The sequence below is a fragment of the Apteryx mantelli genome, chromosome 6 (assembly GCF_036417845.1).
Source record: "Apteryx mantelli isolate bAptMan1 chromosome 6, bAptMan1.hap1, whole genome shotgun sequence".
NCBI lineage: Eukaryota > Metazoa > Chordata > Aves > Apterygiformes > Apterygidae > Apteryx > Apteryx mantelli.
In genome coordinates, this window is record NC_089983.1 from 14,218,690 (window position 1) to 14,500,870 (window position 282,181).

Here is a 282,181-nt window from a genome sequence, read left to right on the forward strand (position 1 = left end):
AGTAAGTGTGTATCAAAACTATAACAGTTACCTGCAAAGGTATGCAGGTATTTTTTCTCCAAGTGAAATGTCTGCAACCAAATTTAGCATATTAAGCACTGAACACAGTTATTATGCTTGCAGTATAATATTTAAATAGATGTAATTATGAGAAGACCTGAGCATGCAGCTGATCCATGGAAGCTATATATATACACAAGTCAGTGAGAACTGCTCATATGCAACAGACCAATATTCAGACTCAGAGACTGTCCACTGTGACACTTACTTTAAAATTACTGAATCTACTCTGTAAAAGAAGCTACAAGGTCAATTCATTTTGTAAGCTGAAGTTACACTGGTATTCAAGCAACTGCAGTTGTTTGCATATACATATCATTTTACTCAAATCCAAGTAATGAACTTCAGTAACACAGGAGAAGCCTTACTGAAGTTCCAGAATAGTGTCAGTTTGAAATGCCTACTTCCCCCATTTTCATTTATTATAGTTGCCAAAAAGCCATAAACTGCTGCGTATCACAACCAGGTGTCAAAAAATCCTCTGCTTTACACACCAGCCCACGTTGCTAGTCAAAAAGGGAGAATTTATCTATTGCTGTAAACTGCTGTATAATAGACACCATACCCTACAAACCATCACCCTCAGCAGACCCACAAAACACCGCTATGGCAAAAGGGAAGAAACAATGCTCAGATATTTCAGTATTATGCGGCTAGGGGCTATAAAACAGGGATGAGTCATGACAGCACTAATTTGTGCCAAGAGCGGTTAATGATTCAGGCTGACTAATGCTGTAAGTAGCCAAGAAATCCTGTAAGAGGCAAGTAGGATATTTTCTGGAAAAAAGGGGATAAGAGGATAACTTTTTTTTCCAGACCTACACAAAAATCCTATGGACAAACGCAACACTACTGGGACAAGTGCTTTAAAATGCAATTTTCCAGGCAATAAACACACGCATGAGAATTCTGTGAAGGAAGGAGTTTTAAGAATGTGACTTACCCAAAGCACAAACTTCAAATATCAAAAAAAATGTGCACTATATTCTAACACTGCTTTTTGGATACTCTTGTTTTAAAAATTTCAAACACATAAATTAGTCTTATTTTATTTAGGGCTGAGGCTGTTCAGCAAGGTCACATGATTTGAGACTGCTGAAATATTTCAGCAATCCTTTGGTCCCAGCAGCTGGAAAACAGCCAAGAAAAAGAAATCTCCCTACCAAAAACAAAAAAAAAGGTGTGGGGGGGATTGTGCTCAGGAAAGTTTCTTTTGAACACTTTGCTATGCACCAGAAAAAGCAAGTTTTTGTTATAAAATACACATTTTTATACAAAAGATATCTTGTAAAACCATTTGATCGCCCCTCCCTTTGCAGATCACAATGGTAAATGGGGTCAGCTGGTTGGTCTTGAGATTTTTTTTTAAATGGAAAAAGAAGTCAAAGGACATACTGTATCACAAGAACTGGTCCTTTAAATGGCAAAGGATTAAGACAGTCTTCATTTTCACCAGTGTTTAAAAAAAGCAGGCGAGAAAACAGAACTGGAGTCTTCAGACAGTGCAACAGAACATCCGCTGCTGCATCATCCTGAACTTCTCAACGTATTACCAAACTGTCATTTGTACAAGCAGTCTGATTATGACAGTGCCATAAACTGTTAAAATGCAAACAGTGTGATCAGGAAGGTCCAGTCAACTGGTTCCAAATTTCTCCCAGAAGTTTCCCAGAAAAATGTCAAGACAATCTAAATCTATCCTTCAGCTTCCTCAGTATGTCCTGATTGCTGGAGTAAAGAGGTCTGTGGCATTATTGTACTTGTTCCACGAGAGATCCTGTCTTGATCTGTGTTTGCAGATAGGGAAGCCACAGAAATGGGCTGTAACAAACTGGGTGTTATGCCAGAGGAGACAGTCAGGCTGTGAGTAGTGCCCTTGAGTGTAAGATCCTGTGTGGGAAGAAGAGGCTTGAGGATACTGACAAGACAGAAAGCAGAGCCACTTTTAGGAATGAAATTCACTTTGTTCTTGTCAGGGCAGTAGAAGGCTGGAATTTCATGCAATGGCTTTGGCCTAGAAAGAAAATACACAGAACAGTTTTAAACCAACATTGAACAATCAAATTCTGCCAGTGACAGCTATGCATTGCTGAACACGTCACCACAGGCATGGTGCTTCGGTTTAAACTTGAAATATTTCAGCGACTCAGTGCTGCCTTTGTGACACTCCTGCCTCATGACAAACTCAAGATGGCTTAAACTGCTTGTTTACATTTATTGCAAGGTAAACAGCATGTTCCTAGGGCAGGCTTAGTCTCCAAACCAAGGAAAATGTTACCTTGGTGTTGCAGATCACAAATCCAGTCCATGATTTGGCATGTCCAATATAGGAGAGCATTCTGGATCACATTCTCCAGAAACTTTACAACTCAAATTCCACCCCCTACACACAAACTTCATACAGCAAATCTTGTGAAAGCAAGCTGGCATAACAATGTTCCTAATACTGCAGATCTCAGTTGTTCATGATCATATGGAACCCCATTTTCTTCTGCCTCCTTTGCACGTTCACCTGCTTGTGGCTTTAATCTCTGTAATGAAGATGAGATGAAGATGATAAGCCTGCTTAAAAAGTCTATGCTGAGAGTAAAATGCAGTATGCCCAAAGAGGCATTCATGGCCAAGTACTTAGAACCTGGAAACGAAGTGTAGATCAAATGCTTAGATTCTGACTTGTAGATTAGCCATTTTAGCATATAATTCCACCAGCTCAAAGCTACAATAAGACATGTTTTATAAAAGACATAGAACTGGAAGGGAAATCCTGGTTAGCAGGGGAATGGCTTTTGTGACCGTTCATAACCTTGTAATGTAAGTCTACTAAACTAGTTCAAACTCTACTTTAAGACTAAACTCTATAGAAATCTGTTCCAAAGCCACTCTTCCCTGCTTGAAAATAACCATTAGAAACTTATACTCATTTGTTCTTGTGCCAGCATTGTCGCTTTAGCTTATATCTCCCCAAACATTTTCTCTTCCATATGTTTATAAGACAGTCATATCCATCTTGGTATTCATTCTGCCAGGCCAAGCAAGCAATCTTTTAGTCTACTCTTGTAGAAGATATTCCACTCTGAAAAGTAATTCTGCACAAGAAATACAGTGCATTTCCATGTTAGTTTTCTCTCCAAGTGCCCAAAAAATTCAGTCCCATTTATAAACTATTTTTCCAAATGAAAATCCTGTAAACTTCAAATAGATATTATGTTAAATGAAGTTTGAGGGTTTTTTTCCATTTTGAGGGTTTTTTCCACTTCCATTTTGACCCCAAATCTGAATTTCACTAACCAGCAGTAGTTCATTTTAGTCCAAATTGACCTATCCCCTGAAAAGTATGGATTAGATAGAAGTGGAATACATCCCACAGACTAAGATTAAGACTAATAATTCTGTACATGTGAAACCAATACAGAACACAATTCTTGTTCCCTTTAGACTGTGCTGATTCCTTATGTGTAAGCAGCAGCAGCAGCTTATACTTGGCTAGTAAGAGATAAGATTCTCACATAGGGAGAATAGGCAAGAACAAGGCCACATCTTTCATAAGGAGCCTCATTTTCAGATGCTTACCCAGAACAGTATTACTTCATAATCAAGTCTGTAATATCTGAGGGGTCACAAATCTAATTAGAAGACAAATTACATAAAAGCTATAGAGATGAATGTGCAAAGAAACCACCTCTTCTACAGTTCCACTCATTGCCATCTTCACTGTTTCCAGTCCTGGCATCTCTCCTTTGTAGTTTTGTCATCTTCCCCTTCTAGAAGGGAAATACATGCTAAGACAGAAACTAACTTGGAGGATAGAGAAGTTTACTATGGGGGGAAGAGGAGAAATTGAAAACAGTAGAAAAACACCTTGTGCTCAGGTTTATTAGAATACGACCAAGGAAAGGTGTAAAATACTGATTGGGAAGGGTATCAAATGTTACTTCTTCAAACACATCAACAGACTTGTCTATGCACATGCATGCAGAAGCACAGGAAAAATTAAGTTTTGGCATAGGAGTATGTGAGAAAATCATGCCTCTTTTGTCTCTGCTAGTGAGCTGTGCTCACACAACTGTGCAAAAATCAGAGCTTTTAAAAAAGACAAAAATAGGTAAAGCAACAGTGCAGCCTCCCAAGATGCTGCAGATGGCATAATGCAGATGAAGCCACAAAGGCCAGCACTCCTCGGAGAGGTTTCCAGAAGAGCTCAGAATGGTTATAAAGTCCTTAGACTGCATGATTCCCACTAGCTTGGAGGCCCAAACCTACTTTTCAGCACTTCAGTCCATCTTCCTTCATCCAGTGCTGTACAGCTCAAAAAAGCTAGGGTGAATTTCAGATTCTATCACCAAACAATGACTACCTCTACGGCCAGGTACGATACAGTTCTATATTAATTATGCCCCAAATACATTTATTATGAGAGAATATATTAAGGTTTTTCATTAAATAAATGGATTTACAGAAGATCTTTAAAAGGGAAGCCGATCATCTGAGATAGAGATGAATTTTCTATTCCATCTTTTTAGAGCTTCACAGTCTTATGAAAACAATTAAAACTTAGAGCATTTAAGTCATCCTTTTTGATTAACTACATGTATTTAGAGACAGCTGAAAGTTCTATAAACTTTTTTTAAACTATGTATAGAACAGATCTTTCAAGGTATATGATTTTTTGCATACTTACTTCAGACCATTTTTGTGATAGAAGACATTCTTAGTTTTAAAGCACTCACTAACAGATTTTTTTATGGTCAAGGACTTGAAGTATGGCTTTAACTGAAAAACAACTGTCAACAAAGTCAAGGGCAGCCTGCTAAGTAAAGGGTGTTATCTGTCTTAAGGTAACCAGTGGTTTTGGAGATAGTTGCATATATTCCAACACCTTTCACTCATCTCTTTCCATACCTCTTTGCACTAGAGAATTGGATTTTTTTGAGCAGCTGCGGCTCTCACGTATCTTCACAAAGGGCATAAAAAGAGTGCACAGATGACTCACCTCTCAGGCCTCAAAAAAACAAAATCTAAGCAAAACTGCAAAATAAGACAAGGAGGCAGATCAGCTAAACTTGCTATATTAAATATCTTTAAATAGTGGCATTCATGTATTCCGCATACATACCACAGAACGAGTACCAGATGTGAGAAAGATTCTTGCATGAAATTCCAGTGGGCAGACAGGAACCTCATGCAGTTCAACAAAGGGAAGTGAAAAGTCATGCACATACGGTGAAATAACCCCATGCACCAGCACATGTTGGGGGCTGACTGTCTGGAGAGCAGCTTGGCAGAGAAAGACCGGGGGTCCTGGTGGACAGTAAGTTGACTATGGGCCAGCAATGCTCAAAGAAGGCCAGCAGCATCCCAGGCTGCATTAGACAGAGCTGGGCTCCCTGGTACGAGAGACATGGACATATTGGAGTGAGTCTAGCGAAGGGCCACAAAAAGGAGGAAGGGGGCTGGAGCATCTCTCATATAAGAAGAGGCTGAGAGAGCTGGGACTGCTTAGCCTGGAGAGGAGAAGGTTCGGGGGGGATCTTATCGATGTGCTTAAATATCTGATGGGAGGGCGTAAAGAGGAGGTGGTCAGACTCTTCTCAGTGGTGCCCCGTGACAGGACAAGAGGCAACGGGCACAAACTGAAACACGGGAAATTCCACTTCAGCATAAGAAAACCCTTCTTCACCGTGAGGGTGGTTGAACACTGGAACAGGTTGCCCACTGAGGTAGTGGAGTCTCCATCCTTGGAGATGATCAAAACCCAACGCGACCTGGTCCTGGGCAACCTGCTCTAGCTGGCCCTGCTTGAGCAAGGCGGTTGGACCAGATGATCTCCAGAGGTCCCTGCCAACCCCAACTATTCTGTGTCTAAGAATTGTCATAGCTAGGCAAGACCTTCTGTGGAAGCCTGTTTCACAGCTGTATGACTAAATATAGGCAAAATAGCCCTATAGCTATCTATCAGGGACTTCCAAGAAAAAAAATGCAAATGCAAGTTGAATCACAATAGAACATATTCTTAAAGCAAGTGAAGACTGACTAATCTGTTGGCAATACAGCTTATGCACTGCAAAACAGAAACAGGTAACCTAAGTTACTGTAACCCTTTCCATATTGATATGAAGAGCCAAAGGAAATTTAAAAACTAATAAACCTCTCAAAAATCAGTTAGCCCAGAGACATAAAATACATGGAGACAGCTATGATTTTTTTTTTTTTTTATTACTAGTACTAGATAGCATTGCTGAGTTAATGTAGCTATAGGACAGAACTGAATTATATTCTTTGTATCACGAAATGAAAATTTTAAATATAGGTTAAGATTTTTGCACTTTTTGTCTAAGTGACATAAGGTAATAAATGCTCCACTGAAAACAAAAACCAGCATATTCCAAAAAGACAGAAGATGGCTTTTTCAAAAGGACCAAAGCATGAAATATGCAGGGTCAAATTCACTCCTGTCACCAATGGTTTCACAATTGCATAGATATAGCTGAGAAGAATTTGGTCTTCAGAATCTGGATTACCAGATGTGCCTCACAAACCAGAAAGAACACAAGTTTGACATTCAGATCCTAAGCAATTAAAAATATCTTTAAAGTTGCAAATAAGGCAAACACTTTTTGAAAACTGATAAACCTGGAAACCACTACGGTAGAGCTGATTTTCAGGGTGGAACTAATACTTTAGAATGCACTCATCAATTTACCATATGCTTCCCCTCTTTCTCACTGGGGCTGTCAGCATCTGCCCTAAAGAGACAAACCATCTCCATATCAATATTTATCTCCAGGCAAAGTTTCTCTTAATCTTTGCACTGCTCCTCTATGTAAAATGGCACTACCCAAATTTGGCATCTGTTTGATTAGTGACATCTCCCACTATGTAACTGCTGATGTTAGCTTTCTGCCTGTTTTGCTAGCTTAAACTAATAAGCACTTGCGGTGACACAGCTGAAGAGGGGTACATGAACTGAAACAAAGTTCAGATTCTCATCTCTACTGAGGACATAAAGATGGCCTTCAAAAGCCCAGTGATGTTCTTGGTACACTGCTTCTTGCATTGTTCTTCATACTTTACATTACGCATCAGAGCATATGCCTGTATAGTACTTTAAGTCTTATTACTGCTTCAACTATTCAGGACACTCATACACTTTTCAGAACTCTAAATTGAAATCTCATTTACTAGAATCACCTCCGCTTGACTTTAAACAAAAGTACTCACTAAATCCCCAGTATGCACTTGGATCCGCAATTTGTAACTGATTAATCAATTCCTTTACAAAACATTAGCTATTTTTAAAACATTTATTTAAAATGAGTGACATGCAAAATCTGAACTAAAAATAACAATCTAATGGCAAATCAGCAGAGAGGAACATTTTTAGAAAACGTATAGTAACTCAGCCCAGTTGTGATGCATTTCCATGCAAATGAAAATACAAAGCATAATCTGATTCTTCTTAATGAAGACTTGGGGTTAGAACAGGGACAGCATGGCCACGTAACATATTAGTGCCTCACAAGCCAAAGGAAGAAAACTTGACAGAGAAAGCATTGTTCACTTTGACCTCTTTCTGAAATGGCTTTATAAACCATATAGTTTGATCTTCAGAATGCACAGCACTCACAGTCCTGACCAGCTTCAACATGAAAGCTGGAGGTTCGCATAATTTATAAAGTATTCACTTAAGGTTTTAACATAGATACAAATTGAATATTTGTCTTAGGATTATACTTATATCTGATGACTGGTCAATAGCTTCTCAGTTCTACCATCTTAAAGGCCATACAGGTTGGAATTTTATTCAGACCCTTCTGCATAAGGTTTTTTTTTTTCTTCTAAGATTTGGAGTCTGTAGGAAAAAAATGGGTGTTCTACAAAAAAATTGGTAACAAAATGAGTACTAGGAGTTAAGCTGTCCCGTTCCTCTACAGATTTTACTCCCGATATCCACAAAGGTCAAGATGAGAGGAAAAGGGTTCTGCCAGGCCAATCAGCAGGGAAATGGCAGCAACTGTAAGTTCATCTCCCAGGCTGGTCTGTAGGGCTCCAGACCAGGTGATGTTGCGAGAAGGCTTGAATGCAACTGGTGGACCAGTGCCTGGATGGGTGAGCAAGTTCCAAGCTGGCCTTGGAGCAGAATTCCTGGTTCATGGTCATCTTTGAAAAGGAGGAAGGGACAAACTCTAGGCTGAAGGCTACAGCAATACAAGTAGCAGGTTCTCAAATTAAGCTCTAACTCAGAGCAGGATCTCAGAGGCATAGAGTCCAGGAACTGTTGCATAATGGACAACCTTGGTAGAGACCTGGGAGCTGTGGAAATACCATAATAGTTGCCAAACACCCGACCAACTTTGTAAATTTGGGGGAGAAGAAGAAGGAGGAAGAGAGAGGGCATTACTCTGTCAAGAACTTCGTAGAGGTACTACTAACCTAAAGAAGCAGAATAAATGGGCATGTTTCTAGCTTATGCTCAAGTTACACAGGCAAGGTCAGATGCCTAGCAGGAAAGGTGGGGGGTTGTGTGAAAGTGGGATCAGCTTCCTGGGATGTGGTGTTGAGATTTGGGGGAAACACCCCATGATACAGAGGTACCTTGATCCACATTTGAGTCTTCATCTCAAATGGGATTAAGAGGACTTAGATCTCCCTGAGCTTTGGATGGTAGGGTGTAAAAATAGCCATCTAGTTCTGCAAGAGCCAGCTTGAGTTCAGCAAGGTGCCACTGACCCACAGCTAACAAGCTCTGACATACCCAAGTGGACATATCTGCATTAAAGCTGCTTAGTACATCTCTGCACTTGCTTATCTGGTTTTTTTCCTCCCATTATCTGCCACGTAAGAGATAGTTGACCATGGACCTCTCAAGTTATGTTGGTTTGGCCATAAGAAACTGGTTGGAAAGAAATTGGTCCCTGAGTTTGAAAAGAGCCTGTATGCTTGTAAGTAATTTTTTCAAACTAATTTTTTAAACTAAGTAAGGAGAAGATTATACAAGTGTACCCAGCTGGAGGCTAAGCCTGTAAAACAATCTTTAAAAACCACAGTCTGTCAAGATTTTGATTTTCATGCAAAATTCCAGCAATACAATAAATATACACCAGTATACAGTCATACAAAGCAGAGACTGCGCTGTTAGTATTGTTTTAGTACTAAGACTAATAATTCTGATCTGACACAAAATCAATAAGCCAATGGGCAACTCTGAGTGTTAAATATTATTTCTTTTGTAGTAAAGATCAACTTACAAGCTTTCCTCAAAGACTTTCACCTTTTCGCAGCCTTCTGGAGGTTCACGCTTGAACATGTAGCTGTTATTGGGTTTTGGTGAGGTAGCGTATTTCGGCAGGGGAGAATTATTCCCATTCTCTGCAGGAACAGAGTTAGTTTCTCATTACTTAAATATGTCACACTATAAAAACCAAGACCTATCTAAAAAATGCCCCCAAAATTCAAACTCACGTCACTATCAGCATTATAAAATTTAAGAAACCTTTTCATTCCCCTCCCAATCTTCCCTTGTAAATAAACTTTCTTACCTCAATCCCTTCCCTCCTTTCCATTTTTCCTTATATCATTTTCAGATCCCTCTGCAAGCTCCATTCATTCCCTGACACACTCAGTTTATAACTGCACACCTGAGGTCTAGGGTCCTGTACTCCCAACATCTAGCCAAAAGAAATGGGCAGGAGCCATATTTCTTAAAAAACAAAATAGGTTTCCATTGAATTATGTAGTTGTCTTACTATAGGTCAGAATGTTTCTGATTAAAAAAACAACAACAAAACAAAAACAAAAACCCACTACATTTGGCGGGGGAGGTGAGAGAGAGAGAGAACTGCTGGAAGGTGGAAAGTTACCCATTTTGGCCTAGATCATAATAAATCCCTGACAGAGCCAACAGGACAAGCATACTTTGCTGTTCCACCTGCCACTGTATGCTCTTGTTTTCCCAACTTCCTGTTTAAGATACTTAAATAATATATTATTTAAAAACAAAATAATGCCGTTTGGGAAGCACATTCCTCCTCTCTCATATCTATCTGACTTCAACTGCAGAACACTAGATATGTGCACGTGCACACACACAATACTTGGAGGAATTTGGGAAAAAAAAGATAACCTACAAAGAACAAAAAAAATCTACTATTTCTCCATTGACATGAGAAACAAATCCACTCTTTTACTACATGTTCATTCACATAGCAGTAAGTTAAATTTTTGCAGTGCTGCAAATGGCCATGAACTTAAAGTTACACAGTACCTTTATCTCTGGAGTCAGCAAGAAGATCATCTGTAGAACATGGACTTTCCTCACTGCCCTCATTAGAGATGGTGAGAAATGAGGTTGGAGATACTGACTGGGAACGGCTGCTGTTATTACTACCTCTGTCTGCTCCACCAGGTGTTTGGGTATCAATGCTGCGAGTACTACTACTACGCTGAACCAATGGAGGTGGGGCACGGTGCCCATCTGGAATATCTTGGGGCTGTTAAAAATAAAAGGCATCAAATTGTATCAGATGGCTGCTCTTATCTGGTTAGCAATTTCTTTAAACCCAGTACTGCTGAAGGTTTTTTCTCCCTGTTTCATAAACCTGTTTGAAGTAGAAAATTTTGTTCATTACACAAGATTCCACCAGAAAATAAAATCAGTCAGGTTTTGAAACTAAGAACAAAAAACAATAGTTTAAGATTTCTGTTACTTTCTTCTATTACTAAATTTACCTCTAAAAATCCCTGAAGATAAAATGCAAATGAAAAATAGGAGAGTTATGCTTCATCCAAGGAGGGATGGGAACCCCTCTTCAGCATGGGCAAAGATGAAAAAAAGTTACTATGGAAACCTCAAAACAGATCTTTTGACTTTTCCTTTGTTGTTTTATTGAACTTTCTTATTTCATTGAGAACCTAACTACATCAGAGTAATCACAAAGATTAAGGTTCAGCTTCAAGCTTTAATCCTTTTTGCTTTTCAATAGACCTTCCAACAACTTCTATTAGGGAAACAAAATTAATTCCATAAAAATTTACTTCAAAAACTGTGCAAAATAAAGCTTATGACTTAAAACCTGAAAGCAAAAAAAAAAAAAGTAATTTTCAAAGGTGATCATGTTGGCAGATACATACAACAAGCTGCTCTTCTTTGTCTCCTGTCTCCTTAATTATTATCTCAATCTCTTGATTCAGTCCTTCTATGCTGTTTCGGAATCGCGATCCTGTTGATTTGGTAATAGGTATCACAGGAACGAGAGCACTCTTTGGAATGGGAGCCTGAAGAACCAGAGACAGTGAGAAAGCGATGTAAATTTATTTACAAAACATAGTTAATATTTCTATTAAAAGTCAACCTTTAACCAGAACACATCTATTCCTAAATATCAAGGATTTACACAAGGCTGTGACAAATGCATTAAAATAGATACCACTAAATGAGGACACAGACATTCAAGAACTTTTTCAAATCTAATTTGTAGCAGGAAAAGCTTTCAAAAATCTGTTCTCTAAACTTTCCTTGATGTGGTCTGCCTCCCACCGTACATTGCTTTACAAGTGAAAATTTAACAATAAATACTCAAATTTAAGCAAGACAAATCTTTTAGCCACAGATCCTTTAGAAATATATTCCCATTCCCTTTGAAATGAGCTGCACCACAATTTTGTTTCCCTCTCCATTGGATTTACTGTTTGTAACTTCATTATAATTCTGTTTTAATAGCAGTCTGCTGTGACCCACAGTGCTATGACAAGAGCAGAAGGAAAAATTATTCCATAAATGTAAGACTGCACTATACTAGAAATAAAGACCTGAAATAGCCACTTAAAGCGGCCTCCTCTTAGTTCAGATCAGTTCTCGAAAAGACAGTAGATTTCTAGTAGATGTCTAAATTTCTCAAAACACTGATAAAATAGAAAAAAAAAATTCTAGCATGTTATGCTGTGTCCTACTAATAAAGAATTACTGCAAGAATTTTTTATTTTTTTATGTTGACTCTTTTCCTGGGCATATCTACCTCTGTTACCAAGGAAGGGTGTTGAACACCATCATTTTGAAGTTGTATGTACAACATGCATTATTGTTCTACTAGCATAAAGGCTGAATGAACAGTTGCAAACATACATATTTATAAAGCAACAAAAACTGAATGCTGTGCAATTCAGTACTTAAAGTATGCTCAGCTATTACAGCACAAAATTTGAAAGTGCTTTGCAATGTTAAAAGAGACTGTACTAATCTTGAAAACACTATTTTTGTACAAATGCAGGGCCAAACCACTAGTTTTGTGCAAATCAGAGTTTTGGAAATCACAGTTGCTCCATCTCAATCTGTCACTAAATATCTGTGAAATCCTCCGGCAGAGTCCTGTTTCTGTCTGGTTCCACAAAAAAAGGGCTATTTGCTATTGCTGATAATTACTTCACTTTGTTTTTTTTTTATGCAACCATTGCAGGAGCTACATAGGTTTTCTCCCCCCATTCTCCACCATGCACTACATATAAAAGGCTACCTATGCCATTGTCAAGCTCTTGCACACACAACAATGATTTGTATCATGGGTTACCAGCTTCCTGGCTAGATTCACAAAGGACTTTGGGTTCTTCAGAAGAACCCTGGAATTACAAAAGCTCGACAGTATAAGACCCTTAGAAGTTTTCTGGCATAACCTCATCACAGAACAGGCTGGATACACCAGCCTCTCACCAAATCTCACCAAAAGATTGGTCTGACCACTCAAAAAGAGAGTATACTCTGAATGTAGCCAAACATACTAAGACAGTAACTATACTAAGCCAGAGTAAAAGGCCAACAAAAAAATTTAGGAAGACTTCCACAGAAAAAACAGAATCCCAAACCCATGTGTTAATACACAATTGATTCAGAATGAGGATTAACGTTTTATTATTAAATGTTTTAAAGTATGCATACAATAAATCCATTCTCTAGAGACATCAACAAACATGTTACTGAAGTTCTAAAAAACCCTTTCTGGTACACCAAAACATACTTTTTGAGATTTCCCATCCTCTCCATTAGCATCTCTCCCCTTTTCAAAATCATGCTACCCAATACATTAGAAGACTCTCTGCTCTGAACACAGAGTCTTGGTGACTAAGGTGATCTTGGTGATGCAGGGCACTATCAAAGATGATGGAATGCTTCCTGCAAACACTTACTTCAACTCAAAGAAGAGCATGACTTTTTTTTTTTTTTTAAATAAAAGTCACATTAAAATCCCTACTTAGTTCAGCATCATGGCCTAGTGTGGGGTAATTGAGAACAACTCCTCTACTGGTTGAGGGAAGGTAGCATTCTCACTTGGTCCGCACAGCACCTTGTATTTTTCTAAGCAAGACTATGCATAGATAGAAATGAAAGCATTGCTACTTTGAACGTGAATTCTTAAAAGCCGCGTCAGATTCGTGTAGCAGAAAAACTACTTTAGAACAATGAATTTAAACAATAAAATTCTATGCACAGATACATATCATCACATAGACATTCTTGCACTTAAACTACAAATCTCTGAGATGGGAATATACTTAATTATACTATTTTTGTTTCATTGAAACATTAGCAGAGCCATAAAAAAAGACTTGCCGAATGACTGCAAAAGCTTCTGTACAGGAAGTGTTTGTGACTCATTTTTTATGTCAACAAAAACTCAACATTCTCAGAATGGCCAAACTTGGAAAAGACTTTCAAAAGTCTTGCCCAAAGATGAAAAAGAAAAAAAGAAAGCACTGGAGAAGAGCACGAAAAGGTTCTGAGAAAGCAACTCTGCTAATTCTGCACAAAAGGAGGCCTTGGACCAACAATCAGGTAAACCAAGACAGTACAAGCTGGGGGTCAACCAGCTGGAAAGCAGCTTTGCAGAGAAGGACCTGGGGGTCCTGGTGGACAATAAGTTGACCATGGGCCAGCAATGCACCCTCGCAGCAAAGAAGGCCAGTGGTATCCCAGGCTGCATTAGGCAGAGTGTTGCTGGCAGAGCGAGGGAGGTGATCCTACCTCTCGGCTCAGTGCTGGTGAGGCTACATCTGGAGTGCTTTCTCCAGTGCTGGGCTCCCCGGTACGAGAGACATGGACATACTGGAGCGAGTCTAGCGAAGGGCCACAAAAAGGAGGGAGGGGCTGGAGCATCTCTCATATGAGAAGAGGCTGAGAGAGCTGGGACTGCTTAGCCTGGAGAGGAGAAGGTTCGGGGGGGATCTTATCGATGTGCTTAAATATCTGATGGGAGGGCGTAAAGAGGAGGTGGTCAGACTCTTCTCAGTGGTGCCCCGTGACAGGACAAGAGGCAACGGGCACAAACTGAAACACGGGAAATTCCACTTCAGCATAAGAAAACCCTTCTTCACCGTGAGGGTGGTTGAACACTGGAACAGGTTGCCCACTGAGGTAGTGGAGTCTCCATCCTTGGAGATGATCAAAACCCAACACGACCTGGTCCTGGGCAACCTGCTCTAGCTGGCCCTGCTTGAGCAAGGCGGTTGGACCAGATGATCTCCAGAGGTCCCTGCCAACCCCAACTATTCTGTGATTTTGAGGTCATATCTATGCATAATTCGGGTGCAATAAGCACAAGTTCAGGCACTAAGAAAGATTGATTACGCACCTAGTTACTACAAATACACATTCTTGTGACAAACTGAACTTGTTAAAAAACGTAAAGCAGAGTGGCAGTATCTTAGAGTGTCTAAAATTTCTGCTTCTGTTAGCAAAATGTGGGAATTCTCCATCTTTTAATCCTGCCTGCCTTCCACAGAAATCCCCAGAGTCATAGTACCATCAGAAGTGCTCAAAGTAGCAAAGCATGATTTGCTCAGGTAGAGATCAATAAGGTCCAATACAGCATCCTTCACTTCCAAAAGGAAATAATATTCGGTTCATGACTGAAGATGACTTGATAACCCTGAGCATTTGGGGTAGGAGGAGAAGCAGGCACTGTTACAGGGGTGGAACAAACAGCTTCAAAACAAGAACCTTCATATTAGAGATGCTGCTTTCACAGAAGTCTGCATGGAGCTGGCCTCTGACATATGGGAATAGGCTCTAAGGATGCCCTTGACTACTGGTCAGCAGGTGTGGGAATGCACAAAACCAGTAAGGTGTCAAACAGGATAATAATTACTGTGCTCACATAATACATTTTCAATGAATTTTGGTGCAGAACAGTTAGAAGAGTTCTGAAACTTACGGGTATGGCATAAAGCCATGAGGTATGAAACATGGGAGGTGACAAATCTAAATTGTTCACAAGCATTTTGGAGAAGAGAAAGGCCATAAGCTCCTTTCTAGCTTCTCCACTACATTAACACTGACACTAAAGAAAGAGCCCGCTGACCTGTCTCCCGTTTACAGGCTTACTACCACAGAATTAATTCAAAGTCCAACATTCTTGGAAGCATCCTGAGATCGCCTGAGAGGAGGTACCTTTCTGCAAACCTCTCTTGCTGTGAAAAGAGGCAGGATGGAACATTGGTGGCATTAAGAAAAAAAAAAAATCAATTGCTTTTGAAAAAAAATGTACAGACAGCAGTAAGTACTCAATTAAGTTCATCAACAACTATTTCCTGATTCTGAGTGGAGGGACAGAAATAGCTAACAAGCTTATTTCATAAAGATTTCTGTGAGCTTATTTTTTTTTAAATCATAGAAGCACAACAAAACCACTCAGTCGGAGGCTGTAAAAACTTTGGTAAAGTAAAAACTGTAAAAACTTTGGTAAAATTCAAGAAATTGTGAAAAAGCTTAAGTGTTTATTAGTAGGGCAGAAGAAAGGAAATAAATTCACTGAGAGTTACTTCTTTTAGTCTCAAGTAGAAAAGTCAGTCATTTCCACAAGGTCATATAGTTTACCTGGGCTCTGTGAAGAGGCTATCAAGGCAACTTCCTAACACAAGAGTCCAATTCCTTGAGCTCAGAAATCTTCACATGACCCACTAGAGTCGGCAACTGCATGTTTTCTTCACATACAGAAGATAAAAAAGTAAATTCTAAACATCACTAACTACAAGTCTTTCCCCACAGTCCTTCCCACAGACCCTGAAAGAACTGAGCTGCTGCCAGAAATTCCAGTTTAGCAGCTCCCTAGAAAGGAACTAGAAAGCCTAGAAAGAGCACTTGAAGCTTGCAGTGACAGCTTTTCACTCTGACTTAAGAAAGCAGCCTCTAAATGCCATTATCTAACCCTTTGCTTACTTCTTTTTGAAGCCTTCTGCAACCCCCCTTCCAGGTGGTCTAAGACAGCTGGCACAAAATTTATTAAAAACAACAGTGGCTTGTTTTATAACACAACACTGGAAAAAATGCTTCCTCAGCTGATATTTTATGATCTGTTTCACAAGTCCAAACACTAATTATCCATTGTGCACTTTTTTTTATTTACATAGTTCAAAATTTGGCAAAAGCAAGAAATCTCCATAGAAAAGGTAAAATTTCATGAGCAGAATGTCATTATGATGCTGAAGGTATTTATATACAGAATTTTTATTTGGTATTTTTCAGAGTAGTAGCATCATAGTCAATAATACGTTTTCAATAATAAGCAAAAAAGTTATCTACGTAAAAGTGACAATAGCTTAACAATCAGAAATTTACAGAGTTGTAATTACCAGGCCAGACCCATTAGGTTACACCCAATTCTCCAGTGTAGTGAAGTGCCTAAACCAAACATTCCTAAGTTTTAAATATTTTTGTTGTTGAAATACATCAATTCCCTGCAAGTATAGAATGAATCTTCAAACAAGTTTTACAAATTCAGATAAAATACCTTCATCAAGTATTTTGACCAGCATGTTCTTCCCAACTCAACTGCTCTTTTCAGGAAAATTAAGTCTCTCATCAACCTTCAGAAACTTTCTCAAAATGGTCCAAGACAGGGATTCAGTCATTTCTTTGTTTTTTTTCTTTCATCATTTCGGAATATTCTGACCCGAGTTACATTAGTCATTAAGCTTTGCAGCATGTTCTACTATGTCTGTACTCCAGCAAATCACATGAAGATGTAGGAATTTGTACTAGACTGCTGTTTCAAATCCAAACTACTTTCCTTTCTTGTTTCTAGGCTAATATTCTGCTACACAGAAGCAGAGGAGGAAATAGTTGCTGTTTGCAGATTTAAAGCTACATGCTACAATTCCAGCAAACCGTGGTTTTAATTTCTTTTGATATGAAGAGTTATTAAAAAGTTAGGGAAGACTAAGAAATTGCGCTCTGCAAGAAGTTAGTACTTAAATATCACTAACAGTATTCAGGCTGAAAAAACAGCTACTAACTCCACAGAGCAAGACTATCAAAGAGTTATAATGACAAGATTTAGAATTCTTCAGAAGCTTTTACTGTTGATTGAATTCTTTTCAGATCAAGTTAAAGTTTTGATTGAATTAAATAATACTTTCATTTAAAAGCAGTAATTAGGAAAAAAAAAATAGGTGCACTAATTAATAATACCACTATAGCAGTGGGAAGAAGACAAACTGAAACTCTTAGTACTTCCTTAATTACAATTCTTGATGTGGATGTCACAAAGCACACGAGTCAGACTCCAACAGTCGTGATGAAAATTGTCTTGATTTCTCAAAAAAAAAAACAAAAAAAAAAAACCAAGCTTTTTGGAAACTATTTCTTAAGTTGTGATGTAAAAATATAATCCTAACAAGCCCTAAATATAATACTTCTGCACAGCAGCACAGAATTCGAGCTAATAAAAAAATTTAACTCAAGTGTACTTACCTCCTTAAAATTCAAAACTCCTAATTACATGAATTATTCCAGGGATGTTAGGATTGGAGACAAAAAGATAACGCTATTGCTTTTTATACAAACTAGGAGTTAAGAACAACATTGCAGGAGAAATTCAAAATATGGTTCTACTCTCTTATTTCCATTCTTGAAGCCTATTGGATTTGATCAGACACCTGATTTCCATCCACAAAAGAACCTGGCTGCTCAGGACTGTGTGGTCCTCCTTTCTACCTTTTACTTCCTTCTTTATCAGAACGGGTCAGTCTGTATACCTGTAGGGTACATGAACACATGCCGAGGGAGCAACAGTTCCCCTTCCCAACCTAAATTATTTCGGGAAGGGAAGGGAAGGGAAGGGAACCTAAATTATTTCGGGAAGGGAAGGGAAGGGAAGGGAAGGGAAGGGAAGGGAAGGGAAGGGAAGGGAAGGGAAGGGAAGGGAAGGGAAGGGAAGGGAAGGGAAGGGAAGGGAAGGGAAGGGAAGGGAAGGGAAGGGAAGGGAAGGGAAGGGAAGGGAAGGGAAGGGAAGGGAAGGGAAGGGAAGGGAAGGGAAGGGAAGGGAAGGGAAGGGAAGGGAAGGGAAGGGAAGGGAAGGGAAGGGAAGGGAAGGGAAGGGAAGGGAAGGGAAGGGAAGGGAAGGGAAGGGAAGGGAAGGGAAGGGAAGGGAAGGGAAGGGAAGGGAAGGGAAGGGAGCAGCTTTAATTAACTGCTATCAAAATGCAATATTTATTGGAACAATGCTAATTGCATTTTAGAAGTAATTGGAAATACAGTTAGATTTGTGGAGAAGTTGCACTGTTGAAGTTCTTTCTTTATTTACAACATTGACAGTTTCACGGTTTCTTTCAACTAGGTTGACTTGCAAGGCAATTGCGAGGTATTTGCTCTTTTTGTAACAGTTAAAGAAAATATCTGTTATCTCACAAATAAATATTTGTGAGATATCAGTGGAAAAAAAATTCTGAAAAAACTGACCAAGCTTTCCTATTCATTTTCTTAAAGTTACTCAAGCAAAAGAGATCTGAAAAAGGATTTGTATGTCTGAAAGCCTCTAATTTTTTCCACCTACTATCAACCGAGCTAAAAACATCACCTCTCTGTGAACCAGGCCTCATTAACAGTTTCGAGATAAAACTACAACTGAACACTGAATGTGAGGTAATATAACCATCACATAATTTTCATAGTGACTACTACTCAAAGTCTCGAGGTATGATGATAAATCACAGAGAAAAGGTTACAAAGACTGAGGCTGAATGCAGTCATCAAGAGGACAAACACTTTTGATAGAGCAACTACGCAAAAAAAAAAAGCTGAATAGCATTTTGTCAGTTAAACTCTCTGAACCAGTTCATCATAGGATTAGACAAGTGCTACTGCCAGGACATGTGGTCAACATAAATTACAATTTCATTTGAGTCTACATCATTTTACCAATTTGCTCCATGACATACCCTCCCCGCAAATTCGTAAACCGTTGCAGCAACACTTTATGAAAAAGATAAATCAATGGTTTTAGATTAAACTTATCCACATCATCCTTTCATAGAGTCTGGAGAATACACTTTAAGAGTCTACCTTTAAAAAAAGAATCTAACTGTTTGAAATTCTTTGGAAGTCAGAGTTATGCAGCAAGATAACCTAGCCAAGTAAGAAAAATATCCTGCACCTAAGGCACTCCAGGAAGCCAAAGGAAATGGATCTATTTCATAGACTTCACCTATAGCTACAACATATTTAGAAGTACATGAGTTCCCTTAAAAAAAAAAAGAAAATCATAATCTTGAACAGAGTTAAAAACAGTATTAGCTACCCACTATGTCCAAAAAGATAGCATAGCCTTACCTGACTATGGTTAATGGCTGCATGGTTACCATGAAATGGAGACTGTCTTTCTTTATCCCGATGATGCCTACTGCTATGCTTGCTTCTCTGCAACTGTTGACGCAATTTTGCGATCTAGTAAAGGAAAAATACACATTAGGTTTTTGTTCAGATACACATACAGTTTCACCAGTTTATTCTGTTACTTATCTAAGCCTTTACTACCAGAATTTTCATAATTATCACCATCACTAAATTAAACTTAAGTTCCTGCAAAAGTAACAAAGTTAGATACCAGTTCAGTTCAAGTCCAGGAGATATTTCCTGAAATTTAATGAAGGTACTTGAAATACATAAAATTTGAAAATAATTAGGTCACCACTAGATTTCTTCTGCTGCTGAAAAATGTCATCCACTTTTAATACTTTCTTTCCCATGCACTGAAATTAAAATTTTAAGTCCTGCACTGTTATAAGAGATCAAAGCCAAAAGAACAGCTAAAGTATATTTTAACTTATTTTCTACCAAGCCAAAGCTTTACATAATACAACAAAATGGTACAACATTCATGCCTTCCTGAAAACTCAAAGCAGCAGTGCATGCCAGCAACAAACTTAACCCAAAAGTATATCATGTAATAGCATTCCTGACCTCCTTGAGTTGATCTGTGCTGCCCCACGATGCTGAACGTTTGTGTGAGCTTCTCTTCTTTTCTAAATATTCTTCAGCCCAGGCGCTTTCTGTCTACAGCAAGAAGATTACCAGATTAATTACAGAAAAGATAATTTCTACTCCCTGGAAGAAATATTTTGAGACAGATTAGAAGAGAAAACAGTGTTAAAATTTTCTGGATACAGAACTGTGAGTGAAAAGTAGTTGTTGAACAGAAGCCTTTCTGGCAAGTAAAGTATGAAAATACGTAGTGAAACTATATATTTACAAACTTTCAGACCTCCTCTAGCATGAGAATATGCAAGCTTCATTTCCACATTATCATACATAGGTAAAGCAGTATTAACAGCAGCTGTATCACAAGCTACTAGAGAGCACTGAAGAACCAGCAGGACAGTGCTGAAGTTGTGGGGAATTTAGTTCCTGCACAGATGCTGACCTTGTTACTTCTGATGCATCAGCAAAAACAGCTTGGTGTAAATTATGGGAAATCCTGTACTGATAAAGCTTCGAAATCATGTTCATGCTCAGAAGAATGAGAAAAAGGAAGGTGAGGCACTAGAGCTATTCCGAGGCAGGGAATTAATTTACTAAAGCCTCAAAAGGCTTCAGGTTCATAGTTGGCTCAGGTGCCAAGCAAAAAGCAACCCAGACAATACTACGCTAGTTTCACTAAACCAAAGTCATTAACATTTGATAGAGAAATGTGCAAACATATTATAACAAAAAAAGATCTGGGATATTCAAAGCATCATTAAGACAAGTTGTGTTCATGAAAGGTAACAAAAAACACAAGTAAGCCTGTGATAATACTGCATGCTTTACGGACAAAATTTGTATTCCTACCCAACTCTGTCTAGAACAGCCTTCAAAAGCAGTGAACTGTAAACCCTCTAGTTCAGGGATAATCTACTAAAACGCCTATCAGGAATCTCCATGCAGCCACAAGAAACACACCCAATGAAGCAAGGGGAAGGATCTCTGGAAGCAGCGAACAAGCTGAAAGAGACAGTGACTTCCTTTAAAGCCCCATTGCTACAGTGCAGTCCTTAGCATGCAACAGCATCCAATGGTAACCTGGCTACCTCAGCCTTAGGAGTCACTGATGTCTCATTTTCTCCCACAGACAGAAACTTCAATTGCCTCAGAGCCTCCAAATCCAAAATGTACAACAGTTGTTCAGAACTATGTTTAGACAACATCTAGGACTAACAGCTTGCAAGCCACAAGCTGACTGTGCTTACCCATCTATTCACAGAACATAGAAACTTGCAAGGTCTTTAATGATGTGATATTAATCCCCGTTTTTGAGGGAAAATGAAGACGTAACTCTTTGGACACACAGAATGCACCTTGCACTGACTTCAGTTACAGACGGAAGTTTCACATAAATGAAACCTCCACTATCAACAGGTTTTCATACTCATGGTTCCAAATCAGCAACTAACTAGGACAAATTTGAATAACAAGTTAGCAGGGTTGAACAGGAATTTTGTAGCAAAATCAGAATCCATTTTTCCAGGGACATTTACCTTAATCATAGAATCATCCTTTCATGACATAAAATCCCATATATATTTTCCAACTTCAGCAACTTTATTAAAATAGAGTAACTGACAAACCCCATTCCCCAACTCATGATGCTAGTCCCAGTCTTTATCTAGTCCATTCTCTAACTTCGGTCTGGAATCCCATCCCATCTTCTAGCTCCTGGAACAATCAATTTTTTCCATTAATTCTAACTTCCCAACTCAGCACAACTATTACATTTGCCTACAAGAATCTCATTGACACTTTAATCAGTCTTTGCATATAATTTATACTCAAGACTTTGTTTCAGATCTTCTTTTATAAATTAATATCTGATTCATTTTAAAGAATTAAAGTTTATTTTGATATTCATCCTCAAAGCAAATAGGTACAAGTCTTTTTAGAGCAGGAGTAGGAATAAGACATCAAATTACAGGAAACCTTTACATCAAGCCAGAAATGTAATAGCATTTTAGCAAGTCTCCTACCTCTTCCCTACATTTTATAATATATACTTTCAAGACAAATAGACTGAACAACCAACCAATATAAAGAAGGATTGCTATTTCTCTAGGTTCTTAATGTACTACTACTTGCTTATTAGTTGTTACCATTCACAATGCCTGTTCTGGAATTACAAGAAGTTTGTTTATGACTAAATTTATCACAGATACTAGAACACAACAAAAAATACTTAACAAAAAAGTCTCTAACAAAAACTTTGTAGTTGAAATTGAAATTATTCTTCAAGAGCTAAAAAATTTCAAAACAGTTGTCTCATTTTAATTTGCATTTTGACATAGCTGTATTTCAAATAATCACAGGCAAAGCCAAACAAGTCTGATTCAAAGGAAAAGACAGACCAAATTACAAATATCTGTTTAAGCAACACTTAATAACAACGCCTGCATGCAGGAATTCTGGCCAGACCTAGGATGCTCAATGATATACTTATTCATCAGACAAAGAACATTCTGCATGTACATAATTCAGTCTGGTTTTAGAGATAAGTTGTACCTTCACTAAAATAAAATAGTTGAAGAGTCTGATATACAGTTTCCATTTGAACTAGGATCTCTTACACAATTCTCAGCTATGACCTACGGGCATCACTAACGGCCTGCAAGCCAAAGTGTGTCACTAATTGCTGCTGCTTCTCAACCTGCTTCCTGAACGACTACTCTCTCCACCCTATAAGCCTGCAGAATCAAGATCCTCTGCTGATTGAACTCAAAAATCTTCTACATCGTAGTAGTTCCAGCCTGCAACAGGGATAACCATCAGAGCATGCGTCACAGTGTCCACAGAAAAACAGACTTTAGATATCAGTTTTTGCCAAATGTGGCATCCTTTTTTTGTTTTGAATATAAAAGTATTCATGGTTATTCCCTTCATACATAATTTGAAACATAACTGTTGTAATACAAGCATTTGAAGTAATTTTGAACTAACTCTTACAAACAAGCATATAATTTTGTTTATCCATCTGCAACATGATAACATTCCCTCTCTTATCATATGCCTCAACTTGTGATGTTACTCAGAAATAGTTAACAGACACTACTGAAAAAAAAGCATGGACTCAAAATATGTGAAAATGAGGGACTTTGTGAAATCTGAAATTACAGATTGAAACCACGATACCTTGTAAGTGAAACTTCATCCAAACACCATATCTTCACAAACAATAAACTGAACAACTGGAGAGCTTACACTCTTGGAAAAATAGCTATTGTCAAATCACACATTTGAAACTTGGCCCTAACTCAGATGGTTGCTCTCAAACCCACTAGCAAGATTAAAAACAACAGTCTTGTCAGTGTCACATGAGCTCAAGGCTTAGACATACAGATGTGTGGTATCCCAGAACTTTCTACCTTGTCAGACACTTTTTCAATTAGCAAGTGTAAACATATTCTATTTCCTTCAGGAGTATACTAACATTAAAGTCCATTACATATGCTCATCCTGTGGAAATACCTAATGGAATTTCTTTAGAGAGAGAGAGCGAGGGAGAGCACATGCACAAATGAGCCTTCCCACTAATCTTTGTAAATATATTTCCTTTTCTATATAAAAGCCCATCCAGCATAGCAGATTGTGTCAGAATTAGAAGAAAAAGACCAAAGAAAAATGTAAGCCAAAATGGATATTATCTAATCTAACTGGAAAATATACAGATTGTAAGAACCCAGCCATGACTCTAAATAAAACATAACTAAGCTGGAAGAGATCAACTGAATATAACAAATACTTTGGTAGCATTTTAGAAATATAATTATTTTGAAAAAAGTATTATCCTAAGAAATTAAGTTTGAAAATACAGAGCTAAGGCATCCACAAGCTTTATCTTTTGCCCTTTAATAATGGTTGTTAATAGCTGAGCATGAATGGAAATACTTTGTATATCATATGCCTTCCTCCATCCTCCCTCTCTCACTACAATTTGTTCTCCCTTTTCACACCATCTTCTAACAGTCTCTCCTATTCATTTTCCTGCACAGAAAACTTGCTTCTCAACTCTCCTTCCTTTACCAGTTTCTAACTTACCCACTTGGTCAAATTCCTCTGTGCTATACCTTACTTTTCCACTGATCTGCTCTTGCCTCCTTTGAACTAAATTTTGCAGATCTTGGGAACACCATATAGTACTAATCAACAGTACAGACATTACCTGCTTGACATCTTACACATCTGAGTGGACAACAGACTGAAGCCCGTGTGGCTGCATTTTCATTATTGTTACCACACCTAACTAAGGCAGGCTTAAACTCAAGTATGTCTCACAAGCTGCCTGTATATCTTCCAGATGCAGTTCAGATACATGCTTAGGAACTGGTGAAGGCCTGTTGTTGAAATCATGCTCTAGGATTAGGGACTTAAAACTTGAGAGGTTTGGTTCTTTCTTTCACTCCACAAGTTAGGGAAAAACCACTGCCAAACTGTATTCACAGAAGCAGGAATGAAACATTGTGATATTCGATGGAAAAATCCACCTTGAACCACTTCCATATACAGTATGATACCATGTAAGACTGCTCCCTGTAAGCAGAATTTGATAAAACAAGTGTCATGCGGTAAACTTACAGCTCTGGTAATGCCACAGTTTCATTCAACTGTTTGTTGGTTCTGTCTTCACAGAGAGCATAGGACTGCACCATTAAAAGGTTGTGAAATTTTGTCAAGTTCTTGAAGTTAATCAGTAAATCATGTACTTTTTAAATGCTTTGCAGTTCAACTAAATTTGAGCATCATTCATTCCTCAAAAGAGGCAGCACTTCAATGTATATATTAAGAGGCCTGTTACAATCAGAGGATTAATGGCCTTTCATAGGAAAGGCTACAATAACTTTTATAAAGGCACTACAAAAACTTTCTTATGAAATTTTAAAACAGAACCACATATAAGGAGTCACTAAGTTCATTTGCATAAATTAAAGACTAAATGGTACTTAACCAGCACAATCCCTTTTCCTCCACATACTACAAACAATGAGAACACAGATGTGTGATATATTAGTGCTCTTCTGAGAGAAAAAAGGAGAAAGTGGCACTCTTAACAGGTGCCACAGTTCATGGCCTTCTCTTAGAGAATGATGCAAATAACCCAAGCGTGAAATATCAAAGGCAGAACTTCTGTAATTTCAAAGTGAACAAGAACTTACAATCTAGAAAGCCAAAGTGAATGCTTCAAAGAAAAGCTTCTTGCATTAAATCCTGCTTTCGTACTTAGAAATATAGACTTTAGAAATATAGAATATTCTAAAGACAAAAATCTCTCCTACCTGTGTGGCTTTGTCTCTCATACATGGAACAGCTTGCCCATGATTATCACGAGGCCACTGTCCAGCAAGGTACGGAGCAGCAAGCGTATCCAGTGAGGAAGTGCGGCGAATAATACTGGAAGGGCTTGAGGAAGGTGGTCTGGATTTGTCAGCTGGAATAAGAACATTTGATTAGAAAGAAAGCAAATCAGAGCGCTTAATTATTTTAATTATCTATGGTAAGACATATCAAATCAGAACAGCCATGCTATTAAGTATAGGACAAGATACTTTCAATATAGGAATCAAGTTTGCTATTTCAGGTTCTATTCAGTTTTAATATGCAGTGCAATGTGTTTTTACGGTTTCTCTGAAAAACATCCTATGTCAAAAATGTGGCATTGGTACCAATAAACCACCATTTATTCCCTCAAAAGCACAACAGTCATTGGATTCTTAAATGGTTAAGGCCTGGAAGAAAATAAAGTAACTAAGTTTCCTTAAACCTGTCAAAAACTAACAAAAAAACCTGTGCTAAAGTTTATTAGAGTTCATACCTTTAATCCTCTCCCTTTGCCTACTTTAATTCAAGGGGTACTGTAAGCTGACAAGTTTTAGTAACCACCCAAAATACAACATATAGCAGATTTGTAAAGATGTACATCTAACCCATAATTCTAGAAGTCAACTTTGATTAGATAATGATTTACATATTACAAGACATCAAGGCATTTCCTCCCTTTACATGCTACCTGATAACTACATTCATATTCATGTGACACTTCACCTCCTGCAAAATGTTATGTAACATTTTTAGTGTTCATGTTGACACCACTTTTCACAGCAATCTAGATATTAACAGCAATTGGCAAACAGGAAAGAGCCAGGCTTTAGATATATACACATGCTCACACATACACACTATTTGTTGTTAGCCATTCCAGATGTGAAATGCCAATTCAGAGATCACGATATTTAAGCTTACTATCAATCCATCTAGTTCTCCCCACAGACTTATACCTGCAAAATATCACATATTGATCCAATCTGTGAAGAATACAAAGGGATGAAACAAATGGCTAGAACACAGCAAATGATACGGAGATCAGATGGAAGCTTTAGAAGAGCACTGGGAAGAACTCTCAGTCACATACACTTTCTGACTGTGCCATAGGACAAGTTCTGCACTAGAGGTAGTAATAACATGGCAATTGACATTCTACATGAATGAATTTACATGCAAAAGAAGTTGTCCATGATTACTATCAGACAGCTAGTCAAAAAAATAAAAACATTGCCTTTAGAAGTCCAGAATTCAATTTCCCAGCACTTTTAATCTAATAAAGACATGTAAAAATTAATAAAACCTATTATGTGTAGGCTTCAGTGTTGCAGATAACATTTAAGTCTCTCAGAACACTAGTCCTTCAAATTTAAGTCTAGTGATATTCTATAATTAATATGGCTTATGCAAATATTGCATTAGAAGTGTATACATTAAAACAGTGCAAAATATTTCAATTTAACTATAAGGAAACAATTATTAATGCTTTAACCAGCAACTCTCACATAAATTAGTCCAGAATCCTCATCTGGTTAATTATTTCTACGGGCACCAACAACCATCAAAATCTTACTATTGAGGTCATAACAGATCTGCTCTCAGGGATTAGCAGCAAATCTCAGTCTAAAAGTTACCAGGCAGTTGAAGAGTTCTGTATCAAAGAAATTGACTGACTACTACCATACAGCATACTGAAGGGTATCTTTGCAGAAGACATCAAAAAGATTCCATTTGTCTGTACCATGGAAGAAGATGGTATGTTAAAGCAACACGTCATTCTTAAAGAATTATACTTACTTCCAAAGTTATATCAAACACGCTATTTGTCTGAGAAATAGCCGCCATATTCTGCCTAAATATTTATTTTTCTTCCAAATTATTATTCTTCCTTTTCAAGAGGTTTCTATCTTTTTACAAAGAGGAAACAGAAAGGATGTGGAAAAAAAAAATCAGGAAGCATGTGGTCAGTCACATCATCTGCAAAGCAACTGCAACAGACATCTTCAAAATTGAAGCAGCATAAACTATTACTGCATCCTCTCCCCCACCAAAAAATGGAAGGAGTATTTTGCCAGACAGAGAGAATGAAAACTGAAGAGCTTGTTTACTATTTAAGTTCAAGTGAAGCTGCTTATTTCAAGGCACAAAGCCTAAACATACCTTCTTTTTTCTTTTAATTTAAATATTCCTTCAAAATTAACTACATTACGGAATTCTGATTTCAACTCATTTTTTATTTATATTGGGCAAGAACTGCTGATGTTTGAATACATTTTTTCCACTTTTTTTTTTAAGCAGGCACTATACTATCACAACATATCTTAATACAAATTGCCAATGTCTACTATTCAAATCCTCTTGGTGTTTCAGAACACTTCAGTGGAAACATTTACGATGTTTTCATTACATTTTCCTCTACAGTTCTTGGAGCAAGTGCTCAGCTGCTATTTTCCCTTTATGTGACCTACATAACAAGAGATCTGCCTCCACAGAGATAACAGTTACAACAGCTGTGGCTGATGAAAAACAATGGAGCTGTTTCATCAAACAGAAGCTTCTTAAATATTAGATTTGTTTTAATTGGCCTGATTATCTCTTTAAACAAATACTTGTGACAAATACCAACCCTGCTATCCCCCCCCCCCCCCCCGACACACACACTAAAATCTATCTGGAAACAAAGTTTTTCTGCAATCTAGTCTCAAATAAAGCAAAATAATAAAACAAAGTACTGAACATACAGGACACAAATCAAAAAAAGCCGTAGTGTGGGAAAATAACAAGCTAGTTACCAAGTCTCCACAAGTCACTGCAGCCCAACTGACAGAAGTGACTATAGGTAAACTGTTGCAGCACACACCTATTGCAATTGTAAAATGAGGCGCGCACCTGTGAAGATGATTTAAGCTAAGGCAGTCAAACAATGTGACTGAACAGTGCAAAATTAAACAAATATACATGCTTACCAATAACTATGTGAAAGTTAGTGAAAGAGAACACTTTGATGTGCCTTTCTTTTTTTTAAACATTCAGATTCTATAGCTATTACTATAATAACAGTTGAAAAAAAGGAAACCCTATTGTGAGCACACACATCTTTGAATTGGACACCTGACGGAAAAAAATTGTTATACATAATAAGAGGGAAGATCTCTATCTCATGAAAAGATCCTAGGAGAAAAAACATTCTGAAAATTCACCTTTGCTTTAATTTTCCTAAAAAATTCAGAACTGTTGTTAGAAGTGCTTGAACCACAAAATAAGAATTACTGCTGAAGTATAACCTGGAGATTGATCTTACATCCCTGTTGACAACCTTCTAAGCATTTGCAATTAAAGTTTTCCAAAAGGAAAATAAAAACTCCAAAGAACCAGCTTCTAATAGACACCATGAGAAAACAAAATAAAATCAGCAAGTAGCAGAAAGTGCCATAGGAAAAGTACAGAATGCCGTTAATCAAGAATCAAATTCTCTGACAAAGAAAGTTCTAATTGAAGCTTTTTATACACCTGAAATATCCAAACAGTGAGATAAATAAGCTTCTCTGGCATCTAGTAATAGAGCTGAGTGGGTTTTTTTGGTCAGCTTTTTCGGTCAGCTTTTTCCTCAGTAAGGACATTCATAGGATCTCTCTCCTTAAACCAGCTCTCTTTTCCCCAAAAATCATAAAAATGCAACATCTTTGAGATTACAACCACTTGTTCATATTTGGTTGAAAGTACTCAACAGGCTCAATGGTATTAAGAACAGACACACAGTACAATGCATATATTCACTTTGGAAGACAGTTTTCACAGAATCACAGAATAGTTGGGGTTGGCAGGGACCTCTGGAGATCATCTGGTCCAACCGCCTTGCTCAAGCAGGGCCAGCTAGAGCAGGTTGCCCAGGACCAGGTCGCGTTGGGTTTTGATCATCTCCAAGGATGGAGACTCCACTACCTCAGTGGGCAACCTGTTCCAGTGTTCAACCACCCTCACGGTGAAGAAGGGTTTTCTTATGCTGAAGTGGAATTTCCCGTGTTTCAGTTTGTGCCCGTTGCCTCTTGTCCTGTCACAGGGCACCACTGAGAAGAGTCTGACCACCTCCTCTTTACGCCCTCCCATCAGATATTTAAGCACATCGATAAGATCCCCCCCGAACCTTCTCCTCTCCAGGCTAAGCAGTCCCAGCTCTCTCAGCCTCTTCTCATATGAGAGATGCTCCAGCCCCTCCCTCCTTTTTGTGGCCCTTCGCTAGACTCGCTCCAGTATGTCCATGTCTCTCGTACCGGGGAGCCCAGCACTGGAGAAAGCACTCCAGATGTAGCCTCACCAGCACTGAGCCGAGAGGTAGGATCACCTCCCTCGCTCTGCCAGCAACACTCTGCCTAATGCAGCCTGGGATACCACTGGCCTTCTTTGCTGCGAGGGTGCATTGCTGGCCCATGGTCAACTTATTGTCCACCAGGACCCCCAGGTCCTTCTCTGCAAAGCTGCTTTCCAGCTGGTTGACCCCCAGCTTGTACTGTCTTGGGTTTTGGGTATAATCTTCACATAAATTGTCACCTATGTGAAATAAATACTCATTCTTTAGCATCTAGTAATTTAAAATCATTACCAGTAAAGGAATGACTGAATTAATGTTGTTTTACAAAACCAAACCTCAGAAAGCCCAAGATGTTCAAGTTACTTACTTCCAATAAATGAAAACATTTTAAATTCAAATAAACCTCCCAGCAGTGCTGGCCCCAAGAAACCTAAAATATGAGATCGTAAAAATGAGTTCACTTTGTTTATACCTACTATTTGCTAAACAGCTTAGGTAAGCAAAGCAGGCAGCTAATGGTGCACAAGACCCTCTGTATCTCTTTTACTCCAGTCATATATAACTACTGCAAAATCCTGTAATTAACATTGACAAGTCTTCAGCTATTACTTCATCACTCACCAATTTGTTAAAAGAAATAAATTCTACAGTGAAATTTAAGAGCATAATGGAGTTCCATTCCTTCTACTCTTCCCAAGAAGGGATTCCCATCTAAATTCTTTAAGACTTTCTGATATACTATTATATCATTTTCTATCACTTCCTTTCACATAAGTAGGCTTTAATATTACTCTTCCATATACTATTCTAAACCATTAAAAGACAGCGTAGTCCCAGATAAAGATAACCAATTTTCCTCCTTAATTTTCAGACTGATATTATACATCCAATAATGTCAACAGCAACATAGCAGAAAGTTCACTATCCAGTAGGGATATCTCTCAGAATCTCAAGACACCTCAATTGGCCAGTAAACGACTGTTATGGCATTGGTCCTTATCTTCTTCTTCACATAGCCTCATGTGTCCTAACATTTTCGGAGTTGAACACCTCTGATGTGCTTACTCTTTGGTTTGCATACGTAGGCACACTTTTTCTGGTACCCATCATCTATCTACTGGCCTCCCTTGATATCTGGGCTTGGTAATCCAACCATCTGGCTCCTAAAGCTCCAACTGTACCTTACTCATTGTCTCCAAAGGGTACTTGTGGTTTACAGTTGAACTCTTCTCAGACCTGTTTTATATAAGAACACAAATAACTGACTATCATATTTGCTCTTTACTCAGTAGATAAACCAAGATAAAAATAATAATAGAAGTAGAGCATAAACATTTTGTAGTCTACTAGTAGGTCAAAATGAGACGATTTGTTCCCAGTCTAGCACATACACTTTCCTGTTTTAAATAAGGATGTTCTGAAATGCAAATCATATCTCAGGACATTGTCATTGGAAAGCTCTAATGCCACTATACATTAGGCTCTCTCTACTGGAAATACTTTGACAAAAGGACATTTATGATTTTCTCCGTGGTGTCACACTGACCATTCTACATTCAGCTAGTAGAGCCCAAAATCACATCCAACTAAACAATTCTGAGCTTACTTTCAGAAGTAACAGGATCCCGTAAGGGGAAGTAGAACAACAGAAAGAGAAGAAGGTCAATGGGTGGTAAAGATGTCATTAACTGATTCCCAAATTTGTAATGTGGAAAAGCTATTTAACTGGGAATAAAGCAAATGTGTTTGGGGAAAAGTGAAGAGAAAATCAGATGATTGTCTAACTTCCTCTACTAGGGATAGTTTGCAGGTAGAGGAGTGTATGCAAAAAGCGAGCCAAAATTGGGATTTGCAGGACAGACCCTGCAGTGTAGAAATGAGGCAGAAGAGTCAATCACCACAAAAGTGATAGGAAAGACAGAGCACAGAAACCTGAAAATCAGTGTTGACTAACATGGAAGTAGAAGCTGAAGTCAGAGAAATGAGTGCTGGAGACTACAGAGAGGGACAGTAAAAGATGAAAAAGCGGTCAGAAGAAAGATGTAGGCTCTTGGCCATATTATTTAGGAGGAAAGCACCAAGAGAGGCATGGAAATTTGGAAAGAAAGTGTTTCATGAAATCTTCAGTTTGTAATTACCCCATCCTGAACAGAAGATTCAGCTAAATATTCCCAAATTTAGTTGCAATTCAGTTCAGAAATCCTAGGTCTAAAAAACAAGAGAAAAAAACTATTAAGTCACATTTTTAAAGTCGTTCTCATGTGTTAAGTATATTGAAGAAAACTTTACATTCAAAACTATTCAACTGCTTACCAGAAAAGAAAATCAGACAAATAAGAAGTTGAGCCTTAAATGTACAACTTACAGAACCAGTATCAAAGTCCAGAAGTAGACATGACTTTGTCTAACCTCGTTTCATCTTAAAAAAAAAAAAAAAAAAGCTGCAGCTGTAGGCATGAATGAAAGCCATCATCAACTGAAAACAAAAAGCAGCAAAACCGTAGTTATTTTGCAGTAGATTCTGAATGTTACCCTAAAGTGGTTTACCCTTGCATGGATTCACAACTCTAAGCATGTAAACAAAAATAAAGTTCCACTTCCCTGTTCTCAGCTACCATTAAGTTTTCTCACCTATACAAAGCAAAAATTAAGTCAACTCAATCTCTAACAAACACTGGACTATACAATACAAATGTTAATCAATATTAAACTGGCTTGATTTGCATTTTAATTCTGGGTCAATATAAGTACTGTTCAGAAATTTAAATGCATGGCAGCAGTTAAAAGGACACTACTCTTCTGTTTCCCCTCATCTTGTAAAAAGCTAGTGGGGTTATCTGTTAACACAGCAGTGGTAAACAACTAGTGATCAAATTACTTTTTTCATTCTATATGCTAATTCTTAGGTCCAGTAAAGAAGTCAGCTAGACAGTGTGGTTTTAACAGGTTTCTACATGATGATCTGAAGACGCTGCAACTTTTTCCCCCTTCTAAGTGGTCTGATATAAGCCTTCACAAACGGCTTTTGAACCTGGATCTCAAGGGCAGGCAATCTGTTCCTCATTCTCCAGGCTACCTAGGAGATTGCATTTTGGGGGGAGAATTTCTATAAGTTCTAGGAACAAAGATGAATTTTGTAATGTGTATAAAGTCTTTCAGATTAATGATTAACAAGAATCTCAGATGAAGAATATACACATTCCTCAACCCAAAGCCTCAGAATATGACCTTAAGCAAAACACACTACCCTTATCTGGAAAGCTGAAGATCTAAATCAAAACCTAAATGCCTTTGTGGCATTGCTCTCTTACATTTCAGAGAAATGGACATATGGTAATCTCAAAGAAGTATGTCTGAATAAAAAAAAAACAAACAAAAAAAGAAAAATTAAGGCACACAGGCATTACCCTAAGTACTGTACCAGTTGGTTATGACTAATTTGGTAGCATCATTCCTCAAGAGTTAGGCTAGATAAAAACTGTAGTGTAGCTTCAATCATAATTTTAGAAGAGGGAGCAACATTAGAAGTGGAAAAGTTAATGGAAATGGTGCTGGTCCTAGATTTCTGCCTTCACACTTCTGCGTATTACTCAGTTTTGTGTAAGTACTGGATGCAATTTAATGACAAAATACCAGCTGTAGCTTTGTTATCTTGAAAGTCACTGATTTTCCAGATTTGACGACAATAACACAAATCCTCACACATGCACTTTTGAGTAAACTTTTATCCTAAGACCAAGGATTTACATATGTAAGCCTCTAGTATCCTCAACCAGATGCCACACGTTGCTTACATTTCAGTGTCCCTCAGCATGTTTTAATTATTCAAAAATAGTAAAAAGCAGTTTGCTACAAAATGTATACCGTTTCCATACTATTTTCTATCTTTGCTGTAGCGCAAGCTTGTCATCACTCTCAAGTTCACACATCCTTCTGCAAGGTTTATGTTGCAAGTAACTACTAAGAGAGAGGCACTGAAGACTTTTTTTCCTACATACATGTGTAATGCCAGCTAGTTTTTTAATCGCAGGCTTGTGGACATTACTTGGATCAAAAACACATACTATCTGACACCAGAGGCAGAGAAAGGGAAGATGTGAAGGCTACCCTACAGTTCCCAGATACCAAATTATTCTTATTGTTGTACTGAAGTATTTGAAGTTCATTTCTTCTCTTCTCACACCCTTTATCCTTTCATCTGGCAACCTTTAGCAGTACTCGCAAAAATACTACGGGAGTGGCTGTACTCTTCACATGACACGTTTTACTTTCTCTGTCCCTTTTCTAAGAGCCAGGAAGGGAAAGAACAGTAACACAATCAACGAGCCCTTCAACACGTAAACACCCGACAAGCGCTGCAGCCAGGATCTAAAACCGGTGCAAGCCTGGGCACAATTCCTGTCCCAGCCTTTCCAAGCCTTCCTCTCACCTCCAGAAGCACCGCGTGCTCTTAGGCACGCCGCACCCCCCCACCGGCGAAGGGCACCGCCAGACCCCAGCCCTCCCACTCCACAGACACCAGGCTGTAGTTACAAACTCACGCCCGGCCACGCTGAGCCCCGGCGGCCGAGGGGGTCGCCCTCGCCGCCGGGACCGCGCCGCCCCCCTGCTCCCCTCAGGTAACCGCCGCGCGCCCCCTCATTCTCCTCGAGCAGCTGACGGCTGCGCCGCGCGGCCCCCAACGTTCCTGCCGCCCGTAACGGCCGCGCCGCGCAGCCCCCAACGTTCCTCGAGCAGCTAACGGCCGCGCCGCGCGCTCCCAACGTTCCTCCCCGCGGTAACGGCCGCGCCGCGCGGCCAGCAGGTGCGCGGCGCGCGGAGGCAGACGCAGTGACGGGAGCGCTCACCTTTACAGACCGGGGAGCTGGGGCTCTTCCTCTCCGGGGAGCTCCTGCCCTGCTCCGGCGAGTGCCGCCGATGCCGGACCCTGCCAGCGGCTGTAGCGCTACCCTCCGGCAGCGGAGGCACCGGGGAAGAACAAGGTGAGGGCCCGCAGCCCGGCGGAGGGGGCGGCGGCGGGGGGGGCGGCGGCGGCGGCAGCTGGTGAGACCGCGGGGGGCTCCCCCGCGCCCCGCCCGCGCGCGTGGGGCTGCCCCGCGAGGAGGCGGCGGCGGCGGCCGCAGAGGCGGCGGCGCTGCCTCCCCCTCCCCCCGGCGTCTGCGTGGCCACGGCGGGGCCGCCGCGCGCGCCGCTGCCGCCGCCGGTGGCCGCCGCGCGCGTGGGGCTGATGCTGCGCGAGGCGGGCGCCGCGCGTGGGAGACCCCCGCCCGGGGCGCTGGCGCCGCCGCCGCTCCTCGTGGGGCTGCCATGTTGCTGCTGCTGCTGCTGCTTGAGCTGGAAGGGCACCGTGGCCCGCATGGGCTGGAGGCGGCTGCTCGCTCCTGCTCCGCCGCTCCCCGCCGCCGAGGGCCCCCCGCCCCCCAGGGAGGTAGCCGGGGTCGGGGAGCCGTTGCGCCTCACGCGCTGGTGGGACATTGTCCGCCGGGACGCGCGGCTCGCGGAAGACCGTCGGTGACGGGGAAGGGAGGGGAAGGCGTGAGGCGCGGGCAGGTCCTCGCGGGGATCCGGGCGCCGCACGCGAGCCCTTCCCGTCCTCGCCGTCCCCAGCCCGCGGCGACCCGCGCTGCCTCCGGCGGCTCCGTGCGCCTCATCAACAATAGTGCCCCGGCCGCCCGCCCCGCCCTCCGCGCCCGCCCATTGGGCACGCCGCGGCTCCGCTCGCGCAGCTACGGCGCGCCCATTGGCTGCGGCGCGCGCTCCTGAGTGGCCGAGCCTGCGCGGGCAGCGGGGAGGGGGCAGCTCTTAAAGGCGCACGAGGCCGCTCGGAGCGGGCCCGCTCTGCGAGCCGCACGTGCGGGTGCGGGCCCCGCCGCCGCCGCCGCGCCCCGGCCCCCTGCCTGCGCGGCGGCTCCGGCCCCAGGAGCCCCCTGGCCGCGGCCGCGGGGGATCCCCAGTGCCCCCGGGGACCGTCATCGCGAAAGGCAAAGCAGACAGAGGAAGTAACGGGGGGCGTGTGTGTCTGTGAGAGCTCGCAGCTGTGCATACCGCTGCAAAGCGGGGCCGGGTGAGCTGGCCAAGGTCACGCGGGAAGTCTGTAACCCGGCAGGGAAAAGCGTTTACGGCTCACTCGTGTCCCCGGAGCCTGTCCCAAGGAAACTGTTGTACGTTAGAAGTAGGGCTGCTCAATTATTTTTAGCTCAAAATGCAATGGAAGAGAGGACAAGGGCTCAGCAGCAATTTATCCAATTGCTTTGCTGCTAGCTTAGCATTACTGATGATGGCACCAGATATGTGGGTAATATCCAGGCAGACTTGACCCCCTTTTCCTTTAATTGCTGTGTTTACGGTTCTCCATTAGATTCCTTGCTCATGCATCTTCAAAGCAAATCTTTTAAAAGTCCTTGTTAACTGCAGTCAACCTTTTAACCTGATTTATTTTATATGTTAGAGAATTGAATACATACATTTAATAGGCCATAGTTCATGAATTTGTATTATTTAGATGCAAGGTAAATGCCATTTAGCACTTTCAACACATGAAGGAATCAATAAATCCTCTCTCTCCCCTTTTGGCCAATGCCAGTTCTGTGCTACTGAAGAGGACTTTCTTTACCCAAATTCTTTTCAGTATTGGCCTGCAAATTGCATGTTGCAATTGAATACCATTGGTGTGATACAAATGATGTGACAAGTTACATATTGTTCTTGCTTGTCTTCAGCTTTTTTTTTTCTTTTTCGTCTTTTTTCCTTTGCTGTTTCTGATTGAAGCTTCCCTTACTGAAAAAGCCCTGTCTTCCCCTTTGAAGAGCTCCATCCTCACAGCTGATGGTTTTAACAATCCTGAAGGGTGAGATTATATGCACAGGCCCTTCTTAACGATGCCTGGACACAGCACTACCTAAGGCCTTGGAGATTAAAGCTCTCATCAGATTCAAGAGCTTTTTTTAATGAGAAATCAGACTGGCAAAAGGGGACAGGATTGATGTGTTTCTGATGACCAAGTAAGTTAGCTCTTGCGTTCTGGACTAACTGAATTTCTTTCAAAGAACACTGGTCCTTCACAGGACCTGTTTACAGGTACTGTAAATTGTAGTAATCCGGCCTGCAGGACAGAGATGGGTCAACCACAGTTGGCTACAAGGCTGTGCTCTGTCTTGGGAATTATCCTGGACTACACTTGAAAGTGGCTATGTCAGGGAGAGGCACCAGAAGCCTGACTGATCACCATCAGTCCTGTTTTACCCTTTCTTAAAGTATGCAGTTTACTTAAATCACTGTATAAATCACACATGTAGGGCCACTTCACAGCCTTGTTCTTGTAGCCATCACAAGCACTGCTGGCGCAATGTGGCAAAGCACCATAATCACAGATTACCCGCTTAATTAGTGAAACATCACGGAAACAGTGCTGTCCTCCCCAGGAATGGCTGAGAGGCAGAGAATAGCGTGGGCTGCGTGTTGCTGGCATTGGAGGTAAAGGAATCACATAATTCCCTCAGTGACTCTATGTATATACTGGAAGGAGAACCTGCTCTTCATAATGCTCCACATGTAAATGCCCTGGAGGCAGAAAAAGAGCACCTTGGCATGTTCCGGAGAAATAAATAGAACCTATTTGCTGCATTTTTTGGCAGCCCAGGACAATGCGTGGTCATACTAATGATCAGTGGTGTCCTATGCTACAGGCTAATCAAGTTATTGAATATGATTATCCTCACTCCCCCAAAGCTTGAAAGATTGTTGCCACTGCAAAAAGTCTGAACAGTGCAAAAGGACCTATGCAGCATTTATTCACTACTTTGTTGCAGTTTTCAATCTGGATAAAAAGGTGAAATCCTCTTTACAGTTCTTCCTGGTGTAACAAAGGAATATTGCTTACTGCCAGTGCCAGTACAGTTGCTCAGCAGGTTTTATTATTTGGACAGTTTATCCTCTCCAGAAATACTGGATTTGTTTGGAAGCAGTATGGCATAAAGATATTTTTAAGGCATAAAATAATCTGAACAATTCCTGATTCCTCTTGAAGAGGCCAAAAGATTAAAGGTATTGATTCATATTTACGTGCATGATGAACTTTAGCCAAGTCACAATTCTGAATGCACAAGATACATGTAACAATTATAGTACTTCCCACATTATTGTCACAATGCAAAAATGGCACTGCTCCACACAGTTGTTTTGAATATAAAGTAAGGCCTTTACGAATACTGCTCAACGCCACTTGTATCGCTTTACATGCATTAGACCTGAGCAAAAGTGCAACATGTAAAGACATGTACTCAGACCTAATCAAACTGTGTGTACTTCATACATTAATCTGTTTAAACTGTAACAAATGTGTAACAACAGGATCTTACTCCTACACCCTATGGAAATAATAGAAACAAGCAGCATTATGAATTACTTGAAAATAGTTTGAAAGTTTGTTTTTTAAGTTACACAAAAATCAAAGCAAAAAAAAGCAGCCCACAATAACTTGGATACAGAACCTCCTCCCCCGTGCCAGGCTTTCCCTGTGATTGCATCTGCCAAGATTTGAGTTTTGTTTCAGCTGTCACACCCTTACTACATATGGACATTGCCAAATGGTGTCCAGGCCAACTTTGGACAATACATTTTGTACAGTTTCAGGTGGAACCTTTAGGTTGTGGCTCTTTCACATCAGTGACTGTCTTGTTCTGCTCATAACACCTAATGTAAGGGTGCTAACAATGATCCAAAAAATAAGAATGAAAATCATCATCTTCCCAGAGGTTATGAGTCTTCTACTGATATCAGTTGAACCAACCTTCTAGATGATCAAACCCACTGGAGTCACTCATGATCCCACATACATGGGATCCATCTCTGGATTCAGCTTCTCTCTACCTCATTTTTTTTCATCAACCCATTGGCTTGCATGATCTGAGCAAATATGAGTATGCTCACACACCAAACTAAAGTGCCACCTCCTGGGAGGTAATGACACTCTCACCTCCCACCAGCTTGGAGACCCTCAGCACCTAACCAGAAACCTTTCAAAACGTCTGGCTAGTAGCCATTGCTGGGAGATTAAATTCAGGAATTGCAGGCATCCTGTTACAGGCAATTTCTTTTTTAAGCATAGTGTCCAATAAGAGCTGAAGATACAAACAAATCAATCCAGATGTTAGAAGCATGTCAAAAGTGTCTTCAAAGGCAGATGGATAAAAAACACTGAGCTGCATAAACAGATTTGAAACCTTCTGAAAACAGGAACATAAACAAGTCAAGGAAGTGGTCAAAACAATAACCCTGAAAGTAAAACAGAGAAACAAGGGTCAAGGGGCTTTAACTAAGTTCATAAGCCCAAATCCCACTGTACTGACTCTCAAAAGAAGTAATACCTCAGGAAGTTTTGTCAGACTAAGGACTGAAAGTTTATGAGTAGAACTACCCACAGAGTACTATGCATGAAAAATACACTGTGTTTAAAATAATAGTAATGAGCAAACCTTATGAAAAATGACAGTGCTCAAAGCAACTTCAAATATGTTCTTGTCCTATTGCATAAATAAATAAATAAATGCAGAGCAGTACCTATAAAGCAGCACTCTACCCTGAAATTGTTTACCTACGGTTGTTGTAAGTAATATTGAAGGTTGAAAGATTAAAATTCTGTGAGTCTAATAGAAATAATAGATTATGCCCCAGGTATTTGACTGCACTTCCTGTCCCTTCCCTGCAGACTGAGTTAGTTTTGTTTTTTTATGTGGGTGTTCGACACAAACAGGTGAAAGAGACATTTAAAAAAACAGGACAAATGTAATAGGATTTGCTTCATTCTAAAGCTGTAACAGCCTAGTTAATATTCCAGAATACTGGGGGGGGAGGGGGTTGGAGAGGCCAGCAGGTTGAAATAAGGTATTGAGGTTGAAACAATGCAAAGAACAGACAGGACCTTGGACGTAAATCAAGCTACATGCAATAAGGAACTTACAGCAAAATGCATCTTTGCCACAGTTTATGCAGTTACAATCTTTAAGAAAAGTTATATAAATAATATCCTGAGGCTTCAGTCCCTCACTGTCCTTAAGCTAATGCCTCTTTGACAAACCCTGTTCCTTAATGCAACGCTTAGCTGCAGGCTTGGGAGATGTTTTGACCACACATCCATGACACACAAAATTACTTGGGAGAAGTACCAGTTTAATTTCTTCAGGAACAAATACCCAGTTCACCTACATGCTACATGTTTTCCCATGCATACAGATCGATTTTTTGAACACGTTAGATGACAGCAGTGATAGTAAACAACAACCTTGTGAAACAGTGTCCAGTTGCTAAAGGAAAGGAGCCATTGGAGTCAACTGTGGCTCACCAACATGAGCCAGGCAATAGTGACTGTACCTGTTCTTGGGTTCTGCTTAGGAAAGAGCATAAGCAGCAGGAAAGACATACTTTCCACCATATTTCTGAATCTTTGGGTTCAGTACCATTGAGAGAAGTGGCCTAGTTCATTTAAGCAAGCCACAGTTTATTTAACCTCCCACAGATACCCTGCAAGAAAGACACTAAATGGTAATTTGCAATTGGAGGTGCCCATAACTTCTCCCTTTTGACAAAAAAACTTTTCTTGCTTTTAGGAAGTAAATTACTTTTCTTTAAAAGTGTGTTCCAAAAAATTAGTATTTTTTATCACATAGTCACAGAGCTTGCAAAAATAATAGAGATATTTGTCTCTATTTGTTTTGTATATGGAGATGTAATGTGTGTTTTTGTATGTCTGGTCTCAAGGCAGAAGAGTATGTCTGAACCACAGAAGAAAATTCTTGATTTATGAACATTTAAACACTGATTACTCTCACAAGCCAGCCACAATTTCTATACTGTGAGTATAATGGGACTATATACTGTGAGTAAAATATTTACTTCTGTTGTCACAGTTATCAATTACTTGATAAATGGCAATATTTCAATAAGGTAGATTTTACGGCTAGATTATATTATGATAAACATCCTGTAGATGTGGTGAATAGGCATATGACTATAGATGCTATTCACTTAAGAGAACAGAAAAGAGAGACGGTTTCTTCTGATGTAAGTCTACAATCTTGTTTTGCTTCTATTTGTTTCTATGACATTTATAAAAAGCTAAAGAGATTGTGAAATGCAGATTAGCATGGCTTCTTCAAGCATTTGAGAAGTAATGATGAAATGGCTGTGCTTCTCTCTCCACATACATATACTAGCCCTATAGTTAAACAAACTAATTAACTTCAGCATGGGGTATGATGGAGTGGGAGCATGGGATTCTCTGATCTGGGAAAAGATCCACTTAGAAAACAAGGATCAAGCTGCGTTCTGAAGTCTCCTAGCACTCAGCCGTGGGGGGAAGCAGGGGGTCTTTAACTAATTTGGCTGCCTCTCAACCTGACATCAGTTTGTCTCACTTTGTGCCCTTTTTTTTTTCCCCTGCCATCCTGTCCTCACATACGCTATGATTTTACAACACATCTCACTTGCTACCCAAGTTAGCAGCCAGGAGACCCAGAGATCCATCACTTAAAGAGAGCGTGTGTTCTTTGAAATAGTGAAAAAAACAAAGCGGGGCAAAGCCCCAAGCCTCACTGCTGTTATCAGCCCTCATCCTGCACTCAACCAGGGCATCAGGCCCACTTTGCTAGGCAGGGACATACAAACACCTCCAGCAGTCACAGCTGGCATGGCCAGGCTGCTGCTTCACTCTGGTGGACCTGCAGGTTGTGTCTTGTCCTTAGAGCAGAGAGACCAGCAAGTCCCTGGACCAGGTCTGGTTAGGGTCTTTCCAAAAAGACCCCAGCCCCCTGCCCAAAGCAGCACGTTTGTGCAGCAGTGGTGGAAGGAAGGACGTGAGGACACCTGGCCCTCACGTGCTGCCTGGCTTCCCTGGACACACTTGCAGCCTGCCTGGCAGCTCACAGAAACTCTTTTTCTATAGGAAAAAACACAGCACCACGGCCGCCCTGAGCTGTGAGCTGGGCTGTGCCTGTCTCCTCTGAGGCCACAGCCCGTGGGGTGTCTGCATGCAGAGGCAGAGTCTACAGGTCATCCCCAGGCTGGGCTTTGCTGCAAGCCCCTACACACTCAAAAGGAGAATGGAAGACCATTTACTGGCAATGCCAGCAACAGCCTGACTGCCTGAGCACCCTGGCTGCTCCCTGAAGTAAACAAACCCAAAGTACAAGAGCTGCTGCTCAGCTCTGCCAAACTCTGGCCCTGAGCCAGCAGTCTCCCAAGTGGCATGGGAAAGCATGCCACGAGGGATGCCAGCTGCCATTCTGCTGTGCCTCCCTCCCTCCTCTCTCCAGTGGAGTTCAGTTCCTCTGCCTGCCTCCTGCACTCCAACCTGGGCTAGGGGGAGGCTTCCCAAGTCTGCAGCTTGTGGTCACTGCTGTTTTGCAGCAGCAGAACTTGTGAGTACCTCCTGCGGCTGGCTGCTCTCCTAGAATAAACACCGTGCCTAAGAACAAGCCTTTTTGATACTGCTGCTTGCTGCTGTTTGGCTGCAAGTACCCGTATTCACTTAAACTCTTAATTCATTGCTTATGCAATTAGATGGGAACATCTACTTTCTTTTTTTTTTTAGCATATTTCCATCCCTCAGGATCACAGGGTAAAGCTTACTTGCTTACTATACTTGCACTCTTGTTTTCCAGAATTTGGATAATAAATAAAATTAGCCTGCTGTTAGTGATGATTTTAAGCCAGCTGCATGTCCCTGAAGCCTGATTCATCATTTTTAATCACCCTGCAAGAAATATCTTGGCATAGCAACAGTAATGCAGGTTCCCAATAAATATGTTCCACTATACGTCAGCAGAGATCCAGCAAGGCCTCCTACAGGAGACTCTCTTGCCACCCATATACATCTTGCTTGCACCAGTAAAACTGATGTGTGCAACAGCAACACCAACCTCATTGACTGCAGTCAGACCTAAAACTTACTACAGAGATTTGTATCAGATCTGGTTTTACATAGCCCAGAGAGCTGGAGGTGCTACAAGTTTTTCTTCGCAACTCTCTGCAGGGCGCAGTTATTGCCTCTCCAATAAGAGGAACCAGAGGGAGAGAGACTGGTAAAAAACTGGTCACTGCAAAAAATACACACTAGCCACCAGTGACAACACCGGCCACAGAGCACAAAGTCACCTCACTTCTTATGAGGTGCACACAGTTCCAGGCACATTAAACTATCATATGAAAAATGTATTTGTAGTTCTTCTGCTTAGGAACTCTAGTAGTCTGGGGTGTTAACTTCTGGCAAACAAAGGCTGCGCTAAGTGAGAGAGGGAAGTGAAAAGAGCCTGTACCATTCCTAGGAGCTGCTTGCAGGCCTGTTGCAAGTAGTGGCACTGAGAAGATGGGCTGTACAACTGCTGTTACCTCTTTGATTTTATCATGATGCCCTAGACTATTAGCCTTTTCCTATTAGCACTTGGCAGAGGACACAAAGAAATAGATCAAAGACAAGTGCTGAAACCTACCGTGTTGCTGATGCCTGAAACAAATATTTCTACCGTACCCCCTGTGCCCTTTCCACTTCCTCAAATCCACCTCGTGCATCCTGGGACAATGCACACTGGCTTTTACCCAAAACTCTGCCAAAACAGTACCTGCTCTGAACTAAGTGCACATGCTCTTGCCCCAAAGGTGCCTGGGCCATGGTAGAGGGTTTGGGGAAGCTGCTGTCTTTCCCATCAGGAATTGAAATGCACCTAGCTCAATTTCCAACCTTTCTCAATATTTGCATCCCTAAAATTTTCTAGTGCCTGTGCGAGCCCACCTAGGAATGCCACCTGCTCAGATGTTGTGTAGTAAATACAGACTTGCTTCCCTTGGTGATCTTCCACAGATCACACAGAGGGCTGCCCCAGAGTCTACCAGCTGTCCTCAGGGAGAGTTGTTTGTTGTCTTTGTAAAAGAGGCATGAAACACCCCCAAAGCATGACATGGGAGTAGATTTGTGGGTTTCTCCCAGACCTTTCCCATAGTACTGAGATCTGAAGAAAGGAAGATCCCCTGACATAAAAGCAGAAGGCCTGGGGGTGCTGGTTAAATTCTAAGAATCAAAATGTTTCAGCTCCTAGTTTGAAGGAGAATGGTAATCTTTCAGGCTAATGTTAAAAGCTGAGTTCATACACATACAAACAGTTTGGTATATTAGAGTTTTCCTGTCTGTGAAAATTAACCTTCTTAGCCAACAGAATATGTTTTGGGTCATGGCAGGGAGCAGATGTCTATAATCTCTTGCACGTGGAGAATTTCCATAACATCAGAATTAGCAGGAAGTAAATGGGAGGAAAAAACCTGAATGGAAACAAGTGAAAGACTGATGTGGCTGCGTTCCACAAAGTATGTTCTGCAGCTGCATCACTGCTCTGGAACAAAGGGGAACATAATTATTATTGTTTTACTTTCATTTCCCATTAGCAAAGCAAAAGTCCAATAAAAATGGTTGTTTTTTTCTGCAGGAGAGAGCTGGCTGAGATGAGTGCATGAGGTCACACAGGGAAACTGCTAAGGGTACTATTTCTTAAGTCTGAGTAGCTCACATACCCGGTAAAAAATATATCAGTAAAATTCAGCAGCAACACATTGTTACTGCAGAGCTGACTCAAGGCTTCCCAGATGCCCCGAGGATAAAACTCGGCTGCACCTGCCAGGGGTAGGGCGGGACTTGGCTGTTCTTGCTGCCAGCAAGGAGGGATATTTGTGGGGGGGAGGGTCTTCACTGCCACCCCACACACAGGCTCCCAGGCCTGCCTTGGCCATGGCAGCAGCAGCCTGGCCTTCCAGGGCATTAGGGAAGAGGGAATGAGCATACAGGGAAGGCTGGTTTTGTTACGTTGCTCGGGTCAGCATCACTCCCCTGACCTACTGCAGTGCTCCCATGGGCTCCTCTCCCCTACACCAGCTCTTTGTCTCCAGACAGCTCAGTGACATTGGTGAGAGCTTGAGGCCTCTGAAGTCCTCCCAGGAGCAGCTCCAAGAAAGTTAGATTTACTGTGAGGCTGTAGTCAGGAGAGAGTCAGTGGGGGCCAGGGACACCTGGCCTTCTTGGGATGCAGGAAGCCATGTGAAGCTCTTGTTTCCCTTGGGCACAACAAGCCCATTCCTCTGCTGCCCTGCAGATCCAGCCTGGAACATTTGGGGAGGTTGCCTTCTGCCCAAAAAGGAAATGAGGCTTGTTATGGCCCCTCCCTGTAGCCAGGGGTTTCTAGATTCACTTGTGGGGATGTGATTTCCAGTATGACCATGTGTCCAGCCCATGCACTACTTGCCTCAGCTTATTGCTTCCTCCTCATTCATGACAGCAAGAAATGAAGCTATTCTGGCTCTCTTCTTGGTTTGCATTATGGAGGTAATTCATCACCCACAGGGAAGTCAGACTTCCAACGCTTTCTTACTTGCTTGCAAAAAATCAATAGTCACTGTTGATACAAATTGCCAAGAATCAGGTGATGAGCAGAGATGTAAATACCAGAGCAACAGAGGTGAATGATGGGACCCACCAATCTGTGTGTAATGGGAAGTGCTGAAGCAAGTGAGATCCCACAGTACGGGTGATTGATGCTTTAAGGAGGAAGCTGTGTGTTGCAGCACTGTAAGGCCTGTGATGCTTGTGCTACTGTGTTATGCGGCTGGTGCTAATATGGCATCCCTTCCCAAGGCCGAGGCCAATCCAGGGGATGCTGGGAGGGGATCCAAAGAGAAGAGAGGTTCACAACTCTGGCGACATGGCATTAGGTTGAGTTTAGTTAGTTAGTCTAAGACCTTGCCTCAAAGCTGTGCTGACCATTTCTGGAGTGAGCTTGCAGTGCGTTGGTAACCCCAGCGAGCACTGCTCAGTTTGTGTTCCAAAAAGAGAGGGAGAACTGACTTCCCTCCACTTATACTGGCATTAAACAGAATGGCTGTCTCACAGCTCAGCTGGCATTTGGATGTCTAGAAAGGGCACAAAAGATGGTTTAAAGGGAAGATTTGTTTAGTATTTTCCTTCTGCTCGGGAAGGGATGACTTAGTGCTGGTGCTACTCAGTTCTCAGGACCATTTTGCAGGGCTGCATTGATTTCTTTCTGTTCTTCCCATGGACAAATATCCATGTCCCAAAGCCTGAGCTCCCTGCCCTCTGCCTTAGTGGCAATCAAACCCTGGAGCACTTAACCCCCTGTCACACTTAGCAGTGGTGCCTCAAGAGATGAGAAAGCTTTCTTTGGTCTTGACCAGAAGAGACCAAATAAACAGTGTCACCTGTGTACAGGTAGCTATTATTTGTATGGTGGTGATTCCCAATAACGGCTCAACTTGAAGCTCCCCACAAGTATGACTGGGATAAGGGAAACTAGAGGAAGAGCTCTTCACTGCAAAGTAAAAATAGATTAACAAAAAGATCCCAAACAGCTCCTTCAAATGAAGTTCTTGCATCAAGAATTGAAAAACACCCAGAACACCAGGCAGCAAAACAAAGGGAGACTGCAGTGGAGTAAAGACCAGCCTCTTTCCAGAACCTTACCTTCATGTGGCCTAGCAGACAAGAAGCTCCTGGGTCAGATCAGTCAGTGCAGGAAGTTCACAGGGTCCTTGCACAGACTTCTTAATCCATCTCTTCCGGTTCTGATGGATAGGACAGCAACTTTGGGCTGGGAAAGCTGCTGCTTGTAAGGATGCCAAGACATTGTGTCCTCATGGGGAACGGGAAAGAGTGCAATACTTTGTGTGGGAAGGACAGGGGGTTGCAATCTTAGTTCTTGTCCCAGATGCAGAGGTTGTTGCTTGCTGTGCTCCTCCCATGTGCTTGGTTGTCATGAATCCCACAGTCCATCCAAGTTCAGCCAAAACAAAAGTGAAGGGAAAAGTATTTAGTTAAGATCTGCAACCGTATGAGGCCTCTCTCTCCCTTTTTTTTCTTCATTAAACACTTAGCCCTCAGACAAGGTGTAACAAGAGGCCATATAAGGCCTACTGCTTTGAAACACCCACAAACTATATTTAGTTGCTAATGCAAGATCCTAACTGGCTCACCAGTGATAATGGGCAGAAAAGCAAGCAGAGGCACTGCATTCATGCAGCAAAGGCAAGCCCCAACTGTTTCACACTGTTATCCGATAACAGTGCAATGTGTAATCTGTCACATGCCTAAGGTGTCTGAAAGTCCTATTCAGCCTTCAGTAATGAAGTAGTTCCTCATCCTTCAGCCAACGAAACACAGCCCCAACAGGAGTTTTCCTCTGGGAGCATGTCTTATTACTCATGGCTAACAATAGCATGAAAAACCCACAAAAGACCATGCTTTTTGTCATTAATATGATCTTTAATAAATGGAATAATGCACCATTTTACAGCAAGCCATTTCTTTTAGACCTAAAGAATAGCTTTTTAAATGTTCTTATCCAATGTCTCTGTATCAATACAATCTCTTTATTTAGGTTTATATATAACAAAGCAATTCTTACAAGTATTCATAGAAAACTCTGTAGTGGCTTTAACAATGTCAGCTTTCATAGTGGCATCCACAGATGATTAAAAAACAAAAATTAGCTTTTTATTTCATACTCACACTGTTCCATGAAACACAACTTATACAGCATAGCAAGGGTATTGGGCAGCTTATATAAAAGAAATAACTGAAAGCAATTATTTATAAATTCATACATGATATTTCCTCAGTTATTTGAGAGGAAAAAACAAAAATACCCGTTAACAAAAGGGTTCTGATGAGACTCCATATTCTAGGGTTTCTCCCCCTCCTCCCCAGAAATGCTCGCTCAGAAATTAATGCTCTTTTTACAGTCTTTCATAAAGAAAATGGCAGTTTCACATCTCCTTATTTCAGCTTCCACAGAAGACCAAACCCTAGAAATCACTTTGACATGTTCATTTTCCTTTCATACTGCATTTGGGGGGAAAATAATGAACAGTGATTGTAAAATATGATTCCAGCTTATATAAATGTGAATAGAGCACACTTTCCTCTAGAGACAAAAAGCAGACAAGAAACATTACATATAAACCTTTTTAAATACATTTCAACATTGTGAAAGAGAGAGAAGAGCCACAAATCAGAAATTGTCCGGGAAGTGACAAAGGAAAGTCAGCTGTAACTTGGACTTGCCTGTTTCTTTGTTTTTGTAACTGTTTAAAAATTACTGAAATATTAACTATTTTCCTTTCTTTTGAATAAACAAGATTGAAGTGTGATACTTCATGATACAGTTCTGAAGCACAAAAAAGTGAATCAAGTGCTCTAGAAATAAACCTCACAAATTCTTACTCCATCTTAAAAACAGGTAAATGGGTTAAAAAAGTTGACTTTTGGGAGGTCTTAAACTAATAAGCTATAAAACTAATAAGCTATAAAAAGTAACTATTTCTACTTTAAAATAGTTACCATGCAAGAGGCTATGCTCCTGAAGGATGTTATGTAACGTAGCTGCAGAAGACTGCAAGAATTTTGAAGAAATCTTTCTTTACTGTGACAGTTACTGAATCTGTTGAAACATGACCTATGTATTGAAATTAACCTATTGAGTGACTGGCAATTTTACACAATTACCGATCAATATGCTTTTCAAAATATCTGACAATTACATTATAAATTAACGTAACTCCAGCTGGTTCCTGGTTATTATGCACATATATAGATTAAACCACAGTGAAATAAATAGAAATTACCATAAAAAGTACTTCCATATTAGTAATCCACTACAGCTGTGACTAAATCAGACCTGTACTAAGCCCAGATCAACATAAAAGGGCTTTTGGTGTTTGGTTATCTTGAAACCTTCCATTATCGCTCCCACTGGTGCAGTTCCTCTTCTTGACAGTAACTGCAGCTGAACTGGTCCTGACCTAGCGCGACAGCCTGGCTCAAGGCATCAGCTAACACTCCGCAAAACATCAATACCCCAGGTCAGCCCCGCGGTCTAACATCCCGCCTTGGCCTTCCCAGCACTGACACTCGTGAGAAAATATTAAACCCAGCACCAGCTGAACCCAGCCCTCCTTCGGTCAAAATCAATGGCAGGCTCCTCTTTGATTTCAAGAGCAAGCATTAACTGATTAGATGCCGATTTCCTCAGATATGCCTGGGCCAAACAGATTCAAAGGAGGGCCTGAATCCATATGTTTATCTGCAGAAGTGGAAGTTCTGCTACCAGTTTTAGCGAGTACAGAAGAAATCTCAAAATGAGAAATCTGATTTGTTACTATTTCACATCCAAACTAAACCTAATTTAGAAAAAAACAAAACAAAAACAAAAGGGACTTATTTCTACAGCTTGAGGCTTTATATGACAATATACAAGCCTAAAAAGTAATTTCTCCCCGTTGGATTTAATGGCCAAAAAACCTTATGTTTAAATGGCAACCACACACATAACCACAGCTACTATATAACAAAAGCCTTGTAAAAATTATTATACTTAAGAATTTTAGATTTTTTTCAGACTTAGCTTATATCTTTAAAGGAGCAACCTTAAATTACTCAGCTTCAGCTGAAGTTCAGATCAAGTGCGTTCCCATCTTTCTCTCGAGAGTAAATTCATTCCACCTAAACAATCAGTGACAAGTCTGTTCTGAGAGATCTTACACTACTGGACTAAGTGTCACAGACTGAGCCCAATATGTATTGTAACGTACTAAAGACAACTTAAAAATGGCCTACGAAAATCAGCACTATACTTGCTACCACTGCTACCATCTGATGCACATCTGACCCACCGAATTTAATCCTGGAATTTATGCATGACATACATATGTATCAAAATACATACAGAGTTTGCATAAAAATATGTATTTGGCTCCATTGCCATATGTATAGCTTCTTCACGGAACAAAGGACTATAGCTGAACACAAAATAATAAATACATGGAAGAAAGGGAGGTTATTTCATATATTTATCTGTTAAAAAGGATAGTGGGAGATCAGATAGCAAAATTCAAATAAGTCAAAGTACTGAGTTGTCCAGTCTACAATCCAACATTCATAGTCTAATGGATCCTATGTCAAACTTCCTTGATAAATTGTTCCAAATTTTCAAATTTAATAGACATTGAGTCAGTTATGCTTGGCAATTACTATTTTAGTGCTTAAAAACATTCTGTTTCAGCAATGGGAACTTTATCATTTTTATACAAGTAAAAATTACAGCATACCACAAGACATTTCTCCTGTAATGACTACATATGTCAATTTTAAAATTCTCTTTAATTAGGCTAGAACTTTTCATAACAACATTTCAAGGGCAAAATGGCTGTGTTCTTTTGAGTATTTCCCACAGAAGAAAATTATCATCTGAACATAAACCCAGGATTATTACACTAATGGACTTTTTTTTTTTTTTTTTAAATAACACTCTCAAAAGTACCTTAGGGATATCATTAGAGCAAAAAGCATGATCCCAAAAATCAGCCTAACACTGAAACTATGCCATGTATAATGTGTACAACATGTATTTTCTAAATACCTAGTCATTAATATCAAGTTTTGCACAATAATCTCTTCCACACATATACAGAACCCCCTTATACTCCTTCCTCAGGCAGCTAGGATTAAAAATTTATTTTGGAAAAAGCCGATAGATGGGAGGATATGTATTTTCTAATCATATTTATAATTTTTATTTATTCCTGAAACCTGCCAGCATCCATCTTGCATTGTTTTTTGTCCCTAACAGACTGAAAAAATTTAAATTGTGTTGGCTTTGAAAATTAGGTAACTTTGTAGATGCAAAGAACACTTAAATGAACTGCAGTAAGAAAGCAAAACACAGATAAACATGATTTTCAATTGAAATGTCCCTTGTTTCAGAGAATATTATAATGATGAAAATACCAATTGGTTTTCTTTTAAATTGAGAATTCATTTACCCTTAGCTATGCAACTTAAGTGCATCTGGGAGTTCCAAGAATGGCATTTTTATTACTACCTATTTAACATGTGAAGCTATAGACCACTGTGCGCAAATTCAGGGAAAGTGTTCCAGATAATCTGACTTGTAAATATCAATTTTAGAAGAAAATAAATTTCACTATGCAGGCATGTCTGCATAAATGGTTAGAATTCACATTTTAAAAACTGTAATGTTGATGAGTATCTCTATTATAGGAAATAGAAAAACAGGCAATGTATTTAGCCTAAGCAAGTCTTTTAGCTTCAATTATCATGTGATTTTTCCAAAATCAGTAAGGTTTTGGATTTTGGCTTATGTACACAAACATCACAAAGGTTTGCTGTAACATTTTACTTGAATTACACATTATAAATTACCATAGCAAATATTCAACTGTTGCCTATTTGACAGTGGCACAGTTCAGTTATTTACACTATTTATCTTGTCTGCAATATACATCAGAAATTGAGAGAAAACTACCAACTTCCATAACTAACCTTTTTTCTTAAAGCAAACAAAAAAACCCACAAAAAACACAAAGAACCCCCCCCCCATAATAGTATATTAATCAACTATCCATAAGTATCTGATCTGTAGGATTCTGTCACATGTCTTGCTTTCATTTAAGGATGATTCCCCAAGGTACTGTTGTGAGATACAATTCCATATAATTCAATTTATAGAGAATATGTTTTGTAGAGACTGGATTGTTTGCTGTGAGCAAAAAGGGGCATTACAAAATTAAGCATTAAAAACAAACTGTGCTAATCTGATCTCATCTGGCTGTGGCAGAATCAATATTTTGGTACCTACTTAAGTGTTCATTTTGATTGACCTTTGAAAATAAACAGCTTTTCTCTATTTAATCTATAAGGTATTTTGGGATAAGGTACACCTTGCTATCATGTTACAAATTCTACTTATCCATAGTAGATTATTTTTTATTTTTATTTATTTATTTATTTTTACTTATTATGATTCTTCCCAAAGGCTTTTCACCAAGTGATAGAAAAAGATAAAGGAAATTAAATTATTGTGTTTGTTTTGAGAATCTTTAAGAAAAACTGCAGAACTGCAGAAGAACCTTTCTGTCTGGTATATCATTTTATTAAAATCTTTTGATTGCATTGAGCATAAAAAGTTGGATTTCTTACAAAGGATTGGCCTGAAGGAAAGGCTAGAAGACTGGTGTAAAACTGTCTTAGCAGAAAGAAGAAGTAGTCAGAGTAAATAACTTTTCTTTCCCCAGAGTGTTTCAAGTTGGATAAAAGTGTCCTACATATGCTTTTCAGACCACATTCTGCAATGCTGATAGAAGATACATGTTAGGCAAAGCAAAAAGTCTTTGGAAAAGGAGTAAAGAATCTTCAACACGCATGATACAGTGATCATCGCAAAACAATGTACTGTACTCCTTCAAATGGAGACCCGAAGAAGTCCAAATGAGATAAAAAAAACCCACAGCCAACATTACAAACAGCATGCCAAAAAATCTTATTCAGATCTTGAAAGCCAGCGGAGCAAATGGCAGGTTTACAACACCTGGGATGCGAGATTGCAGCAGATGGCAAGCTGGAGAGTGAATTAAGAATAAAACCAGAGAAAGGCTGTCTTTTTGAAGAGGGGAGATGTAACTGTATTTACACATCAGGATAACAGAATTACACCTCAGAGAAGAAAGGTATTACCTGAAGTACAACAGAGATGAGACCATAGGGAGCTCAAAGTCTATCATGGCTTATATTTCTGCAGCTATGCTGAATCAGAGACTGGGTATATAGCATTACCTCTTGGAGATATCTAGGAGAATCTAAGAAGCATTTAAGGAACATCAAGACAGGAAATCATAGAAATCAGGTATAAACAAGGGAGCTCGGGAAACAGCAAGAATCAGATGTAGGAAGGCATATGTAATATATGCCTTCCTACATCATCAGATGTAAAAAAGCAGAGTTGGCAAAGTTTATCTCATGGGAAAAAATAATGCAATAGCAAGGAAACAAATGAGCTTGAAAGCATACAGCATTTGTTTCAGTCAGCTGAAAGAGGACGTGCTGGGGGAGGCAATCGTTGGCTAGCAATATTCTGCATAAGAGTCTGGCATGCTGACTGAATAGATTTTCTGTCTTTGAACATAACCAGTTTTCAGATGCAGTGATAAAACTTTACTCAGTACTGAAGACTGACATATGTTATATACTTTTAATGTAAATAGGTTTTAAGGAAGTTTTTTCAATCAGAAAGAATATTTCTCAAGCTAAAAGTCTTAGATGGAAGGGGTGGGGGTTGGCCAGTAAGGAAATTAATTTTCTTTCAGTAGACAGCAAAAATGATCATTGTAATAATGTTATAATAACAATAATGTTTACTTGAGAAGATAATGTTTACTTGAGAAGAGGAAAAAAAATTTATCTCAATAGATATTACATTCATGATCACTGACACCTAAAAACCAATGTGTGGAGTGTTATACACAAACAGAAAGAAAGTTCTAACCAGAGAAATGAAACAACTCTCACCCTGAAACACTCCTAACCATGAATTTTAAAAGCATGCATTCAATTTCAACAAGATGAATAAGAGGCTCTAAAAACTCTGAAGGGAAGAAGAGTTTTAATTCAGCAACAGCAGCCAATTCAGACGCACCTACTTGCCTAAGTAACCAGGCTGATTTTACCTCAGACTTTCTGCAGGAGGCAAATCCTGCAAGATTCGTGACTCATCACAAAACTGCTTTGTGCCAATCAAGATTCATGATTTTTCTCCTCTTTGTAAACAAAATATCTTAGCAACCTATCTTCACTAGAGCTTTTAAGTACGACAGTCATCAAGATACCTGATAAAAATGTATTTTTCAATGTACATTTTTAGTGATCTAAATAAGGTTTTACATAAATACGAAGGCTGAAACTGCACACAAAATAAAATGGAAAAAATGGCTGACATTGTTTCCTTACATTTGTTCAATGTTTTGTTATTCAGAACTTCACAGGCTAGCATCTACTACTATAAAAGAAACACATTTAGATTTGGAAGGATTAAAGGAAAGGTACTAAGCTCTTTTTTTTGTTTTGTTCCTTTTTAAAAGCCCTTTCAAGTTGGGAAAATTCATGCACTGTCACCTCAGAGCACAATGTGATACAGGCAGCTGCTCCAAGCTGGCCATGGTGTGCAAAGTTCACTGTCATGACGGGCTGACTGCTCAACTGTCAGGGAAAAATTAACAAATACGCACAGAAAGGGGAACATGGGGCAGTTTTAGAAACACACTTTTCAATAAAGCATACTGTGAACTATAGACTATTGCACATTTCAACATGACACAAGAAAAATAAGGGTTCAAAAGAGAATACACTTTTTAACATAGAAATATACAGACTAGCTTGTGCACAGAAATCAAAACATGGTTACAAGACACCACTGCAGTCAAACCTGTCTTATAGTCTGCTTATGATCTCAGTGACCTTAAGAAACTGGTCCAAACTGATTATCAGCAATACATTTTTTTGTTATTTTTTTTAAAAAAATATTTTGAGACCACATTTTTGATACACATATATATATTCCGTGGTCAAAACAGACAGACTTAACTTTAGCGATACTAAATAAAAGTGCAAAAACGTTCAAAAAATAAAACAAAATAAAAAAATATGGAAGCATAAGCTAAAAATTTTCTGCATAGCTGAAATCTATTTAAAGCGAGTCCTTGGTAGGGGTTGCTGACAGGAGGAGAAAGCAGTTTTTTAAAGTCTTCTGCACGTTTGTTTCAAATAATGCAAAAAAGGTCATTTGACGGCTTTTAAAGTATTTCACAGGCAGTTCACTCCTGTGTCCTTAGATACCATTGTGGTGGCAGTGCCTCCTTCTGCAAGATAAACAGCAGTGCTGGATTTGGAGTGGACTGCCCGGTCACTGCCGTTATTGTTGACCTCGCAGTGCAGCGGTTCAGTGGAGATGACCCATGTTGAAGGACGCCACCGCTTAAGTGAGTACGGAGTTTTCACACGTTTCTTGATCTTTTCTCCTGAGCCTGATTTGCCATCTTGTGAGGAGTCACCTACTGAAGAAGAGAGAGAGAGGGAGAAAAAAAAAAGAAAATAGCATTATGAGGAAGATTATGCTGGAGAGTTCAGGGTTCTTACTCATGCAATAAATGAACAACATCTTATCAAAATAAGCAACTGTGTGGCAGAGGCATGACAGGTATATGAACTACAGTAGCTGCCATTAAAACAAAGGATCAGATTCTATCCTCTGTCAAAAATTACTTCAGTGAAGTAATTTGTGTTACTTTGAACGTGCATTGGCATCAAATAGCAGAATCAGCATTTGCCTTTGAGTAGCTTTTGCAATCATAGTATCTTATATTACCTGTAATGGGAGGTACAGAAAAATGGAGCTACTACAGGATGGCAAAGGCTCATTTTTAATAGCATAATTAAATTATAGATTCTCTAACTCCCACTTCGCCTGGCAAAGCAGTTCTTTTACATACAAAGCCTCAGGCAAGGCTTAGGCCTTCACCTGGAGGCAAAATGGTCCATTCTCTGTTTTTCCTAAGTCAGGATTTGGGATTTGGGCTTGTAAACTGCCAAAACCAGCTGCTTCTCAATTTTAAACATAGAATTTCAGCAGTAGAAATCTGATTTTTAATCCAACCCTTTCACTTTACTTATTTAACCTTCAAACTCTTTTTTATTTTTTAGTTAATCTTCAATTAAGAAAAGTTACTGCAATAATATTTTTCTCCCTGCTCAATAAAATTTCAACTCAAATCGACATGTTAGCAAATGAATTAAGGTTTCCTACTTAAAAGGAAAGCTTGAACATTCCACTGCTGAATATTCAACTACATTTCTTGACAGATCTGTTCTGGTTTGTTTCTAAACCTTTTATTGCCATACATGTAATGCCTGGCACACCAGACTGTTTTACTAGTCATTATAGTGTCTTATCTAAACATGGTCAAAGGTTTGCAAGGATCTTTCAAAGACCACAGTGCATTGTGGAAATGTATCCTCTTAAAAATGCACACAAGGAAGTGTTTGCAGCAGCTCCAACAGGCCCGAAGACAAAAGACATGTCAGAGGATGTAGCTAATTTAGCTATAACTACACGATTACATGCCTACTGAAAAAAGAGAGTCCCATTACAACCCCTTAAATCTTTGGCTGTAGAACACTCTAAGGCAGTTATTCTGACGGTGTCTATTAAAATTGATTCCTTCTCTAACTACTTTGATTAATTTTTAATATGTACATGGTAAATTGATGAAAAAGTGCTATAATTATTGGAGCTCAGATAGCAAAGTGGAGAACGCCTGAATGTCTATCTACACTGGAATAATACAGTAAAATCAGTCATTTCATAAATAATGAAATGTATAAGTAGTTATTTTAATAAATTATTTTAATCAATGCATCTTAGAGCCAACTATTCTTCAGAGAATGAAGCAAAGTAAGGAAAAGAGGGTACAATATGCCCCTGAAGGAAAAAATAGGAGGATATTTCAATATACTTTGCAGCTGCCAAGGTAGGTGCCCTATAAAGAGTAATGAGTGCAGAAGTGACTACCCCTGCCTAGAGTCAGAGGAGGTAGGTTAGAGAGAGACGGATTTGTTCCAGGTATGGGGAAGGAAGATAGTGACCTAATATGTTCTGAAGCTGATGGAGAAGAAGACAGCACTTTATTGAGAAGACTGAAATTGTGCTGATGGAAATTAAACTTATATGGGATTTAGTAGGTATGTTTTGAGGAGGGAAAGGGGACACAGAAGTATTTTCTATTCAAGCAGATACACATAGTTAGTTTTTGAGTAAAAAAGGGTGAGAGAAACTGTTCAAGTCCTGCTGGCACTTACACTGCATATTACTGCTATCCAAACTATTTGTGGTTGATAGATCCAGCGAATTAGGCCTCTGTGCTCTTCTAGTCTGGGTCTGCCCAGGATTTCTTGCTACGTTCTGGATACTGAGTGTAGTTGTGTCTTGCACTGGACATGGATTACTGTTGTTGTTATTGGCATTCGTTCGGCCATTATCCAGTGGTCGCTCTCTCCTGTCCACTAGGCGGTCCAGAACACCTTCATCGTGGCCAACTTGCTGCTCCCGTCTCAACAAGGGTTCATGCTCATCAGGGCTTGAATTAATATTCAGCCGACTATCCTCTCCACTGAACTGGTTCTGAAGCATTTCCTGGGCCCTCTGTGCTACTGAGCTGGTTGTCTGGCCAGACGGCACTGCCCCATTCACGTATTGGGTTGTCCCAGCATGAGAGTTTATGCTGTGGCTTCTCCCAGCCACTCCATTCATGGTAACTGTCACCACATGAGGTTCTGCTGTATTGATAGTGTTCATCTTGGCAACTCCTGTTTCCACTTGCTTCAAGTTTGATTTGTGCTTGCCACCGAATTTTAACCGTGGCTCCTTCGTTGAATTTTTGGTGTTTAAAGGAAGGCTAGTAGGCCTCTTCGGAAGGTTCTGTTGCTTGGGTAGAGGATAGACCTGAGCAGACGGGACATCAGGAATCAAACATGCTTGACCATTGCCAGCTTGTGTGAAGTCCTGTTGTCCTGTCACCTCTACAGCAAGTTTTATGAGTGGATAAAGCAAGCTGGAACTAGTGCTGCTGAGTGGATCTGGCCCACTAAACTGCTTAAGCGAATGCTCCATCAGATTCTCATCAGAGCTTTCCTTCAGGTTCTTATCCACTTCTTTTGGATCCAGTTTGTTCGTCTCTAGGTCCTCCTCTGTTAGCTGCAGACAAACAGGGGTGGGCCCACCTGGCTGCATGATATTTGTAGTATGCAAGTTTGCTTCATCTGAGTAAGGCATCTCAGATATGGTAGTCATGCCAGTGCTAGGAGTGAGGCCAGTTGTATTGGTGGTGGTAGTATTGGTGGACAAACTGGTGACACTTGTCTCGGGACTAGGGATGCGAGCTTGTGCTTGTTGCCGCTCATAGTTAATGGAGTTTCTGTTCTTCTCCCCTGAAGTCAATGGTGTAGTGGACATTGAATGTTCAGAAGAAATGTTCTTCACTATGCTGTCAGTGTGGTGGATTGAATCTTCAATGTAGGAGGAGGAAGAGTAATCTGGATATGGCCTTATCTTTGATACACGCCTATGATGCGACAGATTCCTTTAAGAAAAAATAAGTGATATTAAGACCATATATGTAAAAATCACCTTACATTATAAAGCCTCTCAATTAAGAAAGCTGAATGTCTTTCTGTTTCTTTTCATGCATAACCTAAGGACAGATATAGTTTAAATTGAGATCCTTCTGTAACTTCCTTGAAAAATCCTGGGTAGCAGAAAATTGTTTTAGTAGGATAGAAATTTTGTCATGGATGTTATTTATAAAACTAAGCCAGAGATCAGGTATTTTCTTCTATTTGTCCAATACACTATTTGTCCAGTTCACTGCTAAGGCACTATTCTAGTTGCAGAGAAGCGAAGCTGCAGGAGGGTAACAAAAACTCTACAGACAGGATGGAGAAAGTGATGCTGGGAAAGGTCACAAGGTCACAAACTGTGAAAAACCTATTATTTTAACAATTTAAGTGTTCCATGTTTTGAACAGAAATTTTTAAAAACACACTGCCATGTATATCAATATTACTCTTCTCTCAAATCCAGATCTCTAGTGTATACTAAGTATTAATGTCAGTTCAGCTAATTGTCACTCTCTTTAGATAATTTATAGACAGAGAAGGGGAACGTGCAGCACCTCTCTCACTGGGGTCAGAATAACGATAACTGAAACGGTGGCCTTGTGGTTCTTTAACTGAAAAGCTGTAGGTTTGGGACTTGGTGATTTCCTGAACTCATATCTCCTAAACATGTACAGCTCTTACTAGAAAAGTTTTAAATAGAAATTTCACGCATCATATAGCAAGAGTCCCTAAAGAGTTCCAAATCACTTCATGTCTGTGGTAAGCCTGTTCGCACAATTGTTCAGTTAGAAAGCCCCCTCTGTGAGAAGTCCAGTTTACATAAAAGGTGAATTCTGGGGATGTATAGATCTCAGAACTCCTCATAATGTGGACTCATGTAAAATGAAGCAATTGGCATCGTATTGTACAATACCCATGGGGAGACTAGCTCACGTAACACATGGCCACTTCACAGGTGCAGCAACATTACGCTAACAGTGTGCTCTAGCTTCCTTCCTGGAGTGAGCTATGCATTGGACATTCCCTGGTGACTAAAAACAAGTATTTTCTTTCTCACCGCTCGTTTTGCATGGCAGTTGACATAGGATTGACCGTTGGGCTAACTGATTTATTTCTCTCCCAAATCATCATGAGTTCTGCCATCCTCTCCTCAGCACACTGCGCTGTTAGTCGAGCTTCAGCATCTTGATCCCAACAGTCTTCAATTGTCTCTTTAAGCGACCTCACAGCCTGCCAGGAAACAAACAAACAAAAAAATCTCGTCTTGCATTATTTCCCCTTTATATTGTGCTTCTAATTTACTGTCTTATGACAGCATTCTGTACACATGGAAATAGTCACAAACTGGTGAGAAAGAGAAATGGAAGATACACAACACAATTTAATTCAAAGCTAGTTTACTCTAATAATAGTAATATGCAGGATTAACGCCATCATATCACACACACAAGCTGGAAAGATCATTATTTAGGAAAAGTTACATTTACAGTTGCCTACACAATCTCCAGCCTGCCCTCTTGGATGTATGTGTGGTCATTCCCCCTGCCTTATGAAGGCCATGTACAAAGGACCGATGATACTCTGGAAATGTCATTGATACCGTCAATGCTCAATTCAGCGAATGGTCCCTGCCTTGCCCTGCACTGTTTGCAGTTAACACAGCCTTTCTCATTTCATCATGCTTTTCTTCTCCCCTTCACTACAGTAACATCCAAGTGCCTCTCAAACATCAGTGAATTTGTCTGCACTATGGGAGGAGACTATTGCTGCCCTCCTTTTACAGATGGAGAAATGGAAACAGACACACTTTCCTGTGATCACACTGTGGGGGGACTGGTGCAGTCAGGATTAGAGCTCAAAACCTCCAAATCATGCTGCCATACGGTCAGAGACCTGGAGAAGAGACAACTGAGATTACGAGCATTAAACACTTCTACTCCGCTGCACCCCATGTGCAGAAAAAGGGCGGGCATTTATTGGCCCCTGCTGCCACTATACAGCCTATGGATGGGATATGGCTTGCCAGGATGTCTCACGTTGTCTACAACGCAGCTTTAACCTCTTCAGCACGAACAACTGCGCACAGACCCAGCTGGGCACGAAGGCGCTTGGCAGGCCCCACGGATTGCTCTTCCTTGTGCCAGATCCGCCTCGTTCACTTCTGGCAGCGACAGCCCGGAGCAGCTCTGCACACTAGCAGAGAGCTCCGCGCCCCTCAGAGGGTCCTGACACCGCCTGCATCCAGCAAGTCCCTGCTGCTTCGTGATGCTGCTATGGCTGCCCAGCTTGGGATGAGGTTCCACACAAGTACCTCTTTTATCTCCCTTCCCACAACGGATTGAAGCGAGGCTAAGCAACTACACCCGCCTTAGCGGAGGCACACGAGTCTAAAAGCACTCTCAGAGACAGTGATAGGGTAGTGTACTGGATCTGTCCTCTCCCCCAGAATAAAAAGCCTTCATTCAGCTTTTAGTACCTGATTTAGTCAATGTTTGGTTTTTATCTCTAAGTCAGTGGATATCTTAATATCTGGTCTTGTCCCTTTAAAAGACCCTCCCACTATAGGCTTCCTCAGCAGTAAATGTAACCAGTATTTAACTGAATACTGTCTCTCAGATCCCAGATCTTTTCCTTTTGATATTTATTTGTATTTCTTAAAGGAAAAAGGCAACTACATATTCTAACAGATGAAGTTACATGGAAGTGCTTTAACCCAAACCTGCAGCATGTCTGCATAGCTTTAAGTAAAGGACAGAAGGCTTTTATCCCACACGTTGGATACAGAAGGTTAAGAACTGGGTCCAGGGTGAGGTTATCTGGAGCGCAGTTTTCTACAGTGTCTCCCCTGGAGTGGCCATTGGGATCATATCCTAGACTGACAGAGGGTGGAGTGGGTTGTTTGACTGATATCCATGACAGAACTACTTTTTTTTTTTCTCTCTCTCTAAGCAATGGTGTAGATCCATCCCTAGAGCAGAACATTCTTTTTTTAATTATTATTTTGGATTTTTGCCAAAACATTAGAGACAACACATAGAATATGTTAGGCAGCTTAAATATGGAGATCGTTACTAGCTCAGTGTCTAATAATACTGGAGTCTACCAACCTGTTAGAGCATAATTAACATTTAAACTGCTAGTCTGCAAAAAAAACAAACCTTCTTGAACTGTTTTAGTTTTAACTGTCTTCAAAAACAGCTGTCAAGCTCGGTTCTTCCAACACTGCATTTGCCAACATCGCCACAGCTAGAACAGTTGCTGCTTGATTTTCTATATAGTTTGGGTGTGGACTTTTTTAGGACTGGCTGGCCAAAACTATGCAATAAAATAATCTCTCTATGAAGCTTTCAACTCAGTTACAACATGTTCTATAACAGCGTTAATACTGGAGGCTATGCTCCTCTCTGAAAATGGTTTCATACATATTTACAAGTACCAGCATAGATGAGGCCTTAGGCTCCCCATTATCTGCACAGTAGCTACATACTTATCAACTAGCAAAGTCTCCGAAGGTTGAAGGGCATAATTTCAGAAAAGGAATAGCTAAAAGCATCTTTTTAAATAAAAGTCAAATATGTGATTTTCACACTTGCAATCAAGCTATTTTAGCTCAAATAGGTTAGCATGTATCAGATGAATCCAGTTACTGTTTGCATTTCACTTTGCTTGTAATGGAAGACAAACCACCCCCTCTAAGCTAAGGGGAATCGCATTACCTCACATTTGCTGCAGATGAAAGCAAGCAGACTACTACCAGAGTTCAGCTGACTTGCAGTAACTTGTTGGCCTGCAGCAGCAAGCAAGGCTCTAAGCCATGGCTATACCCATTCAAAACAAACATTACTTTGTTTACAGCTTTGAAAATAAAAATTGCAGATCAAATGAAGCCATACAAAATGTCTAATGTAGTTATAATAAAATTATTGCTAGAAACTGTAGGCTTTGCAAATTCTGAGGAATATACATCTTCAGAAAAAGTTCATTACAATGTTCATGAAATTTCAGTTTTGGAGGAGTATAATTACATTTTTGCTAATTAATTTAGGGTGTTTTTAGTTTATAAGACAACAAAAGACACAGAATATATTTATGTTTCTCATTTGATTTACAGAGAATATCTGGGCACGCTATGCGAAATACTACAGATACTATGTGAAAATTAATACAAGTAATCTTCAGCCTATCACACTTCAACACCCAATAATAATCATAGTATTTTTCCTTAAAAGAAAAAAAAAAAAATCTAGCTTTAGTCTCAATGGCTTTTTAAAATTGAGTTCAATACTTAAGAAGTCCAGCCAGAAACAGCTCACAGTCCTTAAATATTAACAAAAATTACAAGAAAAAGATATTCAAAATTTGCTTTTAAGAAAGGCTGGCTAAACTAGTGTTTCTTTGTAAATATTCTATCTCACCAGGCTGTTTTCTTTCCAGGCTTCTGGGAATTTTGGTCTTTGCTTCTCCCTAGACACCAAGACTTGCATATCTTCAAAAGTGGGATGGTTTCCGACTTCTGTCTGGAAAGCCATCTGGTACTCTGGCACAGATTCCCCTGTTAGCAAAAGAAAGAAAAATCACAGATTTAAAAAAGAAAAAAAAAGCAGATCAAGAGCTATCAGGTGATGGAAGGTAGTATCAAAGCTGCTGTCTATCAGGATGTTCTCCATTTTCTCCAAAGTCTGACTTCATGAAGAAAAGCTGAATTAACTGCAAATGAATTAAGTGTTGTTTAGGAGCCTCTCTGAAGGACAGCATCCTCAAACCTTGCTGGTTGAGTGGCACATTCAGAATATCTTGGAACCTGAGGATGACACCTAATTTTCTGAAACACCACAGACCAAAAATACTCATAGGCTTCATTTGGGAGGAAGCCCAAAAACATTACAAGTCCCAGCACATAAAGTGCAGCTGTTTGACAACAGAGGGAATACTGCATGTCAGACTGTTAACTCTTTAAACTATATCTCAGGAATAAAAAGGTGGTTGTGACGCTTTCTTATGTGTTAATTTTTACCAGTCTATTTCCTCTTGTGTTATGTTACAGGAATGGATTTCCCTGAATTTTCAATGTCACTAACATAAAAGCAAGTACGAATTGCTAAAGGCTACATAAAATCAGAGCACCTTCCCATCCATTTGTTCATGAGGAAGGTCTGAGAGGCACTTCAAGAGCTATATCAGTTTTAAGGACTGAATGCACTGCTTTTGCAATCAGCCCAACTCACAATGTTCATGAACTCTGGACAGTAAATATAGTGCTCAAATTGCACTACCACGAGGCTTGAAAGCTGGTTAAAAAAAGCAATTGAAAGTCTTTCAGCATAATCCATGCCTGACACTCAAATACATTATACTGATAACAATAATACTTTTGAACACTAGATGGCACTGACCTAAAGGTGAAAAACAATTGTGAAAATTATTTCCCTTCTATGAAGGGTTCACTTTAAAAAGGTTGGCTAGGGATTAACTTTGGCTGCTGATACTACTTTCTACTACCTTTTTTTCCTACTTCTTTTAGTTACCTGGGAAGAGGTCGGTGCATCTCATAAATATCTCCCAGTAGATAAGGCCTAGTGCGTACATATCTACTTGTTTCAAAGCAGATTCACAGTCCCGCAGGTTCACTGCTCCTTCAAGCACTTCTGGGGCCATATAGCGGATCGTACCAACCTGGAAAAACATAAAATCAAAATTTCAAAACGGGAAGCAAATCCTTCATCATATTCAATTTATTATGGATTTTTTTTATATCCTACTTTGTTTTATGTTTTCTACAGTTTAGCAGAAAATGTCCTCTTCTAATCAGTGTCCTCAGCTTCTAGACTCTTATCGGTCGCCTAGTCATAACAAAACCCTTCCTGTGCTCTGTCACATATTGTTTGTACCAAAACAAAATAATAATTTTGTCCCTTACACAATGTTCTCAAATGCAATATGATATAGCAGAAATGTTTCTTTTTCCTAAAATTACTCTGTTATATGCCAAAGTACATACTATAATGGGAAAGGATGTAGCTGAAGAAGGAACTTGTTCTCTTTATTCCTGGACTGCTAGCAAGGGTGTCCCCTATGTCTTCCAGGTTTAAAGGTTATTAACAGCCTTGGAAGACATATCCATTTCCACAGGGGAATATGTTAGATTAGAGCACTCATTCACCAGTCCTTGCAGGAGAAGTCACAGGACTGCCCTGTATCCCCGCATTTTAAACAATGGTTTTGTATCCTTTTGTATCTTTGTTCAGTGAGCAGAGATCTAACGAGCACCTTTGCACTAGGTGGTATTACTATAATACTTCCTTTCTAAATGAAGTTGATCAGAACCGGGAAACATTCTTTGAACGAAATGTAAAGATTTACTGTAAGAGCAAAAAGTCAACAAATATACTGAAGCATTCTGGGACTTTCACTCTTCATTTAAAGAAGTCTCACTAAAGTTGAGCATATTCAGGTGTCAATGTATTTAGGCTTATACAAAAAGAAAACAACAAAGAAGCACACTCTGAATCACAGCATCATAAAAACAAAGCTTCACCATTTCTCTTTCTGCCCAGGGTCTGTTCTACCTAATCCACTCCTGACAGATGTTTTTCCAATCTGTTCCTTAAAATCATAAAATCTTGCAAATTCTATAGCCTTCCTCGGCAATCCATTGCAGACCTTCACTGCCCTTCTATAGATTAGAAAGAGTTCTTCATATCTAACCTAAATTTTCCCTCCTGCAATGTAATCCCATTATCTCTTCTGCTATCCTCAGTGAATACGAACAGTTTATTCCTCTCTCTTTGTAGCAGCTGTTTACATATTTGAAGACTTGTCTCTGTCTTTACTTCACTAGACTAAACAACCCTAATTCTTTCAATCTTTTCTCATAGGTTAAAATTTCAAGCATCTCCTTTTATTTTGTTCTGGTTCTTTCTTAGCTGGTCCATGTCTTTTTACATGCTTTCGTTCCCCCAGGTGTATCCATTTCACGTTCAGGAAATTACAGATGACACCCAGAGAAACAGTCATAAGATGTGGAATGCAATATGTCACCATTTTGAAAAATAAATTATCAGAAAAAAAAATTAACTTCCAAAGAATGTTTGGGCTTAAGTAGTATCTGCAGTACAAGACCCAAGAGATCTGTATCCTCATCATTGCAAACAACACTGCAACCAAATTCCTGACACAGCACTCCAGTCTCGAAAGCTGCCATTCTATCACCTTTCAATAATGCTAGATATGCTTTCAAGTTTTTTGACATAAGAATCAGTCTCATCCTCTCAAGGTTTCAGCCACTTCTCCCCATATTGCAGCAATTCCCCCTAACAGGAATTGTACCACCTTAATAATCACCTTATGACAACAGAAACAAGCATATATCAACCTTACTTCCATACTAATTTTTTTTACCTTTATACAGCAGCTTATCTGTATTTGTACTTACCTCACTAATGGCTGCGTTATCTTCCTCGCCTGGGCGCACTAGTCTGTTTCCAGTTAACTTCATGGAGAGTCCAAAATCACTAATTACACACGTTCCATCATTCTTTACCAGGACATTGCGGCTGTTCAAGTCACGATGGGATATTGCAGGTTTGTAATGGTCTATTTGGACATATGAAAGTACTTGTTATTTGAGCAGTTGTACTGTTTGGCAAAATAAGAGAACCTTATTATGTCTGTGCAGCTACTATAAACAGAAAATCAGCTTATTTTTAGAAAGCTGACATTTTTGCTTCTTTATGACCTCCTCAGTATGCTATGTATAGAAAACTGACTGTATCTTTACAGTATATTAGTTTTAGTGTTCGCCGACAAGCTTCTTTCAATTCCAAGAGATATTTCAGCATGATTTTGGCAGGGGAGGCACCATGTGCTTAAGTACAGACCTGCTGCCACAGCCTGGACAGCCAGGCCAAACGTTCTCTCTCACATCCACAAACCTGTGTCAAATATGACACCAGCTGTTTACATTATGATTGAGACTGGCACATATTCAGAAGATACGTAGCCAATATTATTCCTGAGAGTTTGAACACATTAACCTTGCAGTGGATTTGACCTCCAAAGAATAATCTCAGTTGTTCCTAGTTTATATGCTTTTTTGATAGAGTTATTTTGTTTTGTTTTTAAGTAAAACAGCAAGGACTATAAAACTGGTTTTACTGTGGCCTGCTGTTCACATGAATTTACTATACTCCACGATTTCCTTCCTAGCATTTATAAAACAGCTTATGGCTCTGTCTGCCTTTATGATGGAAAATTTACACATTTTCTGGCCGCTAATGGACACCCCTGTCTGCACATTTCAAAATGATGAAGTTAAGACGATAGCTGCAGTTTCAATGGCACATAGGAGTACAGCATTAGGTATTATCAGCCATGCTCTTTTAACAGTATCTTCAGTTTTCATTCTGTGCTAGAGATGATGCTTAATATTTGAGACATATAATTTGGGATTTTAATCCAAACTTTAGGACCTTAATGTAGAATTAATGCTACTATACTAATTATTCCTTTCATTTACTGCCAAAACACTAGTGCTTCAGTGCCAGACTGTATTCTGTAGCCTGTTACATCACAGATTGTGGAATATCTGTTATATAATCACAATTCTTCAACTCCTGAAATGCAGAATGAAGCATGCAAGCAGAGATATACAAATCAATGTTGTCACGTCCAGTGCTCTAATAAGGCACTAAAAATTCAGCAATATCATTTGTAAATAGAGACAATGAGGTCCACACCCTTAGACAAAAATCAAGAGTTGTGATAAATAAAACTACAGTGAAGTAGATTAAACAATTTCTTTTCATATATACAGTACAGTTCACACACTAACTATACTGCTTTGGCAATTTGTGTCCGAACTGCAAAAACAAACAGAACACTTCATCCATTTGCTCTGTGTTCAACAGACGTCCAGCGCTTTGGGTCTTTAGCAATCCGTTGCCATGATACAGCAGCACTGCGCAGCTCTGCTTCCTTCTCCTGCCTTTTGCGCTGCTGCTCTTACTCATGTTTTCATAGAAGTGTCGCAGACGTATCCCACAACACGGGCTTGTTCAGAAGGAAAGGACATGCAAGAAGTTCTGAGTAATCTCTATTTTGATTCATCATTTCCTATTCACCGTAATGCCACAAGGAAACAAAGGAAGGAAGGAATCTGCTCTCTGATACCAAGAATATCTTGGATACCACGGCATCCCTTCCTGGCCTTACCTCCTCGAGGTAGCTCTGTGTGCAGGTACGCCAAGCCCCTAGTAATAGAATGTGCCAAACGACAAGAGCTCACCCAGTCACTTGTGTGGAGACTCAAATATTTGCATAAAGAACCCTAAAAAAACCAAACACTGGATTAAAATCTTTATCAAGTTGAATAACTCAAAAATCTTTAAGAGAGTCAGTTTCATCCACTGCTCCTGAAAGATCTAATCCTGCGGCTGCTTCTGTGTTTACCCAAATGTTATCAATCACAAGATCACTCAAGTTTCATTGGTCTTTACTATTGCCATTGGGTTTATCTAAAGAAGAACAACAGAAAATGTATTATTTATTGAAAAATAACAGGTCTTGCCTTTAGGAGGAGGATATTAGTTATAAAACAACCGAAAAACATGCATTTTATTTATGCTTTCAAAGAACTTGTTGCTGAACAACAGAAGAAGAAAGGTAACTGCAGATTTAACAGCCCAGGTTACTAAATTGCGGACTTCGAACCATTAGCACTTACAGAAAAATACGGATCACCTCTCACTGGCATCTCCCCTGCTCTAATGTATTTAGTCATCAAAGCAAACAAACAAACAAACAAACAAGATAATTCAAAATAGAAGTGAGTCCACATGCACTGAAGGAAAAAAAAATTCAAGTTCCCCCTTTCTTGGAAGAGAAGTTGTATGTGAAAACAAGTTTTTTAGTAAGTTGTGGTGAATCTCCAAGAAGAGCAGAAGGAAAGGTGTCAATTATGATGCTGAAATGTTCTAGAAACTCAAATTGCTATCTGAAACAAGAGCCAGATTCTGCAAACTATGACATCCTCTGCAGTTTTTATGTACATAGCTCCCAACGACGATATAAAACCAAAACCCTATGCATAAAGAATAGGAAGTCCAGCCTTCTCTGTATACATACTACAATACCGTGTTTATTTATAAGCACAGGCTACCTGCTTTTTGATTATTTAAATCTGTAATCTTAAAGATGCACCAATGCATAACATTTATAGTAGCCTTGCATAAAAACACTTTATTGCAAAAATAGTTATATAACACTTGATTTTCAAAAATCTGGTGTTAGCCATTTAAGTCCATTTGGAGTCAACATTCAGATATGAGATATAAACACAGTTCAGATGGATACCACAATTCAGAGCCACTGGAGCCTCTGAAATTTTTTTTAATCCAATGTTAAAACTAACACCAGGTTCCTGACACTCCTTAATATAATTACAAGAATTTTACAGCTTTTCTGGCTTCCACTGTATGGAACAAAGAACCCATAAACAGATAACCTCCTCCTTGGTGATAATACAGAGCAAACGTTACTCAGAGTTATACAGAAGCATTTTGTTTTTGCGTTGTTTAAAATGCTGTTATATGAGCTTCAGACAGATTTTTATTAAGAAAAGAAATCTGAGAATCTACCTAGTAATGCGTTATAAAGTATTTTACATTTTTCTTGCTGTTAACAGCTCTTTAAGCCTCTCCCTTCACTTCTTCTCCAAACTAGCTGAGATGTCAACGTGCACAAATGGGTACTGAGTTTGTCATCAGTACTCGTCTCCCAAGAACTCCTGCATCTTCCACTCAGAAAATGAAGGTGTTTGCACAGAGGTGTCGAAACACCTGGAATCCCCGAGTCCCTGCTCTCTCCCCATCGCGTGATCCATTCGGCTAACTCCTCCTGCCATGTCAGACGTGGGTTTTTCCCCTATACACTACTGTAGATTCCTGCCTCCTGAGGACTTGTGTTGTCTGCGCTGATTTTAAACTCCATTTGTTTTCCAGTTGATCTAGGATATCGAGATGAACTCACTCACACCTAAGAACCTGCTCAAAGGTCAAAAAGCAGTACATACAGTGCTGCTACTACTGCAGCAACAAACATAAAAACCAAAATAAGGGGTACACAAAATGAATGTCATGACTGTAGGCCTAAATCTCAGCCTTAATCCTCTCTCAAATCTACATATGCTGAGCCAAACTTGTAGAACATTACATACTCAGATAAAACAGGTTGTTTATATATAAATGTAAGGTAAATGAAGATGGACGCAGCATGTGTAATCCTAAAACTTTAAACAAGCTCCACTTTATTCTACTTATCATTTGGCTCCTGCATAGCACTAGATTTTATGGGTTCAGGTACTGATCACAGCTGTGCTGTTCATTGCAAAGACTCTTAAAAAGGAACTATAGCGGCTGCGAGCACTTTTGTTATTAGCCTACGGTTTGCTTGTTTGTTTTGACTAAATCACTGTGATATATATTTTATACTTTCTTTACAGGAAAAAAAGAAAACAAACAAACATTCAACAGCTGTAAGGACTCTGACTGCCAGAAACTTGGTTGCAGTAAAAGATTTTCTTGGTTTAGAGGGTTGAGATTTCAGTCCATCCTAACAAAGACAACAGGATTGTTGGCATGATGCAAGTGGAAAGTACTTTACAGAGAAAGATCTCAAACCAACTTCCGAGATCTTTTTGCTGCAGAGCTTGCTAACCACCACATACTTAAAACTGGCTGAAGACAGTGATTTCTATGCTCTTAATGAAGTTCAATACAAATGACATTCAGGAAAAGTTCCAGTCAAGATTTAGAGATACGTATTTTTAATTGAGATTATTCTTGTCGGAGTCACGAATTACATATTAAATCAAGGATACTTGTTCTTTCTGATAATGACTTTTGATAAAATTGATGGTTTTGTTTTGACAGTTGTAAGATTCTACTAGGTGTTTAACAGCGATTTTTAATTGTTCTTAGAAGATATGAATATTTGACTGCTGGGGAACAATTCTGTGACTGTTCTGTATTTTGTAACAACTCTGTCATCCCTTGTGACTTATCCCACTGCTTATTCACCTGGCAATACCACTGAGTACCATCAGCATAGCATGTTGATGATGAATACACACATCTTCCTTCTTATTACTTGCTACTTTCACTGGCCTGAAGGCATGTTTGGATAGTAACACAAATTGGATCAATCTGATTTTTCTTACTTTCACCCAGGAAAGACCCAGAACAGTTTTCTGTCTGAAAATGCTCTGTTTTGTGAGTTCCTGTTCTCAACAAGGGAAATATTTCCAGGGGGAACCATGTTTTGGAAGGCTACAAAAATATTTCAGCAGCACATCTTGCATTGGTTGTCCCCTATAAAAATAAGCTTGTGACTATAGTTTGAACCACACAGTTCCCTTTTAGTAGAGCTTCCACAGCAGGGTTGCTTCTCTATTTGCTGTTAGCTCAACATACACCAGAACATCTGCTCACTGAATTAAGGCTTATACTGTGCATTAATTACACCTGCTGTGCACTTTTTCCAGTGACTTCCAAACCACTAGTGGATTGATTTGGGGCTAATCTTCCTGTTTTTAATACCTTACTGAGAAAGAACCTGATAATAAAATGTTGTAAGCCTCATCTGTACATTTAATCAGATCTTTAGCAGATCCGGTTTATATAAACAAGACACATTTTTCAGCCAAGTTACATTTCAACTGAAAAGCCCTTTCACTCCAGAAAACAGCAAAACCAGTTCACCTGTTAGGACAGTTATGCTGTGCCCTCCCAGGAACAGAGCACTCACTTGACTTCCCTTAACTAGTTGAACATAAGCCTACTCTGCCAGAGCCATGGGGTTTTTTTGCTTCTGTAGACAGAGCTGAGGTGCTTTGCTACTGTACCTACGGTACGTGTGTGACTGAGCTTTTCTGTGGTCATTTCTAGTTTCTGCAATCTCTTCTTAGATATCCATCTCTTATAGCATGACGTTGCTTTTCCAACTGTGTTCTCACTATAAAAAAGTTTCAGTTAAGACACTCTTTACATATTCTTCTAGTGCTATGTTGTCTTCTTAAATTTGTATATATATTTAGGTATTTGTATAAGTGTATGCATTTAACTTTCAGTACACGCATATATGTAGAACCCCAAGCATCTTAAGGCAGAGCTATCATTACTGCTATTTATAACTATTCTGTTTCTTTTTGCTACTTGAATGAGAAATTTTTGTCCAACTGTCTCCATAACAAATCAGGCTTCAGCCAGCACCTTCACTCACTGGAGTCAATACAATATGAGCTCACTTACTTGAGACCAAAAAAAAAAGTCATAAAAATTATTTAACTGAACAGATAAAGTCCTTTTCTATAAAAAAGTCAAAAAAGAGCAAGATAAATTATGAAATATAAAATGAATGTATACATATTTACATATTCATACATCCCCCATATACTTTATATTTTATGATTTTTCATGATAAGCAATTCACATCCATGTTGTGCAGTTTTAAACATTTCTGCTTCTATGCATGTGTATGTACACACGCACAGAGTTCAGAACTGAAGTCAGCAAATTTGAGGGACAGAGGCATTCAGTTAGCTAAGGAGATCTGAAAATACATTTCTGGGAAGTAAGGCTGCCTTGAGACTTCTCCTATATCATCAGTACATGATGTAGTAGAATAAATAGGCTATGTCACAGAATACTTTAAGGAAGATAACAGGATAAAAAACCCTTGATTTACAGTACCACAAACTAGTTTGAAAATAATATTGGCTCTATTAAGTTTCACTGTCAAAAACTGTCATTTACTGCCACTGAGTCATAACTACCATAATAGAGGTATAATGTTTTAATATTAAGAAGTTTCAAATTTCTTAAATATTTTAAGCCAAAACTTCTCTTCAAACATCATCCTTGAATATGCCATAGATGATGAAAAACTGCACCATAACTAAGAGCAAAATATTACAGCCAAGAATTCATCAGACTATGTTCAGTAGCACTAACTGAGAAATCTTAAGAGTATTACAGTAGACCACATTATGATTCATTAAAATTGTAATTTATATGGATTATTTTTACATTACAGCAGGCAAAGGGGACTACTTTGCAAGAAGAACTAATGAAAAACACTGGCAAATATTAAAGTATATCCTTTCTATGCAGCTATTCTTAGGAATCTAAACCAATCTAATTGGTTTTGGGGGGGGGGGGGTTGAGGCACTTACATTGGGGTAATATTCCATCACCAATAAATATTCCATACGTCCATCTGCAGTGAACCTTTCATCTCCCACAATGAAGCGGGCAATATTGTCATGCTCCATCAGGGGAATTCTGTAAATGTTCCTCTCATTGACAAAGTTCTGGCGATTAGCAAAAGAAAATACTTTCACAGCAACAGGGCGTTCATCTAGGGAGCCTTTATACACTGCTCCATATCGTCCCCGGCCAATCAACTGCAAAAAAATTAAATAATTAGTTCTCTAATTAATAAATGAAGACAAAAATCAAAGTTTTCACCCCACAAGGATTATATGCCAACTTTTATGCTGCATTACACTGTACAAAATGGTGAATATTTTGTATTGAAAACCAGAAGTAAAATGATGTCAGAAAAGCTGTTTTGGAACTGGAAACACTAAGGCCAAATTAGATCTTACTAAAATGATCTATAGTTTGAATACCCCATTAATAAATCATAAATCATCTATTCAGCAATTTTACAGACAAGATGAGTAAAATCCATGATTTGTCTTGCACTGACAATTCTCTTATTCAGCTTTTGCCTACCAAACATTTTTAGCTTTTACATGACCAGTCTTAATTAACTCCAGAGATCACAGGTATTAAACTGTATAGTAGGTATGTTCTAGGATAGGAATAACAATATACGCATTTGCAGTGCAAAATAAAGACCAAAAGAGGTAAAACAGATTTTAACAGAAAGGAATAATTCTGTGCTACCTGGGAGTCTTCATTCTAGAGCCCACTATGTTAGACAGTTTTCACAGAAAAACCTTTCCCATCTCCATGGCAACCGAAGATGGATGAGATCTCTGCTCTGACCCGGAACGTAGGGCAGAGTCCTAGCTTCAAAAGTTGAAAACTTCTGACTTCATCAGAATTTAAGACTTTATTCAATTCAAACATTTGCAGGAGAACCTTGACGTGAAATTATAGGGATTTCATGGACAAACATCTTCTTCCCTTTTAAAATACTTACAAAAGGAGTAGAAAGGGAAGGAGAAAGGGGTCATAAAGTATTGCTTCTAAAGATGATAAAATTGTCTAAAAGGAAAGCATCATTTGACAGCCAGACTTTTTGTTTCTCAGTCTTTCCATGTCAGGCAGCGCTCACAACGGATTGCAAAGAGGCAGTGAGTCACCTCATGGTATAAAGGCAGAATATACTTTACCCAAAGAGATACGAGAAGGCAAATACAGGTTAAGGCAATTTGTTCCATAGCGCACAGCGAGGGTGAAGAGTAAGGCCCTTCACATTTAAGAAAGAGCAGAGAAGACCCTGTAATAGGTCTCTCCACCAACAGAGTCACTGCCTTTTCCAATAGTGCACATTAGTAGCGATAATTTCATCTGGGGCTTTGCATGCTTCTACCATATTTATCTCTATACTCTTGCAAACTCTATCTTAACTACTTTCTTTTGCCAGAAGGCACCAAGGTTTCTTTGTTGGTTAGCCTGCTTCCGCCATTTGCCCAGACCCCAGTGCAGAGGGAATGACTTTTCTGCAGCCCGCGTCACTAGGGATGACTTCTGATGGGCGAAAGGAAGAAAAGCGCCGCCCTCTGAATCCCTCTCACAAAGACATTAGCCCATTGCTATTGATTGATTGCTTTTTGGCTAAAAGCTTTTAAAAATCTCACGCAGGTTCTGCATGCCACTTGAAGACATAAGATTTTGCAGGTTTCTGATGACACTGGTAACACCAAGCTCACTATTGAAATATAGTGCCCTTAGCTGCAGTAAAATCTGTACTCCAGCGGTGTGCCTGAAGCACTGCAAATGACTACCGTGTGACACTGTACTTGGCAGAGCCATCGGTGTCAAACAAAAAAGGATTTTTTCACATGACACTGAAACACAGCACATTCCAGTTCCCCCCACTACCCCAGAGTGTTTAATATGTTCTTCTCAAGGTAGAACACGTTCTAGCTAATACCAACAATATTGCTAACACAAAAAGGCAAAACATAACGGAGATAATCTTTCTTTTATTTTGGCGGGGTTTTTTGGTTTGTTTTCTTAACTATAGTTTAGAAGAAAACATTACAGAAGTGTACTGATATATTTATTTCTGTAACTATAGCTGGCAAGTGATATGATCACAGGTGATACATTCAGTTGGAAGTAAGACTGAGAAATGGAGTTGAATGTTTACCTCCAGTAACTTCAGATTATCCAGATCCAGCGAGGGCTCTGATGCCGCTGCCTCCATCATGTTCATGCTGTGCAAACCTTGCTTACGGTCTCCTGTAAGGCAGGAGGGGTGGGGGGAATCAGGAAGTTTCAGGTTTTTGCAATACCACAAGTGAAAACAATAAAGTTTACCTGGAATTTGACAGAAACACATTTTCTAGGGAAGGACATGACAATTAAAAAGGAATCCTGTAAAATCTTCTCAGAGTCAGTAAAATCAGCAACGGAGGCACTGATGGCTGGAAATTGCAAGCTATCTGCTGCACAACTATTTTGATAATTGAACGTCATTGGCAGTAACCGTAAAGCACATTCACAGCTTCACTTAAACTACCTGCATTGAACAGAGGATTTGTTGAAGAAAAATGGGTCCCAAAATGCCAACCTGGAGAAATCATTATAAATCTCTCTGGATAAGGGATATTATCATTAAATGCCAGAGAGGAGAAGGGGAACATTGTATACATACATACAATAGGGGCTGGGGAAGAAGACGTAAGCACAACTTTGAGAAATAGTCAAAAGAATGATATAAAAAAATAGTATAATCAAACACTACCTGCAAGCATTCGGTATCCAAAGAACAGAGCAGCAATCAAAACAGCTAGCACAGAGACAGACGCAAGGGCAATAACTATAGTCTCATCTCGATGAAAAGAATGAGAAGAATCTGAAAGAAAACAAGACAAAGACTCTTTCTTTCATTGTAAATTCAAAGAATCAGGACCACGTAACATGTAACAATGAGGGGAAAAACAAAAATCATACTCTGGACTGTAAGATATTGCACTAAATTTTTTTACTCTTAAAATCTAGGGGTGGCAAGAGAGCTGATGAGCTCAAACACGGCTGAATGTGCACTTCATGGGCAGCATTTTCCAGTTTTTCTCTGCCACCAAAAAGAGAAAGGCACGAAAACAAATATCAAATTTTCTTTATACCTGGCAAAGTTTAACCGAGCCATACAAGACCAGATTGATCCAGTCCTACTATCAGTATTTTAATCAGGTTTCCTGTTATGAATCGGGCTTGTAACTTTTCAACTATTTTTTTGTTTTTCCCAGAATGGAAATTTCAAAAAAACTTGCTAATAATGCTGCATATTGATGAATGTTTTGTATTCAAATATCTACACAAAGATTCAATGCAAAATTTTTTGTGCAAAACTTTGCAAAATATTTTGGGGTTTTGACTTATTTCATATCAGACAGCATTCAGATCTTTTTTAGCATGATTCTGACTGATTAATTCACGAAAATCGAGAGACATCTCTGCAGATTGTAGCAGACTATCAAGAAACTTGAAACAACAACAAAATACTAAACAAAATTAAATAAGATGCTCACTTTTACTGAATTTTTTTTTTAATCAAACTTGATTTTCTTGTATCAAAATTATACCTCACAAATTTTCTTCCAGACAGGAAAAAAGTTTTTCATGAAAAAATTTGTTAGTGTCTTGAATGCTTAGCTTATTGCTTCTCCACATCAGGCCCCAGTCTGGCTTCTTTCAGGCATATAAAAATTCAGCAGCTTTAATATGAAAATCTATTACTGCAGATATTCCTCTGATGTCAGAATCCCTGGAATGTGGCATTACAAGACTTCATTTACATTGGCTTTAAAACCAAGTTTGAGAACTATGTTTAAACTTGTTTTATATATTGCTAAAAGTGCTCCTTTAAAGACTGTAATGAGGCCTAACTATGCTAAAACCACAAAGTATAAAATGCACACAGGGCTTAAACATTGGGCAAATTTTTAGGTGAGACTCAAATAAAATTTATCTTAGTCTACACTAGCTGGGTAAATCAACAAATTCACTTTGCTGGAACTGCTTTTAAAAGAAATTAAACATTCATCTACTCCAGTTGCCAGTGGGGATAGGTGTAAGTGAACCAGATAAGAAGAGAAAGCAAATTTAAAAGATGACAGCTTCCGTTTTTACATATCTGTAATGGTAAGAGGAAATAATAAAAAGCTGGTAAAACAAAATACCAGAGGGAGTGTGAAAAGTGTGTGAAAAGTCACCTATCAAAAATAATATGTGGCTCATATCAGATATGCCCCCTAAATCAGAGGGAGCTCATGATAATCATGACAATATCATATTCAAAGAGGTTGCTCAGTGGAAAGAAATACCATCATTACTGGGTTTGGTAAAATAATTTTAGCTAAAGAAGAACAACAACAAACCTATTGCCACAGAGCATTATGCTGTGGAATAATAGTTGTGACTTCCACTGCATAGAAATTAAAAAATGCAAGTTACAACGCTCATCTAAATTATAAATTCAAAACATTTTTGCACACGTATATACATACATGAAAATCACGGCATCCTAAAGCAAACTGGTGCATTGTACAAAGCTATGTGAAATACTAGGCAAGTGCAAGAAGCCGAATAACTGAGGGCAGGGGAAGCATAACTTTGATGTTTTTGAGAATGAAGTAACTTAATTATTTACATGTTATTGATGAATCTTTGAAACATTAAATGTATGTGTTTGAGATAGTGCCTAGTATGCACTGGAAAAATGCAGGGCTTGAGGGGATGGGCTTTTTTGCTATAATCTTAACTTTTTTGCTTGACCATGCATCTAGGGTACAGCCATTTACAACCTTCCCATTGCTAAATACACAGTGATCATTCCCGCAGCGTTTGCCACATATTGTCTAACGCCTCAGTCCGACTGTTCTACTTTAGTTATCGATACAGTCGAAGAGGCAATGCGGCACCTCGTCCGCACTGGCATTCCCTAGACTGTCCTGGAAGAGGCCTTCGCTGCTCCACCGCCCCAGCCCGGCCCTGGCAGCGGCACCCCGGCAGCGGAGGGCATCTCACGCCACGGCTGTCGGGCTCGCACATTCGCTATTTCTTCCACTACCAGCTTGTGAATAGTGGCATTATGCAGGCCCAAGAGCTACTAGAAAATTTCCAAATAACAAAGTATTGTGCAGATCAAGCAGTAGAAAAACATGTAGAGAAAAAGGGGTTTTAAACAAACAGCTTGTATGCATCATTGCCTTATCATTCCTTAATGGACCACTCTGGGTCTTTTTAGGTTTACTGGCTATCTGTGTATCTGCCAGGTATCCCCAAAGAACTTCCTTGTATTTCAATTGGAAAAAAAACCTTTTTTTCCCCACCTTTTTTAAGCAGCCAGAAGCTGTTTCTCAACAAACCTTAAATGTTTGCTGCTGGATGACTTATCTTGCACCATTCTTTCATCTCATAAAGATTACTAAAACAATGTTGTCAGCTGTTCCAATAATCAAGTCAGTCCTATACCATGAGTTACTATCGTCAGGTTGTTGAGCATCGTGTATAAATTTAAGAATGAACACAAATTTCTTAATAAGGGCAGTAATCACTGAATTGGCAGTGTGCAACTCAAAATAACATGGGTGGGTAAGACACTGCTTATGACTTCCTGTCATTTACCAGCAGAGACTGTTTTACTATTTGACATTTATTTGTAATCTATATAAAAAGAAAAGCAAAAAACTCCAAACGAACCAATGAAACAAGAACTCCCCCCCCCCCCAAAAAAAACCCTCCTAAAAAGAGCAATGTTAGAACAGAGGTGAAGAAAGTGAATGGGCCAAATAAGCAGGTTATGAGAAGAAATCCTTCAAGACGTAATGTAAAGCTAAGTATTACTTCTGTCTGCTTTGTATCTGTTTTGTATGACTACTTGTTTTGCTCGTTAGATTATCAGTCTTTCTTAAATAGAACAAAAGCGCTATGTCACCTATCTACACGGCTTTAAACCCCTCCCAAGTTTAACAAGAATCCTGCTAAATAATTATCATTCAAATCAACAAAAATTTCTAACTGGGATATTTCTTCAGTCTAACTCATTCTTTGGATATATTTCATCTTTAGCTTTTTAAACCAGCTGCTGACTTACATTTAAACACCTAGATGGAAAATGCTTGCAAAACCAAACCTTCAGCTAAAAATAGACAGGGACTCTTAGTAAATGGCATTTGCTGAGATGTACCTTTCCTCTTTTATCTAGTTCTAAGTATAATAATACAGATATAAATATAAACACACACACAGATATATATATATATATTATAAAGTAATATATATACACAATATATTGTATACTGCAAAACTGTATGTGTATATGCGCACACACATACACACCCCTTGCACAGTTTTCCAGGTATTATCTGAAAATGCATTTAAACTAACTCATCGAGAGGCACATCAGTGTGGGTCATTAACGTAATTACTGACCTTCAAATAAGCTACTTTTTAAATAGGAATGTAAAATATATGAGTATACAAATTTCATGTTTTCTTTCATGAACACGTAGTCCTGTCTGAAATAAATATCACTTCTTCAGCTGAGGACACTCGGTATGAAGTGTATTTGACACGACGCTTCCTACCAGTGGCTCCAGATGCGTAACTGAAGTAAGACTGAGTTAATCTGAGACTGTTAACAACCCCATTCCCGAAACCCAAACCAGTGGATTCTGCTTTAAAAGTTTATTTACAATGACAAGATTAATACACCTGCCCTACAGCTTCAATATATTTTTTCTTTGTGTCATAGTATGAACTGACTTTAAACATGCCTAATTACTAATGAGTACTCTAATTTGGGTCTTTCTTCAGGGACAAACACAGACAGAACGAAGGCAGAAGCTGCCCGCCACCGGCTTCAAATCTCAGAGCCGGAACAGAGACAGCTCAGTACTTCTCCACACCAGTGTATAGCACACACCAAAAATAGCCCAAGTCTGTACAAAGACAAGCTGAGCAGAATTAGCTGCAGACTATAGAAATCTAATGATTAAAAAGTTGATTACTGAGCCAAATTCTACCCAAGCTTGTGTACGTAAGGTATCAGCAGAGCTTCTGCAAGCTTATGTTAGTGCAACTGAAAGCAGAGGTTAGCCTTACTGCTTGTTTCACTGCTATTTATACATGAGGTTTCAATTTCTATTCAGTAGAGATTAAAACCTTCTACTTGGGCTCCTTGATCTAAAACAAAATTTGCCGCTCCCCCCCCCCCAAAAAAAACACAAAAAAACACTGAAGCGCCTGAAACACCCTAAGAGGTGACCTGTGATCCCACTCAGATAGGAAAGGGAAAGCAAATGCTCACGTGGCTCCTCAAGCAGCAGGTAAAATGACATTTCCAAGGCATCTAGCAGATATGTCTATCTTTGATATCTTTTCTGATAATAATTCTGATACTTCTACATTTTTATGAAGTCTACCAATTCCATCACAGAGAAAAATCACAAAAAATAGTATCAACAGGTTTTTTTCTCCACCCCCCGCTTTTTTTTTTTTTTTTTTTTAATCCACAACTCATTAAAATAGGGATGACCTCCTTCTGGCTGGGGAGCAGCTGGTGGCCAGCAGAGCTGTTCCCAGAAGCGCGCTGACCTCATCAGCAATAAAGAGCTTGTTTTCAGGTCCCAAAAACTCAAGTACAACCGATCCAGTGTAGGAAGAGGATTTTGTCAAAGGTACACAAAAATAATTTGAGTGTATTTTAGAGCAAACCATGGAGGCTAGTGCTTCTACTACTCAGTTAGGAGTGAGTAGTCCGGCTGAACCTAGCCCTGATGCTCCCTTCAGGCACTTTTACCACATCAGGGATTTCTCTTTCTTTTCTAAGGCACCTCTGCCACAATAGTTTCCAAAAGCTTTGGTAAATTAATTTTTTAAAATTAAGCTTCCATATTGCCACACACAGAGGCTTCCTCCTGCTGCCTTCCTAGATTTCCTCACGAATGAGACAGAACGAAAAACGCTGACAGTGCTAATGACATCACAAGGAATAATATTTTTCCTTCAAATTAACCTTTCCACTATAAACATAAGCTTGTAATATTAATTAATGCAAAAATATTTTGATGTATGTCTATGCTCGAAAAGCTTCTTCTATTTCTCTGTAATTTAACTCACAAAAATGAAAGACTCTTTTGTATGCTTCCTGTTTCTATATTTAAAAAATTAGCACTTATGCTATTACCAAAGAACATTTTGAGCAATCAAAGGAAACTGGGACAAAAACAGGTTACAATGGCCAATGGCAAGAGTCTGTAAACATTAGAGAATTCCTCCCTTGGAGCCAGGAGGAGGATGCAAGCTTCTTATATCTTCCTTTTCCATCAGCAAATATTCTGAAAGCCAGACAATTCTCCCCTTAATGCTCCCCACCCCCAATACACCTTCCCTCTCGTGGCTGCTCCAGATAAAGCGTAATTTACCCATTGCTATCAGTGGTGTTATGTCAGTCCAAGTACCAAAGTCTGTGCTGTGAAGGTAAAATATTGCAGCCTGGTTGATGTACTGTGGGGGATCCAAACAGAATTTCTGTTTTCCACTTCACAGTTTGTAAGATTGTTGCCTTTAATATTGTTATTTAAATTGGAAGGTATAGCGTGACTGAGGTGGGAAATCAGGAAGATTTCCTGGTTATAGCAGCTGAAAACTGGCCTGAAGGCTCTTCTGTACCACGACCCTGAAGTTCCCGTGCCAGGATGGCCGAAGAGCTCACTGGTGGTCCCTGAACACAAGGTCTTCAGCTTCTGGGCACCAAACCTGAGACAGGCCAGAGATCCCTGTTGTGATGAGAAATCTTAAAAAAGCCTATGCAAAAACAAAGCTCTGTTTTTGGGGTAAGGAACATGCAAGTAAATAAGTCCTGGAGCCACCTACTGATGAAAATAAAAATGAAATATGGAGTAGATGCAGCGTTCTGTGTGTTAGCCATGTTGAAAAAGCAGGAAACCCATGGGGAAAAACCTGATTGTATAATTAAAAGCTGTATCAAAACACAGACACACAAGGAGATTGCCTTAACACTGTGCAAGTAACTATGTTGTTCCTTTCTAACCTTTAAATGTTTGAGTATGAAACCTTAGACTCTGAAATGTGGTTTCAATGCATCATACACATGAAAACAACCTAAAATACTTGTGGCCATTTGTACTCTGACAACAGACATGGTGGGATAGCTCGCATGACTGGAGTGCTGTCATGGATGGCTACGTGCTTTTTAGGAAAGACAGGCCAGGAAAGCGAGGTGGTGGAGTTGCTCTTTATGTGAGAGAGCAACTGGAATGTCTCGAGCTGTGCCTAGGGGTGGATGAAGAGCGAGTCGAGAGCTTATGGGTAAGGATCAAAGGGCAGGCTAGCATGGGTGACACTGTTGTGGGTGTTTACTACAGGCCACCTGATCAGGATGAGGAAGTCGATGAGGCCTTCTACAGACAGCTGGAAGTAGCCTCACAATCCCAGGCCCTGGTTCTCATGGGGGACTTCAACCACCCCGATATCTGCTGGAAAGACAACACAGCTAGGCACAAACAGTCCTGGAGATTCCTGCAGAGCATTGGTGACAACTTCTTGACCCAGGTGGTGGAGGAGCCAACAAGGAGAGGTGTGCTGCTGGACCTCGTACTAACAAACAAAGAAGGACTGGTGGAAGATGTGAAGGTCGGGGGCTGCCTTGGCTGCAGTGACCATGAGATGGTGGAGTTCAGGATCCTGCGAGGAGGCAGCAGGGCACCAAGTAGGATCGCAACCCTGGACTTCAAGAGAGCAAACTTTGGCCTCTTCAGGGACCTACTTGGAGGAATCCCATGGGTGAGGGCCCTGGAAGGAAGGAGTGTTCAAGAGAGTTGGTTAATATTCAAACATCACTTCCTCCAGGCTCAAGAGCGGTGCATCCCTATGAGTAGGAAGTCAAGCAAAGGAGGCAGGAGACCTGCATGGATGAGCAAGGAGCTCCTGGCAAAACTCAACCAGAAGAAGGAAGTCTACAGAAAGTGGAAAGGGGGACAGGCCACTTGGGAGGAATATAGGAATGTTGTCAGAGTATGCAGGGATGCGACGAGGAAGGCTAAGGCCCGTTTGGAATTAAATCTGGCTAGAGATGTCAAGGACAACAAGAAGGGCTTCTTCAAATACATCAGCAGCAAGAGGAAGACTAGGGAAAATGTGGGCCCTTTGCTGAATGGAGTGGGTGCCCTGGTGACGAAGGATGCAGAGAAGGCAGAGTTACTGAATGCCTTCTTTGCTTCAGTCTTTACTGGTCAGGCCAGCCCTCAGGAACCCCAGACCCTGGAGGCAAGAGAGAAAGTCTGGAGAGAGGAAGACTTTCCCTTGGTGGAGGAGGAGTGGGTTAGAGATCATTTAAGCAAACTTGACACCCACAAATCCATGGGCCCTGATGGGATGCACCCACGAGTGCTGAGGGAGCTAGTGGATGTTATTGCTAAGCCACTCTCCATCATCTTTGAAAGGTCATGGAGAACAGGAGAGGTGCCCGAGGACTGGAAGAAAGCCAATGTCACCCCAGTCTTCAAAAAGGGCAAGAAGGAGGACCCAGGGAACTACAGGCCAGTCAGTCTCACCTCCATCCCTGGAAAGGTGATGGAGCAGCTCATCCTGGAAGCCATCTCCACGCATGTGGAGGAAAAGAAGGTGATCAGGAGTAGTCAGCATGGCTTCACCAAGGGGAAATCATGCCTAACCAATCTGATAGCCTTCTATGATGGAATGACTGGCTGGGTAGATGAGGGGAGAGCAGTGGATGTTGTCTACCTAGACTTCAGCAAGGCTTTTGACACTGTCTCCCATAGCATCCTCATAGACAAGCTCAGGAAGTGTGGGTTAGATGAGTGGACAGTGAGGTGGCTTGAGAACTGGCTGAATGGCAGAGCTCAGAGAGTTGTGATCAGTGGCACAGAGTCTAGTTGGAGGCCTGTAGCTAGCGGTGTCCCCCAGGGGTCAGTACTGGGTCCAGTCTTGTTCAACTTCTTCATCAATGACCTGGATGAAGGCACAGAGTGCACCCTCAGCAAGTTTGCTGACGATACAAAACTGGGAGGAGTGGCCGATACGCCAGAGGGCTGTGCTGCCATTCAAAGAGACTTGGACAGGCTGGAGAGGTGGGCAGAGAGGAACCTCATGAAATTCAACAAAGGGAAGTGCAGGGTCCTGCACCTGGGGAGGAATAACCCCATGCAGCAGTACAGGTTGGGGGTTGACCTGCTGGAAAGCAGCTCTGCTGAGAAGGACCTGGGAGTGCTGGTGGACACCAAGTTAAGTATGAGGCAGCAATGTGCCCTTGTGGCCAAGAAGGCCAATGGTATCCTGGGCTGCATCAGAAAGAGTGTTGCCAGCAGGTCGAGGGAAGTGATTCTCCCCCTCTACTCAGCCCTGGTGAGGCCACATCTGGAGTACTGCGTCCAGTTCTGGGCTCCCCAGTACAAGAGGGATGTGGCACTACTGGAGCAAGTCCAGCGAAGGGCCACAAAGATGATTAGGGGACTGGAGCATCTCTCTTATGAGGAAAGGCTGAGAGAGCTTGGCCTGTTTAGCTTGGAGAAGAGAAGGCTGAGAGGAGACCTTATCAACGTGTACAAGTATCTGAAGGGAGGGTGTCGAGAGGATGGGGCCAGACTCTTTTCAGTGGTGACGAGCGACAGGACGCGAGGCAATGGGCACAAACTGAAACACAGACACTTCCATCTTAACATGAGGAAAAACTTTTTCACTGTGAGGGTGACAGAGCACTGGAACAGGTTGCCCCGAGAGGTGGTGGAGTCTCCTTCTCTGGAGATATTCAAAACGCGCCTGGATGCAATCCTGTGCAATGTGCTCTAGGTGACCCTGCTTGAGCAGGGGGGTTGGACTAGATGATCTCCAGAGGTCCCTTCCAACCTCAGCGATTCTGTGATTCTGTGATTCTGTGAACAGTATTTAGGAAATGTGGGGGGACATATAATTAAAGGCATTTGCACATAAAACAAATTTTTACCAGTAATTTTTAAAAGTAATTTTTACCACCAGATCTCTATATTGCTATTCAAACTTTTTTGTGAAATTTTTTAATATAGTCTGCCTACTTTTCATCTAAATTACTGTTAGCTTACACTTATCTGGCATAAACAGTAGTAAATAATTCTAGAAGATAATATATGTGTATAGTTAAAGTTAGGTAAATATGGTATAACAACATGTTAGAGAAATGCTACTATTATTCTATATAAAGAAAATCATTAAAAAAAAATTACCAATGTTTCCACAGAATTTTTGGTATCAATATGTTGTAGAAACCAAATGGTCTGACTGCTGAATAGGTACAAAAATATTAATATTTATTTTTACTGCTGTATCACCAGGTTAGTAGTAGTGCTAGTCTCCAACAAAAGAGGAGAAGGCAGTCCTTCAACCTTCACAGCACACCAGTTGCATCTGATTCTTCCAAGCAGCTACGGCTGTATGGACTCTGATCAAAGCCAGTGAAATTACACAGGAACCCAAAGATCTGCCCATACAGATTGCTTTAAAAAGGAGCAGAGTCTTAACGCCATCCTACAACTATTTCTTTGATGTGATAGATTCAATATGTTCACTGCCAATCTGTTACAGAAGTTACTTTTCTATTAAGGAATCTAAACGATATTGGGGATGAGATCAGAAGCAGGAGGGAAACCTTACGTTTAAATTACAAACACAGTGCAAGATGGAGCGATGAAGTGTGTGGGCAATATGGCCTTCAGCTGCAGATGACTGCAAATATGTTCTGTAAATTATAAAAGTGACTTTTCAAGTATAATTAATTCTACTTGCTTTTAAAATCATACATCTTTCACAGTGGCCCAGCAGGACTTTTATAACACAGGGATAAGGTCTGAGTCCTTTGAAAAAAATATTGTTGCCAAACTTTTCTAAGAACTCATAGCTTTCAGTTCTAACGCTAAATTGTATTTGTTGACTAGTTAGCAGTGACATGGTCTGTATGATTTAATTCCCAGTTTCTTCATTAAAAAAAGTATTTAAATTGTATTTTTAAATCCTGTATTCTAACTTTGTGGCTCCTTAGAAAATGCCACTGAACAATATACAAGAAGTAGTAAATTTATCTGTTCAGTCTACACATGGGTTATATCACATGTGTCTTATGAATCTTCCACAAAGGATAAAAGAACTACTCATTCCTTACTGTATTCTAGCTGTACATTCCAGTCGAACCAAAACACTTAATCAGTTCCTTTTTGTGTTCTTTTCTGGATGGCAATCAACATTTCCTTTCAACTAACTGACCAATGCTTCATTCCTGATTCATTTCCTGATTCAGGGTCCTGTAACAAGAGATTTCAGTCTTCATCACGCTAAGGCAAACGGCAAGAATGCCTCCAATATAAACAATGTACCAAAATGACTCAAATTATTTTAAGAAAATCTTAAATTCATTTGGTGTAGGCAAGAAAATGTGAAAGAAAAAAGATTAAGCAGAAAACCTGTCATGAAGAAATGTATGTTAGAAGCCTTTTAGATACTATGGACTAGGTCACGCTTTTACACATACAAACAAGAATCACAATTGCACACCCTGATTTAAATTCACTTAAACCACATTTTTAGTTAAGCCAGTACTACAAGGTTGGAATACCTTAAAGTTATTCTCTAGAGACCTCTACAATGAACTCCAGCAGGAGCTATTTCCAGTTTTCTGTAAAACTACAGACAGCTGAGAATAATAAAAGGAAAAAAAAAATTAACATTTCCATAATATCATTTTTCCTAAATGTTCGCAGTTCACCTAAGCTTTCATAGGTGCATGCCCTAAAATTACAATTATCTTGATTCTGTTTTATGAGTCTGTAAATTTGAAATGAGACTGCATCCATCAGTGCTTGACAAATTATTAATAAAAGTAAAAATCATGTTGAAATTTTTGTAATAGTATGAAATAGTACAGAACATAAATATCTGCTACTCATCAAAGCGGCCACCTTCAATACTTAAACCAAAATTAAGGTCAGAAGCATTATTTCACACACAATTTTTGCAAGCATCTAAACACAGGGTGCCTGAAATTAGCCAGGAAACACCTACTAAGGGCTACGGAGCAGGACTGAGTGCTCCGCGCTTAGGAAGATGAAAAGCATTTAATGGGAATGGTATTTTTGTGGGAAACGATGAGACATTCTTTAATAAAATAACCCTGCCAACCACTAACCCTAAGGCAATTTTCTTTTGCAACTAAAAACGGATGTTTTCTCTCTAAACCTCAGAGCAAATCCTTGGTTTCTATTCCGGACTGTATGAGATGAAGCAGAAAGTCTGCATTTATTTCCAATCATTCCATTATTTGAAGAAAAAATTAAACCATCACCAATATTTTATCATTTCACATTTAGCATCATCATATTTGATTGATTTTATATTTTTATATAAAATTATACATATGTGTTTTCGTGAAGTGTCCTTAACCACACATTTTTTCATGCTTTTCTCCACAAACAGGACTAGAATTTTTATTCATTTTTCACATGGAAACAGACTCTCACACAATCTCTTAGACTTTTGGAATCTGGACTTTTAAGAAAGCACCAAACTTTCACGAGACCTGCAGTAACATCAAGAGCTGGCAGCACTCCATCACAGATCCCCTCCGCCTCTGCAGAAAATGCCTAAAAATGTAATATGGCTTGGGCTGTAAAAACATTTTCCATAACATCCTCCAGAGGAGTCCTTCTATAGCTAGAAGTCATTTGTGGCAATGCAGTTTCAGTGGGCAGATCTTTCTTCTCAAATGAGAAGGTGCTATGGGAAATAGAGCTTGGATTTGAGCTTTCTAGGCTGCTTCTAGACGACGCCTCCTCCCTCCCCCCCCCCCCCCCCCCGACCACGCAGCCTAGGAGGGGCAATCCTTCCTGCAGCCTCCGCCCCAACTTCTCTGGGGTAACATCTGCTAACAAGCACCTAATCTGGATCCTGGCTGTGTGCATTAGATTTGCCTTTTTTGTTTGTTTTGAAAACTGAAGGCCGCACTGATACATGAAATTTAAAAAATAAAGAATGTGTGATAATTTCTTTGGCAGAGAACTGGGTTATGCAATCTCTAACAGTCCTCTTTCTCTGATAACTAGAGACAAAGACATGAATTAGCAACTTGTCACTTTTGTAAAGAAATAATCCCCAAGCTGTTAAAAACCCAACTCTACTGCTCTACCTGCTTTTTCTTCTGTGAGATCAGATGTTTCCAGGATAATTTTAATACTACTGAACACTCCCTATAATCAAGATATATGCAGAATTATTAGCAATGCAAAACCAAAAACATATTTAGATTATCTTTCTGAAGTTGCCTACAAATAGATAAGCACTTGGTTACTAAAGAGATAAAAGAAGTATCTTGCTTCTACAAGCAAACTGCACTTGAGTATGCCTGAATAGTGCTTTCAAGCTTGACATTTATCTGCTGAAAGATGGTTTGGACAGACAATCAGATACAGGGAACATCATATATATCAAAATAAAATATTCATAAAAATACTTTTTAATAAAAAGGCTGGAAAAATGTTCACATTATCCCCTTACATTGATCTTGGACCAACAAGTCTTTCTCCTATTCAATCAAACAGCAACGCTGGTTTTAACGTGATGGCACTCTTCCAGCACCTGTAAAAACACTAGACCCCCAAAAATGCATGTATTGCAGCACAGAAAATGAGTACTTCACAAAGCCTGATTAAAATTATTTTAAATCCAGCAGGCTCAATAGCTAAATATTCCGTAGGCATAATGTTCCCAGGCATATTGCTGCTCTAAAAATAGCACACAGAAGCGACATCAAAACGCAAAAAACGTATATTTTCATAGGGGTGCGCAAACTCAAGAACAGCTCCCTGAAAACGACGGCGGGGATGGAGGGGGGCTGGCTGCCAGGAGCCGCAGGCACGCTGCCCGGGCATCCGCTGCGCCCGCCGCCGCGCCCCGGCCCTTCTGGGGCAGAGGGCTGCGCGCGGGGGCTGGCGCGCGCCCCCGGCGGCCGGGCCTGCGGGAGCGGGCGCTTCCTGCCGGGCCGCGGGTGTGCGCGCTTGGGGGCGGCGGGCCGGGCCAGGCCGAGGCCGGGCTGGAGGCGCGCTGCCCTCGGCGCGGGCGCCGCTCCCCCCGCCCCGGCAGCAGAGGCGAGGCGGCGTGCGGGCTCCTTCGCGCAAAGCCGTGGCCCTCGGGCAGACGTTTACAGACAGTTTTTTTCTTCATCAACCTTATCAATAGGCAATGAAAAGTGAACTGCTTTAATGGACGTAGTTGTGCAGCATATTTATTCCAAAATCATTACCCTAAACATGCAACAAAAACTGAATTGTAGTACAATTTAAGCAACTAATTGATTCAAATGAAAAAACAAGATCAATATAAAAAGATACAGTGAGAATGAGTTTATGACAAAACCTTTCATTACACCTCTGTGCCCTAATACTTCACATTTAATGTCCTAAAGCAGCTTAATATATATTAATATATTCAGGTAGCATATTGTCATCCTTCTCTTAAATTTAGCAAATATTTCAGTACTAAAACTTAGCTCTTTCTTCTGTTTTTAATTCAACAATACATTCTGTACTTCCAAAACAACTCAGTATAGCCTACCTTCTTGTATCTAAATGTTCTTGTAATTTTAAATTTGAAGATATGTGCTACAAAGCTGCGAGTTAAACCTGTCTTAGAAACATTTACAGTTGCTACAGCTCATGTTTGCCGGGTTAATGCCAGCTCAAACAGCATACATTGTATTCCAGAGGGTACAGATCTGCTCCAAGCTTTCATATCCTGATTTAGAAGAACAAAGTCTAACTTGAAAGCGCAGGTCCCATTTTCCCATTAATCCTTGCCCTTATTTGTCTGTTTTTCCCACATGAAAAGTGACAGGGAAGTATCCTATCAAACTCTTCTCTGCACAGCTGCGTAATTTCTATCCTTTACCACATTGCTTTTCTAGGGCTTTTAAAAAAGCAGCCGAGTGCCACTGAAGATGCTGCTCTCCCCTGGCCGCCCTACCAGCGCCCGCGCCGGGGGCCCAGCGCAGCAGCGGCCCCTCTCCTGGTTCCTGCGGAAAGGCTGGCTCTCTCTGTCGCGCCGAGGAGCCCACGCGCGGGGAAGGAGGGCTGCTTCCCTCTCCCCCCATCCTGGCTGAAGTGGGCATCCAGCCGGCGCCCGAGCACAAAGCAGCTCCTGCTCAGACAGGGACCTCACAGCGCGGAGACGCGTCAGCCGGGGACACCCTCAAGGCCTCTGAGTCACTCTGCCTAAATGTGCCAAATTAAAAAAAATTTTGGTGTTCAAGTAGAAGAAAATTCAGAGGAAAACAGCAAGGGAGATGGAAACCTGAGCACCGCAGCGGTGCGTGTCAGGAGGAGAGAGGCCTCCCCGGGCGGCCACGGCTGAGCCAGGCTTGGAGCGACGGGGCCGGGAGAAAGGCTGCAGCTCAGCGGGGCCCCAGCCACAGCCACTGGCCCCACTGACAGGCAGCTCCTGCTTCCTCGCCAGCAGCAGAAGCTAACCTTCTTCAAATAAATAACTACAGCTCCGTAAATACTACACTAGGCACACATGAATATACCTTTTTTTTTTTTTTTTTTAAGGAAAATAATATTTTCTAGAACTTAAAATACAAAGCTATGAGAAGCGCAGACCTTGTTTCTGGCTCTGATTTTGAATACGTCAATCTTAGGTAGGTTCCTTTGTGCTTTAGTTTCCCAGTTATAGAAGGGAAAAACGGTACCTTCCCTAACTTCAAAGGCTTCTGAGTATTTTAAAATAGCATGAAGATGAAAAAGGCAATAATGATAAATAGCAATCCTTAGTTTGCACTTATGCAAAATCCTTCTACAGATCTAAGGGCTTGATCCGAGATGAAATAAAGCCACCGTCTGATGTTGCTCTCTGGCAGCCCAAGCGCCAGCTCAAGCGCCCCTTGCCACCTCCCGCTGGGCACTGGGTGCACCGCAGTGGTGGGTGCCCTGGCTGGCGCAGCACGGCGCCCCTGCGCGTCCGCTCAGCAGCCCATGGCAAGGCACTGCCAGCCGGGGGCCGCAGCCCAGCTGGGGGCAGCGAGGAAGGAAGGAAGGAAGGAAGGAAGGAAGGAAGGAAGATCTGAGGCAACTCCCCTGCCAAAGCAAACACGCATGGAACATGCACCAAGGCTGGTATCAAAGCTCCCCGTTCGTACTGCACCGTGGGCATACGAGAAACACAGCTGACGCTGCTTGTACAACGTGTTCTGGCTGCCCTAGAGTAACAAACTTGTTTCAGAGCAGGCATACGGATTTCAGCACAAACCTGAAGAGCTAACGTGGAGACACTGCATAGTCCCATGGAGCTGAGCTGCTAACAGTGCTGCGATCTAACTTCAGCTGATCTCTACACTAATCTCACAGGCCGAATCAAACACTTCTGCATCCTGAAATATATGGCTTCTGTAACTGTTCTACTTTAAACATTTTTTTTCAATGTAATTAAAAAATTTCTTGAATCAATCCCTGAAGTTGTCACAGCCCTGAGTATTGATTTTAGCTGTTTTAGTGATGCTGTACAATTAAACCATATGACAGAGCGATAAATTCATAAGACAGGTATTTACACCAATACTTGCTTTTAAAAAAAACAGAAAAATTAGAATGGGAAAGGCAGTCTCTTAAAAATTGTACACAAAGAAGGCTTCTGTCAGTCTGGCTTACTCAAATCCTGACTGCACCACGAAATCCCGTTAAATGAATGGCAAACCCCCCCACGTCCCATTAAATGAATAGAAACCCTTTTTTGTCAAACAACAAAATATTATTAAACTTGAGACTGACTGCTTCCTGACAGGTGTTCCTGCTTTAACATAGCACAAAATAGGAGTGGCCATAGCCATGGTTTTCAGTAATTGGTCTGTGTTCTCAACTGGACACCAGCAAAGCGTTTTTAGATTTTAGTGAAGTTGCTGTGAAACGTGCCCACTTTTAAGACGTGTTTGTTTGGTCACTCAAAATTAAGACACCCCCAATCACTAGTCTTCTGAAATTTCTGGCCCATCACTCTCATGCTAGTCTTAAAAGAAAACAGAGTAACGGGATATGCAACTCTATAAGCTCCTCTAAACAGAAAATATGTAACCAGGACAAAAATGAGGATTTATGGCTGCCTATTGAAAGGGGAGATTTCAAACAAGTTCATACTTTCAGTTCGCACTAAGTCTTTTTTTTGGGGGGGGGAGGTTACCTTGCCTGTCCCTTCTAGCAATCCGCACGTAATCACACCCGTTGTGCCTTTGAGCAGGTACAGACCTAACATTTTTTTTAGAGAAGGGAGTTGTTTCCCAGGCTATCCTTTCAAAAAAGATAAGCAAGTATTCTATGACTTCTGTGACACTTCATCAACGACTCGTGCACATTTCTGCCAAACAGTAAAAATATAGCCAAATCACAGCTGTAAAAAGATAGTCAAACCTCAAAAGCCATTTGCAAGTATATACTTGCTTCTCCAGAACAAAGGCAAAAAAGAGTAGCTAACAGCTCTTACCTGGTAACTATTTTATGCAATAATAATCTAGAACGAATGGAAAAGACTGTCTTACAATCTTATTTCAATGGCTCCATCACAGCATGTAAGATCATAGTGCCAATAGCATTTTTGGGACTAAGACACTGCTACTGACAACTTATCAACAGAGCTCCAATGGTTACAAATACATTACAAGGGTGAACAAATTCCTGACAGGCTTTTGGCATCACTGTGGCATTGCATGTGCAAGGCTGTTCTTCACATCCTGCTCAAGCAGAAACTATAAATGACTAAATAAAGTGATAATTATGATACAGATGGCTGGAAAAATCTCAAAACTTACCAGTTTATGCTCACCTACCAACTCACTCGTAAGTTAGCATGCAACAGTGTGCAGGCACAAAATAAGCACTTCCTGGGAAAAACATTTAGATGCAGTATGATCTCAGCATACTAATTAAATATTTAGCTCTGTACTCCCCCATGCTCTAGGACACTTCTGTTACACAGCAAACATAACAGGGTGACCACACATCTGGACTCTTACTAAATGCAGGGCTGTGCTCGCCTCTATTCCCTGCTCTGTGTGGTCTAGCTCACATAAAACACTGCATACTCGTTCAGTGTAGGATGAAGTTTAGCAGAGTTGGGAAAAGCTATGCAGACTGAATCTGTGGCATCATATTTCACTTGATGTATTCAGAAATATTAAGTGAAATTAAGGCTTCACAACTTACGAGTTTTCCCCATTTGCAAAATTTAAACATTGTCTTCATAACAGGTATTTGACACTGGGGTTATTATCAAAACTTTGCCCACTAGAGAGCTTGATGCTTTCTGTTTTAATTAAAAAATAAAATCAATTTTAAATGCTCTGTACAAAAATAGGAAAAACACTACTAGCATATCTAAGTCACACAACTGAAATTTCAAATTAGTTTAAAAATGTTTCCTTTATGCACACTCCCCCACTGCCATTACAACACTTACCTATTCTCCATTTAGTGCTGGATATGAGACGTCTCCTTTTTACCCTTCCAAGTTTAGCAAGGTTAGCCCACACCTTGCAAGGGCCGCTGTCAGCACGAGGCAGCCTGTACGAGCACTCTGCAAGAGCCACGAGGCCCATGGGCTGCCTCCTCCCAGCACGCCTGGCACAGCGTGCAGGAGATGTACAATGCTTTTGGTTTACAGTGTGTATTTATTTCACCCACACACATTTTTCACTTGCTCCAAAGATGCTATGAATCGCTTTGCAGCTGGGAGCATCTCAGGTAGGTGTGCACAGCGCTCCGCTCACCCAAACCCGAGTGCGGTGGCCGCCACCTCTCAGCTCCATCTGCACTGCTGACAAGTGTGCCATCCACCTGCTGAGGCCGAGAAGCTTGAGTTACTCTTCAGGGCCATTAAAAATCTTTTTCCAAAAAAAAAAAAAAAAAAAAAAAAAAAAAAAAAAGTTTAAATGTTTTCTGTATGTCCACCTAATACTGGTTGACTTCTGGTGTTTTTCTGTGCTTTATTTCACAATAAGCTTTCACTAACAAGTTTTCTCTGGTTTCCCATTCCATTGCAGAGATAGCAATGTCTGGACCTGCATTCAAGGGAGCAACATTGCTCCATGTAATTCACACCAGCACTCAGGTAGCATCATCCATTTTGCCTTACTCACTGCAGTTATACCCTCAGAGAATGGAAACAGAGGAAAAAGAAAAAGCAGTTAAGAATATAACTAATTTGTATTTGCTGAAGTTTAGTTGTCTAGCTTTCAGGAATTTGAACTTTTTTAAAAAATATACTTATTTTTCTTTTTCTTATTTACTCTTTCTTTTTTTAAGGTGAAACCACCAAAGTCAAAGAGGCATATACTTAAAAGCTGCATTTGTTTTAGCAAATTTGTATTAAATTCTTGGGTTTTAAAATTGTATTTCTGGGTCCCGCATCGCTAGTGTTAGGTGAGTTAATGCTTTAATGGGAGACGCAGACCCATGATCAAGCAACAATGACCTTAGCTGCTCCATACAGCAGATATGGCTGTCTTGAGCACACATCAACCTTGTATTCCTTCAGCTATATGCATCCAGTTTGCGAACAGATTGATGGAGTGGGCTCTGAACCACCACCCAAAGATAAATGGGAATATTTTGGTTCTGCCTAGGGAAAATCACTTTCACTTCTACAGCTCCAACACTCGTGCTTCATGTCCAAGTGTTGCACACGTGAAAAGTGTTTTTATACAGGATACAAGGATACCTTACCTTTGTTCACTAGATACAGTTTCAAGTCAACGTGAATGTCTGCACAAGGAATTTTGTGCAAGTGTATGAAAATATTTATAGGCCTGCAGGCAGTTTCTAAATGAGCACCACGCCACCAGTCTGGAAGAAAGCTAGATCTGGGCCAAAGCTGAAAGCTGCCTAATGTCACCTGTAGCTACTGCATACGTTTGTAGGAAATAGGTGGCCTGGCACCCCAAAAAACATACAAAATGTTCTGTATGATCAAGCTTTAAAACAATTACACAAAAACAGCAGGGCTGAAACACTGAATCCACCTCCCTAGAACTTTTAATGGTGTTCAAAAAATTAGATCACAAACTCCCATTCAGGCTCAATGCAACTTGATATTAGATTTCTTAGAAAAAGAAATCCTTCCTCAAACCTGTTAGAAAAACTTAAATCTCTTATTCTACCCTAAAACAAGAAAAAGCTAAGGCAATAGCTAAGAAGATAGAAAATCCCTTACTTCTTTACAATTCCCTCTTTCAATTTCTTTACTTGCCCTCAGAGACTGAATTTCTATCTTCTTTCCTTCAGTCCTATCTGTATACCAAACATGTTCTTCCACAAATCAAATTTTTATGGAAGGATACTCTGCAAATTAACCAAAATGAACTAAAACTCTTCTAAACTAGATTTTAAGACTAATGAATATATTGATTTCTTTCAAATTATCAAATGTGTTACAGAATAAATACTTTAGTGTCCCAAAAGAAAATGTAAATAATCAAAATAGTCTTCTGACAAAGAAATATATAGAAATACTACATAAATCTGATTATGTTCAATATTTAGAAAGATCCATACTTATTCTGATAATGAAAGCATACAACCTAAAAAATATGTTCTGCAGATTTCTAACAGCTGGCATTAAAAGTCAGATTTCCTATCACAAATTCAGTACAATAAGGACTGCAGCAAGGGAAAGTCTGTCTGTCTCTCACACACCCACACACACCCACAAATAGACACACTTAGTCTCCCAGCTGAAATGCTTGTGTATTAGTGTCCATAGCAACAGGGCACTGTTCATTTTATTTATTAAATACAAAACAATGAAAATAATAATAATAATGAACGATATATATCAATAACAGCTATTTCCATAAATAAGGAGGCAACATTCCTAAACCTAACAGAAGAAGAGAACAAAAATGGAAGATGACTGGAAAGAGTAACACCCAGGTAAGCTTCAAGCTAAAATGAAAAGACACCAGGAAAGACTCAATACAAGTACACAGAAGTAGCTATGGATTGAGGAACCCTTTTCACTTTTCTTATGTCTACCTAGAACATTTTCAGGAATTCCCCTCACTCTAGATTAACCTATTAACAACAGTAAGCATTCTCGGGTAATATGAGCAACACAAATATAAATGGATTTCTGGCATCAACTTGAATTTCTGCTTGAAGGCCTTTCAATAGTACGAGTACATGGACAGGGTCTTCAGGAAGATTTTAGTGAGCACCACTTTCATCTTCTCCTGTTTGGAGAGTAACAGTAAAAGTTATTTGGTCTTGAAAGGAACATCTTTGAAAATACCTGCAATTGGTATAAAACAGAGCAGCATATCTAATCAGGAGCACACTGCCACGACGCTTTCCTTGCTGCACGGTCCCCTGCGTCCTGTTTCACCTGAGCTCTGCTCTCGCTGAGTCTTTTCAAGCACATGGGGTTGTGTTAGCCCAAACACCAAAAGGTACCTCAGCTCCCTGAGACTTCAAAACAGCCCTGACAGCGCAGTTCTGCAGAAATAATGGAGATACCTATAGCCAGGATTACACATCTTCTCAGGAGCTAGATGCCCAAATACGAGACTCCAGATTCAGAACTGCAGAACGAGTCATTCATTCACAATTTGAACACGAGGCACTTATCTGAATTTGCTATTCACATGAATATGAAATAGGACATAAGCCTTTCTTTGTAAAGAAAAAAAAAATTGATCTCCAGTACCCATTGACACACAGAGATTTTGTCTGATAAGGTGAAAGAAGAAAGGCAAACTACACCTTACATAACCTAACCTTTTGTTTATTCCCAATTCTAGAAGATGCTCCAACAACACAGTTGAGAGTACAGTAAAAATAAATCAAATTGCACAAGGAACAGTCTTTTAATATGTATTTCCATAGATAAGCCCAGACAGGCCTGAGCTGAGCCTTGGACTGCAGCAGAGGCAAGTGAGGGGGAGCCCAGACGCAGGACGGGCACAACGCTGCCTGCACCTCTGGCTTCAGCCTTTCAGAGGAAGCTGCCGGGCTGGCCTGCACCGGCGGTTGCGCCAGCTGCCTGCTCCTGCGCTAGAAGTTAGCAGACATGATTCAAGCTGCTTGAACCACCTTATCTAAAAGTAATTCAACTGTTCTTAGAAACAACCTAGCACATTATTATAAACTAAAAGCTTTATTTATCTACATCTCCTAAGGTTGTGCCATATTGAAATACAGCTCCTGTTTGATCTCCAGATAGTCTGCAGTGTGAACAAAGATGCACTGCATGTTATTTCATAAAAAAGAATCCAGAAGTTAACATTGAGTAATGTATTTGGTTCTCAGGAGCACAATGCTTTCCAGATAAGGAAAATTTGGACCAAAAAAGGCTCAAAAAGGAACAGTGATTAATGACCTCCTCTGAAAAGTCAACATCTTTCTGAACATCTGTCTGGATTTTCCATCTCTGCTTATCAGTGTGAGTCCACAATGCTGGTCCATACATGCAGTTCAGGAAGGCCCAGCTACAAAGTGGTTGGGCTAACAGGAGACTGCTCTAAGTATATTCCAAAGGCCAGAAAACTGAACCTTTCTTTCAAAAGTGAATTAGTTCCATAATCGGGGCGGGGGGGGGGGGGGGGGTTGTTTCAAAGAAGCATATCAGACAAAACTGTGATATAATATCAGATTTTTGTCAGCAAACAGCACAAGGACAAGAGCAAGTGAGGCTTATAGAAAATGTCTAATTAAAGAGCAAGAAAAAGACATGAAAGATTTTCAGTGAACTAAACATTATTTTGCACAGATAAGCTTAACCATACCAAAGAGCTCACAACAGATCCATTCTTTACAAGTGATGTTCAGTTTCATGCTTAATACTTCCATTCCCAAGTCTGACCTCTTGTTATTTCAGTAGTCTGTGGACAAAGACCCGTCTTACCGTTACTGTACTCAGGACAGACAAAACCAGCAATGTGGCAGAGCTGAGGATTTATTAGCAGCAGCTGATGCACCTAGCACTGCTTCACACCTGAACTTTGTACAGTCCTTTTTCCTTTTAATCTTAACTCCATTCATTTGAACAATTTAAAGGAAAACAGAGTAAAATCATGATAAAAAAAGTCAAGTATGAGGAATGCTACTAGCATTACACAGTAGGAGAAAGTGGATTATAATGAACAGTATTCCCAGCAAGGCTCTGAGCTCTAACACTTCGTGGGAGATAGCGCTGTAGCGTTTTGAAGCTAATACCCGCTGTCGGGAGCCATAGCAGCTGAGAAACCTGAGCAGAGCCATTTCTGCCACTCCTGCCACCAGGAAGCAACCCCTAGCACAGTGACGAGACAGAGATTTCAACAAATTCCATGTGAAAACAAATGTTCAACTTGAAACACACATGGCAACTGAGGAGCAGAATATTTATATAGCATAAATAGTGTTTTAATTTTACTAGGTAAGGACTACAATGTACAATATCTTGGCTAATTTAGACACTATAATTTTGTGGGTAATTATATATTTCACTACACATGCAGTATCATCAGCTTAAAAATGCAGAAGAGCAGAACGATAAACGGCTGAACTTGTCTCTGAAGCGCTCTCATTTTGCGTTCAGACTCCAAAGACATAAGCAATCACTTCAGTTCCTAGCATTACATGCCCCCAGAGTTGACTACTCCTGACCAAAGTAAAACCACAGAAAACAAACTAGGTGTTTGAAATGCCTATATAAAACATGCAATACCCACCTCTACCTGAAATTTAAACTGAAGTTCTGGTTTTATGAATTTCACAAAAAGGAGAATTTCACAGAAAGAAGAAAATTAAAAATTGAGTTTAACCTTCAAATACAGAGCCATAGTCGATGTCTTGTTATAGATCTAAGTTTTTTAGTTCTTAGCCAAAATTGTGAATAAACTAATAAGCCAGACATCTATCTCCATATTTTTCCTATTAAATCGTATCTTAACTTCTTGTAATTTTTTTCAAAGAACAACTTATTAAATTCAAGATTAATTGAAAAATGCTTTAAAAGAAGTCAAGACATCAGGATAACTGGAGGTATATTTTACCTCTAAGCATTTTTTTCTTTCCTCTTAAAAGTTTATTTTCTAGAAACAGATTGTGCTTTTAATCTCTCCTCAATGGGAACTTGCTCACATGGGCATTTTTGAAAGATACCAGTGTTTCATTATTGACTTATTTACGTTTGTTTTGCAGTTTGTAGACTTTCTCTTGTACATTTTAATTTCTGATCTCTTTAAAAATACCTTTAATTGCTGGATTACCTTTGTCTTTAGACAGTTGTAACAGTTCAGTCAGAATTGATATACACAGTTTTGTACCCATTAGCAACATTGATTTACAATCCAATATATTGAGACTGGTTAATGCCCTTCAGCACCACTGTCCTTCTACCAAAGTCAGAGTCTGTGTATGCACAGCTCCCAGAATAAGCTGTAGTACCTGAAGACTGCTATTCTGCTACAATGGACACCACACTGAAGAGCAATACAGACGCATACAAGTTGTGCGCAGGCAAGCCTTACAGTGACTTCTTCCCCTCCACTTCCCAGGAACACAGCTCGCTGCCCAGAGTTCCCACGCACCAGAAATCCCGGAAGTCTGGAATTCAGGTTTGGAATTCAGGTTTTACCTGACAACATACCAAAAGGTGGCTGAACACACAACCTCAATTCCTCTTCTTATTAGTGATTATACTCATGAGAGCCCTCGCTGTGCCTGCAAGCAGCAGCCACACCTGTCGCCAAGAGCTACTACCTACCTCCTCAAGTCTTCCAAGGAGAAACGCTTCTACAGTGGTGCAGGCTTAACTCATTCCCATATTCCAAGATTTACAGCACCCAGTTTTAGAATGTTTCTACTACAGCAGAACATACTTTTTAAGCCCATCGATTCAGAACGTTCCCAAAAAGCAAACTGCTAAGTATACCTGCCCTCCAGAGAGCTCCCAGTATTTCGCAAGTTACTGGGATTCCCCAAAGCTACCTTCAGTCTAGGTTGTTAAATAGCAGAGTAGAATTTGTTTAGAATAATGCTTATCACCGTAAGTTTTGCGGCAGCTGAGTTAAAAAAGTGCATCATCCTTGCCTGTTCTCCATCTAGCCTTAATAATAGATGAGGTAAAACAATTCCTTATCTATTACCTTTTTTTAATTACAGTCCGATTTTTCACTAAAACAGGTTGACAGAGTTTCGGTCTCATGAGCCTTGCCTACTTTTGCCTTGCATCTGTAAGGCATTCACAACAAATGAATGCGCATTGTCGCAATCGACATCTGCTAGTTATGGCATTAGTTTATTAGAGGAAAAGTCAGACAATACTCAGTATTTCCAGTAAATGGAAAATATATTTACAATATTTGTATTACCCAAGGATATCTGTAGATCATTAAGGTCTTAGCAGGAGCACATAAGACATACCAACTGCAAGAAGCTAATTTCCAGCAGATACGAAAATTACTGCCTCAAGTGCTGTACATGATGCAAAGAACCGAATCGCCCGTTTATAGATGCTAGTTGACTTAATGTGTAAATTTTTTGCTCTTATTGAGGAAGGCAAAAAATCACTGATTATATTTCAGATTATATTTCCTTTCTACATTCTAGACCTGAAACTGTTAAATAAAATATTATCTGTGTAGTACTGGAAATATGTAGGACACTTCAAAGATGACGATGATGCAGTTTAGAGAATTAAACCAAATGAATAAGCTAAAAGTTTTGTGCACATCTACTTGAAGATCTGAGATCTCTATGCACACTAAAGTATTTTTAGTCTTCTGAAACAAAGTGTGGTTACAGCTCTAGCACTTCACAAACAAATCATTGCAATTTCATGATAGAGATAAAATCCTATCTTCCATGTTTTTCAGATTTCAACAGGTTTTTAAAAGAACATTGGAAAGGTCCTTGTCCTCTGACCTCCAGGACATAACAGTCCTAATTCCTGCTGGCACAGCTTTAATTAAAGTCACCTTGTACTGCTCATATCAAGTGCACTCCAAACAGTAGTTTGACAAAGCAGTAAGGAATGTATTTATAAAATAGGGTTTTTTTCTCCTAAAAATGGTATTTGAAATGTTCCTCCTTTTTCAAATAAACACCTTCATATTACTAGGTTGTGTATGTTCTTACTTTACTTAACAATGATTCCAGCATTTTGTGGTTCTGGTGCATACAAAAATTTCCAAACATTTCCATAACATTACAATCTCGGCGAAAGTGAAACACACTGATTTCAGCTTTCTGATTAAATGTTTCTCCAAGAGAAATAATTTGCATGTACAGTTTTCTGTCTAGCTAGGCTTTGCCTTCATAGCTAGCATTTCATATTCAGACTCCAATTGCACATCAAAGCTTTAATTTTAAATTCAGTAAAGATGCTAGTTTAATCTCGGGAGACTATGCTGTCTTAGAAGTTAAAATATTAAATGCTGCTAACAACAATCTTTAAGAGATTCTGCTTTTGATATACCCATTTCTAATGAGAATCACTGAAATTACTCAGAAAGCATTACCTGTTATCAGAGTCTTGGGTGACTGGCAAAACCTTTCACTGATTCTACAGAAACTAAGTTTTCACTCCTATTTCTACATAAGCTTCTATACAGATTACTAACTGTCTTACTATATTCTGTGCTGGTTCTCTGCAAGAAGTTTCATTTCTATACTCTTCCCTACATTAGTCCTTAATACTATCACCTTTCCCTCTGCCACAACAACGCAAGAGACAGCCTTAATTTACACAAGTTTCCACAATGCCATTACTCAGTATTTGTAATCTGCACACTGCATCCCTCCCCCCCAAAAAAACCCCATGTACAGTCAATTCATTTCCTGTAACCAAAGAGTGATTACCAAAATTAATAAAACAAAGATTTCTTTTAAGCATTCATTACATTTCAGACAAAAACAAGAAGGTTCAAGTAAAATATGTCAAATACTGACAAAAAATCCAAAATATTTCACCATTATATCAGTGATCTTACTGAAATACTCTCTAAAAATACACTTCTCATTTTTCACCTTTATTAGTTGCTCTGCATATAATCTCTTTTAGCAGAGACACTTGCATAGAAATCGCCATGCCCATCCATCTGTATATCCCTCTCCAGTTCGGCACGCACCTGCATGTTCTACAGTGCCCTAACGAGAAACCTTCTGGGAGACACGGGATCACAGGTGGTCCTCTTACACAAACGCTTACCACTTCAAAGCAAACTCCTCTGTTTTTCTGTTTTGTTTTGTTTTTAAAGAGGCATTCAACTCCTTGTTTACTGTCTTAAGACTCCCTTTCCTGGCGCTCACTCAGGTATACTTCCCTGCCTTGTAATTCAGTGAAGATATGTTGCCAACATATGATGCCCTATCTCTTTGCTGAAGGAAGGATGTGCTGGAATTACTCCCTACCATTTCAAAGGTACAAGTTTTAGTCCTTGTGTGGCTCATTCCCCACACCATCTTTCAAGACAGAAGATCAGCCAAATTGCAAAGGTTTGCAAATTTTGCCTTGCTATAATATCCAAATCACCTGAAAAAAAACTATCATGCAAGTACACCTAAGGGAATATGCTTATTTACAGAGCGTTTTCTTCGATTAGGCAGATTGGAAATGAAAGAAGCACTCAAACACTGGCTGAAAACAGCTGAGCAGGTGCTGCACTTGCCACGCAGAACCAAGGGGAAATAAAAGGCATTTCAGCTACAAATTAACATTGGATGCTACTCTCCGGTAAAAAGAAGTCCAGATAACAACTGGAAGTGAGCAAGGTTACAACTTTACAAAATCAGCCTAATGTGATCTAACTCCCCTTCAGCGGAGTTAGACTGGGCCATTTGCCCACAGCAACAGGAGTCTAACTGCTGCTTCTCAAAAGCAATAGTTAAATGAAAACAATCTATTACTACTTTAATTAACCTGACCCAGCCACATATCTTAATAATTACATTTAAACAAATTGTAGCTTTCCTCAAAGTTTCCACAGAATACTAGGAGCACTTCAAGCCAGATGCATCGTGGCTTTTATAGAAGTAGCGAGAAGGCTCGCAAAGGCAGGCCCAGGTGATACTCTGCAAAGACAAACCCGTCTAGCAGGGTTTTATAAGAAAGAAACACCAATTTCCTTCACTGTCTGAGGTGGCCAGTTTCCCTATAACCAAATCTCTGTGCTCTTACTGAAAATAAGTTTCTAAATCCTCTAAAAATTTCAGCCAGTGTTTGTTGTTACAAGGAAACCAGCCCTACCTCTTTTTATTTCAACAATAGTATGTACCAGTAATGCTCAACTGTTGCTGCCAGGGATCTTTTGCATGTATCATGTAAATACATCACCCATCATGCAAAAATATTTTCTTAATACTAAGTTGTTGTAAGAGTAATTTATTTGCAGTGCTGGAATGCAGCCTTGAGGAAAAAAAATAATTAAAAATTTGCTTTGTTACTTTGTTTTTAAGGCTATTTTAACTTGAATGTTTCATTACAACAATATATCTATGACCAAAGAGCAAGAGCATTTTCCTCCTTACTTACTTGCTTTCTATTTCAAAGGCCATTATGGACAACTGTAGAATTAATCAATTTGTCCTCAAAATATTCTCAGAATTTGGGAAGCATTTTATAGAGACAAGAGTTATGCAGATGTGTTACAAGAGTCTCAAAATAAATATTTGACAAAACCAGTAGAGTAAACACAGATCTCCCAAAACTTTTACCTACGAACCCACAGTTGGCTCTTTTAAGTCGAGGGGTTGGGAGTATGCACATATACTAGCTGAAGCCAAGATGGAGGGGTTTTGGTCACGGAGTTATTTTGGTGAACACAGAGGATGGAGAAATAATGAATCTATCCATGGGTTATTTAGCAAAGCATGAAAAAGCATTTCCCCCCCCCCCCCAAGATGTACAAGCTTAGCCTGTGCATGAGAGGTTGTTTTTGAATTTCTTCATTTCAAGGGCTCCAAACTACATAGACACATCTTCAAATTTCATACAATTCTCATTTGCCAATCTCTACTTCTCTTGACATCAGGAAACAGCTACCCAAATCTTTATGTGTTTTTGGTTTTGTTTTTTGTTAACACCTCAAGACCGTGGGCTCTGGACTACAGGCCAACCTGCAGCTTTTGCAAAATTCTAACCGGAGGGACTAGCAACCAGTAAACACCTACTCAACTCTTTCTGGATTATCTTTAAGATAGAAGAGAAGAATATTATGACTCAGATGTATGACTGTTTTAATCATCAGCTGTACATTAAGCAGTAAAGAGTAAGTTAAGGGTTTCAAGAAGCACTTTGTCCTTAATCTTATTTTTTATTTTTACAAAAGTTTCTTTACAAGACAGAATGTATTTCTTACATTTATGCCCTGAACAAATATGAATTAATCTGAACAAAAATATGGTATTCCATTACATATAGATGTGGTTGTGATATAAACACATTTTGACATCCCAAAAGAGAAAAATTACACAAAAATTTAAGTAGCAGAGGAAGACTTTATAAGACTTGCTATGTTTTGAAAGCGATAACTTTTTATATCTAACATGTATACAGATCTTAATTAATTTAAGTATTCTTAAAACATTTATATTCTAGCTACATCTTTTAATGTACCACTGTTATTTGCCCTACAAAATAAAATAATAACTAAAAGATCATATAAAATAAGTTTTTATTTTTCCATTATCTTTCTTGGTGCATTTGGCTCTAGAGCATAATAGTATTTTCCTGCTGTTTATGCAGGTCTTTCATATAGCTGCAAAGAAAGTAAATCATTTTTAAAAGAATACCTAAATTTTTTTCTTAAAAGCAATGTTTTAAGTTGACTAGGTTCATCAGTAGTCTTTTCACATTCTGTTATTTATTAAACTATTGTTGAATTTACACTTGTTATTCTGGAAATTTTTTTATGTTTGGTGATTTTACTGGAAATGAGTAGAAAAACATTTACAAATACTTAGTTAACTGTTGGCTGAATTTGTTAGGCTTCACATAATTAGCCATACACTATTCACACCCTCTTTGAAATTTACAGGATCATAAAGATAAATGAAATTCTATGAGGACAACTACCATGTGTTTTGCTCTTCAAGAACTGTTCCATTTTCAACATTTTTTAGGCCTTATCAAAAATACAGGTGAAATAATGCTCTTAGAGTTCATAGGCTATACTGAAAATGTTCTGCAAAAGATTTCCCCCATGTGACCCTGATCTGTTCAATTTAATAATCTAAAAGGTACAATGATACATATTGCCATAGCCCGTGCAGCTAAACTTACTAGTGTCCTTAAAGCATTCTGACGACTTTATTAGAAAGGCTCAAAAAGTATCCAGGCAAGGTGTTCTTGTAGGTCATCTCAAAGCTTCCCAACAATTCGAGAAAATTTGAACTTTGCCAATCCAAGAAGTCTGTCTTCAATGTTAAGGTGGCAAGACCAGTTTTTACAAAACGGGTTCTGGAAAGAGTCAAGAGGGCTGGGAAAAGGACAGTGGAGAGGCCACTGCCTGGATCTGGGGTCAGTACGATGCAGGGACCTGTGTGTAGCCATCTCCTCTTTCTCTTTGAACCCTTCCACCTTTCTAAGACACCTACCAACTCTGCAGTCCTGAGGGTGTATGGGATTAACAATGTCAGAACCAACATGGTCTCTGAGGGCTGTACAATAACACACCACAGAAGCATGTGAGGCTGCATGCGAGTGCGCGAGGCAGTACGTGCTCCTCGAATGGCCAGTCCCCACCTCCTCTAACACAGCCAAAGCAGGCAGACAGCTGGGTGAGGAACCTACCTTGCTTATGCTTAAAGGCAGATCTGCATATTATGAAAATGGAAGGTGACACAATAACACAAAACAGTTTGAGTCATTAGAAATGTATGCTGCAAAACTCAATTACAGTTGGGTGAATTAAGGATCATGTTACAAGTTTAATTCTGAGATCTTTTTTCTCCTCTCACTTTGCAAGTCAGGCTAGATCTTTCAGTATTAAAAAATTCACTTAACTCTAAATAAAAAGTTTATTTGGAGATCTTATCATGCAACATCTGAATTAATTCAGATTGTTCTTTGCAATTTGTACTAATAGAGAAGCACAAGCACAAGCCATTTCAGAGAAACCTTGCCTCCCTATTTTTGGGGGGGGGACAGAGAGGGACAAGAAAGTATCTTTAGGTGTTTTTTCCCTCCTGTCTAAATCTCCTGCACAGGACTAACTCCAGTCACATCCGTGGAGACCAAACACATGATTATTGCCAGAGTCAGGCAGTGTCTGTTCTGCTTTGCATAGTGCTGAGCTCAGACACTGATTCCAAATGGAACTGTTTACTAGTTCTACAAATAAAACCATTAGCCAAAAGGCACCATGTGTCTTACCAACTCTCTTTATCCAATTATACCATATGTACTTTCCTAACAAAAGGGTTTCTTTTAACATGCCAAGCCCTCATTTTGACCAAAAACACTTACAAAAACTCTATCCCACAGTTATCAGCACCACCTTTGAAAGCAGCAGCATCACTATCATAGAGTTTAAGTGAATTAAAAAATTATCATCCTAAAAAAAAACTATTCCTTTTGCATTTTATAGTATTCTATAAATACTACCCTAGTAAAAAAAATAAAAACAAAATAACCCAAGCAAACAAAAAAACCCTTTTTCACTTCACAAAACATTTTCACTAATAAAAAATACTGGATATACAGAAACAGTTGTACTCCATTTAAACACCTATTTCCTCAATTCAATTTCTCTTTCACAATTCTTATTGAGAAAAGGCTATCTAAAAGTTTAGACTGGGCTACTAATTCATCTTTACATGTTCTTAACTCTTGGAACACATCTTACCACAGTGTGTGTGGAAGTAATGACCTTGCTTCTGTCACAGGAGGTTATGGGGTCTGATACCTTGATTTCTGTCCATATGCTATGTTGATTTTCTAATAAATAATTCAATAGATAATCTAATCTGGAAGAAAATTACATTGCTCAAACTAGTACACTTTGAATGTTAAACCAAAGTTAATCTCTGACAAAAATATGCAAAAGTAAGAAAGAAGTCAGATTTCAAAGCACTCTAAGACTCTTGGAGAGAATCTCAGCAACCTTACCACATTCTCTTACTGAGACAGGTTCTACTGCTCAAAGCTATCTGTGAACCATGATGGAATAGATACACCAGACTTTTCAAATATGCCATGATTTTAATGAACTTACTGGCATGTTTTTACAGAAGCCTGAATCCTTCTGAAAATCCCCAGAGGCTTCTGAAGTTGAGCATCCAAATACTGAAGCACCCAGCATTAGAGACCATTTTGGAAAAAAAAACCATGCACTCAACAGTTGCCTGCATAAATACTTCTCTTGTAAGAACTTAACTCATTCTTTGAAGAGCACTGTGGAATACGTAAATGTGATAAACTTCATATGAAAAAGTTCTATTCCATTTGTTATTTCTGTTGTGTATAAATGAAAAGGTCACAAGTTTCCCATTTTACAATATCACAAAATAAGCTCTTTCTCTAAATTACGTGAACCATGAAATGACAAGGACAGAAAAGTCTGACTTACTGAAAGGTGTTGTATCAGTAGGGTCAGGAGGTGGGAAGTTTTCAGTGAAGTTGACATTACACAAGTCAGTACTACAACAGCAGAAGCGATACGTTCCATTCTGAATCAAGGAAGGGGTGGTTGTTACTATACACTCTTCAAAGTGACACTCTTGTGGGTCTCCTATATGAGACCAGCATCCTGTAAAAAGAGGTGAATTAAAAAAAAAATTTTTTTTAAGGAAGCATTAAATTAATTCTTTTGCATGATCATTTAAACATACCTATAAATAGCAATATCATATATTACCCAATTAAATGTTACAGAGTGGGGTGAAAACGGTTAACATAATTTCCTTGTCTTACTTCACTATCAGTTTTTAAACTAACTGAAGAATTTCTTTCAAACTTACCATAACCAAGGAAAAGCAATACAGGCAGAGATGCAAGCCAACATCAGAGGCATCCAGCTGTCAACCTCAGTATGACAAATCCTGAATTCTTGATTCTTCTAAACAGATGTATGCAGTTCCCAATTTCTCTGGTAACAGGGACAATACTACCACCCTCTGGCCCACAGTCTGGACTTACTTGTGACTTAGTCCTCTCCTTAGAGCCAGAAAATAAGATTGCATCTATAATATGGCGCTTCTTGTGCAACTTCTAAAAACTCTGTCCTTCCTCATTGTCAGTATCACTTGAATCTTCTACAGGATCACAGCTTATTCTTGGTTTAGTGCAAGCCCCTTCTCCCTACACCAGCTCTCTCTTCTCAAATATAGACAACATTGGTTACATGTTGTCTGTGCAAAAACACTTGGAAGAGAAAGCAGCAGTGTGAGGGCAAAGGTAAACAGGCAGAACTGCTTCTTTCAGCAGCATTATGAAACAACAGCTTTGAGCGGGAGAACTACACATGGCCTTGGTAAGTACCACAGTTCTCATTCAGCCTTATACTACATTGATGTTTATCAGAGTAATCAAGAGCAGAGTCCATGAGAATGAAAATCAAAGCTCACCTCTAGTAACTATAAGACCCTTCACCCTTCCCTACCATCATACCCTCACCAGAATACTAAATTGACAGCTTGTGATATGTGACAGCTTTATGATATATTTGCAACTTTCTTTTGTAAACAAACATGTCCAATCAATAAGAAAATACATTTTTTAAAATGAATGTTTATTTTCAAGTTTAGCACCACGTCGCTAAGTATACTGAAACATACTCAAGAAAATCATTTTCCTCTGGACATCCTAAGTAATGAAAAATTTGAGTTTTATTTCCTTTAACTATTCACTGAAAACGAACTCATCAGTCTCTTTCAGAAGTCATTTATTTTGAATACACTTTCTGTTCATATTTAAAATTACTAAACAGGAAGATAAAAAAAAGTTATGTGTTTGTACAATGTGCGAACAAAATGTCTAGCTTTGCAACCAAGCATCTTCATATCAGCTGGCTGTATCATAAAAAAGTGAAAAGATTAGCAAAATTACTGCACTTAAATGAAACGTTATGTACCTTGTTTTACAAGATGTATGTCTCCTTCTCGTGTTTTTTCCCAAAGTCCATAGCAGGTACTACCTTTCATGCACAAAATTGTGCCATTCTCCTGAGAGATTCGGCTCTCACTGATTCCATGGTCCTGCTGATATGGGTCCTTAAATGCACACAGCCGTTCCTCATTCTGTGTAGCTTAAGATAAAAGAAGAAAGTATTTTTTGTCACTAATTTTATTTATAAAATATTAACTTTAATAAAAAGCATGATTAAGATTTTTCTGAAAAACAACATTCAAGACCATCCTGAACTGTAAGCAGTCATTCTTTAAACTGCACTCCAACAGCCAGAAACAGAAGCGGGGTCTACCCTGCAGTTAACTTCACAAAGAAGACAAAAAAGCTCACCAGATATTTCAGAAGGAATGTCCAAATGTTGGAAATTCACAGGTGCAGAATTTAAAAAAGCAACTGTTAGCTGGTTTCTTCAGGAAATACATCCATTATTTAAGTGTTTTGAGATCCTAACACAAGCTGATCTTTTTCAGACTGTCAAACAACCCAATGCCTACCCAATTCAGGTTTTTGTTGCTCTCTTTCTATTGACCTATGTCCTTTTTATACTTTTATATCCATCTGTTGCACCGACATTTACTTCTTTTCCCTCAGCAGCCTAGCAGTTTTGGCGCTTTCGCACAGTATTATCAATGAACACCAACAAGAACACTAACAGCTGAGTACAACCCATGTGATTCTGCCTAACAGCTCTGGGGAGTACTGACTGCAACTCGGAGCACCGCTGCATGCCCTTCTCCCTGTGCAGCACCCAGCAGGAACACTGCAAAACTTATGAAGAGAGAGCAAAGATAAATACTCATGACCACCTCATTTTTTTAAAAGAAACAAATATAACAAAAATATCATACTGACTTTAACAAGAATACTTGATCAACAAACTTCAAAAATTGAGTATCTAAGAACTCAGATGTTTTACCCATGATTATTGCCTTTTTGTTTATATCATCTCCATTAAAGAACGCAAGCATGCTGATATGCCTTTACCATCTCTACTTTAGTCAGAAAAGAATAAATATATTCAAAGGCTCGTCCATTCTTCGGACTATTACCCACTGCTGCTCTTCCATGTGGGCGCCAATGACACCAAGGGCAAACTGGAGACCATCAAGCAGGATTTCAGAGCTCTGGGGATGGTGGTCAAGGGTCTGGGAGCCCAGGTCATCTTCTCCTCAATCCTGCCAGTGAGGGGGATGGATGAGAGGAGGAGGAGACGGACTTTCCAGGTTAACGACTGGCTGCGCCGCTGGTGTTGGCAACAGGGTTTTGGTTTCTACGACCATGGGACCCTGTTTGAAGATCGACAACTGATGGCGAGAGATGGGATCCACCTCACGAGGCGGGGCACGCGGGTCTTTGCCAACAGGTTGGCCAACCTGGTAAGGAGGGCTTTAAACTAGGAAAGATGGGGGAAGGAGAGAGTTATAGTGACAGGGTAGTTGGCAAAAGACTGCTCAAGTCAGGATGCCTCCAACAGGTGAATGCAGCTAGGGAAGTGTGCATGGGATGTGGCTATGGAGGACCCTCTTTTACCCCTCCTGGGAAACCTGCATGCTCGATCACCTCCCTGAAACGCCTGTACACCAATGCACGCAGCTTGGGGAACAAACAGGAAGAACTAGAGATATGTGTGCGGTCGCAGGGCCATGATCTCATTGCCATTACAGAGACATGGTGGGATAGCTCGCATGACTGGAGTGCTGTCATGGATGGCTACGTGCTTTTTAGGAAAGACAGGCCAGGAAAGCGAGGTGGTGGAGTTGCTCTTTATGTGAGAGAGCAACTGGAATGTCTCGAGCTGTGCCTAGGGGTGGATGAAGAACGAGTCGAGAGCTTATGGGTAAGGATCAAAGGGCAGGCTAGCATGGGTGACACTGTTGTGGGTGTTTACTACAGGCCACCTGATCAGGATGAGGAAGTCGATGAGGCCTTCTACAGACAGCTGGAAGTAGCCTCACGATCCCAGGCCCTGGTTCTCATGGGGGACTTCAACCACCCCGATATCTGCTGGAAAGACAACACAGCTAGGCACAAACAGTCCTGGAGGTTCCTGCAGAGCATTGGTGACAACTTCTTGACCCAGGTGGTGGAGGAGCCAACAAGGAGAGGTGTGCTGCTGGACCTCGTACTAACAAACAAAGAAGGACTGGTGGAAGATGTGAAGGTTGGGGGCTGCCTTGGCTGCAGTGACCATGAGATGGTGGAGTTCAGGATCCTGCGAGGAGGCAGCAGGGCACCAAGTAGGATCGCAACCCTGGACTTCAAGAGAGCAAACTTTGGCCTCTTCAGGGACCTACTTGGAGGAATCCCATGGGTGAGGGCCCTGGAAGGAAGGAGTGTTCAAGAGAGCTGGTTAATATTCAAACATCACTTCCTCCAGGCTCAAGAGCGGTGCATCCCTATGAGTAGGAAGTCAAGCAAAGGAGGCAGGAGACCTGCATGGATGAGCAAGGAGCTCCTGGCAAAACTCAACCAGAAGAAGGAAGTCTACAGAAAGTGGAAAGGGGGACAGGCCACTTGGGAGGAATATAGGAATGTTGTCAGAGTATGCAGGGATGCGACGAGGAAGGCTAAGGCCCGTTTGGAATTAAATCTGGCTAGAGATGTCAAGGACAGCAAGAAGGGCTTCTTCAAATACATCAGCAGCAAGAGGAAGACTAGGGAAAATGTGGGCCCTTTGCTGAATGGGGTGGGTGCCCTGGTGACGAAGGATGCAGAGAAGGCAGAGTTATTGAATGCCGCCTTTGCTTCAGTCTTTACTGGTCAGGCCAGCCCTCAGGAACCCCAGACCCTGGAGGCAAGAGAGAAAGTCTGGAGAGAGGAAGACTTTCCCTTGGTGGAGGAGGAGTGGGTTAGAGATCATTTAAGCAAACTTGACACCCACAAATCCATGGGCCCTGATGGGATGCACCCACGAGTGCTGAGGGAGCTGGCGGACATTATTGCTAAGCCACTCTCCATCATCTTTGAATGGTCATGGAGAACAGGAGAGGTGCCTGAGGACTGGAAGAAAGCCAATGTCACCCCAGTCTTCAAAAAGGGCAAGAAGGAGGACCCAGGGAACTACAGGCCAGTCAGCCTCACCTCCATCCCTGGAAAGGTGATGGAGCAGCTCATCCTGGAAGCCATCTCCACGCATGTGGAGGAAAAGAAGGTGATCAGGAGTAGTCAGCATGGCTTCACCAAGGGGAAATCATGCCTAACCAATCTGATAGCCTTCTATGATGGAATGACTGGCTGGGTAGATGAGGGGAGAGCAGTGGATGTTGTCTACCTAGACTTCAGCAAGGCTTTTGACACTGTCTCCCATAGCATCCTCATAGACAAGCTCAGGAAGTGTGGGTTAGATGAGTGGACAGTGAGGTGGCTTGAGAACTGGCTGAATGGCAGAGCTCAGAGAGTTGTGATCAGTGGCACAGAGTCTAGTTGGAGGCCTGTAGCTAGCGGTGTCCCCCAGGGGTCAGTACTGGGTCCAGTCTTGTTCAACTTCTTCATCAATGACCTGGATGAAGGCACAGAGTGCACCCTCAGCAAGTTTGCTGACGATACAAAACTGGGAGGAGTGGCTGATACGCCAGAGGGCTGTGCTGCCATTCAAAGAGACTTGGACAGGCTGGAGAGGTGGGCAGAGAGGAACCTCATGAAGTTCAACAACGGCAAGTGCAGAGTCCTGCACCTGGGGAGGAATAACCCCTGCACCAGTCCAGGTTGGGGGTTGACCTGCTGGAAAGCAGCTCTACAGAGAAGGACCTGGGAGTGCTGGTGGACACCAAGTTAAGCATGAGCCAGCAATGTGCCCTTGTGGCCAAGAAGGCCAATGGTATCCTGGGCTGCATCAGGAAGAGTGTTGCCAGCAGGTCGAGGGAGGTGATTCTCCCCCTCTACTCAGCCCTGCTGAGGCCACATCGGGAGTACTGCGTCCAGTTCTGGGCTCCCCAGTACAAGAGGGATGTGGCACTACTGGAGCAAGTCCAGCCAAGGGCTACCAAGATGATTAGGGGATTGGAGCATCTCTCTTATGAGGAAAGGCTGAGAGAGCTTGGCCTGTTTAGCTTGGAGAAGAGAAGGCTGAGAGGAGACCTTATCAACGTGTACAAGTATCTGAAGGGAGGGTGTCGAGAGGATGGGGCCAGACTCTTTTCAGTGGTGCCGAGCGACAGGACGCGAGGCAACGGGCACAAACTGAAACACAGACACTTCCATCTGAACATGAGGAAAAACTTTTTCACTGTGAGGGTGACAGAGCACTGGAACAGGTTGCCCTGAGAGGTGGTGGAGTCTCCTTCTCTGGAGATATTCAAAACGCGCCTGGATGCAATCCTGTGCAATGTGCTCTAGGTGACCCTGCTTGAGCAGGGGGGTTGGACTAGATGATCTCCAGAGGCCCCTTCCAACCTCAGCGATTCTGTGATTCTGTGAAACAGTAAACGCTTTTGAAAGGTATCAAGTCCAAGATAAATTTGAGTTTTGTGGTGACTATGCTATTTAGAATATTTTCATTCTTCCCTTGAGTATGATTTTATGGAATGCATGGAAAGGTAAGTGCATAATTACAATGCAGTTAATAAATATTATTCAGCAGTACAGCTTAACAAAGTTACATTCCTCATAAGAATTTGTACAACGTATCTTAACAAGTAGATTTCATCCCAATTCTTTAACTCCCACGAAAGCATTGGTAGCAAAAAGATGTAAGGTCAAGCAGATGACAAGTGGCCTCTTTGGACAATTAATTTTAAACTGAAAATAAAATTGTAGAATATGCAATTGTTAACTATTAAGCAGACCAGATGCGTGTAAGACTTCTCACTGAGAATTTACTTATTTGGTCATTCTCTGGCATTGCCCCCAGAGAAGCTGTGTTTCATAAAGGCAGATCTACTACAAAAATGCTGTTTCATTATATCGCTAGTGTAGATGGTTTGCTAGTAGTAAGACAAAATGCGATACAGATTCAGATATAAATGTCTCACTTCTCAGACTGTTACTATTCATTAAGGAGTCAAAGATTCTCTTATCCTGGGAGAACTACTAACAGCTGCACTGTCCAGAAAGGCAGCCGGGCAACGAGACTCCCAGCTATTCTGCGGCAGCAGTCACTAAAATAGCACAATTTGCTCAGTTTATTTTCTAGCGGTCTGGTAGCGCATGTCTGGTCCGTTGACCTGCCTGTCAGCTCAGTGGTGGGAGCCCTCTGCCAAGGGGACAGGAGCTTCAGGAGTTGTTTGCCCCTGAAACTCAGCCACTTGCAACTCCATGTGCTCCAATAGCCTGAACAGCAGTCCGCGTTCCTCACCCCCCCCCCGTCTGGGCACCGGGCAGTGTACTGTTATATTGCACATCTGTAATTAGAGTTTCATAGCAATGTATGTGTTTAAGTTTATTATAATGCCAATATAAAGCACCGGCATAGGTCCAGAAACTCAGCTGCCTAATATTTCATATAACTTTTCCTTTTCAAATGAGTGCAGTTAATCAAGTTCCTAAGGACAGAAAGGTCACATATTAAGAGGCAGCACATGCTGCCTCGAGCAGTGCCTGCCAGGCGCATGGAGCAGTTTCCTTCTCCAGAACAGCTGAGTATTCCTGGCGTGAAGCATCTGCCCCCGTGCCCTGCTGCATGGCATGCGACCAGCCGTGAAGCAACGCCGCCGAAGACAGTGCGCAGCTACCCCAAGAGGCCTGCAGCTGCCCCACGTTTTCCAAATCCAAAGGGAAAAAAGTATCACTGAAACAGGATTTTCAAGAGAGAACGGGAGAGAATTACATGTCCTTGTGAAATGCGATGTGTCTGCTTCTAGGGACATGACGAAGGTTTTTAAACCCATTGAGGGCGATAGCTGAATGGGACTAAGGCCACTGGAACAGGGAGTTGTTTGCAGAATGCTCAGACGGCCTCAACCTAAGTCCTGTCATAACTTGCCTTTATTGTGAAAAATAAATTAAAAACAAACAAAACCAGAACCAATAAAGCAGCCATACAGATCTGGTTTCTTCATCAAAAAAATTGCAATTCATTTAAGAAACAAAAATGAAGTAATTCCAGGAAAAGTGCTCTTTTATAATTCAGTAATTAAAAAATTCTTTTAAATTCTGAAGTAATGGAGAAAACTGTTTTGTTTTTGCTTTCTACTCAGAAATGTAGGATATACTTCAGTGCTGAGATCTTTCGTGAAGAACAAGAGCCATTACAATTAACAACTTATTTAGCCTATGAAGGCTGTGGCTCTTGAATTCATCCCTATGATATACCCACATGCCCCCAAAACCCAAAGTTTAGACTGATTTGCTGCCTATGTTGGAAAAAGGGAAAACAACGCCCCCCCGGGTGGATTTGCTCTCTGCATATTTAGAAGCACAAACAGTCCAGTGGGCAATGCTCCTGCCCAATTCCTCAGGCCCACGAGACACCATCAGCATAACCCCAAACTGGCAACCTGCAAAAGCCACTTACAGCTCAAACTGCAGAAAATATGTTTGCCCAGAAAAGAAATACCCCAGCACCCACTACGCAAACAAAACCAGCGTTAGCCCCTAACGCAGTGACAGCAGGAGTCTCGCAGGACATCCACTGCACGGATGGAGTCATCTTCTAGGCTCCCATTCTTCGTAAGAGAAATCATGTTGCATCAACTCTTTCACGGGCCCTTTCAAGCTATCCATCTTATTATGCCTGCACAAACTAAGCATCACAAAAATAACTGCAGTAAGATAATTAAAGTCAATTTGGACTGCAGTTTCTGCATGAATGTATAACTCTGTAACAGCTCTTTCATCATTAGGTCTAAAAACAGCAAATAGAAAAAATTGCCAAAGATACATATAGCCTTCCAAAGATTATAAACCTCCTTAATCAATTATCTTATTAAATCAATACCTGATAAAAGTATAATTTTGGAAATACGGAACTTACGACTAAGAAATGGAGAAAGTCATATTAAAGGCTCCCTCTAAAAGTGGAAAAGTTCTACATAATTTTTCTTTCATAACAGATAAGAAGAAAATAAGGCAATTTACTTTTAGTGATGGTTTCAGGAACTTTAAAAGTACTTTTAGTACTTTTATTTTCATTGTAAAAAGGTAAATTCATCATAAAATATACTTGTCACATAGAACTCATCTTCTTATACATTCAGATCTTGTCTAATCTGCTCTGAATGAAAGACTAAGGGAGAGATTTTCAAAGGAGCAAATGGCAAATGAATGCTTAAGTGCCATATGCCACTGAAAAATTTGCCACTACAGACAACCGGAAATAGAGGGGCTGACATTGTAAGGGACAAAGAAATAAAAGCTGAACAACAAACGGAAATGGATTTATAATCAAATGCCTGTTTTCCATTCCTCTTGAACTTATATACCTGACAAACGATGATAAAATAATTTAATAAAAATAAAGTGAACTCCAGCCTCAGTTTTCTGATCCAACAGAGATTTCCAACAAAAACAAGAATGAAAGGCACTATTCCCAAAATTTCTGCCAAAAAGTACGAAAGAGAGCAGGACAAACTCTTCAGTTCCTTATCACAAAACAAAAACAAAAAACAAACAAACAAACAGAGTTCTGTCCTTCTCCAGCCCATTTACACCAATATTTATATATAAATAAACCTTACAGGCCATTTTCAAAGATATGCTTAAAACAGGAATAGCATTACAACTGAAGATGAGGTGTTTCAAAAGGCAATCTATGAAACATTAAATTTACTAACTTTCTTGCTTGGCTGCCATCACTGTTGCATCTGACCACCACATGCCCTAAACAGACTTAACTTCTAACAGCTAATGAAATATTATTGCCATATTGTAAAAGGAGAATGGAGAAACAGGTTATGTTAAGTTACATTCATGAAATTGTAAGGGAGCAGGGAATTCACCATAGTTTCCCAAGTCCACCCTACATGTCATTGCTTTGCTCCTGCAGTATTTTGCAGAGCAAGCAGTTCCTATGCATTACACTAGGCAACCTAAACTAAAATGCTCCAGGGCTTTAGGAATTTTGTTTTGACATATAGCACAGATTTTGATATAAATACGTTTTTTAGTGTTTATCAGTTCTATCATCAACACAAAAAAAAGCAGAAAAAACAAGTTACTATAGTAGAAATACTATACTGATGTTTTTAAATACTTCATCCTTGTAAATGTACTGTTATTTCCAACTGCTCGACTATAGAGAAGTAATACACAAGAGTATGTGAATCCTAGATGCTTGTAGTGTGTCACTACAAAAATAACGTAACATACATTTACTATTTGAATTTTTGCCTTTGTTCCCGGAAAGCTATTGTGATATGAATATATGATCCATCCATACTTGGATGAGTTTAAATAAATGAATATGTTCTGGCTGCTTAATATACTAATTCTTTTGTGATTATTTTATGTTATAGGAAATCATAATTACTTAAAACAGTTACACACAAATACCAAAAGTTACAGGAATCCAACTGCAAATCCTTAAAACATGAGTCATGTTTTCATTAATAGCATAGGAAGTCAATTCCATTAGTATTTAATCAACATTTCCTGTTCTTGCATCTATTCAATGTAGTATATGTGATTTGCATCAACTGCAAAGGGGAAAAAAAGGAAAGGAAGGAAAAACAGACTCAAGTGTTGATATTGCTACAAAGAATTATTCTATTCCTTGCTCTAATTATCAGGATAAAATCAACATTTGCAACTCAAAGATTAATGCCAGGCAATGTGTTTTGTGATGCAATAACCATGAGTAACAGAATCCAAGATAACAGTCAGAAGAGAGACTTGCGCACGACCCTGAAGAACAGATTCGCTGGCATCAGACAGCATACAGGGGTACCGTTTTGGTAATTATAGCCACCTACCTCCATGACCACCTGGGGGAAGGCATGAAAGATCTCTACAGGGTTATTTTATTTAAACAAGCCATGAAATTGCTCTGGGGAAACATCATTACTCCAGAGGCAGGGTTATGAGATAGCACGTGTCTTTATAATGCAAACTATTATAAAGGAAGGTGATTAAAGAAGTGTGTATCAGGAGGTTCCTTTGAGTATATCCTTTCAACTCCTGATAGTATTCTGACATGTGATATACAGAGAAAAAGCATCTCAGAAGGAATCAACATTGAGCATAAGCACTTGACTGCTTCTTTTTTCATCTTTTTCTCCTTGTAGACTTTAACTACAAATATATCTAAATGTATATACTTACATAAAAATATGTCACAAGCTGACTTATTTTGAAAGAAGTCTTACTACTACAGACAATCCTTAATACTAACTAGAGTGGGGAGGAAAAAAGCTAAATTGCTGGTAATCTTTCTTGTATTTGCACTTCCAATACCCTGTTTTGCAGCATATTTGACCAACTACACAACAGAGAGCTGGCCTGATTGGTCAGGAAGAGGAATACACTGCCTGCCTAAGGACTGGGCGCCAGAGCACGAAGGACTAAAATGAGCAGAAATGGTCCAGGGGCTCGTTGAGCAAGAGGTCCCGAACAGCACAGCGCGACATGCAGCCCGGGAGAGCTCAGCCAGGCAGACTGCCGCCAGCCTGTGCGCTGTGCTAAGTGCTCCCCTAGGATGCTCCAGGGGGTCTCCACAAACACAATCACCGCATTAATATTTTAAAGACAAAGAGTGAGAAAGAACAGAGATTTGCAAGGACAGAATGCAGTGGGAAAGTGGGAACCTCCAGGAGGAAACCAGAAGAGTAAAGAAAAATGGTTCAGAAAGTTACATTTATTGTTATAAGCTATCCTTTTAAGGAAAAAAAGAAAGAAAGTGGATATCACATTCATTAAAGCTCCTCTATATTTTATAGGATGTAATATGTATCTCAATACATACTGCAAAACATATTTTGACAATGAAACCCTGACAGTTTATACTCAGTGTTAAAACCTGGAATAATTTGCTTGCAGTACTGCATGTCCTTAGCTTTCATCAATGAAAACTTAATTTTCATTGATAAAATTTTTTTGGTTTTTTCTGCTTTTGCTATGTCACATAGCAGTTTCAGTGCCGGCAATTACACAAAGCCAGGTTTTAATTGAGAACCAGAGCCAAAACTAAAATGACTGCTAGTGCTAATAGCCGTTTCAAAGAGATGAAGCGACTGAGCATGCACATGACTAAATCATTCATGTTAGTTACAAGATTATTCTCCATTAAAATAGCATGACACTAGAAAATTCAAGTGTCTTAATTTTTGTACTGGGATATACTTTAGTCTTTCACATTCTTAGGCCCAATCTTTAAGAAAGCAAGTAACTTTCAAATCTCTTTTCTCCTTATCCCCTTTCTAATATAGTGCAGTCTGTTGATAAGCACTACCAGCAATGACAGGGACATCATCTTTTTTACATTGTATTCCTAAACAGTCTTTGTGTTTACTGATGTTTCAACTGCATTTTGAAGGTTCGGTGGTCTCTTAGTGTTACCGTTGAAGAATCCAGCTTCAGTGGGAGGAGTCCTGCAGCAGAGCAACAGGACTATGGCACAGATTTATTGCTAGCAGCTGACAAATTATGTTAACTCAAATTGTAGTCCATACACCTTGACAGATTTTATGTAGATGAGACCTAAGCTTACTGCCCATAAACTGTGTCAGTGTCTTACTTCCACAAGCTTATGAGGACAACCAGATCACCTAGCTGTGCAAAGCTCAGCTGAATCAGGCATTAGCACAGAAGCAAAATTGTATCTAATTAGCAAGAGCACAAGGAATAGCAACTGCACCAGCTTCATGCCAGACGCAAGAGAGCTAATGATACCTGTGTTCTGACATTAAATTTGCTCGGGACAAAATTCAAAATTTTCAAGCAAATTTGAACCAGCAGAGTTAATATCCGTTCACATTTTACATGAAGGCTGAGGCATTTTTCATCTGGTACGAGAAGAAATCAAGCTGAATCTGGAATGAAGACAGATCTTATTGACTTGGCCAGAGTCAGAGAAGGATATAACAGGGAATTAAAACCAAGTATCCTACCGTCTAAACTAGAGTCCTAACAACTTGACCTTCTTTTACCTCTATTTTGGCCACTAATCTGAGCTTCCACCACCTTACAAAATTCCTTGAAAATGTATATGTAAAGAATCTACATCCTTAAATGATTCAGTATAGTCCTAAAGATTCTGCTTTAGAGCTGGGTTCAATTGGTACTCAGGACATTTGCTTTTACTGTATAAGTCAGTCTAGTTCAGCAGGTTCCTTCTTTCCAACTTTTTCCCCTAAATTGATTTTTAACAAGACAGAATTAAAAGGAGATGTGTATAACCAACAGGTAGTGGGTGAATGTTATAAATCTGTCCAATATGAAATTTCTAAATATATCAACTGCCAGCAGTGAAAAAGTCCTCTGGCATGTTAAAAAAAGATAACGTTACCTCAGTTCAATGGTTACATGGGACTGACTTTTTCCTCACACAGGTTTTCACTTAAAAAGCAGTTAAAGGCTTTGTAGCAAAAGATTATGGCAGGTTTTTGGTTTTAACATTGTAAAAATAGAAAAATGTCATTAATCAATCATAACAGCCGTAAAATATTCATCTTTGTTATCAGACTTCAGTTTCTCACCAGCTTACAGACATTTCCAAAAACTGCACATTCCATATGAAAGCAAGATCCAGTCAACATGTCCTAGGCAGAAATGCAAGGGTCCAAGCCTACGGAAAAGCCTTCTGAAAAAGCTGTCGATCTCAGCTGTTGGAAAGCAGAACATAAAACCTACTGTAGAAGTCAAACCATGGAATGTTTAACATTCACTTAAGAGAGGAATCTAATATAAACATACTAGTGGAGGACAAAGCCTAAAAACATTTATTCTCTACTCCTAATGCTTGTTTTTTTTGCAGCAATCTTAGAGCTTCAACAACTTTACTAAATTTGAAGAAGGAGATTTTCTGTGGGGGGTCCTGTGGCATAAAACACCTGTGTAGCTTCAAATAATATTGTCTGATTTTCACGGTCTTCAGTTCTCTCATCTTTTCCTGAAGAAACTTTATCTGCTTTTTTAAGTGTCTTCTGCGGCTCAAGATAAAGTAATTGCATACTTTAACCCATGAGCAAATAGGACATGCATAAAAGTCCCGACAACTGTACTCGATAACGCATCGAGTTTCCTGCTTGAAAAACAGGACAAGTGACAAGAATGGAGTAAGGAAAAAAAAAAAACCACTATGGAAGTTAATATTCTATCTCATCTGATTTTTATTTTATTTTTTTTAATGTTTCAGGATTTGTGCAATCTAAACCTACATGATTCTGAGTGACAAAGAACCACAGACAGTCCTTAGACCAAGCTGACCCTGGAGCCCTGTGAAGTAAATCACCTTGAAGGGCTTTCCTCACCTCCATTCAAACCAACCTGACGTACGGACAGCAAGAGATGAAGACAGATTGCAAGAAAGCAATGAGAACACAGTACTTTTAATGCGCTCTGCACCGTTCAACAACATCAAAAAGATGATTCTTGTTTATGTAGACTTGTTGTTCAGGTGCCAAACTTTGACTAATGCTACTCAAAAAAAAAAAAAAAAAGAGTCATAGTAACAAATTGTTTTCAAAAGAGAACTGTATTTTTTAGTTACTTTAACAAAACTTTCAGAATTCCTATAGATAAAAGTTGGAAGTACTGTTGATAATAAAGCAAACAGCCTAACTATATAACCAATACTACTAGCTTTCAATGTCCTATCCAACCTATAGGAATTCCCATGTTTACATATACTTGAATCAGCTCAGAAAGAATCTACTCACAGGCTCATGATGTTCAGCAAAAGAAAATGATACATTTTCAACAAAAAGTATTTTATAAGTCAGCTCTCATATATACCTCACACTTTAAGTATTAGTGCAACTTCAGCCAAAGGTCGTTTCAGCTCAGATTTCTGGAAAAACATGGGGAAAGAAGTAGCTGGCTTTTATTGACTCAGTGGGACTTTGGACACTCAACTCCTTCAGGTCTCCTGGAAAAATCACAGCCCATATTTAATCTTTTGAAATCATGTAGTAGTATATTTCAGAATTTAAACAAACCTAGTATTTTTTCAATTTATTATTAAAAAATATTATCCTACTTCCTAAATGGCTATGCCTGCATTCAGAGAAAAACAAGTATATTGACATTACTGTTTAGCAATCATGTCAGAACAGAAACCATCACAGTCTCAGCCACACACAATCTTTTCCAGTGGCCAGCATGTATTCACAGAGCTGAAAAAGCCTGAATTCTTTATCTTTGCCCTAGACTGGAGTTCAGGGATTTTTTCTGGGTATGAGTGTCTGGCTTCTGTTTATCTGGGCTGTCAAAGTGAAGTATCTGCATGGAACAACACAGGAAACTCTGCAGCAAAGAGCAACAGTAAAGCAAACTAACCATGTGGTATTTCTACGCAAACTCAAATGTAACAAACTTCCCATGGCAAAATCAATTATTTCAGAGTCTATTTCAGACTGCACTGAAAAAAGTCTGTTACTGGATATTCCCCTCACACATCTAATTATACTCACTTTTCTAGCAAGCACAGATGTCATTTCCACTAGGTATATTATTAAAACATTTTCTTGGAAACTTTTCAGTGTCTTTAATTTGGAGAAAGACAGTACCCATACAGCCTATCTTTTATAGTATATTACAAAAATTCTTTATATAAATATTTTTAGGAAGCTCGGGTTATTGATGATATGCTGAAACATTTGACAACTGGCAAATATTCTGCGATCAGAACCTACAAGGAAAATTAAGTTCCAATTTTGTAATCATATTTTGGCCTCGGTAATATACATTATGCTATTTTTTGATTAACTACAGCAACATAATCATCTATTTGACTCTGAAATCTCAACCCCCCCAAAACGGGAGCAAAACCCAGAAGCTGGCTTCCTCTCTAACAGGCTGACAATTGTGTCACGCTTCTCACCTTCTCCCAATTCCTCAAAAAACAGGTATTCAAGTTCAAAAACATCTCAAACATCTCATCTTCATGGCACTTGATGGTTTATGGGATATTCTGTGGCAAACATCAACATCTTGAGTCCAGAGTAGAGTCAGCACTACAACTCCCTAGGCACCTTAAGTTTAGCCAACACAAGGTGAAAGCCAATTTATGCAAAGGACAGAGCATTATCAAGGCCTAGTAAGAGCCTGCAGGCAGCTGCAGGAGCTCAGACCTGCTTCAGACATTGCTACTTTGTGTTCCAGCATCAAGACATTCAGTATAAAAAGCATGCATCCATCCACAAGGAAAAATAAGAAAAAACCCACATCCTACAAATCTTCCTGCACAACAAGAAAAGTTCTTTCATGTGTGATACTTTTCTGTCTTCCATGGATCACAAGACTCTGCTGAAATACATTTTCAGGACAAGAACTAGATCTTAACTAAGAGAAGGTATGGAAAGAACCATGAGCTAAAAATATTTGAGTGTTTGTTAAAGCATTGAAATTTGCTTTTGTTAGGCTCCAAAGTTACCAGCCCATTGAACAGAGGCATTAATTTATTTCTTGGTGTTACGGTTTTTAACTTGTCAGAAATTTATGGACACAACACTGAACTATGTGAAATCAATTCACAGAGCTTTATGCATTCATTCTTTCACATTTATATTTCTGTTGTACTAATAATAACTACATCAACTAAGATGATGATATAAGCCAACTTTTGCAATCTTCATATAGTTAGAAAAATCAGTGTCTAGGCAAGACAAGCTCTTCATTAACTTCTGGTTTCTAAACTTAATGTAGTTAGAAAGGATATCGTTGGTACATGCAGACAAGCCCAAATTACTGAATGCACTTTTGTTTCCAGGACTGGATTTCCTGTCTGTGGAACTGAAGTACTGTGGGTGACTGCAAAGAAACTAATGTCTGGGGAGGAGGAGACAAAAAGTTCATTTTACACAGCAGAAAATATTACTCCAAATTGTCCTTTATTGATTGCGCTGTGGTAGTTTTGCTATAAAACAGGTCAAGAGTTTCTTCTGTTTGTAGCTCAGCTTCATCGTGGAGTGTAAAATGCTCGCAGCTGGGGGGGGCCTGCTGCCCCTCCAGGCGGGCCGCGGGGGCAACCTGCTCCTGCCAGCAGACCTGGAAGGCAGCGCTCCCGAATACACGCACCCCAAGGAAGCACTGTCCTCACCTGACTTCACATTTTGTACTGCACACCCGAGGACGCCAACTACAATTACGCTCAAAGGACCATCTCAACCACTCCCCACTATACATATATATTTACTATAGCGACACTGAACAAGCGCTAGTTATTTGATTTAGGTGCCTCTAAAAAATCCTATGGTTGAGCACTATGTCAACGACCAGTGAGAATGTGATAGTTTATGAATTGAAAAGGTAAGTTTTTCTCTTTAACTTGAACTAGAAACATTAGAAAACAATATAAGTTGCGTTTCTTTGTCAAACAAATTAGCACCATACTGAAAATTCTAATACAAACATCCACGATGCTGTATATTTCAAATAAGCCATACATATATGCAGAGTAGTTTTCCCATTCTTTTTAAGAGATTTATATAATGGAAATCCTGTTTGCAATAAATCTCTAAATAAGAGATTGTGATCCAAGCCTGCATTACTTGGTGATAAGCCAGATAAGAACAATTTCTGGTGATCAAATTACAAATTCTTTCAATGTTAAAGGAATTTAAGACGAATTTTTTGATTAACAGTTTTAGAACATGTAATTTATTTTTTTTTAATAAATACAGCTACCAAAGAAGGGAAACCCCCCCACACAGTGAAAATATGTAATTCAAAACCTGAATACATGTTTTAGAACCTTAAGGCAAGAGATAATTTATTCTACAATATTCACTAAACACATTTACAGGATCAGACAAGTTTTCAGGATCTCTGAAACAAACCAATACTGCAATCAAAGGATTAGCAAACCAGATGCCCATGTGCATTTACAACTGATTATCATAGACTGTAGACAGCTAGGCCAGTGGCAAAGCATTTTCAGGAATACTTCATTGTTGTGAGAGGGAAGGATACATCAGAACAATGTTATATTTACTCATTTATTATATATAAGAAATAGAATTTATGGAACATAAATTACTATGTGGTTTTAGAAAATGTTAAGTTATAAACTACATTTACAGTAAAAACAGACAAAAATGAAAAAGTGAAGAGAATTACAGAACACTGCCATTCGTAGGTAAGGATGCCAGACTGCACAGTTGAGGTTTAACTTTCCAATCTTCTCCTAGATTCTCACTAAAAATAAAACCAAGGCCAAAATTCTTTTATCCTATCAGATGTCAGGATAAAATTCTGGAAATAGAGAAACTGAAACTTTTTGGAAGTTACAGGCTTGTCTTTTTTCCTCAAAAAGTTTTCAAATGGCTTTTCAGTCCACGTGTACAAAAAAGTAGATTTGCAAAATTTAAACTTCAGTTCCCCTCAATGAATAAAGTACTTTTATGATCAAAAAGCATTCAAATCGTATGCTAGCACTTTAAATGCCCAAACACTTTCCTCCTGAAGGTTATGAGGAAGAGTTATTGTTCTGACTGAAGACTGAGATACTACTGAACAGGAAAACAGCAGAAACCAGCATTTAACAAGACACTAGGTGTTTTTAGTTTTTCTGCGAACTTCTTACTAATAATTCAGCATTTTGTTCTTCAACATTATCTTTTTGAGTTGCATTATTGTTAATGGGAAAATGCTTGCATCAGTCCAACTTGATACAGCTATAAAGGAAACTACAGATTTATTAACTATACAGAAAATTCAGATGTGGTAGGAAATTATATTAGTGATTCATTCACCTGGTAAAACCACTCCTTTCAGATGACACTGATGTAAATGCAAGAATAGTAACTAACTGAATTCATGCCTCTGGTAGCTGGTAAGAGTGGTAATTCTAGTGCACAGAATAGAGCTGTAACTTGTTATGAGAAGCACAGATGGGGAATTTTTCACTGAGTGTTTTATTTTGACTATCACTGGCTTGGTCAATGTCATTTGGAATGATATATTGGATCCTAGGATTCCTGTATTTTGAGAAAAACAGGATCTTTTCGATTGCAGCACTTTCTAGCTGTTGATATGGTCTCCGTACCTCAGCAGAGGAAGCACAAGTCAGAATTTCACAGCCAGTCGAGAAAGGACTGACTGCCTCGGGGTAACTACAGCAGGGTAATCACGCACCAGTTATTCAAAGCACTGCTTTCCAGAAAGCTTTTAGATTAGATAGATTATTCCTCCCCTACTTGCTTCTTCTCTAGTTTGTCTTCTTTCTCTCACCTTCTGGGGATTTCAAGGTCTTTCAACATCCTTTGTAGAAGATGAAACAAGTGCCATTCATAGTTTTCAAATGCTCTGCCTCAATGAGCAGGGGTTTTTTGTTTTTGTTTAAAAAAAAAACCACACACACACACAAACACACATAGACACAAGGAGACTACTCTCCAAGTCTTCTTGTTGCCTCCATCCCTGCGCTTGGAAAGGTACACCTCCGGGTTTGCAAGCTTTTTCTTGTCCTTAGGTAAGAGCTGTTGGACTTCTCCCAGTCCATCGACCCAAATAAAGGCTGCTACAACGGTCTACACACAAGTTCATTCACACTGGCTTTTTTATTTTTTAAAACAAAATTAAAATGAACACATACGTGTTCAAAGAAAATAAGTACTGAAAAACATCCCTGCAAGTATCACTATAGCAACTGCAGCTCTTGAAGCTTTGTCGATGCAACACTCAGATTCCAGATGGAACAAAATGCCATGTCTATCTTGCTTTTTCTTGCCTCTCTCCCTGACAAAGCCTCCAAAGACTAGCAGGGACATCTGGTGCAGAATTTGCTCTTGCAAAGATCACACAGACTAGGATATATTCACCTATCCTTGCAGTTCTGAAAATAAATAAACAATACCAGGATATTTTTCATCCAAATGCCTGTGTGAAATGTCACTAGAACAAGAAAAGAATTACGCAAGGTGTTTATTCACATCCCTCTGCAACCAAAGAGTTGGCGTCATTAAAGGCAGCAGTAGTTTTGCCACATATTTCAGTAGAGCCAAAATTCTAACCTTCGTGGGAAATTTCTGTTACAGCCCAACTCTTTGACTCGCTACACTGCATCCAGAATATCTTGAGACATGTCATTGTATCTGCTACCTGGGAATTCTATTCAACTACTTAGGTGAAATATGTAGAAATGGCTCTCCATTCTCGAATCAAGACCTAAAAATCAAAAGCACCACCACCACCAAAAAGAAAACAACAACAACAACAACAACAAAAGAAGGCTGTAAAGTGATCCAGGAAAAGACAGAAGACAGGGGTAAAGACATCAACTGGCTTATGAATTTTATACGGCCATCTAGGGACGAATGACAAGAAAGTGTTGTTCACTGGTTCCACTATTTTGCATGAATTTCAGCATCACGGCAGAAAGAACCACCAACACACCTTCAAATGATGCCACTACTAACTATTCTACCATTATACTATTCAAGTTGAAATGAACCCTCCATCAAAACACATTAGTTGTCCATTTTACTCCTGTTGTCAAAAACAAGCCAGTCGTCAGGCTCTTCTCTAATCTCTTTTCGAGCCTGCAGAAGCCACCTTTCAGTTCCAAGGTGAACTTCGGATATTCACTGCACCTTTTCTTGTGTTGCGGGGCCTGAATGAAGTGGTAGCAGTCTGTAGCAAGGAAAGAGGAGCAAACTACCGTTACTTATGGCAGACACAGATGCCAGCATTTACAGGATTCTTACAAGCCTTGATTGTCAAATAACTATACTATGAATATGGTTATGCCCTGGAGATTTATCCCTTTCGCCTCTATTTCATGTAAATGAAAACAAGTTTATCTGCTAATATATCAAAAAATACTTTCTCTAGTTCTTATTACAAGTTTCTGTTACAGCTGACTCCCTGCTCACAGATGGTTCAGTTCTTTTAAGTAGAAAAAAACCACATTTATTAGCTGACCCCTAAATACTTGGACTTTCTTGGCAAGCCTATGGAAAGAATTCAGAAATAGAAAAAATGGTGACAGTTTGTATTCTCTTTCCAAAAAAGAAAATAAACAGTGCAGCAAACACAGGTCTAGTAATTAATTAGTATTCTCTGTGCTATGTTTGAAAGATAATAGATAGAAATAAGTTTTCTAAGTGATCCTGCTACAGCCAAGCTTGCCTGCCCCATGACAAAACCTCTGCACACGTGTATTACTTCTAATGCCCTGGGCTTTAATACTCAAAATCACCTCAGTTGGCTATATTAGCTGGAGTCCTTAAAAAGCCCTTCTTTTGGAATGAGGAATATGACCGTCCCTACAGGAAAACTGCAGGGAAAAGGTTTAAGATGTCATTGTCATTTGACAAACAAATGTCTAAGAAGTAACCTGAATTATTTTTCTTGGATAATAATTTCTCATTTTTAAACTATGTATATCAGAGAGTGTCTGCAAATTCCAATAGATGTCCTGCAATACGAAGTTCAAGCTTGATATGAAGTTCAAGCAGTATCAAAATCTAATACAGTAAGCAATTAAAAGAGACTAGGATTAACAGAGATAGTAACCATAAACACTGCTTAAATTGTTGTCTGATTTCTTAAATTGAGTATCTAACCAAAAATTATTTTTTAGATGATATACATGGAAGTTTAGTTACCAAATAGAAATCCAGACATGTAAATTTGATTACACGTTTCTGGCATGCAACCAAGGCACAGAAAAATGCTACATATACTTGCCTGACTAACTAGAAATGATTCAGAGCATAATTATTCAGAATCTTTAAGATTCATTTATCTTAGGTGATCTAAACAAGTTCAAGGAAATCACTTCCTAGTTGTGGATATTTTGTGAAAAGAGCAAAATATTAATGAAATTACTTCTTTATGTTTTAGCTACTTTCAGGTGTAAAGACAGCATGCAGAAGCCTATGGCTGTAGAGTTCCCAAGTCACAAAAAATGGCTCTAAAGACTTGCAGCATGATTTAGATCACATCAAGGAAAACCACAATCTTCTAATACATCAAAGCAGGTATTCTGAGATAAATGTGGAAGATGCATGACATTTTCAAGCCAAAAAAAAAAAAAAAAAGAAGAGTCAACAACAAAAACGTTTTTGTAATGTCTTTGATGCCTTCAAGGTATTTTGTCCCTCAATGCTTTTTAAATCAGTGTAATTCTAAATTCTGTCAAGTAGGGAGCTTCACCTCCATTTGACATCAGTCATTACTAAGCAAATAAACTGCAGTGGTCAGTGATACTTTTTCTACACACCATTATCAATAACTGTTGGAACATCTTTTCTATGGGGTACAAACATACTAAATAATCAAAGCAACTTGTCTTTTAAGATTGGAGCAGAAAATCTGAGGTTTTCAGCTTGCTCAGCAATATTTCCGATTGCTATCCGATTGCCTATAATGTTTTAAATATTTGCAGAATTATTGTTTCTTGTAAGAGAAATCTACAGACAATAAGAGCCATCAGCACATGCTTCCTCCTCCAAAGTTAGTGCCCCCTCCCAATTCAGTACACTGATATTCTGTAAGAAATTTTAATCAATTCCTTCTAGCTCAAGTATTAGCTATATGCTGATATGCCAGCTGACTACTCTGTATTCATCCCTCACTATTCTTATTTCTCCCAATATTTCTAAAACTTAATAGCAAAAGAGAGCAACATTACATTGACTCAACATCACTTTGTGCAATCCTTACAGTAATTCTGAATCCCTTTGAAAAAGCAAACAAAGCATTTTCTTTCAGACAACACAGATTAATCTATCTGCCTCTTCCAGGAAATGATTAACAATACAGTACGGGATAGGCTGCTTCTTCATATTCCACCCAGCTAACTAAGGATGCGCACAGTTTTCAGACAATATAGGACTAGGCAGATGCCCAGTCTGGCCTGGCTCTTTGCAGAAAACAGCATAAATCTATTAAGTGATGGGCACCTGTACAAACAGCAGTGTTTTACCAGTGTAAAGTGTCCCTCACTACAATTTATCTCATTCTATAGCACTTCTGTAAGTTTAAGTAAGCTCACTATCTGAAAAACAGTAACAAATAACTTGAAATCATATTCTCTGCTCTACAAAAAGACACCTACAGGTCTAAAACAACAGACTGCACCATCCTTTGTACAGTTCATGAAAGCCTTTCTGCTGCATCTCCACAAGAGGTTTTCACCAAGATTCCAGCTACTAGCGAAGTTTGAGGGGCAATATGTTAGTTTTAGGAATATATTGACTCATTATCAGGTTCTGATCTTAAAACTGAAAACAGCCCTATATAAATTTTGCGATATACACAGTCAACCAACAACAAAGTCACCATTTCGCCAGGAAGAAGAGGTCTCCCCAGATGTGCTAAGAATGCCATCATTTTCCTAGATAAACTACTGAATTGACAAGGAGAGTGTAATTTTTCACAAAAAGTCTGGAAAAGATCTGCATTTGCAATTTTGCAAAACAAGTCAGCTAACATGAACAAATAGTACCTCTCACAGCTGACAGTCCTGGCTGGCAGCACGCTGTAACTAATTTTCATGGCTTTTTTTTCCCCCCTCCTCCCCCAATCTTTTGGGGCATTTCTGGGTAAAAAAGACAAGAGAAAGAACAGACTGAGCCAGACATATCCAAGTAATGTGTTCACCCAATCCCTTCAATAAAATCAACTCACATTATAATCATACAGCTACTAGAACACTAAATTATCCTGGGATGTCTTTGCACAATTTTACAGGGCAGAATTTTGCATCTTAGCTGTCCAAAACATTCAGCATGACAGCTCTTAAATGAAAAGGTTTTTTTTTTTTTATTTTAGTAGCACTCAGAGCTACTATGTTTTCTGAAAATCTTAAGTCTTATTCAGATCATGACCAGAGGTTAAATGCAGAAGGAAAAAAGTGGCATCTTAACTGAAAATTTTTGTTATGTCTAGCAGAACTTCATTTCAGAAAGCTTTCCTTTCCGATTGCTAAGACACAGTTGCTTCAACTATTGAGTATTTCAGAAAAGTTACAAATCACCTGAATCAAATGTTTTCCCCATTACTGTGACTGATGGATGGAATCTATTTTTATTAGAGAAAAAATTTGGCTTTATGCTTTATATAAGTTATGATTTCATCAATGATGTTTACAGTTTAAGAACAAGAATGAACTGAAATACTTCTTTTAAAGAAAGAATTTACAGCTTGCTAGAGAACCAAAAACACAAAGAGTAGAGGACTCTCACAACAATTTAAATCCTCTTATTTTGCTACGGTAGTGATGTTTGAATCTTTAACGTATCTTAGTTTGGAATATAGCATGAGAGAAGTCAGTTTTACTAAGCATACTGAAAGGGCTCTGAATGTCCCTTACAGTTACTGTGTCTCACTAACGCAAAGGGAAAAAGGAGAGGGACAGGAGGGAACATACTCAACTTTACAACAGCTTCAAGAAGTTACGGTCTAAGTTTATTTCCAAGAACTCAGCCAACCCATTTAGCAGCATAAAACACAGCAGTTGATGGGTGAAGCAGTCTTTTCTTTCTTCCCCTCCTTTTTTGAACTGCTTCTCTTTGCTCAGAGAGCAAATGCTGAGGCTCCGTGGCCTGAATGCCTGGCCAGGATCCAGGCTGCTCTTACTGAGGTCCTGGCAGCGCCGACGCCTCCCTAGCGCCACAAACCGCCTCCGCTGAGCAGGCAAGAACTGCCGGCAAAGCTGTGCCTGGCAGCAGCTCTTTTCCTTCCCAAATAAAGAGACAAAGAGGCATTTGAGAATACCATTTATCCCAGACTTATCTAAATTAATCCAGGGTAATTTCAACTCTTTTCCTCCATGAAAAGCTACCGCTAATACATAACAACAATTAACAGTTAACCTACAGCACTATACAAATCAACGGAATATGTAAAATATTAACATTTGATGGACAAGAAACCCCTTCTACCTTAACTCTTTAGAACTCCAGATATCTATTAATAATTGAAACAAAAATATTAAATCAGTAATAGTTTAATAGTTCTCATTTATTTTCTAACTGCCACCAACTGGGCAAATTGCTAAGACAGAAAGAGCTCAACACAGAAGGAGGTTCTTCCTTTAAACAAGTGTTGATGTTCTCAGCTAATAAAACACTGCAATTACATTAGCGCTGTACTCAGTATACCTTGCTTGAGACTGCAATGCCAACATATACTTCCACAACTTTTAATTACAGTTAGTATTCATGCTTCATATTCATGTTTTAAAGAGCATCCTTTTACGAATGACTACAAGCTTGTTAAAAAAAAAAAAATCACAGCACAACCTAACTATATAATAGATGGCAGTTTATTAGATTCCAGTTATACCAGCATTTAGTTTCAAGTACAAAAAAAATAACCAGAATATAGTGAACTGTGCACAGAAAGTGCTTTTTCTTATTTAGTTATTGAGGACTTCTTCCTGTTTGGGCCATGGGTTTATTCATTTAGAAATAAGTATGACTTTTCTCTGCAGTAATTTGCAAACTCTATTAAAATTATAATTTAATTGGTTTTGACCTGCTATCATATCAGAGGATATAACCCAAATCCCTGCTAACAAGGCCTAAAACATTTCCTTTCCAAAAGATCACTCAAACACAGGAATCATTGCATGAACCCAACAGACTGCTCTACTATGATTCAAGATTTCCCAACTGCTCCCTTTCTTGAAGCACAAAAGGAACATATTTGGATCTCTATAGCTCCCCATACATTCAGATCCCTCTGGCTGCCAAGTTCCATCTGAAAAGAGTAACTTTAGTAAATTATCAGCAATAAAGCAAAGAACAATCCAGTCTCCTCAGGCTAAATGCCAGTGCTGCCTGAGCACACAACTATTTAAGTAAGGCTTAACCTGAAGGAAGTTAACTTCCTTTATCATTGATACCTGACCAGCATATTGTTTTGAGAGCAGTCCTCCGCCCAAGTCTTTTGTTTTACATATACAAATTATACACAGTTAGCATGCAGTCTTTAGCAAAGGCATTTACTGTTCAAAGCTTACACTAAAAGACATGGCTACATTTTATTAGTAATATCTAATGAACATCCTAAGCAAATCCTAGGTTAGGACCTGGCACTGCTGTCAAGATACATTTGCTCTCTCCACCCAGACAAGCTTTGTCCAAATGCAGCAAGCTTTTCCCAAAGGCAAGGGAGAAGGTTCCTGTTTGATCATGTAAGACTTAATGCTGAATCAGAGTCAAATTGTTATTGTAGATATACAAGAAGAGATTGTTCCCCCCCCCCAAAAAAAAAGAGGGAAAGCTTGAACAAGTACAAAGTGGAGGCATAATAAATGCTCTAGCTATTACCTAATGTTTCCATACTGGTGAGAGAGAGGGAGAGAGGTGCAAGAATCTCTGACTGATGTTTAGCAAGAAGATTTTGCTTCCTAGGAGGGGCATTTCATAGCATGATGTCCAGTAAAGCATTGCATTTGAATAATTTTGCAAAGATAAAACAATTAAATACAGTAGTGACAGCAAAAATGGGGCGTGGGAAATGAAAAGAGCAAATGGAAAGAAGAGTGGACAAGGGACAAGGAGGGAGGGGCAGGGGCTCACAAGAGAATATAGCAGGGAGAGAGGCAGATTTAAAGTCCATCTCTCCCAAAGGTGGTAAAGTGCTGTCTAGGTGACTGTTGCTGTGACAATCCTGTTTCTAAATTAATCACAAATTATACTTCAATTTCTCCATAACACTGCTATCAGCTGAAATGTAACACCACGTTTATACCTGAATAATGATTTTATGTCTTAGATACAGCTCATTTTTAATTGAGTTAACATCCCGCAGTTTGGTACTGAAGAAAACCTTTGCAGTCACATCATCATCTCACTTTGTTAGTTTCTGACTATGAAACACACAAAAATTAACACTGGTGGGATGCAAAAATAAGAATTTATATGTAAAGAACGTTGAGAAAAGACATCAGTTCTGCATAATTAAGAGCAAGGAGGAGACAAATGTTTGCTCCTCTTAACAACATCCAGCAACCTGTAATTTAGCAGGCTCTCATGAAAAACCTGCTGTTCTATTCACCATTTTCTCACCAAACTGGACTAAAATTTTAGTCTGGGTTTCATTTAAATCTGTCTTTGTAACAGTGCAGCTGAACATAATTCCATAATCGCACTACTGAGTATTTACTATGCGGGCTTTTTTGGACAGAGAAGGAGGTGAAAGACTTTTTCCTTTAGATGCGCTGAAGTAGCCTTTCAATCAGACTTGAAGGACTGAGAGTGAAAAGGCACCAACAAAGCACACATCAGCGTAATGAAGCAGAAAAGCAGCAGGCTCAGCAGCAGCAGAGCGAAGGAGCTGCGAGGAAAGCGGACCGCCCCCACTGCAGCCAGGATGGCACCCAGTGCCTACGTGCCAGCACAGGGAAAACCACACTGCAGGCTGAGGCTTCAGGTGAAGTCATTCACCTTCCAAGCCCTCCTCCTCCTTCGGAGGGTAACCGCATCTTCTTTATGCCTACCACCACTCTTTCGTACAGGCTGCGTAACATTTAACGCAAAGTTGATCCAGAAAACTCACAACGTGGACCACTGAGCATGCTTAGCGCTGGGAAAACTAGCAGAAGACCCTTATTTTCAGTATGCTGCAAAAGCTTTTCCCAGCATCTGAAAGCATCATCCCCTGGGTTACAGCTCACCTCGTGGACTGCTCAGGCTTTCAAAAGGCTTCAGTGTGTTACACTGGTTTCACTCCAGTGACCCACTCACTGCCAGTTACAGAGTAGTACATTTTTAAAAACCCTAAACTTGCATGTTTCATATGTATTTTGGATGATTTCCATAATAGTTCAATAGTGACCAGTTTCAGATGTTAGACAAACAAACATGTAAAAATTTCCAGTATAATTTTATGGCTTTTAACCATCTGCAGCTTAGGGCTCTGAGCCAAAAATTATGTCTTTTGTTTAAAAAAAAAAAATTGCTATGGATTTTTCATTCACAGATATGTATTGAATATTTCTGCTTTTCATCATCCTATTTTATCCTTCACATGTATATCAAGCCTCTAAAAAATAAATAAATAAATAAAATGAATAAAAACCCCAACCCCTAGTTGTATTAAATCACAGCTTTCATAGAAAAGCAGCAATAGGCTTTACCCAACCAAAATGTAAAAATGGATGTCAATTTGTAATTTTAAATGCAATTCAATACCTTCTAATGCCATTAATCAATTTTCTCTTCAGGAAGGAAATGGCATAAAATTGCTTTCATTAAAAACAATAAAAAGCCTATTTTGTTAGCAATGACCTCCTTCAGTCTTGAAAGGATTTACCTTTTTTTTCTAGGGTTGGAAGAGGCAATTAGAGCCTTAGCGTGTGTAAGCTCCTGTTTAAAATGTCAGCAATTCACCACCGGAAACACTTGTATACTAGGTCACATAAAAAAAAAAATCCATCTGTATATAAGTCCATTATAAAGCATTACTTTACACAAAAGCAATTAAGTGACAAGAAAAATCTGACTTTATGCAAATCTAAGCTTTTATTATTAACATAAATTTCTTGTTTTGTCTTTCTTAAGATTCAAGGTCAATATTCAGCAGAAAATAAGCATATCCTTAACTTTGTGCTTAATATTAAGGATCCTTTAATTTGCTGTTGTGTGAGCCCCAAGGAATTAAGATTTTGAACTGTATTTAGTAAGATTGCAGTAGAAGGTAAATACACGGTGATAAAGTCAATACTCCGTCTTACTCTTTTCTCTTTCTTCTCTCTCACACTAGCATCTCTAAAATCATAGACTTGTCTAGCATCAAGTAAGTTTATATCAGTCTCTTATTTTCTTCACAAATGCAAGTGAATTTGACAAAACCTCAAGTTCTTAAGACACTACTTGCAGGTTCTATATCATGCCTACAGCTTATCCATACGTGGTGTAAAGCTATAGAGCAACAGCTTGGGTCCATGAGACAGCTGTTGCTTTATCAAATAATTCAAAAAGGAGCAACGAATGAGAAGAAAGAGTAAGAAAGTGTTCACAATCAACTCTTCAGTAGGAAATTGTTAAAATTAATTATAAATCTGTTATGTATAAACGCGAATAAAATTGTACTCAACCATTTGATTTAAGCAAGTAGCTTACGGAAACTGGGCAACAGTATTATCATCATCATTATTCATCAACTGTCATTTTAAAAGACATCAAATTTGATGCAGTAGTAGGGCTAGAAACATTTCCTCAGTTTTGCAAGGTTGCTGTTTAAAAATATCCTATCATCTCTTACTACCTCTGACACTTTATTTTAAAGGTTTATTAAAAGTAATCTATAATGTCTGCAGTTTACTACTTAGTAAGTAATTACATACACCATTTACATATCTTCATTATTTACATTTTTATTATTAAGTAGCCAAAGGCTCACAAAACCAAAAAGTTTAAAAAGCCTTTCCCCCCTGCTGCCAGGGATTAGCATATTTAAGCATTCTAGGGAGGCCTGCATGAAACAAAAGAGAAGGGCTGGGAAGCACCACAAAGCAATACTGCTCCAATAGAAATGGGCCCTTTAAAATAAAAGAAAACCAAAAAAACCTCTTATGCATTCCCACCACTAGCTATTTACCCTGTGACAAAAAACAGAGTAAAAAAATTACTGCAGAAGTTCAAAAGACGATAACTAAAGTCAGTGTATCATACATGATCAGTTCAAATCTCTTTGATTCATTTTTCCCTGTAGAAAGGGTCTACCCTACAGCTCACTGAAGAGCACACAATAGTCAAGTCCTAAATGAGCCTCCCTCTCCTATAAATCAAGAAAATTACCAATGGGAACAGAGAATGAAGGAAATTTCTCTCTCTTTAGAGAAGAGGTTCCCAAAATCAACCCTTAAATCAAGCTTTTAGGTGAGGGAATGCAGCTTTTAATCGTTTAATATGGTTCTATGTATCAGCTGTGGACCACTTACTCTCTTGCGCTCATGGAAAACTTGTGGTTAGCCTCTCCAAAAAAATTTTCTAAATCAACTGCTTAATAACTCTAGACAATCCTGTTATCAGTAACCCAGAAATAAGCCTCTTGGGGCCATTACACTGCCTCTTAAACCAATCTGAGGTAGGACTAGCACAATTTTGCCTTTTCCCATCCCCTACTTATTACTGTTTCTCTCAAGCCAGAACTGACCCACTCATGCAGCTGTGTGGTGTACCAGTGTGGAGTGATGATCTGGGGTGGGGGTACATTAGGTTCAGAAGTCAGCTCTCTGAACTGTCTCACTGCATAGTCGTACAGGCACGGAGGCCAGCGCAAGAGAGCAGGCACGACCAAATGACTAGCAGGGCATAAGGGAGGCAGGGGGAAGTGAGGAAAGGTAGCAACTGGCTGCTCAGATTTACATCAGCTTAAATTGTCACAGAACTGCACCCCAGTTTTCATTTCTTCCTTCAAAAGCAAATCGATTAAGTAACAACCCCAAAAATGTAAAGTAACCAATACTTTGAAGTCACTGGTCAGATATGTGAAATAAAAATTTGGGTTCACCAAATACTGACCAGAAGAGCACGAGAGGGGGCATGGTGGAACTCAGGAAAAACAGTAGTGGTCAGCTGATTGTTTCAGTGTCTCACTGTGTGATACCATCCCTGCTTCCAAGAATTAAAAATCAAAACATTTTCATGGGGAAATTACTCTTAAAATCAGCAACCTGAATGTCACAGTATTTTTTGCCCCCCCTCTTTTTTTTTTCTTAATGGGACAGCTATGGGATGCCTGTAATTTCCCTTCTTTCTTGGGGCAGAAAGAAAACAGTCTATCTACATGGGAGCCTATAGTTATCCATATAATATGCATACTCAACACAACTTAAAATAGGCTTTTCCTTTCAAAAACAAATCAGAAAAAGCACTTATCTAGAAGAAATGATATTCTGTAGAAGAAAAACTAAGCTCTATTGTAAAATCTAAAAAAAATGCCTAGCTATATCCACTCATCTTTCATTTCCTTAGGCATTATCAATACAAAGGGATTTTTTATACAAGTTTAACATGCAACTTTGTCCTATATTGAGTAGCTTTGGTATAGAATTGTATGAAGTAGCAGAAGAGTAAACTACTAAACCTTTGTAGAGTAAATTTCAAAGCACTTTGTTCTTCAGTCTCTGTAGACTTAGAAGGCAGCACCACCTATCTTATAGCAGCCCGGTACTAGTTATGTCTACTAACAGATGAAGAAATCCTAAACCTCCTCTTTAGAGGATACAGAGAGGAAAAAAGCGGAATGAATCTGTTATGTTAATGATATAGCTTCAGGACACAAAATCTTCACTTGGCTCAATTCTTATGAAGTGCTTTAACACATTTTGGATAGCTTAGTGAATGGACTTGTTGGAAGTCAATTTGTATATATTTTGATAGAATATGCAAAGAGGTCCTCTGAAGATCCTTTTAAATAAACTACAGTAAAAAAAAAATCATTATTTCAGTATCAATGAATGACAGAAGCTGTCCCAGAGAAATTAGATATCAAACATACTCTCTGCATTAAAATTTAATTGGATTATTTAATAGCAATTTGATTTCCTCCCTTTACACTCATCTCTGACAAGCCACTAGAAACCCCTGAAAGCCAACCAAGAAGTAGAAAAAGCTACCATGAATATTTATTTGTGAACAAAAATTATTTTGTGAGAAGAGGGAAAAAAACAATCTGGATTGTTGGGCATTCATCACTCAAGCCTAGGAGAAGAATCAACGATGGGCCTACTACTCACAGGTGTCTGGAGTCTCCCCAAATCCTTTAACTCTCCACTTCCGATCTTTTCAGACCTCCTAGTCTTAGCCATCTCTTAACAGCAAGTCTTCCTTCTTTCTTTGTACTGACCCTGAGTAACTTTGTTCCTAATGACCTGGGCAAATACCAGTGGACTTTGGAATTTCCAGTGCTGTCGGTTACCAGCCTTGCCTTTCCTTACATACCCGCATCCATGAAATTCAAGACAACTTTGTGCTGTGGTCCAACACAAACATCTCAGGTCTTCCTCTAAGATAAGGTAAAGGGACTGTAAAGAGAGAGAGTTTCAAGACAGAGGTCATGTACACAGACAGATTACTAAGCAAGACATTACACTTGCACCACAACAAAAGAACCCTAAACTAGCTTTATGGAAATTAACCTGTACAAGGATAAAGGATAAAAAGGTTGTTTGATCACTCAGAACATGTCTTTTCAATCTAATTAATGTAAATAGCTACAAAGATACAAAAAAAAAAATGCAGGCAAATATTTCAGCTTGGAAAGTAACTGAACACATCTATAGATGAAGGAAATTCAGATTTGAAGATTAGTTGTTACAGGAAAAATATACAGCAACTGCTGTACTCTTTTCTGCAAGTCTTAAATTTCTATCTTATGCTCTTAATCAGAGTTAATCACCCAGATTTTGCATTACTAAACATTTCTTATATCTGTTTATATCTCATAATCTACTTTGCACATCATATAAATTCTACATTATTCTACAAAATTCTACATTAAATTTTACATTAAAAGTGTTTAGTTATATAATTCTGTGTTGTTACAATCATTCATATCCATAAGAATCATGCTTTAAAAACAGACATAAACTATGCCCATCACTCTGATGCATTCATGCTTTACAGGGTGAGTTTAGGAAACCAGCTATGAAATTTTGGTCCAAGAAATTAAGAAATACAGCCCATGCTGGAGCGAAGGGGAAGTGTCTTGGGCTCTTAAATATTTAAAATAGGATACAGATATGTGTTATCAAGAAACTAGGCCACTTGTATAATCTAAGTGCATACACATACACTGTTTTAACATCTGACAGTCCTGAAGCTCCCGAATAAATACAGCAAGCAGGCAGAGCTAAATTTCCTTTTCAGAACAGCAACTAGTAAAACTCGAAAATTTCAAAGCACCTTACAAAAATGAACATCAGGGATATAGGCTGCTTTTACTGTATCAAACCTTTAGCTATTGGAGTTCAAGTTCACAGCTAATGAACTTCTGGTTTTACTAGAAACAGCAAGTGGCTTTCTTTTCCTTAGTACACTGTTACAGGGAGTCAGCGTTCCTTAAGTTCTAAAACCAGGGTGTCCCTATCATCCTTTCCTCCATTCCCAATAAAGCAATAAACCCAGGTCTTCTTTTGGTTTTATCTTCCAGAAGAATACTGTTATGAATGATGCCTTACAATCTCCATAAAACTCATGCTATTATTTCATATCTGAATTGATGTCATTCTCACCTTTTTAGTCTTCAGACAGCACCCAATACCTGGGGCTAAATGATGGAAACACCTCCTAAACAGGCTGGTAGCCCACCTTCTTCCTCATTTGTCAAACAAGTAAAAGGAAGGCTAAATCAATTAAATCTTTGTAGGATAACACTGACCAATGGAACTGCTGATTAAGTCTGTTTACAGTACAAAATTCAGCAAAAGAAACCAATTCTCAACAAATATAGTCTCAAAATGAAAAGACTTCCATTTTACATTGTCCTAAGACTGCACTGAATTTCATATTTAAGTCATGGATTTGTCTTCAGTTGAATCTTTGCTTGTCAAAACAAAATACTATATCCAGTGAGGTTTTTTTCTTTGTAGCTCAGATATTAAGAAAAAAAATAAGGAGTAAGATCCACTAATGGATTGCTGCTGTGGAAGGAAGAGGAAATCACCTGTCCCAGGAACTGTAGTCTCCTGTCTGGATCCTGAGGACCCTTGCCAGAATGAGACAAATAACTGGGAACAAGAAGCTCTAAGTACTCTTCTGCCTCTCCCTGCCCTTCAAGGACACCTGAGTGACCAAATCTGAGCTACCATTACTTGCACATATTTCCTACAAAACAACCCTGTGCAAAATCAAATTCTGTATACAGAGCTGCGTATTTATATGACAACATTTAAACCATCTTAAATACCATCTCCACATAGAAATGACTAACTGGCCCTGAATTGCAAGAAAAGATACTGAAATGCATTTCTGGTTAAATGCAGGTATAATTATATGATATATTCAACCTTTTGGAATAGAATAACATAGACTATACCATGGGCTAATTAGTAGCTATTTCAGGATTGATATTCACAAGTCTGCACAGCACATTCAGCCTTAGGACAATCACTGAGTACTTCTAGTTGACTGAGACACTAGCACTGCGTAAACAACAGTATGGTGACATTACACCAGCTCACAGATATGTGCCCCAAAACAAGGGAGAAAGCTCTGAACTCTCCCGTGAGCAGAGATGTTATTTTTTTAAGTCTCAGAAGCAACAGCAATAACCACTGGTCTTACTGTTACTTATCTCAGAGCAAGTTTGCATGGGAGAGAATTAAATGCAGAGCAGTACACAGAAAAACAGTCGTCCAGAGCATGCTTTTAATGAATTCTTGAGACATTTTTGTTTCCAAGAAATACGAAAATACGAAAATGAGGTGGAGGCTGCAGAAGCAGCAACAGCAAATACTAGTATTACCCACAATTATTCATTCATAGGGAACATTTGAGCATGACAGTAAATTGAACAGCGTTATTTTCCAAAATTCACCTATACTTAAAATAGTACCTAAAGGTTTGTGCAGTGATTACAGTACCTTATTATTATTAAACTAAGAGAACTGAGGAGAATACAGTTTTCCCCCCAGCTATAGAGGCATTATACCATGGCAATAACAGCATCTCTGGCAGTTGTTCATTCCTACATAACTGAAAGGGGTTTAACACATTGCTTACTTGATTTTCAAGGTAACAGTGAACCTCTTCTACCAATACCTAAAGCGTCCACTAAAACAAAAATTATACGAAGGCTGACAGTGTACCCCATTTGCAAATGATGATGCTAGCACTGACCCTGGCAAGCACCATCCTGCATTAAATTAATGAAAAGGGAAAATTAACCTTTGCTTCTTGTTAGCTGCCTAGCTTATATATTGATCTTCAAGTCTTCTGTCATTCTTCCCCACCTGCTACAACAGCATCAGAAATACAGAGGAGGTTACATTTTTCAGCTGTGAAAATGCAGAGAATTTTGTCCCACCAGATGAATATCTGCAGCAGAAAGGATATTAAAATATTTTCCATTGCGAGTGGCTACCTCTGTAAATATTGTGAAGACTGCTCAGTTGCAGCTGTTAAGAATGACAAAGACAGGGATGATGATGAGAAATGTCCATGCATGTAAAATAATTAAGTATTTAATGCACTAGAACTTTAATTTTCATGATAGAGTCTTAAACTTAGAATAATATGATTTGTATGTACTGACATTTGTAATATAGTTCATTCATGGAAGGGTAAATTACACAGAATTGTTCAAAAATTATTTGACTATTAATGTCTCATCTAAAATATGAGTCATGATAAGTCAAAAAAAATTTTTTTTCTTTCAGTGGTATATATCATCTCTGAAATCTACTTCAACTGTTTCAGGGTGGGGGGGAATGGCTGTCTTTTCAGGAAATCATGAAGAAATAATAAAGAGCTACAGTTTAAAAAAGAAAAAAAAAAGCAAGATATCAATTCCATGAAGAATATTGAGAGAGGTCCAGAAGAATGAGTATGCATGCTTCAGTAGCCTTTTAAGAAAAAAAATTTGTACGTTCTACCTTCAAAATATAATTCTTGCAGCTTCACAAAACTGTATGTACAAAAGTGTACCATACCCATAATCTCCTAAACAGATTAGGGGAAAAAATATTTTTCATGTGAAAGGAGACATGTAAATTATAGAAATAAATACTGCTAAATATTTAAGGCTGATCTTGAAGTTGATTTCAATTGTATACCTAAAAACTTTTACAAAATGTTTTCAAAAAAGATGTACTTATATGTCCTAAAGCCAGTAAGGAAAATTCTTTATAATAAATTGAAGCTTAGGGTAACTGAATATTTGAGAATAGCAGGAATACACATATGAGAAAAAAGTGCATGCTATGCCAAGGGAAACTGAGTTCTTCTGAAGTTTCCCTTAACATACAGCTGTTTATTTCTGTTGGGGTTTTCCCTTATTTCTATCCCAGACAGATGGCCACCACTGCCCCATATTCTGTTCAGCCCAGGTGATGGACTGAATAGGGACCTCAGAGACTTACCTAATCCATGTATCCCTGTACCAGTTTCATGACACAACTTTTAATCTGCTAAAGAAGCTATTCTCAGTCTAATTTGGGGGAGAGGGGAAGCAGTCTGAGGGTACGATGGGGTTTGAAGGTAGAGGGGCGTAAGCACTGGTTTGAGGGGTTTGCTTGTTTGTTTTTTAATAACTATTTCAACCATACCAAGATTGGTCAACATACCTAGTTTCTGAATGAGCTTGACTTGAACTGAAGTGACCTTGGCTCCACAGGCTTGCCAATAATACTCGAGAGAATCTGTGAGCCTCTTCCAAGTTCTTGATAAACACAAATGTAGTACCAATTATTAGTAGAAGTAGGTGCAAGGACAATCACACATTTTAGTAACCTTATAAGCAAAACCAGAAAGCTCTACAAGCTTCCAGAGCCACAGTATCAGATTATGAAAACAAAACCAGCCAGTACTTCAGAAAATGTGATCTGGCCTTCTGGCTGGCTGCCACAAAATCTTTACTTCATTTAAATTCCACTCTCATTCTGCCCTCAATTGTTTCAGTGCTTTAGGGAGCTTTCACTTCACACTTCATGGTAAGGGCACCACCGCCAATCTCGTCCGGCCGCGGTAAATAATTTACTAAACTAGTTCTATGATTTCATCCTAACAAGTGACTGGAACTGCAGTGTCCTGGAATTCAAAACCTAAGTGCCGAAACGTCCACTTCCCAGAATCCCCTCCCAACTCCCAGAGCAGTATTAATGGTACTTACAGCAACGTATCAGAGAAGCGGAGCAAGTCTCAGCTTGCAGGAGAAAGCCACCAACCACAGTTTTCATCAAGAAGGGGATCAAGTGCACGAGTTATGGAATAGCAACAGAGGTAAAGTGGCAAATACACTCAAGTGCACAACCCTGCAAGTCCTGCGGCTGAACACTGCTCCAAGAAGGGCAACTGCTTCAGTAGAGCTACTGTAAGCTTCAAATAAAGAACACTGTAAAACCAAAGGGAGGGGGCACTATATGCCAACCCCACCCTCACTGCTTCTTTCAAGTCCTCTATACAACGTTTCTTCCCTGGCTCTCAGGACCAGTCTCTCACTCCTTTTAAAATTCATCATGTCTCATATCCACAGAAAATTGTCTCAAGCCAACTGAGATACATAAAATCTCTTGCTGGCTCCCTATGAAAAATAAACTGCCATGTGCAAGCTCTTCTCAAGATTATTGGGCAGGGGACAAATAAGTAGCTCAGCCAGGCTGGCCAACTGTACCACTTCACCTGGTTAAGCCAGTCAAAACCAGCACCATTGTCTTCTCCAGAAGAATGCTGTCAAGAAAGTTTTACATGTCCTACAAAGGCCTTCAGAACTATCTTTCATATGTAAAACTATTCGTCAAACACACAATTTGTGTCACTGGGGCAGTTGGAGAGTGCTAATGCAGAAATCTCTCCATAAGGATATAGGGTTTTGTTCTTTGAAAGCACGATTGTAACAGTTGGAGCACATGCAGCTCTGAAGCAAAGTTCATGCTCTACATGAAAACGTGCAACTTGTGAATGGACCCATTAAAAATGCTCATCGGAATACAAGTCTTGCTGCTTACAGAGCAGAAAACAGAACAGAGCTCATTCAGCCCATTGGAATACAGGCCACCACGGCCAGCAGCTTCTCTGAGGAACTGGAAGGAAGCTGGAAAACAGCAGTGCTGTGAATCCACCTTCTTTAAATAATGTCAGGGCTTATCTTTTTAAAGTCCTTGCCAGGAGTTACAAATTTCCCCCCAACATCTCCATGAAACTATTTTACTGAGTATTGTATTCATATTTTTTATCAATTTGCAACATTACAAAACAAATTCAAGCATGAGAAAAGTTTTCATCAAAATTGCAAAACACAGTGGAGGGCGTGATGGCATTCGGTTCAAACAGCTTATAAATATTTACATTAACACACCAGGTTTGATTTGTTGTTGGCTTTTTATCATGATTTGTTTTTTTTAAGACTGACCATCACCACAAATATTCCTCTTCTAGTTTACCTGTTTGTATACATAACCTGAAATTCAAGTTTTAAGACACCTTCTGAACTAATTGCATTGTTAACCATCTTTTCAATGTTAGCCAATTAAGGACAGCACTGAGGGACAGTTGGGTTGACATGATTTATATTTACTAACTTTTAATTTAAATTGAGAGGGAAGGGACTAATTACATATTTATTACAACCAGCCCTGGAACTCTGCCTCTAATTAGGGTTTCTGACACATCTTAGATGAACTCTATTTTCAGGTGCTTAAGATATTTGCCAAACTATCAGTTTGGACAGAAATTTCATACAGCAGGTGTCTTTCTACCATTTTACTTAAAAATGAAAACCAGATTCTGTTTAAACAACTCTATCATGCCCAAGACTGAGACTAGAAAAATGGCCTACAGAGTCCAGCATTAAAATACTTCTTGCAAGTATTTTGTTGGTGAATTCTAGACCTGGAAGAGCTAGAGCAGAATTTAAGATGTAGCAGATGGGCTGCCTCATACCAAGGGTGTGGCTTTTGGTTGGTTTGTGGCTAGCCCTTTTTTTTCTTTAGGGAAGTGGAAGGGGAATGAAGGGAGGATTGCTCATTTTCTTGACAAAATACCAAAATTATAGGTCTCTGAAAAGCTTCAGAAGAGGTTGTTAGTTCGGAAGCTCAATTTTTCACAGACCAGCAGCACTGGACATGCTCTACAGCCTCTCTAGGACATGTGATTCTGCACATGCCACTTCCACAGGCACGTAAAAATGTGCTCAGCTGCTTTATGGACGAGCTGAGGTGAACTTATCTGAGATTCCTCCTCCAGCAGCCAAGTGCCTAGTCTGGTAAAACTGGAACTAAAAGCAAGAAGGCCGTCTCTCCTACGCTCCTTGCTCTTGCCAGGGAAGCACACAAAATAGGAGACAAAAATACTAAGAATGCTAACACATAAAAAGCACAGAGAGGCCAGAAGCCAGGCCGGGGAGAAAGCAGCCATCACGCAGCTGCTCTGAACTCAGAGAAGCAGAGAAAAGCAAAGGAGGCAGAAACGAATGAAAAGATCAAGCGCCAAGGAGAAGCAGCACTTCGGGGGACAGATATTGAAAATGCTTGTAAATCTCCAATGAAGAGCAACTCCGTTCTGTAAGAAAACACTTTTTTTTTTTTTGGCCCACCCTCTAGGACCTAACCAAAAAACTGGCAGTTATTCTATTATTCTGGTCACAATGTTGTGCTTCGGAAACCAAAATATTGTTGTAGTAAGAAACAGTAGGAAAATAACAGCTAGGATCAAAACACATAGCAACAGATTTCTCTTTTTTCTCCTTTTAATGACATCTTTTTTTCCAATATAAGTTTTTTTTTTTTTTTTTAATTAATAGCTATCCTTACCTCTTGCCAAGCTATCTGAATGCAAGACAGCCTAGATGACTGATTTTACAGCATTTTCTCTCCTCTTCCTTAGGACTCTTTGTAGACTCTCTTCCTGGTATTCAGTGGAACTGAATCCCTAAATTTTAAGAACTTCATTAAATGTTCCTCTAATTCACTCAAAGATACTGATCAGATATTAAATATTATTAAATAAGTCAGCATTACAGAAGAAGGTGCAACCTTGCAAGGGACAATGCCTGTACAAACTTGAACAGACTCCAGAGTTTCCAAGGCTGCGTATTGATGGAACCAAGCAATCTCCCAACAAGACCAGCAACAATTTCAAAAGTGAAACTAAAATAACTTCTTGTCCCAGAGGATGAAATCATTTGGACAGAGCTGAAGACACAAGAATTACTGTGGTTACAGTATTATCCTGCAAACATGGAACTGAAGTCATTATTCCACCAAAGACAAGCCAAGGTAATCTGAGGCAAGCCACTTTCTTTTGTGCCTCAGTTCCCATCAGAAAAAGTAGTAGATAACCCTGCCCTATCTCATGGGGATATATTCACTGAATGCTATGTGGCTGTCAAAATAATAAGGACTAAGAATTCTATTATTCTTTAGCATTCAGGGGGACAGCAGAAGCGAGGAATACTTTGTTTTAAAAGACGACCAAACAAACAAACAAACACAGGCATTTTGTCAAAGAAAGTGTCCATGCCTGACAAGGCTCAATCTTTTACATGAGAAAGGACTACATGGAGTCCTAGTATTTAATTGAAGACAGTTTCCACTGCTTCAAATACCTGTTTTCAGAGAACGCCACTAAGCTACTTAAACAACTAGCTTATATTTGAATTTGGCAGTATTTTACAGAGTTGTACCAACAAACGAAAACAGTAAGATACAGAATATTTGTAGTTAATATACTATTTCTCTGAAGATTCTTCTGTGTTTAGTACCAAGCAAAGCTACACACAAGAGAAAAAGCTATGAGAAAAACATGCAGGTGGTAAGGCAGAGGCAGGTAATTATGCACAAACTATGTGCAGGTATCAGGCTGACATCAAAAGTCAACTACTTAGATTTACTCAGAAACCTAAAGACTAAGCAGTCCTTTCTCTCCAACCTTTCCCAGGAATTAACTCAAATTTGATTTTTCTTTTCTTTTTCATATTCTTAAAGAGGTCTTGATTACCCAGCTCGTGTGAGGAAGATTCATTCCTCGCACCAGTCTGGTGCCTACAGCTTCAGCCATTCAGCCATAAAAGGAAATTAAGAAGAAAAGAAGTTTACCTTCCAGTACGTTATCAGCACTCTTTCACCTCACTAGTGTTTTTCTTGTTTCCAAGTAGAAAATGATTAAAATAACCTTATCTATTACTGCTCTCAGTTATCTTTTCATCTCTGACCAACACCATACCATACGATCTTTTACTTTCATTCACTATTCATCTGTATGGCAAAATTGGTTTTGATACTTTTAATCCTACTGTATTTTTTTTCCACTAATATATTTTAAAATCTGCATCTAGGTAGTGTACTTCTCCTGCATTAAAGAAACTATAGTCCAGCATCCAAGATCCATTCCTAATGATTTTTAAATGGCAATAGTATAAAGATTTTGAAACTAGCTTATTTTAATACAAGAATTTAATAACAAAGCCCCAGTACATCCTATTTTCTGTAATTTGGATGCTAAAAGTTCTATCTGCCCAAGGATGACTTAAAATCCACCCTCTCGTAATTCCAAAGTCACTAATTTTAAGAACATAATCAATCCTACTCTCTCTCACAATGAGCCTTAAGAGAACTTACAAAATCCCATATTAGCAAAAATAATAGCTGTTCCAAACAGGAGGAAAAGGGAAATCAGTTGATTACAAGGAGAAGAAAAAAAAAAAAAAAAAAAAAAAAAAAAACAGCCACAACTACCTTAGCATTTTATCCTATTGTATACAGCTTAAAATTCAAACTACACTGAGAAGTTTGCAGTGTCTGGGCAAGCCCATATAATAGAGTTTTACTGATTCTCAACCTCGGGTTAACAGTCACCAGAAGTGACTAATTATCAGATCATATCAATATTTAACATTTTCTCTATTACAGAGACACAGTATTATGTACTATCCTTTATCCCAGTGTGGCAAATCAGAGAATATGAAGTAAAGAAATACCTAATACATGCCAATATTTTGTCAAAAGCAAAAACATGATGAGCTCACCATTCATTGTCGGTTAACTGCCACCCTTAATTAAGATACTGCCTCCTGGATTTACCCTGGGCAATGAACAACCACAAAGCAGAACAGCAATGGCAGTATACAGGGAAAAGCAAAGAGAGAAAACAAAATTGAAGAAAAAAAATAGAGGCAGCAAAAACTCTGGTAAACCCTCAAACTCACACTTTTTTCTTCACTAAATATTTGCAACACCAATATTTAGGAGTGAGTTCTGAAACATATATGAGGTGGCCTTCTGTCCCATGCATTAAATAATTCATTACTTGGGTTGTGAAAATGAATAGCTTCAGAAAATGTTAACAGAAAATTCTCTTAGGATTTTGTACACTTGCTTAAATGTCCTTTGTGCCCAGGAGTTTCTTAAAATCCAGAGTAAAGGCAGGGCTCAGTAATTTTACATATACTAGTATTAGACATCAAAACATTCTAGCAACATAACTGGATAAAGCTATGGTTCAGATTACCTCTTCACTCTCCTACACAGGCAGATTAGGCACTTGTAGAACATCTGACAGAAAAGTGAAAAGACACAAAGGAAATACAGAAGATGAAAAAAGGAAATGAGGGTAATGAAATTTTATCAATGTATTTATGTCCGTACACTTTATTGTTTTTACTTGCAAGAAAAAAAGCAATGACAGTATTGAAGAAAAAGTAGAAGGTTACAAGGAGAATTTTGCAGCTAATCACTGCTTTTAAGAAATGCAATGAAAGAATGTCAGAGCATGCTGACACTTGGATTTGCTAATTTAGAAATAGATACAGCTTGATATTAGAAATTTACTTTCATCTGCAATGAGGAACATCTACCATGTGCCTACCAAATAAGCTCCACACTTTTGTTGAATAATTAAATATACTCACACAGCTGGGTAATTGTGCACACTACCCCAAAAAAATATTTGGGCACTTGTTCAGCTACTTATTAAAACTTCACAAGAACAGCTCATTCAAACAGACAAGGAGGACAAGCTGATTATATAAAACAACAGCTATTTGAGATCTGTGGACTGCTTGGGATAGCAAGTAGAAGAAATTGAGAGGTCAGGAATGATTATGAAAACTTCAATTTGACCAAGCAGAATTCAAAGACCAATACATCAGTGTATAATTCTTGCAAAGTAAAACACTCCAAAAACTATTTCAAATGAAAGTGTCTTCTGCTTTTGAATTATTTGTATAAAATTGAAACTGAGCATTCAACAGCTCTAAGAAATTAAGAAAAGTATTTATAAAACTTCTGAAAACAAAATCTCAAATAAAAATGGCATATTTAATAGTTGTATGTTTTACAGTAAATCACCAATTTTCATAAGTTATCTCCTAAGCATAGTTTTAACAAGCGTAGTGCTTTCACAAACGGCTTTCAATTATGGGATGTCTCAAAAAACATCTGTTTGGGATCATAATGAGAGAAACCCAAAATGGTGACATGGATGACACAATGGGCAAGAAACCAGAGATGCGCTCCTGTTTGCTGCTGGCATGCTAAGAAACAAACAGCTAGGTACTTCATCTCCCTCGGATCCTCCTTCCATTCTTTATCTATGTAGTTTTAAGTACTCTGAAGGAGATGCTTTCCCTTATTACAATCAGTTAGGCCCCAGTGTTTTTTTGTTGTTGTTTTAAACATCAATATTGCAGTAATCAGTTGTGTATAGAGCACAAATTCTCAAAACATGACTGATATATCAGAACGGAACATCTAGGGGAGTAGACCTCTCTCCAACTCCCAAGAAAACAACACTGTAGCAACTTAGACAATTGCTTAGAGGGGAAAAGTAGTTATTTTTAACTAGTTTGCTTAGCGGCTGCACTTGAGGGAGGCTCCCATTTCCTTTCTTCATCTTATGTAGCAGCAGTAACTACTGTTTCCTTTTCCCTCAGCCACTCTTACAAAATATCTGGGTTTGAAGCTTGCAATAACATGCTGTCTTTATTACTGTGTCACGTTCAGAGCAAAATCTGAGTATTGCCTCAAAACTGATGTCTGCCCTGATGAAGGGCAGGATTCAACTTTAGGTTTGAATGTATCCATTCCTGTTGCACATGGGAACTGCAGTCCTGAATTAGGTTAGGCTCTGCACCTGAACCAGAGGACAAGTGAGGGGATACAGATTTAAGCTGCTGGTGCTCCACCAGTAAATGCAAATGGCATGTAGCTCTCACATAAACATGATTTTATTATGGCACTTAAGCACTGCTACTTGGTGTGATCATTTGCACTTGAGACAATTTAACACAAGTATAGGAATCTGTAGGGACAGATGGCACTGTATGATTTGTCAGCTCTTGTTGACCAAAAGAAATATTTGGTGGCTCATGAAAGAGGAGGTTAAGAGCTTCTCTCTTGAAGTATCATTACTAAATATGTAGTTAACTCTGACTCTAGTTTAATTCTGTTTATTTTAAAGCTATGAGAGGTCTATTACCATGAGCTAAAACACGTCTTCTGCACTTCTTAACAGAACAGGATAAATGCCAGGGATGGGACAGAAGAGATCTCTTAGAAGCTCTCTCTCTGCCCTCAAATGGAGGCATTAGAAATGAGGAGGTTCTTTGTATTCATATTTGTATACATCTTGTGAATAAAAAACGGAAGGATAGGAAGGGCAGAGCAGGCAAAGGCTCCCACAGTTCTAAGCTAACATCCAAAACCTGATCTCATCAGTCTTGCATAACACAAACATGAACACAAAGATGAGAATTCAAAATAATTCTAGCAGAACTACAAAGGCAAGGTATCCACTGTCATTTGAATCTCCTATTGCACTAACGACAAGATATGGATCTCCAAAACAGCATGTTGGTGTTCTTTTTGAACTGTTACCTCCAGTACATTCACTAGTTGACAATGTTGAGAAGAAATTCAGTTTTCTTATATGGAAAAAATGCTGTCATCTTGCCTTTCAAATGTCCTCAATACCCTTTGATAAAATGCACTATATGGAGAAATTGTTAAGGAATCAATGCTATGGAATGTGTAGATTCCCCGAGGATTAGAGTTGCTCTTTCATGCAATTTTATCCTAACCACCAATACACACCTAGCCCCCAAAAACCTAACCAGAGGGTTCATAAGATTCTTCTGAAATCATTATTTAAATATATTTCTGAAACAGTTTTCCTTAATGACTTACTCAAGCTCACGCATGTTTAAAAAGTTTAGTTGTACAAGCCATCTCTCACAGGATATACAAAGCCAAGTTTAGGCAGGTAATGATTGTCCTATACTGCCTCTAATCTACCTTCTTTTCAGCAAATTACCCCACTGCATTTCCCCTTGGAACAAATGATATATTCATGTGGGATCTGTCATCAGCCAGTTAAGATTCTCAGAGTCTGTGTTCTGTAAAACAAAAAAAGAAAAAAAAAAATGCCCCTCTTTTAGAAAACATACCAAATGAGTCAAGGAAGCTAAGCATTCCTTTAGGGAAGAATAAACTTCAGTCTTTTGCACTTCCTTTATGCATCTCAGTTGATCTGAGCACTTATTAAAGATCTCTTTTTAGTAACATGATACTATTAGTTTCTTTTCATTAAACCAAAGAAATGCATAAAATAGCAATGTTCAAGATTAAATAAAATGCATTTTCATGATAAATGAAATAAGGGGAACAAGTGAAAATGAAGAAGAGAGAATAACAAGAAAGAAGCCACATGAAGAACCTAAGAATTGTAGGAGATAACAGCTAAGAAGAAGAGATAAGCAGGAAGATCTGCAACTACAAGAGCATATTTCAACACAAGAACCTGAAATTAATCCATTTTCCAGTGAATGAGGCAGAGATCCTGCAGAAAAAAAGGAATATACAAACACGCAGCTAAAAACTTCATCACAATACTTAAGCACAAAGAGGCTGAATTACGGGTAGACAGAAAATTGTAATGACATTTTTTATTTTTACCTGATTTACTTTTTTTTTAATGCATTGTTTTTAGCTAATTCTGTTTTTGTTAGTGAAAGCAAACTATAGAATTATGCTTGTCCTCTGCTACATACAGAATTTACCACTTCCCTTTAAAGTGCTGCATTAGATAGATCTTAGGCTGCAGAGGGATTATCATCTCCATCTCTGCTCAAGCACAACAATTGACCAGCGGAGAAAGGATGATGTCCATGAAATCAGATAAGATATAATATGAAGTTATGGTGACAATTTACAGTACATCAAATATTCTGCAGCAACTTCACATGTGCATGCTCACAACTTCTTTCCATGAACTACTTTACACTTACTGCAGGTTAGGAGCGTGCATATAGGCAATTAATGCAAAGCAGTTTGCAAACTATTCAGTTTGCGTCTTAGCTGATCCCATTCTTTACATCTCTTTGTTCATGAATTCTTAACATTTATCCTCAAGCTCTCAAGGTGAATCTCACCATTTTTTGCCTCCTCATCCCATGCTATCAGGAGCATCTGCTACTTACTGTTTGTCCTCCTATAACCAATAAATTTGAAAGTACCTTCCCACACTTCCCTGAAGAACTCCCCCATTTTTCCCCATCATTCCCCTACCTTTTCCCCCTCATCAGTCCCTAAACTAACTCTGGTAGAGTTTAAAGAGAAGTCAGTCTACCAAATCCAGCAGAACTAATTAAACTGGGCTCAGCTCTGTGCTACATTATACTTTGCCTTGTAATGTTGACGTGCCTTACAGGTTGACGTATCCCCTCACTAGTCGTCTTCAGTTAAAGGAAGGAAATGAGTCCCTAATACTTTTTGCTATAAAAGCGTATCACAAATTTTCTCCCACCTCAACTTGGTATCAGCCTTTTCCTTCTGTCAGATATAATTAACTCTACAGCACCTCATTAAACCATTTCTTTCAAAACCCACCACCTCTAAGAAATGACAAGAAACCAATATTCTGCAATCCAAACAGCATTCTTTCAAGTCAAGACCTTTAACTATAGGAAGAGTATTGCTTGTGATCCCACTGAAATCTTAACTTGCCCCTCTGTGAGCCCACCCCAGCACATTCTTTAACTGCAAGGTCACTTTTAAAAAGGTCAGTATTTTTCCTTGTTTGGTACAGGATAAATGATGCTCTCATGCCTGCCTAGGCTGAAACTCGATGGTACAGTTACCTCTCCACCTCATTCCCATACCTCAACAGAACTGAGGCAAGTCCCAGAGTTATCAATTAAGTGCTGAAATAACCTGCTTTATGCAATTACCACAACAGCATTTACTATCAGATTCCATTCCATAAGTCATCCTCATTTGTTATTTATGTAACGTATTTCAGTTCAAAGTGATAACTTTATGTATGTGGCATGCCCTGATTATTTTAAAATATATTAGTTGGAATTACATGTGAAAGCACATCAGTAACATAAAGGTAAATTCATTACATGCTTATTTGAACTACCCTAGAAGGAACACTTAAACTTGGGGAGGGTTTAAAAAAAAATTTTTTTTAAATGGACATTTAGGAAAAGAATTAAGACACAAATAGCCTCAACTCTGTCCTGTAACAACACTGTTAAACACTCAATCAGGACTTGTGTCTACTTTTATCTAGGGAAGCAAGAATATTACCAATAGGTTTACTTCTCAGTATTTCCTAAAAAGCTCACTACAAATTCATGACCTCCAATATATGTATCAATTTCATGGGGCTAACTGTATCTTTGTATAAGTTAATATAGGTACATATATTTATATGTATATATATAAAGTATACAGAATATAGGAATAGTAAAAAAACTGGTAGAATTATACCAGCATCTTGTAAAATAATCATCTGAAAATAAAGAAATTGAATTGTACTGTCTTAAAGTGATTCTGGTTTTAAGCTTAGAGCATGAACACGAAAAATATGTCAAAAAAGTAATGCTGAGAGAATCTTAGCTGGCATCATTAGAGCACAGAAAAGTGCTTTATTTAAATTTTCATGTAAATATAAAACTTTCACATAAATTTGCATTTTCCCCTCAGTAATCAGACCCGGCAGACAAACCAGATGATACAGCGAAAAGTTTAATTATTTCTTATCCTATACTGTGATTTAGTGTTATCTTGATTAACTTCAACTGGAAGCACTGCTAAAGGTTGTTGGTGTGTTTTGTTTGTTTTTTACTTTGCAGTATATGCACGAATATATCGCAGAAAGACTAGAATTGATATATAACAATATTGTTGAATATATGTCAAACCTAAAAATTAGATATTTTGGGCCTCTGAAAATGAAAACTATGAATTTAGCTACATTTTAAGAATTTAAGTTGCCAGAAAAGAAAAAATAAACAAGTAAACACTACAAAGGTATGAAAACTGCCAAAGATGAGCCCTCTCTCTTCTTAATAGTACAAAAGCAACATTAAAACATAGGTGCTATTTTATTCCTAATCAAATGCAATCATAAAAAGAATTGAGATTCTATGCAAATTCTTGTTCTAATTAGTACAGCTGTGGATTATTCAGGTTCTTTGCATTGTGAATTCCTCAATATAGTTTTTTGTTATTTGCTATATGAAAGTGTTTAAAATAGTTACACTACAAATTTTAGTTTTCAGCAGTTTGTTTAAACTGCAAACAGTTCAGCCAGAACCTGTTCCTCCTATTTTATGGATACTAGCTACACACAGTGCATTTCAGACACAATTGTGGGGGGTATATTCTGGATTTAGTGTCTGCTGCAGATGTTCTCTCACTCTGCTAAAGCAAGCTTCTTTCTGTAACAAGACATACAGAAGGAGTAAGAGTGTAACAGACATCACACTGTGTGCAACACACAGTCCACATTCTTCAGGGGTGCCCCAATTTTTAATGTGAATCTTCATTAATTGTGGGGCTTTTTGACTTCTCCTATCTTCCTCTCTCCAGGACTGGATCACCAACTCTGTTCACTGTTTTGTTTACATCACATTAAAAGTCCATTCTTTGTTCCTCTGGATGCCTTGTTGTGTTCTCAGCACAGCTCTTTTGTTACTAACCCTTCTCCCATCCTTCCAAAAACAGCTAGGAAAACCAAGTTTTCGTCCATCATATCGCTTTGATCAGCCTCCTTTTGCAGATCTTCACTTGCTCTGTGATGAAGGACCTTGTTTTGATGACTGTTTCAAAGTACATCACCTCTGAATAGCTGCTCTCCCCTTTAAACTCTTCCATTCCTCAGCAGGACCAAATTCAACATCCCTTTTATTCTATTCCCTCTTAAACGCCTCTGAGCTTTCCTCGGTAAAGCGGCCCCTGCTCAGAATATGCTCATCAGTCCCATATATTGTGGCACCTTTTTCATTCTAGTATGTTGGGACCTCACTACTTTCCTTTCTGCACACAGAAGGGGAAGGAGAAGAAAATATTCCTGCATTCTCAAAGCGAAACCATGAAGATGTTCCTGAGTTATTACATTGTATTATTACTGTATCCTTATTCTTCCTTATTTCCCATCTCCTGCCCCCCACCCTTTTTTAAAATTCATTTACTATATTGTGTCATCTCTGGATGCATATTCTTGTGCTCAAAGGCCACATCTTCAATTTTAGGTAGCATTATATAGTCTGCATACAGATCAGTAAAATAGTAATTAGGGGCTTATTTGTATTGCACACAAGCATTCCACTCCATTGCTTCTTAAAATAGGGGAAGCTAAATTTGCTGACAGCTTCATTAGTGATACAACTTCTCTGACAGGAAACAATAAAAGCAAAGAGAGTCCTCCTATCTACCATATCAAATATTTCTAACTTTGTATTGAAATATGTATGAAAAATATTTACTATGAGATTTTAAATGATTAGCTAAAACAATGTTAAACGAGTATGGCCAAATAATTGTGTTCAGCTGCAATAGCATTAATTACTATAATCTAAATTTAACTAAAACTTAATTAGGCTGGATTTGACTTAGCATAACTAAGAGAGAAATCATTTAACATGTCCTGGATTTAATCAACAAATGCAAAATTAACTGGTCACAAAGCAAGCTGTTTATAAGGATTTTTCAGAAATTAGGAACACCAAGCAAATGTCTAATTTGCTAATATTAAAATACTATTTTTTAGCAGTGAAGCAGATTGGTATGCTTGAATGCTGGTAACATACCAAGTACATAAGGATATCCATACATGTATTATAAGCTGTCTTCATTGCATATATGCAATATATAGTAGAATCTGGGATCTGGATATCTTTGTAAGCTTTCAATATAGATGCAAATACTGCTGCAGTGGGTGTCAGAAATAATTTACCCTAATTTAGGGAGAATTAAACTGCTCTCATGTCTCTTTCACTCATTTAGATTCACAGATTCTTTCATACCAGCCTGTAAAGCACAGCAAGAATAGCCCAGAACGCTGGAACAAGTTTTTCCACATCTTAGTAAAGTCCTACTAAAATATCACGACCAAGTCCTGCGAGACAGGAGCGTGTGTAGTGTGACACAAGGTTTGTCTCCTGTTGCAGTTGGCAGGCTCAAGGCATAAATGTCTATTTGCATCATGGCAGCTGCTCCAGCTACAGTTCCCCCAGCCTGAGTGATTACAGCTAGAAATAAAAGCTTTAAACATGCAAACATAACAAACGGACACTGCGACAGTATCCAGACAAGCTTCACTGTAGGGCTCCTTTTTCTCTTCTCTGATTGCAACTAAAATATTATTTCAATACAGAAAGATCATTCTTGACCTAAGTGTCTATTTTACATACATCTGGAGATTCCACAGTTTAACTAAAGAAGTGCGACAAGAAAGTATGCCTAAATATAATTTTTGTAGGTATCTAAAAAAACTTCATCATCCAGAATTGCAGAGTCCTTCTGAGCACAAAAAAAAGTACATGTCCTATCAAAAAACATATAGTTAGATCATTTTTACTTTTTCTGTAGAAGTTCTAAATCAGCTTCAGATATTTCTCTCTCAAGGCTATCACCAGAAGGAAGGATTAGTTTTCAAGTCAACTTGGCAACAAACTATCTACAACAGAACCACCTCATCTCTAATGAAAGCAAAAATTCATTAGAACAAGTGAAATGGTAGCAGTGGATGAATAAACTTTCCACTGTTTGATCACAGTTATTTAATACAATCATTAATGTAGAAAATAGGATGAACAATAAAATGACTCAATATTTTTTCTGACATATGTTTGTCATGTCTAACAAATTCCAGAGTAGCAAAGGACTGTGGATTAGCTTAAATTCTTGGAAAACCAAATGAAGTTTCTCTGACAAAGATGAGCTGGTTTTTTTTGTTCCAAGTATCTGTGTTTATGCTGCTTTGGTTGCAGAAATAGAACATTTTATTTTTAACAGGAGCCAAGTCAAACTCAATATACCTGATAAGGCAAAGGCAAAAGCAACAGAGAATATTTAGTCAGTCATTATTGTCACTGAGTTATGTTAAGGCTTCTCACACCATGTGAACCTCACCTTTGTTACTTATGCAGAGGAAAATTCAGTTCATGCCAAGAACGATGAGCTTGGGAGATGACACTGCCAGTGGCCAACACTTCAATATTAATTAAGTGCTGCATTCTCTAATGTTTAAATTAAGGACTTCAATTAGTATCCATGACTTATGACTATACTTTCAGTCATTTCACTCCAAAAAACTCTCACCCCTATTTTCTTACACCCGTCCTGCTTACTACTCAAAATAGAAAAAGTACACATAGTACATAAGGAGAGTAAATGTAGAATCAGCTTTTGGCTAACCATAATAGCTGCTGTGCAGTGTTGCTAGCATTACTTAACCACCTTACCTGTAACAGTACTGCAGCTCAAAGATTCACTGTATCGTGAGATTTGTCATTGTCTGCCATTTACTCCAATCCAGAATGTCACCTTAAGTGCCTTTCTACCACCTCTCTAACGCAAACAATAAATCTATTTTCACTTCACAGCTTCAAGCAAGTACAATACGTAACAAAGACATTCAAAGAAACCATAAGAAAAATATCAGTTACAGTAACATTTAAAAAAGATCTTAATAAGGCTTAATGCATGGGATATCTGAACTAAAGCTAAGTGTATAAGCAGGAGAGTCTATTAAAACCAGTTCTGAAAGTGTGAAAGTTAACGCTTACTACAAAAAACAACTGCAAGTCACTCACACACACCTTGGAGTCGCAAGTTGACGACAGTCATTCAGTAAAGTGATTTGGGCATTGTTTTGGAAGTTTAGTATAAACACTTGCTTAACGCATAGTGCCACTCACTCAGACTAATAAAGTCTAATTTCCTACAAATGTGCCCCTTCTCCCACATTACTTACCCAAATCCCACCCCTTCCACAAAGGGGATCCCAGGTTCCCCCCGCCCTGACTCCTATGACATCTCAAGTGAACAAGAGACAAAACGTACTGTGCTTAGTCCAGAACTATGTATGCACCAAGAGGCTGCCAGCGTCCCCATGCTGACTGGGAGGACAGTTAAAAGCAAATACAATTATGTGGGCTGAGCTCTGCCTGACTTTCCCTTTAAGAAAGCTCTACCTTGGATTTCTCTCCTCTATTCAGTTACTAATTTTCATGAAAGCAGTAGCAAATTAATCTCTTTGAGACATCTTTCACATATGGTTGAAATTGGCAAGCAGGTTCAGAAGTTACTGATGGAAACGGGCAGGTTCACAGATGGCAACGACATAAAAAGGAGTCTTCTGTATCTGTAGTTCCTATCTTTCCCTCCCCCTCTCACACAGAAATAAGAGGCAAAAGAGAAAATACAAAGTACTGATACACAGAATGCTAAGACACCTTTATAGTTCAAAACACATTTTGTGTTTTGATAGAAAAACAAGACAACAAATCAACAAAACTGACACCCTCCCACCCCAACTACTTGGAATAAAATACCATCACCACCCAAAAAACCTTGCAGTTTCCAAAGTTGTAAGACTGCTGAGGAGGGGAAAGACATTATCTAAATGACCAGATCTCTCATTAATTCACACAACAGAGAGCAGAAATCTTCAACATTGCTACCTACAACTAAGCTTTCTTTCTCTCCCCCAGCACAAATCTTCATTCCACCACACAACTGCAGACATTCATTCTCCAAACAAGTTTGACAGATGTAAGTCATCTTCTCTGTCTAGCTGTATAATAAACCTTGGTTCTCATCCTATTGCAAAACAGATTTAATTCTTCATCCTTTCAAACCTCTCCTGCCCTGCCTACCTTTCTTCCTTCTGTTCACACACAGATCCTGATCTCTCCTAACAGATTCCACTACTGCTGGCTCATCCTGGCTCCCATCTCTGCACTTAACAGACTCCTTGAGTCATGCTGGCAGCCTCAGAAACCAGAATTTTAGGAATTTTAGGATCAGCACAAGTTTTCAAAAACAGTTTTTAAAAATACTTCCTCCAAAAAGATTGCAAAACTTTCATTTTTTAAATTTTTATAGATAACTCAAGCTTCCAATGAAGCATTACTCTAACAAATTTTGAGACACTACGCTTTGACATATGAACAGCTTATCAAGACTCTGCTGATCCACAGCAATTGTCTATGCATATACACCATGCTATACATTCAGATGAACTACCACATCTTCACTAAGGGAATATCTTAAACAACCTTGCATTACAATAGAGGAAAAAGAAGTTATTACTGCTGCATCACGATAACACTGTAAGATGATAGGCTACCTAGACAGGCTGCGAAATTTCTCTTTACTAAAGATTGTAAAGAAGAGGTTAGAGAAACATTGTCAACTATACTTAAGTATCTAAAACAGCAGAGAAATAGAAGAGAAGTCACTTCCAGCCTTATACTTCTGTGAACTCATATTTCAAAGGAAAAACAAAAAACAAACAAAAAAAACAGACTTCAGCACTCAAACATATTTTCTGTTTTGGAGAACACCTTTTTCCCTATTATTCACTTATTTTTAAGCTCAAATCAAAGCAGTGAATAGCTCTACTAAATCAACCAACTTAATAAAATTATTACTTAAAATTGCATGCAAGCTACACAGAGATTCCTGCCCTACCCAGCATACAGCATCATCACACCCGTTTTATTCAGAGCACAACATTTCATTCTGGATGGAGCTTCACACCACCACTTACACATGGCACTGGCTAGCGAAGTTAGATTCTGCTCGAAAGATGACAGCATGCGTTCACGGCCACACTTTGAATCCAAACACAAAATGGCTCCAGCGACAGTAAATCGTATATTCTACTGTTAGGAATAAAATATCTCAGAAGGCCCTGACCTATTAATTTTCTCTTCCCTCTTGTCAGCAAGGCAGAGGAAGGTAGCACCTGCCAAGGAAACAATGATACTAACTACACAGATTGCTGAGACATACTGAATGAAGTGTAAAAAGGTGGGTGGGACAACAATGCCTATTCTTAGAGTAAAAGTCAACACTACCTATAGAAACATTAGAAAAATAAAGGATTTTTTTTTATAAAAGTTGGTAATATATGCTAGAGAGGCATCCTTAAAGCCACCACTTGTACAAAGTTCACCATAAGAATAATTCTGGGGAAGAAATACTATTATGCTTCCAGGGCAAAGTAAGGTTTGTCCTCCTTCCTCAGAGGAGGATATGCAGACGATTTAGCTAACCCTTTACTCATGGCTCTTTTGAGGGTAAAACAATTCATCCTAGAAGTGATGCACCTATGTAATGGCTCAGGGCTTGAAATTCAGGCTCCTCAGCAATCCGATTACTGCAGCTTCCATTTCCTCACAGGATATGCCCACACCACACAGTGAAACAGAGAAATACTGAAGTTTGCTTGGAAACTGTTAGCAGCTACACTGAAATACCACAGAGTCCCCACAGGCTGATTTCCCTTACAGAGGAAGGCTCTGCTCTGCAGGATGACCGGTTCTGCGCAGAATGCTGTGCTTTCCCAGCTACGCCGTTTCCTCCATGCAGCTAGAGAATTAATGAAGCCCGGGGCTGATGTACAGGCCAGGCTTGTCGGTGTAGTCACCCATCAGGCGTACCAGGTGTGCCTCCCAAGCAAACTGCCTGTTTCCATCGGCCAGGCTAATGTTTCTGAAAAAGCTCCCATGTCAAACAGAAAAATAAATTTAGACTACAGCTGAATAAGCCACTAGCAATGAGTACATCTGCAGCAAAGAAGCAGAAATTGGTGTGGAGCTAGTTTTAAGAAAACTTTAATATGCAAGATACATAGAGATACCTGCAATGTTTACGTATCTCAGCTATTAATTCAAAACACCAGTAGAAAAAGTGAGTTGAATAGCCATAGAAGACCTTTCTTACAGCACACAATTCATACTTCAAATGAACTATGTTGAGACACTACAGAAACTTTAACTGGCAAGATAAAACAGCATAAAGATGCTTCAGTTGACTCATTGTAATTAACAATTAGAATGATCATTTCTAATAAATTCTTCAATCTTTATATAATTGCATTCATTCTGAAAATTTTGCAGCTGTTGAACCACACAGGTACAGACTTATGGAAAGATACACAAAGATAAAAGGATATTCTATCTTAATTTTCATTTTATGTTTTCCACAAACAATTTACGCACTAGACAAAGGAATGCTGCCTACCCTGGATGTCTATAAAGAAGAAAAAGTGGTTTAGCACTGTATATCATAGAAGCCAAGCAAATGAAACATGATTACATCAGAAGAAAAATTACTTTCAATCATATTAAGTCCGTATGAACACCCAAACAAAATTTTTTAATGATATTGGGAAACAGTTCAAACATTCACCAACTATCTCTTCAGTAATGGTCCTCATGATTAATGAATCCAAGACCTCCAACACATCAGGGAGTATAAATATGCCTCATATGTCTAAACAAAAGGTTTAGAAAAGAGGAATTTGAAGTCTTCTGAGAAATAAAGAGCAAAATGGCACAAATCAGTTTTTCCAATGTAGCTTTTAAAAAAACTCTTAATCTCTTATCTGAAAGTAGTCTAGGTAAAATGCCCTCACCGTAGCATTTCTCTTTACAAGGAGCAATATATGACTTAAATATGGAGCTATTGGATACCTATTAAGATCTAGATATTATGGAGGAAGCCAGTATTAATTTTCCCCTAATAATTAGCAAAAAAGATTTCTGAATCTAAAGTTAGTTCTTTATAATATCTTCGATTGCCAAGGTGAAGGAAGAACCACCTCCTTTCTTCATTCATGTTGCAGATTACAAGTGAAACAATCATCAACAGCCTCACTGTAGGATTTTCTTTCTTCTCCATGCACCTTAGCATCCTTTCTTTCCTGACCATATTTTCAATGCAGGACTTTGGTGAGGTACCCCAAGGATGTCTCGATATTCTTCCCAAGGCAGGAATTTACCAACCTGTTATGAAAGTACTTTCCCTCTGCTGTCATGATTTTGCATTTATCAACACTCAATTTTATATACTGCTGAGACATAGTATCTATTCACTAATCAGAAGTAGCAGTTAACCAAGGTTTTCAAAGCTACGAAGCCTGCATTTCCACTGATGCGACCGTACAGTTCATACTTTGGGGGGAGGGGTGGGGAAGAGGAGAAATAGTGTTGGCTCTTTCATGAACATAAAAGGGCAGAATTACACATTAGTGTAGCTTCCCCATGTAGAGCCATTTTCTTCTGAAATGCAGTGTAAACTTACAGTCAACCGTTAGTAACTTTAACTACAACTCAAATCATTCATGTAATTACTCTTACAGAAGATTATGACCGAGGCTTTATAACATGGACTGCTACAGTTTCACAATTAAGAAAATAAACGACAATGGGAAAATCGGTTCCTATTCACAACACAACCGAACAAGCTAGCATCATTAATACTCTTTTTACAAAACAAAACCAGAACCGAAATAACAGAAATGCTGTTGACAGGTCAGGATTGAGGTGAATTGGCAAAACTGTCTAAATGGGCTCGTACTGCACCTGCCCAGCCCTTGGCCTGGTTCAGATTACCACTCCCTCCTTCAGTAACCCTTCTCTCTCATCAGAGCAGAGAAATTACCAATTCACTGCAGTTTTTGCAAATGGAAAAAAAGCCTACACTTTTTTTTAAACTATATTTAAGAGAAAAGGTTAGATACTTAGCATTCTTGACTCATCCATGCTTTAATACAAAGGCTTTCGACCTTCAAAAGTCCCTTTTTCAAAAAAAAAAAAAAAAAAAAAACTCTTAAATTATCACAGACAGACAGAGCAGATATCAGTCTAAAATATCAACAGTCAAAGGTCAGGCTGATGTAGGCAAAGTCAATCATTTCATTTTAATATCTTCCCCAAAGAGACTTCTTAAAAAAGCAGAAGTGAGGAAATCGAGGACTATTAGAGCAATAAAGAAACTGCCTAAACATGTCTAATTCACAGGATTTTCCAAATAATGACACCGAGTATTCTCAACACCGACAATAATTCACTTAAAACAACTCATCAGAATGTAGTATGGAAACTACCATCATCTAATTAGGTCATCTTAGCAAGATATAGCAATTTTCTCACAAGGATTCACCTATGAACTAGACACATCAGATTACAAAAATAATGCTGAAAAGAGCAAGCATTCAAAATTGGCTCCTGATTCATAAAAAGACACCAAAGTCCTAAGAGTCTTCCAAAACTGCTGAAAATGCATGCACTGAGAAGAATCAGTCCTGGCAGCTAACAAAGCTGGGTAACACTCAGAAAGCTCCTACATGCTCATCGGTCACCATGACAGAGAACCAAAGGATGTCAGAGCAATACTGAGCTCTCTTCCAAAATCATGGTCAAATATCCTATGTATCTAACACTGAGCTTCTAAGTAACATTAAAAATAGACCTAAGTGCCCCAAAAATAAGAATAAAGATGCTCTTAGAATATATACTTCTCAGTTACTGTTAAAAAAAAGAATACTGACTTGAAGATCTTTCAGCATTCCTCAACAGCATTTTTTGTTACTATTCTATAATCACAAATGACAATAGAAATAGCTACATTTTTGCTTCAGACCTCTCCCCCCCAAAAAGAAATATGCATTGTAATAAGTCTGTCATAAAACTGCAGCACATGTTTAAGGCCCCTGAAAGCATTGATGCCGATAAAATTAAAAATGGCTGTGCCCAAAAGATCCCACAGCAAAACAGGCACAGCTCTGCTGCCGATTAAAATATATATTAAAAATTCCTGCTTTACCTTACAGAGGGCGAGGTATGCAAAACAAAAAGATTATATATTTCTCCAAAATTGAAGCAAGTTATTAGACAAGAGAAGCGGATCTAGACAAAACACGCGTCTCGAAAGCAGGTCGAGCTCATTTACACAATAAAGCAGATTTTATTTTCAAAGACGGTTAACGTATCGGGACTGAAGAACTTTACGGGGCTCGGCGGTGGAAATACACGCACGGCGCTTTTGCGGGAGACCCTGCCGGGTGCAAATGCCGGCGGACCCCACCCCCTTCGCTGTGCCAAAATGGCTAGTTCAGTACCCCCCCCGGCTACTTACCAGCCGCAGTGCTGAGCAGCAGGGTGGCACTGGAGAGCAGGAGCACCAGCAAAAGGTGCTGCAGTGAGGCAGTCATACCTGGCGAAGCCAAGGGACGAGGCAGAAGAAGGAAAAATAAAAAAAATAAAAACGAGGAATTTCCTCCTTTTTTTTTTTTCCTCTCTCTCCAAACAGCCTTGCTGAACTCTCCTGGTTTACAATCCAGTCTGGAAGGGCAAATGGCAGAGGAGAGGGGCCGCCTCTGCTCTTACTCCATTACACCAGGCTGCCTTCATGTCTCGGGAAGCGGCAACGCTTCTTCTTGGGAGCCGGAGAAAAGCCCGTTTCTGCCTCCAAGCCCAAACGCATTTCCCTTCTCCCAGGGAAGGGGCGATTCTCGCGATTCGCTCTGAGAACCGAGCTTATTTCCCACGCAGCTTCACGATATCAAAGAAACAGACGGGTTTAGGAGGAAACATATCCAGACGTGAGGAAGCGCCTCCGACTGTCAGCTCGAGCAGCCGCCTCAGGCTGGGCACAGGGCGCCGCCAGCACGCCCCGGAGGCTCGAGGGAGAGGGGCATCCCGCCCTGTCAAAGGTCTCGGGCTTCCTTCCTCGCTCCGCTGCGCGCCTGGGGAAGGAGAGACGCGCTGAGCCCCTGCGCGGCGAGGCGGGACGCGGCGGCGCTCACGGCGAGGGCCGCGGCGGCATCGCGGCCCATCTGCGGGCTCGGCCGCGCGCCCCTGCGCCTGCCCCCGCCCCCGCGGCCGGGCCGCCCCGACGACGGCGGGGCGCGGCGGGCGGCGAGGCCGCTCCGCGGCGGCTCCGGCGGCGAGCGGCACCCGGGCGCCCTGCGAGCGGAGCGCCGGGCAGCGGCCGGGCGAGGCGCGCCCCCTCCCTCCGCGGGCTCCGTCCTCCTCCCGCAGGTCTCCGCTCGCCGGCGGGCGGGGAGCGGCTCAGCCCCGCCGCGCTGCCACCGCCTTCCCCCACCGCCGGCGAGGGGCAGCTCCGCGCCGCGCCGCCTCCTTCCCGGCCCCGCCGCCGGCCGTGGGGAGGGAGCCGCCGCCGCCGCGCTGCGCCGCGCTGCCCCCGCCGCGGCTCGCGCCCCCTCCCCGCCCCAACGGCCCCCGCACCAGACACAAAGGGGAGTCGCTCCAACTGCCAGTCTCGGCACCCGGCCCGGGGGCGCCGCGCCGCGCCACGCCCCCTCCGCGCGCCGGCCACGCCCCCCGCCCCAACGGCCGCGCCGCGCGCCGCCCGGGCCACGCCCCTCCCCCCCTCGCCTCTCCCCGACCATAGAGGTGGGCCTCCAGGCAGGTAGAGAAGGGCCCCGCGGAGGGAAGGCGGCGCGGGGCGGCGCCCCGCCCGCGCCTCCATGTTGTTGCGCGGCGTCCTCTGCTGCGTAAATCGGGAGGTTTTATGATTTCGGAACAGAAGCAGGGCCGAGCCGCCGAGCTCCTTGTGCGCTTTAACCTGCGCTGCGCTGCACGCGACGGGAGGCCCGCGGCTGGTGGGGGAGCGGGGGCTGCGGTGCAGTGCGCGCTGTCCCGGCCTCGCTCGGCGCCCTCAGGCGCGTTTCGCTGGTGCGGGCTAGGGAGAGGTGGCTAAAAACGCGTCCTGCCCCGGCAGGGCCTCCGTGTGCGGGCTTCGCTAAGGGCAGGATGCGGGAGCGCTTCCCTCTGTGCCGCTGTTCCTGCACCCATCTCAGTAACAGAGCGACAGGAGATACGAATTGCAAAATCCTGTTCCATGCTTTAAAATACTAAATATTGCTCCATAAAAGGGTGTTGTTGTCAGTCAGATGCGGTTATTTTTATGACAATAAAAAATGTCTGTGTCACTCCTCATTCCTCTTCTTGAGCCCTTACCAGTGAAATAGACCTGGTCTGGTTCTTGCTTCATCAACAGTGTAATGAAATAAAGCCTAACAGGACCGTTACCGTTGGGCCGCATAGGCCAGAGACAGCAAAGTTTGACTTTCCTCATGTCAAACTGAGTTTGTGTGGCTGATAGCTACAAGCAATTTTTAAGAGTTTGTTGCCCTATTTTTACTTCTAATCTATGCAGATTTAATGTAGATATTGGTGAGAGACAATGAAATACAGAATCCCAGAGTGTAATTCGTATTGCCACTTTCCAGAATTACAACCACGTTAACCACAATATCCTTCCTCTTATTTGTGGAATGTGAACTGTCAAGAAGTAACCTTTAGAAAACAAACAAACAATAGATTTACCTCCAAGAGAGAAAAGAAAACCAATGCTGAATATTTTTTGTAGGACCAAAATCCAGTGTTTTTTTCTGGTTTAGTGAAGACATTTAACTGCAACATGCTTTCTGCCCAGCTACACCTACCAATAAAAGAGGCTAGATCTACTCTGCTCACAGAAAACAAGAACTTAACTATGCGGGTTATGCAGCACTTTTACTGTTTAGATGGTTAAAAGAAAATTACAGTAACTGCTTATGACATATATCGAAACTGGCTCATCCTGAAGTAAAGACAAAACTCCCTCTGGTTTTAATAGCTCTCATTTTGGACCATTAATTAATATTGGGAATTCTTCTTCACAAGAAATCACATAAAATAGTTTTATGCCTTAAAATACTCACTTTTCTTTCTTCCCAGAGAAAAGAAAAACAGATTGGGTTTTTGTTGTGTTTTGTTTCTCTATAAAGAAGAAACAAGACATGCCATTTTTAATATAATTATTTCCTCACAGTTTCAGAAAAACATGGGCCCTGATCCAGAAAACACCCCTGTGAAGGCCATGTGGACCTGCAAAAGACCTCACCGTGGCAGTGGATCTGCTTAGCTTGAGCTTACACCTGGATGAGGGCCTTGGTCTAACCCCCTGGACACACATTCCCAGCAGTTTGCAAGGCTTCTTCCTCCTTCCCTACCCAACCCTGAATTTTCAGAAGACGTCGCCCCCCAGGGCCAGGTGCCTCCCCATGCAGTGTGGGCGCAGAGGGCCCTGCGCCGTGCTCGCCGCTGGAGCCACGGAGCTGCCGGAGCCGCAGAGTTGCTGGAGCCCTGGTTCTCCCGGCCCGGGATGTGCCGACCCCCCTTTTGCCACACAGATGTAGGAAGTAATCGCTGCTGTCTAAGGACAGAGGCAGCTTCCCTTTCCCACGGTGGTGGGAGGAAACCAGCGATCGAAACGGTCATTCTCAGACTCACTTATTGTTATTTGCTTGGACAAGGGCATATTTATAATTCTTTGGTATTGTTTTATCTGTTCTAACTGTATGCCAGCATTTCGCTAGCCTAATATGCAGCAATGCCAAATGAGACCCACAGAAAAATACTTAGGATAATGAAAACTTACGGAGCTGTGGCATTGTACATTTTCAGTGTTGGTCAAAACAAGGATAGGAGAGAGAAAACAGAGAAAACCTTCTAAAACTTATCAAGATTTTAAGATGCTGAGGATGCTCTGCTGAAGCCTTATATTTCTGCCAGGAAGAACTTAGCCCCATGAAACAACAGCATTGAACTTAAGCAAGAAAAGACTGTAAAAAAATAGAGAGGGAGAGGGGAAAAGACCTTACTATTTTGCAACTGTCATCCACGGCACTTGCAAGCAGGTGGGGACGAAGAGGGCAGAGACACAGGCACCAGGCTACAGCGGTTGCAAGCTCCCTGAGATGTTAGGCTGATGTGCACCACGTCCACAGCAGGCACATCTGTCCTGCCCCAGGGCGAGGGAGCTTTAAATGGCACGGCCGCATCCAGCTCACTAGGGCTGCCCTTTGCACTGCTTCCATACTTAGGTGAGATGCTAAAGCAGGAAATCAGGCTGATGTACATCTCAGATATTTCCTGCTGTCGTGCCAATGCACGTGCAAACGCATTGATATCTCTTGCAAATTCAAGATTGTGCATGAACATAATTAGACATGTCCTTGTTAGCAGTGTCTCCTTTAAACAACACATTTAATTTTTTTAAATTACCTGACATATGGAAAATCTTACTTTCATGCTTCCAAGCGAATATTCCAATCAGTGGAAAATAAAATCAACAAAGCATTAAGAAAACCAAAACAACCTACCAGACAATAACTTTAGCCCTATTCCTTTTCAGAAAACACAATTTTCAGGCACTTCTTAAAAGATTTCTCAGGATAGGTTCCCTGCTACCCAAGAGCATTTCAGTGCTGATGCCATACAGCCGTTATCATTGTTAGGACTCGGAGAACTGCTCTTTTTGACAGGGCTTTTCATGATGTCAACAAATCAGTTTAAAGTAAGTCATAAATTTTACTTGGCTGCCCATCAGCCTGCCCAGGGTGTTCTCTCAATGCTGTCATAAATGCTGGGAAGAGAGGATAACAACATCACCCAATGCTTTGTTTCTAGGAGCTTATTTGTTTGTTTTAAAAGAAAGCATCCCTGTAGCGTTGACTCTGATGCATAAACACACGTTAAAACAATAATAATCAAGATGTTCACAGACTTCCCTACAAATAAATACTCCCATCCTGGACCCCAAGCGGTATCTTCATAAATAATGGATTTGGTGTGGGTCTCCATTGCAAACGCTTGCCACTTATCGCTAAATTAGGGACCTGTCAGCAAGATCATCTTCCCTGATCTCACCTCCTGTAGCAGTATATCGAGAGAGAGGTGATCTGCGATAGCCAGGATCCAAGCCTTATAAAGCTGTCTAGATTGTTATTAACATCCTGAACTGCAGCCAGAACGAACCGAAAAGACAATACTGTCTGCTCCTTGCAGTCTGCTGAGTTAGCAGCGAGAAGCTGCAGCCAGTGTAGCTAAACAAGTAATCACACGCAGACGCTGTTACCATTGTAGGTATTTGGTTACTTATTTTACACAGATTTTCCCATCGGCCTCAAATCCAGGGTGTCACACCAAGGCACCGATACCCCCCCGTAAGTCCCCTGGGAATGAAAGGTTGGAAAAGCAAGGGTGGCTGCGGGACGATCGTAGTTAAAGGAAGAACGGTGAACACCCCAGGGACTTTAGGAGCAATCTGGATCCAGAAACACCTTTCTCTAGGGGGGACAGATTTTCTTAGCAATAGGGCAAGGCATCCTACCCTTCAGAGCCTTCTTCAGCCCACCAGCATCACCGTCACCTTGTCTGAACCAAGGGTTGGTGTCCGTCCCCTCTCCAGGGCTCAGCTTCGCCTTAGGGAAACTGACTCCTCCAAAGAGAGACACCAAGGTGGGACGTAGTCAGGACAGCGGCATTGCAGCCCGAGGGGGAAACAACCGCCCGAAACCTTGGAAAAATCCTGTGTGGGAGAAACTTTCCGGTCTTCTTCACAGGAAGGAAAAGCACCACCAGCGACAGCCCATGTGTCCTGCCAAGACTGGAGATAAACCCATCAAACCTCCGGTGGCAGCACGTGGCAGAGCAGGCTCTCGCTCTTGACAGTCAACCCACAGCTTTAAGGAAACGGCGGATTGAATTCCCTGCCTCGGAGGGAACTCGTTTCCCCTTTAGTCCAGTCAGATAATCTGTGCCAGACATTACTTTTGGCCTTTGGACTCAGAAACGTCCGTCTGAAGACTATTATGTCTTCATTTTTTTTCTTTGTCTCTGAAGCGTAGAAAAGAGCAGCAACTATGTAGCCTTCAAAAAAAGGAAACATTTGTGAGTATGAATTCATAAGTGCTTTCAGACCTGTTTTTTTCTAACTCTGCCCTGCTGCTGTGTGATCTACTGCAAAATGAACCATACTCTGCAACAAAGTTACTGTAGTCTTTGATGTCGTCCTTGGCCGGACTACAAATTTTGTGGCAGCTCTGTTTAGCTTTCAGAAGGAGACTTAATTAATTTATTACAAAAATGAATTATACAGCTTTTGTGGCAGTTCCTTGTGAAGATCTATTTTCATATTAAATTCCTTTCCTTTTACGCTGTCCGCACATTTCCTGATTTCGATGTGGCAGATGTTTTCCTATGGGTAGCGCAGAACTGCATTGTAGCAGATACAAGGTTCAAGCCTGGAAGTGTCCCAGGCGGGTATGGGACAGGTTGAGCCTTTGGGAGAAGGAGGAAGGAGCTGAGCGTTGCGGGATAAACACATAGTAAACGTGTGTGTTTATTCCATTGACAAAGTCAATGGCATACTCTGTGTCTAAAAGGATTAGCAGTGAATCAGCTAATAGCCATTCTTACATTTCATAAGACGTGATATCTCGCTGTGATAATGAACTACGAGCAATGTTGGGAGCAGTAGCTGTCTCGTTTTGGAGATAACACTGCTTAGTCTGTGGGAACTTTATCTCCAGGCTGGGGGTGGAGGTGAGAGAAGCTTTCCTGCAAGCCCGGAGAAGCACCTCCCACCTGGAGTTAAGCCTTAAATCCTAGGCAAAAGGCCCTTTATGGCTCACCCCAATCTCCCGGCTTGCTCATCACAACCTCAAATGGGAAATTTGCTGCAGGGTGTTTGTCGGTTCAAAACATCCCTTCCTTACTCATTAGGTCCAGCAGCGGACTTAGTTGGAAACGGAGATACGGCGAGCGGTGCCAGGCCTGCAAGAGCTGCGTCGCAGGGCAAGGCCACGTTGGCTTTCCGAAGCCGCCTTTCCTTTCTGCTCCTAAGCAGCCGTTGCCGTCCCGCATGTGGCCAGCACCTTTACAGAGATGAAAGTTGAACTGCTACCTGTCACCACACCAAACAGAAGACGTCCGTCCCTTCTGCTTCTGCCTGCAGCGTGACATCTGTTGTCTGATGATTTTGAAACTTATTTTTATCTGTGGAGAACACTCCTTCAGATCAAAAAATGAGTCAGTGTCTCTGTACGGCCTCTCTGCCTTTCACATAACTCTCAGGAATATATAGAGCAAATAAATCCTCCCCTGAACCACAGACACGGCTCCTCAGCGGCTGGGGCACGGAGCCAGCCTCGGTGGCACAGTCCCTCCCTTCACCTCGCACTATCTCAGGTCATTTGAAATTTCAGAGGTCTAAAAAGCTCTGATTCACCAACGAGCGATGGGCCCCCAGAGGTCATTTTCAGACCAAAATGGGTTGACCAAGCCCTGCGTGTGTGGCTTAGGGGGCATGGGCAGCCCTCAGGCTCCAGGAAACCTCTACCTTTGCTTGCGATTTAAAATTAAAGCCTATGATATAAATAAGCAGGGAGGGACAAGTAGGTAGAGACTTCTAAAGGAAAAATTGCCCTTGATTTCCATCGCAAAGAGTTTGTAATTTCCCTACAGATGAAAGCTCGCCAGCAGCAGGAAGGACAACCTCGCAGGAGGAAATGCCCCAGGAGGCGCCTCGCGTTCCCTAGGTTGGAGGGGGTTTTTGCCTTTTTTCAAATTTGTCAGAAAATACCCTTAATTAATTTTGACTTTTCACGTATTGCTTTTACCCATCCCTCCTCCTTTTTTTCCCCTCACTGAGCTCAGTGAAATCAGTGCCTGAGCAGGGTTTCCCCTCTCTGGTACTTTTTGCGGTTTCACTTTTGTGTTCTTTTAACCGTTTCCCCAGCTTGGGGAAGGTTACAATTCGCAAAAGGAAAATGAGACCCCAGCCGGTCTGACGCACACCAAAATGCTTATTTCTATCCTCATCCGCAGGGCAGCAAAGTTTGTTTTTTGCTCCTGACAGGACGGCTGTTCAGGCACCCGCAGAGGCGGTGGGATGGGGCGGCCCCGCACTTCGCCGGCAGCACCAGGCTCCCGTCCCCGGCCCTGATGACAACCCCGCGCTCAGAGGCAGCAGGAAAAGTTCAACAGTTTCTCGGCATCCAGCTCGGATCAGCTCCTCGGGGGGACCCAACAGATAACTCCAGTTTGGGAAGGAAGCGGACAATTCCCATGCTTCTCCCAGCGGAGCCAACAGCTGTAAAGCAGATTTCCCCTGCCCTCTCGCAGCGCTCAGACCTCCTCCTCCTCCTCCGCGTGACTTGTTGATGAAATCTCTCGCCCTAACTCGGGAGACAGCGGCGTTTGCTAAACACGCTCTCCCTCGCTACCAGAAAGGCCTCTGACCTTGTCCTGTCTTCTTTTTGGCATCCGGCGAGTCCTTATCAGCCCCTGCGGTGACCTCCCGCTGGCTGTGCGGGGATGCTTGGAGCCAAACGTGCACAGATAATTTCAGGGGCAGCTGCTGCTACTGTATAATCTCCTCCGGCAGCTTCTGCTGATGCAAACAGCTAAACACACTGCTGCTCACGGCACCGCTTTCCCCTGCACGCACTGCAAAGCATCTTGCCCTTCAGTTTTAACTCACTGTCATTAAATGCATCTTCAACCCTTATTAGTCTGCAATGTACAGTCTGCAATTAGTGCAATGTATCGCCCTCACATGCAACAGAGCTGAAAAACCCCCCAAAGCCACGGTCACAGACCTGCCATCTTTGCCTGAGAAGGTCACGATTTAATCACTATCCTAAAGTTAAATGAAGCAGGGGCCAATCCCACAAACATGCATTTGCATTTGGACGTATGGCCCTGCTTCGCCGGCCCCCGCCACTGAGCTGGGGTGTTTTTCACTCCCGCGAGCAGCCATCCCAGGCCGCCCAGAGCGTGCCCCATCCACACAGAGGCGGCGACTGCTTCCGAAAAATGAGACTCTTATGGCTGCGGACTCTTAGGAAAGCCCGAGCAAAGCCGAGCCCAGGTGCACTTGGCTCCCTCCAGCCATTGCTTAGAGCAGAGCTTTGATTATGTTTTGTTTTGTGCCGAAACAAAGCAAAGCGAAGGGCTGACAGGTAGGTCTGGGGGAGCGTGAGAAAAGCGGGATAACATCAGGCCTTTCCCTGCGGCGAGCGCACCGCTGCCACCGGTCACTGGGAGCCACGTGCAGAGCGGAGGCTTTAAAGCGGTGCCAGGAGAAACAGGCCACAGCCCCGGTCGGGGGACGTGGGAGCCGGCTCCTCGCTGTTAGCGGCCCTGGCGCACGCGCTGCCGACCGCAGACCCGCTGCCAGGAAAATCCAGCCCCCGGCATGAAAAACACAACTCCACACCGATAACGAGAGAAGCCAAAGCGACTGTGGCGGCGAATTAGCGATTGCACAAAAGCTTTTATCTCGAAGCTACGCGAGGCCAAATCCCGAAGTCGCTTTTGCGGCCAGAAGGCTCCCTCAGGACGGCGCGATTTGGCCGCAAATCACTACGTCTGAAAAACAAGGTTTTCTTCTAAGCTGACCAACTCCTACCCAACGTCTGCAGGAGGCGGCTGAACTTCCCAGCTTTATAACTCCGTCCATCCTGGTAACGTAGTCGTCACGCGCCGAGTGGCTCTAGGGATTTCTTCCATTATGTGGCTGCTATTCAGGAAAGCAGAACACGGGGCTGTTCGATATACTTGGAAATACATGTTATTCAACGCTCCCTAAATCAAGTAAGATGCAACACCCATCACACTTCCTTCCGCTTAGACGTATCAGAGCTACTCCTGGAAACCAGAGCAGACCTTATTTTGGGTATTGTCATGAAGAAACGCAATAACCATTGCTCCCCACCGTGTCCATGTGTTCAAAATGCCCCAGAAATAACATGTTCCCTCAAAGCTCCTTTTTTGTTCTTCCGTTCGTCCGGACTGTGCACCAGCAGCAGCGTCTTTGCAAAATAACTGACTCAGATCATAAACAGTCAGTATCTCAAATGCAGTCTTAAAAGACAGTCTTAAAAAAACCCTAGTCTTAAAAAACAGCTCTCCTGCCCCATGAGTTTCATCCTGCTGTCCGCATGTCACTAAACGCCCCAGCTGCAAGGTTCCCAGCCAGTGCTCCTGGGCTTGGCTTACCCTAAGTAACGTGCTGCCAGCCTGCGATTTCTGAAGGGTACTGAAAATACCACGACAAAAAAATGAATGTTTTGAGCAGGAAACGCGCCCTTCCTCAAAAAGATGAACAGCTCCAACAGCCCTTTTAAAATCAAGGAATGTGCTCAAATACCTGTCATAAAACACAAGCTAGAACGCGCTCCAGCCCGAACTGCTGGAAATAGCTCCTCCAAGTCATGCAAACACATAGGAGTTTCTCAAAGGAGAAATAGCTGGAAATAGTTTCAGATAAAAGAGCCTTTTCTGCCAGCTGGCAAAAGCAAACCAGATGGATGAGACAGATGGATGGCCGGGGCTAAAAGCCACATTTGTCTCGATCGCGGGCCGGGCTCGCGTGTGCACTGTCTGGAAGCAGCACATCACACCATCTGACCCACAAGCTCACAGCCTGCACGATGAGCTCTTGCTCTTGCCCTGTTTTGCCTCATAGAGGATCATTTCTAGTAGCCTTGCATCCCGCTACCGAGAAAACAACCGTCCAGGTCGTCCTCCGCCGCCTCCCCAGCTGCAGAGCTGGCTGCACTGGCCAAGCACCACCCCAAACTCGACCTTTCAACCACCGTGGCCGCTTAAAGCCAAACATCTGCTTTCCACTACCTAGTTATTTTTTGCGTAAGATGACGATGGCAGGATGCTGGGGATTTTTCCCACGCTGGTGGCTTGTTTTCATGCCAGCTACTTGGGAGCCGGAATGAGCGATAGTTACGGCAAAGGGCAGGGGCTGCCCCCGCCAACAGGCTGCTCCGACCTGCCCTGCCGCGGGCTGGAGCTGGATGAGGACGAGGTCGCTTTCAAGGCTTTCATTGCTTTTACCGAATGCGGTGGTTATTTTTGCCCAGCCTTTTCCGACACCGGCAGGCTCCCTCTGCTGGCTCTCTCAGCAGGGATTTCAGCAAGGCGTCCTCAGCCCTGACCCGGAGTCCAGCCGGAGCTGCTCTCAGGAGCCTGCGCTGCTGGGAGAGCTGCAGTGGCTCCCTTTTACCATCAGTCGCTCTGGTCCATGCAAGGGACAAGCAAGGACAAGCATATGCACACACATGTAGCTCAAAACCGAGTGTTTCTTGCTGTGATTTCTCTCAAAACCACCCTAAAACCGCTCTCGAAACCACCCAGTGCTAGACTGCAGCCCATCTCTGGTGCCCGCGTCCGGGCCGCTCTGGCGCAGAACAGACCTGGGGTTCGCCAGAGCATCCAAAGCAGTGCAAAGAAATCACAGAAATCAGGAGAGATCAAAATAAATCTGCTGAACGTGACAAGAAGCAGTTTAACTTTCAGAAATGTTTTCTGCTGTGCTAGGACTGTACATCCCTCAAGATTTTGTGTCAAAATTCACTTGCTTTCTGGATAGCAAATAGCTATCAAGAAATGCACAGTTTAAAGTGATCTGCAAAGACAGATCAAGAAAGAAAACAACTTCCACACCATTTTTATTTTTCTTTCTTTACGACATGGGAACTCAACCCCAAGGACTTTAACATTACCCTTACAGATTTTTTTCCTTTTGATATCAGACATTAAACTCTTTCCCATTGTGTCATGTCCTGGAAGGCTCTAAGTTACCAAAGAAACATCACAATTGCGCAATCAAACTTGCAACATCGAGGGCCCGACATGACTTAACGCCCACGTAAACAGGAAAGGCTGAGGTTTTAGCCCAAGCCACCTGAAGCGCTTTGCGCCTGTGGACAGGTGCCGCCAGACGATGCCTTCCCAATTGCTGCAGTGGCACAAACCCTTCCCTGCGCCGTGTACCAGCCCCACGGGGCCCCGCTGCCGTGCGTCCTCCCTCCCGGGGTGACCTGACCCACCACAGCAGGGCTACTCCCCGCTCGCGCACGGGGCACTTTTCCCCATTCGTTTTCATGGATATATGCAGAGGAAAAAATATTTCTTAGCGTAAGTCCTCATATCGCTTTCAGTCTTTGACTGAAGAGGCTTTTATTACTCAGAGTCTCTGAAAGAGGAGCAAAACTACCTACACTGGGCAAACCGCATAGCTGGACATACGCCAGCAAAAGGCTAGACTTTGCCCGCCTTAGAGAAGCAGCTGTAGGAAGAAGAAGTCACCAAATTCACTTCTTTTTCCTGTGGGCATCGTGCTTGGATGATCCATGAGGTTCGCTGGCGGGGCGTTTCTGAAGCGTTTCCCTTGCACGGAAGCCTGGAGGGCTGCGCGCAGCTCCCTCCCTCCGCTCCTCCCTCCCAGCTCCCCAAGCGTCACTCGCAGCGCGCGGCCGGGATAACCACGCAGCGAAGGACAGCAGGGTTTCAGCCCTGCTCTCTGCTGCGGCAGGCGCCCGGCTGCTCGCCGACAGGGTTTTGCAGAGCCTCGCGGGACCCGTGCCTCTTGCAGGCACGAACTGCAGCCGTCGCTGAAGGTCAAGGCAGCACAGAGGGCAGCAGCCAGCAGCGAAAGAAACCCTGGGTTTTTAAGCTGTACGTTGAGCAAACTTGATTGGGAAATCACCAAAACATAATAAACAGATTCTATTATGCCACATTCAGGCACTTTTAAAGGTTAGAAAAGCACGTCAAGCTCTTTTGCGCAGTTTTGGCCCCAGCAAGCAGTAGTTGTTCAAATGTTGGTGTCAGAGTTGCCAGCTCCAGTGCTTTATTGAGAAGTTCACACCGTTTGGTCTTTTTGACAGCCCATAGACTCACGCAATTAAACTGGTGTCGGTGCCTCTTGCTTGCGGCAGGCCCTGGAGGGCACGAGGACCAGGCTGCCACGTATGAGGGAGCCCGCGCAACCCCCCGGCAGCACAGCCACCCTCGCGGTGCAAGCCATCTCTCGCCCCTCACTGTCTGGAAGCGGAAAAGGAGGCTCCTCTGAAAGGACTGGAGGCAACGACAAAATAAAAGTAAATCAAAGCTCAGTGCATCAGCATGTATTTAATAAAAAGGAATATTTACAGACCTGGTGCATGCTGCAGGTGCTGCATCTGACAAAAAGCTGTCTCTTGTGATGGTTCTTTGGCCCCTTTGGTTAGTAAAGCAAAGCACGTTAGCTGGACTAAGAAACCAAAAGATAAACAATCTGATAACGTAGATTGCTGGTTACTGGATAAAAATCTAACCGTATACCTCACCTCGCTGCAAAACAAGTCATCTCGAGCACTTGCCTATCAACACAGCATCTGCGAGGCTATTTATGAGCACCTGCAAAGTCAATAGAAAGATCGCTGCTAATTGTAATAATAGTTGGATCCAGTCTTCAGTGCCGCAGCCAGTCACTTTTAATTTCCTACAGGAGAGTTGCAGAGCTGTGAAGCTTTTCCAAGCCTCCTGAGAACACGGACTTTCACTAGCCACTCCACCAAGCTCATCCTACTGCCACAACAAAATAAGCTAAGCAAATACCAGGAGCCTTCTGGCCCACTCCGTTCAGGAAATTACCACTCTCTCTCTCAAATTTCTGCATAATATTAAGTATTTCCTGGTGTGCAGGGTGTGGCCCCACAAAAGGAATGGTTCCTTTTCTTTTTAATTAGTTTTGGTACTATTTGTCTCTGTACTTTCTTTAATAGTTTCGGGTGCATTAGTTATCAGGAATATCTGCTGCAGGGCATATGCAAGAAAGTGTCTCAATCTCTCTTCTCCTGGGGCTTTAAACCTCTTCTCCGGAGAGAGGCACATGGCCCTTTCTCACAGATGCTGCAGAGCAGAGCTATTTTGATCACCAAAACACTTAAACCACAAACTAAGGAAAAAAGATAACAGGCCTCTCAAATCAAGGGAATGAGCCAAAGGGGGGGGGGGGGGGGGGGGGAGAAGACTCAGCCATCTCTCATAACCATTTAATTAATAACGTTCCTTTCCCGAAATGGCGAGGGCCTGCACCACAAAGGTGGCAGCTCCGCTGTTTACTCCATCCGGCTTGTTCTGGGGCTAAACAAGCTCTCAAAATCCAAGTCCTCATGCAAAACATCCGAACGCTCTGGCTGCGGCCGACAGCCAGCGCACGCCAGGCAGAGATAGGCGGGAAGCCATAGTTACTGCAAGATGAGTCACCCGGAGAAGCCAGGGCAGCAGCCAACATACAAAAAACTCCTTTAAATAACTGAAGGAGAGCAGCGGTGCCTGGAAACGGGCGGGCGCCAACGCCACGGCAGCCCTGGGGAGGCAGGGGGTGACAGGCCCAGGATTTCAGCCCTGGACCCCGTCCTCTGGCACCGGGGCAGCCCGATGTCCGTCTGCCCCGTGGCTCACAGGGCTGGCACAGGCCACACTCCTGCAGACAGCAAAAAAAGATAAAAATCACCCTATTTCAGGAACTTCAGCAGGATTTAAAGAGCGCAATAGGCTTCCTGTTGCCTGAAAAGTGGCCGAGAGACTGGCTGGCGCCGCACAGGGAGGCCATCAAATCCAGGCACGTGCGTACGAGAGCCGGTGCTGGCCCTCACGCGGCTTGGCGAGGCGCTCCCCCCCCGACTTTCTGCGGCTGCCTGGTGCCAGCCTAGCGCAAACGCAGGGAACGGTAGCAAAGGCCAAAGCTGTTCTTACATTTGCTGGCCCGTTCTGCCAGGCCGGAGTGCACATGGAGTAAGCGTGCTCCCTCACCGCAGCATTGCCCACTATGTTGCTCCAACATGTTGCAATACCCCGATTAGGCAACTGGCAATTATATCTCATTTACCTTTATCTCCAGTGTTACGGCGCTACATTCACAGCTGTATAAATGCCCGTCTCCCATCCATGGTAGCTGCGCTTTCGTACAGGCTTTCCGACCTGCTAACAGAGAGCACTGATAACGTGTGAGCTTGTTTTTCAGTGCTTTCCCCACTGGCTGCATGCCAAGCACATTTTAAAAAAAGATTTTAAAAGTGATTCTAGCTCATTACTAAGATAAGCCTTTTTTTTAATACAATGCAAAATGAAGTGCTAGGAATTCTGGAACAGCTGGTTTTAATTCCCTCTTCTGTAAGAGATTTCACACAGCTGCCCTATGAGACTTTGGCCACAGTCCTGTTATGGGAGATTTCATTTTGGATTTAGATAACCTCATCTGCAGCCGCTGCTTTCTCAAACAAGCTTCCTTCTTCACAACACGTCTGTCTCACATCCTATTTGGAGCTCTCACAGTGTTTCATAAATAATGAGAGCCCTGCACACTTATGGGATTTGGGAAGCATTATCCCACTCTTTAGAGGTGGAAGATGAAGATCAGAGATTAAGTGTGGCAAGTGCAAAGAGCTCGGCTCCAAAGGAGGGCGGCTTTGGTGCTGCGTTTCCTCGGGGCCTGGAGCCCTCCTACCCCGGCCTCCCCGCCACGGCCAGCGCTGCGGCATGGCGTGTCAATCCTACGCCCACCCGGAGGGGCCCCACAGGCTTCATACCAGCCCATCGCAAGCGGTTCATTGTATTTTGATCTAAGTCTACGGAGACAGCATTGCTGTTTCCATTAGCCAGTAGCTGGGAGGAGGAAATCGCGCATCAGAAAATTTTCTACGTACATTACTGCTACTGAAAACATGGAGCCATTGAACACGCAAAGATATTCATTGCTATGACAGGAATGAACCACTGCCCAAGAAATAAGGCAGAGGGCACAAGATGGGCGAGACAGCGCAGCTTGGTTTGCAAGTCGCACATGGGCCAGGGACACAACATGCACACGCACATGCCTGGAGCAGCCCACACTGCTATGCATACGTGTAGCAAAGACACGGGCAAACCACTTCCGACATGACGGGAAAGGACTGAAAGCATCTTACATGTGGGGAGGAAGAGGCATAAAAGCCCGGTGATGACATGCACCCTCTGGCCCTGCTCCCTGCGGTAGGGGAAAAACACAGCATCCCTCCGCTTGGCTTCTCGTGCCCACCGAGGCAGGTGTACACCAGGCGCGCGCCTCCATGCACGAGAGAAACAGCCTGTGAACAGCTGCAGCATGAAGCACGCTCCACCAGCACCAGCAGCAAAAGCCTGGCAAGAAGCGCAGGCATACGGGGCCAGCGAGCACCGAGGTGAGGGACTGTTGCTGCCGGTCACGGCAGGGCCGGGGCTGCGTCCCCACAGCACCGTCCCACAGACATTCACCAAGGCTGGGTTTCAAACTGGTGAGAAAAGTCCCCGCTGCCACCTCTACAGTCAAATTCCCAAGTAGCAAGCAAAGAACACATCTGTTTTCCTAAGAGACTACAGTTCTTAGGCTAGAAAATACATTAATTCTCCTAGTAACAGTTTTTGCAGTGCAAAGTAGCTCCTAAGCAAGCAGGATCATGCCCACATGGTGAGAGCAGTGCTGGGGAGGAGCAGAGAGAGCAGCAGACACGTACCAGCACCCTCACTGCAGAGCTGGGCAGCAGTGTCCCCTCCCTGCGCAAAACTCCCCATCTCCAGAGAGGAAAAGGAGCAGAAAACTCCACAAAAGACTTGAGCCTTGCCAGGCAATTTGCACTTGGACTCTGCAGCGGAGAGGCGGCAGAAAGCTTGCAGCCCATTTGGCCGTCCTTTGCCTCCAGCTGCAGCGGGGACAAGGAGGGGAGAAGCAGGCAGCAGGCCCTGAGCCCAAAGCCAGTCAAGCCTATGTACTTTTTAAAACTGGTCCTCTGAGGAGAAAAAATGAAGCATTATCATCAGCCCCAGTGGAACACCACTGGGGCACATGGTCAGTTAATAAGCATCTGGCAGCTCCCCAAACCAGGACCATCAGCCCCGTTTCCTGTGGCTTGGTACAGGTGTTTCCTGGCAGAGGTGTGTGTAACCCCTCCCCAGGGGAACAGCCATCATTCGGGTCCCATTTGTCACCACAGAGCTTGAGGCTCAGTCAACATAACTGTCCTCTACTCCGATACCCTGCCACAAAGTCCTTTCTCCCTTACAACCACACAAGAGTATTTCTCCCTGTTAAAAGGGAGAGGTCTCTGCAATAAGGGCCTGCCCCACGCAGGGCTTTGCTTGCAGAGACACAAGGAATTCCAGCTGCTTTTCTACAGGGGATTAGCGTGGGAGGTGACACATACCAAAACCACCATCACAGTGGTTCATGTTAAGACTCTACAGCATTGAATGAGTTGGAGATACTACATTTCCTTCTGCTTCCAGGAAAACCCATGCAAGGTCATAACTGCATGGACCCTTGCAGCCCTATCTATTGTTTCAAGACAGCATGATGCCTCTTAAGTAGCTGAAATGGGGATGTATCTGATGGTTTCAGGTAGTTTGTAGTATCTATCATACTACAGGAAAAAAAATCCCCAAAGTTTGTAAATTCCAGCTAGCAGATGGAAGACTTCGTTGAACCTCCACACCTTGGCTAGATACATGATTTTTGTTCAACTGTTGGCTACTGATTCAGAATTAAATTGGGCTGTAAAGCTCTCAAGATCTAACATGGGACTAGATTTTTAAAAACAGAGTGAGTGTGCTGCACATGCTATCCCAGGATGGCAGCAGCTGGGGACATAATGGTTAAGTCCCCAAATAGCCTGTGCAAGATGCTTTTTGACAACTCCCCTCCAAAGATTAGTTATTGACCTATAGCGCAGGCAGTACATATGACCCGTTGCAAAATTATTTCTTAAAAGCAATGCTGGATAAGCCTCAGAAATCAAAATTCTATTTTAAAAAGATTAAAAGGCTTAAGTCCCAATTAAGGGCCTGTCCTACTTCTTGGGTAGTCACTGTTACCTGTGCAATAGGGCTATACTATTTCCCAAATACAGTTATTTTTCTTTTCTTTTTTTAAACACTTTAGGATGCAGAATTTTAAACAAATCCACAAACCTTTGTGAAAAACCATATGCAAGTAAAACAGTCTTATCTGCCAGAACTGATAAGCAACATCAAGTACAGTGACCATGGATTACAGTGACTGCAGTCTGCATCACCACTGTTTACTCTCACTGATCATATTTAGCACTCAAGTTGAAGACACTTATCAGTGTTTCAGCAGCCGTCCTTTGGGATCTGCAGCTCATGGTTTCTAGGATAAGGAGATCAGCAGTTCAAGTCAGAATCCAGAATGCTTATTTCCATACCTGCTCAAAAGAGGTGGTAGTAGATAATGCATGATCTATCCAGGACTGAAAAGCTTAGAACTTCCTTCCTTTCCTCCACACAATATTTCTGGGTCATGCACATTGAGCTCTCAGCCCTATTTTCTCTAAAGCAGTTTCACTCAGGAAGAAAAACAACCAACCTTACAGCACTTCAGAAATTTAAAAACAGAATAAAATAGAAGTTCTGGTTAATCTGATATTGAAATCAATACACATAACACTGGACGAGGAAGAGGGACAAAGACATGTTTCTTCATGATTAAACTCCAGTGCGCTGCCCTGGAGTTTAGAATCTGGCTTAGAATGGACATTGGCTTATAATAATAAGCCACTAAAAAGTGCTAAATAAGACACACACACACACACAAAAAAATCACATTCCCTTGTTACCAAAGCAATAAGCACAAGGAGGAAAAGGTGGCCATGCAAAAATAATCTCTTTGCATCTCAACTCTACTGGTTACTTATTAAGCAACTGACGTTCGTACAAATTTTCTGATTGGGGTAAATTATACAGGACAGTTCCTGAGCAGCATATACATAATTTATCTGAGACTTTTGAGGAAGTGACTGCATTAATAGTTCAGAGGAAACTGAACTCGTATGTCTGTAATGATTTGTGTTTGAGAATACATTCACAGTAAAGCGCTAAAGGCACCAACAGCCAAGTCTATCTCATTACAGATAACTTAACACCTTTGCTGCCTGCTGAAAGACTTAACCTTACTTTTCTTGCAAAATGCAGATGAACTGGAAGTCTCACTACTCCCAGGTGATCCAGAGCTCTGCACAGTAAAATATCACTAACTGCAATCAGTGCAACCACAGAAGGATCCACAACACCTAAGATAACAGGTGGCTGCAGCAGGGTAGCACACTCCTGATACACTGTTTCAGAACACCATACCTCCAGCCTGGTCAATTATAGCAGTTAAAGCCAGTGTAATATTCCTGAGAAAATGAAAAGGAAGCTCATATTCTTGCCATTGGTAGCTGTGCATTAAGTGAGCATCCTATAAATTTCATTAGGGATTCAATGTGTCAGTTTACACCAAAAAATGAGCAAGCCACATGCTAAGAGCTGGTCAGTAAGCTATATTCAACAGAAAAGCACCAGCCGCACTGGCTGAAAAGTTACCCAGTGTTATCCATCTAAAGACACTCTGCCATTTTGTTTAGTAAGAGTCTACCATGATAACTAGAAAAAAAATTTTTTTTCATCTTAATGAACTGAGTATATAAGTTCTGAATTCTTTATAGAACAAACTACAACAGAACATTTACACATTTAGAAAAGTTTCTTTTACTGATTATTCATTTAAAACAATAAACAGTCTTAGGAATACCCCTGATATAGGTTAGAAAGCCAACAAATAAGTTAAGACAGAGGCATAAAATCTCCATAAAACTGTTTTTATTGTTTATCAATGGAGACTGCATATGAAAAGAGGATCTATGGAGAGCTTAACAAAAGGAACTGCGCAAAAAATGCCAGCAATCCTCTTAAGTAGCAGAGACACTGCAATATCCTGTTCCAGGGCAGAAAATACCTGTCAAATCCATCTCCTTGACCTCTTCCAATACAGGGAAGTTATAGTTTTCAGCAAAAGGCTAAAGAAATTATTTCAAGAAATACTACTCTGAAGCAGCTGTCCAAGGGGCTGTTTCCCTCAGCTCCTCATCAGTCTTCATCCTCATCTTTCATTTTCTTCTTTTTTTTCTTCTTTTTCTCTGCATTCTGGAAACAAACGTTGCTATGAGCAAACCATAACGGCAAAAAAGCAACATGTAGCTAGGCAACGCAGCTCATACTCAGAGCAGCACAACAGCTGCCATACTCAGCAAAGCACAACTCAAGAGATTTTCCCTTCTCCTACTGCTAATACCACTTGATGCTTACAGCAGGGTGGGAGGGCCAGTGGGGCAGGGGAAGCTGTGCTGTCCGTCACACAGCTGGCAGCTCAGCACAGTAGTCAGTCTGCATCAGGCTGCATAGCTGCCCCAAGCAAAGAAAACTAAATCCCATCTAAAGGACAACAGGATTTCAAAACTGAGCAACCAGTTCTGTTTGGCTGCACCCACTCTGCTAATGCTAGACATCAAATGATGCTTCAGCAGTTCAACAAGTACAGCTTCTGCTCCACAGCAGTCCTGAACACTAGAGATTTCTGTGGTTCAGCACCAAAGGATGCCCTGTCCAGTTTTCTAGAAAAGAGGTAGAAAGAGGGAAGACTAAAGCTGGGAGTGGGCAGAAAGTAGAGGAAACACTCCTGGTGCTTGGAGGCATTACAGTCACAAATTTCCCAGACCTTGTTTTGTAATGCCAATCTTCTTGGACATTAAAGTGACGGATATGATGAAATAAAGTTGCTAAATAGTCAAACAATCTTCACATACCATGAGTTATATAGATAAGAATATGCTTTTCCCCCTCACTCCCAATGTTTTGGAAAGAATCCATTCCCAGAAAGGATCAGGTAGCTGTGCAATTCTGTCTCTCACCTCAACTGTAGGGCTGGTGGGTGGTTCCTCGGTCAGTGCTCCCTCATCTTCAGTTTGCTTTTTCTTCTCCTTTTTCTTTTTCTTCTTTTTGACAGGTTCACCCTCTTCTACACTTGTCTCTTCTGTACCACAGAAGGAAGGAAAACAAAAGGCAGGCTGTTAGCTATTAAAGTATACAAGGCAAAAAAAAAAAAAAAAAAAAAAAAAGTGCGATATCTGTGCTTTCTACAAGATGTAAGAGGATGCAATGAGAATAGTAAGAAACAATGCAAAATACAGAATACCACGCTGCTTTCTTTACATCTCTCCACACTACCCTCTTTATATTGGCTCCACTTCATCTCCCTTAATTGCATGACTACTCCCTGCTCTTATCAAAACATACAACTACCTAAGACACAAGTGGCAACGTTCAGACAGCACTATTCACATCTCCTGGCACAAACAGCACTCCTATATGCTGCTCCCGAAGTTTAAAACAAGCTTGCATGTTTTGATTTGTCTGCCAGATTATCTCCAAGTACCCTTCCTGAGAACAGACTGTCCATAGCTCAGCAAATATTTTCACCAGCATCTCAAGAGCAGTGGAAGGACTCTAAAACCCACATCAGAAATGCACTCAGCTGGCAGGTCGATATTCATAACCAATTCCCACATCCTGATGTTGGAAGTCTGCTAAGAAGAGCCAATCAGCAATCTTCCTTTAACAGTTTAGACTAGCAAATGCAAAGAATCAATGCTGTGCTAGCATACAACATTTAATGCAGGCGCAGAAACTCTGTCCTGTCTTGGAAGACAGGGATTGAACTATCTGTATAAGGCAAGAGGATTGTTAACCCATGGAAAGATTTACTAATGTTCTTTTAAATTTGTGTTTCAGAATAATTTGTCAACAGGAGGCATATCTAATCACAGTGGTAGAGGCACTATGATTTACCACTCATTTTCTAGAATACATACCATATAGTTTTAGGAATCTCTAGGTAAAGAAACAAAGCAAAAATCATTACCCAGCTGACAGCTTATGTAGTAGTCAGGCTGTTACTGGCATCTACCCAAGTTAAATTTATTTGCATAACTGAGCCAGCGTCGGACACCAAGTTTCTCAGCATGCAGTACTCATGAGTAAGTTAATGACGTAGCAACCATAGTCCTTCAATAGCCACAAAACTGAGATGCTGAAATCAGTGGTGTTTGTGGTGAGTACAGATGCTACCAGAAGTGTGACTCAAGAAGAAATAATCTTCTCAGAGTACTCCCAAAAAACAGAACCAGCTTCATTTGGAAAGTACACTCACTTATCATTTACAGAAAGAACAGAAACAAAACCAGTGCAATTACAGAAACCCCAAAACATGCAGCTTCCTAACATCTTGATTGCTCTGTCACAAGTTTAGTTCCTCAGGGCAGCAAAAGGATTCTGTGATTCAAAAATATGTTTCAATCTTTGCCTCTAACATAATCTTCAGACAAAAGTTCGTCTTCAGGGTAGAGAATTTCTGGATATGTCTACAGCAAAATAGAGCCAGGCAGCACATGCAGTTTTCTGACACTAAAAAATGCCAGAGGCAAAATAGCAAAGGATTCCAGATGAATGAACTGGTATGTATAATTTTAAGTGGATTCTGCCACACACGTCATTCACACTGAACAGCGTGCAAGCAAAAGGTTCCAAAACATGTGCAAATATAAATATCAGCCTCCTCACTTCTATGTGTATGATGTAGATAAATAAAGGTGGCTGAAAAATAAGCATATACTGCATTAAAGCCATCCAACACAACAGGAGCATACGTATCACATTTGCTATGCTACGTGTTTTCACTTAGCTGGATTACTAAGTAAAAAGAAGCTTATGCATTTTCAAGCAAAATGCTGGGTGGTACCTTGGGAAAATAACTTCTTGTTATTACTCTATGTGTCATCATGTCTGACACACCAGGCAGTGGAACCTGTCACGATTTACAACAACAGATAGCGTACTGCGCATTCATAGGCACTGACACTTCTCACAGCTGGCAGCAGATGCCTTCGTGAAGATTTAAGCTGCCGCTTTCTAGCAAAGCTCATCACAAGCCTTCGTGCATTTGTACCTCGGCAGAATGAGGATGAAGGCTCCAGGGGTGCTGTTCTTCTCCTACCAGAACCAGCGCTTCCGAGTCACTCACGCCCAGTGGGGCTTCTCTGTGCTACACAGCAGTCGACCAGAAAGCCAACAGCTCTTACTATCACAAGTAGGCACAGTAAGCAGCATCCGGAAGAGCAGTTCGACTGATGCCCCTGCACCGCGCTGGATTGCTAGCTGCAGTTCCATTCACCCATTTTCCACCAGTCTTCTCTAAGCTTTTACAAACTCCAGTGTGCCCTCTCCTCCCCACGTGCCGTTCCTCAAAGCGCACCGAATCAAGTCAAACAGTCTATCACTAAACACACCACATCATCACGTCCCTGTCATTTAAAGCTTTAGGTCTTGCAGGGTTCACTCCATTAATTTAAGATGACACTCCTCTTTTCAAGACAGACCTTTTCAAGTGACTAGCTAATATTATACCCTGATGCTTAAACGCAAAGCGAGTGCTTCACTGGGGGCACTGGCTAGGCCTGTCAGCAGTAATGCTGGGAAGCGTTCTGTCTAGCCACATGTAACTCCAGCGACTTTAGCCCCCGCCTCAAAATCAGTCGTGTCCAACCTCCAATACCAATTAAAACAGGTTTTGTATTAAAAGGTAATTCCTTAAGTGGACTAAAATTTATTTCATGCACTATCCTTCCTTTCAGGTTTTTTTTTTTTTAGGTGTGAAAGATAAGTGTTTGGAATTCATGCACCCATCACTCTTTGCTTCCCCATCAGTTCCTATCTAAAGTACTGCCAGATGTGCAGCCTAAGCAAGGAGACACAAAACATGATACCTCCTCTTGCAGTAACATTTAGGTTTCAGGCAAGCACCATTTAAAAAAATTGTTTCCCTTTACTACAAATACTATAGGAATAGTTTGACAGATCACTTTTCTGTGGCAGTGCCAGCTTCCCAGTTCTTTCCTGCCCCTAACCTTCCTTCCCCTTGTGCTGCAAACTGGATCAAAATTGATCTGGCTGATTTTTTTCCCCCCTGCTGGACTGCTTTTCTGCAAACCCCATTTGCCAGGCAGCTGCATAAACAGCAGAGGGGAGGAGAGGGCAGAGACTTCTTATGCAATACTATGGCTGGACGTGTAGTCTCCAACAAGGGAAAAGCCTAATAGGAAGAATAGAGCCAAGAACAGCAGAACTGAAACACTTGTGCATATTCAAGTGGGACATGCAGCATAAATCTTAATGCTGGGACCTCCTCTGTGGTATGGCCCTCACTTCCTACGTACTGTGGAACTTGCGCAACCACTTCTCGGACCACCACTACTGCAGCATGCTGTGTAGACGGACCAACTCTACTTGGAAAAGAGCAAGGTCAGGGAAATCCATGTATTTTGCTGGGTGAGCGAACAAGAATTTGCAAACATAACTGTGGTAATATTTTAAAGGGTACAGGAGTACAGGCTGAAGGGATGAGATCTGCATACAGGTGATATGAGGTAAATAAGTTCTCTGGAACTGCTTCTTCCTTAGTCTGAAGGATCTGGCACACGAGGGCCTTGGCTCTAATATCCAAGTATTCCCAATAAAACAACCCACTCTACTTGCAGAGCTGGGGAAAAACAGGAGCTACAAACCATACATCTGAAGGATGCCCTTCCTTTTTAGGAAGGAGGACAACACATCTGAAATCTCACTTCAGGTTCTGGGAAATGTTTAAAAAAAAAAACAACACCCAAAAATGCCCCCCCCCCAAACAACAACAAAAAAACACAACCAAAAAAACCCCCACAGCACAGAGGATTTTAGCAGCTTAATAGCATTCTGCACACTGTCTAATGCTCAGATAATTCTCTGTAGCTCAAGGATAACTGCTAAGCTCCACCCATCCCCTAAGCTAAGAGATATCAATACTCAGTAAAGCAAAGGGAGCAGATGCAGAAGCAGGCTTTCTATATAAAATCATGAACAATTAAATAACATACGTATGAATAGAAATATCTATCCTCATACTGAACAGACCAGGCTGGAAATGATTCAAAATTTCACGTGCAAGGACTTCACGCTTGTGAGATGTCAGCACTTAGTTTGACAATGGCAGGGAAGGCCATGGGAACAATTCTGAGACTGTACGAGAAGTTAGTTCAAAAGATTATCAAGAACAGTAGCAGTGAGAACACCCACGTGCTCCAAAAAGCAACTGGGTAAGTTCAAGCCTACAGAGCATTCACATGTCCTTGTTCCATTATGATAAGTACGAGGGAGTAAGCTGGGGCCCAGATCTTCACAGTATAAAGGATTCTCCCTCCAGTATAGCTTTAATTCTCAAGGTTCCTTGCAAGTTGCTTGGTCCATGCGCACAGACACCACGAACCAACCAACCAGCACCTGGAAAGATCACCTCAGCATAAGGTGAGTGTGAAGAGATACAGAACCAGCATAACTACTCTGATATCATGTCTATAGCACAACAAGCACAGAGAAGGGCAGTAGTGAAAAGCTCTGACAGCCCTTGCCTACAGGCACAAGTAGTTGACAGAACTGGGAGTAGTTCACACCCAGACATGGCTCAGGTCCCGCAAAAAATGGCTTAAAGCCCTCTTTTCTTTCTTTTCTTTTTTCCTCCCAAGTTACACATAGGGTAGTCCACTACCGTAGCTAGTATTAAGCCAGCCATTTAGAGGTGCTGGAAGTGCACACAGGAGGGAAAAGAGGGAGCAAGTTTCTTAAAATGAACTTTAATGTAAATGCAGACTGTTTCGAAGTCACAGTCCAAAACCTTTGTTCACACAGTAACTCATTAGAGAAGGAACAAATGAACTGTGAGCACAGTTCAGTTTTCTCTCTCCAAAGCACAGCAGTTAAACACAAAAATAAGCATCACGTAAATTGACTGAAATTTCCAAGTGTTGTTTCATCTCAAATTCTGTTTTTCAATGTTTATGTGCTAAAACATTTGAAAAAACATTTTTACACAAAATAAAATTCCATTTTTTCAAAAAGGAGCTATTTTGCTTCAAGATACTGAGGCCCACTAAAGATCAAGCTACTGTGCAAGAAGTTCTGCAAGACAAATACGAGCTGGGCTTTTTTTTTTTTTTTCCCTTCAATTTTCTTCTATGACTACAAACATTTGAAAACAGGTATTTAAAATAATTGACTGAAGTCTAGTGTCAGTCCATAAAGGACTTTTTTCTTTTTTAAATACATTATGCGATACCCAAGGAGAATAACCAGCTATTGTGGCTGGCCGTCAGTGTTAAATCCCCCTGCACAATGCACACAGCAACATGCCAGCAGCACAGATGCAGCAACCAACCTTTAATCTCTCTTTTGACCTTCTTTGCTTTCACAGCAACCCCTGCCTCCTGTTCTTCCACCTCTTGAATTTTGCGTTTCTTTGAAGCAACAGGAAGCGTAGAGTCACCAGATGGGTCATATATTTTTACTTCGCTGTAATGAAGGAAACAAATCAGTTTTAGTTACAGAAAGAAGAGCTAGCCCTACAGGTAAGATGCTGCAGTTGAACATTCACTTTCCAACACAATCTCCCAAGAATATTCTCAAATCAATTTGGCACCTAGTGTTTACTGGTTGCCAGGTCCTTTCTCTAACACATGAGGGTCCATCAGTAGTCTTGACTACAGGACTCACCCCATGAAGCATGACTGTCTGATCCAGACAGAAGGTACCAGTTCAAATGAGAATTTGGTTCCAATTTATATCAGTTCAAGGCTGTACAGAGCACTTATATTACTCATCATGTTGATCTCTCCACAACTGAAAGCCTTTCCATCACAGCTGTATGGTCACATGCACACGGCTCCCCACAATTTGGGAAGTCTGTATAATTGTACCCTATGGGTAATATACACAGGGTGAGAAGTAGCTTTAACTCTTGCTTTTTCTACATTGCCTCTCCACTATTATGTTCACAGGGTGCAAGTCACAAGCCAGGGTAATGCTACAGCCCACCTCGATGCTCCCCTGTACCGCATGCACCACTGACTTTATGGTACAGCTGAATACCTAATCTGTGTCTGAAACTGCCTCTTCCTGGATATTGCGCACTCCTTTGCTCAGTTCCAGACTTTTCTACAGCCTACAGAGTACCAGCCACCTCAAAAACTCAGGGCTCTTCTGTCCAGACTTTTCAGGGGCATTTGAAGGTTTGCTTCATCTAACAGCAATAAAGCAATTTTTTCCGGACTTGTTCAGAACAGAATTCCTACTGAATGAAAAAGGAGTTTTACAACAGTAACCCAGTAACCCCAAACTACTGCTCCCCTACCCTCCAACACATTTTGAGCATCCAAACTTCCAAACTAAAATCAGACTCTAAAGTAGCTACCTGGCACAGAAGATTACAAGCATCTCAGAGTAGTGATTAGGCTGGGAAGCATGTGATAATGCTAACAGCACCATCAATTCCTCCTTTAAGGATCAGGAATTATTCTTATGGGTATGAATACCGCATAACACTTTGAAGAAACTGATTAGAGAGCCTTCTGCAACTGGTGAACTCTTTCTAGGGTTTCTAACTGAAGCAGAGTGCACTGGCTTACTTGTTGTTGTCAAAATACCGCTAAGAAATAAAAATAACAAATTATCAAATAAGTATGCCAAAGATGGGTAAAGCTCACTCTCTTTTTTTTTTTTTTTTTTTTTTGAGAACATACTGCAACACTTGGCTTGGACCTCATCTCTACAAACTACCTTATAACTAACTTTAGAAATATTACCTTAATGCAGCTAATCCATACAGGATCCATAGTTTCATACTAGACTAAGACATTCTTGCCAAACTGCTTAAAACACCAGTTTAGCCCTTCAAAAAAAATCTCCATAAAGCAGTAGTATTGCAACTTTGCATTAGAAGGACTATTTGACAGGGACTGAATCAGTTTACAGGCACTAGACTCTCCCAACAGAGCACTGTTACATTTCAGGAACACAATCCACTCCTGAAAGAAAAGTTCAGAAATACTGATTTTTACCATTTATGTACAAGATGGGCATTTTACATCTTCCCCTTTCAGACAGCCAGACTAAGCCAAACAGCCAGAAGTTATCTTCAGCATCCCTCCCCCAAGCCTGGACATGTTTGCAGAGCATGTCTAACAGTAGAAACATGTCCTGGCGGGACATCATGACTCCCTATTTCAGGAGATCAAAAACCTACAAGTATATTGTCTCCTCCTCAAGCTACTGCCTCCTTAAACTCACTGCTGCTTCATTTACTGACACACTTGTCTTTTTAAAAGCTTTCCAATTCTAGACACTGCTCCAGAAATCACAGCCTTCACGACACTTCGAGGTGTTTAGCACATGGAAACTTAAGTTACAGCCAGGCTTAAAGATGTCAGGAAACTGCAGATGGGTACAGCAATGCTAATTTTCCTGACAAAACTAGCACCTTGCCCTACTTCTGCTGAGCACTTGCCCTCTCTACACCAAAAGTTCACAAAAATAAGCAGGCCAAATTAAGCAAGAAGTCTGTAAGCAAATTAAGCGAAAAGCCCAGGCCACACAGCTCAGATTAATAATAAACTGTTCCAATCCTCCTCCTTCCTCTCTCTCCAGTCTGTAATTTTCTCTGTATTTAGATGTTGAGACTCCTCAGCTGCAATTTAGAGTATCACTTCCAGTACCAGAAACTGCTCTAACCGTGTCCTGTCAGAGTACAGGGCATATTTATTGCATAAGATACTGTGCTATTGTGTACAGGATCTAACAAAGGGGATGAAGCTTTGCTCAAAACAACAATGGAACGGGTTTGGGTTTTTTTCTTTTTTTTTTTAAGAATAAGACTAAGTAGGTTTCTTGGGCAGCTTCCAATCATGTTGGAGAAATTCATTCAAATTCTGATTTTCTGAAATTTAATTTATTCAGGCTTGCATTAAATAAAGCTGCTACATACTAACTCCCCAAACTATTCAACTTTTTGCGCTAATGCTGATAACATCTAAACATACTCGTTATCTGATGATACCAGTAATTTACTATTAGAAAACCAGGACTGTTTCTCCAGTTCACTGGCTTTGCCACAACTCTAAATTGCAAGAAAATGGAAATTCCCATTAACAACGGGACTTGTCATCAGTGTTTAAAAGCACAGAAAATGCTTTCTGGATCTTAAGTCAATTCAGCTCACAACCAAAAAGCCTCTCAGTAATAAAAATAAGGAGAGTTATACCCAGCCAAGCTGAAAGGAAAAACTATTCACCTCTTGTTTTGATATTTGTCTGCCCTGGCCAAGGCTTTTCCAGTGCCACTTATTCTTCTTATCTAAAACAAAAATTTAGAAGTGAAAAACAAGTTACTCATAATGAAAACAATTCACAACCCAAATTCCACGGCCCTTGAAAGGAAATAAAAATGGAAAGATAGGCACATTTTATTGGTCAGGCTCTGCATAACTGTACAAGTCTTACACTTGTACACTTGGGAGTAAAATAGTGACAGGGAGGTAACTGGAGTGAGAAAGGCATGTGCTTTTTTAATGCTGCTCTTCAAGAAGTTAATGCAATTAAAGGGCATCTAGCACTGGATCAAACATACCACAACCACATGACAGGGAGCATCATACCTCTAAATTAACAATGCCAGCTCAAATTTGTGCACACTTTCTTTTCTGCAAAGGCAGCTGCATGTCTGGGCAGGTATCACCCTAGAGCTGGCATACAGACAACCTAAAAACCGCAATACAGGCTCAAAACTTGAGCTGTTTGTGTTTTGGCAATAATGAACATGGCTCCCTGCCTTTGTTTCCATGGGAAGTGCCATCTCCTAAGAAATGCTCAAGGAGGAGTAGGCAGGTTTTTCTGGATTTTTCTTTTTTGTAGCAGTGATGCCAGTACTACAGCATTAGCATCAGATCTAGCTTGGAAGGCTGCAGCCAACAATAGCTTACAAGACCACACTCCGCAGGCGTGCCACCTAAAGAGGAAGATGAGCCCTATGTTCTCCAGCAGGCTGCGCCAATGGCAACAGATGGAACAGCAGGTATGGAGAAGCAACACACACAGTGCTTGGTGACAGGAGTGCAATGCAGCACTCTTCACCTCCTGTGCTGACAACAACTTCTTCCTTTGGCTCCTGAGAAAGCTCCTGAAGACTAAGCATGGCCAACATTCAGACTTTGGGGAACCACAGTGGAAAACAAGAGGGGGGAAAAAAACAAACAAACAAAAACACCAAAGGAGCTCTCTTCTAAGGAGGAAAGGAAGCTACAAAGTAACAAGCATACCTCTACAGTTAATACAATAGAGATTTAGTGGAATGTAAGGGTATGACTCGCTCAGAATCAAGATTTTTCAGTATAATGTAAATGAAGACATGCATGTAGACATGAAAAACTGGCACAGAGAAGGATGCAACTGCCTTAGAATCCCACTTTCCAGCTGAGGTTGGGAGAAAGTACAGAATCACAGTGACAGCAGATCACACAGTCAAGTGTGGGGACAAGACTTGGAGAGCAGCGCATCAGAAAATCACACCATAAACACAGGAAGTACAGAATTCAAACTTCTTTTCAACAATATCTGCTTCATGCAGCCATCTACTAGACTTACCCCTCTCTCTTCCAAATGCCTCAGTCTTGTCTCTACTTTTAACCTGTTCTCAGCTCCCATTTCAGCACTGGTATCCTCTCCAAGAGCATCATAACGAATAGTCAAGGCAGTTTTAGCTGCCAGCATTCGAGATATCTGGAAAAGACAAAAAGAACATTAAGTGCTAAGACTAAACATAAGGTGATGATTCACTCTAATCTGGAAACCATGCCCACAAACAGAAGAACAAAGTAACCACTTACTAGTAGTACTGAGTCCAAAAATACAATTAGTACATCATTTCTTCAGCACTGAGATACTGTTAACATAACACCATGTTTTCTTGATAAATAGCTAGAGGTAAACATCTGAACCTACCAAATTATTTATACCTCCTCCACTCCACCCCAAACTTTAGACCAGGTCAACTGGAGGTGCAATTCCTAGCTGAATAGCTCTCTCTACAATTCAAATATACAGTTGCATTATAAAAGCCTAAACGCTGCAGAAGTGAACCACCAAAGTTAAGGCCTTTAGCACACAATAAGACTGATTTCCAAGGAAGACTAAAGCCTGCAACAGCTTAGTTCACTAACACATAGAAGAGAGTAGTAACATATCCCTTGAGAAAGCCAGCATTACACCATAATTCAGCACGAATGCATCTGTTATTCCCAGATGTATTGAAGGGACAATCTCATTTCCTTTTTCCTGAAGGAATGAATGACATCCAAAGATTTGTGGGACAGTGGCAGTTTCTGCATTACCACAAAGGAAAACAGTAAAGCAAGCAATGGAAAGAGCCTCATTGTGAGGCTCAAGGTATCTCATTACCAGATATTCATGCTCTGGAAAAAGCCAAGCTGGTAAGACGAACAATTCTGCAACTCACCTTTCCTTTATTTTTTGCAGTAGTTTGTCCCACTAGGGAAGCATGATAGATAAGGCCAAATTTAGGCGTATCTCGCTTAGTCTTCAGTGCTCTGAAGAGTGCCTTCTCAGCACCCAATATCTGAACTGTTGAAGCTGGATGTTTAGCCAGATTCAGGAGGGAACCTAGAAGGAGGTGACACGGTGACATTAATTTATTAGTGAAGCAGCTAGAAAAGCAGGAGACTAGATTCGTAAAGCACCCAAAAGTAGGAAACACAGAGCCTTCTTATATGAACTGCTTTGTGTTCGTTTCATGAAGGATAGTAAGCCATTTCAATCTTTCATGCTTAAACCAACTCTGTATCTTGGTTTGATTTCAGCATCAGGAAAGAAGGCTAATTCAATAATATACACTCCACTGGAATAATGCCTACTCCTGACAAAGTCAGACAGCAAGAATGTGACACAGAACTGAGTATAGACACTGAAATAAGGCTATTGCCTTGAGTCAGTCTGACCATAAAAGCCTACTGCCAGCTTTCCAGCACTGTACCCCAGAGGTACTGAACTATCAGCAGTGGGCTCAGTAAATGTCTCAGAAGAGGTAGTGACTAAAGTTGCCCTCATGTTCTGAAAAGAATTCAGGCCAACTGAGAACTAAATCATCACAGACTACTACTGTGCTCATGCTGGTATTCTCAGATTCCTCAAAAACCACCCTCCTCCCTTTTACCATGAGGTGTCCATCAGGGCCTTGCATAATGCTTTTGGCTGACCAGCTCCTCAGGGGAAACCTCTGATGAGGACACCTAAGCTTCCTGTGTGACCCACCTGCATGAGCAATGAGCCTTGCTCCAACCAGTTCACCCACCATGACAGTGAGATTAGGAGCAATGGCCATCATTCTGTTCTTCAGGTAGTCATACAGCTGTGTCCGATACTCTGAGATTTCAATCACCTGGCACAGACACAAAGTTTGGTTACAGGAATCAATATTAGTTGACCGACAAATATAAGAGCCAAATGTATTGAAACGAGAAAGTGCTGAGGATTCCAAACAAGGAGACTAACAAAGTGCAAAAAGCACAGATGGCCAAGAGCCAGTTATTTGAAGCTTTATACAGGGCACCTTCCCAGAGCAGAGCTCCATCCATGAAGTATATGGGACCTGTATTGCTCATTCCCTTATGCAATTTATTTTCTCAGCAAAGCTCCTGATAAGAGAGCTGACAGCATGCCAAAGACAGCGAAGCAGAACAAAAATACTCAGTAAGGACATTTTCTTTAGGACAAAACCCTGGAACATTCAGTTTTCACATAAATCTTTGCCACCATTCTCTTGAAATGGAATAAATGCTCTTTACTTGTTCCATACAAATACACACAATTAGAACGCACATAGAAAAGCGGCCCGGTCTAGACTGAGAACAGGAACTCTCTACTCCTAATCCTGCCACTCCCTGGCAAAGTCACAAAGAGATCCAACTGGCACCACTGAAGCAAGGGGGAGTTCACATACAACCTAGATGAAAGCAGGACAGAGCTCCTAATTCTCTTTGGGCCTCAGTGCTCCACTTTTAACCCAGGGGTTATCAGCTAGCTTCAAAACTACCAGGTGAGAGGTATTATAGTAAAAAAAACTTTGTGTAGACACTAACAGTCTAAGATGGCTCAGATGAGGTAGTGACTATGCACCCTCATGTTTGTACATCAGGTGAGCAACATTATAGGAATCATCACTGCCATCAAAAGTGTTAGAAAGGCCCTGGGAAAACCACTCCTTGGCAGAACAGGATATGATATGATTAACCAACATAGAGTTCCTAATGCTGTCCATCCACATGTACATGCCTGGTCACAGAGATGAATTATGTTGTTTATGTCTTCTTCTGATACTTCCGTGCCCATGGAAATCTCTGCGGCAGCCTTCACATCCTCTTCTATCTCCTCTGATAGGATGTCAGCAACATCAGAGGAGGCAAAATTTCTTCTGTCTCCTGTAGGGGACAAACAAAAGCATGTGTGTTGAGGCAAGATGAACAAGTGAAAAAATAACAGAAACAGCCAAAGGAAAAGGTCCAAAATAACAGCAGTGGATCAAGTCTACCATCTTCTTTTTCAAATTCCCAAAACATATGTCAATATTATTTCTTACTTTCATATTTATACTATCTAGGAATGGTTAGAAAGATAACATTTGAAACAAACACCCCCCCCCCTTATTCTGTAACACCGTATACTTTTTTTTTTTTAAATAAACATAAGATTACAAAGGAAGAATTCCAGGAAGTGAGCAGTCATTTACCACTAGCTAAACCAATGTAATTCTTAATTCCCACCCCCCCCCCCCAATTTCAGTTGGAAAAAGTTTCCTTAAAACTACTAGGTTCTCTGAACTGCAAATTTAATCATTAAAAAAGAAGTAGTACATGCCTAAGAGTAAAGAATTGAGTGTCCAAAGCAGTAAAGCCACCATTCTTTCTGTTCCAGTGAACAAATATAGCAGCTGTGGTCTCAGAACACCCACAAGCAGTCTGCAAGTCTCTTTACATCATTTTTTGGCAGCTAATTTCCAAACCGGTCTGCTGACTGATTCTAAGAAGATATGCTGGTGGTCCATGAAGAACTGGTTGAGTCATATGGTGTTAGCTTTCTATTAAGTTTCCAAATGGTAAATCACATCAACATACAGATTCAAGCATATACTGCTTTTCTGCTGGCCCTATTTACATTGCTGCTGATGGCAGGATTGTATAGCTGATCATGACTAGCTGGATGATGAAGGTCTACAAATCAGTGTCATAATGTACTGCATACTAACAAGCAAAATTATCCAGGCTTATGCCTCTTTATTACTCACCAACTTTCCGCACACATTTACAATATGTTAGGTTATCTGTGATGATTTTGCCCAGTTCAGGGAAGTGCCAACCGTACCATTCCCTACAGCGCATGATATAGTTATTCAGTTCTTTATCCAGGTCATCAAGAAGAGCTAAAAGAAAGAAGAATGGACTTTTTTTTTCTTTTCTTTTTTTTTTTTTTTTTTTAAAGTAGTTTGAAAAAGGAAAACTCTCAAATCAACAAATTTAAACACTGTAAAGGGATAAAACCAAAGTGTTTTTCCCCATAAAGATTCCTTGGAATAAAACAAGCTGCAGGACATTTGAAAGGCTTTACTTTTCAGAGAACTGCATAATTACAGGCAAAGTAAGTATAGAAACATTAGAATTCCCATGAGTGAGGCCTGAGGGTTTTATCACTGGGACTGTCTGGGACAAGAAGCTCCTTTACCAGCTGTAAAACACATTCACCCAGAAAGATAAGAGCAACTAGTGTGCTTCTTCCTCTCAGCCAGCCATTCAAGGCGCTACACACAAGTGACTGATGTAAGATTAGCCATCTAATACGCTTCAAGAAAAAAGGCTGTAATGTTGACAAACTGATTTTCTGTTACATTATTTTAGAAGACTGTATTTAGTCCTTTAGTTGCCTTTATAATATAAATACATCTAACAGAAATGCAACAGACTCTCCATTTACCAGATATGACTGATAACTGGATTTATAACACGAGAAGAACACCCACAGCATACATTGCTACAGAACCCCGAGGCTAAAATGTTTCTCTAATGCAATACTAATATTCCCATCTGTTGTCTCAGTGGTAGTGACGAAGAAACTGAATTAAATCATTATTTTCAGCTTAACCATGTTTCATCATTGACAACAGAGTCTGGGAATTAATATTCCAAACAGGATTCCTCACTACTGCTTCACAGCAAGCACGCTGATTACGATGTAGATGTCTTCAAGGAAAAATGAGGAACTGGCTTTCCTATTTGTGTTTGCAAGTTAAGTCTCTGCAAGAGACTGACATTAGGAAAGCAATGGCGTGGAATGCAGCATTATACACTGCAGTGGTTCTCGCGTGTCTAACACAAGACTCTTCCCACAACTCACCCCACACAGGCTATCGCTACAACCAAAGTGCAGAAAATCCTGTTCCATGGGGCACAGACACCCTCCCAACACTACTCAGAAGTGACGCATGCTGGGAATTGAAGTCCTCAGAGGACTGAACTCATAATAATGGCCTGTACTTCAACCGATCTCTAGACAAAGAAAATCGACCTTAGTTTACCGTATCACCTTAGTAACGTTATTGATTGTGGAAAGCCCTATTAAGAAAAAATGCCTTAGGACCGGCTGAATGTAACTGCCCAGTTTACTGAAAGACGCTAAGAGGAAATCTTGACAGCAATACTTTTCCATAACTGATGCAAGGAAGTCAGCTATCCTAAGCTGAAGCCATTAAGGATTTTAATTCTAAGTATACTTACAGATTGCCTGGACAATCATGGTATCTACTTTGTCTGGGCTGAATTTCAACTTGTACCGGGAAAGGCTGAGGAGACAGAAATATAGTTTTATCAGCATCCTGACATCCCACTGCATAGCACACCCCCCTGTTCCTATTTTGCATGAATATCCCTATCCCTATATTCACTCACGCTAGCTCATTTTTATGCTACTGACAGCTCTCAGCTGTGGCCAGTGGAGAAACCCTGCTGCCACATGTTTTCACAGCAGCTGTGACGCATGCACACACCCCATGACCAGGGTGAAAGGGAAATCTAAGGCTACCTGCACCATACGCTCCAGAGACAACATGAACACTGTGGCAGGAAATATACTGTTGGTTCCTTTCTGCATGGTTCCCCACAAAAAATATTTGTTAACAGCATTTCCAGTTCTGCAGTGGTTGGAGCTGATCCACAAAACAGTACATACCCAGCAGCAAATACCAGCAATGCTAATATGAAGCACTAGCAGAAACTTCCTCAAACAGATTCTCACTGGTTGAGAAAGACCATTATCATCTGGCTTTCAATCTACGTTTAAAGTCTCTCAGTACACATCTACAGTATGCCACAACAAAACACACTGATATCAATGAGGACTTGCACCTTCAAAGCCCTTTGTCAATATTAATCCCCATTTTCTAGACATTGTAACAGCAACAAAAGTCTATTTTTAAGGAATTATCTAAGACAGAAAAGTTCTCGAACTTGCTAGTGGCTACAGAACAAAATCATGTCAGAACCTGGATGAAAAGTTACTCGTGAATGAATGCCTGACCCAGTGCAGATCTAACAACTTTGTTTTAACTACTGCTCTGCTAAACCTAATGAGGCCGTGGTGTCAAGGAAGGAAAACAATTCTGCCTTTAATATTTACATAATGTATTATGAGGGAACCTCAGAGTTGTGACCAATCACCAGACCTAAAGCCATCTTCACCACGGTTCTCAGAAGCAATGGAGTTAGTTTTAAAAGATCCATTTAACTGCAACAGAGACACATTCAACCAAATGCTAAAGTACATAATATGCATAGGAAAGCTATCCACGTTCCCTTTGGGAAAGCTGAAGCCTTTCCCTAAAGGGTGGGTGAAACTGGAAAACCTCTTCCTTTATAAAACAAGACTTCAGATACAAATGTGTCTTGACTTATATGCAGAATGAGTACAAGACCTGATCACATCATAAGAGACACTTCAAGCAGCAGAGCACGGCCAAAGACACAGAAGTGGGGAAGAGACAGGGTGCAATAGAGCTGTGCTACTGGCAACCCACCTGTGTGCCAGACCCAGACACATAGCTGCCATCTCTCGGGAAGGGAGGCCTGTGATAAGCCCTTCAATCTGCGAACGAATTCCTCTCATCAGCTCTGTAACCATTGGGCTGTGTATACAACTCAAATTCAGCTTATCCTGCAGGATGGAAAGCAATGGTCCAAGTCAAGCACAACAATGACATTCCTTTAAAATCCTTCTTCCAGTGGTGTTATTATACCTGGCTTTCCTACTGCAATCCTATGGTCACTCAACTGGTTCAGCCTTCTTTGACACTCAAGGCAGTGACATCCTCAGTCCCCCACACTAACAGCCCCACAGTTTGAAGAGGAGATTTATAATTAAGGCTCTATCTGCTATGCAGACATCGGAGCTGAAGACTCAAGACTTTGCAGTTTACTAGCAATAGCTTGGCAGCATAGAGAAAAATTAAAAAGGTAAAAAAAGTTTGGGGTTTGGCAGCATCCCACGTCAATCTGCTAAGGCACCGTGAGGCGGTGGTCAGAATAAAAATCTTCGGAACAGGCAACAGAGATGGGATTTGACACCTGGGATTTGACACCTAGGAGAAAGCAGTCCATCTCTACTGTACTTCTTCCTCCCCCAGCAGGCAAGAAGTGGAGGATGTGCACAACTGCTTGTGGACCAACTGGGGGGTGGGCGGGGGGAAGGAGATCACACATTCCCAACAACACAGCAACAAGCTGTCACCCTGCTTTTGCTACAGCCATTGGTGAAGAATAAGCATGCCTGCCTAGCTTTTTTCTTTTTGTACAGGGTCATTTGGGAAATTAACTTAGGCATCTCCTGGGTTTCCAGCCAAGACTTGAGAGATAAGCCAGGCAAGTCTGAATAGCTCAGTTCACTTTTACCGTATCATCCGTTTGTGTACTCAACATGACATCTTCCCAGCCTACATGCAGTCCATGTCTGATCATAAGGATTAGTTATCTTCACACCACAAACATAGCATTAGCAGTATATTGCACTGCTAATAAGACCTCTGGAACCTGTTTATTAGATTTCAGCAACAGAAGACAAAAGGAAGAATGGCAAAGTCAGTTATCACCTTTATGACACCTCCAAGTTTGGCATCTGCTACGGCCAACTGTTCATGGGCATCTTTTGCCACTATCTTCTTGAGAATCTTCTTCAAGTTCTTGCTGAGCTTGCCTTCCACAAGAGCTGTGGATGCTGCAGAAAACAAAAAGAATAAAGATACACTTTATTTTCCCTCCTAAACCCAGTAACACCAGGACTCCTCACCTGTTATTTTTTATTTCAACTGCCTACAATAGCTCTAGTCTGAGTTGCAACACTACTACACCATGCAGTGGCTTAAACCAAAATAGGAAAAAAAAAAATTACACACTTGCCCCTTTGGAGCTCTAATTCAAAACCATTTTCCCAATTCCCTTCTCTTCCTCCATGTGGCTTCAGCTCTATTTCTGTCAATTTTGTTTAAGGAACTCTACGATGTCATGTGCTTTAGATGTATGCTTAACATTTCAGCAAGCATTGGAACATTTATTGTATGATTTAATTACCCAACCATCTTTTAGGTACCTTAATCAGCAACCACTATATCCTAAATTAAGTAACAGCTTATTTGCATCCCCTCGCGATGACAGTGCATTGTCCAAAGTTCAAAAAAACATGAAGCCAAGCACACTGACTGGGGGGTCAGACATGGACACTTTTAATATATATTGTGTAGACTGAAGGAATTTTAAAAAGACATCTCCGTTCTCAAGCTCTCACAGAGCTGTAAAAGCTTTACAATTCCACACAATATATATTTTAAGACACTTATACAACTCTCTACAGGTCAGCTCTGTGCTCCACTGAACTTCTGCTTGATGCAACATCTTAAGCACAGCACACAGAGCAGAAGCCAGTTATTTGTGATTTCAAAAACCTTGATGAAATGCAAGGGTAAAATCTAAAGTGCTATGCTGAGTTTTCCTCTTATCCTTAATGAACATGTTATGAAGCTTTCAAGCTGGCCAGTAACTCCTAATCCACTTAAAACAGACACGTTGTTTTCCCTTCAAAACAAGTGTGGCAAAGGTAGCTTAAACAATCTTCTCCATTTCACAGATTAGTAAACTTGTGTGAAAGTAGTAGTGCTTTAAAAAAGCAAACAAAACAAGAAACCCAACATTTAACAATACATGATCTGAACCCAGCCCTAAGCAAAGGCAACATACTCCAAATAGAAAGCACAGGGAGAGAGGAACACAGAGCAGCTTCAGTCTCAGTTGTTTCAGCTGCACCTCACATATGATGGTTTCCTTAGCTTCCTTTAAAAAGCTATCCCTGCTACATCAGAATATCAAGATCCATTCTTTGGTCGTAAGCGTGACACATAACATCCGCCTCCTAACGTCATACAGCAACACATTCCACTCCAGCAGTAACAGTCGTGCCATTCCCGAACGATTAGCTAGCACTCTTATCACTTCTGTTCAAACTAGTCCACAGCCTCTAGCATTTAAGTGTTTAATTAGTACAAATTATTGAATATAAGGCTTTCCATTTTGTTTAAACTACTGAATTTCTTTAAAGTGCGATACAGGCATTTCTGAGGCTGCAAAAAGGCAGGCATAGTATGCATCCATAAAACAAGAACAGTTGTAATGTATGTACTCCCTGACTGTACTCCAGTCTGTTGTCTGTCCGTAGCGACGAAATGTTGGCTCAAATCATTTATATTCAGCTCCAGCAAGAATCCATCACTGACAACAGAGCTTGTACATTGGTCAAAAGCATCCATTCATTGCTCATTAGCGAGCTGTTTGGGCAATAAGGGTGGTAGGAAAACTAGACTTCATTAGGTCTCTACCATGCTCAGACTAGGTGGATGATCTCATAAAACAAACAAAAGCAGCTGCCTTTGAAGAATTTGCAATCTAAAAAACTAAACAAAGAAGATAAAGAGCAGGGACAGAGGTAAGTAATGAATGAACATGCAACAAGTTCTTTTTTGTAAAAATGGTGTTACCTTTCACTTACCAGCAAGTGCTTCAGTTGTGTCCTGAAACTTTTCAAAGTGTTTCAGCTTTACTCTACAGAAGAAAAATATGAATGTGTAAAGCAACACACATAAACTAGATGCTACCCTACTTTTTTTCTGCCTCTGCTATAATAGTTCCCATCAGGTCCCCACTTCTTCCTAAGATTGCAAGAGAGCAGAGATCAATATTCAGATCCTCAATAAAGAGGAAGCGCACCAAACCTGCTGATTAAGTTTGAGTCTGGTGTGGCTCTTCAGCTGTGACACACAAGCTTTATTAATAGAGAGTCCTAAAAACTCCCAGGAATTTTGATTTAATATTTCTAATTTGGACCAACACAATCAGAAAACCTGAGCCTCCCCTTTCTTTTTGTAGTTCATATTTAAAGATAGATATTGTCCATCCAAATTTCAATGCTGAACCCTGATTAAATAGGTGTCACTGCTGACTGATTGATGATAGTATTCCCCACACATCTTCAAAATGGAACCTTCTGCCTCCGGAATGCACAGTCCTGCACAGCCCAGATTTAACATGCTTTTTAACCAAATGTATCTTTAAAGACTTTAAAACTGAACTGATTCATTGCCCATGAATTCTCAACTCTTCCCCTGTAATTAGATGTTAGAATAGAAGTTCTGGTTAAGCTTAAAGCAAAGAACTAGTAAACAGAAAATTCTGCCATGCTCAAACTACTGATCAGAGCCAATAATCTTATGGACAGTGTTTCACCACACTGTCAGCTCCCTAGGCCTAGTTTCCTTCTCCCCCTCACATAATCTCCGGTGTTGATATCTAGAGTAACAGTTAAGAAGCTATCTCAGTCCAGTAAATTCCTTGTCAGGGACAGGCATTTGACTAATCCAATTCTGATTAACCACTGCTCTTTGTGAGTCAAGTATCTACAGAGGAAGCAAGGTCACAGATAAAGCTGAATGCTTGAGTTAAGCACTTGCACAGCCCAACAGAAGCTCCAGGCTTATACCGATGCCTCTTTAGAAACACATGAAAGATAGGAATTAACTTGATCAGAGTGGAGATCCATTAGAGACACATCCTATCTAGCATGCGGCCAGGATGATATTTCTAAAACAGGATTAACAACACTGCAAACGGGCAGATGTGGGATATTCCGTCCTCTACCCTAAGCATTTTTACAGGGCAGGACAAATCCAAATTACAAGGCATAGCCTGTTAAGAGGTATCTGTTATAACTAAATCTGGTTAGAAGTTTTCCCCAAAAGCTACCCTAGACTCAGACTTGGAAGGACTCCACCATAGTCTCCAGCCACAGGACAATTTGCTAGCAAATCAGGCTTGGCTGGTAGACACTAAAACCCCCCTACAGCTACTCAGTGACACTAACAGTCACTGCTGGCATGGGCAACAAAACTAACTCCCAATTCAGAGTAACTCGCATACTATTAGTTTCAGCTGGATTAAACATTCTTTTTTATTTTAAGACTTCCTGCGAACACAAAAACCTGTCATTCAGCCAGTGCCAGCATTACAAGCTTGGATATTCTTGTCAAAGCATCCAAATCTCCTTAAAATATTGTTCAACTTTTTGCTTCAGTGGCATGTGGTAACGATTTCTGCAGTTTAATTACGCTGCGAGAAAAAAAAAAGCGCTATTTCCTTTCATCCATTTTGACATTCTATTTTAAGTTTCTTTGAATATTTCATTTCACATTATCCTTGTTCACAGCTTTTAATTTTACAATACTGGGAGAGAAAAAAAAAACAAAAAAACAACAAAAAAACCCAATACTTCTCCTGGACCTCAGATGTGCATAAATATACATGCAGTCATGTTCTTCTAAAAGCCAGGCTGCTACCCCACATAAAGCTGCTTACATTTTATTTGCTTTTTCAGGGGTTTCAAATTCTTTCCATAAACTGTCAACTTCTTGGAGCTTCTTCTCATTCAGAACCTGCAGACAAGAAACCAGAAATAACCTATAGTTAAAACACTTTTCAAAAGCTTTCAACCTAGCATTCATCAGAGAAGGTCCGAAACAGATTTGTAGCATATCCAGGCACCAGAAGTTAACACTGATAGCAAGCAAATTCAGTTTTGGTGAACCTCAGTTTCAATGTTCTCCCTCAGCAGCTTTATCCTACTAATATGCAACTATATTTAAAGCATTTTACTTTCAACTGAATTACAGAAGTTGCTCAATAAAGGCTGGGTCCTTCTGAACCTGCACATTAAAGCAAAACCCTCTCCTTGTTTATCAAAACTGGACTTGCTCCACCTCCTACAGGACTCATTCACAACCCCAGTGACCCAAAACCAAACTCACCACTACTTTGGGAAAATACCAGAAAGTCTGGGACACCTAACAGGAAGCAGTGATCCTACAACAAGTTATTAATCTGAGCTAACCCACAGAACAAAGAGGACATTTCTATAAAGAAGACTATTCACCACAGCTCAGTAATCAACTGAGCCAAGAATTACCAAAGAGGCAGCAATGGCTTAATCCTGTCTCTGTACAAAGGGGATCCCCTCTCAGTTTTTAAACTGCAGAAGATTAACACCATCGACTCTCCGTGCATTTCACAAAATGCAGAGTGTACTGTGAATTCCTAGAAGAGTGCTCAGGGGAACAGCTCCACGGTCAAGATTCTTACATTCTACGTCACTCAAAAATGTTGATGCCTTTGTCCCCACAACTAAATCCAAAGCAACTACAGTTTGACTCAGTGCAGTACTGAAAACATCCCAGGGATTATGAGATTTTGCTTCCTTGCAGATTTTTAAACCCAGGTCAGTGGAGGATGTCTTTTTCAAATTGAATTAGTAGCTGAGCAAATAGACACAGTAACTCATTTCCCACAGGACTCTGAGGCACAGAAAAGGCTTGGGACACTTCTTCCTTTTCTCAGTGTATTGATTCTTTGTTTCAATTCATCCTTCTTATCCTGAGGCAGACAGAACTTTCAGTCTCCATAAACAGACACTGGCACAGAGAGAAATAGAGACACACAAGTCACCAAATGGAGGTTGTTGTTATGTATAAGTTATGGTTGCCTATGGATATTTTGTGTCCTAAAGGATAGCAAGATTCATCGGAAAAAATCTTCCAAGATCTGGAACGCATTTATGCTGTTTGCCCTTACTATCTGAACTCTGCTTGTTCCTCTTTAGTGGGAGCAACACCTGCAAGGGAGCACCTGAGAGCTCCCCAGCTTGCAGGGAAGGTTAGCTCTCAATCAGCAGAGGGTTAAGGCAGAGCACAGCACTGCTGAAAAGGGGAGTGGGTGTCCATGACTGCTTCCCAAAGTTCAGAAGCCCAAATTCTGCCCAATCCTCAAATTATTAAAAAAAAGCACCAATGACCATCTTTAAAGGCTACCAAAAAAAAAAAGAAAAAGAAAAAACCCTCTAAATTCTACAGAGAATACTTTGCTCTGGAATGAATAAACAAGTGCAACAACCATACAGATTTGCAGCTGAACTGCTACTGTGCCATGCGATTGAGAGCTCTCCCTACCCGGCAGATACACATCTCCACTTCTGGCCTGGGCAGCTGCAAACTGAACCAGGACAGAAAACAATAGCTTGCCTCAAACCACAAGATTTACTAAAATACTACTTATGCTCACTTCCAGCAAACAGCTCCCCCCCCCCCTCACAATCCAACCCAGACACCATTTTCAGTCCACTCTTCCCCACACTGTAGGTGTTTAGAAGTCCACATTTAAAGACTGCTTCTTGCTGCCTGGTGCCCTCTAGCTGCTTTGCACACACATCACAGCCAGACTCCAAATCCCAGCCACTGACACCAGCAAGAGTGCTGCAGCACTTCTGCAAAGAAACTTCTTCATTTCCCTTTATGCCCTTCCTCCTACCTTTACTTTATATCTACCTTGGCTTCAGGGATTCAAAGATGGGTTATCTTCAGCCTTTCCTGGTTCCTACAGAAGGTTAAAAGAGGGCTTGGCTCCCAGCACAAGAGGTTCAATCCGACCTGGAAATACTTTTTTTTCCGTTTTTTTAAACAAACTCAGAAGGTGCAGTATTTTAGCTAGTGTGAACATTCACTGATCAAAACCTCCAGGGAGACTGTGATATACTTTAGTTCCCCAGATGCAAGCAGGAATGAAAAAGGAAGCTATCTTCTCCCTGAGGGTTTGGTCTTGAAATCCTCGTTGCCTGAACTGCACAGCTGCACCCCAAAAAGGAGGAAAGGTTTTAGGGTAGACCGAGTAAGCAAAGGGCACCAAGGATGTAGTTCTATAAGTTAGGGCAAAATAAACTAGCGCCTTGCTCTCTTTGCATCTGCATTGATGCTCACATAAGCCAAACCAGAAAAAGACTGTGCTAGGTTGAAGAAAAAAAAAAAAAAAAAACGCTATCAAACTCCATGAACATGCTCATCATGAGACTGTACAAGCATCAACATGCAAGCAAGAGAAGACAGATAACGGGGGCACACAGCACTCTAGCAGCTCTAGTTAAGACTTGTTTAAACTATTGTAGAGCTACAAGGTCTGAATCAACACATTAGGAGATTGCCAGAGACTTGTGGTCTGCTCCTCCCAGCCCCATGCTCTCAGCTGAGCAAGAGAAGTCAGAGCACGCGCTGTACCTGCGGGCAGCTGACGGCAGCTCACCCTGCCCATGTGCTGAGTCAGAAACGCGCTCAGGCCAAGGCACCCAGCACATGTGCTTAGGAGCAAGGAGAGCACGAACATGCTGTATGGCTCCCGTGCACCCCCCCCCTTACAACTAGAAGGCTCTGTTGGGGTGTCAGCAAAACGGGCACAGTAGAAAAGGGGGAAAGCACTTAAGATGCCTTCCCCCATAACAGGACGTCTCCAGAGATCCCAAAGAGGGCACAAAGACAGGTACGTCCCCTCCCACCAAATCTGTTCTCGCAGGTGCACGATCCCTGACCGGACCTCGAGAAAGCTCTGCCTCCTCCCCCCAAGTGCCTTTAGGCTCTGCATTTCCAGGGCCCTACTCCAGCCGCAGCCATCTTTCCCCACGCTGTACCTCTCCCTCCGACCCGAGATCCTCTTTACAGCACTCACTTTTCCGCTTCCTATCATACCTCTCCCTTCTCCTACCGTACCTCATACGGAAACCAAACAAGGCTGGCACGTAAAATAACTTTTTGAGAAACCATTTCACTCGGGCGCATTCCTTCCCCGTTGGTATTTTCTCCATAAGCCAACCTCAGTGCCTACAGTTATGGTACCTCTGCCGCAACGCTCACAACAACTCCTTCAGGCTAACCGACCCTGCGGCGGAAACGCGCGAGGCAGCACTGCGCGGACGGCACGGCACGGCACCCCGCCCCTCCCCGAGCCCGGTCCCAATCCGCTTTTCTCCCTGCGCGGCCATCAGCCCAGCGCCACGGTTTAAGCCGAAAGCGTTGCGGAGGGAAGGGCCTGCCGGGCCCCGAGCCGGGCGAGCGCTTCCCGCCACGCCGCGGCCCCGGGGCTCGGCCGCCCCCGGGAGCGGAGCGGCCCGAGCCGCGGCGGCCGGGCCAGGCCCCCCCGGCGGGGCAACGCACGGCACCGGGCGGCCCGCGGCCCCCAAAGCCCCCCGCGCCTCACCTTGAAGATGGCGTAGCCAGCAGCGGTCTCGAACAGCACCAACATGGCGGCGGCGGGGCCAACGGCCGCTCACGGCGGGGGGCGGCAAGGGGGGGGGGGGGGAAGGCGCGGCCACGTGGGCGAGCGGACGGCAGCCCCCGGCCACGCACCCGCGCCCGCCGGAACTGGAAGTGGCTGCAGCGGAAGTGATGTCCCGGGAGGTGGAAGGGGCGGAGCGGCGGGATTTCCCGCGCGCAGCCGCGGGCCACGTGGCGGCGGCGGCGGAGCCCGCGGCTTGGCCCCCCCCCGCGGTGGCGCTGGGCCCTCCCGGCCGTCGGTGTCTGTTCCCCGCCCTGGCAAAACGGGCAGGGGAACGGCGGAAACACGTAGCCTCGAGGGGAGGCAGGCCTGTCCCCCAGCGCCGGGCCTGCCGCGTTGCCGGTAACGCTCGCCCTGAGGGGAGCCCGAAGCGGGCCTGGCCCCAGCTGGGGCGTCGCTCGCGCAGCTGCAGCACCTTCCGCTCCCCCAAATGGGGGTGGGCCCCCTTCCCACCACACCGCTGGCATCCCTCGGGCTGAGACGCAGCCTTGTACCCAAGCGCTGTCCGTGCGCAGATCCGCGTGTGGCTATAACCTTGCTCAGTTAAGAACGTATTTTACTCTGCAAAACCAGCTAGATCAGCCCAGTCCCGGGCGCGGCCGCAGTGACCTTTGCAAAGGGCTTTCGCTGTGTGTGGCGCCCGCCCGCCCCTGCCTTGGCCGAGCTGCGCGAGCGCAAGCCTAAGCGAAGGGGGGAGGCGCCCCGAGCTCAGCGCCGCTGCACGCATCCCGCAGCTGCGCCGTTCCGGCACTGAAACGCCAAATTCGGTGCTGATTTCCCTGTGCGGTGCTGTATGCCCAGGATTCGGCATTTTGGGGGAGGCCGCAGCTCAGCTCTGCAGCAGCTCGGCCCTGCCGCCTGCTGGCTCGCTGCATCCCGCTATCACAGCACTGCTCCTCCCACCAGTGGGTCGGGGGGAAGAACAAATTAGAGATTAAACACAGTTTACCTTTTTTGTCTTAGCATTGTGTATTAATACTGCTAGTACTAGCCACTCTTGAACAAATATGCTGGCATTATGAGATTATGGATTGTTCTCAGATTCTATTTTACAGGAAAATTGTTTGGCAGACTAAAGAGGCTTTATACAGGCTAGGTAGGCTAATGGTGTTCAGAAAAAACACTACCTGCTCCTGGCACCCACACTTTACACACAACACTGGATACGTTAGCAGGAAGTTGAATGAATAGAGGTGAATTTTATTGACTTCAGGTGATTGAGATTACTTGCAGATAGGGAAAATTTTTAGAGAAGTTATAAAACACCTGAGAGTTAAACAAGGTTATTGGGGGAAGTAAAGTAGTTTTGGTATTGGCTGTAGCAGCAAGAATTGCTTTGGGCTTTGTGAGATAAAGCTTATGTATGTATATTTAGTCTTTAAAAAATTTTTTTTGCTATGCTTTAATTTTGAAGGTGGTGTGTGTTGGATTTAGGCTGTAACAGAAGAAATGTGTGACTTTTGTTGATGTGCTTTTGTAGTTCTCATAGGGTGAATTGAGACCATCTATGGAGATGCTGCACAGATGTAGCTTGTACCTTGAACACATACCTATCTGTAACCAAAGTGAATAAAAACTGCATGAAGAGAGGCAGTATTACTGTTATTTAGTGTGTATACAGATATTTCAAATGTGTGTGCTATGCATAGGGGTAGATAACTTCACTTGTGTGTGTTACACTTATTACAGGATTGTATGGAAAAAATAGGTAGAACTAGGAATTATGCTCAGTTTTTATTCTAGAATTTAAAACTGTAACCTTATAACCCTCAGGCTAATCTCCCTGCTTTTAAAACTGCTTTTGTTTGCTGGTAGTGGTGTTTGCAATGGGATTAAGTATTTGTAACCTTTTGTGCTGTTTGCATTGCGCGCTGTTTTGAGATTATGTTGATGCTTTCTGCAGCCTTCTTAAACTTGCACTGAGCCCTTCCCAAGGCACAAAGGTGCCAGGTGTCCCGGGCTAGCAGGCTTTGCTGGGGATGGAGCCTCCCCTTGTAGCTACGTGGCTCTGCAGCGTCCGGGGGCTTTATTAATGCCTTCCCTCCCGCTAATTCCGCGTTAACAGTTGTCGCGGGGCTTATCCACGCGAGCCGCGATGCTGTGCGGCTCCGCGGGGTGACGGCGGCCTGGCCGGCGAGGCAGCCGCCCGCGGCGCGCTACTCGATCGGCGGCAGCTTCGCTAGCGCTCCGCCTCGCTATATATGTTTATCTACGTATATAAGGAGGGGTCGCCGCCGAGGCGGGCGGCGCGGCGGCTTCGAGAAGGTTCCGTGGGGCGGCAGCGGCAGCGGCGGCGGGGCGGGGCCGGGCGCGGCGGGGCGGAGCCGCGGCGGCGGCGGGCCGGAAGTGATGTCAGGCGCACAGGAAATCCCGCCCGCGCCGCGGCCTGTGTTTGTGCTGCGGCGGAGAGAAAGGGAGCGGAGCGCCTGCCGCGGCCCAGCCGAGCCTGCCGCACGCGAGGGGCGACGCCATGTCTGACCAGGTACCGAGGGGGGCGGCGGCGCTTCCCCTGGGGCCGCGGGGGCCCGGCCTGCGCCTCGGCCGGGCTGTGCCCGCCGCGCTTCGCCCCCGCGCCGCGCCGCGGCGGCGGGGCCGGGGCGGCGGGGCCGGGCCGGGCCGTCCCGAGGGCGCGGCGCGGCGCGGCGGCCCCTTCCTTTCGTTTTGCCCTGCCGGCCGGGGGGCAGGATGCCCGCTGGGGCGGGCGGGCGGGCTCGCCCGGCGTCGCCGCGCGCAACCCTCGGCTCGCGGCTGCCGCTCTGGGCTCCGCGAGCTGCCGGGCGGGAGTGAAAACGGCCTCGCAGCTCCGTTTTGTTCCGTTCGGCTTTATTTCGTGCGTTGCCTCCGGTGACAGCCGTGTCACGGCGGTTTGACTTTGGGAGGAACAACGGCGGTACCTGCGAGTGTTTCCTGCAGTTCTGTGGAGTCAAGGGTGGTATTAATGCAAGTCACGAAACGAAAAACATCCAGGAACACCGCTAAATCTCGGATGTGCTGTGCCTGCACTGAGGAATAGCCTTGATATAGTGTGACCCGTGAATAAAGTCACTGCTGTGTGAGCTGGGTGTCGCCCCCCCCCCTCCCCGACTTTCCAGCACAATGCAACTCTGCTGGTGCCGATGGTGATACTGCCTGGCGCTGCCTGTGAGAGGGCAGCTAGCGCCAGCCCTCATCAGGACTATTCCCAGTGTAGCAAAATGCAGGCAAGTGGCTGTGACACCGAAATCGGCCTTTGGTAACAGTTGCACAAAAAGAAGAAAAATCAAATTATGAGCTAGATTCTGTAGACTGAACTTTGTGCGGCCTACTGTGGAGTTCATATTTGTGAACTAAGCCATGTTTTAACACATAACATTGTTCGTTAGGTAATTCCTTCTTCAGCCCAGTCCTGCGAAGGTGCATGCGTGTTCATTCTTCTTTGGGACTGCTTGAAGTCTGTAAAATCCATTGCATATGAGAGACTTTATTGGATATGTGTCTTTAAGGCACATATCCAGTAAGGCACATTGGATAAGGACTCTTTTTTGGAAATACGTATGCTAAACATTATCAGATGTTTTGTCATTCGATGCTGTGGGGGACTGTGTGAAAAGACCTAAACAGACACGCAAGTAACAGTATAACATGCAGTAAGTAATGCAACACCATAGATCTCATTCCTCTGTTTATCAGTCTTACTGGAATAATCAGATTGCCTGAAATTGTAGGTTGTTTACAATATCCTCATTTTTGGTCCTGGAATCAAGATGTTAAGGGGATGTCATGCAGTTAGAATTCCAGCTTCCTTTTTTTTTTTTAAATATGCAGAGTTGGTTTAGTTTCTTTATTCCCAATTAGAAACTATCTTCTATGATTAAAAAAAACAAACAAACAAACTTGTAGCAACAAGGGTAAACTTCTAAAAACGCATGGCTGCTTGCTGGGATCACATGGGGGGGGAAAGAAGTATAACTTTTTCCTCCTCCCCTCAGGAGTCTCAGGTTGTTTTTATTCTAATTCAAGCTAGATGAAGGCATTTTTATCTCTATGTACTGCGCATAGGAAATGTTGTGGCACAAGTGTACATATTTTCCTGTTCCTGTAACAAATGTAAGAATTTGTTGTGCTGGGATGCATGGTGTAATCTTGCTCCTCTTGTAATTTTGATTCTAAAAGATGGTCTCAAGTATGCTGAGTAGAGGTTTCTTTTAGGCATGGATATTGAAGTTGGAATGCTTCAAAATAATAGTAGATACAATTTGTTGTTAGAGAAAATTTGCAATAAGTTGCTTTATGATGTTTATTTTGTGGTTGCATTAGTGGCAGTAGCAAATACCTGGCACAGTGAGTTGCATTTCATCCAGGGAACTTTGAGTGCTTTACAGTCATGAATGTAGTGTTAATATAATTGAGACAGTATTAGAGACCTCATTTTTTGTTATTTAGGAAAACTATGGGATGAATCCTTTGGAAGTTTAGGAATCTAGTGAAAAGTTAAACTTACTAGTGTGTTGTGGTGTTCTGGTTATGTTTGTGGGTGTGTGGTTTTTTTTTTTTGATGTAAATTTTCAGGGTATACCCATAAACACTGTTCCTTTAGCAGTCCAAGTAAAAACCTGGATGTTTGCTCGTGTATTGTTGATCGTGGATTTTGTTAGTGAATGCTTGTAATTTAGTAACTTTGCAATCTGCTTGCTTCTTTTGTTAAGTGTTTTTCTGTTGGCTTTTCCATTTGGTGTTGAATGGCAGTATAGTTAGCACTGACAAAATGCAGGGAGCTGTTTCAGACTTGCTGGGTCTTGTTGTGTTCTAATTTTGAATCTTCTGCTCTTTAAACTACAATTACTGGCTTTTTCAGCATTGATTTGATCCTATTTCTTTTTTTCCTGAAATTCCAGCTCTGCTGTTTGCTCTGATTTTTGTGGGTGAGAGGTTGCTGAGGCTTTAAGCATGCACCTTTATGGCAGACTTGATGTTTTAAGCCTCTGCTCTTTCTGCTGATTGCCCCTTTCCCTATTGGTTTCTAGTACTTGAGTTCTCTGTCCCTGAGGGTAGGAATCAAACATGTTATGAATCATGGCTTTTCACTCATATTGGCCAGAGGTGCTGTCATAGTAGCAGCGATGTTTTGTCATACCTTGTACAGAATGATTTGTTATGGAAAGCTAAAGAGGTAGATCTGCCACAATGCACAGAACTGGATAAGCTACTATGAAGTCCTTTACTGCTGGGACAATATGCTGCTGTGCAATTTAGTTCTTATGCAAAGTAAAATAAGACACTGACCTGAAATTTCTTGGGAAGAGATGGGATGTTCTGATAAATTCCTTGAGCAACAGCAAAACAGGAGACAGTTATGAAAGTTACAGACTTTGGATTTTTAGAGATCTGAATCTGTTTTGGATTCTTAGAGGTCAGTAGTCCTACATACAGACCAAAAAAATGCTATTTGTGCAAGCTGTCCATATGAAAAAGATGTGAGAGACAGGTCTGCAGGACAGGTTGCAGTTTCTTCTTTTTCTCTTTGAGTCAGGAGTGGAAGTCGACCTATTTTTATTCCCACAAATAGTCCCATGAGATCAGAGTTGTGATATGCTAGAAAGGGAAGACTTTGGTAAGGAGTGCAGTTGCTGTGTTTATGTATCAGGCAAGACTCCTTTGATGCTTCAGAAGTGACTTGTTTTGAGACCTGGGGGTCAGGGTCTAGGTTCTTGAAGGCTTGAGGCTGGTTTCAAGCTTGAAGGGTGAGAATTCAGTCCCAGCATTCCAGGTTGTGCCCAGGTGGGTATTTAAAATAAAAACACTCAAACCAGTTGGGGTCTCTTGCTCATGCTTTTTTGCTGTCACAGAAACTGAATGGATTTGGCTGAAAGCAGTGAGTTAAAATAATACAAAGAGAACCTCCCCTCCAGACTGAGACTTGCACAGATAGTTAGGGAAAGTGCTTGCAGGCTTCTACTCACCCCCTCACCCCCCAAGGTCTTAATATTCAAAGAATTTGTGCATGTTTAATCCCTTTTTAAAGGGGTTAAAAAAAATCAAAAAAGCTTGTTTGTCATTTTAATCTGGAGATAGAGCCCTATCTGGATGGACTTAATCTGTAAGGGTAGTATGTATTTGTGTTGCTTGATCCCAAAGCTCAAGTCCAGCCAGCCACACAAAGGATATTTCTGTATATGCAGCAAAATGCTTCTTTATGACTGGAAAACATATGTGGTGGGCACCTGTACACATCTTGCTTTTGTCCACTATGCTAAGCAATTGAATACTAAAGAACGATTTAAAATATCATCAGCAGAGTATCCTTGTTTCTGACTACTTGGGAGGATTTCTTCATCAAGCACCATCTGAACCTGAGGCAGTATGTAAGATCCCTTTATGCAGTAATGGAACATAACCAAAGGCCTGATCCAACATACACAGTGACAGGCAAGGGATGGGGTTAATAGTACCTGATCTCTGTCTTACCTATCAGCAGTTAACATGAAAACTTTGAAGTCTTGAACTCATGTCTTCCTGAACCTAGCATTTGAACCTTGTTTGAAGAGCTTTTGTGCATAAGCTACTGAATCAAACTTGCCTGTAATCATTTTTATCCTGGAAAGATATCAAAACATTATAGTTCTTAGAACTAAAACTTTAACTTTTAAGAATGGTCGTCTTGCAGCAAATATGCTGTAAGGAAGCAGTTAATTGGTGCTGTTTTGTTGTCATTGGAGGGAAGGTGGCTGGCTGTTCTTTTGAAAGTAGTAAATACTGTCTATACAATAGAAAGATTGAAAAAAGTTTGCCTGGTTCACTCTTTATGCTGATAGGGTGTCACAAGTGTGTTCTGTTTAGTCTTGCTTGTTTTCTTTCTTTATTGTAAGTACCTGAGTCTCTTAGTACCCTTTCAGTATTTCTCTTTTGCCGTCTGTTTGTTCACTGGGAGTTAGTGGTGTAAAATTGTACCTCTGATTTTTGCATCTTTTGTCATCTATTTCCAAATGATCCTTCTTCCATCTCTTATGTTCTCCATGGTGTTTCTCTTCCATCATTAATCTTTCACATGCTGTTGTAGTCTTTCATAATGCTATGTCACTGTTAGTTTCACACATAGAAAGGAAGAAAGAAGGTGACTTGGGTAGTTTGTATTTAGTGTAATGTAAGGAGGATGGCAGCTGTCATACTCTCCAGTGAAAATAATGAAATGTACTTCATCAGAGTTTTTTTGGAATATGTTTTTCTTGCAGGAAGCAAAACCTTCAGCTGAGGACTTAGGAGATAAGAAAGAGGGAGAATACATTAAACTCAAAGTCATTGGGCAGGTGAGTTTTTTTTGTATACATAATTACTGGTGGATGTTTGGAGGTGTAAGTTTTTTGTATTGTAGGAATAAACAGATGAAAGTTGATGCTTTGAGTTCTTCAATCTGGATTTTTCCCAAATAAACTATTTACCTGTTGCCAGTGATGTCTGTTAGTCTACTGACTGTTGTGTGAGGGTTTTTGAAAAGCAAAGTTATACTTCTGACTGAGAATTTGGTTAGTGTGATCCCTATCTTAAATGCATCAATTTCCATAGCTTTAGGGGTTAATTTTTCCAAAGACATGAGGAAATATTGTGGCCAAACTGAAACTCAGGTCTTCAGAGTTCATTTTGTGCATAAGAATGAGGTCATCTTTCTTGGACAGGGATCAGAAGAGGATGCTGTTGGTTGGCTTGGTGGTAGATGTGAGGGGTGGATTATAGGTCTGCATTTAAGTTGTGTTGGGATGAGAATGTCCAGGTCCTCCTTGAACAGAAGTCCTCAGCAGAGAACCCCTACTTCATTTAATTGATCTCAGTAGTGTTTGTTGGAAGTATTGGCATGATTGCTTTGCTGGCTGGAGACAGATGACCTAAGTAGTCCTAGCATAAATTAGCTTACCTCTTGCTGGTTTAATCACCAATAGTGAGAACACATTCAAAAGCTAAATGTGACCCACTTGCTTTATGCACAGAATCTCTTGCAGTCAGTTGTATTTGCAGCCATTTTGACAGTTCTAGTTAGTTAGATATCTATCTTTAGTTGGTAGGAAGGACTATAGAACGAGACCTAAGAATTCGCTTTAGGTTAGTGTTGTGTTGCCAAGTCGGCCTGTATCCTAACTTCTAGATAATTACACTAATTGAACAAGGTTTCATGTAAGTTTTGAAGTGCAAGCTTTAACTTGTTTCTTCTGGAATCTGAGAGCAAAAGTCCCCTGCACATGTTTGTTTGTATTGTATAAGTACATCAGCTGGGTAAAAGATGGAAGCACAGACTGTGAACTAGGTATGTTTTTAAAAACTTTTAAGTCTAAAACCTCCATAGTGAGCCTCAGGCTGTATCAGACCATATGTTTTAAAATAGAGCTTCCATGAAAGTGAATGATGAGTTTAATGCATCATAATACCGTCCTCTAGGATGATTTACCAGTCACCAAAGTATTCAGTGATAGTTAAACTGTGTTCAGTGCTATTTTAACGGCAATAAAGTCTGAAAGCCAGTGTAGATGAAGTGAGCAATTGCTACAAAGGGATAACATTTTTTCTTTCCTGTTCTTAGGACAGCAGTGAAATTCACTTCAAGGTGAAAATGACAACACACCTCAAGAAACTCAAAGAATCATACTGTCAAAGACAGGTTTGTGACACAATGGCACTGTCTCTTTAAAAGAAAAAGTAAACACTGCTTTGGCTTTTCTCAACTTACTGTACTTTCAAAGATATCTATCGTGACAGGAAAGCTTCTGTTTAGTTACCAGCAGAACCAATATCTGACAGGATAAATGTAATGGATCTCCTCATTTCTTTTGTCAGATAAAGGTATTTCTATTAAAAAGCCTGTTGCAAATTTTGTAGTGAGTTAAAATTACTAGCTGAAACTGTATGGTAGCTGTTCAGAAAACATAAGTTACCTTTTAGTATGCCCAGGCATATATTTATAGCTACTGTAAAGTCTTTCTACTCCAAGTGAGATCCCATGAAAGCTGCAGGATACTGATTCTGTGGACAGTGAGGGCAGCCTTACACATGGTTACTGTTGTTCATATGGTAATTGGTTAACATTAGCTATTATGCCTTAATTTTAATAAACCTGCAGTGTTAATGTTTGATGTAGGTAAGCAATAAATACTGTTACCAGGACAATAAATTTATCTTCACTTTAAGATTGTGGCAGATACTATGGATTCACTGCTACTAAGTGTTTGCAGAGGCCTTGGCCTAGTTTATTCCAGCTTTGGGATTAGAAGATGCTTTTTGTGTGGCCTTTTCTTGAGCAATTGTGTTTGAGTCCACTTTAGCAGATACAATCTTAAGAATTAATACTTTGCTTTTTTTAATGTTAATACACTGAGACAAGTTGAACTTGTCAATGGAAGTGTTCTTTTTGTAGAAATGCTTGCTCATGCCTTGTTCATATTATGGTGTATTAGGTTTTCTGTGTCTTTGTACACTGATGTCAGCATGCTGCTATACAGCTTGCTATCTTACTGGCGTAGGAGGAAAGAAAAGATAAGATTAAACACCAGATATGTTGGTAGCAAAATCGAAGTGACTGAAGCTGTGACTCCTTCTATAAAGTTAAAATTTTAAATCAAGTCTGGAAATAATTTATGTAGTAGCCTTATTGACTGACTGACTGTATGTGTGTGTGAATTTTTCAAAAAAGAACGGTTGTTTGAACAGACATGTTTGGAGTCTGGAGAAACTCTTCATCCGCAGTCAACACATTCTTTTTTTCCTGGTGTCAGAGGTTTCTCTGGTGGAGGGATCATGAACGTTTCTTCTGAGTTGGTTGGGGGCTTGTTAAAGAACAGTGTGAGGAGCTTTTTTCCTGTGTGTGTGTTTTTTTTTGTTTTGTTTTTTCTTCTGCCTAGTAATTTGGAAGTAATACTTCAGAGATATAATTGGTGCACAAAACAGGTCATATTTCACTTGCATTTGTTTTGCTCATAATGCTCTTGAAAGAGAAGCAGCACAGCGTTAGCCTCACCTGTTTAGGTGAGGTGTGATATTCAGCTGTAACACAGGCATGCTGTATGACAGATGTACTGTGACTTAATCTTATGTACTATTGGGGTGCTGCTTTCTCCCTGTTTGAATGGTGTTCTTTCTGCTTCTCACCTCTGCTTTCTCCCCTCCACAATGTAAAACTTCTGCAAAATGGATTAATGGTAAAGGATGCTGTTCCTTCTTATGTTGCTGTAGGGTTGGGAAAGCAAGGGGAGGGGACTTCTGAAGTACATGCAACATTATTCATGTTGTGGTAGAATCCTTAATAAGGGTGTGAGCATATTTAGTTCAGAAAAAGACTTTGACCTCCACATGTAAAATTTTCTTGGAAGGGAGGTGTTGGAATACTTTAAAAAGCGGTGGGGTGGGGGGACGATCCACTAAGGAAACTTTCTGGTTGTTGAACTCCTGTGTGACTTGGGAATAAACATGCATGTTAGTGCTAACATTCTCCTTGAATCACTCTTGGGAGTGATGGAGCAACAGAATAGCTGTGCTTACTGTAAAACAGGAACTAACACTTTCCTTTTTGATTTTTCATGTGCTGTTTTTATTGAAACTGTATGTCTTATGAATATGTGCAAGTTTCAGTTAAGTTTTCTTGTGTATGTGTGTGTCTTTTTTTTAGGGTGTTCCAATGAATTCACTCAGGTTCCTCTTCGAGGGTCAGAGAATTACTGATAATCATACCCCCAAGGAGGTGAGTTTCTCTTTCTAGAAAGTGTTAAACAGTGTTCACTGGAAAAATTAAATACATAACTGATTAGTTTCTGTTCAGCCAGGCTATTAACCTGAAGATATTTCTTTAAATAAAATAGAGTCAATTCTGGCTCACATTTATTAGATGAAAGTGTAAATAAATAGAAAATAGGTTATTTTGTTATCCAGTGATTTCCAGCAACTGTTAGGACAAAGCGGGAAGAAACATTGGGTTATAATAATGACCTTTTGAAAAATCTGAAAGAAAATTGTGTATTGTGGAATCCATTAAGTTATCCTCTTTGAGGGAACAGTTGTAAGCAGGTGATCTGAGTTGCAAGCTTTAGGTCTTAGCTGTATTGTTAGGTAGGCGTGTGCTATTTGTAAGCCATGTGGCTCTACAACTGGTGCATTCACTATGTCATTGGTTGCATTCTTGTGCATCTGTTTCACAAGAAAGGATTTAGAGAAAGATAAAGCTGGTGCCTTCCAAGCTGATGTGTTCTGTTCCACGAGTGGATTTAGACTTCACAGATAAGGCTGCTGCTTTGACTGAGATGTGCTGTAAAGATGAAACATCTTTAAAGATGAGACAGACTAAAAATCACTAGTGTTGGCAAGTAAGATAGTGATTGAAAAATTTTTAACCCCTTTGTCCTTTGAAGGATTATGGTGGGAGAGAGGAACAAACCATTCTTTAGCTTGTGTAGGACCTGCTCTGAATTTAGAACACCAGATTTATAACAATTGTGCTGTTTTTTCTCTATTCTCACAGCTGGGGATGGAGGAGGAAGATGTGATTGAAGTTTATCAGGAACAGACGGGGGGTCACTCAACAGTTTAGATCCTTCTGTTTTTCTTTCCCCTTAATCCTTTTTTATTTTTAAATAATAGTTCTTTTGTAATGTGGTGTTCAACACTGAATTGAAACTGGCACCCCATCTCTGGGAGTTTATTTTCAAGCGTCTGGTATTTTGAATTCTCGTGCTCATTATACACTATTGTTTCTGTTTTCATTGTGCTGAACTTTTGTGATCCAGCTGCAGCCCTGCTCCCGTTTTTCCCTTCTGCCCTCCCCTCTAGAAATACATGTACACACATGCATTTGTATGTTCACTAGGTTCGTGCATTTCGGGCACGAAGGTTGTAAGATCTGCCAGGTGGGCGAGTGTTCTTAATGACTTCCATATCGGCCCTGAAGTTTTGATGTGTGACTGTTTCACTCCTGGACTATAACTTTCAGTGCGAGATGAAGTTTTTCAGAGAACTAAACTATGGAGAAATTGTGTATCCATAACTCAGAGCTATTCTGCTTAAATTGTGCTGATGGCCCAGCGAAGAAGATTACCAAGTTGGAAATGGAAAAGCTAGAACTGTTGTCATCTGTACTTTGCTCCAGAGATGGCTTTGCTGAAGACATAAAATTGAAAACCCTAATGATTCTTAAATCTTGCCAGAAGAGCCCAGAAGCATTCTAACTTCATATAGCAATTAGTACACACAGGTATTCATGCAAGAATGTTCACAGCAGACAACTGGTGTTACTTTGACACTCTTGTTTGTACCTTTTGGCCTGGGACGTGGGTTTTGAATGGACATTGTCTGTACCAGCTTCATTAAAATAAACAAGAAAAACGATTTTATAAACAATAATTTGTATCTTCTTTTCAAATGTTTGAAAATGAGCAAAAACATAAAAAGTGATAATGAAAACATGCCTTTCTAGTACATATACATTGAAGCCAGAAAAATTGTGCTCTGTAAATATGCCTCATAAAAAAAGCATTTACTTATTTTCCCTTGCCCTAGTAAAACAATCAGTTTGGTTTGTAGATTACTTTTTGAGACTACGAGCTATTTCTTGCCTTATTGTTAGAGAATATTCATATATGGTTAAGCTTCATTTTATGTTCTCAAAGGTTAGACTGAAAATGCAACTTTGAAGGAAATTCGAGGAGGGTTTTCTTAATGACTGCATTTCATTTAATCATGGTGTCACAGAAATCCCTATATGATGGATGAACTGTCTTGGCATGTCCATGTTATCAGGCACCATTATGAGGGTTCACTTCACGTATTAGCTAGTTACAGGGTTCTAAATGATCAGTTTGAACTAACCTGTGCTGCCTGATCAGGTATAAAAGCTCAGACAGGAGGTTACAGGCAGGGCAGTGTAGAGTGTTCTGCACTGTCCCTACTTCATTGCTCCTGCAGATAAATAGGACTTGTTTCTGCTTTGGTTTTGTTTTGTAAATCAAGATCATTTTATGAATGCCAAATTCATTTAAGGCATACATTTTAGTGCTGGCATACTTAGATGAAATTGCAGATGGGTTTTGAATCATCAGTTTTTATGGCACTTGGTGTAAAATTATAAATGCATTTCCTTTCATGCTTGTGGTTTCAATGTCCTATTTCTGATCTAGTAATATACTTTTGTACACATAGTTGCACTAAGCAGTTTTTTAAAGATTAAAATTTTTGTTTACAAAATGTCAGAATATGGGATTTTCTTAAAGTGTTATATGTAATTAAATTCTTGGGAGAAGGAGGGACTGCTATTGTGATGTAGAACAATGTTGTCTTTGGACTTCTCTCCAGTTGCTTTTTTAGAATACAAAACATATCTGCTTCAAGATACCAGAAATAAGTAGCCTTGTAATTAATATCAGATTGTTTTCTAATTTGAATTTGTGCAATGCTCTTGTTGGTAGACAATTTCTCATTATCCCTCTCTTACAAATTAAGAACTGAGGCACAGGGGACAGTGGCTTGCTCAGGTCACTCAGGAAGCTGAAAGTGGAGCTGGGAAAAAAATCCAGATCCCCTGGGTTCAATATTAGTATTCTAGTTGCTGCACCAGTTTTCTTTGACTCTTACCTCCTACCTTCCTCTTCCAAGTCTGCATTTTAGATGCTTGTTTATATCAACTTTCTAGTTGAACTGCATTTAACTCTCTTGAGGCTATAGAAGAGGATTTGCTTCAGAATGGTATTTTGGCTTCAGTGGGATGAAACTTGGGCTGAGGTCATGTAACCTTGTCCTAAAACATCTCTCTTTAGAGTGTATAGTACCAGTGACAAACTGATTTAACCTCTTTCTCAAGTTTGTTATGAAGTCTTGAAGAGCTGGTTTGTAAAAGGAGCTGCTGGCCTACAGAAAAGTCTGTACTGTTACAGCTGTTGGAACAGTAATAACAGGAAAACTGTATTCTGCTTCAAAGATTAGTATTAAGATCTTCATGTAAAATGAGAAGATACAAAAGCTACACAGATGCATGATTACCTTTTTAAGAAAGTTCATTTTTTTGATGTTGTACATTGAAGCAAACCCTGATTTTTGAAGTTGATGGGTGGGGCAGAGACTTGGATTCTTCCCCCCCCCAATTTCTCTGGAAAAAGTTATACTTTTCAGAGAATTTCTTTCTGAAAAGGCAGTCTTGAGTGGAACTGATAAACCACTTGTGCCTTTGAAGCTCATGGCTGGAAGCCAGATTGGCCTTTGTATGTTGGAGGAAATATAGAAAAGAAAATCCTCATTTCTTCCAAGTTCTTTCCTTTGTTGTCTTTATTTATATGCTTACATGTACATTAGAAGAACTGATGAGAACCCTTGGATGGTTGGTTCTATTACTAGTGTGTGTGTTTGAGGGGGAATAAAACCACTGAGCTGCTTCTGCCTTAAATGTTTTTACCTATGAAAATTGCATCATTAATATCCACTATGGTGGTATATAAAGGGTGTATTGGAAAGTGCTGTACAAAAGTATTGGTCTCTATTCATATTTGCTTACAGCTGGTATGTTTAAAGGATCTGTATATTCTCTTAAAAGTATATATACTTGATTGTAAATCCAACAAAAGATTGCGCAGTTAAATGCGTTTGCAGGATTTGGACTTCAGTTAGAATTTCAGATAATGGCAAAACTTGAAGTCTGCCACAAATTCTTTTGACTCAATACTACAGGTTTTTAGTTCTCACTACTTTAAATGGAAATTATTTTTAAGAATACAATACAAATGTGACCTGGGCATCTTCTATATGCATTTCTGAATAATTGCTGTGCAGGTAAAGTTTCACTTCTTAAATGAGAAGATTGGCTTCCTACAGCTCTCTGTATGGAGTCTCAGAACTGTGCATGTTAGCACTGTAAATTGGTGGGGGGGGTTTTTTGCTTTTAGAACCAGTGCTTGATGCATATTTAATTTAAATGAAGTTCACCTTCAATTTAAGACCACCACAAAAACTGATTACTTTTCTCCCCAGATCTACAGGAACTTCAATATAATTTGAATCTACAAAATGCCTTGCTTTCTTTTGCTAGATGAATACTAGCAAAGCAGAAAACAAGATGAACCTGGCATGCAAGGAAGAAAAGTTTATCTTGTTTTTTCTGTAGTGCATAGGGCTGATACTGAAGTTATCTAGCCTTTTTTGAAACAGTAGCACATAAATCAGTTGCTTTGGGGGATCCCTCAAAGTCAGAACTGAGGTCTTTCATATCTCTCATAAACTGTGACAGTTTCATTGTTTTCTGTCTTACCACAAAATGTCATAAAGAATCTGGGATGAAGCAGCAAAGGATAAACAAAATGTACTCTGGCACCTTGAAAGGTTGTAAAAGTCATTGTGGTCTGTCTAGGTTAATTTCTACTGGCTGATTTAAAAAAAAAAAATTATAGGATGTGTATACAGACTAGATTTGTAATCTGGGAGAACAAAATTGGGAGCGAGAGTAGCATCTATCCAGTAAAGGAGCAGTGTTCTGGTTTTGAATTGGGTTGGAACCTTGAACTGCATTTGAACTGAAAGAGCTCACTGTAGTGACCCATCTCTGGCAGTAAGCATTTATTTATTCTGTACTGTTTTCAGGCCTTGCTTTTCAAGCAGTTGAAAATAAGAAAACACCCATGGACGGGAAATATCTTGAGAGTGTTCTAGTCCAGTAGTTTCTATTAGTAGTGCTTGCTGGAACTGCAGACGTTGCTCTAGAGCTGCTTTTTCCCTGCAAACAGTGTTAATAAAATGGATTAAAGATACAGGACAGAATTCTTCCTTTTGTTAGAAAGCTGGTGCTTTGACTTGAAACCTGCAAACTCAGTAGGCTCATTACTTGTTCATTGCCAATTTCTTTGACTTTTTACAGTGCCTTTTGAGCAGGAGCCTGGACTTGCCCCAGGTGTTGGCTTTGAGCAAGCTTTGGAATGGGCTGGGGAAGAAAACTTGAGCTTATGCTAATACCTTGTGGTGGGCCAGTATGTACTTCCTGTCAATGGTATGAACAGAACAAGCAAGACATAGCTATTGCTGCTCAGCTGAAGTCATGGCATATCCTCTTATACTTTGTAGTGCTTTGTGGCTGACAAATTGATGTAGGCTCCCCTTAAGAAGGGCTGTATGCAGTATTTTGGTATGGAATATGTGAACTCCACGTCCTGTCTTCCGAGATACTAGTAGGAATGAGTTCTGGAAGTATGCTCTGCTGGAGTCTGCTCTGATGGACTGCATAAAGGTAATCATAATTTCAGCTCTGTGGGGAAATCTACTTACGCTTTTTTTCTGGCCATGTAAATGGATGTTATCTATATCTTTGAACCCTTTCTAGGGTGTTTAGGATGTACATGAATTGTTAGTGCTATTTGGGAAAACACTAGAAAACAGTTTGACTTGCAAAAGAACTATGTTGTAGCTTGGAGTTCGAATTGAAGGCAGCTTAACCAACTCCTGAGGGTATTGATACTGCTCTTCAATTTGAACTACACTGATATGAGTCCCAACTGGCACTAGGTATATAGAAGTGTTATTATTCAAGAAAAAATAACCTTTTTGAATAGTAGTACCTGATTAAAAGCTGTGCTTGTCTTTTGGCTTCCTCCAAAGCTAGTGTAGCCTCTTCCTCTGCTTTCTTCCTCTGCTCCTCAGCCTCATGTCTTGCCTTCTCTTCCTCTTGATTTCTTCTGTCATACTCCAGGCATTGTTCTTCTACCATCTCCGCTAGTTGCTGGCGTTCCTCCTCTAGCTGCATTTCCCTTTGTCTCTGTTTTTCTGCCTCTTAGGAACAGATCACCAAACAACTGTTAGTTGCTCACATACGTCCTATTTAGGAAATGTTTTTTAATCAATTACAAATAAAGAGAATTTACAGTTGGAATACTGACATTCCAAGTATTTCAACTGCTCTCAAAAACATGAGTTTGGCTTAAATTATGCAATTTAGAAATAATTGCTAATTGGATTTTTAAAATCTGATTGGCATTTAGGATTTGTGTTTTCAAGCTTTTCTCTGCAAATATTTGTTAGAGTTGAAGATTCTATTTCTTTAGCTACTGGGACTGGGGCTTCCAGAGAAGTTATCAAATATGCTGAAAACATCAGTAAATTAACAAATGTGGCATGAATGCTGTTGTTGCTAGCATCTTATGCAACTGTATCATAGCCAGGCTGTGCAATTTTCCTTCTTCAGGCTGTGGGGACAGAGAGGACTATCATTACCATCTCCATTCTATAGAGGAAGAGCTGAGGTGCTGCAAGTTTGGGACTTAGTGTCACAGGAATTCCATGGCAGAGCCACAAACTAAGTCTAAATCCTATGCATTTACTAGAAATCATCCTTTTTGATGAATTATCTGCAGATAAAGTAAGCATTAGCCTTTCTACAGATGACCTGCTTGTTCTTGTTCCTCTAGCTGTCTCTTCTGGAACTGCCGAAGCTTTCTGCGATATTCCTCCTGCTGCTGCCAAATATGTTCCTGTGCTGCTTTCTCTAATTGTGACTTCCTTGCTGCCTCCTCCTCCTCCTGGCGCCTCCGCTCTTCTTCTAGTCTCTGTTTCTGTAAACTAAAACATAAATGATTATTAATTGCTATAGCAACCTTGGGTCTGCTGAACAGTCTTGCCAGAAGAAGAGCAGGTTCTGGCCCAAAGAGCTAAACAGATTGCCTAAGTGAAGGGGAGAGAAATCAGAATAAAGACAGAACAGGTGTTGGTTAGTGATACTTAGCATATGTCTAGTTATGCAAATTATTTGGGGGGGAGGGTGAGGGGGAAATTTACTGCCTAATTTTCACCATGACATCTCCAGTGAGTGAAAACCTGATTTATAAACCTCTTAGATGTGTATTTTAGAGGAGGATATGAGACACTTGTATTCCCATCTTCCCACAGTATGTGATTTATCTGAAACAAAGGTGTGGAGACAAGGGATGGAATAGAGCACAGGGACAACTAGGAAAGCTCAGAGAGCTAGAGCTGGAGAGAAAATTCTCCATGTTTGTGTGTTCTTGTTCCACAAACATGGTGGAAACCCAGAACAAGAACCCAGGTGATGCAGCAAGAGAGGAGGCAATGAAAAAGCCTTGGAGATGAGATTTAGATGTGAACAGGATAGTGGTTAAAGTAGGCTATTTTTGCAGTGGGATTCACGTTGAGAATAAGGAGCATGAAAGAAAGTCAAGGAAGCTAATGAAAAGGAATATTCTCCTTATTTTGAAAATAGGTTTGATTGCCCTTAGTTTCCTCAGGTTTTCCATTTCACTTAGTGACACTTAGGATCATCTCCCTAACTCAGGGTTCTCAGTCCAGAAGTTTGACTTGAATGCCTACTTGGCTTTTCTCAAATTGAACGAAACAGGGCATAGCACTCATCTAGAAAAATGCTTTATAAATCAGATTTGTCCTTCTCAAACACCCGATTTAATGAAAGACACTATTTCTACAAACCTGCCTCTCCTATAACCCCAGGATCGGAGCGTACATCCCAATTATTCAGTAATTTCTAGGTAGGCTGCAGCTTTTCAAAATCACCCAAGGAGGTCGCTGTTGTCCTCAATAAAGATCGTTCTTAATGAAAAAGGAAGTATAACAGAAGCAGAGCTATGGGATGGTGTCAGAAAAGAATGCGTTTTGTGTAAGCAGAACAGTTCAAAAGGTGAATAGAAATGTGATAATCGTACACCAGAATTCATTTCTGATATTGATGCGTCTCCCAGAGCTTTGCCTTTACTTAAGATTCTTTCCTAAAGCTATGGCAGCAGAGGTAAAGCAGCAAAAATGCTCGTACTACTTTTTTTTTTTTTAACTAGTATAAAAATTCTTGTATGGTTATGAAAAAAAACCTACCCTGCTGTGAGGCATCTTTATAACCATGTAGTTGTAACTATGCTAAGGTTTTTAGCAATGTGACTTTGTCAAGGAAAAAGTTTTGTAGGGGTTTTGTTGCTCTTCTGCATAACACTGCTGTATGCAAAGTGTAAAATATTGTCTCCATGAAGTCACTATGTTTAACTAGTTGAAAAACTGTATTTGTGGAATGTAGTCCGCTGTCACACAAAGTAGGTCTTGAAGTTTGTCTGGGGTCTAGTATTATTCGATATTTTCATTAATAACTTGGAAAATCACAGTTTTAGGCTTGGGAGTCCGTGTAAGCATTTGAAGGATGGACTCAGAACATGGAACAAAGATAAATGGGTGAAAGTCTTAAAAATAAATGGGTGAAATTAGTAAAGGCATATACAAAATACTATGCTTAGGAAAAATCTAATATGCCACAAAAAGACTTTATATATGCACACATTTCAGATGAAGATTTCTGTGATGTTCTTCTCTGGTTTGGAACCTGTTCAGGGAGAACTAGACTGATTTGCTGGCTCCTTCATGCTGGTATGTCTTATTAGTCCCCTATTATATTGGGAGGTTGCTTTGTTAGATATGTTTCTTCATGCTGGATCTTTGGTTTGGGTACATATACTTGGCTGACCAAAACAAAAAAAGGCAAGACTACAGTAGTTTTAGGTTATCATTCCACCCAAATATTCCCTTCTCAAATATCCTCACTAACCGCATGTCCTCTGTTCTCCTCTGTTCCTTTTCCAGTTCTGCTTTCATTTTTTCCATTTGTTCCTGCTGCTCTTGCTTTTTCTGCTTCTGTTCTTCTTGTTCCTTTCTCTTCCTCTCCACTTCTAGCCGCCTTCTTTCTGCCTTTTCTGCTATTTTTTCCTGTGCTAATTTATCCTCTTGCCATTTCCTAGGAGGAATCTGAACAGGAATATAATTAATAATGCACTTAAAGTTGGCATTCCATGAATGGGGGGTGGCTTATCTATTCTGTTATTAACTGAGATTCAAAATTCTTGGGAGGGTGGGGTGGGCAATGCTTTTTAGACCAGATGCATACTTAAAAGTAGATGCGACATATGTAGGACTCTTCCTGTGTAGCTGACAGTAGCTGATTTCTATATGGCAAATAAACTTTTATTCTTTTTCCCCTTATAGGCACTCACTTCCATGATATCTGATGACTCTTGCATTAATTTCTTTGCATTTAATATCCCAATATGTCACTACTTAAACTACCTTCTTTGAACATCTGCCAAGTTCACATTTTTCCTCGTAGTTTTTCTGTAGTTCTGCTCTGAAGCATATTTGATGATCCTTATTACCTTGGTCTCTGTGCTCCCTTCAAGAGAAGGGGAACACTTTCGTGCTCCAGGTCTTTTGAGAATAGTCTTAGAGATTTAAGGTCTGGAAACTGCGGCTTGTGCTGGGCCTGCTGCGGTGCAACATGGGACAAGGTGCTGCAGAGGGATGGGGCGCAAGTCAGGGTTGGTGTCCGTGCGCTGCCTGCATGCCTGTGTCTGCGCACGGCGCTTGCCGCCTCCCTCCTCACTGCTAATTTTTGACAGGTTTTCTGCATATCACTGCCTCCTTTGGCTTGTGGTGGAGCATCTCCAGGCAGAAGGAGGCAGGTGAGCCACCTTCCCTCACTCCGGCAAGTGAGGGAGCCTCTCGTGAGCAGTGAGGGGGAGCCGGGTCATCCTGATCTTCTGGGCTGAGTGAGTGATGTAAAGGCTATTACTAGTGGGCAGAGTGGGCACAAAGAGAGGTGACAGGAAAGGCCTCTTTACCAAAGGACCTTAAGGGAGTAGCGGAAAAAGTGTGAACAGGAGCCTGCTTGGGATGGAGGCAGCGTGGCGTAGGCCCAGGGTACTTATGGCCTTGGCCTGCTGGTTAGTGTGTCTAGGCTGCCAGAAACCTCCCCGGGTAATGGCCTCTCCCCATACCTGCATGTGTGGATGGTGCTCAGCCTGCAGCAGAGCTGAGGAGGCTGTGGGGCTGGGAAGGCGCCTGCGTGGGGTGGAGACCGGCCCTCTGGTGGGCGCAGGGGCTCTGGTTGTTGGGGTGTTGACAGGCGGAGGAGGTGGCAGCCATTTTGTGGTGGAGGTGGTAGCCATTTTGTGGCTGAGGCGGCTGGTGGCTGAGCTGCCCGGCTGAGGTGGCAGGTAATGCTGTGCTGTGTAGGTCTTTGTTCTTGGTGTTTTTTTGTTTTGGGGCTTTTTTTTTCAATCCTGTCACATGGGAGTTACCTCAGCATGTGTCCCCTCCCACAAGTGCCACTTCTCACCTCTGAGGTTCCACTGCTCCTGCCTGCTGCTGTGTGGGTGCTACTGCCCAGGGTTGGAGGCGAGTGGGGAAGGCTGTGGTCGCCCGTGCGGGTGTGGTGGTCATCAGGGAGGGCTTCATCCTCTGCAGGAGGAGAGGGGGAGGCAGGGCAGCTGCTGCCTGCCTCGCTGCGGCCAGCAGCAGGGCTGGCTGGGTGTGCGTGTGGGCCCTGTGCTCCCCTCTCCGCTGTGGGCTCTGGGAGGGCCTCCTGCCTCCTTGCTGCAGTTCACTCCCTCTCCAGCTGGGCCTTTTTCTTCCCTGTGGTTCTCTTCTCTTTTGGTTTTCCGGGAAAAACACAAGTCTTTCCAAACCTCATACAGCCAAATCACTATCACACTACTACCTCGTTGATCTAGCTAATATTTTTTTGGATGTGATGGTAATTGCTTGCTCAAAGTGCAAATGTTTTGGTCTAGAGGTAAATCTTTCTACTAAAGAGGTAATTTTTATATTTATGTAATATTTTCATGCTGGGGGAACAAGCTTGAGAGCAAATTGTAAATTGGATAAAAACATTGTGTTTTCATCTGCAAGTCTCATTTCAAATGAAATTGCTCTATCATATAACCTGGTGACTCTTTAAAGAACAACTTGTACTCTTGATCTTTTTGTGCCCCTATCTTGTTTCCTGCTCTGCTTGAGTTAATCAAATACACCAAAAATCTTATTTTTAAGTTTCAGTGTTATGGTCAAACAGGTGTAACAAAAATGCATCATCAAAACTAAAGTGAACTTCCAAACAAACTGGGTAAATACTAAAACTTTGATACAGACAGCTATTAATTGCTAATAAGTTATCTTAACTTGTACTGCTGCTCCAACTACTCTCAGAACGGCTGAGGCTCTCTGTCTAGATTAAATGTTCTCACACTTAACAGGCTTCTTCTGTGGACAAAAGGTAGAATCCATGATATCTGTCAAAGGAATTCTGGGATATGAGACAGCTTAGCACTGCCTCTGGTCTGCTGGATAACTTCACACAAGTTATTTTGTCTTCCTCCAAAAGTCTGCTGCCTTCAGCGTAAGGCTCAGCATAATCCAACTTCCTGGGTCTAGGTACCACTGCAATGCAAACAGGCATGTCTAAATAACCTCAAACTATGCTTACAGTATAAGTGCATGCTCCAGTAGACATACTTGGGGATTTTCTGTTTCAACACTGTGGTCTAGATAGAGAAAACCTAGCTATGGTGTCTGCTTGTTAATACAACTTGTAATTCTTGACTTCTGGTACTTAAACAACAACAACAAAACCCTTCCACATATACCTACATGAAATGTAGTTGAAACCTCTTCCTGTTAGTGCCACTTGCTATATCTTGTTTGAGGCTTAATAATAATGGAATGGATTTTAATAAGTTAATCATTACCATTCACAAAAACTAAAAAATCCCTAAATACCAGAATTTTCCTTGGCCTTTGATCTTGCAAACAACCAGCAAGCAAAAGCGCGTGCGCACACATGCACACACACACACAAAAAAAAAGTTGGCTGGATCCTCTGTTCTGTTTTACAGAAATTGAGTATAATATACTTATCCTTTGTATACCCTTGCTGTATTGCATATGTGCATTGAAACAACTAGAAAACTGCACATGAAGAAAGCAAGATGCTGAAAATAAGATCTGCTTTTTGTTTATTATTACCCTTACCGACAACAAATTCTGTTTTGTGATATTGCTTGTTCTTATTACCAATCTTCTGTGTTTTGGATGTTGGGTCCATCTTTGTCAACTTGTGACTGATGCTCTTTGTGGCTTTAGTGTCTGCAACTTCTGTGTCCTAGAAAAAAAGTCAAAGTGCGTGTGTTCATATGTGTTGATGAAGGGGATATTGATTCACCTCTTGGCAAACAGCAACTGTTCAAATCCTTTTACCAATTTCTGTCAGTTACCTCATAAATGTTGCTCATAGAAGAATATCCATATCTCTTCAGGATGTGCACGCAAGAACTTCACCACAACTGCTGCAGTCAACTCTTCTAAAAGCAGCCCTAATCAAAGGTGCTCCTATGTTACTGAGTATGGGAAAAATCTGCATGGGAATCTATCTATGAGACATGGAGACAACTTCAAGTTACTCTGTGTACTGACTGGTGAATACCTGAGGAAAACAAAGGAAATCCTTTTCCTCTAAAAGTTACAGTTTAGCATTTATGCTAAAAGCACAACCAATTCCTGTTGATTGTGTAACAAATTGTCTAGTTTGCTGTGTGGGGGTTATTGGGTTTTGTTGGGTTTTGTCTTTTATTTGCTCTTGATGCAACTGCTCCTACAGTTCCTTTTTAATATTTAATACTAGATTGGCTGTTTACTCTACACAGGGACTCTACTATTTCGCTTTACCCTATGCTCAGTCCTTGGACCAGTTACAGACAGCAGAGAGAAGAGTTGTGACCTCAGAAAATACTTTGAGCCAGGACTTCCTCATCCTCAGCTGTTGTTGCTGTATTTTTTCAGTGCTGCTGGCCCTATGAAGGGATTATAAAGAGGAATGGTGTTTTACCATTAATCAGCAGTGTCTGTATGTGGACGAGTCCTCCTATATGCATGTATATATTACTTGGCAGTTGGTTACACATGATTTGATCTGCAAATGAGTAAATGTGCTGCCTTAGCCCTATCCTGATGCAATGAAGCAGACAATCTGTAGCGTGAGCCAGACAGCACTTACTGCATTGCAATCAGTGTCTGAGCTATGTTTGAAACTAGTCTCTAAGATAAATATCTAGTCTGTTAGTTTCTTCTGAAAGCCATTCTAGGCAAATGGACAGGAAGTTTTGCTGCCATAGGACTTACAATACCAAAGCTCTTGCCAGTTGCTTTTTTCCCCACTCTCTGGCTTGAAAGTCTCCTCTTCCTCTTTCATGAATTGCTTTTCAAAATTACTTGTTTTTACTCCAGACTTGTCTTTCTCCATTTCCTGATGGCTGGGAGATCTCAAAAGACTTGAGCCAGATTCAGACTCTATATCCTGCCTTTAAAAAACTGGGAGATGGGGAGAACAACAATAAAATTAACTACATCAAAATCCAAAGTATTGATTCCAGTATTAAAAAACTGTCCTTAGGAAGGTATAGGAAAACCTTGTGGTTTGGTTTCACTCCTGCCTTCCCCCCCTCACCCTGCTTTGCACATCCATAAGCCCTGACACCCTTTGGAATAACTTGTCCGTATTATACAATGGATAACTCATGTAATTGTAAGGCCCTAGTAGGTAGCGCTTCTCTCCTTGGGGATTGCTTGTCTCCTCATTACTAAGGAAACTGAGTCTCATTCTCTCTCATGCTGCAGTGAAGATCCCAAGACTCATGTGCAGGTGCCTTGCATGAATATTTTAATATTATGTTTTCATTTATGTAACACTTATTGTCCAAAGATCTCAAGGTATTTTATGAACTAATGGTCTGATTTTTTTATTTATTTTTATTTTAGGAGTGAGGTGAACCCATAGCTTCCAGTGACTTTAGTGGCAGCAGTAAGTGCTCAGTTTCTCTGAAGATTAAGCTACAAATAATGGCATTTCAGATTTCAATGAAATAAGTTCTGTATAAATGTTCTATGAAATCCTGTTTGGAATGTATTTTCTGAGTATGGCTCTAAGAGGTTCATTTGTAAATCACTGTCATGATTAAAAGGAAGAGAGAGGCTTTATTTTGCTTCCTGTTTTAGGGTGAATTGGTCTGAGCAAGCAATTAAATCTAAGATGTGTGACTTAAATGAAAAAAAATGTGTTTAAAAGAGTTAGTACTATCATGACATGTTGCTCTTCCTGCCAGAACATCACAGAAGTCACAAAAATAACAAATGTTATTTTTAGGATGGAATGCAGTAATTACAACCTAATACCAAAGTTTCTTATAAAACATCTGATTTTGCTTATTAGGGTGAGGGAGAAGGCCAAGAATTCTTTCATAATCAAAGTTGGATATTTAATTTTGTTTTCATCCTGGTCTAGAGATTGATTCTCCCCCCTCCTTGGGTAACTATTGTAAATAAATGCTGTGTGACTTGTCCAGGACTATACAGAGAGCTGTAGAGAACAATGTGTTAAGTATCTGTCTTTCCCCTGTGTTTTCAGAGTCCATGATACTTAACATCACTTCACTGATGCAAAACAGTCATAAACTGGGCTGAGCCCATTTAAGACTTATTTATAGTTGTCTTGTTTCACCCCATTAGCGTGAAGACAGCAGAACTTAGGTCTCATCCAGTTTTCTGCAGTGTCATCCATGCCTCTTGTTTCTGGCAGTGTATTTGCTGTACAGCTAACAACTGTTAGTTTTCCTCTAAAATCTGTCTAGACTGGACCGCATGGTTATGTGTTTGACTTGAATGAATTGATTTACACCTAAAGAGCAAACTTCATGAAGCCCCCCCCCCCCCTTTTTTTTTCCAGTGCTAGTTTTAAGGGGGCTCATCAAGGTGTCTTAAGAGTGCTTAGATGCTGTGGCAGTCAAATGTCTTAATCTGAGCAGAGGAATCTGACAGGAGATCTGTCTCTGACTGTATAAATAGGAGGCAATGACTGTGCTTTCTCACTATGAATATGGGCTGTAGAGGCCACTATTGTTGGGGTACAATTGCTGAGAAATTCCTCTCTGATGTTTCACTGTGTTAGACAATGTGATAGACAGTAATGTAATTAAGATGACTGACTATATAAATAAAAATGCAGGAAGTGGAAACCTAGTCTCCGTCTTGTTTTCAGAACTTTTTACTAAATTTAAAATAAAAAAAAACCAACCAAAACCAAAAAAACCCTGTGGTTTCTGTATACACTTACATCTCTTTAGTAGGGTATGCTGAAAGGTCAAAGCAAGCTTCCAGTTGTGAAATACTGCATTCAGGGTTTCTGTCCATTTGCTTGCCTGGATCTGTAAAAGTGAAAATCATCTCTCTCAGTCAGGTTAGGCCAGGCTTACATTTGCATAGGATAGCTTTTCCTCTGAACATCTGTGCTGCAGTTGTGACTCAGTGCCATTGGTCTCAGTAAACAAGCAGCCAAACCAAAGGATGATAGAAGAGCTTTGGTTCTAAATCTGACAAAAAAAGAAATTGATTGTTTTTTTTAAACTCCTTTACCTCCAGAGAAGCTTGGAACTTGCTATTGTACTCTTTTGTTGAAAGTTATGGATTTGATAGTCCTGTTAAATGTGTTCTTCCCCCTTTTCTAGGGCCACAAAAGGAATGACTTAGCTCAAATAAGAACAACTAGTGGTTACATGCTAAATTAGTTGGAAAATGAGGGGCAAAGCATAAATCAAAATAACTCTCCAAACTTAGGTTTGGATTTAAATACTTGTTAGAGGCAAACCTCCTCTTTTTCCTTTTCCAAATTTTGGGTGATTTTAGATGATATTTCAGAATTGAAGGTTTGGGTTCTGATCTATTTCCAGATCTTTGAACCAATGTTGAGCATTCAAATGATAAGATAGGTGCAAATTCTCTCCTGAAACCTGGTATCTGCCAGCAGCAGTAAAAGGACTGTTTTTCTTTAATAAATAATGTTTGCAGGTGACCTATGTGCCAGAATGTGAAGCTGCCAGAACAACACTGTGATGTGCTGTCAATCATCAGACCTCAACTGTTGGGAAATGGAAAATTTCATAAAAACAAAACAGGAGGATGTCCAAACAAGAGTCTCTTTTCTGATCAAACCTACCTCCCCAGGAGATGGTTTGTTCTGTAGCCTCAGTTGAAAGTGCAAGAGTTTAAACTGTAGAAGTCAGCAATTCTTGGGCACTGGTGGATTGTCTTCCCAATGTAAGTTTAAGGATACTAATGGGGAAACCTATGAAAAGAAGGAATGTAATGCCTGGAGAGGAAGGAGCAGGATTTTCCCTGAGGAAAAGCAAGTTCTTGTGCTGTGAGTATTCAAGGCTTTTCTCTGTAGAGCAGCCCTGTGGGCTGGGATGTTAAGGCACCAGTAGAGCGCGCCGTTGTTCCAAAGATGTGTGAAAAGCTGAGTAGAACGGTAGCGTTTTCTGTCAGGGCAAAGTGTTGTATTACTGTAAAAGCTCCCTTCAGTTTTTAATAGGAAATAAAAAACTCTCCTAAAGAAGGATCTCTCCTTTCAGACTTTTTTAACCTCACAAAAATATCTAGACAAAGTTGCACAAGGACCACCTTACAGTTAGAAAGGCATAATAATCCCATGTTTTTGCTCTTCTGCGCTTCTTGCAATGCATAGCCTTTCTGTCTTGCTTAGGATATGTACAGAACGTGTCTTAAAAAGCCTATAGACTGGGGGCACTTTTATATGCCATGGGCTCTTGGTTAGAAAAGGGCTGAGAAAGATGTAAATTCCAGCTAAATATGTGGTTGTCAATCTCATAACTTGTGTCTAATGAGGTGGGGATCAAATTCAACATAGAAGTAGTGTGAGCAGTTCTTCCTGAAGTTGTCAGTGTCTGTTCGGGTTTACAGTGTTATCAGCACTGTTGGAAATGGTGCATTCTTGGTGTGGGAGGGTTTCTGTCTTCCTGTTCTAAGCATCCTTCTGAGAGCGTGCACCAGTCTCGTTTTGGCTGTAAGGCTGATTTTACAAGCCCAAGAAGGAACACAGCATTCCCAACTGTTCTGTTCCCCATGACTGTCTGTAAGGCTGAAATGGGCCTGTTTCTTTTGTTGAGGCATGTGTAGTTGCTTGGCAGCTTCTCACCATGTGAGCAAAACCTTGTAGAACTTCAGAGCTTGTACAAATTTCAACAGAAGACTTGACTGAAGCTGCAGCTTCTCACCTTACTGCACACTGGAAGCTTCCTGAACCTGAATGTTGCGTGACCTTAATTGGCAGATGATCTCTTACCTTGCCAAACCTTTCTAGTGTGGGGGTAATGAAATCTGAAACCAGGCAAGTTTTGCAGTTTTAAATTTCATCACAAATCACATCTCACACTTCTCATTTTTTGCCTGGGGGGGAAAAACTCCTGTATCTTTCTGTCTCCAAAAAGAAGGCAACGCCTGCATAGTTCCCTCATGTTGGCTGATTATATTGACTTAATCATAGATGAGGAAGGAGCCAGATATCAGCTTGTATGCGATACTGACATGTAGGGCCCTGTACAACCTAAGGCCAGCCCTGATGAGGCAGCAAGAAGCAAGCAGTGATGGCAGCTTGAAAAATAGACCTTTGTTGAAATCTGTTGCATTTTCTACTGACAAAGTCCTGAAATGCAGGTGAATATAGGGCAAGGAAACTACCTTTTGTCAAGCAGAGCACCTCTTTTGAGTAGACAGGAAGTTCTGATTTCAGAAGATCTAGTTCAGGCATTGAGAAACAACAATATATACTAAGGAAAGCTGAACCTGTATGATATAGGCTGTGGAAAAAAATGTTAAAGGAAGAAACTTATTCAATTAAATAGGAGTATTTTCTTCCAATGACAACTGTAAGACAGAAAGGAAATTTCCCAAGACTATAAATATTTTGGTTGCATTCCTACTTGATGGTCCTTCAGAAGCTCTTAAACCTTGCATGAATTTTCACTAATTTCTTTGCAGGCTTATTTCTTATTATTTCATGTTGTAGTAAATTTAAGTGACTTGATGTCACAGTGCTGATCATCAGCTGCAGAAAGAATCAGGAATACAATCAAGGAATGCATGCTTGCTGCTGTGCATGTTTAGCTGTTACACTTCTTAGTGGCTACTCTCTACTGCTTTGCTGTCTCCTTCTTTATCAGAAAAGTTATCCATTTAAAAGTAAGTCTTGCTGAATAGAAAGCAGTTACTGGTATGTGCACTTAATTCCACCAGCCCACACTGATATTGCTATGGTCTCAAACTGTCATTCACTGTGTCTTCGTGTTGTCCAGAGCACAACCAGCAGAGCAGGCTGTGGTAATGGCTTTTAACACCAGTGCTAAACTTGCTTTAGGGTAATGTGATGTATGTTATGGATTTAACTAAACTCCTCCTCTCCCCTCCCTGGTAGCTGCACTGAGGGCAGGAGTGCAAGACTGCTAGTACAGAGCAAGTTACCAGCACTCTCCAGACAGTGTCTGCAGCTGCCAAGAGCATGGCTGAGATGGAAAGAGATGCTGGTGCAGTTGTTTTATACGGATGTTTCTGCAGTGGTGAATAATAGTGGGAAGCACTTACAGAATTAAAATAATAGGAGACTTCTCTGAAGTTATCTCCAATCAGTGGGTTTACAAAGCATCCTGCAAAAACAGTATGGTGTATAATGGAAAAACCCTTTATTTACATTAGTAGAATCTCGCAACATTTTTGGCATGTTGGGATGCATCTTATCTTTCTCACCTCTTTTTCAGTGTCCTTTAAACACTTTTCACCTTTGTATGACCCTACTGATTTGAGATTTCAAACCTTCAGCAACCTCAGCTCCTTGCCACAGTATCTGCGCTGCAGGAAATAGTACTTTGCCTTAATAGGTCTAGGGACTTTTTGGTAGGTTGTTGTAAGGAGAAGAAAAGAAATAGAAACTAACATAAAAATGAGTTCTCTGGAAACCGCTCTAGAGGGAGTTTTCAGAGCTGGGATGTACAGTCATTATGGGCTTACTAACAAGAAATTCCATGTGTGTGGAGTTCAGAATAAGAGATAAAACCCATGCTGTGTGAAAAGGTGTGCTTTAGGAACTTCCCTGGTGTGAGCAATGGGTAGCCAGGAGAGTTAAGCGGTTTAGCTAACAAATGCTGGAGAATAACAGATAAGAGAATGAAATTCCTTCACTAATGCACTGCACTGTTTTCTTTAGTGTTAAAAACAGCAGGAGAGAACTGGTATTGCTCAGTGTCAGTACTTCTAGTCTGATACACATGGGAAGGTTTTGTACATGTAAAGTACAATAGGGAACATGTGGCTGCTCTTTTCCCTCAGTTTTCTTTGTTGAAGTGTGCTCTAATCTCTTCCTTTCACCTTCTCCAGGACTTCCATACCCCTGAAGCTAGGCCTAAATTACAGAATGCAATAGCAATGCCAGCATAGCTTTCTGTGCATGTTCAGGGGTGATGGCATGATATCTAAAGACTTAGCTCAAAGTGACCAAGCACTGGTAACTGGCCAGCAAGGATGTTATGTTTTACCCCATATTTCCACTTAAATGAATTGTGTGACTAGGCCGATGACAACCTCGGAGTGATATGAAGGTCATTGTAGGATAAGTTTAAGCAATTGAGCTGTTTTTTCTTGCATTCTATCTGTGCGATGGTGAGCTTCTACAAAGTCAGTAGCTTGGAATAGAAAGCACAGTGGTAAAAGCTGCTTAAGAGAAAGTGCTGGAGTCTAGCAACAAAATCTCTGAAATGCAGGTAACTGATCCTCTCTTGAAGGATACAAGGAGAAAGGCAGGTGAATTTGGTTAAGATTCTAGGCAGAAGCACCAAAATTAAGTGGGAGAGAGGAGAGTAGCTAGAAAGTTAATAAGCTTTCCTTCTAGTGCAGTTCTTAGCAGAAAGTGACTTTACGGCGTCATTGTTTATGTTGCACGACAGATCCATGATACTTAAGGCTCAGTTAAAGGTGGTGCCAGTCCCTTTCTCCTAGTGAAGCCTATGTAATACTTGATAACAAAGAAACCCCACAACAAGCAAAGACTGTTGTAAAACTCTAGTCCAGAAAAAGCATGGAAGTTATGAGAACATGGTGACTGTCTTTATAGAGAAGTCTGAACTGTTTCATGGGAGCAGATGGCCAAAATTTGATTTTTGGGTGACTGTTCTTCTGCTCAGGAAACTGGAGGTACGTTTGCCTCTCTCTTTGTCTCTGGGTTGCTTCCGTAAAAAAAAAATAAAATCTAGTGTTTTTCCTCAGAAGTTGCTGAACTGGAAAAGCCATGCAAAAAGAAATGGACAGAGAAACCTGCTCTAATTCAAGACTTGGGGAACTAAACTGAGCATTAAATAGATTTGTACCATCAGTCTCCTCAGACATGAACATGGCTAGGCTTAATGAGAAAGTACTGAAGCAGAATGACAGTTTCTTATTAACTCAACAAGATTTGTCTAGCTATTTCCATGCTGCTTTCACTTGCTCCATTAATGACTTTCTGCACTATAAAAAGAACAGCCCAAACACTCTAAGCCCCTGGGAAGACCTTTTTATATGGCCTGTCAGGTGTTAAATGGCCTGCTAGCAGTGAAGAAAACTCTGTGAAATGATGATCAACGTTTTTGTCTTGTTCTTGTGCCTAGATAAAAAATTGTAAGTGATTAAATTGTCTACTGCAAGATAACAAGTGCAGGTGACACGCTAAGCCCCACTGATGTCTGTGCTTCATTCCAACCAAATCCAGGTTGACTTCAAAGAAATGGAGTCACAGCTGTAAGTAGCTCAGAAAGAAGATAAAGCTGTCAAACTTTCCATGAACACCACTCTGAGCGAGTGAACTATCTGGAAGGAAAATGTTTGTCGTTGACCTATCATTCTAAAAAAGTTGAAAGTGTAGCAGGAAGGAAGTTAAAATAACATGGGTGTAAATAATTGTTTCCTTCATGTGCAGGCTGGATATCCCAAGTTGGGGAAATGGGTTTCTTTGCCAGAATCTGAACAGCTTCTTGCAAGTAGAGCTAACAAGCAAACGAAATCCAGGGCTGCTTTGTTAGCTCAGGGCTTTCCTCTACAATCCTTTCCTTGTAGCTGCATAGAAATGCCAAAGTAATTCCTAGTAGTGCCTGGTTGTCAGTAGCCAGGCCACCTGTAACAGTGCTGCTCGCTGTGGTTGGGGAGTTGCTAAACTGGGTTATGAACCCTTGGCAGTGGGTTAACTTCATCTCCAGTGGAGTTTCACTGAGTTCAGTGGGTTCTGCTTGGGCCTGGTTTGTCAGTATGGGAAATCGGCATGGTGGGGGGAGCAGCTCAGAGTAACTTGAAGATTAGAGCTGTTTGAATGGAGCGTGGTAGAGCCTGGAACCAATTTTCTGTTCAGAGGGTCCATGATGCTTTTAAAGGCTGGGAAATGTGAACTGAAAGCTGCGTTAATGACTCAAACTTCATAGTGGTCCTCAGCTTTGTCCCAAACAAATCTGAATCTGGAACTGCTTTTAAAACAAGACAAAGACAAACATTGAATTTTGATTTTTTTTTCCTGAGTTTAAGTTGGGAATTGGTGGATGCGAGGGGAGTTACTTCACTAGGTATCAGTGCCAGTCTATTGAATCAAGCAGTATATAGGTAGTTATATAAAATCAAAATAAATGCCTGTGCAATTCCCTTTGGACTGAAATTAGTTATTTGGCTTGATATGAAATCCCTATCCTCTAACCTGAAAAGCTTGCAGCCATGAAAGAAATGGTAGTTAATAATAGACCAAGACTTGATTTCAGTGGAAGCATTGTCTGAGTAGGGACATCAGAGCTTAGTTCCAGAGCACCAATTAAAAAAAAAAAGCCTTTTTATTTATTGGGCACTCAGACTTGAAGACTCCCAGGGGCCTATTAGTCTAAGGGCTTGTCTGCACAGGACAGTTAGTGTGCAATAAGATGAAATATGAATTTACAGTGCACCACCTCCTCTGCTCTCTCCCTGTGTTTGGATATTCTTAGTGCGCAGTAATGATGCCTTTCTCTGTGGCAGCTCACTCTGCTTTGGAAGTGAATGGCATTGTTTAACGCCTGTATGGTGAGTGCATACAGCAGAGCCGATGGACTCTAAATTTGTACCCTAACTTCCTCCCCTAAACTAGTGCTAAGGGAATGGGTGATGTTTTGTAGGCTTCTACCTTTGTCCACTAAGACAACAAGTGTGATTCTGCTCGCTTCTCAGAAGGGGGGAAAAGAGTACGTTTTCAAAAGTTCCTATATTTCAATTTTCAATAGAGCTTTGGATATGTAGGAATTCAGATCAGGGAGTTTCAGTATAACTCCACTTTGAGAGTTATTTTCTTTAGTATTTTAAAGCTGACAATTACTAAATGAACTTGCCCAGCCCTTCATCCATTCTGGATACTGTTTCTTGAGCCTGGGACAAGTGTTTGTATAGCCTTTTAGTGAACTAGACTGAGAACAGACTTTAGATTTAAATCTAATTGTAGATTTAACCTAATCTTTCCTTTTTCCCAAGGCTAGTTTTAAGCCTGAATCCATACACACAAATGCCTTTGCTGGCATATATAGAAGAGGTGATGTAGTATGGGGTTGAGAACCTGGAGAAGAGGGTAAGGGCAGGAAGGAAGAGTGGGTATTGCTCTGATTTATTTATTTATTTTTGGTGGCAGTGCTGATGTTTGCCATGTTTGGAAACTGTGATCCAGAAGTCTAAGGTACCTGGACATCTCTGCCCAGAATTCTTGTCATGAAATTTTGCCACCAAGGAACCTGCCTGTTGGAAGAACTTTTGATAGATGGGGGGTTTTGTTTTGCTCTTAACTGGAATGAAAAGAGTACAGCAATGACTCTCAAGCTAACATCTATTTGGGGAAAAAAAACTGAACAGAAACAAAAGTCTAGCTAATTCTGGCTAGTCTATACTTAATCTATTAGCCTTGATTAAAAAACAAAAACCAAAAAAACCCCTTCAAACTTGTTACTCTGAAAATGTACCAGCTTGCATATAAAAGATAGAAATTAATTGTGAATCTTGCACCTTTGACAGAATGGACATCATCTTGCTGTTCTGCTTCAGGTATCCATAGTATGGCATAAGAATGCAATAGAGAACCAGAGTCCATCTTGGTCTGTATATCCTGCATTAGTCTGAAGCTTCCAGAGGGATCATCCTGACTTTGTTGCTCCCTGAATTCAGAAACAGGGCTCCTGTTTCCTAGAGGAAAAATGAGGGAAAAATTGACCATAGGCCCATACACCCAACACACAGTGCCACAGAAATTAGACTAACTCTTCAGTAACTTACTTTTAGCTCATTTTCTGAGCAGGATCTGCTTTCTTGGCTTGTCTGCTTTCCTGTTTGGTAGAAAGAAAGAAACATATACTAATGCAAAAGTAGTTTATTCTGTTTTTCCTAACTCTACTGCTAAGCAAATGAGTATTAACTATGCAGTGCAAAACTAAAGCAGGATGTGAAAGAGATGTTGCTGCTCTGTCTGTTGTTATGGTGTGAACAGTGAAGGTTTAGCAACATGATGGAAAGGCTGGGATGCTCCCTGGGGATTGCACCTGGAATCTAAACACACTCTCCACTGTGGAGCTCTGTTCTGTGGGAATTCCTCCTTAATCCCAATGCTATGAGACTGGAGAATGAAGAGGCACTGAGCCAAAGGAGACATGGGGTGACTGGACATCACCCACAGTGAGTTGTCTTCACTGGATGAATGTGGTGAACTGGTCAGCATTAGCGACTTCTGAAGGCTGGTTTGTGTGATGTTTGCAAACACAAGTTTGCAGCCAGATTAGATCAGAAAAATCAAGTTCTTTATTGCAGTCATATTGGGAGAAGGCTGTCACCCAAGTCAAATTTCACCTTGACCAACTGATGTAGTGTACACAGCTTGTTCCTGCTTGTGTTTGTAAGGCTGTGCTATGCATTGACCTGATCATGAAAAACTTGAGCTCACAATCTCCTGTGTTGTAACTATGTGGTGAGGATGAGCCTAAAGAAACTGTCCGCCCTTTGCACAAGGATAGTGTAGCTACAGGTTGGAGAATCAGTATTAATAGGGTAACACTTTCTTCTATTTGAAGGAATTGAACCCCTGCTGAACTTGGATCCTTTTGACTGTGAAAGGGAAAAAGTATTTGACCTTAAGTGACTTCCATGAAGACCAAGAGGGAGTCCGTCAGGCTATGTCTTACAAGCAGCCTGGCTCCTGATCCTCTGCTTAAGTCACTAGACCATATGTCTCTCTCCATGTTGAATGAATTCTCAGATTGTGCTACACTTCCTCCCTTGAATAATAATCCTTAATGAAAAGGAAAATGAGAAAACAAGGTAATGACAGATAGGGCAGAGAAAACATTGGAAAGCGAAGAAAGAAATGTCTGGGAGTAATAGCAGTGCTGATATTCCCATGTTAAAGATTCAAGAGCTTTCTGACTGTAGATGCAAGAATGGTAGTTGCTGCAGTCTACAGAGATTTGGGCGGTGCAGGGGAAACTTCAAAATTGAACAGTAACAGTCCCTGTGTTTGTTCTCAAAAGATACCTACAGCTTCCTTCTGCAAGGTGTGAGGTGGTCTCTGAGGTGCAAAATGTCCCTTTGCAGCTTTGAGCCTGTAGTTAACTAATCTGAAATCCTTCCTATCTGAGCTGGCTGGTTAAGAGAACTTACCAAGGCACTGATCTGAGGGGAAAAAAAAAAACAAAAAACCCCAGGCAAAACTCCTAATTATTTTATCAGGTTTATCTATGCCAGGATTGCATGAATGTGCCCTTAGTATCTACTTTAGCTCCACTTTCTGCTATTCTTTTCACCCAAGTACAAATCCTGGTGATTCTAGTAGCTCTTAAATCACTTTTTCCTTCAGATGTGTGTTTTGTTGTAACTACATTCACCTCCCCTGCTCCCCCCTCTCTTTTGAGGTCAGTCGTCTGTGACAGCCGCTATGTTCTATCTGGTATGTGCAACTAATGACCCCTGATTTTAGGGAACATGGTTTTAATTAGCTCTCTTCCTCTCCTCCGGTTGCTGAACAGAGCTGGCCTCAGGTGGAATTTTTTAAATGTGCTATTGCTGTCTCTGTTACACAAGCTAGGATTCTGTTTTGTATAGTAAATTTGAGTTAAAAATGAGACTTTTTTGGAAAAATCACAAGACTAGTCAAAACTTTTTAAGGTCATGTGAATAGTTGCCTTTCATATGTTTGTAGTAATACAGAGAGCAAGGCATGGAAATACTGTACTTTCTCTCTGAGTTTGCCTGTTTTCTCTGTTCATTAAGTTATTTATCATTGTACTTATGTGTCTGTGGCCATGGTGGTGCTGGAGCTAATTCCGCCTCTACAGAAACTGGTTTCCTGAGAAATTCAGGGAGCCATAGGCTTTTCCTTTTCTCACTGGCATCAGTTGTGATGTTCAGCTGGCCTTTGACCAAGTGATCCATTGTGCCAATCTGCGCAAAGATGCTCCCTTTGCACTTTTGCTGGGCAGTTTCCTGTTAGGTCGGGAAGCTGCTGGACTCATGGAGGAGTCGGGCAAACGGCAGGTCTGGCACAAGGGAAGCAGGGGGAGTGCATGGCTGGGTGGGGGAAGGTGTCGGTGTGAGACCACCTGTTTTAGCACAATCAGCTGTTAAGCCTGGCTCACTGAACTGCACTTGAAGTTTGCAGAGGGGTAAATCATCTCCCTCCTCTTTTGGCCAGGGACAAACCATTAGAGCACAGCAGAATTGTCCTTACCTAAAAAGTAAAGCAAGGACTGCGACTAAAAACAGTGTTGGGCCCTGAGGTAGCAGTGGCTGGAAAACCTAACTACTGATTTCCTTTACTGTGATGGGCTCTGGGTTTCTGAATGCCTAGGAACGTGCCAGCCTCTCAGCCCACACTGGAGAGAGCAGGCACTGAGAGGGAGGACAATTGCTGCTGTGAGTTGGGTTGTGCCGACCTGCTGGATGGAAGACGCAGTGCTCTTGCTGCCAGCTGGCTCAGGGAGGTGGTTGTCATGTGCCTGTTGATGCTGCTTTTGCAACTTTGCAGGCTAATATGGCCTACAAGGACCTACATTACTGACCCTGTGTCCTCCTGTGTTTAGTTTAGGATGCTACTGTTGCACAGTATGTGGTGCCCTAATCGGATCTGGCCAGACCCTTTGTACCGCTGGGAGCATGAAGTTCATTACAGCAGCAACACACTGCTGAAAGTGTTGGGGTGCCTCTGTATCCATATTATATAGGCCCTGTGATATGAGAGGATAGCTGCTTATACGAGCATACCTGCACCCAGATGCAACCATGTCATTTGCAACCAGTTTAGAGGCACTGTCTAGCTGGTTGAAGAAAGTTTACCATTAAAAGTAGAAACTAGCTTTACACAGGCTATAGACAGCTATTGGGAGGCAATGGCTCCTTCATATCGTTAAAGATCCTGTTCTCCTGACAGACTTGTGCACAACAAGCCTGTACATCTTGGGTCAGTTCTGCTCCCCTCATTTTTGAGTGCTCAGTGGTTGTACTTTGGGAGAAGAAACACAAGGATGTTTCTTTATGGAAAGGTCCTGTTCCTAGCACCATGGCTACCTGGCAAGCCCAATTCTTTTGCAGCTCAGAAGGGTGGGTTACATAGGCTTACTGAGCAGCCTGCATGTTCATAGTTAAAATCACAGCTTGAATGACCTGTCCATGTACAGCAGCCTTGCTTCCTATTCCGTTACACAGTTGTGTCTCTGCCTATAAAGCTGCTACTTGCAAGTTTTTGCAGGCTCTCTGAGGACTGTGTTCCACAACTGCATGGGCATTTTCCTGAGTATAGCATGTAGGTGGTATTTTTTTTACCTGAGGCCTTGCTCTAAGCTATTTAAATACCCTCTGGAAAAAGCTATTTCTAGTTTGAATATACCAGCCTCTTATCTATACAACCCCCAGAATCTCCTATCTCCAAGGCAGTGGTTTCCAACATTTGGGTGGGTTGCTGTGAAGATAAATCACATCAGAGGCATGACCTTTATCCTTGGTGCTATTTAAATAGTTTAAATATCTATTGACTTCATGCCTTGTGATTCCAGTTGCTGAAAAGTGAGCACTAAAGAAAGGAAGAGTTGACCTATAGCGTATCAGATAGGTGATATCTTCATTTATAGAGCACTACAAGTACAGATGGTGTTTTTCCAACAAATTCTGCCCCAAAAGCTACAGTACTATGCCTGGATATTTTCGAGAAGGAATCAGTGTATCCACACAGAACTTAGTGAAAGAAAGCAGGCTAGTGTCTATTGTAAATGCTGAAGATATTCACGGAAAGATGGAGATACAAGCAATACAACTGGGAGTTTGCTCTGTCTGGAAATGAGTGCGCCCTGCTGGTTCTTAAGAACTCCCTTTAAATCATTTGCCTGTGGAATTTTGTATGTTTGAGGGAATTTTCTATTGGAGGAGAGCACAGAGCCATGACTGATCAGGTCAGGAAAGCGTAATCCAGAGCACCATAATCAGTACATTTGATAGAGATGTGTTTGCTGTGACAGTCTCAAAGGGCAGCAGGCTTAACATATTGCAGAAAAGTGCAGCAATGTGTGTGGGACTCCATGTCTTCTGAATTTACAAGATGGATCCACTGCCATGGAACTGTGCTCTGGAGTAATCTAATAAGAACAGATGCAACTCTGTGCAGCAGCATGATTGTTATGTGATGTGGTGCAGGAAGAAAACTTGGTCTTCTTTCTCATTCCTTTAAATTTGTATCAAACTTCATGTGTCTCAGCAAGTTTTTGACTGTCATCTCAGACTGTGCTTTTGCAATAAGCAGTAAGATTGTACAGCTTTTTGTGAAGATAACCAGAAGAATTTCGGAGCTAGGACCTACAATGAATGCTATTTAATATCTCAAATATTCTCAGAAATAGTTCTCATAACTGCAAATATTAAAAGTTAACTCCTGAGTGTAGTTCTAGCATAGCCAGATAGCCAGTCCTCCTCCTGGCTTTGGATGGTGACACAGTGTAGCTGCAAACTACCAGACAGCTGCTATTTTGCAGGTCAGAGGCGGCTGCAGCTCAGTAGCAAGTCAAGTGATACCATCTATATTCTTCTTTTATATGTCAGAGTTTGTTTTTGTTAAACAAGGTTTGTAAAGTGCTTTGAATTAAATGTCAGAAATTTGAATTATTATGATATCTGTTCCTTCTGAAGATGTTGCTGAGTTTGTCTAAACTGCAGGAGCTGTGCAACAGTAAACCAATGACACAGTGTATGTCCCTATGAAACAGGATAGAGCTAAAGTTGGTTGGGTTTTTGTGGTCCCACCCTACCCTAGCTTTGCACTAAGGCTCCACTTTAACATCAGCTGGGAAGCACTCCATGAGTTCTGGCACAGTGTCTGGAAGCAGTAGAGCTTGGACGATGTTGAAAGGCTTAGTGGGTGACCTTGGAGGTACTGTTGCAGGTGGAAGTGTTCAGCTGCCATGCTAAGCCTTTCTTGTGTTGACAAAGACATGAAAGAAGTTTCAGGCCTTCTGTCATGCCTTACCCTACACGTGGGCTATGCTTTTGATATTTAGCCATCATACTAGTACTCTGCTCTGCTTCTCCTCAAGAATTTTTGAGCTGTTTTTTCCTCAGAGTTATTTCTGTGAACTTTCCTAAGTTGTTATCCTGGTTTAAAGTAAACTCTCCCAATTTTAAAAGATAATGTCTCTATTCTGTATTTTAAAAAGTACTGTGTACACTTATGTTACTATAAAATAATTAGCATTAATAACACGGGAGCTCGTCTGGGTTACAGATTTTAAGTGTTATGGTCAGATTGCGGTGGGATGGGTAGCAACTTGCAGAGAAGTACCTATTCTGCTAGCTGCTGCTTATATATAACAATCCTTAGCACTTATCATGGTGGTTTGAAAGAAGCTTAATTGTAAATCACCACACAGTTCAGATGTACAGTTTGTTCAGGCTGACTGGCAGCCGTTGCTTAAAACAGGCCCAGGGCTGGAGCAGCAAAATTGTTGCAGATCAGGACTGAGTGAATTGGCACAGAGGTGTGGGAAGCTCATTTCATACAAGTTCTAGCTGGTGGTATCAGTGCTTTGCTTTCAGGAGCATAGAGCTTAACTTTGCTGCCAGCCTGGCAGCTTCCCACTGGGATAATGTAATACAGCTGCAAGATTGTTTTGGCTCTGTGCTAACTCTTTCCCATACCTTTTTTAATAGTCTATCTCCTGCCTTTCCCTGTCCAGCCATAAAAACTCTTCTAACATTTGTTCTGCTTTTAAGAGCTAGTAAGGGCATGGCAGTTGATAACATAGAGAGCCAACACCCTTCCATAAAAATGCACTTTTCAACAGTGAAATATGCTGCCTGTTGGGGAGCTTCAAGAGCTGCCGGGGGGGGGGGGTGTTTTTGTTTTCTCTTTTTCATCTAGCTACCCCTACTATCACCCAGCTGGCTAAATTGCGGTTTGTGTTCCTGTGACTATTTAAAAAAAAAAACAGGGCCAAGTCTTTCAGAGCACAATAACAGCATAGCTTGCTTGAGTCTTGATCTGTTTAAAGGTGCATGAAGATGAAAAGGTCTGAGACCGATCCTTGTAAGACGAGGCTTCTTCAGATTCTTGGTCCTGACTTCTTTATAAGATCAGGATTTGGTTTGACTCTGGATGCTAGATGCGTAGTCGGTGTTCAGTTTGACCTGGTTAGTTGTCACAATAGGTTTGTAACACAAGTAATTTTTGATGTTGTAATTCATGTATGGGTTATCACAGAATGAGATTCATTGTTTTAATCTAAATTAAAAGAGGCTCAGTTCTCTTTCTATAGCCATGCTTTCCAGTTCTTGAATATCAATAATGCAAATAATTTTAAAGTATTATAGTAAGCTGCTGCTTTCTTTCATAACATCAAAACTAGAAAGCCTAATATAGCTTTTAATCAGTACAAAGCCTTCTTTCAAGGCAATGAGAAATTGTCTGAATAAGGATAAAGTGAAGATAGCTAACTAAACCCTGCCTTTGGCTGCGATTTCCCTGCTCAGAACCTGAACAGAAATCCACCCCTGCCCCCCCTTCCTTCCTCACATGATGATTTTGTTTTGGAATTTGACCTTTAAATGCAAATGAAAATTGTTTTGATATCTTGTGGGGAAACTACAAATATGGATGACTCTGAACTGATGCAGTGACAAACGTTAGTGTCTGCAGAGGCTGAAACACTAGACCAGGGTGGCGAGATCTGCCCTTTCATCTTGCAGAATGAATTCCTTACTTTTGTATGGCACCTGAGCTAAGGTACAAATTTCTAAGAACCCAAACTGACCTAAGAGGAGTAGGAGAGAGATTGCTTTTGTCTGCCTAATTACCCTCTTTCTTAGTAAATCACTGAGAATTTCAACAGCAGTTAGTAAGATCCCTTCCCCTCTCCAGCCAACACAGCGAATTGTCCTTTATTTCTCTGCTAATGTTCTTCTCCTGTCTTTGCCCTGACAAATCATTGTTGCTACAGAAGATAGTTTGCTGTCACCTTTGCTGGTCCCATTGTGTTACAGATTGGGGAGCTTGTTCAAGAGCTGTGATTAAGACTTGCAAAAGACCTGGGAGGATTTCTGTGTCTGTGTTTTTTTTCTTGTTTTTTTTTTGTTTTTTTTTCTAAGTCATCCCATGGGCTCAACGGCAGGCCCTGTTCTTGGCCTTGTGTGTTCTTGCTTTAGCTATGGCAGGGGGGCCCGAAGGGGGGCAGGAGTCAAACATAGGGAGGTCCAGGTAAGAGTTAAACCCTTAGGAGCTTGAAATTACACTTCTAAATAACTGTCCCGATTGTCAAAAAATGCTGGGTTGGCCTGCTGTTGGGAGCAAGTTCAGCCTCCTTAGCACTCACTGTATATTTGGAAACTCAGTGTTAGGTTTATATTTTTTTCAAAAAGTTTGCCCTGTGCCTTGACAATGTGAAATAGGAAGGCAACAAGAGGTTAACAAATAACGTGTATTGGAAATAACCAGTCCACGTCTGGAGGGTGCCAGGGCACAGTCCCCAGCATGTAAAGGCAGACATCTGCAGGATGCTTTGGGTTCCTCAGATATTTTTATGAATGAAAGGTGCTTATGATAGGAATGCGTGCTGAAATAGGCAGTACTAATGGAGGATCTCTACAACCTCCTCATCTGCCCCTGAAGATAAATGTTTAATAACATTCCAGGTTGGTTATCTTTGTTAAAGATGATTGAACTAATGACCCATAATCCAATAGATCCATTTGCAGTGAATAGCACTAAGGGTTCAATCCTGTGTTGCTGACTTAGCAAGATGACGACTTAATTTATTTTTCACTGTTGCAGCTCTTGCTCACAGCTCAAGCCAAATGATTTACCTGGCACTGAATTTAGCCTGCCTTTCAGTTGCAAAAGGCCAAGGATTCCTTAATATGTATAAAACTTAACAAAAATCTCTCATGCCCTTGGGGAATCAGGGGGGGAGGGGGAGAGAGGGAGAGAAGACGCACAAGAATTTGAGTTGTTGCTTAGTTGTGATTTGGTCAGATAACGTGTGTGGTAGGAGCTGAGTACACAAACTTCTGATGTGTGAATATGACTTTGAAATTTGCTTTGGTCAGTAATATCATGCACTCAAATAGTTCTTTCCTGCAAACATTGAAGAAAGGTGGAAATGTGGCCAAAGTAAATTTGTATCACACTTCAAACAAATACCTGTGGAATTCTTTTCATTTGGCAAATGAAGCGCTCCTAATCACTTGAATGGGAATCTGTCTGGCTTAAGGAATGTGGTACCCTGACCTAAGACCCCTGCTAACACTTGCATCATGAGACCCACTGAACCATGTGGGACTACTTATGCATGTGAGTAATTTTATGGATAAATGTTTGCAATAGCAGGTCTAGGACAGTGATTATGACTGCAGTCACTGATTTTTTGACTGCAAAGTAACAGGGAATTATGCATAAGGCTGGAGTGACAGTGAACCCCAGTCATGTTCTCCTGCAGCTGCCTTGGAGATGGACTTCCTCTTTCTTCTAATCTAGCTATTTTGTAAAGGATGTTACTTTCATAAACCCTGAAAAATCTTCCAGTAGCTATTTACTCATCATTTTTTGTTAGATTGAAATGACTGTCTAGCCTGCATTTCAGGAATTTCCTGTAATAAAAATAAATACATAAATAAATACCTCCGTTCCACTGTCGCTCAATTATTTACTTTGTTAAAAGTTCTGCAGTTCAGACTAACAACAAATAAAATGGATGGAACTGTGTGGGGAGAGAAACAACTGGTTTTATCAGATGTTTCTCTTAGAACTTTTTTTCTTCTTTTTCAAGTACTGCTCCTGAGTTTGAAGTGTGTTATTGTCAACTCAAGGATGGGGCTTTCTTGATTGTGTCTCTTTAAACAAAGAATGTGTTGAGGAAACTGTGGATCTGGATACCCTCAAATTGTGATCTCAGGTTCTGCAGCCCTGACAGTTATGCTCTATTCAGAACTTAAACTGAATAGTGACTGATGGGAACAAACTTCCCACTGTTACTAAATAGCCTTAGTTTAGTAAATAGAGATCAGGTGAGGCCCCAGAGAAGGACACAGCAAAACAGTGAAAGCAAAAAGATTCCCTTTCAAAACCAGATCATTTTGTCCTATCTTAATATGATAATGACTGATATATCAGAAGGGGTTTGCATCAAAACTGAAGTGTTCTTCATATGCTTGATTCCTAAAGCGTTATTTTATTTATTTTTTTCTATTGTAATTGTGTAAAGCAAGCACAGGACAAGGAAGGGAAGTAACTTAAATGGACACTATTGATGTTGTTTCTGTCCTATGTTTATCCTCCACAGTAAATGAGATTGGTTTCCAGCTTCTAACCTTGTCTAAGATCATGCTAGCCTTCCAATATAAACATTCCTGTTTAAACCTGTACCTTAATCTCTGTTTTTCCTACTCAATCTCCTTCATTTCTCCCACTGTTTAATCAGGCTAGATGCTGATCCACAAGTTCCATTAGAAAGAACTGCTCCATCAGCTGAGACCCCCTGGTGTTCTTGTTTTCAGGGCTGTCCATTATCGGAAGTTTACTGGAGGTGTCATCTCCTGAATGACAGGATATAGCTTAAATCTGAATGCCTGTACAAATCATGAAGGGGATGTGTGCGTGCAAAAATGACCAGAGCATTCTAAGAAAAAATGGGGCCAAGCTTCTGCAAGGAAAAATTTGTAGGAAGAAGTAGTGTGTCTTATAGACTGACTGACACAACTGGGAGCAGGGAGAACAGTTAAGCTTTTGGGCCTGCAAGCCCTTCTCCAGGTCTGCTAATTATCTACATGCTGAATGCAATGCAATGTGCTTGTGTTTTTCCAAGGATGTTTTGCATATTACTTCATAGTGAATTTTATAAGAAGATATGGCTTGTACCTTATTACTCATTTCTTGAGTCAAAGAGGTTTCACAGAAATATCCGTGAAGACTGGCTCCGGTTTCAAAAGGTATTTCAGTGTCTCCTGCAATTAAATTGAGAGTATCTTGATCAGGATCTATATAGTTTCTGTATGTCTCTGTTGCTAGAGTGAATTTTAATGTTGTTATTAAAAAAAAAAAAAAAAAAGCTTGACTGACAGGCCTGGAAACTTCCAAAATCTCATCTCTTCCAGAAATGGCAGAGCACAACCAATGCCAGTTTCCTGGCACACGAGCCCTGCTAATATGAAAGTAATACACAAAGACAGCATGGGGTCTGGGTAGAGATCCCCTCTTAAGCTGCTTTGGTGAAGCTAACAGCAGCAGAGGCAGTTGCGTGGTGGTAGGCTGAAGGCTGAGATTGGCTAGGATCTAGCTAACTTCACACGATGAAATCAAACGTGTGTTGGGACTCTGTGGAGGGTCTGCCCCCACTCTGGTGTATGCAAGTAATGTGGGGAGGTAGGACGTGCATCTTGTGGTTTCTGCTTTGGGAGGCTGAACCAGGAGATTTGGTTATCAGCTGAGGGGAAGCAGCTGTCTCCCGCTGACTCCTGTTAGTGGCTGCAGGAGTGTACTTAGACAGGCATACTCCACAGTTAAACTACTGGCTGTGCCAAGCACAGGGTCACAGTCACAGGCTCTGGCAGAAGCAACTCAAAACTGTAGATGGCTAATTTTAATGTGACATTCCACAGTCCAGAGCTTGCCCTCACCCCTTTCATCCGAGACCTCCTCACTTCTCAAATTCTTGCATAACCTCATTTGTTGCATCTTGTGTGATAATCTTGAAGTGCTGCTGTGAAACCCAGGAATAACTTGTGAACTTTGTGTGTGGTTTTACTTTCTTACTAATGAATAGCCCCCCCGTAGGCACTCAGACTTTCAAGAAGGAGACAGCATAGCTTTTTAGTTCTAAGCAGGATGATGTAGATTGTTTCTTTATAATATGAAATTAAAATAACATCAGTTATAGTTTTGTATCTTTTCAAGTGTCTATACCTTTTCTGCAATCTCCTAACGTGAATGAGATGTAAAATGATCATATAAAAAGTCTGTTCTAATTATAAGCATATTTTATCCATATAAAGGATATTCCAGTCACCTCGAAATCTCCCTCCAGAGAATGGCTGCTAAAAATTTCATGTGCTTTTGCTCTAAAATACTAGAGGGCCCTGTAGCTGGTTGTCCTATAACAATGAATATCAAGACTTTGCCATATATATGGTACAATGAGAAATCCTTGATATTCTTATAGATATACATTTTTGCAAGAAGAGGGCAACTTGGTTTCTGTGACCTGATGACTCTTACTTGGTGTGTGTGTGGGGGGGTTTTTTTGTTTTTATTTTTTTTTCTTTTTAAACTTAAATCCCTTGCGAATCTCTTGGTTAAAATGGAAGAAAAAAACCAACCCTGTTCTTCAGTGAAGTCTGTTTCTGAATACTTAAAGTGTAAATAAAATTCAAAAGGCCTCTCCTATTTCTACACAGAATAAAATCTTTGCTCAGACTGTGACTAACCTGTAAGCCACTTGTTTTAAATAGTTGACTTTAGCTTAGTCTGTTATTCCTGGACAAATGTGTTAGGATTTTTTTTCTGCTGAAATATTGACACGAATGTTCATTTTAATCAACATCACTGTTTTTTATAAAGCTTGATGTAAAAATCAAATTCCTTTCTGCCTTCACTTTTGTAAAATACTGAACCATAAGCACATCATTCCAAGCATAAAATCGTTGTCTCAAGGATGGGTCTGGTCCTAAAAAGTTAACAGATGTAGTATCTGAAGGCAGGAAGTGCTATCTGTCCACTCTCCTTAAATTCTAAGATGTGGCAATGAAGACCCTTTGATGTTGGGACCATTGCAGGAAAAGCTCATGTTATGAACTTTTCACTGATGGAAACTTTCTTGCTTTTGCAGGTGAGTCTTTGGCTCCTGCTGTAACTGAGGGGCGTCTTGCTGCAGTATCAGGTATGGAAAGCCCCTTGCTGAGAACTCTTGCCTTCCAAGCAGTGCTGAACACCTGGCCACGGTCAGATGTGGTTGAGATCTGCAGACAGACATTCAAAAAGGCAAACTGAGAGATATGAATGGCCCGTGTCAGAGGACTGGGGAAAGCCTGATAACATCTTTGGAAAGTGAGAGAACCCACTTTAGTTTGACTCTTTACTCCGAAGCGCATGTGAAAGAGGAGAGAGACTACAGCAGAGTGGCGCTTGTTTGCAGGGAAAAACCGGTTAGATGAAGCACGAAGTCTGAATGACAGGTGTGTCACTGAGATGTGCAGTGTATTCCTGGGGACTGGCTGCTAGGCAAGAATACAGCCATCAAACTGCCTTTCCACGCAGTCTGAACAGCATATCAGTGTGCATACCAACTGTATTCTGATAGTTGATTCTGGCAGTAAGACAGGAGGCTGATCCACATGCCTAGTGGGACTGAAATAGTTCATCTGTAATAGCCATCTCTGGGGAGAGTCACTTCTCTTAACAAAGAAGTGAGTATTGGCTGGAGTGAAAGTTGCTCAAAAAAAGTATGTTTCAAAAACGTGTAGAGGTAGCAGGCCTCAAAACATCTCCCATGAGGTCCTCAGAAAGAGCTTCTCACCTTCCTGCACTAGTAGCAGTTTTGCTATCGGGTTCATGGAGGCCAGGATTTTGCCCTGAGAGTTAAGATTAGAGAAACCTACATTCAGGTGAACTATCTCAAAGTGGAGCTCAGAGGTTTTTGATTGCAGTGCTTGTGGAAACTTGGAATGAAAGACTTGGATTAGTGATAAACGCTGGAAGGAAAACCATTTTTGTCCTTTTCCATCTCTCTAAAAATAATCACCATCACTTAGATTTAAAGAATAAATTACCTGATGAGAAAAAAAGCATTTAAATGTTGCCTTATGTATTTTAGCTGCTCCTGAACTTGTAATGTTTAACTTTTGAATTTTTAGCAAAAGTACTTTTGTGGGTTTTAATGGATTGAAGGAGTGAGATGATTTGAATAAGCATGTTAACATGGGAACCTGGGAACAAACATTGTGGAAAGAAAAAATTTAATTAGTGTTAACTGTTGATTGTAGAGTTCAAGGGTAGATGCACTGGAGATTGTACATTCTCATTTTTCATTAATTACTGGGTTTGAAGATATGTATTAATTAAGAGAAATGGTATAATTGTTAATTTTCTCTCACAGAACAAAGCTTTCTAAAAAAATCTGATAATAGAGGAAAATGTGTAAACTATACACAACTCTTAGAGTTTTGCAGTTACTTATTCGTATTATCACATTTTACCCCATTAAATATTCCTCCTAAAGTTCCTGATTTCAAATGATTATAGGAATGCTGACTTCCTTCTTTAGATGGACTTTATTAATATACCTCTTGTAGTTTTGGGGAAAAATCTTAAGTGTATCTTGTCACAATTTTAAACATGAGGTAGCAAACAAAAGGGACTCAAAAATTATTTACAGTATTTCCTTATTTAAGATCTGGATTCTTGAAAGCCTAATATATATCTGGAGGGTGCTTGCTTCCTGCCCCCCTGCCGTTTTAGGTCTTAAAGTAATAATGCTTATGGCTAAAATATAGTGGGATCTTGTTTTCAGTTGCTTATAACTTTTTCAACACTTTTTAAAAAGATTCTGTTGTCTCTGCAGCGCTGTCTACAAAACCCCCCAGTAAACTTAAAAAAAAAAAAAAAAAAAACCAAAAACTTAGAAGCATTTCTTGCAAAGCTGAAATGTGTTTGTGCTTTGGAGTAGAGACTTGAAATCTTTAGGTGAATAAAGTATAAATTTTGTGTTATTAATGTGCCTCCTGCTGTTCCTGTGAAAAGTCCCTCAGATTTAGCCAAGTTATAAGCCTTTGAGAAATATCAGTTTACATAGCTCAGTGAAGTTTGTACAGGAGAGTTGGAAAAAATCCATTAATACCACTTTCCTATTTCTTCTGTCTTAATATTTTCCTCAGGATTGCTTATCCTGGAAGGATACTTCATCCAGCCCCACTGTCACTATTCATATGCACATGAGACTTTAAAATAATAACTTATAGTAAGCTATAACTTATGCAAGGATGCGTCTTAGAAAGTGATCAGAGAAAGTATTTTGCTTTTTGCTCTTGCCTTTCAGAGCATCAAGGGTCTAACCCAGTTCCTGCTGCAGTCTATAGTAGTTTTTCTGCTTGGAATTATGTCCCAGTAGCTTAATAAGGTACACCCTATTAGTTTATTGCTTTAATTTAAAAATGTTTCAGTGGTTGTAGAAAATCTTAACTTCTGTGACTGGACATTTGGTGAAGATCTGCCTCTTCTTGATAGTCTCAGTCAACATCCTGCAGCACTAGCGTTGTCTGCAAAATAACATTTATGCTTAATAATTTTAAGAAAGGTCAGCCAATCTCCAGCTTTAATAATGGATTAAAATGGTTTAAAAGCTACCAGAGGTATGACTGGCAAATATCCGTCCTCAACGCTTTATTGTTAGAAGAAATTGTTAATGCAGTTTGCATTCAGTAAGTGTCACATGCATGACAGTTTTAAAACATGTGAAGGGGATTCCTTTAACACTGAGCTGGAATAATTTTCCCTGTTCACTTAAAAGTGTTTGAAACATTAGATGGTCCCTTTTAAAAAGGAATGTGTTTCACAGGCATTTGGCTAAATAAGTATTGCTTGGGAGATTGGGCGTGCTTTTGTTTTTAGGCCGCCTTAATAAAACTGTATTACAAAAAAGACCAAGCTTTAACTTGCAGCATAATGTTTCACAAGCAAATGTATAAATCTTGATCTAAAATAGAGTTCTTTCCCCAAAAGAACACAAGCTTGTTTTCTCATCCTGTGCAGCCTAGAGGAAGGCTGACTGGGTTTTAATAGGTTTGGGCAAGGCTACCAGTCTGTTTGCCAGCCACGGGCTTGACTTCCTCTGTATTACAGAGTGAGCCGAGACACTTTCTTCTGCTTAGGCTGTGAACAGTCTCTCTGCCTTGACTCTGAATTCCCTTGCTTTCGTGGGTTTAAAGGAGACCCCATTATATCCAGACAACTTCCCTGTGATTAACTATGTTGCTGATTTGTAGCTAATAAAAGGCCCTCGTATCAAATACTGGAGATGGACAGTCGCTCTTTGCCTCTGAAACCCACTGGAAGAGGTTCTAGGAGAGGAATTTTTTGTGACGATCCCCTGTTTGGAGTTGAAGGTGCTGTTGCTTCAGCAGGCCCTGGGGAAGGCAATATACAGTCACGTACCCGCTTTAGTCCTGCTTCCTCCCTCTGGGTGAACTCAGGCCCTTATAGGGAGATTGGTGCAGAGGCAGAACTCAAGTTGGTGCCACAGAGGCAGAAGTATTGCCCTTCTGCATGGAACAAGAGAAAGCTAAGCAAAACTTGATCTTTTACATGTGTCTATACCTAGGAAGCACAGAAGCACGTATAGACATTGTGTGAATATTAGAAACGTTGACTGTCACTGACTGTAGAATTTTGCTTAAATCATAGGAAAATTAGTAAATGAAATCTAGTAAATGAAAACTAGATGCTCTGTCTACTGGCCATCACTAACATTCTTCTAAGAGAAAGAAACTTAATTAAAATAGACTTTCTGACTGCCAGCTCTGCACATTGCCTACAAATGTAACAAAGAACAGCTTGTTACACCTTTGCCAGTTCCCCTACCCCTACTGAGTTTTTCCATGTATTACTGAGGGGAGGCATAGGAACTCCATGGAGCTGTACACATGTAACTGGAGGCATAATTTGACCTTTGAGACCTTTGTTACTGCTGGTAATGCAAGAAAAATGAAAGTCACAGTTGATTTTCAGGTACCAGAGCAAGTCTGAAGAATACACAGTTAGAGAAAATATTTTACTGGCAGCTGTCTTTGCTGTGACCTGCCCTGGCTTGGGTTTTTAAAACCCAAACCAAACCCTTTTACCAGTTAAAAAGGTGAAGCATAGAGAGTGTGTCAGTGCAGTTAACAGGACAGTGAAAAATATCAGGAAAGGGAAGAAGTGGGGAGAAAGTTTTGTGCCAATTTTTTTTGTTGTCCTTTGATGGAAAGGCTAGGAGTTGATTTGATAGCTTTGCACTATCAAGCAGAGCTCCCTCATCTCCGCCTGCTTGCAGCAGCTTCTCAAGGAGAGAGCTGTAGCGCAGCAGTGGCTTGAACGCACCCTGGCTTCTGTGAGGGGTGTTAGAGACTGAGGAGGCACCCAAGGGCCTGGGGAGTTCTGAGCTTGTGCCCTTTCCGCTCCCTGGGGAGGGCCCAAGAGGCTCAGGAGTTACTGCAAACTGGACAGCTGCTGTTACACCACTGTCATATCCTAAATGCAAGCAGTGAGAGCACGTCTCACCGGGGAAAGTGGTAGAGTCTCTCCCCTTAAAGCTCTGTGTACTGAGCCAGAAATTTGTGTGGCAGACTACAGGCTGCCATGCTGTGGGCTTGGGCAGGTGATCTGGCCCGCGTGTTTAATGATATAGGCCACTTGCTCTGTAGTAATCTTCCTTCTAATCCTTCCCCCAATTGCTAATTGCATCGACCTAATCATCAGTAATCTCTAGCTGTGTTGCATTTAATTGAATCCTAGCACACTTCCCATTAATCCCTTAGAGCAAAAACATCAGAGACACAAGTTCTATTTTGTTGCTGTTTGTCTGGCACTTGCCACTCCTGGACACTGTTTGGTCTATGCTATGGCCCTTACCCAAAACAAGCCCTTCTCCTTTCCCGCAAGCTAGCCTGCCACTTAGTTTTTTTGGAGATTGCATAACTTGTCTGTCAGAAGATGATTCACATTGGCTAGCTGATGCGCATAGCAGAAATACCTGAGCAGATTATAAACTAGCTGCCTCTTCCTTCTTTGAGACTCGCTCCAGAGGTGAGGAATACATGGTTTGCGCTCAGCAAATTCCGAGGCAGCTCTGACACTCGTTAGCATACAATGTCCCCAACCCCTTGTGGCTGTGCTGTGAGCTTTCCTATTGTTTGGGACAGCCGAGCGTGCTGTGCGGAAATTAGCTTTAGTACCTGAATGAGCAGAAATGATTCTGTCTTGGTGAGAAAAATGTTGATTGGGTCTGATTCTTTAACTTTTCAAAGCTGTCTGAAATTTGTGAGTTTCTATGTGAAAATGGAAGTTATCTTTGGATTGTTTGTCCTTACCTTCGCCTGGATTGAAGCTGAACTGAATGGGAGCATCTGTGTTTTGGACAGACCCCAGTAAGGGTTGACAAAGGATTCCTCCATCAGGGACCATGATGATGCTGCCTAGTGAAGTGCTGTTAAAACACTCTTGAAAACAAAAACAAGCAGTGTTAGTAATCCATGTCATCAAACAGAAGCATTTATTGGAGAGAGGCTTCTCACATGCTTAGAGCCACTTAAAATAATTGTCTACGTTGTCATCTCGTAATTCAGAGAAGGAAGAGGCTGAAGAGGGCTGGGTGATCTGTAACACCAAACTGAACACAGTTTGATACGTGTTCTGAAGGTTATTGGCTCACTTGTTTTATGGTTGGCTTTGGTCTTTTTCAGCGTGGACCATAGGGGCTACCAGAATGCAGCTCTGCATCATAATTTGGGTTCTCAGTTCCAAAGCTCATGTACCAGGATATTTTCATGATGTTCATATATATTTTGAGTGCAAGTCCTCTGAATATATATGCAAATAAAAGTAGTTTACAAAATAGGATCTTTTACTTGAAATTTTCATGCATTTCTCCCACTTTTCTAAACTTCATGAATAGAGTATATTTCTTTACTCTTCTTTCTGCTATGGCAGCAGCTTTTGGCATGGATACCAACTGACCATTGCTTTTGGGTGTGAACCTAGCCTGGCATCCAGAACCACCAGTTGGCAAGAGCAGGTACTTCATAGGCGTGTAACCAGACACCTGCCTGCTGTAATGAACATGGCTTCACTGACTGTCATAAGTTGCACTTTCTTATGGAAAAACTTTGGAGTTTAGTTCTACTGCAGATTTGTTTTTGTTAGCTAATTATTAACTGTCTTGCCAAGATTTGCCAGGCCTTGTGTGTTGGGCACTAGATATGCAATCAGCTCTTGTGCCAGAGTGTTGCACAGCTTGCAGTGAACCTGGCACAGTTTTCATCAGCCATGGTCTCATCTATCATGCTGGGCCAGGGCCCTGCCAGCTTCTAGGCTTCTTGGTTGTCCTGTGACACTCATATTTCCAGACCAAAAGTGCTGGGTGTGTTACCTGGCACCTAACAGGCTGTAGCAATGGACCAGTTTATGGGGTCACTGTGTGCAAGATGCTGTATATCTGATCAGACGCGTCGGGCGCATTTTGGTTCTGACAGGGAGGGTTCCGTTATTGAGCCCAAACTGGGGGCTGGCATGCCCTTGTCTTGAGCACTGGAAAGAGGAAGAAAACCCAGCCCCAGGGCTGGATTGTCATACTATTGCAGTGCTTATAGATGAGTTGTCTAAAGGAGTTGAAATCCTTTTGCTTTTTTTCCTGCTTTTTCAATAGCATCTGGCACATGTGAACTTAAAAGTAACTATCTTCCCTTCCTCCCTTTCCCTCTACACACAAATCAAAAATAAAAGCAGTTCCTAAAATTCCCAGGACTCCTACTGAAAATGTCATACTAGTCTCCAAGGCTTAAACAAAAGCAGTAATTATAGATTCCTTTCATAGAACAAAAGTGTGCAGTGGTGACTGTTACCTTTTCCCTCTTCAGGGAGGGCACCACGAGCAAGCCCTGCAGGGAGAGCTTTGGAAGTGCTGTCTGGGAGGACACGGCTGCTGCTGGGAGCTTTGGCATCAGCCCTGGTGTCCTGGATCCTTCTTTCCATCTATAGGGGGCAGGACACCTAATGCTGGGACCATGTTTTGCGTGCATAGCTCACCATCTTCAGCAGAAAAGGCAAGGAAAATAATGAAATGCTGCATAAAATAGGTACACTTCTAAACAGGAAAAACAAACAAAAATGAATAGTCTAAAAGTCCGTGTAAATGAGTATATAAAGATAACCTGTGATTTCCACACTGACAATCTTTATCCACAGCCATCTAAATAATGTTCATTTTTGCAGGTGTTGTTTATTCTACAATTATTGATCTGAATAGATGACCAATTGTATTAACCTAAGGGAAATGTAATTAGCTTTCATTAAAAAACAGGAAAAATTGGGATTTTGCTACAAAATGTAAGTAATGGATCCAGATACTGGATTTATAGGGGCATCTGGAAAGGCGTTCCTGTGGCATCCTTATGAAAAATGATAATAGACACCATGTTTTTCCTTTGCTCTTAAAAATAACTGTTCTGCCCTATATTCCACTGGGTAACCGTGTGCAGTGTTGAATATTGAATTTTTAATGTTGATCACTGGCTTAAAGAAAACAATTTCTGCCTTACTGGCCTTAATACTCTTAAAGTATTAGATGCACAACCATATTTTCTGTTCTTACTTGGCTATTCTGATTCAAGAGGATTTCAGTTCCCCCAAAACCCCTTATTTACTACAGAAAAAATTTTATTTCTGTTCACTATAAAGCCTTCTTTTTCTAGAGGATCCATGCGTATTTAAGTGACATAAATGGCTACATGACAGCATATAAAACACACTGGAGCAAGCCTTAAATGAACTAACTTGAATGCCATAAATGTTTTTTCTCATCATTTAGCTTTCCTAGAAGCTATAAACTCTGTGTAGTTGTGATGCCAGGGGATGCTGTGCTGTTCAATAGGGCACATACAGAGCGTTAGGAAAGAGCGCTTTTTCTGCGCTGTTCTGGCGAAGCTCCTGCTCGGGTTGTGCGTTCTGTCTACTGAAACTTGCCCTGAAGTTTCGCTTGGCTCAGACATTTTCATGGTCTGTCCTCAGTGGAGCTGTGATAATGCACAGTGTTAAAAGCATGTGCAATGTCTTATACATATCATCAGAAGCAGCCACACTTCAACAAAGATTTAAGAGAATCATAGCCATATATACATAAAATCTTACTTTTTAAAGGTGTTAAGTGCCTTGAGCCTTCTTAAAGTGTTCATATGAAATAAAGCTGCAGTAGAGCTGGTAATGGAGCCTTGCTGTCTGAATAGGGCAAAATGTAGCTGCAAAGCACACTCCAGGTATATTTAAATAGGAAGGAAATTATTTTGAACAATCTGCTGTGTTTGTAATCAGCTGCTCTTTGCTGAGGGATGAGCTTTAGTGGTGAGTATCTAGAAACTAGTCAATTTTATAACTGAAATGGAGTTAGTACAGCTAGCATATTGGGCAAAGGAAGTCTTTTTTTTTGACTTGGGCTGACTACTGACCTTTCTTGTAGTGGCCTTCCTTTCCAGTATTTATCCCTCTAACTTCTGCCTTCCTCCTCTCCAGAGTGAACTCTTGATTGCCTGTTGGAGTTTGGGTGACGCCACCTTGATGGATGTCTGGATGTCCTCCAGTGACCATCTGGTGCTGCTTAGCTGTACCTTCTAGCCCTGAAATGAGATCATCCAGGGAGGGAGCCAACAAGTTCTCGTGGCCGTTGGTCTCTGGCTTGGATGTGTAACGAAGAGCTCCTGGAGTAAGAGGTAAATGAAATGGAGATACTAGTCAGTACTTTTGTGACTTGTTCCCTTAACCAGTTTCATGGAGAAAAAAAAAAAAAAGTTTCTGAATGGTTGTGTTCTTGTTCTTTTGGTTTTTTGAGACTGGACTTGGCAAATTCAGAATACACAATACCTCTGAGCAGCATCTTTAAATTTTTATTCGTGTCAGGAACCTGACATATATCTTAATCCTCACCCTGAAAACTTGTGCAACATTGTCCTGACAATTGCCAACTAGGATAGCCCACCAGGCTGGAGTCTTATTAGGAGCACATACTAATGGTTTATTTCAACATTTCTAATCTTAGAAATTCGGGAGGGAGCAGGGGAACATGCTCATGCTACCTATGTGATGTGGATGCGAGTGTTCCCATTTAATTGCATGGTTGGCTTCTCCACACTGGTTTTTCTCTTCTCCCTCAGCTATCTTTGATTATTAAGTAAAGTAAGAGAATTTATTCAAATCAGAGCTGTCTATTAATGGGACTAAAATTTCCCTCATACTGGTAACTGAATGCAGCCCTTATACTGATCAAGAATTGTATGTTTGTGGAATCTAGCCTTAAAGTAGTAGTAGGTTTTTTGTTTTTTTTTTGTTCCTAGGTGTATATCTGACACTCTTGCTGTTGTCATGGGTTAATGAAAACCTTTGTTTTATTTGAGTTTTATCTGCTAGATTTCTGAAGTGGCATTGCAAGTCAATTGATTATGCTAGTGATAATGATAACACTGAGATAATAATAATGTGAAATACTACAATAGTTTCATCACGTTTTCTGAATTCAGTGATAGATACAGTGGGAAAAGTCACTGCCTTTTCAAGTAAGTGACAAGAGGAACAGTTTTTGAACTTTGCATTTAAAAAAATGCATTTAAGTATAAAACAGTGATTGCTGAGAAACAGCTTCAAACCAGTCTTGCCCTATATGTTTCTGTTTTCTTATTTACAAAACAAATAAAAAGCCTCTTGTCATCTCAAGCAATGTATCCCAAAAGTTGTCATGCTGCACATGTAAAATGCAGTTTAACTCTCTTGATTTGCTTGAAAACTTATTTCTGCTACTTGTTCTGCTGAAGTGATGGGCCTGATAAGTTGGAGAGGCAGAGTTTTCAGAGGCAAATATGACTAGAGAAGGACTGGTTGATACCAGCGTCCCATGTTCTGGACTGGTTGTTCTGAACTCTGTTGTTGTGAAAGGAGATGACCATCTGGTGATTAACAACTTGTTTTGTTTTTTGAATGGAGAAAAACAAAAGGCGTTTTCCCCAGCCCTCTTTCTTGTATTGTGTCGTTGCTGATTTCATCAAAAGGCACGGCTATTGTTGGTTAGGCTATTGTTGGTTACCGTGTGGAAAAAAGGACAAGCGCACCATGTACCTGCTGGTGGGACTGCTTATCTGCTGTTTTCTTTCTCTGCTTTACCCAGCCTGAGAAATCTGTCTTGGTAACGTTTTCAGTCTTTGTTGCCTCTGCAGCCCAGATCCCAAATCTGATCTTTTTCTGGCAGTGTATCATGTTGCAAACTAACTGTGGGAGGGCCCCATGCGATCTACGAAGTTCTGTGATGTGCCCTGTGGCCACCTCAGTCTTTTCATAAAGAGGTATGGCCCTCGGAGACTACGGGTCCCAGCAAGCAGTGCTCCGTTTTGATCTGATAAGAGTATGCTCAAATCTAGGTGTGCATTGCACGTTGGGGCGTGCTAGCTACATGAGCCGCACCTCAGCATTCGAGATAAAGGTGGCTGCAGACTGCTCCCACCAACGCAAAGTAGGTGCAGCTCTCAGGCCATGGGCTGGAATTATTTTTTATTTTTCTCTGCCACTCAATTTAATAAATTGTCTTTTTGTTTCCTATCCAGTATTTCAAAGGGATTCTGGTATACAGCATGGTAGTTCTTCATTTTGAAGAATGTGCTCTACTTTTGGTTTTGGGGTTCTTCCAGATGCATCTTTTACCTTCTCTAAGATGGCCACCCTAATATGTTGTGCAGGAATAGGCAAAACTTTGGGAAGTGGCAGATTGCTTCAAGAGAGGGTGGTGCTGCAAGACATCCAGCCCAGTTTTTACTTGCTAAAGAGACCTGGCTCATTCAGACAAGCTTTGGCTAAGCAGTCTGAAATTTGGAGTGGTTTATCTGATTTTTTTTTAAGTTTCGAGGGCAGGGAGGGACTTTACCCTACTTTGACATGAACAGCTGAGAAAGGAACTTTGACACACCTTTGTACATGAGCAACCTAAAAGACACCTGCTGTGAAAATACCTTCAGACTAAGACGGCAAGCAGCTGGCATTGCTTGGATGCTGTTCAGGAGGAGAGCAGTTGCTTTCTCTCAGTCCCAATCTAGATGCCTTGCAAAACACTTTGCATGTAGGCAGGTCAGAGTCTAGCTTGTCTATGGCAATACCTTTTTGAGTCCTGGTCTTCAGCCCGGTCTGCATCTGAACAAGCAAAAGGATGACCAGAAGTTCCTTTGGGGTTTTGCTAGATCTCAGGTGTTTCTTAGGGAGTGTGTAAGCCCTTGGTGACTCTTCTGAGATTGTAGGCAACTTCAGTGTTTCTGGTATCTGTTGTAAAATACAAATCTAAGAAGTTAAGTGCCCCAAATAGTTTCATCACTTGCAACTTTACATCTTTATTTCTTGTTCTGTAGTCTTGCAAAAGCTAAGTTCAGTAGAGTGAATGGCTTTTTTCATATTCTTTTCAAATCCAGATAAATATCACTCACCATAAGAATGGCTGTATCAGGTGGACCAAGAAGCCTATGAGCCTGGTACTCAATCTCAGGCCATGCAGAGGAGTAGTAGAAATGCCATTAGGTGAGAGGAATGAGCCCCCTATTGGGGTGCTCTTCCTGGTTTTGGCAATCTTGGGCTTCCCAGCTCAGCAACTGCTTCTGGATCATGGTTACATTTCAATTCCTGATGACACATGCTCCTTTACCCTGCATCCTATATATGCACTTATACAAACTTAACATCAAAAAATAACATTACTAGTCTGATTTATTTCTTTGTGTAACTCCTTGATATGGGTCCTACATTAAACGCTGCATGAAGGCAATCAGACCCTGTTACTCCTTCCTACTTGAGGCTTTGTATATTTTGAAACTCAGAGATAATTCTCAAGGCTGTAGTTTGGTCATGTATTAGCTCTATTTATTATTCTTATTGAACCCTGTGATCTGGCTTTTATCTCAGCCTGATAAATAATGGAACTTTTGGCTATTAGAGTGAAGATAAATACATAAATAAAGAGGAGCAGTTAATGAATAAGTGCCTGGTCAACAGAGATGGCAATGAATAGAGATACTTGTCAAACCTTCAGCACCGTAAAAGTAAGCACATTTGGCCTCATCCAACACCTGAAAAATTTTTCCCTCATTCCAAAGGGTGCCTTGTTAGCCTGCATTATATGGATTCTTGTCTCTGTATCCTTTTTTTTTTTTTTTTTAACACAGCTACGTTATTTGACTTTATTCCCTCCTGCAACAATATTTTTTGGAAAAACAGCTTCATGGAGAGGAGTGGTACAATGCTGTCCTAGAATTGCCCACTGGATGAAGGCAACAAAGTGGATGATCTAGTGCTATTAAGGGAATAGCCAGCTGTGAAAGCATGGGTTTCTCCAGAGAAATATTGTAGTAAGGAAAGTCAAAAAGCCTCTGATACAGGCCTTGAGAAGTCTCATTGCTGTCATTACAGGGCATATTTATTCTGCTTCTACTGCAAGGTCTATCTTTCTTTTCTTTTTTTTAACCAGAGCAAGCCTTAATGAATTTATACCTGCAAGTAATTATATCAAACTGCTGGGCTGACAAATCCATCATGGGATTTCTATACAAGCCCCATTTTATTCTGACTTCTGGCAGACACCAGCCTTTTCCCCTAAGGCACTTCAACTATGCTGTCTTTTCTGCTTCTGGATAGTCTCTTGCCATCTCTGACTCCGCCTCAAATATGTTTGTATCTTAGGACCTGGTTATCCTACTGTTGTCCCCTGGTGCAATTACTGCATGATTAAAATATGCAGTATGGCTGGGACCTTGATCATGTTGTAACAGGAATATAACCTTAGACATATAGCCCGGTTACAGTGTTGTAACGATGTCAGGGAACAACCTTGCTCATCTTAGTAGCATGGGGTGGGGCTTTAAATACTTTTCCTTGGCATATTCGCTGTTTCTAGTCACACTACTTGCTATTGTTGTATTTCAAGTGTCATTATCCCAGGTGCCTAGATCAGCCCCAGGGATGATCTCTCAAATGCCCCTACACAGCCTTTCCAACATTTTGCTGCTGTCTGCAACTCGGAAGGAGTTGTGGTATGCACTTTTTAGTTTCCTCTTATTTTCAAAACTCTAAGTAGTTGCAGAGTTAAACTGTTATCATTCTTATTCCAAAAGAGTTTGTGTACTTATTTGTTTATTATATATTTTAGTTTTAGGACCCTGAGCTCAGAGGCCGATCTCTAATATTGGTGTTCAGGAAGGGCTTTTCCTTCAGGCAGGCAGTCTACTAACAAAGCACTCACTTCTTCATTTGTTCACTTTTGGCCCCTTCCTGGGAAGCATCCAACGCTAGTGAATATCAGAGACAAGATCCTGGACCAGATGGACCACTGGTTTGTCTATTCAGCACGTTTTCTGTATCACACCTAAGTTATGAGCCCCAAGGCCATTTTATAAGCTATTCCACCTACTGAAGTATTAAAAAAAAAAAAGAGAGAGACCTTTATCTGTTCCTCCCTTGCTGTATCTTGCTCTGAGCCCATGGCAGGTGGAACAGGAGGAAAAAAGCTGTTTTCATTAAGTCTTTTTACTTTAACATCCTGGCTCTTCATATGTCCTTGTTCAGCTATGAAAGAATGAGAGACAGCATGAAGAAGAATGGCAGTTAAACACAGGTTGGTGCCCCCAGCTAGGGGACTCATTATCCTGCCACTGAACCTATCATTAGAAAAAGGCATTGCACTCCAGATGCCCCTGTGGAGGAGGAATGTTTCCTCATGTAACTTTTAAATGTGTTGCATTGCAACAGTGCTTCCTTCCTACTGAATGCTGCCACACACAGCAAAAGCCATTACTTCATATATACTTGCGTATTTATATTCCCTGTGCCCTGTAGTCAGAGCTAACAGTGACAACAGGGGCCATCAAGTCAACACTTCCTTACATGCTGCATGTCTATAAGCCTTGTCATTCTTCCCGAATCTAATAAGTTCAGGACAAACATGCCTGCTGCCTTGCAGGAAAAAGATAGATATTTCTTACCATTGTAGTACTTTTTTCTTTCAGGGAAATAGCCTCCATAGAAAGTGGAGTGGGACTGCTCACTCAGAAGATGAGAGACGTTGACGGTGGTATTCCTAACGAAGCCCTCTGTGATTTTGTTTAGCTTTTCATTGTCCCCTGGATTTTCTGTATGGTTCTGCTTATTCCTTTGACTGTGGTTTGCTGCAGCAGGCGTTGCAACCTGGAGACCTTTCAGCCATGTGCTCTAGGAGACAACAGAAGGAAAACTTTTGTGGGAGCACTGGAGAGAACAGTTTGCTATTCCATCTCCCTGGGGGCAATTTCCACATTGCCCTGGAATTTTTTGCCCAATACTTGAAAACAGTCTTCATTTCTGACAAACTTAAACCTTTTTGCAGAAAGCAGACACTTTCTCTCAAGAAGCTGTGGTTAGTTCAAAACCCAGTTTCCGATCAGAATGATCTTTTGATAAAAGAATTTTCTTGGTTTTTGGTCTGGTTTCTATTCACTTGTTTGTTTCTTGGCTGGGATATTTTTCTGCTGGCTTAGTGAGCTGAATCAGCTCTTTGAGGAATCAAATGAGTACCAGAGCAGGCCCAAGGGAGCAAGGCTGTATGGCTAGAGCAGGAAAAGGAGGCCAGCTGCCTTAATGGCATGAAGTGGCTTAGCCCTTCTTTAACTGCATCCTAATTGTAAGATCTTTTACAACATGGACTTCAGCTATTTCAGTGTCTAATTTTTATTTAGAAACAGCTGAGAGACTCAATCTTTGGGAATAAGTTTTATGTTTTTCTATTTTTTTTTTCCTAGCTAAAGTGCTTGAATAGATAACCTCTTTTGCCTTTTTTACATTTTTCTTTATGCTCTGTGTACTGTCTGGCCCTGGAATTGTGCTTGGCCCCCAAAGAGGCTTGACAGAGGCTTCATTGACTTCAATGTTACAAATTAGGATCCCCTAAAATGTGACACTTTGATGGATACAGTGATGCAAGGTGTTTTTTCTTCCACGATCTTGTTATAATTAATAGCTTTCAGTATACTAATTATATGTAAGCAGGCATATTATTCAAGTCTTTCTCAACAGTCCTTGAATCACAATACTTAGAAAAATAATTCTACAGTTTTGAGGAAGAAACTTTAAGATGAGTATCATAAGCTTCACTTACATTCTGTGCATCAACTCGGTGCTGTCAGCCCCAAATACTTTGTTTTCTTTCTAAGATTTTTGGACATTTAAAGTCTCTAAACACCTTCCAGCGTGTGCTTAGCAGTGTGACTGCCATCTGTCGTGTGCTGAAGCCAGAGCATATGCTGGCACAATTTTTGCTGTGAGACGCTCTCGGTGCTGCCAGTTCAGTACCAGTCCCAAGGGACCCCGGAGCTGCAGGCAGGGAGCTGGCTGGGAGGCATCAGCGTGGAGCGGTGAGCAGGGGGTACCTGTGGGATGGCCGGGCAGCAGGTGCTTTGGATCCAGGTAGTGTCCTGTGCAGCCCCAAGTCTCCGCTCTCCTACTGAAGCACAAGCAAGTACTCAGGCTCTCTTCCTGCCAGGTGTTTCTTGGCTTCCATAGCTTTCTGCAAGCTTTTCTCTGTTCTCAGGCTCCTTTAGAAACAAATAACTCTGTCCTGTAGGAAAAAGAAATGTATGGGGGCTGAAGCAGAAGTGTAGCATCTGTAACGCATCAGAGCAAGTCTAATTTATTTAGGGTCATATTCAGTGGGTTTATGTCCCTCCCCAATAGTGGGAGCGATGCTGTCTTGTAAGACAGCAGGTAATGGGTTCAGCTGCAAGAACCTCCATCACTCGTGACTCATGCAGTGACAGTTAAGTGTTGCTGACTTATGAATTTATGAATAGGCTGATATGGCTGGGCTTCAGCAATCTGCTCTTGGCGACAGCAATTAAGATCGCTTCTTGTGCAGAGCATGGAAAGCTCCTTGTTTACTCTCTTAATGTGCATGGGCACAGGTTAAGTTATAATCTAATTGAGAATTCATGGTATATTCCAGGAAGTGGGGTTTTGCTTCAGCGATTTTGTTTTTCTTTAAGGTGTTGACCAGTACTTTGGAATTTAAAACTATGTATCCTGAAGAAGGCATAGAAACATAATTTGAATGCAAACTGTATTAAGCGTTCACATCCTGTATCCTAGCAGGAATTTCACCAAACAGGGGAGGTATTCATTGAACTAGGAGCAAAGCAATGTCAAGTTGAGAAGGAAATTACTATGGAAATGAGTTTTAAAAGCCTGAGGCAGATGTAGGGAGAGGTACATTGTACCAGGAATTTTCCTCACACGGTGTCTAGTTTATATGGGCTTTCCATTACAACAGCATATAAGAAAACCTTGGGTTGGAACACAGCTTCTAAACTTCAGCAGCTTTGTGCTATTGCCACAGGCTGGCTTCCCTTTTAAGGGAAATTAAACCCAGCCTCAGCTAGGATGGGACAACTGCTTGTAGAAGAATGGCTTTGCTTGGGTCAGACCAAGGGTCTGGTGAACCCAGGATTTTGTCTCTCTCAGTAGCCAGTTTAGGAAAGGGATGTACAAATGGGAAAAGTGTAACATCTGTTTTCCTACTGTAATCTCCCAGTGCTTGGCAGTGCGCAGCTGAGAGCCTCTGTAGGTTTAATAGTCCTTGATTAGTTTTTTCTTCTGTGAATTTGTCAGTGTTTTTTGAATTGTGCACTTTAAGCATCCATTATCTTGTGGCAGAGTCCCACAGTTAAACTGCACACTGTGGAAAACACTTTCCCTTTCCCATCTGCTCAATGGTAATGTGTAATGTCGCCAACATTGTCATATTTTAGAGAAATGGTGAATAACTTACATGTTCATTTTCTGTTTTCTGTGATTATATAGGCTTATATCATATTTTCTGTTTAAAGACATTTTTGAGCCATACCTATGTGGATCTGTTCGCTTAGTTCATCCCAGAAAGATGGTAGCACAGGCAGAAAGTGATATTTTTCAGGGACAGCAGACAGGTCTGGCTGTATCTTTCCATGAATTTAGGAATATTCTTGAAACAATAGTGGATCCCTGATACAGCCTGGAATGAATAGATTGCAAATAAAAGATACATAGGGCAGGAGCGCAGAGATTGTTAATCATATTGGCAATAACTGGTCGAAAAATGACTGTGTGGGAGTGGAAGACTGGTTGTGGGTATATGAAAGTGTGCATATGTTTGCAAACCATTGGGAGAGACTAAAGGAACTTTGAAAAGTTTAATCCATTCCTGTCCCCCAGACACTGAAAATGAATAAATTATAATTTTTCCCCCTTCTCTTTTCTTTTTTCATTTTGTTATTGAAATATATGGAGGGAAGAGAAAGGAAAAAATCTCAATAAACCAGAAACAGGCTTTCTTGTTAAAGAAGTCTGAAAAAGTGAAAGTATTTAATACCATCTTTTTTTTCAGTGGGCTTTTTTGCATTTAAGCACTTCATTAAAACTGTTCTGATCAGTCCTAGTAATAGCAGAAGTGTGAGTATCTGTTGCAGAATAGTTCATACTCAGCTGATGATCTGTGTCCCTGGAGATTAGATGGTCTGAACGTGTACCAGTTTAAAAGCTTCAAAACTGGTTTGGACACTGATCTAGGGAAGATGATGTAAAGTGAGGTTCCGGTTGGAGGTGGGCTCTGAACAAAATACTAGATCTGAACAGCCTGAAAGTTTGTTATCACTTGGTTATGTATCTGAGCTTGCGGCTATCTTGCATATAATTTCAGTAAACAAAACCTACATCCTGAGTCTGAGGGAACACAGATTAGATTCAGAATACAGACTCTTCTGTTCTAATGCATCTTCATTTGTTGTCTGATTCAACTCCTGTTGGCTGGTATCTCTCCGTTGACTTGAATGGAATCTGGTTCAGACTCCAAATCCCGTGGATCCTGCTATTTTAGAAGCATATTTACTCTGTTTTCCTTCTTCTCAGCTAGGAAGAGGTGTGTGCATGAGTGTTCATTTTCCTCTTTTAACTCCCTCCATAAAATACAATAGATTTTTTTCACCCCCCCCAATAACCATAGAAACATATGCATTATCCTTTCTTAACTGTAAAAAATTATCTTAAATTCAAAGATAATTAAAATGATCTTTCTTAACTTTAAATATCACTGACCTGCACACTGGAGCCTGTCTGTTACACTAGGATCTCAAGTTCGGGAGAGTCTGAAGAGGTACCTCTTGGCTGAATAGCCTGGGCAAATCTGTCAGTCAGTCTGGTTATCGGGTTGGTTCAGGAAATGGAGGTATGAGTGCCAAGGTGATCCTCTGGGATCTTTCTGCAGTAATAATACATATGGCAAGACTTCAATGTCTGTATCTGTCACATCTCCCCACCACTGGGGAGCTAACAGATTCCAATCAATAACTTGGAAGGCTCCTGTGAAGATGCGTAAAGGCACAGGCACACAGGCATCCTGAGCCACTAAGAGTACAACAGAGAACCACGATGAAGTTGTTACCTTTTTAGTCTGTTCTTATTTTATCCCACTCCTCTATTTTTGGCCCTAGTCCCAGGCTCTGCCTCTGCTGTGTGCTGCCAATGATCTGGACTAGCTGCAGTACCATACTGAATGAGAACTGAAACTGAGTAAAAGAAGTCTTGGTGCCATATCTCAAGTACACTATGTACCATGCTTGTTCCAAGATTAGGACAAGTGTCTCATGTCACCCCTGTGGCTTGTGAAGGACTAACCTGGGAAGAGCTGTTATTCTTCACTGTCTGAAAAGATCTGGGTTCCCTACATCGCAGTGATCAGGCATGCAAAGAACTGAAAGGATATAAATGGGAAATCAATACTCTCCTAGGAGAGAGAAATAAGTGAACTGGAAGAATAACTGCTCTAAGCCCTAGTCATCTCCATAAACCACAAAATCAATAAAAATATAACAACATCTGCTAGTTGGTCATCTTCTAGTCTCTGTAGATTCATTGAATGGGTTTACTGGCAGTTCTCAAAACAGGCCGGCCTGTACTTGCTCAAGTCTTTCACAGTATAGCAGACATGTTGAAACCTGTTCATTTTCTTGCCAATTACTACTGCCAATTACTATATTTAATTATTCTGTTTCTACATACCTTTATATACCTCTCAAGATTCAAGCATTTATTCTAGAAACAGCTATTGTAAGCAGGATGTATAAGATTTAAACAGCAAGTTGCTACGGCATAGTAAAATATTTGCATGGACATCAATGGTGTTCATTGCTATTGAATCTTTCCAACTCTGAAAGCCCTCTTAAAATGTGCAAGGCTTGACTTCAAGGTACTGGGTACTCTCAGGTCCAGCTGGAGTCAGGTAGCCTGTCAGGCCTTTGCCAACCAAGGTGCCTGCATGTCAGAAAATTGCAAAGCCTAAATTTGCGTTCAAAGAAAGATAAAGCTTCCAAAGACAAGTCAAAACTCCTTCCTGTGCAAGCTCCTGTCTTGCCCAGCTACTGAGGCATTGCAGAAGCTTACATGAATTAAAATTGTGAAGAAGGTAGAGCTGGTTGGAGAGGGGCACCAGGGCTTGTGGAAGTTCAGGTAAAGGCAAGAGCCGGCACAGGCACCCTTGGGAGGAGGTTAGTACTATGCTGGCTGTCAGGGCTCAGCCCTTCCAGGGGACTTTCCCTTTCCCAGCACACCCAGTAAAACAACTGACACCATAAGTACCATACTAACACTGCACACAGCACGTGTTTAAGTGCATGCACCTGAAAGCGGTAGAGTTGCATGGAGGTTTGCAAGGACAGCATTTAGAAAATGCTCCAAATGGGCATTTCCTTAGCACTGTTCATGCAGAGGGAATGCAAAGTGAGCTAAGAAGGGCTTTGCTTTCTGCAGAAATACTGCTGCTGCAGGCAGAGAGGGGGACTGGGTGCAGCTGCTCCTTCCAGCCACTGCTGCTTAGAACAAGGGTGAGTAAAAAGCTGGTCTCCGTGTGAAAAGACTGGGCCTAAATCAGAGGCATAAAATAGTTACTCAGTTTGGGATGTGGGTATGAGACCTGAGGGTAATTTTCCAAATCTTGTGGAAACACGTCATGAGTTCTTTAGTGGTAACAAGTGGCCACAGCATCTACTGTAGGGGCCAGAGGCAGCAGAATTTCCTCTGCCAGTGTGTGGGGGTGCTGATTCAGTCGCAGCAGAGAGGGCGGCTGCCACGCATGGCCTCGCTGGTGCCCGGCCCCTGCGGGGAGCTCTGGCAAGAGCAGCTCTAGAGGCAGCACTGGGACTCCTGCTGGGCTGAGTCAGTTGGGGCCTTATAACCACAAAAAGCAGGCCCTGGGATAAAATAACAGATGGCATTATAAAATATGAAAACTTTCACAATGACATGGGATGACTCAAAATTGAGCAATCGCGAAAAGGAACTTTTGGGTTTTCAACTAAATTCAGTACCTGAGGGGAGCTGAAAAAAGTGTTTTGGTGAAAATCTAGTTCTACATCACTCTCGAATGACAGCTGGGAAAATTCCAAATTCAGTTTTCAGGCTATCTCAGAGCATCTTGCAGCAGATTTGAGACTATAACAGCAAGCTCAACTGACTTATTTTAAATAAAAAGGAGTAAAAAAGAGGAGCTGTTCCATACTTTTTGTGCATCTCTGGGCATAATGCAAGATAGATCAGTCCTGTTTATTTTTCTCCTACAAGCCCCATATGATATTTTTTAAATCTAGAATTTTATTCTGGAGTTTATGCAACAATTTTTCATGTGCTCTGATGCTCAGAAGAACTCTTTGTTCTCCTTAACCTGCTACCCAGAATCAGCAAATGTCATGGCCAGCCTCTCTCCCTGCAGTGATCAGCTTGCTGCATAAGAGGACAGGCTGAGTTAGGGACTCCGGAGCCTGTCGGTGCTCTGCAAAGACACGCTGAAATTGCACTAGAGACTGGGGCAGAGGGACAGGAGGATCTCCCTTCCTCAGGGACCCTGAGCAGGCAGCCTTTGAGCTGTTCCCCCTGCTGCCAAATGAGAACCCTCACCCACATCTCCCTGCTCAAAAAAAGAGAATTAAGCACAGATTTCCCACTCTCTGTAACTTTTTGTCATCATGTATAACAGAATAATCTTCAAATCCTGATCAGAAGGGGAGATTTTATGAAAATGAGTCTTTTTCATGACAAGCAAGTCACAGCTTCTTCCTCGTAACAGAACGTTGTTATGGCTGGGGACAGCAGGATGGGTTAATCGTGGCCCCATTTCCTGAGGTCTCCTGCAGTCATGATTTGTGAATGCCTGAGAATACCCCTGCTGAATTGTAATTGTTTGTGGCAGTCGGCACATGATTTCAAGTGTTTGGTCACAGCAGTGTTCGTTTTCTGCTCTTTTAATCTTTGATGGATGTTGCGCCTGGCTTCACTGATGTGGTTCATGACACAGTAGGCAGTGATTTCCTATAAGATGTTTTGTCTCGACTATAGAGGTGTGGAGTCCCTGTATGATGGCCAGTATTTATTAATGACATCCCAAGGTTTCTAAAGAGAAAGCTCTGCCGTAGACCATTAGAACCTAATCTATTCTAAAATGTCAGATGCAGTTAAGCAAGAGCTATCTAGATTGCACTGAGACTTTCCTCATTAGTTCAGACTCTGATTAGAAGTCTGATTAAAGGCTTTCTCTTTGTAAAGGTTCACTCTTTATCTCTGAAGATATAGTTACTATGTAAGATGTGATAGAGCTAGCTTAAGGCTGACACAGATACTACAACTGAAATGTATTTGTGTATGTGTATCTGCACAGTCATTCCTGCCTTTGCAGTGCACATGCATGTTCTTAAAAATGCCCTTAATTAGTAACATGAAAATTGTTCATTTCTGGACGTGAATAAGGTTAAATTTTATAGCAACCTTCAAACTATTTAACTGAAGTTATTAGTATGCACATGTATAAAAGGTTAAATTTTCATATCATATGTAAAGCTGTAGGATTAAGATTTTAACAGCAATTTGGGGGGTTGCTGGGATACCAGATGTTCTGTCCAGAATACTTGGTATCTGAGATCATTACAACTTAGTAAATTGCTTCCTGTGATTTAAACGTTACTCTCGCTGTTCACTCTCAGCTATGTGACTGTGATAGTGCTGAAATATTTGAGGCTTCTCCCAGTGTTTTACCTACAAATGGTATGAAGTATTGGTATTTGCCTTTAAATTTCTCTTGATGTTCAGTGAAGATGGTAATGTTGCATATAAACGTTTAGAAGAAAAGATTGTTTCATTATGTGTTTGTATAGTTTTTAACGCAGTGCAGATGAGGTCTTTAAATGTTTCTGAAGCCCAGATGATAAGCCAGCATTATCAAAAAATAAAAAATCCATGAGGCAACTGCTGAAGCTTCCAAATGATTTTGCCAGATGTAGTTCCTAAAGATTTGAGGTTTTCAACTTTTACTCTTGAGTATTTTGTAATTAACTGTTCTGTGTGTGAATGGTTTTACAAACATCTTGTAGGCTAACAATAAATAACCCAAAAAGTAAAGACAGCTTTAAGAAATTATATGGAAGTCAGAATTCTTGTAAGAGGGATTAAATTGTTGTTTCCAGTCTGGGTCACATTAATAATAACTAAACATTACTGCCAGTTGATGGATTATGTGCACATTTGTGTGTGAAAGAGAACATAATACGAATTGGTGATACTGGTCCAGCTACTACTGAAGAGAGAATTTGTTTAATTGTTGACAAACTCTAGTAGGGAGGCCATGCTCTGGATGGCAGTAAGTATTAATATACTGGTCTCTGAGGTGAGCTTGTAGATCTCTGTGTTTTAATTCTTTTTTGACCCTTTATGTGCCAAAGTTAATCTAATTAATTTTGTTCAATGATAAGATTTCTAGTTATTTCATTGCAAATATCATGTAAGATGTAGCTTGTCTTATAGGTGACAGGCTAGTGATCTTGATTTTGCCTCTCTGTGAGCGTCCCTTGTACAAGTGACCAAAGTTGCCCTTTGGACTCGTGGATTTGATGAATCCTGAAAAAGTTCTTGGACTGATCCTTTTGGGGGATAGAGTTACTGGGGCTGCCAAAGGTGGTAGCAGGGCATCTGTGGGCTTCTTTTAGTGAGCTGTGAAAGTAACAGCCAGCCATAGGATTGAGAGGAAAACATGTATTTTGACTACAGAGTTGTCTGCTGACTAATTTGTAATTAGCTTTGCCAGTTTTATCATGGGCTTGCTGTTTGCTGTCAAATCTCCTGTGCAAGTCATGCAGTTGTTTGAGGCAGCCGGTTTTTTATATTTCAGTGGTGGTGACCCAATTTGATTAAACCTAAGTCTTCTCACTCCTAGGCCAGTATTTCAATCCCCTGCTCTGTGTGACTTTCAGCAAATCACTTATCTTTAGGCAACATATAAAGGAGGAAGAAAAATTCTGAGTTCTACACACACACAGTTTGTGAACGCTGTGTACCATTCTCCTCTTCCAGAATCTCAAGACTTGCGCTTACTCTTCTTGAATGAAACAGAGTAGTATTGTGGATAGACAGTTCACCAAGGAAAGGAAAGCCCTAAGGGCTGCGACCACAGGTTGTTAAGACGCCATGCCACAGACTTGAGGGGAAGTAGTTTTGTTGTAAGTAATTTATTTCCCAGTTAAAAGTTGAATTCCTCCTTCCAGTGCTGTTTTTCAGGAAACATCCACTCTGTGCAGCCTGGGTTTTTTCAGAACACCTGCAGTTGTTGCTGACTGTAGCTCGGCTTCAGAGTGTTTCCGAGCATCAGGTCTGGCTGCTCTCAGCCTGGCAGTAGGTGTGTCAGCTGGAGCCTGCAGTGCTTTTGCTGGTGGCAGACTCTGCGAGGCAGTATCTCTGCTTCTTCCTCAGTGCCCTCCCAGACCCTTAGGGTATGCTTCCAAAATGTATTTGGCAAGCTTCAACCTGTGCCTCATTTAAATCTTCTTAAGAACACCCTACTGCAGTATTATCTCCAGAAAATGAGCACACAGGCGCTCTGACAAACAAGAAAATATTGGCTCTGTCAAATCACTCTGAAGCAGATCCTTGGCTCCATTCTGCTACTTTTACCTTATTGTAGGAATAAGAAGAAGTTGCAGATCTGGATTAACTGGTCCCTTTGTTAACTGGTCTCCAAGGTAGATTGGTCCCTAAGGGATACCTTCAGTGTTTAGAAATCCCCAAGTGCTATAAAGTCAAGATAGGAGCTCCCTATTCTCCTTCCCAAAGTATAGGACCTTCCTTAGAGATGAGAAGACATCGTCAAAATCCTCAGCAGCCATAGTCCTCTTGAGACCACTAGGTTACTGCAAAGTAAGTTGTGCTGGGGATAATTAAGCCACTTAATTCCAGGATCAAGGAACTATAAAGGTGGCGTCAAGTCATATTTGTGCACAGTGCTTTCTGCCACATGAGAACCTGGCTGGGTGCAGCTAACCATCAGGCCTGCTACAGCACTTATGAGCCAGGTGCTCTCTATCAACCTGTGTCAGAGTGCTGGACTGTACCTACTCCATGAAATGGAGTGCAGATGAAGAGAAAAGACTTTTTTTTGTCTTTGCTACCTATTGTGGGCACCCTTGGCACAACATAGCCTGAAGTCAAGTCTTGTCTCTGATGCTCAGTGTGGAGACAGACTTATAAGAAAGCAAAGTGAACAACCACTTCCTATGTGGTTTTTTTTTTTTTTTTTAATGGTTTGGTCAGCTCTGACTTGTCTTCCAATGTAAAAGCAGGCAGTATTTAAGAATTTGTCAGAATATGAAAATATTGGGTGCTGGATGAGGAGTCTAACCACCTGATATTCATCTTAACTTACTAATATCAGAGTGGCACAGCATGGGCACGCTTAGTTGGAGAAATTACTGCCACAGACATCTGCATATGTATCACTGGGCGTATATATAGAATGGCGGAAGATGTAGGGTGCTATAAAAAGTTCTTGCCACAAGTTTGAGATGAACTCATGACATCATTGATGTGGGAGCCAAGAATGAGTTAAGCAAAGTTTTCCCAGACAAATATCAGTAACAGCTCTACAGTATCTCTCACCATCAGAGATTGCTGGATAAGTCCTCTTAAAAAGCCTCACTGTGCTTTTTACCTCTTTTTTTTTGAAGTAGAGTTGCTGTACTGCAGAAAAAAATCATGTCATTGGCATGGGTGTAGCTTATTAGTATTAACAGCAATGAGTTGTGTAGAATACAAAATGAACAGCAATGAGTTATGTAGAATACAAAATGCTATTATGTAATTGCTTTGAATATTATACCACAACTTGAGAAATATGAGAGCTAGTGTGATGAGTATGATGTGGGATGGCTGACGCTTTCCTTTCCAGTCCAAGGAAGAAAAAGCTTCAGCTAGTTATCATAAAAACTTTTTCCACTTGAATGGATGTAGAGAAGGTTTGTTGCTTGTCAGGGTTCGTAGACATGAACTCCACATGTGAACTGGCTCCACCAATGTTGATGGTGGAACTCCAGTGGACTGTGAGAGCCAAAATTCAGCTCCATGTGGGCTTCAAAGAAGGGAACCCCTTCACAGAGCAACATGTTTGAGAAATAACTCACCCTATGTGGATGGCACAGGGACCATGTTGGCCCCATTTAGAACTTCAGAACAGGTACAAATTTAATTGTGACAAATGAACTATGGCTGATAGCTTAAAAGGAACGAGGGGAAGATTGTGGGGAAGATGTTGCTAAAGAATGTGTTGGAATAATGAGTTAATTTTATTAGTAGCTTGGCAACATCAGTGAACAGCAGTTGTCTTTCTGAGAGTTCCTGGAGTCCCTGTGCAGTTAACATCTAGAGGAACAGAGCCAGGGACTTATGTAATCTGTCAGTTCTTACCTGCTTTCCTCCATACGCTAAGATGGCTCTTGTCAAGTCTTGGAGGGTGTGCAACTCCATCTGTAGTTTTCTTTTGTGCCTGTGGTCTTGCTGGCCTGTTCTCCTATGTCTCTTTTTCCATAAAGGCTCAGCTAGATCCTCGGAGTTCTGTACTGTAACAGAACTATAACCAGTGCACCCATTCTTGTGCTGTAGGTTTTTGGAAGACACAGACCCAAGCAGTCCTTCATGATGTGCTTTGCATTTGAAGTCTCGCTAACATGAGAATAACTTTCATGAGACTTCCAGTTCAAATAGTCCTAGAACAGAGAAAAGAAATAATGTAGGGTAGACTTGGAGAGGAAGAAGAAAACAAAACCTTTAATCAATTTGGAGTTTGTCGATTTGTGGCTTATTAACTACACAGGAAATTATTCTCTGCTTACATGCTTTCACCATTGTGGCTTTATCTGCTGTCATCAGCAAATGCATCAAATGAAGCTCTGTCTGTACCAAAGAGTTATCGTGCTGCACAGCTAGGACCTGAGCTGCGGCACTCTCCAATAGATCACCTACATCAGGAAGTACTGAGAAGCTGGAGTTCAGGCTGTGAATTAATCATCAGGATTGTGCCTACTTTTAACCTGGCAACACACTACATGACTTCAGTGGGGACTTTAACTGGCTTCTCCTTGATTGCAAGAGGATTTGTGGGGGTGAGGTCCGGACAAGTCCAGCCCTAGACAAAGATACAGGAGGCATTTGCAGATGCGTGGGGCAGTCACCATGGTCATGCAGCATAGTTTGCCTGTAACCAGAGCCCTGTAAAGCCAGGCTGCTGCTGCTGCTGCTGCTGCCAGGGTGGAGTCCCATCTGACAGTGGCAGTTGTT

At 40.8% G+C, this 282,181-nt stretch overlaps 4 protein-coding genes and 4 non-coding genes across 11 annotated transcripts; 1 reads left to right on the forward strand and 7 right to left on the reverse strand.

Annotated features, from left to right (window-relative positions):
• Positions 1-1,373: 1,373 nt before the first annotated feature.
• FAM117B (family with sequence similarity 117 member B) lies at positions 1,374-35,603 on the reverse strand. Its single transcript, XM_067298506.1, has 8 exons — positions 34,817-35,603; positions 25,618-25,769; positions 20,282-20,374; positions 19,652-19,765; positions 11,188-11,331; positions 10,322-10,547; positions 9,306-9,426; positions 1,374-2,074 (listed from the first exon to the last, which is right to left on the reverse strand). Exons 1-8 carry the CDS (start codon positions 35,442-35,444, stop codon positions 1,756-1,758), a joined length of 1,797 nt encoding a protein of 598 aa, XP_067154607.1. The 5' UTR covers positions 35,445-35,603; the 3' UTR covers positions 1,374-1,755.
• Positions 35,604-53,827: 18,224 nt separating this feature from the next.
• On the reverse strand, positions 53,828-165,711 carry BMPR2 (bone morphogenetic protein receptor type 2). Its single transcript, XM_067298836.1, has 14 exons — positions 165,645-165,711; positions 164,533-165,142; positions 108,388-108,561; positions 106,885-107,064; positions 75,037-75,147; positions 74,440-74,531; positions 72,266-72,496; positions 67,249-67,363; positions 65,471-65,631; positions 63,564-63,711; positions 62,454-62,590; positions 59,096-59,268; positions 56,722-58,001; positions 53,828-54,920 (listed from the first exon to the last, which is right to left on the reverse strand). The coding sequence occupies exons 2-14, from the start codon at positions 164,606-164,608 to the stop codon at positions 54,670-54,672; spliced, it is 3,129 nt and encodes a 1,042-aa protein (XP_067154937.1). The 5' UTR covers positions 164,609-165,142; positions 165,645-165,711; the 3' UTR covers positions 53,828-54,669.
• Positions 165,712-176,191: 10,480 nt separating this feature from the next.
• Positions 176,192-209,632, reverse strand: NOP58 (NOP58 ribonucleoprotein). Of its 4 annotated transcripts, none has more exons than XM_067298837.1 (15): positions 209,518-209,632; positions 205,804-205,880; positions 203,945-203,997; positions 201,999-202,123; positions 200,931-201,067; positions 199,636-199,700; positions 198,153-198,287; positions 197,144-197,289; positions 196,124-196,250; positions 195,312-195,475; positions 194,441-194,575; positions 193,093-193,154; positions 190,186-190,319; positions 184,796-184,917; positions 176,192-177,128 (listed from the first exon to the last, which is right to left on the reverse strand). In XM_067298837.1, the coding sequence occupies exons 1-15, from the start codon at positions 209,560-209,562 to the stop codon at positions 176,802-176,804; spliced, it is 1,854 nt and encodes a 617-aa protein (XP_067154938.1). In that variant the 5' UTR covers positions 209,563-209,632; the 3' UTR covers positions 176,192-176,801. The 4 variants fall into 4 exon arrangements, with proteins under 4 accessions (XP_067154938.1, XP_067154941.1, XP_067154939.1 ...); XM_067298839.1 differs by lacking the exon at positions 176,192-177,128 and adding an exon at positions 183,693-184,031 and having other exon boundaries at positions 209,518-209,622; XM_067298840.1 differs by lacking the exons at positions 205,804-205,880; positions 209,518-209,632 and having other exon boundaries at positions 203,934-203,997.
• Positions 195,883-195,968, reverse strand: LOC136992361 (small nucleolar RNA SNORD11). Its single transcript, XR_010884624.1, has one exon. It is a non-coding gene; the product is annotated as a small nucleolar RNA SNORD11 (small nucleolar RNA).
• On the reverse strand, positions 196,957-197,040 carry LOC136992362 (small nucleolar RNA SNORD11B). The gene has a single exon (XR_010884625.1). It is a non-coding gene; the product is annotated as a small nucleolar RNA SNORD11B (small nucleolar RNA).
• Positions 198,942-199,029, reverse strand: LOC136992366 (small nucleolar RNA SNORD70). Its single transcript, XR_010884628.1, has one exon. It is a non-coding gene; the product is annotated as a small nucleolar RNA SNORD70 (small nucleolar RNA).
• LOC136992359 (small nucleolar RNA SNORD70) lies at positions 203,594-203,681 on the reverse strand. Its single transcript, XR_010884622.1, has one exon. It is a non-coding gene; the product is annotated as a small nucleolar RNA SNORD70 (small nucleolar RNA).
• Positions 209,633-211,962: 2,330 nt separating the features above from the next.
• On the forward strand, positions 211,963-221,943 carry SUMO1 (small ubiquitin like modifier 1). The gene is made up of 5 exons (XM_067298841.1): positions 211,963-212,077; positions 216,804-216,878; positions 218,141-218,218; positions 220,220-220,291; positions 221,066-221,943. Exons 1-5 carry the CDS (start codon positions 212,066-212,068, stop codon positions 221,132-221,134), a joined length of 306 nt encoding a protein of 101 aa, XP_067154942.1. The 5' UTR covers positions 211,963-212,065; the 3' UTR covers positions 221,135-221,943.
• The last annotated feature ends 60,238 nt before the right edge of the window (positions 221,944-282,181 follow it).

Coding starts and splice junctions, on each gene's coding strand:
- FAM117B (XM_067298506.1), bottom strand. CDS start 35,444: ATGTCCCACCAGCGCGTGAGGCGCAACGGCTCCCCGACCCCGGCTACC. Junction 20,375..25,617: donor TGAGAGACAAAGCCACACAG/GTAGGAGAGATT, acceptor TTCTTGCTGTAG/ACAGAAAGCGCCTGGGCTGA. Junction 10,548..11,187: donor ACAAAGAAGAGCAGCTTGTT/GTATGTATCTGC, acceptor TATTTTTAACAG/CCCCAAGATATTCCAGATGG.
- BMPR2 (XM_067298836.1), bottom strand. CDS start 164,608: ATGACTGCCTCACTGCAGCACCTTTTGCTGGTGCTCCTGCTCTCCAGT. Junction 72,497..74,439: donor ATAATCTGAAGTTACTGGAG/GTAAACATTCAA, acceptor ATTTTTTTGCAG/TTGATTGGCCGGGGACGATA. Junction 63,712..65,470: donor ATAACGCAGCCATTAGTGAG/GTAAGTACAAAT, acceptor ATGTTTTTCCAG/GTTGGTACGATCCGCTATAT.
- NOP58 (XM_067298837.1), bottom strand. CDS start 209,562: ATGTTGGTGCTGTTCGAGACCGCTGCTGGCTACGCCATCTTCAAG. Junction 196,251..197,143: donor TAATTCATCTCTGTGACCAG/GCATGTACATGT, acceptor TGTCTGTGCCAG/GTGATTGAAATCTCAGAGTA. Junction 190,320..193,092: donor GACAAATATCAAAACAAGAG/GTGAATAGTTTT, acceptor CCTTCATTACAG/CGAAGTAAAAATATATGACC.
- SUMO1 (XM_067298841.1), top strand. Junction 216,879..218,140: donor AACTCAAAGTCATTGGGCAG/GTGAGTTTTTTT, acceptor TCCTGTTCTTAG/GACAGCAGTGAAATTCACTT. Junction 220,292..221,065: donor ATAATCATACCCCCAAGGAG/GTGAGTTTCTCT, acceptor CTATTCTCACAG/CTGGGGATGGAGGAGGAAGA.